This window comes from Drosophila ficusphila, unplaced genomic scaffold, assembly GCF_018152265.1.
Source record: "Drosophila ficusphila isolate 14025-0441.05 unplaced genomic scaffold, ASM1815226v1 contig_106, whole genome shotgun sequence".
NCBI lineage: Eukaryota > Metazoa > Arthropoda > Insecta > Diptera > Drosophilidae > Drosophila > Drosophila ficusphila.
The window spans coordinates 5,757,118-6,026,924 of NW_025063993.1; the positions used below are offsets into that span (position 1 = coordinate 5,757,118).

Consider the following 269,807-nt stretch of genomic DNA (forward strand, 5'->3'; position numbering starts at 1 on the left):
CCTTTCTAAGGACAGCAAATATGCCCGTATATACATATATGAGAATAAAAACCCAAAAACCCAAAAATGATATATATACATATATATACATAGTTATATAACCAAGAACAACAAATAAACATATAGTTAAATTCAATAATGTTAAGCATTCGATGAGCAAACAGACAGACAGGCAGGCACGCATACCGGTGGTTAAAGAAATTCAATTATTTATAAGGACCCTCGAACCGAAAAGAACATAACTGAACGGAACTATGCGGCCACCAACAACATCAGCAAAAAGCAACAGCAACAACAACAATTCCATCAACAACGGCAACATCCTTAACAACAGCAGCAAGTGCAACATTTATTAAAGGACGACAAAAGGGCAAATTGTTGCTCTTTTGTACACACAAAATTACATAAGTTTTTAACACACTCACCTACAGAACACACTTTACCCACACACACACACACACGCTCACACACAGCCACACACATTCAAGCCCACTCACACAGTCAGCCTGCAATATGTATATGCAACAAAAATGCGAACAACTTTAGCAGCAAATTAAATTTCACTTTGTTCACAATGTGCCACGTACAGGGAGGAAAAGGAAGAGATGAGGTTCTTGGGGATACGGGTATCCAATATCCCCTCGATCAGGTTAAGATCGGCAGTGAAATCGGCAGAATCAGCAGCAACAACAAAGATCAGCAACCGCATATTAACCCAAAAGAAAAAACCAAAAAACAAAATAAAACCGACAAAAATACAAAAGAACAAAAGAACAGAAAACTAAAACATGATTTTAAACAAAAATGAAATGAAATAATGGCATAATAAGTTAAGCTAATGGTACATAAGTTTAAAAAACAAACGGCAAGAAACGCTCTAGAGCAACAAAAAAACAAGATGAACAGAAAACCAAGACAAACAAATATATATATATATATATATAAAATAAAAATTATAATGAAATAACTGAGAAATAAATAAATTAATTCATAATGATAAATAAACCAATATGAACATTGTTCAAAAACAATTGCTGCCTGAGTTTTTTACTGGGATTTTTACGGATTTTTAATATTGTTTTTAAAATGGTCATAAGCTTCTTGCATCTTCCTATTTTTTTTTAACCGAAACATAGAAGATATCTAAGTTCCATAATCTTCAGAATTAGTCCTTTGGTTTCATTGGTTTTTTTTTTGTTCATAAATAATAAGTACTAGAATGAAATAACGTAACTTGCCTTTCCTATTGGGTTTGCTTTTCCTTCTGCAAACTAAAACACGCCTTCGTACAACGAACAACAACCATTTTATTTAACAGGATATTTACAGGACATTTAGCGAGCGGGGCAGTGAACACAAATCCACTCGGAAATCGAGGCGTTCACCAGCGAAATGCGGGATTAGCGCCACTCAGCTGGACTTCTTGAGCTTCTTGGCCTGCTGCCGTTCGTCCCACCACTTGGCATACCACTTGGCACTCCGCTCGGCACTCGAGTCCGGATCGAAGAGGGGCATGTAGTCCATGTGGATGGAGGCCCTCAGCCGGTTGTACATCAGCATTGAGGACGTGTAGGAGGCGATGGCGCGCAGGGAGTATCGAAGGCGGAACTTGGTGTAGGGATACGCCACTTTAACCACCACCTCGAGCAGGAAGGCCAGGAAGAAGAAGAGGAAGTGGGGCACGTACCACCAGCTGGTCTTCACCTTGAACCGCTCGCCCATAATGGCCATCTTCTGGACGAATCGGGAGACATCGTTGATGCCCGTGTCGTCGGTGACGAAGACGGGAAGTCCGTTCACCGCCTTATCGGATACCTTGAGGGCCTTATAGGCGCAGATGTGTCCCCAGGCCACGTTTCCGGCGTAGACCAACTGCTGTTTGCCGCCCACGCCGGCGATCCTCGGGAAAACCCATCCCCTGGTGGAAAGATAGTCGAAGAGTTCCGTGATGAACAGCGAATCGCACTCGCCGTAAGTCAAAGGAGCTCGAATGGCGCTCGTCGCCAGGTATTCTGAAAGCATCGGATATGAAGCGAATAATAAAAATATCTTTATTACACAGGCTATCATTTAAATTAAAACTTTTGTATAATAAACAATAATACTGAAAGTATCAAGTGAGTAATTGTATTCAATTGTATATGGTTTGAATTGGTAAGTATTTATATTAAAAATTATCCCAAGAATCTGGAGTTACTCTAAAGCTGATCTCGTATTTATTGAAATGAATTCAATCAAATCATCTAATCTGAATTAATCTTGTTCATTTGCAAAAGTATATTTTTGTGCGGCTTAAAAATTGTATATAAATATTAGATGATGCCACTCGTTTTTTTTAAATTATTGTAATTAATTTTATACTAAAATTGGAATTCTTTTTTAAAAAGACTTACCTTGCTGGTTCTGTAGAGGTGCTCCATTCGAGTTGAGCACTATGTTTTCTGCCCTCAGCTTGCTGGAGGCGTATCCTGGTATCAGAAACTGACTGTCCTGTTCCCACAATGTAGAACTGTCTAGTGTGGGAGTGTCTGTCTTGGATTCCGTGGAGTTGATAACCGCCGAGAATGTACTGCGTCCCTTAAAGGGCACAAAGCAAACTGATGTGCAGCTGGTGTAAACCAAACGCTTTACATTGTTCTGAATACACAGATCCACCACAGCCAAGGTGCCTAAAGTAGGGCAGTTCATTGATAAAAAACAAAAAATACAAGCCAAAACAATAGTGGGGCTTAGAGCTTAAAAATAAATAAGTAATAAATGAGGATTCATAAGCTTCTAAGTTTGATACTAGATCACAACATTTTTTATTTATAACATAATACCACATTATTATTAAAGATTTAATATTTTTTGTAACGTTTAATTTGTGAATATTATTCAGATAATCTAATGGTGTCTCTAAATACACCCAATTATTATCAATTTGTTTTAGGCCTTCAAAATATGTGGAATTAAGAAATTATACCTTTCGACATTTCAAAAGAAATACAGAATTAAATAATGGTTTCACTATTTCGTAAGTTATTTTTAAATTTAGTTAATATCAAACGTAAACCAGTTTTAGCATAATAAAGCCATTACAATTTCTTAGAGATTTCACTTTAATGCAATCAACTCCAAGCTTATTACGGCCCATCATAATCAATGAAATTAGACCCCGAATAACCTTTTCTTCAAGGCACTCAACCTGTTCACTCACCGTTCACATTCACGCGCTCCAGTTCATCGTAGTTGGGCGGATACTCGATTTTCACCGAGGCGGCGCAGTGGAAAACTCCATCGACGCCTCTGAAGATCGGATTGAGTTCCTCCCGATCGCCGGCGATGTCGGCGACAAAGGTTCGCAACAGGGTCGTCTGCTCGTGTCCGATGTTGTTCTTGTAGGGAACGATGTCCAGCGAGCGGATCTCTTTGATGCCCAGCTCCTCCTTCCGCTCCAGCAGCTGCTTGATGAGGTGCTGACCCAGAAAGCCACTGCCGCCGGTTACGAGCACCACTTCCCCGCCTTTGTTGCCGCCGCTCATTGCGTCCGGGGGTCAAAGTGCACTGCTTTTTGGGTTAACTGCAACGAAACAGACTGCAGGTCAGCTTTGACTACTGGCTGGCTCAAATTGTTAAGTGGAGTTTCCGTGAGAGTGGCTTTTATGGTCGGCCGTCCCATAAAGCCGGCCACTTGGATATCACTCGTAAACTGGCTCAACATCTGCCGGCGACCTTCTTCGAGGGTCAGCGGAGCAGGTTTCCAAGTGACTCGGCGCTTTTTCAAATGCTCGGCTTACGTGACGCTCCGCTAGTAAAGGTGGCTAACTACCTCATGTGTATATAAATTACACTTTGAGTAATCCAAATTTCCCTGATTACACGAATTATTTGCTTCATACTTTGTGTCATTTTCATATTTGTCTAGTTTAAATTATAAAGGAGCACTGATGCAGTGCAAATACATTTCAAATACATTTTAAAGGAACACTGATAATAAATCTAATTCTAATATAAAAAAAAAATTAAATCGATCGACTTTAGAGTTATTTATCAAAATATTGTTAGTTAGTGTAAAGCAAGCTTCATTTAGAAACGTTTGTATAACATTTTAAGTCTTATCACTTGAAGAAAACTGGTACCTATTAAAAGTTTACTATATTTAAATAGTTATTGATGGCTTTAACTAGTGCGATGTCATGCAGTCAAGTTTTTAATATAAATTAGCATTTTTCAGCAAAAGATTTTCCTAACTTTAAACAGTTCTTTATGGTATGATATACACATAATTAGCCGTTACTCAACTTCCTTAACCTTTCTTTTTTTATGTCATTCATTAGCCAAATGCCAAAAACGACTGTAAACTTCATAATTTAATTAACCAACATATGGGGAAATAATTAGATTTTGAAAGCTTTCTACAAAATAAGCAATGAAGATGTAAAGATTCAGGAAAAACTTGTTTTGAAAAATAGGAAAACATAGGGATATTTAGTATGTGAAATTAAATTGCGAAGCTAATACGCAAAGTCCATTGACATTTGTGTTTGATAGCATTCGATTTCTACTTCCCCTTAGTGTGTTACTTGGCCACGGTCAACTTTTGTATGATTTTATTAGACGCAGTCCAGCAGCTAAGGCCGTTGTGCAGACTCAAAAAAAAGAAACAAAACACAAAAGGCAACGGCAGCAACATCTGCAACAGCAACATGTACAGCAGCAACATCAGCAACGCCAGCAACATCAAAAACTCCGGCAGCAATCAAAGCAAAGAGAAACATGGCCAAATGTGCTAATGTTGTCGCGGGGCTGGCTCAAAGATTACAACACAGAATCAAAACAATTACCGCGAACTGGTTTCCCTGTCTATTTCGACATGATCTCGTCAACAACACTGAATTTGGCATATGAGCCTGTCCACTTTGGCCAACTAACTTAATCACACTTGTCCGTTTAGAAGTCCGTAAATCTAACGATCAGGAGGGAAACCCGCTTACCAGAAGAAGGGACTGCTTTATGGTGGGCAAACCTTTAAGTTTGCCTGCTGACTTGAAACTGTTTGTTGGCCATATAGAAAACTGGCTAAGACCGAAGCGAGCGTTGCCAAATCGCTAGCATATCGCTATCGCTGTTATCGATCGCAGCAATCGTGTGTTTGGCGCGTGGAATCGAAAACTTTTCAAAAACTTTTGGCTTTTTGGTAAAAGGTAATTTTTATTCAACAACAATTAAATGAATGTGGACAGTAAGTACGCTTAGTGATTACATAAATAGTTGTCTTCTCTTCCCATGCATTTTGTGGGGTGCTTAGGCAATCGCAATATTCAATAAGTACAGTATTAATTGTTTTCGTTGCATCTCTCTTTATAACTTTCTATACTTTTATAAACTCCCTGGTAAATGTATAAAGTAAACGAGAAGTAAAGGCCGTCGATACAAATGACTTTGGATTAGATTAGGATTAGGCGCACTTAACCATTAATCATTAACGAGTACGGGGAATACAATTACGGATATACAATTACGAATACGAATACAAAACGGTGTTTAGTACAATTAAAAATTCTGTTCACATTTCGGTTTGGTTTATTACAACAATATCATGTAAATGCCGATGAAGGTGCCCCATCCGTATGCACTTGGGTGTATGTGTATGTGGGCGTACTTAGGGTTGTATATAAGATTGTAAGTACCGACTTAAGTACCGACTGACTGCTGACTTGGTGGACTTCATTGCGTCTTCGCAAAAAACATAAATAATGGGACATAGTATATTACATTAAATTACACGTACGATAAACTATAATTATCTAGCAATTTCATTTAGTTACACATACAAAACACAATTGGTTTTCACAAACATTTTCCGTTCTCAATTCTCAGCCTAATGCTATTTAGATGCATTTTGATGCATAATTGGAGTGACGTGAAGCGATGAACTCAGGTTCTACGTAATCGTAATTTAACATGAATGTTGATTGTGTACATTAAACTAGTTGTATGTATATAACTCTCTGTACTGTATATAGCAGTATAGTATGGTATAGTATTGTATAGTATAGTATGCATGGGTATTATGGGCGTGCCGTTTCCAGTAGCAACATTTCAACTAACATTATTTACTTCCCTATTACAAGTACGGTTCTTTATTAGCTATTATTGTTGTTATTGTTTCTGTCGCCGTTCCACAGTTGCTATCCATCGGGGTGTCCCTTTCCGATTCCCGATTCTCGATTCCCGATTCCCGGTCAACACTTCCTCCCTTGTCTCAATAGGAAAGTGCCGAGGGCGAACGCGAGCCAACTGTGAAATCTTTGTACACCGAAAACACAGATATCTGGGGAAAGAGCAGAAATATGAAATTAAAAATACACCCACAACTCACTCACAGACCCTGCCCTATCCCCCATATTTGCCATAGTTGTGCCAATCCCCATATTGGCCACTTTAATTGCCGACTTGCGTCACAGTCAAGAACTGCAGCGCGGCCCTGGCATTTGGCCAGCAGCTAAATAAAATTTGGCATCATCTTGTGGGTGCGGAAAATGGGACAGCATCTGCGCTCTCGACACATGTGCTCCGGCGATGCGAATCGGCGTGATATCAGTTCAAGAGCAGACGCCTTATCAGTGCCGGCTAATTCCGAAAATAGTCCAAAAATGGGTGGGTGTGTTCCATGTAGAATTAAGTATGTGGGCGGGTAGTACTTGCTAAGCACTTTTGAGCTATTCTGACCTATAAATTATTAATCAACTTTGATCTCAAGAGCCAACAGAATATTTTTCTTTTTACACTTTTCAAAAGATACTGGAAGGAAAATTGTGATTTACGATGAATAAAAAATGTTGACTGGCTATTTAATATTAGCTGTAGGCTTTACTACAGCTAAAAATAACATGTTATGATTCACAAAAAAATACTTCCTATTATTAAGAAATATTGTAAAAAATTGTGCAAATATACTACTTTTTAGGAATATCATAAACATAAAAAAAAAAAAAAAGTATTAAAAAGTATTTTTATGATTTCAAAACATAAATATTTTTCCCGTGTAGGCAAAAAAAATACATTTGTTGTTTCACTAGGAAATAATTGACTTGTTCTGTTTATACTTCTGGCCCGCTGAGAACAAGTATTCTTCTTTTGGTGAATGCGGGGGGCAAAAATGATATAATGCCATATTTTCAAACTGAATATTGATCATCAGCAGACGGTTTGGGGGAATATAAGTTCTATTTGTTCATAATAACATTTTAAAATTCTAAATTGATTATCCCTTGCTATGAAACTTATGAGACTTAAAGAATGCTAATGACCTAATATGGTTTTCTACTTCCGTATTTGAATGGTCTACGTGCCTGCCCTTTACTCATTCCCCACAACTTTGAAGTCTTGTGTGCAGTCATACAAATCTAACGATCTTTTTCCACTTCCGGTGTTTCACCTGCGACTCACCTTGTCTTTTAATTGCTGGCACAGTTTCTGGCCATTCATGAGCAGCAGCAGCACATCGTTAAGCCACTGGACGGAGGCCTCCGCCTGGCGGGAATCGAAGCGCATGGTGCCCTGGTTGTTCAGCAGCTGGTAGACGGCAATGATCAGCTTGTGGCTTTGCAGGTAGAAGCTCACGGCCAGATCCTCGGGCAGATTGGGCACCAGCGACTTCATGTTGCGGCCCTTGATCAACTCGTCAATGGGCTTCTTTTTGGGCACCAGCAGACTGTTCCTGCCACGCTGCAGGGCATCCAGAATGTTGCCTATCACATGGAGCACTTCGTCAGAGGTTCTGGATGGGGAGTATAGAAACGTATAAGTAACCTCAAACCTCAATCGTATGCCAAACAAAACGTGACTCACTTGAAGTGATAAGAGTCGTCGACATCGTCTATGTGATTGATGGCGGTCTGCAGATGATTGGCGGCATCCTGGACCTGCTGCAGCTTCCAGGGCGAGTCGTGTGTAATGGAGGTACGTTGGGTTTGGCTCGGAGCCTTGCACAGCTTAAAGCTAATGTCCTGGAAAAGGCAGTTTATTTTTAGTATACTTATGATAAGAGGGAAAGAGATAAGGGAGGTCATATTCGTATAATAATAATAATATAGTATTAAATTTACATAATACGGCTTGTCTTAAATTCGGAATATAATGAAAAGATCAAAAGATTTCCTATAAAAACAAATTACGTTGTATTTTGTATAAAGAACTGAAAATAAGTATGTGCAACTGATTATTAAAATATTTTTCTACATATGCAATTGATAATTATAACAACATGTGCAATCTAACACTTTGTCAATTTAATGATTGAAACAGAAATAAATATAAAACTGACACTATAGTATTTTCTATTGCAAATGAATTACTTTTTTTCATTTCTGAATCAATTAAAAAAAACAACAAAACATCTCCGTGTGGAAAGGTATTCTTCATCAACTTCCGGTTGGGGAACTGCAAACGGTATTTCCCATCACTATTTGGGGGAGTACCTTGCTTAGATATTGAATCATCACCAAAGAACAGTAAAGAGATAAATTTTTCGTATAATTTTCGATAAAAAAAAAATGTGCACCTCTGTTTGGCACATCCTGTTTCTGGTTTCGCATCCTTGACAAGACTGAATCATCACTATCCATACATTCATTTCTACACTTACTTCATAAGCTTAGTTTTTTTTAAGTGGGTTTGAGGGAGTCCCCACTCATTTTTTGGGGGAGTATTTGAAAACTTACAGCCTGGGTGATAGCATCTCCCGTTAGTGTTAGCACGGCCTTCAGCTGATCGGGCGACACGGAGAGTATGAACTTCTCAGTCTTTTTTCCCTCGTTCTCATACAGAGGCACCGGAAACCGATGGGCGCATTCCTGGGGATTAGCATAGTTGTTACGGAAGATACCAAACTGGGTTTCAGCCAACATGTGTAAATGTACTCACCACCAGAATGGTCCGCAGTTGCTTCAGTATCGCGTGTACTTCTTGCCGCAACAGCCACTCGAACTCAATTTGCTGCGGGAATGTGGGTTTTACATATTCGTAGTGTTCCGTATTTGTATTATTTCGTGGTCCCGCCAGCCAGAGATTATATATGTATGTCGGTCGGTTGGTGTGTTTGTATTTTTTGCGATAGCGCCACCAAACAAAGCACGTTCCGTGTACAAATCAATAAAATCGAGTTTGCGGGGGCGGCGGAAAAGCAGGAAAAAGGCAGGAAGAACAGAACGTTAGCGATAATCGATAATCAATTAGTCAATACAAAGATAGTCCAATTAATCGCCTTTTTGGCAACGGTTGTTATTGCTTTTGTTGCTGCGATGCCGTTGTCATGGATTCGCATTGACTTTTAAACGTCTAAAAACTCACCAAATTGAGGGCTTCCTCACGCTCCGTGTCCGCGAGCATTTTCATCGCGCTTTTCGGCTTTTTCCGCGCTGGTAAGAATCTGCGCTTGTGTCCGCTTTCCGCTGAAGCAACGCCAGCAATTTGTATTGTGAGCGCTGTAATTTTTGTTTTTATTTCAGTTGTTGTTGTTTAATTAAAGGGCAGTGTTGTCGAATGCGAAAAGGTTGCGAATATCAAAAAATTCCATCAATAAAATACCGTGATAATACTAGAAACTGCGCAAGGAGCGCGTAGTTTAAAAATAAATACTCGTTCTGTGATGGACATGGATATTTTTATTTACGTTAATTTATTTTGGAAATTAGATTCCTCACCAGAAAATTTTATTTTCTTATATTTTTTGCTTTGCACAGTGGCATTCACTAAAGGAATAAATTAAATAATAGAACGGAAACTAATAAAAAATTTTAAAGTTTATATATTTGAGAATAATTTAATAACAACCAGTTACATTTTTTTTAGCAAAGCGTAAACGACCATTTTTATTAAGTTTTACAAAAATTTAAGTATAAACAAGTTTTTAATTTAGTTTGCAATTCTGCTAAATCTAGTATTAACTCCACAAAGCTGAAAATACTATGCCCACAATCTGCTTCACCCTGTGTTAGGTAACGTGCAAAAGCTAACGACCTCTGTTAAATGTCTACTGTTAAAAGGCTAAACCATAGCTTCCAAAGAAAATGAGAGAATATTAATTAAATGTTGCAAAACTACAATAAGTACTAGCTACACTTAAGTTGCAGAAAGTTTTTACATTAGTCGGATTTATATACATAACAAAGTAAAAGCTTCATCAGCTCAACCGCCTCTGTAAACTGCTTAAAGTACTGCTTGCTTGGGCGCCAAACTCAAACGGTTTTTAAAAAGTGGAAGTTCGAAACTTACGTTTTCTTGTAGGCGGGGGCGTGGTGAGCATGGCCGTTTCCGGAACCGTATTAAGGACATGCTGCGGATATCCACTGGAGCTCCGCTGGCGATGAAGTGGCTGGAACGACCAGTTGTTGGTGGAACTTTAAAGAACCGAAAAAAACACGTCTTGATTAGTTGCGAATTACACGCGATTTGTTTGCACTTTCGGTTCGGGCAATTGTATGTTTTTCGTTATCATGTTTGCGACTGATTTCGGCTTGATTTGATTCAAAGTCAAGTGCTAATTGGTGGGCCATTATTGTGACTCACGTCACATTCGGCTGACGTCGGCGTCTGGTTTCTGCCGCTGAGCTGCAGAATTTTCCCGTATCGCCCGCTTAAAACCCCTTGGTTTCCCCTCCCCAACCGAATTTCATTGCAGCGCGTGTCGGCAAACCGATGGCAATGGCTTTTGTTTTCAATCATGGCTAAAATTACACAAAACCACCAAAAAGCGCTTATCAAGCGAACTTGACGATCGCCGCAAACACACAAACACAAATAACGCCAAGCACTATTCTATTCACACACGCACAAATTTACAACGGCCCAAAGTTGTCGTTTATCAGGTCCAATTTTGTTTTATAATTTATTTGATAAGCCAATGTCAAGCCAACTGAAAAGGCCAAGAGAACAGTGATGAAAGGCACCTGCCTTCTAAAAAACTTTATGCCATCATAAATTTCATTGGCATGGCCGTTGGCGGTGGCTTTGCGGCTTTTAACACGTTCGCATTCTCGATTCTTAAGTCTTGGCCACACACCGAATAAGTCAAAACAAACAAATTTACTGTTACTGTTATTATATAAATAACGGTACGGCCAGCGTTTTCTTTACCTCTGCGGCATTATGAATATATTGCCCCTCCAATTTTCTTTATCAATCGCGAAGCGCGAATCACGAGACTCGTTGTCAAAAAGCGGAAAACTTGCGGATAGTTTGCTTTCGGCTGGGGTTTTATTCTCGGCGGAAGGGAGAGCCCCCAAAATCGTGGAAAAATAATAGTCGCTCCGTGAATTCGCAGAAGCGGTACGACGTTAAACGCTCGACGCCCGGCGCTCAACTCAGCGGTATAAAATACCATCAAAATGACGAGGCCAATGATCGTTTTGTAGACTTGTAGCGCTAACGTGGTTAAGACGGGAGCTTTTTGGGTAGGTAGCTTTCTTCGGCGGCCCTCTCTTCGCCGATCGAAGCTACAAGAAGCCAATTTGTAGCTCGGTCTGGTGGTAGGAGCATGATATTTATTTGTTTAATAAAGAAAAAGCAAAAGGAGGGCAGTCCAAAGTGGCCAAAATCAAGTGGTTATGCATACAGGCACTCTACTAAATAATAACTATGACGCTTTTAGTTGGATACTCGATTTAAAATCGATGAGATACGTTGTAGAGCAGTATTTCCCAAAGTGTGGGTCGCGACCCACTGGTGGGTCGCGGGTAGATTTTTGGTGGGTAATAATTGTCATATAGATCTTGCAATTTTTTGTGTAGATGGGTCGCGGTCCCGAAAAGTTTGGGAAACACTGTTGTAGAGTATTAAGATTTATTTTATATTCAGGCCAAATGAAGTTGATAAAATAAATATTGTGTTTAAGAATATTATACTTAGAAATTAAAAAAGAGTTAAAGAAGATTAAAAATTGTTTGTCGTCCGTAAAAAATATTTCTCGTTGTATTAACATGTTTTTTATTGTAATTTAATTAAATGGGTAAAATTGAGATTCAAAGCCCAAAAGTCTTAATTACAAAATAATTTTAATTGAATTGTACTTATTGAAACTTTTTGTTACCAACAATAAAATTGAAATAACTTTAAAAATGTTAATTAATTATTAAAAGTAAGATAGGTAACACAATCACAATATCAATCGAACTATTATAAACATTTTCAATCACAAAAAATGTTTACGTAAATGATTTGTGTTGATTAGTAAATCACTTACTTTTTTAAATAAAAAAATAAACTAATCAAGGGAAGCTATAATAAAAATCTTTCCATACTAAATCATTTATTTATGGCTCTATAAAAACAGCAAGTGTGCTTCCATTAGTATGAAAACTTAATTATCATCGTTTTTGAAACATTGCCAAAGTTCTGTTGTTCCAGTGCGAAAGGAAATCCTAGTACAACAAGAAAATATAATATAAAAATTTGTCATTGAGAAGAAAGCTTGTGACTAATTGCCTGCCCATTTATTTTAAGTTTTGTTGTTCTGCCAAAGCGTTTAATGCTTGTCTAGCGTTGATTTTCGTATAGAAGTATAAATAACATTCATAAAAGGAAAATAAACCTAGCAGCGTACCATAAAATGTTCGGAAATCCTACACATATTTTAAGACTAAATAAGATTTACGGCAGCGTTAGTAAAAAAAAGTTCACTTTGTTTACTTTCATTATCAAAGCGAAATATATGGACTTGTTTGCTCGGCGGCAAAAAGTAATCTCAACTCAAATAAAAACAGAAAGTAGACTCTTTTGGGTGTTTTTTTTTTGCTATAGCATAACATTTATTTTTTCGCATACACAGTATTCCGTTGCTCTTTTAGTATAAAAAAGTAGTACAAAAGTTCTATTTCTACTCGTGTTTGGCATTGTCAAACTGAAGTACGTGGATTTGTTTGCTCCCGTGAAAAAAGGGGGAAAATGCAAATAAAAAGTGAAACAAGAGTGCAAATAGGAGCAAACAAACGTGTGCCAACAGGTGTGTGTGTGTGTGTGTTTGGTGTTGTGTGTGCTTGAGTGTGTGTTCTTGGAGGGTGGGGGTGTTTTTCCAAGGGGTGGTTGTGGGTGGTGGGTGGTCGCGTGGGTGGCAGACGCAGTGCGTTTATTTACTCGCCGGTCATCATCTCCATGAATTCTGTAAATTAAACAAAATGACAGACATTAAACCGATGGCAGAGCAACCGCTATATGCGCTTATAAATAAATATTCCATAAACACGAAAACACGATCGCATTCTGAGAATGAAAAATGCGTGTGTGGAATATGTTCGGAATCGAATTTGTGTGTCGCGCCTAAAAATAGCGACCAATATTATTATTTTTCCTATGCTCCATGGGAGCGGTGATCAAGCTGTCATAATCGAGCGATCGCGCGACCGCGATCCCAAGATCATCGCAATTTATGATCAGAATCAGAATATAGTGGCCCGGATATTTATACACTTGTGGGTGGATGATGGCAAGCCACTAGAATGCTCTGCTCGGCTCGGCACACTTACCATCGAAATCCACTGTACCGGAACCGTCCGAATCGATTTCCTCGATCATGATGTCCAACTCCTGCTCGGTCAGCTGGTCGTCCAGCTCCTTGAGGATCTCCTTCAGGCAGGTGGTGGGAATGAATCCGTTGCCCTGCTTGTCGTACAGCCGGAACGCCTCACGCAGCTCCTTCTGCATGGCCTCCGCATCCTCCTCCACGATGAACTTGGCAGCCAGCTGCACGAACTCACCGAATTCCAGGCGACCGGACTCTGAAAAAGTCAAGAATACACACGTATAATTAGCTGGAAAACAACTGGAAAGCTAATGATGGGGCCGCGAAACTGCTATGATCATAAATCATTGTCTGGGTGAAACTGAAATATGATCATCAGTTGGCAGTGAATCATCTTTTCTTGGTGTAATTGGCAGTTAAAGATTTCTTAAACTTTTTCCATACCTTTTTTTATTTAATATTTTTTAACGTCAGACTCTCAAAAAGGAAATGGAAGATGTCAATATTATTATTTTTAATTTTATTTTATTTTCTGTCTAAATCTTATTTATTTCCACTAACAATACAAAATGTTTTGTGTTTTCTTCATAAATATTTATTATATGAAGTAAACACATAAATTAAACTGTTTAGTAATTTGATACTTTTTAAACACTTGTTCGAGCAAATAAATTGATTAAAGCAAGGAATTTATATTCTTCCATAGGACTCAGAGTTGTGGATGTTTTGAATCATCAAATGCACTTGATAATTTCATATTTTTTTAGAATTATCTCCTGTGTGACATATTTTTCACTTCAGTTATCGGCTTTATTATGAGTCATATTTTTGAAAAAAAGAATGTATGTATAAATTAAACCGAAATATGCCACATTACATTCGTTATTTTAATTGGTTTTCTATTTGACATAAATAATGCTACATTTCACCAACAGAAACTGAATCTATTTATATTCGAATCATTTAATTTAATTCAAAAATTCTTGTTCGCCCATCACAGATTTCTCAATTTATAGAGAATATATATATAGTACTTACTGTCCTCATCGACCTCCTCGATCAGTTCCTCCAGGATCTTCTTGTCGAAGGGCTGACCTGAAATGCCAATAGGATTAGTACTCCCCAATAGGGATCCCTTGAGGCCAAGACTCACCCATCAGACGGAGGATATCGGCAACCATCTCGGTGGGGATGCTTCCGGTCTTCTGGTGATCGAAGCTGTTGAAGGCCTTCTGCAGCACGGCAATCTGTTCGGGGGTAAGATCTTCATCCTGGAACCCACGAAAAACAAAAGGTATTCCTTAGCGGTTATCCTTTTAAGAGTATAAATCTCGATTGCTTACGACGCTGCTCATGTTGATGCTGTTTTTTTTTTGGGGTTCGTGTCTATAAGATCTTTCTGATCAGCTTTATCAATCGAACCGATCGCCACGGAATATTCGATCCAACTACGAAGCTGCGCGGATGCGTTTTCCAAAATATAGACCAGAATCGCTGAACTTGCCACGCACACAAAACAAAAATCGGAAAAGCGGAAAAACACGAACACGGCCGATCGGTGGATCGGTGGATATGCGGATCGTTGGAGTATATGTATATGTAGCGTTTTTCCACGCCGCTGGCTGAATTTTATTGTTTTTTAGAAATAACTGTAAATGTGCGATGAGAAAAAGGCGAAAATAAAACGCGATCGGAGCAGATCCCGCCGCATTCGCAGCCGGAGACTGAATACGAGCCGTATAGTGGTTTTCCATGGCCATTGATCGCTGGTCGGTTGGATGGAGCATCCCCCAATGGCAATGGAGTGGGTTGAAGGGGAGCCCCGAGGGGGAGGGAGAATGCTATAATGCGATGCGTTGCGCTGCGTCCCCCGTGTCCACATATATACAAACAACACAATCGATATATGTACAAATGTATATAGAAGATCTGCCATCCGATGCACGACAACAAGGGGCGCTTTGGAGAAATCGTCACTCGAACAAAGCGTGGAGAAGTGCTCCACCTCGCATCCAGAGAATCTCGAATGGTAAAAACATATCGAGGATCGGGAGTGTTGGGCACATGTGTACATCATTTATTCTGGAGTTCGTTACTTGGCCAAAAATAGACATCTTCCTTTGTTTACATCTCTTGACTGAGCGCAACAATTGTCAAAATACACATTTATGGTACAAAATAAGAACGAAACAAGAAAAAACGCTATAATGGAGTAGTGCCTCGACTAGGCAATACCTTTTACTTTGGAGAAAATGTTGATAGTCCTTAATAATTTAAATGTTATTAAATCAGCTCAAATTAGCCAAGAACTAATTTGTCTTTTTCTGCGTTGAGCACCTGTGAATTGAAAATACCGTTTTTTTTTTTGGACGTCCGTCCGTCCGAATGGACAGGCGGATGGACAAAAGCACAGAAAGCAAATATGTTGGGCAAAACTGAATGAATTTGGATAAAATATGTACAAACATGATAATCATGAAATAGGAAGAAATTGGACACATATTAAATAAATTAAACTCTTTAAAAAAAGAACAAATACCCTTTTCTAAATTATTTTTTTTTTAATCAGGTCTTCATTTACGAATTTATTGGGATACGTTACAAGGTGGAATGCTCTCTCCGAGCGGCGGAGGAATTTTCAAAAACTAGGCTTCAAATAGCTTGGCATGGTGGCGTACTAAATACCTATATATTTGAATAGTTTTACCTAAAATGTAATCTATTAAATATTAACCAAGCAAAGTAGCACTTTTCGTTAGCGGTGCAAAAACATTTTAAAAGTTAGCGCCAAACTAGGTTTTCTAATGAGAACAAGTTGGGGGTTGTGTCTTTGCTAGCAAACTTGTTTAAATAAGGATTGAAGGCTTTTGGCTTCTTTTTCATATTCCTTTTTTTAATACTTACAGACATCGAATATGCATAAAGCCCACATATATCGTTAGCTTATTAATGTCTTAATAATCTTAATTTTACAGTTTCTTGATTATTTCAAAAAACCGAGAAAAATAAAAATAAAAACAAGTCCCCTTGTTCTAATTTCCATCATGTCCCTATCTCCGCCACATCTAATATCAATGATCAATGTTGTTTTCGGTATTTTTTTTAGGTTATAGGGAAGTGTCTCGGCTTTTAGAACATCCACTTTTAATAGGCGTTTTGGTATTTTTGGCGAAGGGCGACAGTCGTACTGCCATGGTTCGCATAAAAAATAGGTAAGTGTTTACAAACCTTTTTTAATTTACATGAAATAAACCAACGAAAAACAGATATATAGCGGTGCAGATTGTGCCCTATACGCCCACACAAACGCTAAGATTGAACGACCACAGTCTAGCTAAAATTCTGCTGCAAAATGTCGAGAAATATTATGGAGTTTACGGTCTTGGGTTGATCGAGCACGGATTCCGGGTGAAGTACATCAATGAAAGAACAAAAATAGCCATCATCCGATGCCTGCATCGTGGCCAACGCTTTGTGTCCAGCATATTGCCATTGATCACATTGGTAGGTATTTGTTTTATGTCATATAAACCCTCTTTATTAATGGTGTTCTTTTCTAGATTGGGGAGGTAAGAGCCAAGTTTAGAACCCTTTACATCGGGGCCACGATCATCCAATGCAACAAGTTTATAGTCAAACACCAGAAACAATTCCTCGACCGCGCCATGGGTCAGATTACGTCCGCAAAGGAGCGCCAGGATCTGTTCAAGCGCGTGATGGAGTTCGACATGGATAGCTAGCATACCACTTTTTGATTAGCGTTTAATTAAGTAATTATAGTACAGAGTTTTCTTGCAGAAAACCGTTGTTGCAATTCGACTAAAATGTAGATCATGTTTTTGGTATCAAACTAAACTTCGATGAGGAATTTGCGGCTCGGTGAGCGTGCGACCTTGGCTCCGATTTGCTTTAATTTCTGCCGGATGTCGGCCAAAGTCAGCTTGTTCTTCTTGCTGTAAACGTTAAGATAGATGCCCAGGACAACTATAAGGCCAGACCACAAGTATCTGAAAACAAAAGATTGGTTGAAAAGCAATCGGAGAGTATGTTTGAGGAAATACTAACTGCATAGTAAAGGGCTTGCTGAAGAGCAAAAAGGAAAAGGCAATGGTAACAGCCTTTCGAGCGGTGGTAACTGTAGCAGCGATGGGAGCTCCACTGCTCCTTACCAGAGCCAGTACAAAGTGGATGCCCAAATAGCCAGAGAGGCTAAACAGGAAGCCATAGCCAAAGGTCTCCAGAGGATGCTGCGAAGGTCATAAAATGTAAGTGTGATGCGCCGAGAAATTCCTATTCTACCCACCTCTAAGCAGAAGGCAAAGCCGCTGAAAAAGTTGCCGGTAACCAGCATAATCACAAAGAGGTAAACGAACCCCAAGCCGTAGGAATAGAAAACCACCTCGCTGCTGGGCGCTTTATGCTCCCGCATGGCCTTTTCCTGGACATTTCCTATGGCCGCATCGCAGAGCAGCGCCCCCGAAATCATGGCTACGCCAAGCAGATTGAAGTTGGGGGGTCATCTGAGAGTCGGCCAGGGTGAACCAGGCCAGGCCGATGCACATGCAGGCGGCCGCAGCAAAGTCCAGCAGCCCATAGCGCTTGCCCTGGATGAGGATGCTGCCAACCAGAACGGGAATGAGCTTGCAGCACTTGAAGATCACCTGGGTGGGATAGTTTAGGTAGCCGAGACTGGAGTTTGACAGGCCCATGGTGCCCAGAGTGAGAGCAGCCAGAACCAGGTACGTTTTCATGGGAATGCAACGTGGCTCCGGCTCGATGCTCCAAAAGGATCCACCGCTTATCCGGTAACCTTCTAGCCGGCGTTCCACCAGCCCGAATCCAATGTAATAGCCGAACTGGACGAGGGTGAGGAACCATCCGTAGGGCTTGAATCCTTCCACGGTGAATATCAGCTCTTGCAGATAGCCGTACAAGATGTACAGGATGAAGACCCCCGAGCAACTTAGCAGGAATTGCGTCGTGCGGTTGTAGAATGTGAGGTCGAAGCAAAGGATTCGCATTTCCGGCGGGGATTCCATCGAGGAGGACTTTCGCTGAGATGGCGGGGAACTTCCTGCCAACTGGCCACCATTAATGGTGATAACGCTCCCCGCACTATTATCTGCCATTCTGCTGCTCATTGGATCGCGAATGTGTGTGTATATACACACAATATAGTTATCTCGAGTTATGTGACGGAGACCGTGTAAATTAATGCCACGCTGTCCGCGGAGTTGTCGGTTTAATGTTGGGATTTGTCATGCCTCTTTGGATGCTCCATCAATTACAGGTAGTCGTAGAGATTCTTTTTGGGGAAACTGGCTGGCTTAAAATAAACTTTCGGTTTGTTTACCACAAAAAAACTATTTTTTTCAGAACTTAGAAGTGGAGATGGGCGCGTGATATTAAAACATTTCGATAGAATTCAAACGGTTGCGAAAAAAAACCGGTAAGAGAAGTGGACACGGCGACAACTCTATTGTAACCGGCAATTTAAGAATATACGGTACCCAAAGTTTCTCTGCTTTTACAGCATCTTTAGTGAAAAAAATAGGTTTAATCATACAATAAATTCAATATTTCCTTTTTAAGATGCCTTTTATAAACTCATTTAGCAAAAGCTTAATATTTTGGTGTAAAACAAACAATGACATACTTTTTAACAAGAGGTATGTCTGTTGGTGAATATTTCATATTAACATTTAAAACATGTGTTTAATTAAACACAAATCGCAGTATAAAAAACAATTGTTAATTTAAGGGGTGAATGCTGAATTCGGCATTTCAAGAATGTGATGTATGTAGAGTGCAAAGCGCCGGTCACACTATTAAAAAAAAGAAGAAGAAGCAGTGAAAAGTGCCGCTGAAAAATTGTAAAAAGTAATGAATTTGGGAATTAAACAAGGCGAATAGTGTTTATAAACAGCCTCAAAATGGACGTGCAGCCGCCGCGAGGTTAGATAAAGCTGAAATTGTCCTTTATTGCTTTTTCCGAAGGGAACACGCCATGCCCAGTTAGATTGGCACGCGCACACACACGCGCAACCTTTGATTTGCTCAAACTTTGTATGCAAAAACTTTTTGATTTTCAGACGCGAGTTTACGCAATATTATCGACAAGCTAGCGGAGTTTGTGGCCAGAAATGGTCCGGAGTTTGAGGCCATAACCAAACAGAAGCAGCAAAATAACCCGAAATTCGAGTTTCTTTACGGCGGCGAATTCGCAAGCTACTACCAATTTCGGGTGGCAGCGGAACAGACATGTAAGTGGGCTCTAAAAATGTTAAAAATGTCTTTTAATATCGCCATTATACTGCAATTTCAGTGCTCAAGCAGCAGGGTATGAACCAACAACTGCCACCGGGTGGACAGCCCGGCCATTACATGCAACATCCGCCGCCAATGCAGCAATCCCAGCCACCTGGTCACTATCCTCCACCCAATCAGCAGCCACAACACCCGCCAGAAAACGCACAAGATGGTATGCAGCAGCAACAGCCGCACTCTTGGCCACCGAACTCTGGCAACGGGGGACCGCCAAACAATCAGCAAGCAAATGGCAATGCCATAGCCATGAATCTTTCACCCCAACTGGACGCCATTAAGATGCAGCAGAAGACGCTGCGGGAACAGATCAAGCAATCCGAAGCGAATCTTTCCGCACAGCACACGGTAATTTAAAGTTGACAACGACCGGTCTACTCTATATACATACCTTTGCAAGCATTTCTCTGAGAGATTAGAGCAGCTACAGTGTTTGAAGGAAAGAACACCACGTCATTGTCGCCCCTTGTACTGTCCTTAATTTTGTTTTTTTTTTCCAAGAAATTCAAAAATTTTTATAAGCTTAAAAACTTAAATATTGCGATTTTTATCGCCTCAAACAATTCCTTTAATAGAACATATTATAATTCTTGTATAAGAATTCTTGCTGAAATTTATATAAAGGTAGCTTGAAACTCTTAAGGCAAATATAATATAATAATAATACTTAAACTTTATTTTAAGGAAAATTGTCCCTCTTCCAAACATTTTTGATTCATTTTTTTTAGTTAAAAAATAGTCTTCATCATAGAATATAGAAAGGAACATTAAATTTGCCGAATTTCTTAATGTTTTCTGTAAAAAAAAACTAGAAAGAGACCACCAAACGCTTTTTAATCTGCGTTTATAAAATTGTAAAAGGTTTTTGGTTAAATTCTTTTCAAGTTTTTCCATCGCCAAAATTACAATTTTTGTCAATTCCTTTAAAAGTTAAAAGTTTAAAAGTACGGTATTCGATGCTCTTTGTCTTACTTAATTTTTGGGATCCTGGAAATATCAATTCACTTTGACCCGTTTGAAAAAACCAAATCTTCTCTGGCCCTTCCCCTCTCAATCGCTCTACTCAGATCTTGATCCCTAAGTTGAAGTGTACTTTCAGCATAACCAAACTACAATCTCTATTTTCTATTATTTTAACTATTGAATTAACAATTTACAATGCTACATTAAATTTTTGCTTTATTGTATTTTTTGAAACATAAACCAAAAAAAAAAAAAAATTACCAATCAAACCACTCTTCATACCAACTGACAAAAACTGTGTATAAACCAAAAAACAAATCCCAAAAACAAATTTGTTTGAAACGCTTGTCGACTTGAATACGAATATGAAATCGCAAATGCGAATATGAATGTGAAAATACCTTTGTGTGCCCAATGACAAAACTGATCCGAACCACAACTACGCATCTGAACCAAATCGCACCAAACCAACCTGTAGGCCCTGATGAACCAGAAGACGAAGCAGATCGACGAGGCCATCGCGGCGGCGCAGACGACGCAGCAGGAGCAGATGGCTGGCGAACAGGGCATTGTGCTGAGGGACTTCGATGGCGTCCTGCAGCCGATCATCGAGTCCTGCACCAAGGACAGCATCTCTGCAGGTAAATATGAGTTCGGCTAGCCGGCTGGATTCGGTTTTGCTTGTTTGTAGTCTATCGTAATCAGTCATAAGTTAGCTAACGGAGCTCATTTTTGATGCTCCGCAGTTTGCTGCACACAAAAAACACACTAAATGAATCCATATTACCTTTTGATTAATCCTTAATCATAATTTATTATCGCCAGTGACAATGACAATATGAGTAACCTGTTTGATATTGCAATTTTAGGCAAGAACTGGATTTTACAGCATTCAACCGACAGCGCAAAAATCAATGTCGTTTTACAATATCTTTTAAAGAAGTATGCCTCAGTTTTATAATTAATGACCTGCAACATGTATTAATTAAATTGTGTTTCTTTCTTTCAACGAGTGAAATACTAACCAAACATACAAAAACGAAATATCGAAAAACAAGCGAGAGATGATCGATTGAGCGATTGAGACTCCCCCAGAGAGGCTTGAGATTGATTCGTTGATTCGTTTTCGAAAGATGTTATGATCATGAGTAGTTCCCAGATCCGGAGTTCTTTTAGCTAGGGCCACACACCAAACACACACTTCATTTTACTTACTAAGATTAACCATTAACACACACACACACAACAGTACACAAACACTAAAAAGTGAAAATCATTGGACAAAAAAAAAAAAAAAAGAAAACAATTTTAATCAAAAAGAAAGAAGACCAACTAACAAAATCATTATACTTGCACAACAAGTACTTTTGGCAATGTTGTTGTGCATACAGAGAACTAGAAAAAAATATGTTTTTTGTTTGTTAATTTATTTTTAGGGCTTTGGTCAATGGTTCAACGTTTCAGCAAAAATTGCATCTTATATATTTAGTTAATGATATACTCCACCACTGGTAAGTTCGCCCAGTCAACCACTAGCATAGTATAGTATTTAGACCACAAGAACTAACCCACAGAGCCTTAACCGAGCTTTGTTGGTTGGTTTAAGGGGTTATACTCGGACAGCATTGGACTAAACTTTATAACTTGACCTCGACCAAAGACAAGACTACAGATTAGACAGGAGCTGAGACCTAAGTGTCACAATGTATTTACAGCATGCGCAAGAACATCAATGACTTGAAGAACAGCCTTGAGAACGTCGTTATTCCGATGTTCTGCAGCGCCGAATTAAGTATGTACTTCCCCTTTTAAGACTTTGTTTTTTTGACGTTTAACGGTGGCGTTTAAATACACAGTTGCCAGCAATGACCAGCGTCAAAAACTGGCCAAACTTCTGTCGTTGTGGGAATCCAAGGCCAAGTTCTTTGATGCTTGCGTCATCTCGAAGCTGCAGTCGCCGGACTCATCCATGCAGGAGTACAAAACCAATCTGCAGAACACGCATCATGAAATAGTCGCGAAGTTCACGCAGAACACAAAGTCCACCTTGGACAAGTAAGTAGTTGGGAGGCTCAGATTTCAATTTCCTTATTGCTTATGGAACTAACTATTACCCTTCCCTTTCCAGTTACCAAAAACAGCACCAGATATTTATTCAACATGCCAGCCAGCAGATTGCCCAACTCGAGAAGCAGGCGCAGCATTTGGAGCAGCAGATAATGGTGGCCCAAAACTCGCAGCAACAACATATGCTTCAGCATCAAGGTCCCGGCGGTCCCCAGCAAAACAAGAACATACCATCGTTAATGTCCCACCGCGTACCGATGCCTGGGGATCGCGAGCACATGAACAATCAGGGCCCTCCGGGTCCTCATGATCAACAGAATCCGCAGGCGGGGAACAATATGTATCCTGGTGGCAACTTTCACCAGCAGCAGCAGCCACCCGGCAATCCCTTTGCGGATCCGCGGGGACCGAACTTTTTCATTCCGGACATGTCGAAACCACCGCCAGGCTTCGCCGCGCCCATGCACCACCATAATCAGGGACCACCGATGGGACATCCGCAGCAGCAACAGCAACCACAACCGGGACAATTTCAGCAAATGCAGGGCCAAGGAAGTGGCAATGAACCTCCTGTTGATCTCGGCGTGCTCAGTGCAGCGATTCAGGCGTGCTTGCAGATGCAGCACCAGCAGCAACACCATCCCGACGACCCACAGCAGCAAGGTCAGCACCAAATTCAACAACAACAGCAGCAACAACACCAACAACAGCCGCCGCAGCAACAACAGCCGATGGCTGCGTACCCCCAAAGCCTGGTCAGACCCGGCCAGCCAAAGGGTGATCAGGATGTGGATATCGATGTGCTTAATGCGGCCATTCGGGCGGTGATAACCAATCAACCAGAAGACGGTTCAATGCAAGATGGCCAACAAACGCAACAATCGGGCGAGGCGGAATCCAGAGAACCTGTTGTGATCGGAGAGCCGCAAATACCTACAGCGCCTTATTACGACTTGCCAGCTGGCCTAATGGTGCCCCTTATTCGTTTGGAGGACTACAACTACAAAGCCCTCGATCCAGCGGACATTCGACTGCCAGCTCCTGCGCCGCAAAGCGAGCGACTGACAAACGCTTTGAACGCCTTCTATTCCGCACCCTCGCACGATCGCCCCAGGGATAAGTAAGTCACTCAGTCGATTAAGTTATGAAGGTACTAATGACGCTCCTTACCTTGCAGTGAGGGCTGGGAAAAGCTTGGTCTCTATGAGTACTACAAGGTGAAGAATGCGGCGCGAAAGCAAAAAGAGGAGGAAATCAAGGATGGCGTGCGGGAAAAGTCACGCTCGCCCAGTCCAATTGTGCTCGAGAAACCCTTACCAAAAAAAAGCAACAAGCGCGTCTATCGGTGAGTTTTGAGTGTAAATATAATTTAGTTGTTTATCAAGGGAAATACAAATTCAATTTTACTGTTTAGTGGGAAAATAAGATACTTTTTAATAAGAGTAGTTTATACATAAAATTCAAATTTTATTCTTTTCACAAATATGTAATTTACCAGTGACTTTTAGACTATGGTCAAGATTTTGCTATATTAAGATATTAGTACTATCATTAATTTAAGTATGGAACAATTAATTGACAGTTTTTCTTTATTTTTCCACTTAGATCGAAGAGTCGGAGTCGCTCCCGTTCAAATACGCCGCCCCATCGCGACAGATCAGCCTCTCGCTCCAGGTCAAGATCACGATCTTTGGAGCGCTCCTCAACGCCGCCGCCGATGAACCGAAACAGGATGGGTGGTGGAGGTATGGGAGGAAGTGGAATTAGCAATCGCAAGGGTCGGAATCGATCGCCTCGCCATGAACGAGAAAACAATAGTAGTAACATGATTAGCAATCGTGAGAATCGCTTGGAACGCACCAATTCCAACAGCAGCAATAATGGCAACAACACAAACCTAAGGCGTGTAGATCGTGACAGATCTCCAACTCCTCCGAGTTTCATGTAAGTTAAAGAGGGTAGAACAGAAACTATACTCCGTTTACACCTTGAAAGCACGAAACTAATGATCCATATTATTTAAAATAATAATAATGAATTATTTTTATATTCACAGGGGAAGCACCTTCGCCAAACCGCAGGAATTCATTGAGGAAACAAACAAGGGCCACCAGATGCTCATGAAAATGGGCTGGGCGGGCACTGGAACTGGATTGGGCTCAAAGAACCAAGGCATAGACACGCCAATATCTGGCGGCGAGGTGCGGGATCGTCGGGAAATGTACAAGGTAGGAGGAAATAATAATAATAAATAACACAAAGTCTGATCAAGCTATTCCACAGGGAGTGGGTGCCAATATGCACGATCCTTTTGAGAGCTTCCGCAAGAACAAGGGTGCTGCCTTCGCACATCGCATGCGTTCGCGGGATGACAAGAGTTAGGATCTGCCACAGGCCAACAACTCTGACGTTTTTTGTTTCCTTTAGCCAAGAAAAAATACATTTTTATAAAAGCAAACTCTACATATGTTTATTTACACAAAGTTAAGCTATGACGTTTATGCTTGACTGTGCGGCCTTTGCGTTGACTTTCTCCAGGACCTGGACGAGCCCTTTGCCAGGACCACATTCGAAGGTGCGTGGAAAGTCGACGCCCTGCTTGCGCTCGTACATTTCGTGGAGGGTCTGCTCCCACTTGACGGGACGAACGATCTGCTTGGGTAGTTGTGTGAGGATGTGCTTGGCGTGCCGGTAGGGTTTGCCATCCACATTGGAGTACACACGGATGACGGGATCCTGCAGTTGCACCGTTTTTAGGGCTTTGCTAAAGGGCTCCACCGCGCTTTGCATCAGGGGAGTATGAAAAGCACCGCTCACGGCTAAGCGCTTCATGCGCCGGATCTTAAAGGCTTTGGCGTTCTGTTCCAGGAACTCGATGGCCTCCACATTGCCGGCCACCACCTTACAGTGCGGGTACATGTAGTTGGCGATGCCGCAGTAGGGCGACTCCACTCCCTTATCCAGACACCACTGCTGCGCCCGGTTACACGCTTCCCCTAGATTGGTGTCCGGACCGTATAGCGTCATGGCCATAGCTCCAGCTGCCTGGTCGCAAGCCGCCTGCATCGCAGTGGCACGTACTTGGACCAATCGCAGAGCCTTGTCGAAGGGCAGCGCATCCGCGTACACCAGGGCGGTAATCTCACCCAAACTGAAGCCGGCGGCTGCCACACACGTCTCGATTGCCTTGGGCCGCTCCTCGCGCAACTGCTCGAGTGTGGCCAGCGAGGACACCATCACCGCCAGCTGCGCGTGCTCCGTTCTATTTAGCTTTTCACGTGGTCCCTCCAGACAAATCTTAAGTAGATCGTACTGTAGCACCTCGTTGGCCAGCTCAAAAATACGGCGGGCACCGGGGAAGCGGAGTAGGTCCTTGGCCATGCCAACGTACTGTGTGCCCTGGCCAGGAAAAAGCATCACGCTTGTTTCCTTGGGATCGATGGCGGGCCGGGTTCGCTGATCCAATGGTTCCGCCAGCTCGTTGAGCAGCTGCTGACGCTTCTCAGCGCTGTCCGGCAGCACGGATGATTCTGTGGTGGCCTTGGCGGCATCGCTGCTCCAACGAGACCAGCTCAAAGCGCCGGAAATCCGCGGTTCTCGTAATAGTCTGCGTGCGGATAACATTTTTATGAACAATATAGCGGCATAACTGATGCAACAGCTGATTGGAGGTGGGCAGAAGCGAATGAAATTATCGGTGTTAATAATTTATAATTTATCGATTACTTTGGACTTTTATTTATTTTTAATTTAAACTTTGGCGGTTCCTCTTCTAAATTATCGAAGAATTAATTAATTAGACTTTTCTGACTTTGTTTAATTTTTAACGAATTCTTAATTCAGTTAATATAAGCAAGGAATTCAAATAAAAACGTTATTGGGTAAATTTTTTGATAATTAAGAATCTAAGCTGCATGGGATTTTACCTGACATCTTACTCATAAGCTGCGGAATTTGCCATTGATAATGGTTACGGACCGTGTTTTTTGTCACTTCTTTAAATCAAACTTGATTTATGTTGCTAAGCTCGTATTTAGTCATTTAATGTCATGACGAAATACCCACGGTAAAAGCATGAGTCACTATGAAACTACAAATAAATGTTGGCCAAAGCTTAGTTTGTGGTCCAAAAAGGAAGAGTGTTGTTATTATTTTTAAATCTAACATGTTCAGGAGAAACATTTTTTTTCATCTTTATAAATTCGCTCTTTGTTCATAAAGGCTTATAACTTATGTCTTAAATAATAATAAAATTAAAAATATATATTTGAAAAAACTCTTTACCCCAGTTTTATGTTTTAGAAATAAAATCTTTTTTAAATTTTAGGCCCTACGTGCTTACTTGACTTAAGTTTTTAAAGCTTACTTTATATTTATACCGTTGATAATGACAAATATTAGATTTAATGGTTTGCTAATAAGATCGTTAAACAAACAATGTTGATCATAACTATTGTAATTATCTCAGTTAGGAAAAAAAATTATGTAACTTTTCCTTTTTACATTATCTACCTAAAGTACACAATTTTAATAACAATCGTATGCCCCTTTAAAAACGAAAGGGTATTGCATGGCCATGTGCTGTTTGGAATCCCAAAAAAAGTTTCTAATTTGAAATGCGATCGCCGCGAGGTTATCGCAGAGTTTTTTGAACTCGAGGCGCTCGAAAAACCCTTCGGCGTGCCAAAGGAGCTGCAACCGGTGAAGAAAAGGACGAAGAGGAGGCAGAAGACTTGGACGAGGATGGCAAAGGTGAACGGCAAAGCCGCCGGCAAAGTCAGACACCGGAGATGACGTGACGCACCACTTTCGCCCTCAGTTCAAGGAACAGGAGATCTGGGCACCAAAACAAAAACACTAGCTCACACGCTTCGTCCGCCGCCGCCTCATGTTCCCCCGGGCAAAAATCCACAGATGCGATCTTCTTGGAAGACGGAGCGACATTCCCTGTTCTTTTCTTGTTGCCAAGGAAAGGACCCAAATGCCCAAATGCTCGTCTAGACTGCACGAATATCAGATCGTCGATGGTCCGGCAATTCTATTAGAAGCAGAACCTGTTTGCGATTCAAGCTCCGTTGGTTTTTGTGGTATTTCGGCTCTTTATTTAGTTTTTTTTTTTTGATAATGAATTGTGAATTTGATGCCCAGGTAGGGGCATTCGGCGGAGATCGTTGACATGGCGCAAGTGGCGCGATTCTTGAAATCAGGTTGTGAAATTGTATTTATGAATGAGCTGCCCGTGGCTAACCAATTAAATGTCAAATAACAAAAAACAAACGAAGAGTTCTACCCACTCCCCACATTCCGCAACCAAATCGAGGTTCCCAGAACGTGCCCGTTACCGTTAGTTGAGGAATTGCGATCGACGAGCACGGGAATGCACATTCCGAAGGATACGTGCAAAATGTTGGGGAAATGCAACTGCGCCGCAGCATTGCGCATACGCCCCGTAGGCTGAGCAACGTTTCCGCATGCGGGAATGCAACGAAAATAAAACGAAACCAAAACGAAAGCGAAACTGAAGCCAAAGCGTAACAATCTGAACCCATAAAAAAGTCGGCCGAAAGTGTGCATTGACCGAGAGAGCAGTTAAAAATACCCAAAAAAAAAAATAAGTAACACAAAAGATCTGACAAAATTAGAATAAACGAGGATGACGCCCGATCCAGAACAACCGTTAAGAGTGCTCCCCAATGATGATTACGCAACAGGGTGAGAAAAGAGAAAGGGAAAGCGGTTCAGAAAGAGGAAGAAAGAGACAGCTGCGCACAAAGAGAGCCAAATGAAAACGAGAGTGAAAGTCATATCGCCTTTTTAACTTTTCAGAATATTGCTTATAAATGTTTACTTAAGGATTTATTCTTTAAACTGAAATGTTACATTACGACGAAACGTTGATTTTACATTTTTTTTTAACAAATATTATTATTTTCAATTTCTTTAACGGTACAAATATGTTAAACTTTTAACCGGAATGTTCTTTAAAGTTTAAGCTTTTCTGAATTTTCGGAACCAGTTTTTTTAAATGTTATGTTAGAATATTCAGCTCATTATTTAAGCTTTTTATGGTTGATTAGCTAATATTAACTTTCAATTACTCTCAGAACCTGTAATTTAAGAATTTTATGTTTGCACTAAAAAACCGGAATATTGCACCAAAAAGAATTTAGCTGATTCCGCACATCTCAGAAATATTTTTTTCAGTTGCAATTTATTTATCAATCGAAATGTTTGGCTACTCAACAATCAAAAAATTGTTTTTTATTCCGACTTTGTTGTTTGCTATTTGCAGAAATGGCCATCAATGGAAACAAAATTATTTGTGGCCAATAAATAACCGTACTTAACTGCATCTATTCTGGTCGGTTTCAGTTTAATTTACGAAATATTTATTATTTCTAAATTATCACTTCTTATATGGGCTTCTTTTACACCCGTAGTAAATGGAAGCTTGGGACAGTCAGCAATAAAAAAAGAATATTAGAGTTTATGATTCTCGGAATTATTACATATATTCAAACAAAAACATATTTACATTTTTTAAACTTCTACTGAATCTAATCAATCAATTCTAATCAATAACATTGCATTTTGTTCTCGGGGCAAAGGTTAGTTTTTGGATTTCCCATCAACTTTATTTGTTTCTACACATAAATCAATTTTAGAAGTGGCCAATGTTTGCATTACTTATCAAAAAGTGCGTTGCCCTGGTTGGAAAACCCCCTGGCAACAAGGTCTGAGTGGAACTTTCACTGCCACCGGCGACCGTCAGAACAATCTATTACTACCTTATTACATTTCCAAGGTGTTTTGATAAGACTGTTAGCTACGAGAATTCACCATATCTTAAACAAGAGCATGCCGCGGTATGTGCCGATGACTCACGGAAGCCAAAACAATTATGTTGAAATTCGTTTAGTTTTGAAGCCAGCGGCAAGAAAACTATAAAACAAGTCTTAAAGTCTGACGTCCGTTTCGCACACCCCATTGATAAAAACGTATATATCTCGGAATGCCGCTTACGCAAAACTCCTTCGAACTCGAGTTCCATCCAAAAAACAATCAAAAATACCGAGCCGCTCTCTCACCCCCTATTTAAGATAAAGAGCGGCAGTCGAGAACCTGGGAAAGATTCAACCTGAGCCGATCCGAAGCGCCGGTCACCGATTTTCAAGCGCGTATAAAAGCTAAGCGGCTTCGAGCGAGTTTTCATTGTGCGCTCGCCACTCGAGATTATCAGGTAACGTCGATCGGACGGTTTCAATTCAGCAACTTTTCGGTTTGCCCGCCAAAAAAAACACGTATACGTAGTGTTGCAGCAAGCAAAGTGGTCAAGTGCCATAGTGATATTATAAGTATTGTGATCCTAAAACGGAATAAAAATGAGTTCAAAGGTGAGTTGAAGAAATATATCAAATATAATAATAAATTATTTTGAATGGAGCAAATGAGGAAAAGGCAGCTTTTTAAAAATAGTTTTTTGTTTAATTATATTTGTCTTTTATTTTTTAGATTGTTATTGTTTGTGCATCATTATATAATTTAAATTTTTATTTGTGCTTTAGCCTAATAAAAAGCACCAAGATTACCCTAATTCTGTTATTAAATGTAACAAAATATAATAATTTATATAGAAATTTCCAAATTTAATATCTGTCTTCTAAGTAAACACCACTTTAATAACTTAAATTAGCTTCGTCAGAAAAGTGGGTGTGTGCAATTAACAGGCTGTCTGCTAAAAATATCAATATAAACAAATGCGCTTTTGTTCTCCACGGGCTTAAGCATAATACCCCAATCGATTCCGACTCGGATTTATATGGGAGCGAGTGCTAAACAGATTGTCACCGCAAAATGCGCAAAATGCGGAAATGCCTACCTGCAAGGCGCATTACATAATTTCCAAGCCAGCTCTTTGTAATATCGGGGAAGTTTCGGTCATTAAAAGCGGCAATAAAATCTTACCATTTGGCCGCGTCGACTTGCAAATGCGCTCCGGCTTATGTTTCGATCTTGACTCGATATTGACCCAGTTTTAATGGGCGGCATAATGCGGTGCGAGGGAGTCGGCGACGTCACCCCGGCATCCCGGCTGTCGTCATCGGAGGTAGTCAGTCCAAATCCAGATGCGATCCAGATTCGGAATCGAATGCCGAGGCAGAGCAGAGTGCAGCCGGTTAGAGGATCGTTGTAACACTTATGCGATAAATTCTGAGCGTCAGCGACTTATAATTAGGCTCCGGAGGCCGGTTGGGTGTTTAATTTAGCATCTCATACTCACATTTGTTTTGTTTTCTTCTTCTGCTCCTCCCCTGCAGTTCAATCTGTGCCGCTGGATGCTGCTGCTCCTCGGGGTCTTCTGCCTGCTGGACAGCTCGTCGGGCAGCTTCTGTACCTTGGAGGGAATGAAGAAGTTCGCGATGGAGGCGTGCGAGCACCTGTTTCAACAGGACGAAGGTGCCCGCAGGGAAAGGAGGTCCATCGAGTACCCACATCACCATCTAAACAGACTGGGATGTAAGTATCCACTTCAGCGTTAAATTAAGAAAGGGGTTACGATTAAGATTCTGGAGAAAGAAAATTAAATAAAATTTTTTATTTGTAAATCAACTAAAACTTTTAAATTATACACCATTTTAATTTGCTTTAAAATTCATTGGTATAAAAGAGCACAAGCACAACTTAACTTTGTACCATGCTCCAAAAGTTTTTGTACATTTTAAATATGTAGGTATAAACATAAATTCTTTTTATTATGTTTATCATATAGGTGAATAACTTTTACTGAATATAACTACAGATGCAGATGAAAAAAACACAATTTTATCCTAAACATTTTCTAAAGTTTTCCAAATTTCCCCACTCTGAATACATTTTTTGTATTTCTGTAAGGAAAAGAACGAAAAATATGATTAGCGATCGAATAAGGTCAGAGTGTCAGTCAACTCGACAATTGCACTCGGAACTGCATATCGAAAACACGTTTTAAAGTGTTTAGGTTGCAATTAATACGCCTTTAAGTCCGGCATTTGCATAAAGCAGTTCCGATGCAACAGTTAACCGATTTCAAGGCGCAGGTTCAAGATCGATTTGCTCACTCGCATCGTTTCCCCCTTTTTTCCAACTTTTTCAGACGGCAAAACACACAACAAACATCACCATATCAGCCGGAGCAGTTATCCAATGGGTGGCTACCTGAGGGTGACGCGGGAGCACTTCAACCTCCTCAGCGAACTGGACATCTTTCCGCGCTACAAGCCCAACAAGCTGCACCATGAGAAGAAGCAGCGATTCAAGAGGGACAACAAGATCAAGAGCTACAACAACATCCCCTACTGCTGCTACAACCAGTGCGAGGAGGAGTTCTTCTGCTAAACGAGCTCCAGTTCGATGCTCCACGCCGGTGCCATCTGGTCAGCATTATCTGACTCCGTCCATAGTTAAAGCTAGGTTATAGGTGTACATTCCAGAAGTCGCGCTCACTCTTATAGAGTACCTTATTGTGCCCTCTGCAGGGGGCACAAACCCATTTACAGTATTTATACTCTTAGGTCTAAGTTGAATAAACAATCAAGCAAATGAAATTTAAACATTTTTTATAAAGGTAAAGTTGTTTACATAAATATTGTTGTTATAAAAACGATTCATAGTTCACAGCACATTCAACTAAGATGACATATTCTTTGGAGTCTTTGAAATGTAAAAATCTCTTGAAGAAAACTTTCACATATAAAACAAAGAGTTACAATCTGGATGACGAAGCTTCTCTTAAAGACGAGTCAGGAATCCCAAACTCGTTTACAACATATTGTTTCTAACTAAAAAGACAATTTCGAGGATTCGGAAGCTAAAGTAAATCAGGCTTAGTAAGTTAGCTCAAATCAGGAAATCAGCCTATATCGAACTTATGTAGTAAGCGCCTTTGCAAACGGAACATTTGTACTTGCGGCAGTTATCCTCGCTGATCGGTTCCAGTGAACGAAAGTACTTCGAAACCACTGATAAGATATCCTCACGACGGCTCAGCAGGAAGTCCTCTCCAAAGTTGTCGAAAGTGTTGACACAGTGCATCAGCATGCGAAACAGAACCGTCTCCGTAGACACGAACGTATTTAGAGAGCGATCAATGGAGTCCACGTTCTGCTCCACAAAGGTGCGGGTCATTTGCATGAGCAGCTGAACCGCCTGGTCGCTGAAATATCTTGCCATGGCCTCCACAACGTCCGCGAAACTGGAGACATTGCCGATATGCTGGACGAACTTGCCACCGAACTGCTGGGCGAGCATCTCCAGATTTATGAGCATCTGGCCACCACTGCCGAGACTCACTATTTGGGGCAGCAAAGTGACAGCCGCTGCAACTCCCTGCTGCAGATGGGAGTTGATGTTGTGAAGACTTAGGAGAGCCTCCTTAAAAGGAATTTCGTTCAAGGTGCGCACAATATCAAATTGCCCAGATTCACGGTGGAGCTTAACGGACTCCTGGGATATGCGATCGAAGACTTTTCTGCAATAAAACAAAATATATAAGTATTTGAAGGGATAATAAGAGGATAGACTGACCTGGATTGTTTACGCAGCGCTCGCCTTAAGGAAGATCCATTGGTCACCTTAGAAACTAAGCGCATATTGTTAATCGCATGCGTGAAGATCACCAGGTGCGAAGCTATTTGAAGCATGTCCAAGCTGTTTATGGCCTGATCATCGCCAATTTTCTAAAGAACAAGAAAAAGTAAATTGATTGGACTGTAGGAAAAATCCGATAAGCATTGTTACCAAATACAAATCGTAGACGCCATTGGCCACTCCTGTTCCGGCAATAACCACCGAGGCGCCATTTATTCCCTTCACGGCCAGCTGAGCGGCGGGAGTCACTTTGTAGCCCGCCCCTGCTGCCGTAGCAAGAGCTTTTGTGGCTCCAGTGGCGCCCAAGCCGACTACTCCGCCAGCCACTCCCAACCAGGAGCTGCGTGCTTCACCGTCCGTGATGCAGGTGGATTGTCCGTGCCGTCGACGATCGATGAGACGGGAGGCGGAGCGCAGGGTGCTGTAAACGCCTGTGGCCACCCCCACTGCGGTAGCGGCAATCACCAGGGGAGCGCCCAGTGGCACCGCCAGAGCAGCTGCAGCCGGCACAGTGGCTACCAGGCCACCCACAGTGGCCACCTTATCTCCAGCATTAAGAAGCCTGTATCGGCCTCGAGAAGCGGGCGTAGGATGAACCATCAACTGAACGCCCGGCTCCTCACCATCGGTGAAGGTGTACACTCCTTGGCTCGGGGCAATCATTAGGCCCTTGGGCAGGGTGTTCCGGAAGACATACTGTTCCCAGTTGGAGTACACCCGGGCGTTTTCGTCGACAAAGATCATGCAGCAAGAGGCGCTGTTCTCGCCTTTCATGCAACGACGAGTGCGAAAAACCGGATGACAGCTGTAGTTGGTTGAATGCAGCGCCGTTTCCGGATCCGCGTCCGGCGTGACCAGCACGTAGACGATGGCGGATAGCAGCGTGCCATTTGTAAAGCGCCGCTGCTGCCAAATGTTCCGGAAAAGTACGTCCCGCTTTCGTTGCACCGCTTTTATGTTTCGGGAATCTTCCTCGCGAATAAGGTTCTCTATCTTCTGTTTGAGCACATCGCCCTGATCTGGTGCTAAACTAAAGGTAAAAATACATGTGAATTGAATAGGGAAATGCATCTAGTTGCATAACATACGAATCCCAAATGATTTCAGAACGCAGCCCGCTACTGAAACCAAAATCCCTCTGGACTTCGTAGGCGGTGCGTGAAGTTGGAGTTTCCTCTGATTCCTCCATAGTTTAGCGTCGAAAATTAAAAAATAGGCTCACAATAAACCCCTAAAACTCAGGTGAAACACAACTAATTTAGTTTTTAGGCTGTGATTATCAAATCAATGTAAAAAATAGTACTTTCGTTTCCATGACAATTAAACCAAGCTGGCGCCAGATTAGAGATGTGTAATTATCGATTAACACAAGATTACTTATTGATGTTTTAAGCCTTAAGACTTAAGTCCTAACGGTATAAATGATGACGATATTATTTCACATTATTCAGTGATGGCGCATAATTTAAATAATAAAACGATGTATTGTTTATATTTTATTAGCGCCTTAAAATATTAACAAAGTTATAAACAACTTACCTACATTTTGTTCAAAAAGTTGTTAGCTTTAAATATTTTAAAAGTTGACAGGATTACACATTTTTTAATGAATTTAAAGTATTCGAAAAATTGGATATTTTCTTATATATAGAAACGAATATACAAGAGAATATCAGAAGATTACTATTACTAGTACAATTTTTAAATCATTGGTTATTAATCCTGTAATCCCCTTTAAAAAACGCAAGCCCCATTCAAAAATAATATCTATTTAATATGGTAGGGCTTCATTTATTTATTGTATACTTAAAAGTTAGTCATACAAAAACATTGCTAAGGCCACGGTTAAGTCTGTTTAGAGTTGGGTAGGCAAAAGGGCCATTGGCAAGCGATTTTCGTGGTTAAAAATCATCAACAAGATTAGTTAACAACGAATTAAAAGGTAAATTGAACGTAAATACACGTATTGCATTGAAGTTGTGAGTCTATCAGTTGGTTAACAATAAAAAAACATTTGTTTTCTTTACAAAATTAGAACAATTGAAACTGGCATTGAATTCGATTAATCAAGTTTCCTAGGACCAACCGCCAGTGAGCTTGTGGAAAAGCTCCTCGTTGAGGGTCTGGTTGTTGTCCTTGGAGCGCATCGACATGAAGATGTAGCCGCCAATGAACTCGTGCACCACCTTGCAGTCGGCAGAGTGGCAGGAGAAGACCACGTTCTCGTCCTCGAACTGGATCATCATGCACTTGATGTTCCAGTTAACATTCCAGGCCTTCATGGTATTGTAGCGCCAGGTTTTGATGTGATCCCCCGAGCTTAGATCCATGCGCATGATACGGTTGTGGGCCACACCCAACAGCTCCTCCTTTCGATGCCCGTCGAACTTGATGATAAACAGAGAGACTCCGAAGTCGGGCAGGGATCTCCAGGCCTGGATGTACTTCAATTTCGAGTCCAGGGAGTTCAGATCCCTGACGTTGGCATGTGCTTCGAGGATTCGCTGCACTGCTTTATTGGACAGTTTTCGAAGAATCTTGGGCGACAGGTAATCTACTGCATCCACAGATCGCGGATCGATGTTAACATGCACTCCATGCACAGGTCGCTGCATCTGCAGCAGCGATAGTATGCCGTCCACTTCGCTCTCGTACGAGCTGTCCGCCAAAGATCTTCCCTTCGCCGCCAGTCGGCAGGCGGCCATCCACTTGGCGTACTGCTGCTCGTTCTCGCAACGCACCCACACCTCGCTGTTGGGCCCGTGGCCACCGTCCGGAGAGACCTCCAGCCGGATGGCGTACTTGCCCTGGGACAGATTCACATCCGGAGTAACTTCGCAGCCCTTCAGATTAATGGTGATAGTAGGAGCTACGCGGCGCGATTCCTCGGCGCTCTTGAATAGGTACAAGTGCAGATCGCGGTAAGTGAAGTAGTAGCGCTTGTAGCCGCGCAGCGTGAACCTCTGCGGCTTGAGATACCGCAGATAGTCGGAGAGTTCCGGTATGTGTGTGATGTTTCGCGGATCTCCTCCCCCATTCGGGCCTTCCAGCGTAATCTGCAGCTCCTTGAGGGCCGAATCAATCTCGTCGTCGTTGTCGTTCTCCTGACTGGAGGTCTCGATGCCCGAGTCCACTGCACCACTGTGCGGCGTGGCGTCCACGTGATGGTTCACCTGAAACTGCAAGGCGGCAAACATCAAGCTCTCCTCCTCCGTGCAATCCAGCTCTTCGTTGAGCACACTCCACTTGGCCTGCTCGTACAGCTGATTGATGCGCACTTGGTCGCACCTGGGATTCAGGTCGAAGAAGGTGAAGTACTTGAAGCGCAGGTACAGCGTATCGTACTCCCGGATGCCCTGCTCCATGATAGACAGCGATGAGTCCAGCCAACCCACGTTTAGACGGGCCTTCTCAACCAGCGATTTGGGGCGCAACTGAAGCGCTCTAACATCCGAGCAGGGAGTGGGCGGTGAGCTGGCCAAGTTCTCCTGGAAATCGCCAAGGCTCGAGGAGCTGGAGTCGTAGGTGGCATAGCCCAGTTGGCTCTGCTTCCAGGTGCCCGGCGACGGGGAGGCCGGTGCCACGGGCGAGCGACCGCGGTGGTTGTGCGGCGAGAGAGGAGCGCAGAAGAAGGATCCCGGAGCGGAGGGCTTGTCCAGACTGCCAGTGCTGCCGCCATCGCCGTGGAACGATGTGCTGATGGGCACAAAAGAGTTGGTATCGGCAGCTGGTTGCAGATAGCTGGTGCCATCCGGCTCGGCAATGGGCACTCGCTTCTGGTGCGGCACCTGAGCGAAGTTGCGCTTTAGGTGCTCCGCCTCGAGTGGTTTGCAGAGAGACAACTCCTCCGGGTAGCGGATGTCCAGCTGCTTGCACAGATTCACCACCGCCGCGAAGGTCTTTACGGAGTAGTCCACCCGGCAGTCCAGGTACCTAAGATCGGGAAGCTGAACCCGCAGAATTTTGTGCATGGGCGTAAAGTGCAGCAGGCTGTTCGCCTGGACGCCACACTGATCGAGGGTCAGTCTCGTCCGGCTGAGCCACACATTACGGGCGGGCCACCAGAGAGCGTGGTCGGACCAGTCCTTGGGGTTCTCCGGATCCACCAGCTGCAGCATGATGCCTCCGATGTGCTGGTCACCGCGCACGCGCATCGTCTTCTCCAGCGCCAGATCCGTGATGAAGATCCGCAGATTCCATGAGTTATCACCGACGTGGATCATGATTGCTCTGCTGGCTGCTGTGATGTCACCTGTCCTAGTTTCCGGGAGCGTTTCTAGGTCGTCCTTGGTGGGGCGCCCACTGAAAATTTAAGACTTTTCCACCGATCGACGCACAGATGGTCGCCTTATTCGCATTTCCCGCACTACCACGCAATCCACGGACCGCAAACACTTGGCACACACTTTGCCTAGGCCGCAATGATTCCGGATCCGAGCAATTGCATTTGTTCCACTTGCGTAAATAGAGCAACAAAAACAAAACTTAAAAGGAAAACTCAGTCCATTGAAAAAGAAAGCGCCGAACAGTGTGACCGCAGAAGAATTAAGAAAAAGATACCATAGTCGAGCGCAAATGGTAAAGCGGTGTGACCAGCGCTGGCAAGTCGAGCAGTAACGTATTATTTGAAACTTTTTTTAAATTTAAATATCTAAATTTCAAGTCGATCGGAACAAAAGAAGTTATAACTATTTGCATACCAATGTATTTTTTTCGTACATTTTTTCGTAAATCTTTTTTAAGCTTGGGCTAATATTCAAATGTGTTGAAGTTGATATCAATGTTTCATTAAGTAAGTACAAATAAGTACAAATGGTAATTAATTCAACTTTTAGGTTGTCTCAAAACTGTATGAGCTCAATGCTTGCTAAAAATTTCCTCTAAAAAATAATTTGCAAACGCAGTTGCCTGTTGCTCAAGGTAATCAAATTAAATTCACTTAATTCGAGTTCAATTGGTAAGTGGCCAAATTGGACGTCAACACGCAGGGTAATTGCAAAAAGTGGATCTCTATAAAAGCCCGGATTGCTGAAACGGTTAGCAGCATACGATCGATTCGAGAATGGGAGATTCCGGGTTTCGTCTGACCATCTGGGCCACCTCGTTGGTGGTGGCACTGATGTGCACCACCTGCTTCCGAGTGGAGGCTCTTCCTCATCCGCCTAGTTCATCGGCACCAATGGTGGAGAAGGCTTACGACGACAAGTTTGATAACGTCGACCTGGATGAGATCCTTAACCAAGAGCGGCTGCTGATCAACTACATTAAGTGTCTGGAGGGAACAGGTCCTTGCACTCCCGATGCCAAGATGCTAAAGGGTAAGTCTTGATTACAGGTCATATAAAAAACAAAGGGATCATTTCGAACTTCCAAAGTTTTTCAAAATCAAAAAGTGAACAGTCAAAAAATTTATTGATTTAATAACGGTTGATATTTCCAACACTTATGGTAAAGATAAAAAATATTATATCCGTTGACTACACCCTTGTTACTATCTGCTTCATAAAAACAGAAAGAAGTAACATAAACATTTACATTACATAATTATAGTATTAAATTCAAACATCTTTGTTTTAAAATATCAATTAAAATTATTCACATATTAATATTTATTGTATCTTAATATACAGGAATACGTTTTCTTGTAATTGTAATAATTTAAATCTAACCGTTACAGAAATCCTCCCCGATGCCATCCAAACCGATTGCACCAAGTGCACGGAGAAACAGAAGAATGGTGCTGAAAAGGTTACCCGTCATCTCATTGATAACCGACCCACCGACTGGGAACGCCTGGAGAAGATCTACGATCCCGAGGGAACCTATCGCATTAAATACCAGGAGATGAAGTCCAAAATCACCGAACAGAGTTAATTAACTTGTGTTAATGAAAATTACTTAAGTGTTTGTTTCCATTTAATTTCAAATAAACTGCATAGAAGCTTCAACCGTTGACCTTTTTTCGTTTATGAAATGGAACCTTTTTCTTGTGTTTAATTAAGCTTTTAAATAGGTAATAATGTGGAGAATTAATATTTTACTTCGTTTATTTTACTTCTTGCATTTTCTTATAAAAAATCTTGTTGGCTTGAAAACCAGAAGGAGTTAAAAGTCACATGGGTGCACCACTTTCTATGAATCCAACCAATATCTCGATTGCCGTCGATAGTCGGGCAATCGGTGGTGCCATGGCAACCTCTGTCCTGGGAGCCCCAATCCGATTCCTGGCCAAAACCCCAACAACGCAGCAGGCGGTGAGCAAACAATAAACAAACATCAAACATTCGGCGTAACCACAGCAGCAGGCACTTGGTTTTCAGTTATATTTCGACATCCTCGCCTCGCACCGGCTCTCTCTGTATATCTTTCTACACACTTAACATCCGAATCGGCCTTTTGATAAATTTGCTTAGCAGCTTACTCCGAGCTCATCTCAGTGAAATCATCCTGCGAAACAGCGGCAGGATCTTAGATGGTATCGCCGCGCAAGCCGGCATCGTCCTTTGGCCTAAAAGCACCCCGCTTGGAAGCGAGTAATCTGATGGCGTGGGTAGAGTCCATATAATCAAAGGGTTACTCGACTAAACATTCCTTTTTAGAGCGTCTGCCAAGAGCTGTGAGAGCCTGTTCTCGGCCAGTTCCCGGGAATCGGCAAGTTTGATTTACCAGCGGAGCAAACCGACTCCCCAACAACGTGCCGGGATGAAGGGCTCCAGCAATAGCCATCCGTCGATTGGCTCGCAGAACCACAGCGAGATCCACCAGCGGGTCATGTCCGCCAGGAATCTGCGTGCCAAGACCTTCCAGAACCAACTGGCCGATGCCCAGGCGGAGATCGCCAACCTGGCCCACGAGAATCGCATGCTGCGCACCCTCCACAAACGCCAGTCCTCGGCCCTCAACAAATACGAGTCCAACAACGCCGAGCTGCCGCAGCTGCTCCATTCTCACGCCGAGGAGCTGCGCGTCTGGCAGACCAAGTACCGCAACCTGCAGGCCGTCAACAAGGATCTGGAGCTGAAGCTGAAGCAGAAGGAGGCCATCATCCTGTCGCTGAGCGACCAGAACAAGCACTACAGCCAGCTCAACAAGGATAAGTATGTGGTTGGGAAAACCAAAAAATCGTATTCTTAAATATTGATGAATTTGATTTCCTTAATGTATTTACATGCTTCAGTTCATATTATTATTTTTAAACTTCTGTATATGTATATTTTTTATACGCATAAAAAAAAACTTTTGTAATTCGTTTAGTAAATTTACTATTTAAATCTACTATTTCAAATTTTCTTCCAATCTCTAATCCTATTTAAATTCATATTTTCGAGGTTCTTTTTTAATACCAAAAGTTGATTTATTTTCTCGATTGTTTATTAATTTATTTTCAAAAATGGTAATCTTACTTAAATACATTTTCTTCTGGGTAAAATAACATTGTTTCCAGTGTTTTTTTTTAACCCAACATTTTTTTTGTATTCTTTCTAGCCAAAAAATGTGTTACCATATTTTTAAGTTCTGCCTATATATTTATTTTTAAGTATTTTATTAAAAGGACGAAAAAAATGTCGAAAAAAAATAGCACCACTACCACATTTATTAGCAAGTACCTAATATTTTGCCGAATAGCCTGCCAATATTTTGATCTTTAAAAGTTTGAAAATAGCATTGAAATGGGACGTGGAAAGCACTGCACTAAGGAAAAGCGTGGTATTATCCAAAAGCTGATAATGGATGGAAAATCGTACAGGGAAGTTGGTCGATTGGTCGGATGTTCAAATAAAATGATCAATAACGCTCTAAACTATAACGAAAAACCTGAAACACGAGGACGAAAGCGATCTATGACCCCCTTTCAAGTCAATCGATTGATTCGTCAGAGCAAGAAGGATCCTTTCAAATCTGCTACTGAGCTTAAGAAGGAGCTTAAAATAAATGCGACGGAGCAAACTGTGCGTACATATCTCAGGCAACATAAACCAAAAGCCTGCAGCCCAAGAAAGGTACCACTATTAAATCCAAGAAATGCGCAGCTGTTGTTTCCAATAAAGGATACACCACAAAGTATTAAATGAAAAATATAACAGAATTAATAATTCAATACTGTTATCTCATGAATATTGGTAGTTCTTATAATTTTAAACCCATTTTTGAAAAGTGGTGCTATTATTTTTTTCGTTAAGTTTTATGAGTTTTAATCCTGTTTCTTGAATAATTTAAAAACTAAAACAAAAACATTTTTTTTACTTTCTGTTTCTTTGTTGCGATTCGATTCTAAAAAGGTATTGCATGTTTTGATAGAGCTAAAAATATAGGTAGGGTGACTATCCAAACACTGCTAGAGTAGGTGGTGCTATTATTTTTTTCACAGCTGTACATATGTTTGTTGTTGGGTTAAGGATTTCCATTTCAGGAAATTTCTTTTTAATTCCCCCATCCTTTCCCCAGAAACCTGGACGAGCGCCAGAAGCTGCAGGAGAAGCTGAAATCGCTGGAGCAGCGGCTGGAGGACAAGGACAACGACATGAAGCTGATGGCCCGCAAGGTGCAGCTGGAGTCCAAGAACTTCCGCCAGCAGCTGCTCAACGAGCAGAAGAAGGGCAAGGAGGTGATGCTAAAACTGGAGAAGGCCAAGCTCGAGATCAGTGGATATCGCAAGCTGGAGGAGTACACAGTGAGTTCCAGTAGTAAACATACTTTAAATAAAATCTAATTATGAAATCCTTTAGCTCGGCACCGACAAGATAAATCCCTTGTCCTCCGGTCGACGAACCAAGTTGAGCGGCGTCTCCGAGGAGCCGGAAAAGATCGACAAGCTGGAGAAGTCCATCGAGATGCTGGACAAGGCCATCGAGAAGAACAGCCAGAGCGAGTTCAACGCTCTGACGGATGTCCTGGAGTCGGACTCGTTCTACGACTTCGAAAAGGACAGTGGCGAGGACAAGAGTGGACCCAATAGCCCGCCAAGTCAGCTGGAGCGACAGCCGGGAGGCCGTGGCGGCAAGCTCATCCTGCCGCCGGCCACCAACCAGGCCAAGATGGGTCACAACGCCAGAAGCTCCACTCTCAGCCAGGTGCTCTCGGCCCAGGGCAAGATCCCAGTGTCCTCGGCGAAGACTATTCGATCCAGGATTAGCGGAGGAGCAGCTGCCAAGGCGGAGAGTTCCCTGGCCAGCAAGCGCCGCGGTCCGGAAAGCCTCTCCAAAATGGCCTCCGCTGAGGTGAAGTCTAAGCAGTCGACGCTGAAATCCCTGGAATACGACTACGATGATGATTACGAGCCGGCGGGCGAGGATGACGAGGATGATGCCTACGGCCTGATGAGCAAGATGTGCGCCGATGGCGGCGACCAAGAGCCGGAGGAGAACAGCGAGGAGAATGCCAACGATGCCAGTCTGGTGAAGTACGCGGCCTACATGGATGCCAAGAGCAGCGAGGGCGATCCCCTAGAAGAATCGCTGGAGGACGACGACGACGAGGGCACAGATGGTCAAAATACTCAGCGCAGCGATGAAGAGGTAACACTTTCGATATATCCTTGTAGTTATAACCATTGTTCCTTTTTGCAGTCGCAGGACAACAGTGTGCGTGCTCCGCGCCTCAAGGAGGACATGTCCAGCCTGCGCAAGCAGATCTCCGACGACTACAAGGAGCGCGAAAGCTTTCTGAAGACCTTCTGCCGGCAGGCGAGCAACAGCAACATGCGCGACGATCCGGCGCCCAAGAAGCGCAACAGCATCGCCGGCGGAGCGGCGGCCAGCAGCCACATGACCGGCAGTCGCAAACACGCCCTGTTGGCCGCCCTAAAAACGATCGATGACAACAAGAGCCAGGACTAAGAGCAAACACCATGTTAGTTCCACCCACGACCAGTTCAAGTTAGTCCCTAAGCGGTGTTGAGTTATATATATATTTTTCAAGCTGAAGAACCCGGTGCCTCCGGTCCGGCCGGAGCAACTGCATCAGTCGGTGGCCGAACGGGCGCTGATCCACAGGTTGCTGCAGTTGCTCCAGCGCCGGCGGCACGGTCGTTGAGTAAATTGTAATAGAATTTAACTGTGTTGGTTGATCTACTACGGGGTTTTTTGGTAAAGCCAATTGAAGTTTCAAAACCAATTAATACTCTTTTGGCAAGCTCACAAGTTAAAAGGTTTTAAGTATTCGAGCAAATTTCCTAGCTTGACTTGAATTTTATCAAATTAGTTGGATTGAACTTTTTAAATAATATCTTTCACTTCCTTTCCTTTTAATCATAAAAAACATTTTATTTTTCGTTACCTATATTTTATACAGCAGAATATCTAAGACCTTTCCATACAAACGATTTGTCAGAAGTTCAATTATCCCCTAAACCAATCAGGCAGATTGCTTTCCCCGCATCTTGCTGATGGCCCGCGATACCTTCTTGCGCAGCTCCTTCTGGCGCCGCTCCTTGGAGGCCATCTTCTCGCGCTTCTTCTCGCGGTAGTTCTTCATGCGCTTCTTCATCTCCACGCGCTCGCGGTGGAGCTTGTCCTTGTAGTTCGTCTCGATCATCTTCATCATCTTGGCCACCTTCTGTTCGTACGGCGAGAGGACCACGGCCACCCGTTCCAAGGGCTTTTTGGGGTTCTCCGGTCCGAACTTCGGCTTGTCCTTGTACGGCAGCGCACGCTGAAGAGCCTTCGGTATGGTGAGTGGCCGGAAGATCTTCTCCTTCCGCACGACCTCCGTATACATGCTATCCGGCTGGGCGGCATTCTGCATTGCCCTCTCTCGCTTCAGTTGACCCAGCGTCTTCATGCCCTGCCACTGGCTCTTCTGCTCCAGCGGCAACAAAAGCGAAGTTACAGGTGCATAGAACCGTGGAACCTCCACGCGGAACCACGTGCGGCAAAAGACTATGTCGCTCATCAGGATCTTGTCTTCGAATGTGGCGCGATAGGAACCCTCGGGTGTATGATGAGCCTTCTTGATCTGACCACGGATGCCGGAGACCGTCTTGATCTTGGCTCCCTCGAACTTGGCCACTTCCAGCGAGGAGTTGAACATGTCCTTTACGAAGGCCGTCTTCTTGTAGATCTTGAAAGGGTGGCCCACCAGCTTGAGTTTCTTCATGATCTGCGAGGATTTGTCCAGCTCGGTAACGCAGCCGGTGGCCGCTATCCGGAAGCCCAGTCGCCGCATCTCCTCCTGATCCTGACGCACCGTCTGCAGGGCCAAGAAGCCCGTGTTCTGCGGCGTGATCGGACCCCAGAAGGTCATGCTGCAGGTGACGTGGTTGGGTGTGTACTTGAGATAGCGCTGCCGGAAGTTGTCCTCCACCTTGGCATAGATGGCCACCGTTTGGAAGCGACGCCAGCCCATCGAGATGATCAGGGGATCGCCCGTCTTAAGGATCTTCTTGTACCAGCGATGCTTCTTCACCTTGCAGTTGACATAGCCCACGTTCTCCTCTGTAAGATTAAGGGCGCCGACCAGCACGGGATAGCTGGCATCGAAGTTCTCCACAAACTCAGCGGGCAGCTGCTTGAAGCCCAGACGGACGTACAGGCCCGGTCGATAGCCTTCGATTTGGATGCGGAACTCGTTGTCCAGGTGGGCAAACTCGCTCTTGTTCAGCTCGCTCTGGCGCTGAGCCTCCGCCTTGAGGTCCTCGTAGAAGGAGTGGTCGCCGGTGATGCGACCGGTGTCCTCCTCGCCCTTTCCCTCGCCACTGTTGTCGTACTCCGCATCGAACTTGGCCTTCAGCTTCAGTTTCTTGGCCATCAGCTCGGCCTTCGTGAGGTTCTCCTCCTCCACGCGGGTCAGCTTTCGCTTGGCTGCTGTGGACTCCTCAGGCTTTGCGCTCTCTTCATCCGATTCTCCATCGCCTTCTGTCTTGGGTTTGCCGCTATGCTGCTCGCCCGTCTCCAGATCCTCAAAGTCACCGTACACCTCGCTCTCGGCGTCGCTCATGTCGTCCATCTTCAGCAGATTCTCTGCATCCTCGCTGGCCTTCCACTTGCCGGTAACAAAGCAGTTCTTAATCAGCTGCTTGTTGTCCTCCGCTAGCCAATCGCGAGTGGCATCTGTAAAAGGGTTGCTATATAATCCAGTTCAAAAATAAAAGTTCTAAACTACTTACCACCCTGATACTCGAAGAAACAGCGCTCGTCCTTGTCCCTGATGTCCTTGTCCGATTGCTGCTGGCTCTGTTTCTTTGCCGCCACCCGAAAGAGGCCGCCCAGCTCCTCCTCGGAGTCTTCGTTTTCTTCCGCTTCCGCCTCCTGTCGGCTGCGCTCACTCTGATTATAAACTCCGTAGACGAGGCGCATCAGGTTCTTGGACTCCGAATGGCGTTGTAGGAAGGCATCGCGGGCCTTTTGGGCCAGATTAGTCTTCCAGCTCATGTTGCTGGCCAGGACGCGAGCCTCCTCGTCGTCCGAATCCGATTCATTGGCGGTCTTCACATTGCCCAGGCTTTGGTACTCCTCGTCGCCAGAAGAGGCATCTTCCTCCTCTGGATCTTCCTCCTCATCGCTATTCTCGCCACGCCAATCGTCCGTAGCAAACTCATCCTGCTCTTCATCCTCACTATCAGCTGCATCGAGACCAGAATCCTCGCCCTCTTCATCCTCATCTTCGCTGCTTTCCCCATCTTCTTCTTCTTCCTCGCCTTCATCATTGCGAAAGTCCTTTGACTTGATGGGCTGGGCATCGGAGAAGAGACGGAACTCCTGCTGCTCCATCTGCTCATCGATTGTGGCCTTCTTGTCGATGAGCTTGCTGACCAGTTCCGCCTGTTCGGCGGCCTCGGCAGTTTGCTCCTGCACCTTGTGCGAGTGCGATCCCTGCAGCTCAATGTACACGGCATCCTTGTCATACACTATTCCACCCACTCCCGACATGGGGGCGTATAGCAAGCGCTCCTTCTCGAGAAGACTGCGCTTCTTTTCGGTTCCCGGCAGCGGACAAGGATCGGGAATGGCGCTCAGCTCATCGATGCGTGCGTCACCCAGTCCAGCGATGTGCACCATGTGCTCCTGCTTGAGGGGAACTCCTCGAACGTAACCATACAGCACCACCTCTCGATCACACTTGGGATCCCGGCGGATGCGATCCGTGTTGGTGACGTCCTCCACGCGATCGACCAGCAGATAGCTATGTGCTCCGCGCCACTGCAGTGGTCGGAATTTCATCACCGAGATGAAGCGTCCCAGGTTCTTGACCTCGTTGCGTAGATACTCGCCGTGGAGGAGGCCCGAGAGATAGAACAGCTTGGCGCCGTCGTAGACCTCCGTCCAGAAGCGGTGCTTCAGCTCTTTCTTGCGCTTTCGCAGCTGCTTGGGGTTCTTGATCATGTCCAGGTGGGTAAGCACGCCCATAATCTTCGGCATTCCGTGCACTTGACAGATGTTCAGGAACTCGAAGATTTCCATTTCGAACCCGTAGCTTGCGTCGCAAAGGAGCAGGACCAAATCGGCGCACTTGGCCACATCGATCATGGAGTTAACGTCGTTGTTGCACTCCAGCAGGGTGATACGCCGCTTCTTGGAGGTCACTATGGTGATAGGGCCCTTGATTTCGGTGACATTCGTGCGGGTAAAGCTCTTGATCAAATTTTTGATCAACGTAGTCTTGCCCACCTTGGGCGGACCCACCACGGCAATTAGCACGGGTGGCGGTACGTCCGGCGTTTGGTCGACAACCGGAATGTGCTGCTTCTTGGCAGTGAGGTCTTCCTTGCGACGGAAGTTCCTCTCTGCCCGCTGCGCCGAGTTTATAGCGAACGCCTTTGGATTTCTCTGCCTGGCGGTCAATTCGGGATCCTTTTGGTTTGAATCTTTCTTGGCCTTTAGCTTCTTCTTGTCCGCTTTAACGCCGGACTGGCGGGCGCGGTGCTGCTTGCGCTTGTCCTGGCCGGCATCGTCGGCCATTGCGAAAGCGATTTAAATGCTCGAAATTGTCAAAATTTTTGGTGTTTACGCGCTGCACGTGGAGGACGGAGTGACCAAGCCGCATTGTTGAAAATTCCAGAGCCGTTAGAAAATACAAAAAAAATACTAAAATGAACCAGTTCATTTTAAGAAAACAAAATATTTGAACAATGTTAACAGTTATCCATGTACATCATACATAATTATATATTAATTTAAGTTTCTTGGAATAAGAAAACATTTATAATAAAGTTTTGACTTCAGTTTATATATAGACATACATAGGTATAATTAAAAACTTTACCAAAAGTTGTAGTAGTGCAAATTTAGGACAACTTTGTATATCCCATAGAAAAGATCGAAAAAAAATGGGCTAAAATTATAACGCTAATATTTTTAATAAGTAACACGTTTTTTTACGCCCACAAACCGCGAAATTTGTTGGATCCCAATTTCAATCATACAGCATTTTTGTTTGAAAACTTCTGGAGAAAATATACAGCGTTATTCTAAGCCTACTTTTACCTCCAACAAAATAAACAAATCAATCTCTATCAAATAAAAAAATTTTTTATGGTTCTGTTGTATTTAGGCCTAATAAAATTCACATATTATTTTGATGGGCCTAACTGAGTGTTTGTCTTGGAATTCTGTATCAACAACCCAGTTCTAAATACTTTCCGATGAAGAATGCCAATACCAACTAAGCACACATTAATTCATTGTACTATTTACTAGAACCAATATGTCGAAAACATCTTTCAATCCGAGCCAGATGGATATAAAAACTCTGGTTTTGCGGAGATATGGCACATCAGTCACAGCACTCGAAGATACCAATTCAAGATGCGATCCCAGCTGGCTTTCTTCCTTGGCTTAGTGGTCCTCATCGCGACTGGCGAGGTAGCTGCCCAGACCCCTCCTGCCTCGAGCTCTCCAGCAAGTCCTTCGACCCCACCTTCTTCCTCGCCAGCATCTCCCTCCACCCCAACTACATCCCCCGGCTCTTCAACCTCTCCCACTACCACACCCTCCTCCGCCTCCTCCGACGCAACAACCACTGCCTCAAGCACAGCGGACACTACCACCGCTGCGCCCACTACAGTGGCTCCCGCCACCACCAAGTCTTCCGGCACGAAGAAAAAGACCGTCACGCATTATAAGCGCAAGGTTAAGAGGCCAGCCAGGGTCCGCAAGATCCACCACAAACGTGGAGGCGCACAAAGGGATCGCAGGCGCAGGAATCGTTCTACCAGGAATTAAGGCTAAGGCTAAGCATAATGGAATTTTACACTCGCACCACAAAGGATTTAGAAAACCACTTCGATGCATTTTTAACTATATTGTTATCCTACTTTTAAATAAATGTATTTTATATTTGCAACATTAAATAATGAAATTGAAAATGTGGTCGCTTATTTATAACTCGTAGTTTCGGTTATTGAAGTAGTCGATCATGGTATTAATAATTACAGTTGGATCCGGTTATAGCGACTTTCAATGGACCGACGGTTTTACGTCATTATACCCGAAAGACACACTAACCAAAAGGAGCAACAACATTTTTTTTTTATTTGAAAACTAAAACTAACAGAGTAGTAAGAGTATAAGGACCTTCGCGTCGTACCGATCACTGATAAATATAGAAATTTGATGGCACGACTCAATATCCGGTTGAATTGTGAAAAATTTTATTGAATAAGCGGTTTGTCGCTAAAAGCGGCAAAAAAGCGGAAGCCCTTTCAAATAAGTTTGTATGGGGGTTTTGTCGCAAACTCAGGACGGACACTGAGGCGGAGTCGTTATAGCAATACTGTAATAGCAATACTGTAATTAATAATAATAATATTTATCGAGGAGAATCGCATTTTGTAAACATAAAAATTATATTTTAATACTTTTAAAAAATAAGGTTTTTGTTTTCAAATTTTATAATACATTTTGATAGGTTTTTAATGTATGTAATGTAATGTAATGTAAAAACGTATAAAAACATGGCCTAAAAACACATGTAAATAAAGAGGCAAAAAAAAAAAAATAGAAAATGTACCTACTTTAATAATGATAATTATTCCTATTCTAGAATGTTTTCCCCAAGTCATATTTATAAAAAAAATTAAATTTAATAAATGTGAAATAATTAATTTAATGGGCTGATAAACGTTGATGTGAAAATCAACAAAAGGATATTATATTTTTTAGTTGTTAATTTTTTTCTTTTTAATTATTAAAGTTTTATTTGTAGAGAATTTTGTTTGTGCTTAAACTGAATTTCGCATTTTAAATAAAGATTTAATTTTTTTGTTTTTAAGAGCATGCTGTTTTTATTAATATGTATATAACTATATAAAAAATAAAAGTATAGATAAAATAATCGAAGTGGTATTAAAAATCTTGTGGGGTTAAAATCCGGTTGGCATCTTTAATTCCTGCGCCTGCGATCCTCCGTCGCGCCTCCACGTTTGTGGTGGATCTTGCGGATCCTGGCAGGTCTGTGAATCTTGCGCTTGTAGTGCGTGACGGTCTTCTTCTTCGTGCTGGATGACTTGGTGGTGGCGGGAGCCACTGTAGTGGGCGCAGTGGTGGTAGTGTCCGCTGTGCTTGAGGCAGTGGTTGTTGCGTCGGAGGAGGCGGAGGAGGGTGTGGTAGTGGGGGAGGTTGAAGAGCCGGGGGATGTGGTTGGACTGGTGGGAGATGCTGGCGAGGAAGAAGGCGGGGTCGAAGGACTTGCCGGAGAGCTCGATGCAGGAGGGGTCTGGGCATCGCCAGTCGCGATGAGGACCACTAAGCCAAGGAAGAAAGCCAGCTGGGATCGCATCTTGAATTGGTATCTTCGAGTGCTGTGATGTGCTTTATGTTATCGAATCCAGAGTATTTATAGTCGAATAGTTGGAAGATGTCGCGTACTTGTTTTCCTTAAGCAAATAGGCTGGTAAATTGGTATTTGCTTACTTGCGATTCACCAAGTGTTGTATTTAGGTTGACAAAACACAGACCAAAATCATCTTTTTGGTGTTCTACATTATTAACTATTTTTTTAAAAACGGTAACTTATTTTTTAAAATTAACTCGAAGTAAAACCAACTTTGCGAATGAAAAGATCGTTGTGTGTCATAACTTGTATTTATTCTTCGTATAACTACATAGCGAAATACTATTCGAACTGGCTCTCAATGGAATGTAAATTTAAAACGGACTGGAGAGCCTCATAATTTAGGTATTCGATTAATATTAAACCAAACTTTTAACCAATTGTACTGTATTGAACAGAAAGTAAGCTCGAAATTATAAATCGAAAACCGAAAAGCATCGAATAAACAATGGCCTCAAGACCATATCGTATAAACATTTTCTGTTGTAAATAGTTTGTATTTTATTCAAGTGGTTTGCTCTGCTCTATTGAGTTGTGGAAAATAATTTAAGTGGTTTTCAAATACATATTTGAATTAAGTTAAATTCGGAGTTCAAAAACACAAATCAAGGTGTATAAATATCAAAATCAAATCACGACATTCTTGGGCGTACACATATTAAATAATATTAATATCAGTTAGACTCAGAGACGTTCTATGAGCTAAGTACAATGCTTTAGTTAGGCGAGTAATTTAGTTAAGATTTTCTCACTGTTTTTCTTGAGTTTCCTCCTTTTGCGTGTTTAATATTAAGTTTTGTGTTTTCCAACATGTACAATTACGAAACATTATTTGGGTTTAGCAATTACAATTAATAATTGAATGGCAATCTCTGGCCCGAACTTCTAGGCTCCGCCCACATCGTCCACGGCAATGGCACACAGCACGTACATCATTCCGGCGCTGAGCAGAGCCGTAACCGGAACGGTCACAATCCAGGCGTAGGCAATGTTCCGGAAGAGGTGCCAATCGACACTGCCGTCCTCCGCCGACGCCACATTATTGTGGGCATCCTTGTCGACCTCCGCCTGGTGTTCCTGGTTCTTCGGCTCGCTCTTCTTGCGTCCCGCTGCACTGACATGTCCCACGAAAACCACCGAACCGACCTTGCAGTGAGTGGTGGAAATGGGCAAGCCAATTTTGCTGGCCAGCAGTACGGTGATGGCGGCTCCAACTTCGATGGTGAAGCCACTGGAAGAGAAGATAAAACAAAATTAACTTATATAACAATAATAAGGAACATAATACGTATAAGCTTTATAGTTGTCCAGCTCCTAATTAGTAATTACAATTTATTATACAAAATTATATACCCTTCTTATTTGTAGAAACCGAATATGAATAATGTTTTTCAAAAGTCATGCGAAGAATTCAAATAAGAAATAAATACTTTTAAGTGGCTTCAATTATTGCAAATTAAAAAAAAGGTTTATAGGGTTTAGTAAATGAGAAACTCACGTCGATGAGGTAATTTTGGTGAGGTCATTGCCAATGGTCTCGATGACGCGCCGTCCCCACAGCCAGAGACCCACGGAGATGCCGATGCCGCCGTAGATCAGAATGTAGATGGGACTCTCCGCCCGCTGCATGACCGATCCCTCGCGGTAGATCATGTAAAGGGCGATCAGTGGGCCGATGGCGTTGCTCACATCATTGCCGCCGTGCGCAAAGCTACCGAAGGTGGCCGTCAGGATCTGCAGGAACGAGAAGAGCATGGATATCTCCTGCGTTTCCTCGGGGCCGCTGGTTCTTCGTCCTCCATCCGCCGACCGCTTCAGCTCGTCCTCCTGTTCGTTCAGCGCCTCCTTGCTCTCGATCAGCGGCACCTTGCTGGAGTTGGGCGATAGTGTGGAACTGATCATCAGATCAAGGCTGCCGCCACTCTCCACCACTTGCAGGTTGTTGTTCGTGGCCTTGGTGGCTCCGGCTCCCAAATCCGTTCCAATGGCAGGCGCTTTGTGCTGGAAAAAGGGAAAGTATCAGTAAAGGTATTCAATAAGGAATCAGTTTAACACAATTCTAGGTTCAAATCAGTTGGCAACTACTAAACCTATTGTCTTCAATACCTTTTGCTCTTCCTTGGGCGACTGCATCCGTTTGAAGCACTCCTGCAACTTGCGTCCGTTTTGCTGCTGTTGTTGTTGCTGCTGCTGCTGCTCGTCGATGAAATTCAGGCTGGTGATCGTCAGATCGGTGTTGTCCAGACTCGCCTTGCCCAGCAGGTCCTCGGCCTTCTTGATCAGCTGCGGATCGATCTTGTACTCCTCGCCGGGTGCATTGTTGTTCTTCGCCGCCATCCCGAAGGGCGCCAGCTTGAAGGTCCTGGGCGAGTTGTCGCTCAGCGAGACCAGCTCGGTGATTTCCGCGATCGCGGGCAATGGCTTTCCTTCGCTGACCAGCGAGAGCGGACGACGCTGCTTCTTGGGGCTGCCCGACGGTGAGGATTCTGAAAGGACATTGGGATTTATTAGCGCATAATATTATAAATAGGAATAAAAGCGAATGCTTCATCTTACTAACAATGAGCTCATTTTTCTTTGGCCCATTCAATGTTCCATGTGGCCAAATCAAATATTTAACTTCATAATGTTCTATTATTTCATAGGCCTACAAAAAGGTGCGGACGAGCTATGTTTGAGCAACCTAGTTCCAAATAATATTTGATAGCATTACGCGCCTAAGCAAACACAAAAATAGAGTTTCTTCAACAAACCAGTCGGCAACATCTTCCAACTACATATTTGGCTATAAATACTCTGGTTTTGCAGGGATAAAGCACATCAGTCACAGCACTCGAAGATACTAACACAAGATGCGATCCCAGCTGGCTTTCTTCCTTGGCTTCGTGGTCCTGATTGCGACTGCCTGGGCAGCTTCTACTCCTGCCGCTTCTACTCCTGCAGCTTCTACTCCTGCCACTTCAACCCCGACAAGTTCTACCCCTTCTTCGTCGCCAGCTTCTTCCACCAGCCCAACTAGCTCCACTTCCCCCACCTCCTCCGCCTCCTCCGACGCAACAACCACTGCCTCAAGCACAGCGGACACTACCACCACTACAGTGGCTCCCGCCACCACCAAGTCATCCAGCACGAAGAAGAAGGCCACCGTTACCCACTACAAGCGCAAGATTCACAGACCTGCCAAGATCCGCAAGATCCACCACAAACGTGGAGGAGCGGATGAGAATTAAAACTAAAAAAGACAATGGAACTCGACACTTGCACCTCAAAGGATTTGGATAAGCGACGCATATTTTTTACCTTATTGTTATTCTTTTAAAAACACCCATATTATGTTTGCAATATTAAATAAAGAAAATTTACTGAAACAAGTCTACTAACAATTTACTAATTTATATCTCATAGTTTTGATTTTACTATAAACCGAATCTAACTATCTGTTTTATAATAGAGTATTTATGTTTAAATGGTATCAGTGAAATTTTATATGAATATCTTTCATCTATTAATGGTCCAATCCAAAAGCCAGTGCTTTTGTTTTCCCCCGAACATTTAACTTACCCACAGAGTCCTCGAAGTTGAACTTGACCGGATTCTCGGCGCGCAGTCGCTTGGCAATCTTACGCCGCTGCAGAGGAACCACTACCAACTGCGTGAGCAGGGCCACCAGCAGGGACAGACCCAGGCTGGCAGTCAGGGCTATCCACGTGGGGATGTTGTCCATGTAGAGCAGCTTGGGTCCGTCCAGCACCACGCTGATCACGTTGATGAAGAACGTCACGCCGTAGAAGATGGGCAGCGATCGGAATCCCGCCTTGAGCGGCTCCTGGGCGCGCAGGATGAAGCGACGAATGGCCAAGAAGAGCAGGATGCTCACCACGCCGCTCAGCACCGGCGAGATGAACCACGATCCCACGATGGTGCCCAGCGTGGACCACTTGAGCCCCTGAACGCCGCGTGCCACCAGCGAAAATCCAATGGTGGAGCCCACGATGCTGTGCGTTCCCGAGATGGGCAGCTTCAAGAAAGTGGCCACCAGCAGCCACACGGCACTGCTGGCCAGCGCAGACACGCAGCCCAGCATCAGCACCTCCTCGGAGCCCTCGTACAACCCGACCTCCAGGATTCCCTTGCGCATGGTGTCCGACACTTTGTAGCCTGGAAAGATTATAAAACATTAATACACAGGAAAGCCTTTTCTCTACTTGTAGATAATATATATAATATTTATAAAAATTATTTAAATAATTTAAAGGGTTTATTTAATACCAGTAGTAACTAATGTTCATCTGTTTCAAGGTTTCATTTGATAATTATTTAATTTAAAAACATTTGTTGCCTTTACATTCTTTAATTTCTATACTTCTTTATAATTTTTTCCTAAGATTGTAGCATTGTTCCCTTAACATTTTATAGAAGATAAAGTTTAACTTGCAATTGAAATATTTGAACCACACAAATGTTTATGTCTGCTTGATTACTTACCAATCAAAACGGCACCCGATATTTCGCAGATCGTGGCCAAAATACACGCCTGCCTGATGGTCAAAACTCCGGAGCCGACGCTGGTGCCAAAGGAGTTGGCCACGTCGTTCGCACCGATGCCAAAGGCCAGAACAAAGGCGATCAGGAATCCGATGATCACCATCCAAAGTACTTCCGGCGAAAAGCTCTCCATGTTGCCGACGATGTGGTTCGGTGTTAGATGTATCTCAAAACTCTTCGGTGCAAGCCACTTAACTCCCTCAACTCTAACTAAATACTGATTACACTGCTCGCTCCTCAAAAAACTGAACTCAAAACTGTGTGGGTTTGTGGGTGGTGCGGGTTTAACTTGGTGGATGACTTGAATTGTGCAAAAGAATCGTTGAGAACTTATAAAATACAAGACTACGTAACAAATGAGGGTCGAAACAAAAATCCAAATTGGTTAATAAGTGAGAAATTCTTTTCAAATATTCTCTAAACAGCCATATTTGCGCTTAAACTTCATTGTCGTTATTTTCATAATGAAAATCGGGGAACAACTCGCCGCTTGGAACTGCGAAGGTGTGTGTGTTACTTAGGTGACTAATTACCCTGAAATGTTATCTCTTTGATTGAACCCTTCCGTTTGGAGCCTCTCTCTCTTTAAAGCTGACGATCAGCTTTGCCTTAAATCAAGCAATAAATAAATAAAATCTTACAAATAACCCTGGGATGGACAAAACACCAAAACTAAACGAACGAACAATTTTCCAAATTAAAATCCTCCTCCTTGGCTAACAAATCCCTGCTGTCGATGGAATTTGATGCTCAATGTTGGAAGGAATTCACAGGTATTCACTCAACATTAACTCCACTTAAATACGTTTAACTCCTGGATAACTCCTTAAGCAATTGTTGTGTTTACGTTTTGAGACTAAACGACGATCGTTGATGTTGTTGAGTGGATATAGTGTTGTTGTGTTGGTTGTTAATAATTATTTAAATTAAGTTTCTTGTTATGTTGAATAGGAGTTGAGAAGTGTCGAGTTGGTAAACTGAAAAGAAATATTAGACCGTCGGAAAGCTATGATTATTTGTCTTTAGCCTATTTAAATATAATATACATTACCTGACGTTTGGGGTAGCAAAGTTGTTTCAACCATAGAGAATTATTCACCATGTCTGAAAATGAAATGAAAAATTTTAAAAATCTATTATAAAACCTTATTTATTAAGCACTCTTTGGTTTTTCTAAATTTGCCATCAAACTAACAAATTACTAAACCGTTTCGTTGAACCACCTTATACGTTAAGCGCCAAAAATGACATCAAGCCCATTTTATACATCGGCACACTCATAGTTCCAATTCAAACTGGCCTAATCAACTTGGCATCGGTTAAAACTGATCTAAAATTTATGATCATTCACTCATTTGATTGGTATTTTAAAATAAAAAGGAAAAGCTCTAAAAAGTTCGATTCATCATCGTTTTTTAGCTACTTCAAGCCGGAAAAATCCGGAGCACTACAATTTCAAAAGTTTTCCAATTGAAATTGAAATTTATTTCTAGCCCCATGTGGGCGGATTTCAATTCAAATGAAAATTCGCAATTGAAATTGTAATTGCGCTCGGCTGTTATTGTTATTATTGTCCAGATCAGTTCAAATGCAGCAAACAATGAATTTTTATTGTTTACAAGGAAGATCAATGACTGCGTAGTTTACTGATGTAATTCAACCAAAATTTTGTGTGCATTGAAAAACTAGAATTAGTACAACTTATAAAGCAATATAGGTGTTGTTAGGGATGATTTTTTTGAGTGCTTTAATTTCCTGGTTTGTAGGATTATATAAACATCATCCTTTTTATCAAGATTGCGTTTTATAAAGCGTATTAGAGCCAAACATACAAAACACATCGTAAACCGTTTAATTACCAGCCCATATAAAACAACACAAATAAAAATAACACTTTCACTTCGCACTTTCCACAAACGCTAAACGGTTCTGACCAACGCAAATAGAAAAACCTCAAGAAAACCCGCCCACAAATAAGTGGATGACAAAGAGGTTGGTGGGTGGCAGCGGGGCCAGAGGTCAGAGGGTTGAGAAAAGTAACCAGGACAATGGCTGACACCGCGACTTGCAAGGTCGCAACGATTTGTGCTGACGCTCGGTCGCGAAATTTCCATATTTGCGTGCTTTGTCATCGGTGGGTGGTATACGCTTTTCACGCTTTCCACCCTCTCCACCCACTGGGTGCACGTTTTCCTGCCCTCACAATGAAAATGGAAAGGAAACAATCATAGGTTTGTGGAAATCGCTTCCAATTAGATGGTTTATTTTGAACTTTTGAACTATAAATACGCAAACACGCAAGGGAGTATTTTCAGTCATTGCAGATGCAAATAAATGTTTATTTGTTATGAAATGAATTAGATCTTTGAAATACTTTTTGATCAATGGTAATAAGCGGAAAAAAAAACATCAGCAGATGGTAAGGTCCCATGTCCCAAAAAGTTGACAAAGGCTAAATATTGTTTACGTTGTTTAGGATAATTGTTTTTCTAAGAGAATTCATAAATTAAAATCAGGGGATGTTTTGGTTTTATATTTGAAATTCAAAAGAATTTCTTTATAGTTGAGAACAACTGATTCGAATGAATTTATTGGCAGTAAATGGTTCTTTTCTTTTCTAAATTCCTCGGGCAATAAATCAATTTCCGCACATTGACGATTGAGAAATTACAGTTATTGCCGGGCAGGTGGTCAGTTTGTAATTGGAATGAACCGTAAAGTTCTAGCAGATCGAAGATGGGTGGTTCGGAGGCGGGCAATTGCCATTCCTACTGCCATCGCATGACATGAAAATGGAATTAAAATGGATTGGATGGCAAGTGCAAAATAGAAACTAATGGCATAGGGCCATTTACACAATAAAAATGGAAATGTTTCCTTCAATATAACGCAGTTATGAACTCATTTACATAACTCTTCTTTTTTATTAACTTCCAATGCTATAATATGGAAAATATAATAAAATTCAATAAAAGAGATCAGTGCCATTATTTACACATTCGATGTGTAATATTTGATTAATAAATGGATTTTTTTTGAGTGTAAGATGCACCTGCCGCGTCACTATCAACCTTGACATTGGCGCCTACCAACTGCAACTGAACTGACTCTGCAAACCGTAAACTGTATTTAATATTGATTTAATTTTCCGCACTGTCCCAAGGACGGATCGAGCTAAAAAAAAATAATAATAATACAAACACCGCGAATTATAAAGGCCTGCCAGTCGAATTTTTCTGGGCCAGGAAAAGCGACCGTTGCACGCTTACTCAGCTAACACAATATCCACTTGTTGTTTTGCTGAGGCGATGGGCCCGCCTTTGGGGTGGTTCTTGCTGCAAGTTCAAGGTCGCGCTACCGCCTCGAAATCCAGGGTAACTTGTTTTAAATTAACACCACCGCCTCACCCAGAGGATGTCAAACTGTACAGCGCAACCCCCTTCCAATACCAATCAGTAACAGCCCAATCCAATTGGAAACGCTCGGAGGTGGAAAAGGGATGCACACAAATAATTAACAAATACCTGCAACAAACAAAAGCAGCAACTACATACTCAGCGAAGGTCGTTGGGCAATTAAGGGCATAAAGAGGACAAGAAGTACTGTATCAATTACGAAATCGAACAACCAAGGCGTTCAAAAGTAACATTTCTTTAGTTTTTTTTTTTTTAATAAAGTACATTTTAAACACCATTTGTATAATCAGATTTGAAGGTATTTTTTTAAATCCTTAACTGTATTATTAATAAAATTAACATTAACATATGTATATTACATATACTAACATTCAGTTATAATCTTCCACAAATTAAAAATTACAGTATAAAACAATAAATTTCCACTTTCGAGAGACCACTGTGCAAACGTTTTGCAAATGTTTCAAGCACGTGAGACTGTACAATATTGAGAAGTAAACAAAATATTGCCGGCCTCGTTTGCCGAATTCTACCTCTGGCTGATTATGCTCTCTCTTTCTTCTTTCTGCTTTGCCTTCTTAGCATTCATTAAAAGTGTTTAAACTCCAAAGCTGCTTTGCTTTTTTGGGGGTTTTTCCATCACACGCGATTCGAAATTGGAATCACGATTTTGTCGGCTGATATTTAAAACGTGTGCACAAAATGTAAAAAAAAGCGTTCGTTGCCGGCTCATTGATTCTCACATATGTATGTATGTACATTCATACGTACATATGGTTGTATGTATTTATGTAAAGAAATACCAATTCCATTCAATAAATTTTAAGCCCCTGGTAACAGGCATGTACATACATACATATGTTTGTACATGCAAGCATACATACGTATCTATGTATGTACATTTTGAATATTTTGAAAAACGGAGCCGCTGATGAAACATATTTATTTTATTTTAAATTTGCTATTTCTGGCTTTGTTGGCATATTCCAAAATTGCAGTTAAGGGAAACAAATTCAAAATGGAAAATCTGAAGAATTTTTATTTGAATTTATTTTATATTTTCCTTAAAAATACATAAGCAACTTTGGATACAGTCTGACTTGTAAACAGTATTAATTTTAAAATTATATAAAATAAAAAATACAATCATTCGGGCACTTATTTTTTTCATATGAGTATGAGTGTACATATGTATGTATGTGAAGTACATATCATAAATACATATGTTGTTCACTATTAAAAAAGTTTAGTCGAACGTTTAAAAAGCTGCCGTTTAAGCCCTTTAAGGACTAAAAGAAGAACCGGCGTTTTTTTTTTTTTTTTAAGCCAGGGTAGAAATCTAGAACTCTAACTGTACTTGTTGGTTTGAGAGGCACTTGTGCAATGACCATCCAACCGCAAGTTGCAATAAGGAGAGCGCTGAAACGGTCTAATTCGCACACATTTTCCGTCCGGCGACGAGTGTGTACACGCTTTGACCTTGCGGGGTTGCTGCCACCCAACAACCCATCATCACCCGCTGCTCATTTTACTCTCAAACTAACTCATTCATGGCCCGAAACAATCAGTTTACCCATGATATCATTATAGCGCACGAAAAAAATGTAAAATTCTTTTGTTTGACGTAAGCTAAAGGATTGGTATAGGAAATAGTCGAAATCAGTTTTTCCCCTATTGTACAGATTGCGTGTACAGATTTGGGGATTGTCGTTGACTTGTGTGCTTGTCGTTGCGCTATTTTAAAGTTGAAATGCTTCACGGGAAGCTGCTCTATTTTGCTTCTTTTCGATTGTTAAATTTAGTTCTTAGCCGCACAAAACTTTACACAAAAAGATGCCGAAGTACCTCTCCTCTCCTAAATCCTTTTGGTTTCACAGTGGAACTCATCTGCACAAAATGCTAATTTAATTTTCATCTCCTTAACTGCACAATAAGCTTTAAATGAATATCTACATCTACATATGTATCTACATACTCCAAAAATTTGTTATTTCATTTTTGGTGAAATATAAGCAGGTAATTTGGGTCCGAGCACGCACTCTACGGCTTTAAACATTAATAGTTTAAAAAACTAACGCCCTAGTGATCGCTACAGATATTAAGCTTGACATGGAGCAGATATTGCCTTTTATTCTGTGTACTCAAACGGCTAATACGGGAAGTGGTAAATAAATTTCAAATGAGAAAATTTACAAACGTTAGGTAAATTTCACAAGAGAAAAGAGCATTTTCGCAATAGGAAGAAAGGAGGGGGGCGTTCAATAATGAATCACTCTAGCGGTGTTGTTTTTAGGGAAATGAGAGAACAAGAGAGAAGAAAGTAAGGGGGAGGTGGGAGTGTCTGGAAGCTGCCAGAAGAGATAAGAGAGCGAGAGAGTGCGCAGGGAAGTCCATTTTTTGCCCCAAACCCGCATCCTCTTGCTCCCTTCATCTTGCTGAAATGGTTTTTCTTGTTGTTGTTTGGTGTTGCTGCAGCTGCGAAGCAACAATAATAACCACAACAGAGACTTGAAAACAGCTGCACAAAAATCAGTGGCTCTCAAACTGTTTTGCAAAATATCGAAAAGTAACTGTACTCCTGGCCTCTGGAATAACAATATGTACTTTTTTTTGGAAGAGGGTGTACTTTTGAATAGGGAGCCACAAAACACATTTTTTTTTTTTGGTTGCCACTACCACCCCCTATTTTCACCTCATCGATTGCCCAGCTTATTGATTTTTCTACTCAAACATTTTAAATTTGTTGATTGTTTTGGTTTTAGTTCAGGGTTTCGTGGAAAAATTTGTTGTCGAAAATCTATCACACGTACACACACTTGAGAACACCCACGCGAAAAACACGCGGCGCCAGCCAGACTACAAGGATACACAAGGATATATCCTGCAGAGACACACACACTTTCTCACTCACGCTGACTGAAAAGCTCGCCAGGAGCGAGTCTTGCCAAATTTCCTTAGATGACAACCATTTTGAAGGATGCAGAAGAGTTTGGTCTTCTTGATGAAAAGTACTCACTTGATCAGCAGCACTTTTTTAAATCAATAACTCGTTTATTGAATTTATTTAAGCGGGAGCGCGCAACCACCGGCTTGCTTGGCGAAAGTGTGACCGTGTTGCAGAATTGGGGAAAGGGTCCACAATTTACAGACAGCATAAGCGGACTGTTTTTTGTTGGCTTTATTGTTTAAAATGTAAAAGGTCAAACAGAATGTAACGAAGACATCAACCATTTTCAGAATAAACTTCTACATTGGTTATGAAAAAAGTAAACAGACACACAAGTTTAATACAATTTCGAATTCTGAATGCAACATGCCAGGTGGTACAAAAACAAAGTTAGCTTCGTGGTTTTGGCTCTAGATTTGGATACAATACACCTACAAATTTTCAATCGATTTGTGATCCATCTTTTCTTTTGAATAATACAACTTTATTAAAAACAGAAGGCATAAGGGGCTTTTCCAAAAAATCACTCGCTTTAACATTCAAATAATACAACACTTAATAAATTTAAAATCTTTAGTCAAAATTGTGGTTGTAATATGCAAACTAAGGAAATATTTCAGTCTTAAAATTCGTTTGAGCACTTTCTTTAATGGAAGACGGCATTTTGGGTAGTAAGCAAGCCGCGCTACGCCTTTAGCAAGGCTTTCAACCAAGGTTACACTTTTTTTGTACCGTTACAAAAATATGTACCTAAGAAAGGTAAAAGGTTCTACATTTAATCTGAACCTAAGGTCGAAAGTAAAATCTACAATTTAAAAGAATTAATTCTATATCAGTGAATGTTAATATATTAATAAGATTGTATGTTTGTTCAAAGGGAAAAGCCTAATTAAGAATTATGTATTTACAAAATAATATTATAGATCATTCAATTTCGAGAAAAATTATCTATCTCGGTGTAACATTTTAAGAACTATTGAGGCATAATTTAGTCTTTGTTTTTCTTTAATGCCTAACAATTACCCGACTTTTTTTTAAGTGTACAAAAAAATCAATTCCTTCGACCGGGAAGTGTAGCCAGTCTGTGGACGGGCAATCGAATCATTTTCCGTTGTTGCTTTTGGTCACACTGCTGCAGCCGTGACATTACAGAAACAAAAAAGAAAAACAAAAAAAAACTAAAAACAAAAGTTAGGCTGTGGCACATAAAAAATGTTCCATTTTAGCGGCTTCAACATGATGTTCCCGGAGGGACGTAGTTTTCAAGCAACCTACAAGTGCTTCTCCGTGTCCATGTTTCCCGGAAACGAACGATCCGATGTGGAAAAGGGCGGCAAGAGTAAGTTTCCTTTGAATAAGTGATCAAAGCGTTTCCGTAATCGCTGTAATTCCTCCTTCCGACCACCAGTTATTATGCCTCCCTCGGCGCTGGATACCCTTACCCGTCTAAACGTGGAGTACCCAATGCTATTCAAGCTGACCAATGGCAAAAAATCGCGGTCCTCCCATGCTGGCGTCCTGGAATTCGTTGCCGACGAGGGCAAGTGCTATCTACCCTACTGGATGATGGACAACCTGTTGTTGGAGGAGGGCGATATCCTAAACATCGAGAGTGTCTCCCTGCCGGTGGCGACGTTCTCCAAGTTCCAACCGCACAGCACAGACTTCCTCGACATCACCAGTCCGAAGGCTGTGCTCGAGAACGCCCTTCGCAACTTCGCCTGTCTCACAAAGGGCGACGTCATAGCCATCAAGTACAACAGGAAAGTTTACGAGCTGTGCGTTTTGGAGACGAAGCCCGGCAATGCGGTCAGCATTATCGAGTGCGACATGAATGTGGAGTTCGAGGCACCGGTTGGCTACAAAGAGCACTCGGAAACACAGGCATCCGGCTCGGGACAGTCGGGTTCGGCAGGACCTGCCGGCGCTGAAGCATCCGGCGGGGCCAGCACCGTACTTGAGGAGGTCGTAGAGACCTTCAAGGGGTCCGGAGTTCGTTTAGATGGCAAAAAGAAGAAGGAAAGCCAGCTGGAGACGCCGGTTCTCAAGAAGGTTCTGCCGCGCGGCGTGCCCGACTACGATTTTCAGTTCGGCCTTATCCGCTTCGACCGCAACATTCGCCCAATCAGCGACAGGAGCAATGAAGATGGTGCCGCAGGCGGAAGTGCCGATGGTTCCGATGCGGAGAACTTCCACGGCACCGGATTCTCCATGAAGAAAACGCGCAAATAGCTCTAGCTTTAGATCTAGTTCTAGTTGTATATTGTGTGACACATAGAAATTAAAGAAAGATCCTCACAGGGGCAGCGTCAACTTGATCGCCTCCGGTTTGGGGGCGCCGGCGGCGATATTGTGGTCATGGGCGGCAAGCGACGAATCTTCCGGCCGTGCTTTCCCTCTTTGCGCTTCCACAGACCAGAACGCGGACGATTGCCCATCTCCCGCATGCGCTGGACACTGCCCACGTGCTCCTTGTTGTGATCCGGATTGGACAGCCGACCAACGGTGGCCATGCAGGTCCGCTGGAAGGCGAACTCTCGTTTGGAGGGCAGCTGCACCACCACCTTGTCGTCGAATTTACGCAGGATAGTGCCGAAGGTGCCTGCGGCGTGTATCAAATGGCACATCTGGCCGGGGTTCTTCTCCAAGCAGTGGATGCGAGTGCCCACGGGTAGAGCTCCCAGTGGATAGGCATCGCCATCATTCGGACGAACTGAGGGAATAAAGGGAAACAAGTTGGTATAGTAAACATCTTTGCAATTATATAAGTGGCTTGATAGTTTAAATACATGAAAAACAGATATTAGAAAAAAGGAAATGGTGGTAACATGGTAGATAAACCAAATTCCCTAATGCATTAAAACTGTGGGTATAAATGATTTTTTTTTTTTTTAATCTGACTTTTGCCTACTGTTAAAGTAAAGAGTAAACTCACCCGGAATCCTAGGAATCACTCGCGAGGTCTTAAGAATATCGCCCGCCTTCATGTTCTCGGTGGCTAGGATGTACTTGAGCTCATCACCGACGGCCACAAGGGCTACTTTGGCAGTACGACAACCATCGCGGAGCACCTCGAGCACCAGTTCTTCCTGGGCGGCGCCTTCAGCGGGTCCATCTCGCACCCATTTGACCCACCGGTACTGCTGTTTTATGCCTCCGCCGATGCCCTTGGCCACAAGGCGGCCGGAGACTGGGTCCCGGCCTGCCAAATGGGTAATCTTAAGCGGCTCTACTGTGTATTCTTCCGGAAAGTGCACAGTCCGCCGGAATTGCTGCCCGGCTCCGGGTTGTGGTTTCTCAACTACTTTGGTTTTACCGCGCAACTGCTGTAAAGCGACACCCACTGCCCCCATCCGTGGCGGCGTTTGCAGGGTTAATGTCGTGTTTAGCAGACGCGTGAGACTTTGCATTTTGCCACTTGGTTTGAAAAAAATAGTTCCGCACTAAAATTTTCCAAACTGTTACAAAATCGAAATGCGGCTAAAACAGCTGTTCGCAGAGTTGCCAGACTTCCGAAAGCCCATGCCTGGCTTTAGTCGTTGGCGTTGCCATCGCATTGCTCGAAGATCTCTCTTCTTCTTCTCCTCCACCGCGCTGAAGCAATAAGAATCGGAAAACCGCATTAAAATCGCTGAAAAAGTGCACAAATCGGCTTTAAATTGTTGCCCAATTACTAGTGTTACGTTTATATCGAGAGATTTAACCAATTCCGACAGCCAACGGTTTTTTCAAGAAGGTACGAAAAAATAAAAATAAACAAGGCGAACAAAAAATAATATACACACACAAACACGCAGCGAAAAACGTGTTGTGTGCAAAAAAAAGACTGAAAAAAACAACAAAAACAATTCGAGTTTGATAACCAACGGCAAAAATATAAACAGCGAAAGAAAGAGCGAGAATTAGTAGTAATAAAAATCAATAGCAGAGTGATGCGGAAAAGCAACCAGCTAAATGGCGTATAAATAAATATTAAGTTTTTATTTTGGAACACGCTTACACACCGCACACACTCACACACATGCACCGTGGTATGGGTGGCCTCAAGTGTGTGTACATATTTTGATGTTAGGTGGGAAAAAAGCGGGCGGCAAGTTTACGCAATCGCCGAGCGAAAACCAAAGAGCAGCAAAGTATAGCTATACGTTGTGAAAACTGTGCTTTTTGTGTGTTTACAAAGAGACAAACAAGACATCCGTCGTTTGTATGTATGCGCAGGTGGAGTCGGTTGCTAGCTGAAAAATCAACGAGCGGCATTTTTTACGCATTTCCAATACGCCATCTATATATGTGTATGTGTGTGTGTATTTTGGTGTTTTTATTTATTTATTGTGCTTCTCTTTCGCCTGCCTCCGTCGTTTGCCGTTACGAGTGACCCAACATATACACTCACGCATATATGTACTCGCCAAATCCATATGTAGCAGTGTGTGTGCGTGTGTTTATTTATATGGCCGTATGTATGGGCGTTTGTTTGCCTTTTGTTGTTCTCGTTAATTTTATTTTGGTTTCGTTTTGCATGTTTATGCATGCAAGCTCGATCGATTGATGGGGAGCCATGTGGGGCCTGCCAAGTGCGAGAGTTCTCAATCCCTCCATGTGTGTGCAAGTGTTCCAGTGATTATGAGTGTGTTGGTGCCAAGTGGAGCCAAACAGGTCGGAGAGTCGAACAGCCAGACAGTGTTGCCAACGTTCTTTAATAAACGCATTTTAAGAAAAAGTCTCATTACTCCCCTTTTCCCTTCTTTCTCTGAGAAAGATACAGATCGCTGCGAAAATGTTTGGTTGCCATGGAAGTTCTCCTGGATGCACTTGTTTTTGCCGGAATCACTGAAAGAATGTTTATTTGTGGCGAACTTTATCGTTTGTTTATTTGTTGCACAACTAAACAAATACATAAGTAGTTTATGTTATTCAATAATATCGTTATTGGACTAGAATCTGCAAAATTGTCCTTGAAAACTGTAATGCCGTAAGGACGATGGAGTTCAAATCAAAACGGCCCTAACCGATGTAAACAAATTCAAATCCACAAGTTTTTAATCTCCTATATTTGGTCTAGGAAATTATTAAATGTATTAACTATTGAAGTGAGTATTTCTAATTTAGGGAACAAGTCAGGCGTTCTTCTTTATATATAATACATACATATGTATTTTTTTTTTTTGTTTATATTTATGTATACTTTTTTGTTTGTAAAGAAATTTTTCCTCCTTTTTAATAACATCTTGGTTATTATTTTTTTCCCGCTTTAAATGATTTATTCGTTATATGTGGCATGTACACATATCGCCTTTTGGCAACACTGGCCACAAGCTCAGTTTGGAGAGATGGGGATACCGATATGTGTGTGAGGAGTTGGAGAGAGGAGATTTTTCCTTTCCACTCTGCCCGGGAAACCGAATAAGAGCGCAAGCGTGAGCCTTTGCAGTTGCCGCTCTTTCATTCCCGCTCCGCTATATAGGTGTGTGCGTGTCTGTTTACTCACGTAGTGCTCGCCGCATAGTAGTAGTTGTGTTATTATTATTATTATTGTTGTTGCTTCAATCGGCGCTTGTTTTTGTTGCCGACCGAGGTATGTACATAGGTGAGATTGTGTATGAGCGGCTGCGGTAGCAAAACAGAGTAAAGCAAAAACCGAAACAGCAATGATATCGGTGTGTGTGTATATTTGGAAAATAATTTGTGGCTGACGAAAAGAAGAAACCTTGGGGCCAAAACGAAAAGAGAGCGAAAAGCGCGTGAAAAGCTACTATGTATGAAAGCAGGAAAAAATGAATGCAATAATTGTAAAAAAATAGTTTGCGAATAAAAAAAATCAGTTCTTAAGGTGTGAAGTCAATGCGTAAATAAGGTTTAGCTGTGAAACGGAATAATATACAAATGTATGTACATACAAAAAAATAAGGTGGTAATATTAGGATACTTAATTAATCAACCGTAATGGTGGGTGTTATACTGCAAGTCTCAGAAAAGACACAACATTTTTTTTCTGAATGTTTCATCTTAAAATGAATTACAACTTTTTGAATTATTAGTTAAATAAGAACAATATTTGTTTATTTTGCAGGCCAACGACAAAAGTAAGCGATCATAGGACAAGTGGGATTAATCTTTCAATGGCCGCCACTACAACAACAACAACCACAACACTAGCAACAACCACCGGCAATAGCACCACCACCAACAACAACACCAGCAGCAACAACAACAACAACATCGTTACCGTACACGCCGTACTGAACAACCCACCCACCAATATTTCAGGCGGTGGTGCAGCCGACGCAGCCACCGTCGCGATTGCCAAGGACATGTTGCAGCTGCATCATGGCGCAGCAGCGGCAACAGCGGCGCTGAACAACAACAATAATAGCAATAGCAGCAACAACAACAACAGCAGCGCGGGAAGCAGCAACAGTGCCGATCAGCTGACCAACAACAGCAACAATTCAGCAAACCACCCACCTGCCACCAGTAGCACCACCACCTCCTCCTCCTCCGCTAGCACCGCCACCCCCTCCGCCAATGCCTCGTCATCATCGGCATCATCTCCGCCGCCATATGGAGAGCTGCGCTTTAATCAGGAGGTTCTGCCCATCACGGACGCCGTAACGGTCATTGGCCGCAACTCCTCCACGTCGCTGGTCCACTTTAACGTGGCCGAGAACAATCTGGTGTCGCGCAAGCACTTCCAGTTGCTTTTCGACGTGGACGAGCGCGCCTTCTTTGTCCAGTGCCTCAGCAAGAACGGAATTTTCGTCGACGATTTCCTGCAGCGCCGCAACGTGGACCCACTTCGTCTGCCGCAGCGGTAAGTAGAGTTCCATTCAATTGTTATTACATGATTTCTAAAATTGTTTTTTCGTTGGAGGTTTTGAAGTGTTTTATTTATTATTAATTATTTAATATAAAGTGTCTTGAAACAGACAACTAATCTATAAAAAGCAGTCAGCTTTAATCTTGATCTCTTATTAAATTTACTATCTTTTCTTGCAGATGCTACTTCCGTTTTCCCAGCACGGAAATTCGCATAGAGTTCGAGAGTTATGTGCCCGCCACTCAGTCGGATGCAGCCGCCGGACACTCGCCATCGTTGGTTGTAAGCAGTGGTGGCGCGGGTGGTGGTGGTTCAGCCCACGTTATTATTACACCACCGCCGAGGGACGAACTTCACCAGCAGCAGTTGCACCACCACCAGCAGCCGCAGCAACTGCAGCAGCACCCGCACCACCAGCCAGCGCACCACCTGCCGCTGCAGCAGCAGCAACCGGCGCACCACCCGCTCCCGCACACACCACACCACCCGCTCCACCACACAGCTCTGCACCAGCAGCAACAGCGCAGTGGCAACATCGTTGTGGCGCCCCCAGCTGGGACAGCAGCCCACCTAATCGCCGCCGGAGATGGACCCTATTCTCCGCTCAAGATATCCATACCCAAAAAGGAGCAGAAGAGCCCCTACCTGTCACCAACTGGCAAGTGGAATTTTATGTCATACATCATGTGAACTTGAGCCATTTGATAGGATTAAAACGTTGTTTTTAAAGTTCAAGCTTTAATTTAATTTATTTTATTCGAAGCTTAAATATTTTGAAAATGTGGAATAGTTAACATGGGTTCCTTTGTTTTGCATAAATGTTAAAATGTTATGTTTTGGGTAAAAGTAACTCTAAACGAAACTAGGCACACAAAAACATTTATTTAAATTCTTTAAAAATAGTTTTACAAAATTTAAATATTAGGAATTACCACAATATTATTTGATGTGATTCTTTTATTAATCAACCTTTTTTTTAATCAATTCGCAGGTACAATAAGCGCTGCCAACAGTTGTCCGGCTAGTCCACGTCAGGGTTTCATTCAGAACCAGCCCAACAATTACAACAACTACAGTAACAACAATACAGTAAGTTCATCTTGGTGTTCCTTATCAGCATACTAATTAACAACTTGCCCTACTTACAGCAGGATCTGTTTCAGACTCCCTCCACAGCCAGCTACAATCACAACGAGAAGCCGCCGTACAGTTACGCCCAGCTTATCGTCCAGGCCATATCTGCCGCACCGGACAAGCAGCTAACGCTCTCGGGCATTTATTCGTTTATTGTCAAGCACTACCCGTACTACCGCAAGGAGACGAACAAGGGCTGGCAGAATTCCATACGTCATAATCTCAGTTTGAATAGGTAAAATGATCTAGAGGTGGTGAAGAGATGGTATCTCAAATAACCGTTTATCCTCGCAGGTATTTCATCAAGGTGGCGCGCTCTCAGGACGAACCCGGCAAGGGTTCCTTCTGGCGCATCGATCCGGACAGCGGCGCCAAGCTGATCGACCACAGCTATAAAAAGAGGCGCCAGAGGAGCAGCCAGGGCTTCCGTCCGCCCTACGGGATGCCCCGATCGGCGCCCGTCTCGCCAAGTCACATGGGTAAGCGGTCGTCTACCATCCCGTCGTTCGCAATGCGCGTATAACGCTTTCTAATTCGTTGCAGACAACTCACGCGAGAGCTCTCCGCTGCAGGACATTGTGCTCCAATCTGCTCCCGGATCGCCGGGAATGTCGCTGGAACAGCGCGCCGCTGATGCCGGTAAGTTGTTTTGTTTTAAATAGGATATTTCGAATAGAAAGAAGTATTTGCTATTCTGTCTTTTAAAACAGTTTTTCTCTAAAAGTCGCAAACCAAAAATGTTCTAAAGTTATAATAATCTGGCTTATAATCAAAATACTTCAAAGTGTACATTGCAATTTTAGTATTAAAGAAATAAGTTCTTTAGCAATATGATCTTTGGGAAAATAAAAGAATTACGTCAGCAAGGATTAATTGCTGAACATGGCTTGTATTTGATATTTTTTTTCAATTTTACAGAAATCATCTACAACTCTCAAAATGCACACCAGCAACAGCAGCACCAACAGCAGCAGACGCTGTCAACCAATTCCAATCAGTACAGGCAAGAACAAAGTTAACATTTTAATCTGTGGCACACATAAAACTATTGATTTCGTCCTTCAGCAGCGGCAGTCCGTACTATGTAACCAATCAAAGCTCCGGCGTTGCCGCGCCACAAACGCATGTTGAGGGAAGCGGCGCGAGCGGAGGCGGCGGAGTGGGAGCCCTGATTGCGCTCAAGAGGAATCATGTGATGGGCGGCGCGGCATCGCATTCGCTCCATCAGCAGCAACAGCAGCAGGCGGTGGCACAGCAACAACGGCAGCAGCAACAGCAGCATTCAGAGATTATCTACGAGGAGTTGCCGACCGACTACAGTGGCCACATCGAGGCCAGCGAGGAGGAGTGCGTCACCACTGCCACCGATGCCACAGTGGCCAAGCGACCCAAGTACGTGTCCGAGGTGCTCTGATGCGTGCGGATCCAGAAGCACCGGCAGAACAAGGGCAAATAGTGGGTCCCACGGGTGGAAACGATAAGAAAGCAAAACAAAAAGTATCTCCATCTTGTATATTGAATTTGCCAATCATAAACCTACCTATACCTAAATCCCAAAAACAAATCAAAACAAAATGCGAACACAAACACAACATATGCGAATTGAACGCAAGCGAAGAAAAGCAACACAAAAGCTAAATATATAAATTGATATGGAACATATTACAAATAGCAACTGTGAGATTGTGTTTAAAATGTTGCCCATAGAACCGTTCAACGGCGGCAACTATATGCACACTTTTCAAAATTCGAAGAACCCGATTCGAAGTTACGACTTAATCCCTTAGATCTGACGAATTCAATATGCTCGATGACGCTACTCTCTAAGTAATATAATACATTTTAAGTTTAAAGCGAGGTAAAGCAGCAAACAAAGCAAAATTATATAGATTTATGCGATTGATTATTATAATGATTGATGATATGATGTTTAAGATGTTATAGCTATGTGACCGAATTGTGCGAGAAGCGTGAGAAAATTGGGGAAAAAACAAGTAACAAGCAACCAACCACACAAGTAACAAACAAACAGGCGAATGAATAATATTACCTATCTACATACCTTTACCTATATCGATTTAAATATAAAAAAATATATATATATATCTATATATATATAAATATATATACAAAACATTAAAATAAAAAACAAAAACAAAATGATGAACATTAATAAGTAATATCTACAAATTTACGGATACAATAACAATATATAAAGATTGAAACGATAGCACATTATTTCTTATTAATGAAGAAAATCCCATTTAAGTGTTTGGACAAATTGTGTATTAAAAAACAAAAATCAAATGTAAATTTTCTTGTTTTATTTTGTCTTTCTAATTTTGTAAGAAAGAGCAATTAAAAAGTTTGCTAATAATTTACCGACATTCATAGGGTAGGTAAAAGCCAATATATCAAAGTGGGCTGGTGTACATTTCATCAATCCATCTAACGTCGATTTCCAGGGGTAAAAATTGCCCTCCTCTGTGCGCCGATTTCCAGGGGTAAAAAATGCCTTCCTCTTTGCGCCCCTGTCATAGAAACCGACAGGGGTGATCTTGGTTTGTTGTTTTCCGTTGTTTTGGCTATTTGGTGCATAAAAAAGTACTTGTCCCGAAAGGTAATATATTTGGATCTTCCAGGCCCCTCAAAGAACTCATCGATTGTCATTTCTTTATAGTCGATCATGCTTAGTAGTTCCTTTACATAATTTTGATTGGTATTTTCGGTTTCAGATGCTGGCAAGTCGTTTTTGCTTGGGTCTTTTAATTCGTTGAATTTCCAGTTCTTATATTCACTTTGATGTACAAAAATTCCTTTAATACCCACATATCTTTCCACCATATCATAAAGTTTTCTTTCTGATATAGATCCCTTAATGAGTTTTAAAAACCTTCTGAACGCTTCTGAGCCTAGTTCGTAAGCCTCTTGGGGTATCTCCTCGCATTCTATTATTGTTTTCAACCAATGGCTGATGCAAATTTGAAGCTCTGAAAATTGTTCACCTTGCACATGCTCAAAATATAGTAACAAGTCCACAAATTTCATATTCTGCAGTCTGGCTCGGACAATTTCTACGCAGACTTTGCTGAGCGGTTGGACCATCCACATGTCAGCGCAATTCATCAACTTTATAATATCCGAGTTGCTGGATCCGCGTATAATGTCCTGATCGTAGGTGTAAAGATAAAGCCTGAATGTTTCGAAAATTTCCGCAGAGACGTCGGTCAGGGTTAGTTCCCCGGTTTCCGCCTCAATGAAACCAGTCTGAAAGGCGCGTCTGAAACACTCGGAAGAAATGCCTAGAACCACCTGTCACAAAAATTTTACAATGTAGAAATACATACATATGTACATACAGTCAGCACAAAATTTATTCGGACGCTCACTATTGTAAATTTTATATACATGAGTCGGAACGGGCCGGATAACTCCCATACAAGAGAATGAAATAAAAAATTCTTTCGCCGTTGTTTTTGATCAGATCAACTTGATTTCTTCCAGATGGCGTTTTCTAACTACTATTGAATTTCGGATTAAATTTGATCAAAATCGGATAGCTGCCATAGGATAGATCGAAAAATATATATATGTACATATAAGGTAGTCAAAAAAGTCTTGCGGAATTTCCGCTAGGTGTCTTTGCAAGCGCGCAGCTCTAGTTTTATTCGTCGCCTTTGGGTTCACGCTAGACCTTTTTGGAAAGCTCTTTTCACGCGCTAACACGAGTTTAATTTATTATTGTTTGTTTTTAGCCGTTCAACGTTTCAACGTTTTCGTTCTGGTGCAGAGGTGGTCGAAGATGCGCCACGCTACGGAAGGCCTGTCGTCGGAAATTGCGATAAAATCGCTGAATTGATCGAAAGTGACCGGCATAGTAGCAGCCGAAGCATCGGCCAAGAGCTGGGCATGAGTCATCAAACCGTTATAAACCATTTGAAGAAGCTTGGATTCAAAAAGAAGCTCGATGCCACACGACTTGACGCCAAAAAACATTATTGACCGTATGGATGCATGCGAATCGCTTCTGAATCGCAAACAAAATCGACCCGTTTTTGAAGCCGATGGTGACTGGCGATGAAAAGTGGGTTACTTACGATAACGTAAAGCGCAAACGGTCGTGGTCGAAAAGCGGTGAAGCTGCCCAGACGGTGGCCAAGCCTCGATCGACGGCCAAAAAGGCTCTTCTGTGTGTTTGGTGGGACTAGCAGGGAATCATTCACTATGAGCTGCTCCCCCATGGCCAAACGTTCAATTCGGAACTGTTCTGCCACCAACGGCTTGAATGCAGCACTCATGCAGAAGAGGCCATCTTTGAACAAAAGAGGCCGAATTGTTTTCTATCAGGACAACGCCAGGCACCACACAACTTTGGTGGCGCGCCAGAAGCTCCCGGAGCTGGATGGGAGGTTCTTTTGCATCCACCGTATAGTCCGGATCTCGCACCAAGTGAAGTCGGAAGTTGGCCACAAGAGAGTCCTGTAAAAATTGGATCTCCGAGTTTTTTGCCAATAGGGAAGCGAGCTTCTATAAGAGGGGCATTTTGAAGTTGGCATCTCGTTGGGAACTCGTCCACGGACAAAACGTCCCATATTTGACTTAAATCGCATTATTATAACCAATTTTATGAACAATTGACAACCTTTTAAAAATAATGGAAAAAAAATATAACGTCGTTGTTTTTAAACCCACGAGCATGATGTTTAGAACATCAAATTTTTGAATACCCGTGAATCGAGAAAAAAATTTCATAAAAAGCCGGATTACTATATCATATAGCTGCCATAGGAAAGATCGAAAAATTTATATAGACAATCATGATTTTTGGAATATAGAGTTGTCGAACAAAATGCAAAAATGGGGGGGGGGGTCAGCTGCCAAGGGTATAGAAAAAAAAAAAGAGTTTGAAAACTTTAGGGGGGGGCTGCTGCCCAATCCCCCCCTTGGCGACGCCCTTGCTTGTATCGCTTAGTAATTCGCCTCAGTGAGTAATTAGTACTTGCGTCAGTGCCTAACTTTTCAAGAAAGCTGTCTAAACTTTCCTGCTTTCTTCGTGCAGATTCTCTGATACCGAGGATGAAACCTCCCTACAGATAGTCTCAGACTGCCCAGCCTTAAGTAGCCTGAGATGTAGAACCTCTGTTTCCGGTCCCTTACACTTTGGACCTCCGGAAGCATCGACCCAGCACAACTCGTAACTTTATCAAAGGAGCCGGGTTAAGCGTACAATAGATCCAGTTGGGTCGGGGCAGTCAATTCCCCCCTTAATATTTATGTATATATATTTGTTGAGTCATTGATGAATAAGATTGATGAATCACGGGTGTCCGAATAAATTGTGAGCTGACTGTACATTAACTAGTATTATCACCACTTACTTTGTGGCATCGGAATTTTTTATTCTCGACGATCACAGTGCAGTCGGTAAGGGCATCATCCTCTAAAAGTTTTTTGAAAGAATCGGCCAGCCTTTGTAAGTAAATTTAAATTGTAAAAAGTTTTTTTGTGGAATAATATATTTTTTTACCACTTCTCCATAGTTGCAATATTCCTAACACGCTGTTTTTAATTCCGCTTAGTAAGCTTGTTGTTGTATGACTGTTTTTTTATATGTGTACATATGTATATTTTTGATATATCCTAATTGGTCACTCTGATGTGATTACCCTGAAGCCAAGGAGATAAGCGCGTCAAAAATGTGCTTGAACGAGTGTTCATTACATTCAGTGTACATAGTTGATTGGATTTGCTTTTGAATTTTTTCCCGCGAATTTCGTGTATATGAAAAAGCAACATAAAATCAGGATTACATATGTATGTATTTAAAATAATTCAACTATTTATTATGTTTATAGACTCATACGCTCATTATTACGCTTGTCAACTTGATGTGTTGTTAAGTTACGAGATCTGGTATTCCTCGTTTCGGTGAAGTGTGTAGTGTTCCAAGGCAAATCCCTGAGATTTAGATCGGCGTCCACTTCATACATCGGGAATTTTGGGTAATAAATATTAATAAATAATTTGATATATTTTTGAAAAACGATATATGTATCACTGGTACGATATTTTTACATACATCACAACCCTTATTTCAAACTATGTTTTGCAAGCTTTTAATCAATATAAGATATATTTTGCGATATGTCGTAAATTATTAAAATACTTAAACACTAAAGTTTCAAATTTTTAATAAGAATATTTCAGAGTGTATTCGTGGTTGAAAACAAAAATTTAATATTAAGAAAAGTGCGTGGGCGTAGTAACAGTATTTGATCGCAATATTATGGGGCTCTGGTGTTTTCGCCCTGCCAAGCGACGGTCACACTGTACGAGATACCTGGAAAGTTCGCAAGTTTTTTTCGTTCTGATAAATAATCAATTGTCAAAATGGTTAAAGCCGTCTGCGTAATTAATGGTGATGCCAAGGGCACTGTTTTTTTCGAACAGCAGGTAAGAGCGATTAATATTTTGGCGATCTGCTCGAGGAGTTGGTTGAAATAATGGCGACAAAGAAGTAGTTCTAAAGGTCAAGTTGCCGGCTTCTCCGCGAAGCCCTCTTTCATTAAATTTAGTTGCTTAAAATTCCTTTGAGCACTTCATTAGTCTGATTTTATGCTTACTCATCTTACAAATGCACAATTATATAAGCCAATAACAAAAGCGCACATGTGTGCACCCAAGAACCTACAGCAGGGGTCAAGATAATAGGACTGGAAAAGCTCTGGTTAACTCTGCAACCCAATCTGGCGTTTTTTAATGTTTATTTTGAAGCATATTTTAATATTTTTAAACTAAATATTACATTTTATTTGAAAATTCCAGGTTGTGTTTCACAACCCACTTAAAAAAAACATTAACTTTACAATATTATACTTTAGCAATAACCTTCATCTTTTAAATTATTGGAAAGATATAATGTAGGAAACTGCTATACTTTTTGTAAGGAGATTAAATTCTCCAAAAAATGAAAATAGTAAAACTTTTGGTTAGATCGAGCCAAAGGAAGTTTCTAGAAGCACATATCACTGGGATGTTTGACCTATACCTTATTTTTGTAATTAAGTATTTTACCACCTTATCTACTAAATCAAAATAAGCCAAATCAGCATTTGAGGCCGAGCATTTGAGTACTTCTATTCGGACATGTCATGATTAAACACACCTTCTGCGTTATCGGGAGGCTAGCACTATCATTAACTTGGGCCTCAGTTACCACATTTTTCACTTTATCCCCCTTGCAGAGCAGTGAGACCCCTGTGACGGTCACCGGCGAGGTTTGCGGTTTGGCCAAAGGCCTGCACGGATTCCATGTTCACGAGTTCGGAGACAACACCAACGGTTGCATGTCGTCCGGGCCGCACTTTAATCCGTACAGCAAGGAGCACGGTGCACCCACCGACGAGAATCGCCATCTGGGCGACCTGGGCAACATCGAGGCCACCGGCGACTGTCCCACGAAGGTGAACATCACCGACTCGAAGATCACGCTCTTCGGCGCCGACAGCATCATCGGACGCACCGTGGTGGTCCACGCCGATGCCGATGATCTCGGCAAGGGTGGACACGAGCTGAGCAAGTCCACGGGCAACGCTGGTGCCCGCATCGGCTGCGGCGTCATTGGCATTGCCAAGATCTAATCCAATAATCTATTCCGAAGTCGTCGGCCCCTGTGCTGAGCAACTCTATTTAGCGCTACACACTGGAGATATGCAAACTATACATTTCTACATATACATATATAGCCTGTGGTCTGTTAGGTTTATACACAACCTCTGAGGTTAAATAAATTGGTGTTTTCAAATTGGCCTATAACCTAAAAGCTGTGTTTTTGAATTGATATACCATAAGCATTATCTGATGCTTTCTGAGTACATTTAATAAGATAAGATAAAATAAAGGGCGGACTCTCCTAGTAAAATCATATGTAACTTCGTTTAAATATTTGATTAAATGCTTGGCTTTTAATTTCTCTTTTTTTAGTCAGTGTCAAATCAAATTGTTCTTTTGTATTTCTCTGACGTTTTCCCTCTTTTAAGCAGCAATGCTTCAATTCAAAATGATTTTGTTATAATATTATACATTGGTATATATAATATTATCTTTTATTTATTTTGGTTACTCTCATGGTAGCCGGGTTAAAAGTCTTTATTACACACTTTATAAACAATGAGTAAAATAGTATTATTTACAAAACATGGTGAAAGCCAACATAGTCGCCAAATGAGAAAAAATCAATAGTACCTGCACGTGCGATACAAATGGACTATAAATTAAAAGACTCGTACTACTATAACGATTTGAGGTGTAAAATTAAATGGCCTTAGGTCTTGTTAAAATATGACTGGTAGACAATGCCCAGCGAGGAAGTGGCGAAAAGCGTGAAGTAACTCCACCAGGTGGCAAAACCCAGAAAGCCCTTGTACACCTCCGTGGAGAACACCTGAAAAAGTCAAAATTAGGAGCGGATTTAACATTAAAATTTTAGGTTGTTACATTTTTCAGGCTACTAAATGAAGCCTGTAGCGATTGTGCAGACTCTATGATGTTGAAGTCACCATCTCCTTGGGAAACGGCAGCACCCACTGGCTCTACATCGTTGGCCGCGCACTCGTGCTGCAGGACAACACTTTCACGGAAAATGCCCGCCCAACTGAAGCCGCCCAGACTCTTGTACATGAGCGTGAGATAAAGGCATAGAATCAGCGGGGCAGCAAATTGCAGGGTCACAACACACAGGTAATAGAAAATCGACGATATCTGCAAGGGAGAACATTCGATGAGGTTACTCCTGAAGAATCCTCTTTACATGTGATGTTTAACCTTCTGTTTAAACTCTACGTTGGTAATGCGGCCAGCCTCCTTGCGCAGATCCAGGATCTTGTCGTGGGCCAGATTCAGGTACGATTGCAGATATATGGGCATAAGGGCAAAGCGGACGACAACCACAAGGATGACCAGCAGCAGGCGAAGAGTCTCAAAGACATGCGGCTTTAGTCTGAAAAAAAATATGAAAAAGGTTATAAGCAAAAACAAGAAGACGGAGGGAATAGAATTACTTACAGCGGCTGTTGCATTCCCTGAAAGACGCGCACTGTCAGATAGTCGCGGCTGATGGGCCTAATCCACAGGATGACCAGGATGAAGGGCAGCACGAAACTGAGATTAAGGAGCACCTGCATTAGGCGATTACCCCGACAGTACTTCAGCGAGTCCCAGTGCATCTTGGCCATCCGCAGGCCGGGAAAGGTGAACAGCGAGCCAAGTAGGCCGCAACCCATGGCCAAGAAGAACTTGACCACGATTTTGGAGGCGGGACCACTGGAAGAATAAAAAATAAATTAGCAAGTTATTTAGGGATATCCGAGTGCGATCAACTTACGACGATGGCAGCCCCTGCTCGGTTAGGAACTTTGATGCGCTGGCATTGAAGCTGGCATAGGCATCCTCCAGACCTGTTTCGAGGATGCGCTCGTCCACAATAAGAACGACCATGGCGACCAGAAGGTAGACTAGACAGGCAACGATCACCATAGATCGTTCGCCAATGGACTCCTCGCTCTGGAAGTAGAGCACCGTGAGCGAGGAGAGCAGCTTCAGGGCAAAGAAGATGACTAGCAGGCACCACACCATGCTCAGGTTGATCTCCTGGCGCAGCGGGAAGTAGAAGTGGAACACCTGTGAATGACACAGCATTTATATATTTTTAGTATCTGAAGAATAAAGTTGATTCCCAATAAGTTTTACCTCGGAGATCACGTAAACAATGCCCGTGTATACGCTGAAATCCAACAGCCACTGGTACTCCGTAAAGTATCGCAGGTGAATGACATCCCGCTCCAGAACCGGTGACGTCAGCAGCTCCACTTCGATGCTGCGCGGTATGTGGAACTGGGTTCCGGCTCCTCCCGGTCCTGAGCCGTTCGCCGCATGCTTATTCCGGCCGCCCTTCGGTGGCTTCTCCTTGGGCACTCCGCCACGGGTGCGCAGCTCGTCGTCGGTGGGATGGAGGTATCGATGTAGACCGGTGCGGCACAGGATCCACTTGGCGAACGAGTAGTGCGGACTCAGCTTCTGGATAACGCTGACCATCACCAGTGTGATGACCAACTGGGCGCCCAGCACGGCCTGCAAAAGCAAAGGAGAGGTTTTCAATTAGAGGCACATGTGGTGGCTATTTTTGGGTCACTGCGCTCCGGTCTATTTTTGGTCCAATATTACGACGGACTTTTCATTTTTCCGGGCAAGCCGGTTCAGCTGGCCAGGTTTTTTTCGCCCTAAAAACAGCAGTTTTTAATTCTCTTTACTGGTCTTACCATAGCTTTCTAATGCCTTGGACCCTTTAAAGTTTCTGAAGTTGTAGCGTGTGCTAATTCCAGCGCTAATTAATTCATCATTGTTAATTAAAAGCGGAAACCTCAAATTTTTCCTCAAAATTTTCTTTTGTGCGGGCAGTGTGACCCTTTCTTAGTTTGCAAAAGACTGCAGGGATAAGTATCGAGTACTTTACCAAAGCGAATTGGCGGGATTTTTAATTTTGATTATACAAAAATATTTATTTTGGTTTATTTTATTTCAAGAATGCCTAAAGTGAAAAAAGTATGTCTTATCAACTGACCTTTGTTTTTTATTTCTAATTTTTTATTGTACTAATATATGACTCAAAATTCTCGTTAAAGCAAGTTTTTGTAAACTGATAAAAACAATGTCGAAATTAAATAAGCCGTATTTCTCCAAGGTTTGGGATCTTGGAACATGGAAGTCAAAAGACATAAAAAAATATAACTCTATATCGCGCATCCAAAAACAGCTTCGTCTTGGCAACTGGGAATATCTCTGCCAACATCCGGAGGTAGGACTTTTGTCTTTTGCTTATTTATTTTCAAAGTTGTTCCTAATTGTTTTGCGAATTTAAGATACGCGCCATAATTCGGGTAATCCTGCACCAGGCACTCAATGCGAAACCAAGTCCTGAAAATCTCCGAAAGTTTGTGGCTGAATTGTTTAACTGTGGGAAGAACCCTTTGCTGGTTCCTATGGTAAAGTTATTGAATTATTTTTATACCCTTGCAGAGAAAAGGGTATTATAATTTTGGCCAGAAGTTTGCAACGCAGTGAAGGAGACACCTTAGACCCCATAAAGTATATATATTCTTGATCAGCATCACCATCTGAATCGAAATACGTCTGTACGTCTGTCCGTCTGTCCGTCTGTCCGTCTGTCCTCCTGTCCGTTTCTGCCCAAACTAGTCTCTCAGTTTTAAAGCTATCTTGCTGAAACTTTCCCAAAAGGTGTGTAGCTATTGCACGCAGTATATAAGTCGGAACGGGCCGGATCGGGCGACTATATAGGATAGCTCCCATACAAGAGATTGAAATACAAAATTCTAACGCCGTTGTTTTTGATCAGATCGACTTGATTTCTTCCACATGGCGTTTTCTAGTTACTATTGAATTTCGGGTTAAATTTTATCGAAATCGGATAACTCTATCATATAGCTGCCATAGGAGAGATCAAAAAATATATATAGAATTAATGGAAATTAATTGATAAGGTGATTGTTTTTCATCACACGACTATGATTTTTTGAGTATCAAGTTTTTAACTAGCCTTGGTTCATAAAACAATTTTCATAAAAATCGGACAACTATATCATATAGCTGCCATAGGAAAGATCGAAAAATCTATATAGAATTAACGAAAATAAAATGATAACATCGTTATTTCTCATCAGAAAATCATGATTTTTGGAATATAGAGTTTTCTAACGACTCTTGAATAACAAATAAAATTTCATCAAAATCGGACGACTATATCATATAGCTGTCATATGAACAATAGTCAAAAATATAAAAAATTAATAGAAAAGTCGTCGTTGCTTCGATGTTGTTTAGCCTTTGTGTATTCTGTTCGAAATATTTGATGACTGCAAGGGTATATAAGCTTCGGCTTGCCGAAGCTAGCTTCCTTTCTTGTTTTTAGGCACATAGCCTTTATTAACTGAAAGAAACCCTAAGAAAAAAAAAAGGATAAATATAATACAATTTAAAAGGTTAAATCTATATTGCCATAATTACTGCAAAATATCCTTAATTATATATGAATCCTTTTCTTAATACCGAAAAGAATAAATCATTTTCTCTTACCGACTTCCCCAGATCAACACCCAGTTAAAATATGTTAAGGATCAGTTGAAGCGGGGACGCTGGAGTCAGTTTGATGCAGAGATGTTGTTCATGGAGAGTCCTTCGACGCACTCGCTGCTCTCCACAGCTTCCGAGGATTGCAATGTCCATCCCGTACTCACCTACGCCCTCGTATTCAAAAAACCAGACGAATGTGGCTTAGACCTTCCGCCATTCTAAAAATTTCTTAGTCTAAATAAATTATCCTTTTGGATGCTTGTAAGACAATTCAAATAAAAAAATCCTGTTTGAAAAGTGAAAAGGAAAGCCATTGTGTTTCTCATTCTATTCTTGAGGATAGGAAGTCTTTCGGCTTTTTTTGAAAGGAATAATTTCATTGCCCACCAGCATTGAGAAAAAAATCGTTTGTTGTTTTGGAGAGGAATTTATGTTTCAGTTTCAAATGGTACATGATTTTTAGAGACGGCGAAAACCACCGACGCGGCGCTCACGCACGGTAATGCGCCTTACGATGCGACCTCCACCATCCTCGCCATCGCGGAAGCGGTTCCTGCGATGTCCCTCTCCTCCTCTGCGGCGGATGATGATGATCCTCCTGCGGCGGTGCCTGCGGCGATGCCTCTTTGTCGTTGTTTCCGAGGTGGAGGTGGTGGTAGTGGCTGCCGTAGTGGTGGTGGTCGTGGTCGTAGTGGTTGGGCTGGTGTCGGACGTGGAGGAGGAGCTGCTCGGGGAGGTGGAGGAGCTGCTCGGAGAGGTGGATGAGCTGCTCGGGGAGGTGGAGGAGCTGCTCGGGGAGGTGGAAGAGCTGCTGGGCGAAGTGGAGGAGCTGCTCGGCGTGGATGCCTGCGAGGACAGGGCCACGAGGACGGTCAGGACGACCAGGGTTAGCGCAAGAATTGGACGCATGGCAGATTCTCTTTGACTGGTCTCGGGATTCTGATTTTACCACCTATCGGATCGGCTTATTTATAGTGAAGGCATATGGAGCATCTGAAGCTACTACCAGATCTCGGTTGTTTGCCAAACAAATATGTAACTCTCTCTGGAATTTCCAAGCTCTGGATAATAAGAAAATAAAGCCGTCTTGTTCACTTATTGTTACTGTTGGTTTAGCACAAGAGAATTTTGTGCGTGGATGTCTTTTGTTCATGGAAAGTACCACGCATCTATTTTTAAAAGTGCGTTAAAGGTCTGACTTATTCGAACCAAGAAAAAGCAAATAAGTTTAAAATAAATATAAGAATTAAACCAAACATAGACTATGTGATTAAACGAAATTATGATTTAAATATCAATTATACAATTAGTTTAAAGTCTTCCCAACAATGACATTTTTAGTTTAAAATAAGTTTAACATTATGTTTATTATTATTTCTCAGTAATTAAATTGTACTTTATCTACAGTTATCAAAAATAATCAGTACCTACAAAATAGTTTTTAATAAGTATACTTTCTTTTGGCTGACAATATAATGTTAAGACTAAATAAACAATAAAAACTTCTTTTTAGATCGCTGAAGAATGTATGGAACATATTTGCTTAGTTAACAGTCTAACTACAACTGTTTTATTTAACAAAAGAGTTCGAGTCAATATGTAAGTTTTTGGATAGAAAAGTAAAAATCATATGAAAAAACACAATGGTATAATAAAGGAATTGTTTTTCTTCTCTTGTTAACATTTATATACCCTTTCAGGTTGATCCTTTATAAAAGAAGACAAAAGTAAATACTTTAAAAAAAATACATAGTTTCTTCACAAATTATTTCGTTGTCATAACTTAAACATAGATTATTACATTAAGATATTAATCTTGCTTTACGCATCACATTTTTTTTTTAAATATTCTCGCATAATAACTTAGCTATGATATACGAACAAAGTTTAATGAGAAGATCGTAAGATATAGTTGCAACTAGAAACATCGTTAAATATAAAAAAATTAATTATGTATAACTTTATGCAACGAAGTATAAGTGGAAAGGTCACTTTAATTTTATTGCAATAAAATGAGTTAGAAAAAGAAAGCCAAAATTAGAAACGAATATTGCGCATCGCTTTAATTTCAAAACTTCGCTTACAAACAACGCATAATGATTTGTTGTTTATGAAATTTATTTCTTCCTGAAGGCGATTAACTGTTTCAAAGAAATTTTAGAGAGTTGATATATGAACTCTAGTTTTGAGATGGTAACTATACCATTATTGAAAATTTCCTCGAAAAGAATAAGGAACCTTTCAGCTAAGTCGAATGCTTTAAGATTTGTAGCTTTGTCACTGTTCTAAAGCAACCTCTGTGCTTTAATTTAGCACAATACATTTTATAGGATAGCGTTTAGCCAATACATATATTAGGTTGGAAAAACAAAGAATATTTTTTAGAAAGACTTTATTTTTCAATGGAAATCGGTAAATGTTTCAATGATTTTTAGAAACGGCGAAAACCTCCGACACGGCGCTCACGCACTCGAATGCGCCTTACGATACGACCGCCATCATCCTCGCCATCGCGGAAGCGGTTCCTGCGACGCCTCTCTCCTCCTCTGCGGCGGATGATGATGATCCTCCTGCGGCGGTGTCTGCGGCGATGCCTCCTTTTCGTTGTTTCCGTGGTGGAGGTGGTGGTAGTGGCTGCCGTAGTGGTGGTGGTCGTGGTCGTAGTGGTTGCGGTGGTGTCGGACGAGGAGGAGGAACTGCTCGGGGAGGTGGAGGAGCTGCTCGGAGAGGTGGATGAGCTGCTCGGGGAGGTGGAGGAGCTGCTCGGGGAGGTGGAAGAGCTGCTGGGCGAAGTGGAGGAGCTGCTCGGCGTGGATGCCTGCGAGGACAGGGCCACGAGGACGGTCAGGACGACCAGGGTTAGCGCAAGAACTGGACGCATGGCAGATTCTCTTTGACTGGTCTCGGGATTCTGATTTTACCATCCACCGTATCGACTTATATAGCATCTGAAGTAACTACCATATCATTGTTGTTTGCACTCCAAATATGTAACCTTCTCTGGAATTTCCAAGTTCTGGATAATAAGGGAATAAAGCCGCTTTGTTCTCTTATTGTTACTATTGGTTTAGCAAAAGAAAATTTATGTTTTGTGCGTGGATGTCTTTTGTTCATGGAAAATACCACTCACCAATAAAAAAAATTTTAAGAAATGTTTAACAATCATTGTAATTAAAACCATTTTAGAGTGTATCTTGGGTCTACATTATCGGTTTTGCATAAAAGATAATTAGAATAATACAAATAAGATGCAAATTATACTATGCCTAAGACTGGATAAAGATCCAATACTTCCAGGTAATTTCCCCACGAGTTAGTATCGGAATAACATAACTTCTGCAAAGTAATTGGGGGAACTTATCTGATAACGAATTACTTTTACTTTGTTAAAAACCTTACTCTAATAGCTTTGGGTCAAATGTAAAATACATGCGAGTTATGTGTTACTTTAACTTTGGATGACAACCTTAGGGATTACAATAACTTTATTCATCCATAACTTCTTATTCACCCATAACTTATACTTGGTGCAAATACATAAGTCATTAGATACGCGGCGCTTTTTTATTAAGTACAGATATGCAAATAACTAGATGTACAACGAAAATCAACACAACCTCGATTAATCCGATACATATATGCCAATGAGTTCGAGTTAATAACGTAAAATTAAATTAAATTAACATTGCTTGGGATTCAATAAATTAAGGCATAGCAATACAAATTTAAGATTAAAGAAAGAGCTACAACGACAGGATGATCCCTTAACCAGCTCAAAGATGTAATATTTAGATTGTTATATCTTTTTGTAAAACTAAACTAAGGCGAAAATATGAAAAAAATTACACGCTAGGGATTTAGTTCAAATGAGCATAAAATGGACACTCTCCCACTGAAGCAGAAGAAAAATTTAAATTTATACTAATAAAAGAAAAAGGAGCCAAAAACGTTACGAGTAGGAATTAGCAAGAGTAATATACAAATCATTTTTACAATTTTAAAAGAAGAAAGAAGAAGAATTGTCATATAGATCTTGTAATTTTTTATGTAGGTGGGTCGCGGTCCCGAAAAGTTTGGGAAACACTGAGCTAGACAATGTTTTCCTCTGCCCTCATTTATTTAAAGTGGTTACTTTTATATTGAACGCTAAAAACTAGGGTTTATTTAAGGTTAAACAATTTTTGAATAGTAAGACCAAAAAATGTAAACCATAGAAAAATAAAGACTAAAAAAACACAAAAAGCCCAAAAAAGTTTCTTTTTCATTTTTTATCGTAGTAAATTAACTAGTTTTTTTTTTAAATCAAATTAAAATATTGATTGTGTGTTTGTACATTTTAAATTGAAGTTTTATGTTACACCTTTATACATACATATAACATCAATTTCTGTGCTCTGAATATTGTCAATTTGCTAACAGTTTTTAAACCCTACGACGCCTTCTCTCGGCTGCGCGCCTGCGCACGATCCTCCTTATGATGATGCGGCGGCGTCTTCGGCGATGGACAGTCTTGCGGGTCGGCGCAGGGGTGGCCGTGGTGGTAGTTGTAGTTTTGGTGGTCGTGGGTGCTACTGTTGTTGTTGATGTATCGGTTCCGGTACCGGTTCCAGTTCCTGTGCCTGTTCCTGTGCCTGTTCCGGTACCGGTTCCAGTTCCTGTTCCAGTTGTGCCGGTTCCAGTACCCGAGCCTGAGGAGGCGCCTCTAACGGAGCTTAGGCAAATGAACAATACATATAACCAAGGCTAGTGGAAGAAGTAGTTTCATTTTAGATGTGGTTCGATGCTGGTTGCCGACGGAATGTGTGCCAACCCAAGCCGTCGCCCTTCCATTTATAGCCCTGTTACAGGCCTATTGCGTCAAGGGTACGGAAAGTTTTCAAATTTTTAATTCCATTTTAAAACTACTAAATCAACAGCTAATATTTTGGGCTTAGTTTGTTACCTTCATTATTGGCTTGTTTAATTAGAAATTGTGTTTTCGTTTCTAACCAGATCTTGGAGCGTGTTCTTTTCTTAAATCAGACAGCAAAGTAAACTTGGCAACCGCTTATTACCCGCTTAGTTAATATTTACACTCTATGCACAGAAGCTTGAGCTATTTATTTTTTCTTTCTCTATTTTAACTAAATCTATAATTATAACATTTTGTTAGAAATGTTTTAAAGAAAAAAATAAAAAAGAAATTACATTTCATCACATGAAGGGATTTTTATTTATAATAATTTACATTCGTGAACTACGATTTTTGAATTATGTTTACAAGACTTCAATAAAAGTTTTTTTAAGCTCTAGTTTGTACCAAGCAGATTAATAGTTATGTACAGTAGAATCCTGTTATAACGACTCCGCTTATAGTGTCCGTCCGGTTTTTGCGACGAAAACTCCATGGCTTGATTGGTCCATATACAGACTTATACACTTAAATCCTTCTGCTTAGTGCGTCTTCCGGGTATAATGACGAAAAATCGTCGGTCCCTTGAAAGTCGCTATAAGCGGATTCTACTGTAGATACATATTTAATGAGGACCGAAACTTAATGCCAGCAGATGCTTAAGAATGTCAATATGTACATATATATACATATGTATATACATAAGTCGATCCACGAACAGAAATAATCTACTTATGGATGCCAGGCTCAAAAAAGTATGCTATGCTTTATTTATTTGATTTGTTGCTTAGTTCAGATCAAGCCAAAATGTATAATTTAAAATTTGGTTTTGATACCCGTTACGTTTGAGTTCAAGGGTATACTGTACTCCTTTGTAATTATTAAATATATTATTATATTATTAACGCCCATTTTGTTACATACATTTTTAGTCTAGAGTTTTTTATATTTTCCTAAGAGCAAACCTTTTTTAAAATAAGAACATAGGGACCGTCATCAGAGAGTTCAGATCAGGGGGGTTCATCAGAGAGTCACGTTCTAACTTGTATAAGGGATGCGTCACATAGGGGGAAGGGGGTTAAAATAGCAAAGAGTTAGCGTCACGAGGTTTATCGACGGCCCCATATTTCTTTAAGCAATAGCCCGGACTTTGCGTCGATGGTTATGTGACTGGTATTTAAACGTTCAGAGCTCTATAGTTGAGTTTATTCTTGCTTTGTTCTTTGCCAGAACAAAAGTGATTTTGTTTCTGTTTCTTTTTAGTTTAAACTTTAATAACAATGACGGCGTTAGATACTTTCTCGTGCAGATTTTGGAAATTCCAGAGCATGCTATGTGTTTGGTCTGCAAACAAGCAAGATCTGTAAGCAACTGCAGATGCCTTTGATGCGTTTGCTATAAATAACTAGAACGAGTTGCTGCCAGAATCAGAGCTCCGAGTCCAGCCAAAAGAGAAGCCGCCATGCGTCCCGTCCTTCTGCTATCTTTCGTCGTCCTGACCGCCCTCGTGGCGTTGTCCTTGCAACAATCTTCCTCGACAACCACCACCACCACTACGACCACCACGGCATCCAGCACCTCCACCAGCACCACTGAGACATCGACGAAGAGGTGCCACAGGCACCGCCACCACCACCACAGGAGCTACGGCTTCCGCAGTGGAGGACGCCGCAGTGGCCGCCAAAGTGAAGGACGTCGTCTGGGGAGGCGTCTTGTAGTGCGTGAGCGCCGAGGTGGTCGCCGTTTTAGCCGCCGCTTCTAGTTATTTCCTAAACCCACTTCCAAGTCCCAATAAAATAAAGTGCAAGAATTAAAGAACCTGGTTGTTTTTTTTTTAAATATGGAAGGCTGTCGGACCATGATTTTTTTCCCATAATTCTAAAAATGCATAATAAGAGTTAAATGGCATTAAATGGAAACTGACCCAGAAAATATAAAATCTTGACATTGGACACCAATAGACATTAAGTAATAAAACGCTAGGTGAAAATCTTGCTAGTTAAACCCAGACCTTACCCAACGTTTCTGCTCCAGCGACATCTAATTAAATTTGGGGGAAAATATCAACGCATGAGCGGAGCGATCATGGCCAAAATCCGTTTATAAGAGTCGAACGTTGAAAGGCCAGCTTGCCCAGTATGATCTGGAAGTTCTTGGAGCACACATTTAATGGAGGCAGTTGGTAATGACACAAAAATTGGCAGTTATTCGTATCCCTTTGCGGATTTGGCCGATGAGCGGACGCGTAATTGGCCACTGGTGGAGTCTCCTTGGAATGTGCCTACCCTGCTGGCACTTTACTTCCTGATGGTTCACTACGGGCCCAAATGGATAGCCAGGTGAGGTCATACACATATCCATCTTAAGAGTAAGGAATACCTTATTCTAAATTTAAAGGTACAAGCCGCTGCAGCTGCGAGTGCCATTATTCAGCCATAGTTTAGCCATGGCATTCCTTAATGCACACATCTGCCTCGAGCTCTTCACGGCGTCTAGAAAACTGGGATATAGCTTTAGTTGCCAGCCATGTCGTGTGAGCTACAGCCCCCAAGAAATGCGGGTAAGATATTTAAAGGAAAAAATATAATACGAGCGAGAAACTATTAATTTGTCAATCAGTTAGCCGCGGCTTTTTGGTGGTTTTACATCTCGAAAATACTGGAGTTCGCCGACACAGCTTTCTTTATCTTGCGCCAAAAGTGGAATCAACTGAGCTTCTTGCACGTGTACCACCACAGCACCATGTTCGTGTTCTGCTGGATCTTCATAAAGTGGATGCCGACGGGTTCAGGTTAGTCCACTTCTGATGAACTTCGGTGTCCCGTAAAGGTAATACCTTCTTTTTCTTGCAGTTTATGTGCCAACGATGATAAACTCCTTCGTGCACATAGTAATGTATAGTTATTATGCGCTCAGTGTACTGGGTCCCCGCGTTCAGAAGTTTCTCTGGTGGAAGCGATACTTGACTGGCCTCCAATTGGTCCAGTTTACTGTCGTCTTTTTCTGGGCATTGCAGGTGGTTATCCAAGGCTGCGAGTACGGAACTTGGATAACCCTAATTGGAGCCGCCTATATGCTACCCTTCCTCTTTATGTTTGGAAGGTTCTATGTTCAAAAATACATGGTATACCCAGCTGCCAAAAAATCATTATAACTAATTCCAAAAAAGGCTCTATTAAAATACGATTCGTTTATAGCTTCAATGTGACACTTTCAGTGGTTATAGCATTGTATATAAAAGTATTATCTATAGGTTTGTATTGTTTGGTAATCACCTTGATCACCTCCTGGGCAGCACAGCCACCTGAAAGAAAGAGGAGCAAATTAAATCATGTTACTCTCAACTGCAGAGGAGTGTTTACCTATAAAAGCGGAAACGGCATGCAACTCGGCTCCGCCGTATCGACAAATCTCGTGCAACACGTCGTCGCTGATGCTGGCATGCATGCCCAGATCGCTCAGCATCTTGGCGGCAATGCTCTTTAGGCGACCAATATCCTGCTCTACGATGCACTCACCGGGAATGTTGCCACACTCACTGAGGAAACGCTCATAGGCACGCAGCGCAAAGTTGTAGGCCGTGAGGTCACCCTGTAGCTCGTTGTCCTCAACTAAGAGGTTAAAAAATGACTTTAAAGAATAAATTATTTAAATAGGCTCCTACCAAGATGTAAAAGTCGACTGCTCTTCTCGTACTCCTCAGCAATGCGAGTGCCTCTAAACACAGCCAATCCGGCAGCTTCCCGGCATATCAGACGCACACTCCTCTCATCAATGCTGTCGGCGGGCAGAGCCAGCTGCTTGAGATACTCCTGGCACTTGTGGTACACCTGGTCGGCATCCTGAAGCGCCTGCTGGCGGTAGATGTGTTGCAGGGCAATGTAGGAGTCCGTGTTGGCCGTCATGTCTGGCAGAACGCCAGGCAGCGGCAAATAGCCCTCATTTTCGTGCACCACAAAGTGTTTCAGCGCCTTGGCCATGATCCAGAAGACGTTGCTCTGTGCATGCAAGGGATAACTTCAGAATATTGAAAAAACATGTTATAGAAAACTATAGACCACCTTCTTGTTCAGCTGTTCACAGGCATCGTCATCGAATATGTCTTTAAGACCCTTAGGAACGTGTCCCGCTCCGAATGCTGTATTTACCGCCTTGATGGCTTCTTCGTGGTTCTCTTCATCCGCCTTCATTTCTTCTTTAATTGCTTCCCTCAATTGATTTTTCTCTTTGTAATTTCGGGGTGTTTGAGCCCCATCTGCCTGCTGCTTCTGCCAAACGTTTAAATATTTGTGAAGTACCAGTAGCCAAGGAACCTTGCTGGTCACCTCGGTGCTGTCGAGATGCTGCCGCAAGGAATCGAATGGATGCTCTAGACGCAAATCAAATTGCCTGTTATCCGGATGCGCCTCCACGATGCAATGCTCCCGTATTTGGAGGCGTATAGTGCCCAGCATGCCCAGGGATCGGCAGTAGATCAGGGGCACATTGACCTCCCACAAGCGGTTGGCCAAAAGGAGCAACGTCTGCTCATTCAAATTGGAGGCAATGACCAAATCAAAGCTGTCGAAGAAATTGGGCCTGTTGGCCAATATATAGTCCGCACTTTCTTCCACATAATCACCATTAACATCGGGATTAAGCTCCTGGAGAAGCTGCATGCAAGCGAAAGCTTTAGATTTTCCTAAACAGCTGTGATCTAGGAAAAAACTAGAAAGAAAAATTGGCTTTAATGTTGGTAAAGCGTTATGGAATAATTTGCCCACTTGTTGCCCAAGTCCTCCTCTTTGACAGTGCTACCATCTGCCACAGTGAAGCCTCCGATACCGGGTAGTACCAATCCTTTCGCCGTTTCACATCCCACGGCCGTAACATTCACTAAGCAAATAGTAGCAGCCTCCAAAAGCGTCTGACCGTGCTCGCCCCATAGCCTGAATTGCAGAGACAATTGTAGTTACTTAATTTTTAAATTTGCCCGAGCAGTTACCTGATTTGTCTATCATATTTCTTGCTTTTATCCGAAAGCTCCGGTGATTTGGGCGCTGGCGAGGACATTTTGCCTAGATTTTAATGCAAAATTGTGCCGGTTGCAAATAAATCGGAATCACAGTGTTGCAAATCGCAGAGGGTCGACACTTAACCTCAGCAAGTTTGTATATTGGGTGTAGTGTAAACACTTTGAAAATTTAAACTTTTGCTTATTTAAAACATTTATTGACTATTACGTATTACATTTCATTTAATTTAATTCCATTAGACTACAATCTACGTACTAGAAATCAGTCTTTACAAATAAATTGTATAAACAGTTGATAAATAATAAAATAAACGAGGTGCCTAAAAAGTCTGAGCAAGCAAAATGTTGACAGTTTTTGAATAACATTCTAAGGCTATGTTAGGTGAATTTTAAATTTAAGTTTCTCAATCAGAATTATAATACCGCCAAATGTTTGTTTGCTGGGCAGTGTAGGCGGTGCGCTTTCCAACACTACCAGGGCCAGTGAACAGCTGTTTGTCGTGTAATTTCACCACAACATTTACGTCGTTGCGTTTCTTGCTGCATTTTGATGGTTTTAAATCGAATATAAACTAAATACAGATCAAAATTATCACGGAGAGAATGCCGGCCAAGAGGAGAACTGCAAATGCGGCATCGACCAGCAAAAATGGAGAAAGTCCGTTGAGTCCGCGATCAGACGATCCAGCGTACCAAGAAAAAAGAAAGAAAAACAATGAGGTAAGTAAACAGAGAGGATATATAAATATGTAAAGAGAGTGGGAAACATGTTGCCGATGGGGCCCCCAGAACACCCCAAAAATAGCTGCAACTATTGATTTATTATTAATTCTTGCAACAGGCTGTACAACGCACCCGTGAAAAGACCAAAAAGTCGGCGGAGGAACGGAAAAAACGCATCGACGATTTGCGAAGGGAAAACGACACACTGAAAGTTCAAATAGAGCAGGGCGAAAAACATATATCCACACTAAGGGATCTCATTATCCAGGGCGAGAAAACGGAGGACGGACACCGCATCATCCAGGAGATACTCGCAGGATCGGATCCAGAAGATAATGACTAACGAGGAGTTGCTCCTGATTTACTTTATAATTTTTACCTACTTTTAGGAATCTGGGATTTGGCAATTTTAAATGTCCTTTTCCTTATTCTTTTTGGTATCTTAATACCATACTTAATCTATATTCATCTGTATCTATAAGTTAATTTTATTGGTTTATTATTTATAACCTTTGTAATAGATACATAAGTTTAAAACTAATTTAAACCTTACAAAAAAATAAGCAAGTTTAACATATTAACATTAAATAAACCAATAATGTATCCCAGACGTTGTTTTTATGATTCGCTTTTTAATGGTAAATGACTTGGTTAATTATGAATTTTTTTATAAAATGCAAATTAACAGAATTACCACTTGCAAACTAGACTACACTAGTAATATTAAATTCCAGAGTGAATCATTGATTTCGTAAATATCTTCGCATAACAATACGGCTGGCTATGTTATGTGTGATAATTTTTGGTACAATGAATAATCATAGTCTTCTATTCTTAAGCATAATTTTTTTTGAGAGGCAATTCCAGATTATCTTATTTTTGAGATTGAGTTATTACTTTTAAAAATGAGAATCTCCTTTTGGGGCATTAAAAAGAAGAAAAGAAATGTTTTACTAGCTTTGCTGTTTATCACACTACAAGCTCCATGTACTTTATCAGTACATACATCCATCTTATTAGTTTTAAGTGGAATTTCCCGGAAATCACATACTAACCGTCGTAAACGTCCAGTTTCTCCATGTGCAGGCTGAAGACCTCGTCCATTTTTCGATCTATTTAAACTAGAACTATTATGAAAATCTCGTAGTGCCTTAAAGTTTTGGGTGTCCCGTTAAGTCTTGCTCTCTTTGTTTTTGTTGTGGGCGCTGCTTTCGTCTCTCCTCTTCTTTTCTCCACCACAATTCATTGATTTATTGCACTTTTCGCATTCATTCGGTTCAAAACTTCGACGGCGATTTAATTTGGATTTCGTGTTGAATTAGAAGTTGATTATGGGTATTTTTTTTTTGTAATAAATTGCCGTCTTCCGCTAATTAGCACACCCGCACACACTGCTTTCTGATCCGATTTCGATTTGAAGTTGCTCACATGGCACGAGCAAAAACTAAAATGTGTTGTCAGATTTTGGAGCGTTGCTTTGTTGTACTTGGGTTGGTCGACGGCTGTACGTTTATTTCCTTATTTTTTATTTATAATTTCACGTAACTTATTTTGGTTGTTTTGGGCTCTCGCTCTCTCTCTTTCGCTGTAAGGCCAAGGCGAACACTCTCTCTGTCTCTTGGAGAAAGTGTTGTAAAATGACTGTAGCAAAAAACAGCTGATAACGTTGTTTGAAGAAGTCCGTTAAAAGCTAAGCTGTTATTTCAAACTCTTTATTTAAAAAATTCTTTTCCAATTGGCTTTACCCGTTTTCCACCGTTTGTATACAAAGTTCCCTGAAAAAATAAAATCCTTTAAAACACTAAATAGCTTTCAACACAAAATGGGACACCAACACACTAACAGCTTTTGTTCAAAAGGGTCAGGTCACACTTAAGCCTTTGAATTTAGCTTATAAATATTCTAAAACTTTTGCACGTCAAATAGACAACCCAAAGGGCCTTTTGTCATTCTATCAAAAAAAAAAAAAATAAATAAATAAAAAAAACCAACAAAAAAATTCAGGAATACAATCTATAGTTTTAAATAATGCTTCAAAATTTAGTTAAGTAATAATGCTGTTGCCCTTGATGAACTTACAGTCTGTACAAGACGAGGCCGATCCGAATGTTACGATCCTCAAACGCCAGATAGCTGAGGATGGAACTAAAACACAGACACAGCTGCTCCAAGCGTTCCGTTTCGAGTTGCTCAATGATGCCAATGGACAACCATTCCTTCAAGATCAGCTCAATTGAGACTACAACGGCATCAGAATCAAAGCCCAATCCCCTCAAGAAACCTAAAAAATTCAAAGGGTTCTTCCGGTTTTTCTTTGGCAAAAGAATCGGTAAAGCTAAGAAAAATGATTCGCTAGAAGGTAACAGGTTGTGCCTAGAGGAAAAGGATGTGAGGAAATTAATTCGCCTGTATTGCAAATATAATAGTCTCTACAACCCGAAAAACATTTACTATGGCAACAAAGAGATCGATGAGGATTGCTACAGTTACTTGGCGCGATCTTTTCCAGGAAAAAGTGGCTCGGAACTAAGATCGTATCTCGAAGAACTAAGAACTCTCTTCGAGAGGGAATATAGGATTATTGAAAGTGCCCGAAGGAAGCATGGTAAAGTAATAACACCTTCGATTCGCTTTTACAAAGAGTTTCTATTCTTGGTGCCTTATCTGTCCATCGATTTTGATGAGGATTTTCCCTGCAACGGCACACGTTTGCTGTCCCCCGGAAAACTTCCTTCAAGGAATGTGAAAAACCAAATGGCCACAGCGGAAAAGTTATGCCATAAATTAAACAATTTCTCCGGCATTCCTTTAGCTGGTTTTCCTGGGAACCTATCTTGGTGCAGGAAGAAGCATAAAAAGGGCAGCGATATAGAGGAAACACCGGAGATTGAGAAGCTTGATCGACCGAATTCAAAGATTCCTGAGCACGAGAAAGAGAAAATTAAAGAGAAAGAAAATCTGGAGAAAGAAAAGAATAGTGAAGAGGAAGATGCTAAGCAAAAGGAAACCTTTTCCCCCTTACCGGAGGATAAGTCGATAAATAAAAATGTGGAAGGTTCCAGTCCAGTTCCAGTCTCCTCCCAATCGGAGGAGAAAGAAAAAACTAGTGAGGAGAAAGATGCCAAGCAAAGTGTTACCCTATCCCCCTCCTCGGTGCAAAATAAATCCACGTCCAGGATGTCCGCCCAATTGAAAGAGAAAGAAAAATCTAGTGAAGAGGAAGATGCTCAGCAAAATGTAATTCTTTCTCCCTCATCGGAACCAAAAAACTTAAATAACACTGAGGAAGGATCCAGTCAATATAAATCTACCCCCAGGACGTCCACCCAATTTTCATCCGATGCCAACGATCAAGACTTAAAGGCAACCGATTTGTCACCCAATAATCAAGAATCAGAATCCGTTTCCACTCAAACAAAACCTTTTGTCTATCAACCGTTAAATTCTTCTTGTGTGATGAAAAGTTCGGAATTAGAATCCGAATCTAATCACAAATCAGATACCTGCTCTTGCCAACAGGAACAATATGCATGTGGTCTTGATCCTAGAGGAACAGTTCCAAAAGTTCTTAGAAAACAAATATTCTGCCCTTGGCAACCAAAGAATTTGGCTAATGGCAACGGACGCCGGGTAAGTACCTTGGAGTCACCTCAACCAGGAAGGCGGAGAAGTTCGGAACTAGAACCTGAATCTAATCAAAAATTGGACACCTGCTATTGCCAACAGAAACAATATGCATGCGGTCTTGAAGCTAGAGGAAGAATTTCAAAAGCTGTTAGGAAACCGATATCCTGTCCCTGGCGACCGAAAAACTCGCCTTGTGTCACCGGATGCCGGGTAAGTTCCTCGGAATCCCCTCAAGAACCACAGAACAAGCCACAATACCAACCTGAAAGGCGGAAAAGTACTGAATTAGAACCTGAATATGATCAAAAATCAGATACCTGCTACTGCCAACAGAAGCTATATGTATGCGGTTTTGAACCTAGAGTAGTTCCAAAAGTGGTTAGAAAACAAATATTCTGCCCTTGGCAACCGAAAAACTTGGCTAATGTCACCGGACGCCGGGTAAGCACCTCGGAATCCCCTCAAGAACGACAAAACAAGCCAGAACCCCAACCTAATCAGCGGAACAGTTCGGAATTAGAATTTGAATATGATCAAAAATCTGATACCTTCTCTGGCCAACCGGAACAATATGCAGGCGATCTTAAGGCTAGAGGAACAGTATCAGAACCTGTAAAGAAACCGATATCCTGTCCCTGGCAACCGGAAAACTCGGCTTGTGTCACCGGATGCCGGGTAAGCACCTCGGAATCCCCTCAAGAACCACAGAACATGCCGCAACCTCAACCGGGAAATAGTCAGCAAATCCAAATGCTTTGCGATTTGATTACAACCGAACTAACTACAGCGCCAGAGTTTATTTTCTTCGATGCCAAGTGGAAGATCATAGAGATTCTGAAGCAGGTGCACAAGCGAAAATTGGTTCAACAGAAAGTCATGCCGCGAAAATATTCAAGACGAAATCTAACGCTGAAAAACCAACTGCACAAATCGGATAAAAAGAACAAGGAAAAAGGACCTAAGATTTGCGACCACCTTAAGGCCTGTCACTGCCCGTATTGCTGCCGGCATAACAACTGAACTGAAACCAAAACCCACACAATATTATCAACAATAACCCTGACCGACTTAACGGAGAGATAAGCCAACTCAAGCGTATACAAACACTTTCTCTCAGACGAAAAAACAGTTCCACATGGGAAAGCAATGGAGGTGGACGATCTGATCAGCAGCTCTAAGCTGGTCAAGCACTGGCCAAGTTTACTTCTTGGCTTGGGCCTGATTTGGATCCTTAAAAACTGGTTTTTCAATGGGAACAGAAGATACAGAGATGCAGGGAAGAGTTACAGTGTGGAAAACCAGGAGGAAGCTGAGGAAGGTAAGGTTGTATTTAAGGTTTTAATTCAAATCTTTAACAAATTATTTTTATATAGTATCTTCAAGAGTTGTTGTACTTAAAAACCTTGTATTTTTCTTTAATTTGTATGAAATATAACATTTAAAAAATCTTTTATTCTATCAAAAGTACATTACCTTACCTTTACTGAAAATTCGAAATGTTATAAAAACAATGATTTCTGTTGAATACTTTGTGAACTAGACGATTTGGAAGATCTCGAGGATGAACTGCAGCCTGCTCTAGAGGAGAAACCCCATGTGCCCTTTGTGCCTGGCCAGAATCTCAATCCCAATGGTGCTAAGCAGTTCTACGAATTGATGCGAGGACGTCGGAGTATTCGCTCCTTCAAGAGCCACCCCAAACCAGATTTAAGCGTTATTGAGGACTGCATCCGGGCAGCGGGAACGTCTCCCAGTGGAGCCCATACTGAACCATGGACCTTCTGCGTTGTAGAGAGCTCGGAAGTGAAGCAATCCATTCGGGAGATTGTGGAGCAGGAGGAGCTCATCAACTACAGTCAGCGAATGCATCCCCAGTGGGTCACGGATCTCCGGCCCCTGCAAACCAGCTATATAAAGGAATATCTCACAGATGCCCCGTACCTTATACTGATCTTCAAGCAAACTTACGGATTATCTAAAGACGGGAAACGGAAAAGGCACTACTACAACGAAATATCAACTTCCATTTCGGCCGGACTCCTTTTGTGTGCCCTTCAAGCTGCAGGACTTAGTTCTTTAGTCACAACTCCTTTAAACTGCGGCCCTGCTTTAAGATCCCTGCTCAAGCGACCCACAAATGAAAAACTACTAATCCTACTGCCAGTGGGATATCCAAAGGATGGTTGTACAGTCCCGGACTTAGAGCGTAAAAATTTATTAGATATTATGGTTTTATTTTAACCTTATTATATTAAAATAGAGATAAATAAAAATAACATCAAAAAACGAAATAATGGTTTCGATTTAAACTTATTGTATATAAAAATATGTTCTCTATGTACGTTCCACTGAAATTAGTGTTTGAATATTAAATGCATTCCTGTTTGAATAAAATTAAAACTAATTTTAAAAGTTTCCGCCAATCTCAAATACTGACATTTCACAATACACCAGCACTTACCCTCCGCATATCGATAGACCACCGCTGGAGGCGATAACATTACGGAGATGCCAACGTGCATGAGTTTTCCGCTTTTTTTTTTGGGATTTCAGAGTTTTCCCCATCTGGCCACACGAGTGACACAAAACCAAAAGGAAAAATTTTGCGTTCGGTTCGTGTACTGAGGTTAAAGTCAAAAAACAAACCAAAAAGCCTTCTATTTGGTGTGAACCGTTCGATCGGGCCGCTGTAGTGATTATCCAGGTTGCGAGAAATATATCCACAATCTGATCGAGTGTAAATCGCGGCGAATGCACTCAAGGTGGCCGCTGCTAATAAGTGTTCACGAATGAGAGCGCAAAGCAGATGGCGGAGAGCGCGTCCCGCGCTTCAGTGTGTGTGTGCGTAAACGAGTAGAAAGCGGCGGTAAAAACCTTCGCGTGTAACACTCAATAAAAAAATAAAGAATTCAATTTCCAAAAGATAATCAATTACTCATTGGAAAGTACGTGGATAAAATACGAAGGAAAGCCTATCGAAAATTGAGAGCAACAGTCACCGAAGAGCGGAATCTGGGGACGAAAACAAAAACGCTTTAAAAACGCAGTCGCCGATACAGAAAGTGTCAGCGTGTGCGTGTGTAAATGTGTACGTAGTAGTGGGCAAAGAGAACGGCGAAGAAAGAAAAATAAATGTGGCAGTGCAAAACGCGGGGCTGATAAAGATTGTGATAATCACAGAATATAATAGGAAAGAAAAAAGCGCAGTTAAATTGGTTGAATAATATTATTTAAGCCAACACCAGTGCTGCAAAAATCGGGCCGCATTATCATCGAAACGTTCAGTGTTGCACATCGCTGCCGCCCCACGCATAATCCAACACTTCTCCCCCCCCGCTCACGCATACTCGAATTGGGATAACTACGTCTGCATTATAATATTGCGCTTATTTTCACTCGCTTGGTGAGTCGGATTCCCATATATTCATTCTGTTTAAAAAGAATTTTTCGATCCAATTGCCCGGTAACAGCGGGAAAAATACTCCCGCTTGCGTTGAAACTGTACCATATTGTGAGGGAAGGAGAAATGGGAATGGATATGGAAATGGGTTGGGAACGAGAATGGGCAATGGCATGTGCAGGGTACGGTAAAAAATGCCTACGGGGAATATTTTATTATTTGTATTATTATTATAATATTAAAAAATGTTTTTTAAAATATACATACATTCTCGTCCATTAGAAAATCTTTAAATTAGTTTTCGATTACATTACTTATTAGTAGCTCTTTCATGTTGGATACAGCTTAAACGGGAATTGTTTTCTGAGGGCTTAATTGAAACGTTATAAAAATGTGTTTTTTAAAACATCGAAAAAGAAATACAAAACATACAAAATTTTTAACTGAATAAAATATCAAGCTTTTTTATTTGTATATAACATTTAATATCATTTGGTTTTTATATAATTAAATTACTTAAGTTATTTCTCTTCCCTTTCAGCGTAAAAATGCGACACGATCTATCACAGGACCTTTTAATTTTTTTTTGTTAATTGTTGGATTTTATTTTGACTACGTAAAAAGTACGTAGAGAATTTTGAAGACTTGGGATTTCGTAGAGAGAAATACGCTAAAGGAACCAGCCATGAGTCGTCTGGAGAAACAGCCATACGAAATCTTGAGCAGTGGCACGAGCAAGTCGCGTCGCAAGAATCAGGATGTATCCCATGAATTGGGGTCTACAGCCGTTGAAGACCAGGATTGTTTGGTGCGAAATCATTTTAATGGACATGTAGTGTCAAATGGAAATGGCAAAAAGCGGAAGAATAGTAAATCCGTAACGTTGACCAATGGCAAAAAGTCGAAACCGAATCCAGAGGGTTCTAGTTCGGGAACTGGCAAGTCCTTGTCATATAACAATAATAATAACAACAACAACAACAGCATAAGTACAACCAATGGCCAGTACAACAATAGCAGCAGTAAAACTACATCATCTTCTGCAAGGGATTACAATTACCGGGATACCATATCCCCGCCAAAACATTCATCACCGCCATCCAAAAATGTTGCGGAGATTGTTTGCATTTCGGATGCCGAAAGTGATGAGGAGCGGGATCCAGAGCGAGACTACTACGACCAAGATACGGAGGAGGAGGACCCGAGCGGGAAGGACGTCGATACGACGCCCCCAAGCAAATTCAAAGCAAAGTCAAACAACGCAGCTGCAGCGGCGGCGGCTGCAGCAGCGGCTGCGGCAGCCTCTATGGCCTCCCCGCCGGCTACGCCCTCCTACGCCATGCCCACAAGCAACAGTTCACCTCTTGACTTGGACAACGAGGATCACCAACGGGACCTGGAGGCGGTCACCGATCTGCGATCTTATGGTGAGTCATGCAGCACAAGAATTTCTCTGTAGACACAAAAGATAAGACCAAATCCAAAGCAAGCACAATTTAGATAACAGAATAAATGCAAAAAAGACAAAACGTCAGCCTGCATACATACATACATATGTACAGTGGTGGCCATAAGTATTTTGTCAAAATAAAAGTGAAATATACTCGAAACCTGAACTTGCTTCTTTTAACATTTGGTATCAATGGAAAGGTAATTCAAATGCCTTTTGAATGATGCCATACTTTTCTCAACTCATTCGATATTTATTGAACAGGGCAATTTTAAAAAAAAGTAAAAAAAAACTTTTTCCCTCGGCTTCAAAACTAAAATTTTTGGATGCAAAAAGTTTCTTTAATCAAAAATAATAGGAACTGCAAAAAGAATTTTTCAAAAATAATTTTTCTTCTATTTTTTATGATTTTTTGAAGGTGACAATGTCGGAAAAAGTTTGTATGGAAAAGAGAAAAATATGGCTGAAATGCGTATTTCTAGTCATTTTCAAAAAATCATAAAAAATAGAAGAAAAATTATTTTTGAAAAATTCTTTTTGCAGTTCCTATTATTTTTGATTAAAGAAACTTTTTGCATCCAAAAATTTTAGTTTTGAAGCCGAGGGAAAAAGTTTTTTTTTGACTTTTTTTTTAAAATTGCCCTGTTCAATAAATATCGAATGAGTTGAGAAAAGTATGGCATCATTCAAAAGGCATTTGAATTACCTTTCCATTGATACCAAAAGTTAAAAGAAGCAAGTTCAGGTTTCGAGTATATTTCACTTTTATTTTGACAAAATACTTATGGCCACCACTGTATGTATATGTATGTATGTACATACTTGTTCTATTTATTCAAACCACGAGGCTGTAAAAAAGGGTTCTCATTCATTGACACGATATAAGTTTATATCATTATAATAAGTTAACAAATTGGGAGGTAGACACCATTTAAATTAAGGCTTTGTTTTAAGTAGTATAATTGAAAGAATTATCAATTTTTTATGGTTAAATAGTGGTTTATAGGGTGGTTTTATGCTTAAACTTAAATTTACTTATAGCAATTATAAATATGAATTGATCAAACTAGACTTGTGGAAAATTCGAACTAAAACTCTGTTAATACTGTATTCCCATTTAAAGGCTTCAGCAACAATATTCTTTAAGCAGAGTAGTTGATACCCAAAGGGGTTGAAATAATTGATAACTTTAAAGGGGGATGTCTCAAGGCTTAATTGAGAAGGAGGCGAAGTGGCTTGCAGTTGGTCAATGCCAGATGGAGCACCGTCTATGGCGTCCTTTGGAAAGTGGAGCACATGCATTTAACCTTGACACGATTACCCAGAAAACTCAACCCGGCTTTGTTCGTTCGTCAGGCCAAATCCAAAACTACTGACCTCCCCCGAATTCGCCCAACCGCCCCGACTGCCTGCGTACTCACCTCTCACCACGTTACTATGTATATACATCAAACAGACAAAATACCCACCACCTAAAAGACTCATTTCAGCACAGTGGGGTGAATGTTTATTTTCATGAATATATTTAATTATTTATTTGAGAGCAATATTAATATACAACTATTCATTTAGCAGATTAACATGACACAATGTTATTGCATTCGGAATTTGTGTTTAGAAATGCAAAATTCACTAAAAAAAAAAAAAACTTTGCGATAAGAATTGTTTTTGTAAGGGATCTGCAGGAAATACATTTTTGAATGTTTTTTAAGGGCTAAAGTTTTTCAAAAGTGTTTTCGTAAATAGCCACAGTTTGAGTACATTTCTAGAGAAACTAGATATGAAAACTGTTATAAATTGTGTATTTAGTTTTTAAAAATATGACTACATTGGGACCCACTGTACGCCGTTTTCGAAATTGCCGTGCATTCGTGACCATGTCCGTACGTACAAACATATGTGCATCGCTGTGTTTGCTGCATTCACAAACATGCTTGTTTGCATAAACGGTTGGTTGTTGTTCGTAGGCAGTTTATTTACTTGAACTTGACAATGCAACTCGCCGAACATTGAGCATAGATATCAATGTACGTATGTATATAATTATAGGAACGAGTTAGCCTCTGAGATAATTGCCTGCAAATTGATAAGTGAGCTATGTTTGTCGATTGCTGTTTAATTATCACAAGAACACTGTCAGGGCAACGAAACATGACCACCTATGTATATCCTCCCTTTCTTTAGAAAAAACGTGCCGAACCCAATATTATACAGGACAATAATGTTTCCTATAAAATTGATATTTTAGTCTTTTGGTAAATGGGGCTTAAATCGAGCGACAATTTGCACTTGCTACTAGAACATTCTCCACTTGTTGCGGGTTGTATTATTTATCTTATGTTTAGCGTTCATTAAACTTTGCCTAGCCACATACATTTTTGTGCGGTTATAAGGTTTAAGAACCTGGCAAGAGAATATAATGCATATCAAGGCCAATTTATTTGCTCAACGTCACGCGAGTCCAAACAGGAGGGTTAAAAATATATACGAAAAATTGACACTTGCCTTTACTACTGACTGTTTCTTTTTTTGAAATATAAGAAATGGACACTGGTTGAATGGAATGTTTCTTTTTTGGTTTTAAGACACTTAAATGCGATGAATTCCCATATTATATATTAATATATTTAAATTTAGTAGAAGATTATCAGTAGACTTTACTAAAAACTAAGGCGAAATAATTAAAATATAAACACTCGTGCTTAGCAACGCTTTTAATATTTTAATATTTAAACTTAAATTTGAAACCGATTATGTGAATACGCTTTTAAATTGGTGTAAAACTGATTAAAACTTCATGATACTTATCATGACTAGGAAGCCTTGTTTGTATATTATTGTCTTTTAAAAAAGATTTACCCAAGTAAAAAGATTTTAACCTGTTTCCCTTCGAAATGTTAGCCATGTTTACGCCAATCTTTCCAGCATTTTCTTGTTGAATCAATAATTCTGGCGAACAGTTTTCTTTCACAATTTGCCACCCACTCGAAGTCCTGAGTTCGTTGCACCCCTCCAAGAATTTCGGCACGCGTAGTCCCGTGCGTTGTTGGTGTTTCGCGTAAATTACATTTACTTGCTGTTAGCAACTTGTATTTTCAAATAATACAACAGGTTCGGCCGAGCAACTCGATTCCATTAACCCCTGCCAAAGTTTGTGTCAATGTTTCTTGATTTCACAACAACTCGAAAATTTGATGGCTCCTTTTCAAGGGGGTTGAATGCACGTACATAGGTTGTAATGGTGAAGTAATGTTGGACAAAATGTTGCAGATATTCTTGGGTTTGGCTGCAATGAACTTCGAATCACCTCCTGCAAAGTTCAAGGACAATTCCACAAGCTGCCCGCTATGACGACGATTAATGTGTCAAAGCAGCAGCCAAACATTTATAAAAGTCATATTTTCAGACTTTTGGACCGGGAGGAAGTTAGGTCACAATGGGTTCGCCTGACTCACTGCCCGAATCCGGAGGATGAGTTTGCCCACACGAATTAGTCACTTGGGAACGTTTTATGTAGAGGCAATTCAAATTGATTTTCAGTGGTCAATGCGAAATTATACGCCTTTTGATTGGGTGTAGTGTTTTTAGTAGTACTGTTCATTATTAAACTAAGTTGATTTCAGGGGAATACCATTTAGGTTAGATATTTATTTCATAGAAATGAGTATTCTCACTTTTGTTTTTTATAAAAATTACAATAGTTTTGAAAGGCAAAAGTGTTTTATTATTATTATTATTTATATTAATAATTCAATTATTAATAATTAGTAATTCAGCCTTAAAAAAATTATAATTTTTTTTTTTATAGATTTAAATTACCTGATATACATTTTTTAAATTTTATGTTATTCAACAAAATGTTGCTATAGCCCCAAAAAATCGAACTTTTTTTTGCCCTGTAATAACCGTAAAAACTCTTCAGTCTTATGGCGAGACATTCGGGCCAACGAACCTTTATGGCCTATGGCAAATGCCTCTTAAGAAACCCAAAAAACATGTACAGAAAATGCCTCTTTCCCCAATGTCGAAAAAGTTCTTTGACTTGTCCTTGGATTCGAGATGCGCAACTTTAGCCAGCCAACTAAGTTTCAATTTAACCGTCCTCCCTGTGAATTTCTTAACTCTGCTTCCAAAACGCCCATATAAACGGAATGCGATTTCCACTTGTTTGCTTTCGCCTTCAAAAACGAAATCAAGTGTGTGGCACGTGCTGCGTTGGCGATAAAAATAAAATGTGATAACTCGTCTCACAAGTGTCAAGTAAAACAATGCAAAGAACTATTTTTATCGCCCTCACCAATATTTTGCACATACCTTCACACTTATTTTAACATTCTTTTTCATTATCGTATTTCCTCGTAGAAAGGAATAACTTGGCTTGCAAGGGTAAATTGATTAGTTTCAGTTGTAATTTTTACATGTTTACATACTTAAATAAAATATATTTTTATTTGCATTGATTAAATTGCTAATGAGTTTTTTTTCCTCCGCAGTAAAATTGTACAGTGATGAAGCCGTCAGTCTGAATGATTTCAAAATAATTCGCGTTCTTGGCACAGGAGGTAAGTTAATCTTAAATTGGATGTTTGGAGAATTATAAAAAAAATTGACAATAATTGTTTATTTCTTTAGCCTATGGACGGGTTTTCCTTGTTCGCAAACTGACAAGACACGATGCCGGAAAATTGTATGCGATGAAGGTTCTTAATAAGATAACGGTTGTCCAGAAGCGTAAAACCGCCGAACACACAAAAACGGAGCGTGTGGTAAGTGTAGGGATTACTAAATGCGGTTTGAAATCAAACCTTACTTAAAAGTTGTATACATATTTTAATCTTAAGAAAATACGGCTTTAGTTTAATGTTCTCAAACGTTCATAACAGCGGTATTGCTACTTAATTTCTTCGGCTACAACATGCTTATCTGGAAGTCCATATAATATAAAGCCATTATCTTTAAGTTTTTTATTACTTAACCTTTAGGTTAAGCTGATTAGGGGTCCAAACATTACTGCTATTGTTTCAGTAATGGTACTGTCTAGCCAAATATAATTTTTTTATATAAAGATAATTTTTTTAACTAAAGAAACCCAACAGAGTTTGGGAATTATAGGAAACTTCTGCAACTGCAAACTCGAGATTATAGCCCACAAGAAACCCTTTAAATTGCTTTTCAACCAGCAGAACGACGACAAAGCAAACGTGTTTAATCAACTTATTTTTTGGTAGCTCTTTGCTTTTTGTATACTGTTACCTTTTACCGCTGCGTGATGTTTTTGCAATTTCACCGGTTCCAGATTTCTTTAACTTTAGATTCTTCACTTTAATGACGAAAATAAAGTGCAGCTTATTGAAATTAAACCCGTCGAGCAATTTGACAACCTTTAAAGTCGCACGTACAGTTTCCAGAAGCAAATCACTGAAAAAAGAAGTAAAAACGGGAAAACATAAAGGGGGAGAGGAGGAGAAATGTTCTTCTGACCTACATAGCGACTTGTTCTTGTTGCACCGGCAAAAAGTTGACAGAGAGTCAAAAGAGAGGATACATACATATGTACACTGCGAAAACAAGAGATTGAAAAACATTTAAAATCGCTCAATGTTCAGTTAATTTCCAAATAATACTTTAATATTGAACTTTAATAGTGTTAAATGTACAAAATTGAATAGCTATCTAAACTTTTTTTTTTTAAATAGACATACATATATTATTAATGTTTTTTCTTAGTGTAGAGGTTCGGGAGAGCTGGAGAGCGCTTCCTGTTCAGATCAATAGTGGAAGTTGTTGTTGCATCTGCCTATTGCAACCGGTTTTTCCGCTCGAGAGAGTCATAGTAAATCAATGAAAATAGAAAACGAAATGGGGGAAACAACAAAAATACGTTAAATAACTGCAAAACAGGTGTAGGCGCAATAGCGGCAGATAGCTTAAACAAATTTACAATTGTGCGCCCTGCTTTTAGGTTGTTTTTTGTGCTGTTACACTTCCCCCTCCGTCCTTCCCCAGCCACTTAAGTTTTTCAAGGTACGATACCTGTGCCACTAACCCAGTTATCAAACGTCGCCGGTATCTGCGATTCGACAAGTCTATAATTCGGCCCGCAGTGGCCAAAATAGAAAGGCATCAACAGTGGCACTCAAAAAAATAGGGCAAGACAGAACAAATGTATTACCCATAAGAACGAGTTACTGATTTAAACACTCGTTGTTTTTCTCTCACTTTCAATTTAGTCTTTTAGATTACCTTTTTGATTCAGTTCAAAATTTGATCTGGAAACTAGGTTGAATGCTGTTACTTTTTCCGCGAGTGTTTACGCGAAAATCTTATTCATTTGTACTAATTCATTTTTTAAATATATATACATATGTATATATGTATGTACTTGATTTCACTTCTTCTTTAGCATGTTTCTCCTTTTTTCGTTCTTTCGTAGAATATCAATAATAAAATGCAACAATAGCAACTTACATGCAGGCAAATCAACAGAACCACTAATACTAATGCATTCCAGTCCAGTCGCGTAAACAAAGCTCAAAACAAAATAAAAACACATTAAGCTTTTGATAATAGAGTGAGGGGAAGCAGAGGTAAAATAAAGCATACAAATTTCCCCTTTAAGTAAGATAATGGGGAAACAAAGCTGTTATCGGAATATTAAACTAAGAACATTTAATTTACATATGTTTGTAAATAAATACATACGCTATTTTTAAACACATAAATTCTCTTTTTGGTTTCAGGTACTGGAGGCCGTTCAGCGTAGTCCCTTTCTTGTAAGTCTTCACTACGCCTTTCAGTCCTCCTCCAAGTTGTATCTCGTGCTAGGTAACATACTCACATTGTATTAAAATCATAAGAAATATACTAATTTAAGCTTTATATTTTAGACTTTGCCAACGGCGGAGAGCTGTTCACGCATCTCTACCACGCGGAACACTTTGAGGAGCCCAGAGTGCGGGTGTACATTGCCGAAGTCGTGCTGGCCCTGGAGCAGTTGCATCAGCTGGGAATCATCTACCGTGACATAAAATTGGAGAACATTCTGTTGGACGGTGAGGGCCATATTGTTCTCTCCGATTTTGGACTTTCGAAGATCCTCACGGCGGAGAATGAGTATCGTGCTCATAGTTTCTGCGGCACCCTGGAGTACATGGCTCCTGAGATCATCCGGACGGGGCCGCCGGGACATGACAGTGCTGTGGACTGGTGGTCGGTGGGTGTGCTCACTTTTGAACTGCTTGCTGGAGCCTCGCCGTTCGCGACGGCCGATGGACAAGTACAGCAGTCGGAGATCTCGCGACGAATCCAAAAGGAGCAGCCCATGATCCCATCCTCGTTTAGCGCCAATGCCCGTGACTTTGTTCTGAAGATGCTGGAGAAGAATCCGAAGCGGAGATTGGGTGGCAACCATCGTGACGCTAGCGAAATCAAAGAGCATCCCTTTTTCCATGGCATCAACTGGCAAGAGCTGCGCAACAAGCGTCGGAAGGCGCCTTACCAGCCCCCGCTTAACTCCGAGGACGATGTACAGAACTTTAGCAATGAGTTTACCGACCAAAAGCCGGAGGACCCGGCATGCGATGCTCCACCTAGCCGGATCAGGCTCTTCCGCGGTTACACGTACGTGGCACCGGAGCATTTGGAGCAGATGCGACGGGATAACCACTGCCAAATTCAATACTGCAATCCAGGAATTCAGGTGGGTTCTGTTTGAATTGTCATCTGATAATTTTGACTATAACTGGCTAATATCATGGCAGATTTTACCTGCGCGACCGGATGACCTCGAATTGGGCACCCGCACCGTGGGCGGTGCCTATGGCACGTGTCACTTTGTGGAGGACAGTTCCTCCGAGATGGTGTTCATGGCTAAGGTCGTACCACTCTCCAAGTTCCGGCTCTCCGAGGTGGACGCCCTGATGTCATGCGCCCTGGACGGAAACAGTCACAAAAATATCGTTAACTATCATGGAACTTTTAGAGACAAGTGCGAGACTTGGATCATTATGGAGTACCTGTGTGGCGAGGAGCTGACCACCGCCATTCGCATGGATGAGCAGACGTGTCGGGAGATTTTCCTGCAGCTGGTCATGGCCGTGCGTCATATCCACTCTAAGCACTTTATACACGGTGACCTGAAACCAGAGAATGTGATGTTCGAAAGCCGAGAGGACAGGAACGTCAAAGTGGTCGACTTTGGCAATGCCTGGTAGGGAATTAGTTACACCTGCTGTTTTCAGTTTTGATTTAATTTGTCGTTCTTACTCCAACAGTTACAACAGTACTTTCCAAAGCTGGAAGGACAAACCGCGCTATACGCTGGACTACGCCCCGCCGGAAATGCTTGAGGATGCGAATCTCGTCACCTATTCGCCAGCAGTGGATATTTATGGTCTTGGGGCTACGCTTTACACAATGTTAGTGGGTCATCCGCCGTACAGGCAAAACCAGGACGATGTGAACCACTCTGCCAGCGCCCATCATGAGCTGCGCAAACGCATGCGTCGGGAGAGGTTCAACCAGCACTCAAAGCGTTGGGAAAATGCAAGTCCTGCGTTCCGGCTTTTAGTCAGCCAATGCCTCGAGCGAGATCCTGCAGATCGCCCCACGTTGACAGACATTCTCAACAGCGAGTGGCTGCAGTACAGCATGAATGATGCGGACGTGCACATCATTGTACCGGAAGATCAACAGGAGGTTGTGGACCTCAGCGAGGACAACTTGGAGCAGGTGACTTCAGGTAGGTTGGACGAGCATCAGCAGCAGGAACAGGAACAGCCCGTATCCGAGCTCGACAAATTGACGCAGGACGAGGGACGATACGACCCGGACTTCGAGTGCCAGGCGGACTTCTACGGCTTTGACGAAGATGCGCCGCCTTTGCCTCTTCCCGAAGAGTACTACATTGAGTTACCTCTGCCCCCGGAGGATAGGCTGCACATGCCACCACCTCCAGTTCCGGTAGAGGTTGAGGCGGAACAGGTCAGTCGACGGCCCAGAACACGGCAGCAGCGTCGCACCGAGAGCCAGCTGTTACAGTCTGTTGTCGCCACTTCGCTGGAGGACAGCAAGGCCTCGTTGCGCTTGCTGATGCAGCAGTTGCCGCCACCTGCCGACATAGTAGTGGCCCCCATGCCTAAGCGAACCCAGCGCGTCGTACGCACATTGCCGCCTTCATTTGGAAGCTCAAAGCCGGTCGAGGAGAGTTTCCATGGTTTCAGCAAGACGGCCAACTCATGGCGCAAGTCGCGGGCCAGCTGGCGGCACTTCTGTTTGCTCATCAACGGCGTTCAGCAGGTGCTCAAGAATCGGTTTAAAAAGACGCGACGCGTCTACTGCTTACCCCCCATCAAGTTGGAGAAGATCGATCATGCGTATGAGAAACCGCTGATATTTCCGCGACCCAAGCCGGCGCAGCTGAGGCGTGCTAAGCGGGAGCAGAAGGTGCCGCGACCACCGACGCGCGTACAGCCGGAAAGGGCGCGGGCACTGCGCCAGCGGTATGTGTTCGAATGACATGAGGATGACGCGGACGATATGGTTGAGGTGGTGGAGATCAAGGACGAACCGCTGGACGAGGAGGGGGAGCAACTGCGAGCGGTGCTGCAGTGGGAGGGCTTCCCCAGGAGGCCGCGGATGTACAGTTGACCACAGACTTTGACCGATTGGCCCGCTCAGGACGACGACGATGACCAGAACCCGGCCAAAACCGTGGGTGCAGACCCCTTGCGGCAACAGACCCACTAACACTCTTCATTACATAAATAACACAAGTAAGAGGATCCGCAGATCGCACCAAAGATCCTGTCAATAATTATTTTCAATTTTGTTATGCATTAGTTTAAGTCGAGATAACTCAGTTTGCCTACCACTTTTTCACGTCACACTGAAAACGATCTTATAAGTGTATTTTATATGCGATTTGTTGTGCTAGTTAATTATTTGAATTAAATGAATTAATTTAATTATAAAAAGTCAGACACAAAAGGAAACGGTAACTATACAAAGGCAGCAGTTTGCATTGATCTTAGTGCGGTTAAGACAGAAAAACAAAAAAAAAAAATTACAATTAGCGACATCGGAACACAATCACTATATCATTATTAGAGTTCGCAATTAGTTTAGTGCAAAATTATGTTTAAGCCAGACAGTGAGAAGAATATAAAAAGCCAGCCCCCTTATTACAAACTTTTGCTTTAAGTTGTGCTCTATGTTAAGATATACATTTATTATCTCTAACGCAGAATTCTCAGAAGTACCCAAAAACTAACAAAGAGTACCGCCCAAAATATATTGCCAACCTCAATCGGGATTAGCCAATGGCATTCAATCCCGATCGGGCTTGGCAATTTGTTTTCCTAAATATATTTAAAATTAATTATTTCAGTTGACACTAAAGGGATAAATAAGAAACGCCCGAAGAGCCATTTCCACATGAAACTGAGAAGTTATTCTTCGGGGCCGTGCAAAAAACAATGCGTTATTTGCAAATGAAAACTGAACAAGAAACGCAAATAGTCGTAGATTTGTTAATGGCAAACCAACTTTAATTTGTTTTGTTAAGTATTTTTCATTGTTTAGTTTTTTAAACTTGTAACTTAGTAAGTTAAAGCAATGGAAACCGATGAAATCTAAATAAACAAAAGAATTACAATATTTTAAACACGCATGATTTTTAAATTTATATTCTGTATTCTTTTTTTTTGATTTGAACGCACCCACATAAACCGCTCCCCTGACAAAAACTTAAACCAAAACCAATTCACATATCGAACCGTGTAAATTTGCCGTAAAGTCGATTGAAAAGGATGTTAAAAATAATGGTGTAAATTTTAGTATAAAACAAATAACATTTATATTAAAGTTGCCTTTTAACAAGTTGCCTTAGAACACACACAAATGAAAACCCAAAAAAAAAAAAAGAAAAACTTAAAGAAGTTGCAATACGAAAAGTTAAACAAACCTTACATTTTATAAGCAAAACGGTAAACAGATAATCGAGCTGTTTGGCATGAGTTTTAATAGGCGCGATCAGTGGCGGTTCGTCTTAGTTTAAGATCACTGGAACTGTTCTAGGCTATAGGCACTATCCAATCTACCTACAGAGGACGCAACAACCAATAAGCATCAACCAATGGGGGACAACTACTTAAATGTAAGAATAAAGCAATCAAATCGTATAGAACTCGGTTTTTATAGTTCGGCCAAAGCGTTATACGGAATATGGATAGTTATGTAACCAAAAAAAACGAACGCGGAGATCAATTTGAAGTATACAGATGAATTTGAAAGATGTTGCTAGCGATTAAGTCACCAAAGTCTGTAAATAAAACCAATATCAAAATGCAGTTAAAATAAAAGCATTTCAAATGATAAACAAAGTCTATTATATTTTTAAACTTATTACAAAATTGAAATTTACAATCTTGCGTTTGTGTATTTACGCATCTAACCATTACATTGGCTCGGTTCTGTAACCAAATTAAGTTTAGTGTTTCCGCTTTTTGCCCGCTTTCTGTGGTTTGCCCTTGCCCTTGGCCGCTGGTTTGCCGGCAAACTTCTTGCCCTTGTAGGTTTTGGTGTTCGAGCGCCGGTTCTCCTCCCATTTTAGCTGTTTGTCGGAGGACTTGTCCTTGTTGAAGACGGCGTTGCTTGTGCCCTGACCCTTGACCTTTGCCGTTTCCTCAAGCAGTGAAGAGAAGTCATCGGCGGCAGCGAACAGAGAGGACATATCTATAAGGGTAAAAGAATCAATAATTAATTCTTGTTTGAGTTGGAAAGGACATTTAATAGATTCTTACCATGACTTTGTTTGAGTGTCTTGGCAAAGCTGCGTCCTCCAACCATCTCGGAGGAGTCTTTGCGGGATTTCTTGGACCTGGGCGGAGAATCTTCGTCTTCATCTTCGTCCTCGTCGGGACTCTCCGGAGCGTCGCTCGAATCACTGTCGTCTGGTGCGCCATCGGAAATAGAGCCCTCTTCAACATCATCGTCGTCGTCGTCGTCATCTAATGGCTCCAAATCAATCGAGCCTGTCTCATCATCGGATTGATCTTCTCCAGCACCTTCCATTTCATCGTCTTCATCCTCTCCCAAATCATCGTCGCCCCAGTCGTCGTCTATATCGTCCATGTCATCTTCCGCCTTTTCAGCCTGCTTTTTCTTTTTCTTGTCCTTGGACTTGTCCTTCTTCATCTCGCCACCGAGCTCCTGTAGGAAGTTCAGCTCCTCTTCATCCTGCTCCTCGTCAACGCCCTCCTTGAACTTCTTTCCGAAATACCCATCCAAATATGCCTCGAACTCGTCGTCGTCCACTTCGCCCTCTTTCAAATATTCTTCTCCGCCGTCGGCATCCTCACCGGCTTCCTCGTCCTCCTTCTTAACTCCCTTCTGCTTTTTGTTCTCGGCCACAATCTCTGCTTGCCGACGCTTGTGCTCCAGGAAATTGAAGATGAACATTTCGTCTTCGGTGCAGTTGCCCTTGGTCAGAGATCTTACTGGCTTGCCACGCGCCCCGTGAGCTGTGTAGCGCTTGTGGGCCACAGTAGCACTTTCCGCTGCCTGCGGAGCGTCCAGCTTCTTGGGATTCTTAAAGGCGAATCGCTCCAGGAAGTGTGGTAGTCCAAAATCCCTCAACGGATCGCCATAGTAATCAATGCGCGACTCTGAAAGACAATTTGTGGATAAGGCAACGTTGATCGGAAAGAGAAACGGATGTAGTAATTACGCTGAAGGATCTGCTCGGCGAAGACCTGGACAGTGGGATGGTAGTGTTGGCGCAGCAACAGAAGTTCATGCCGAAGCGCATAGCTTGCTCCTGCAAAAGCAGGCACTCGATGGTATGGATCGTATTTGCAGGAATCAATTTCCCGCACCTTTGACTCCGTGGCAGGAACACTGGCATGGTGCCACGATGAAGCACTCGTCTTGGCCTCAACCTCAGCTTTCTCCTCCGATGGTTTAGAATCCGCCTTTTCCGCAGTCTCCTCTTTAACATCCTGGTAGACTTCCTCATCATCACTGCCAAACTTATCCAAGTCTGCACCCAATGGTAGAGTTGCTTTGGAATTAAGGTCCAACTCCTCCGAAGCTCCACTGCCACCAATTAGCTCGCGGCGCATGCGCAACAGCTTGTGGATAACAATCAAACAGCCTGCTGCAATGTGAGGAGGAGCATACAGGGTGAGCTGCAGGAGACGCTTGACAAAGGCCTGAGCCCTAGCCACATTGTTGTCGATGTGGATGGCTCGATGGACAATATGTAGCAAATGAGCCGCCGTTTTACTGCCAACGTTGACGAGGTTCAAATCCAGCAGTTTCACATACAGCGCATTATAGAAACGATCAGATTTCTCAGTTTTGACCGTAACCAATTGCAGCAGCAACCCCAGAGTATGTACAGCTACCCGAATGTCGGCCAAGTGGACTAATCGGTATATTGTGTCCTGCATTTCCTTCGTTAGCAATTCGCCATTACTATCTTTTCCCGGTTGAGCCTCCACGATGGCCTTTTGCAGGCACCGCAGAATGGCCTGCATGGTTCTATTATTAACGGCCCCTTTCTGGACAAGAACCTTGAACAAGGCAAAGCAGATGTTCACCAACTTAGTGCATACTTCGGGCCGGCCGGAGGGTGCGATGCTGGAGAGGAAGCACAGTGCAAAGTGCTGCGCCCGTTCGGAAATATTGTTACGGAACAGCAACTTCTCCGCCTCGGCAACTATGACACCACACATGTTCGGATGCTTTTGGGCTACCTCGCTGAGGTGATGCAGCGCTTTGGAAGCAATTTTGGCGATGGGATCACCCAGCTTGTTCACCAGCATTGTCAGCAGCAGCTGTTCCTTTTCTGGAGCATAAGCCAGCAGTCTGGCAGCGGACACAATGGAGGAGTTCTTGTTGTGCTCCTGCCCCGTCTGCAAGCCCTGCATCACATTCTTTAGGAACTCGTGGTATTGGTCCTTCAGTTCGCTTTCGAAATGCCAGTACGCATAGATGCGTCGCTTTTGCTCGTTCCGCAGCTTCTCATCCTTTTTGAGCTTCTTCCAATCTGCTCCACGGGTGTGCACCGCCAGGAGTTTTCTGTTGGGCGGCAGCAGAACCTCTTGCCAAAGATCCGTAAGCACAGCAATAACATCGTTGCTGGCCTTGTTGGAGATCTTGCAAAAACCAATCAATGTGGTTAAGGCTTCCAGGTTGCCTAGTGGATTACTGGTCACCAGCAAGGCGCCGGCATTGGCGCGATCCTTTGCTGTACCCTTGTGCAGAGCAGTTTGCAGCCACCGAGCATCCGAGGGATTACCTAGTAGTTTAGAAAAGATGATTAATTAAAATAATAATTCCTGAATCTAGCAAAACCTACGTTTATTAAATGTATTTTTCTCCGCATCGAATGAACTCTTGCAGAGATTGTAGAGCTCCAGCTGCTCGTTCTCCTTCATGTCTAGCACCTCATCAGTAGAGGGATAATCTGGATGCTAAAATACAAGGTAACGCCTTAAAACAATTTTTTTTTGTTTTTTTTCCTAATGCTTACGTACCACTTGATACCATTTCTTTTGGGACTCCTCATCTTCGTCAAGTTTGGATTGGTATTTATTGTGCTTCTTGGAAAATGATTGTCCCACTTCTTCATCACTATCCCCATCGCTATCGGATACATTTTTTTCTGCTCCGTCCTCATCGAACTTTATGCGCTGAGGTTTTATAGTCTCTCCATTGTCTCCGAAGTTTATTTTCTGGGCTTTCTTGGCCTGATCAAAGTTTTTGTTATTGGATATCTGAGATACTTCTTCACCATCATCAGTAAACTTTAACTTTTGTGGCTTATTGGCATAGTCCGGCTTTTGACCATTATGTTTTTGATGGTTTTTGTTAAATGTTTTTTGACCATTCTGGTAGTTTTTGTTGAAGGATTTGTGTCCAACTTGCTCCCCATCATCACCGAACTTTATCCTCTGAGGTTTGTTTGCATGATCAGGCTTTTTACCATTAGGTTTGAATGATTTCCCTGTCTGAGCTTGTCCATCCTCGCCAAACTTGATTTTCTGAGGCCGTTGCACCTGCTCGCTGCCTTGATTTCTTGGCTTATGGGGGTGCTCCTTTTTGTTTGGTTTAACTACAGCCTCGCCGGAGTCATCGAATACGATTTTCTTGTTCTTGGACGGTCCTCCGAATTGCACGCCTGTGGCCACTGCTGCCGGCATGGTTATACTTAGCAGTTTAGTAAATAAAAATCATTAAACAAATTAAACACCGCTTAAAACAACTTGCACGTGTATTCAAATGTGGCATTCGCCGCGAATCGTCAACAACATATGGTTCCCGCCTATCGATTGCGTTCACTGCGAATGGTGGTCCGCTAAAGTGACGAATTGCACTAAAAAATTATTTTTCAAATACTTAAAATCAGTTAAAAAGTTTTGAAATATTTTTTAAACTTAATCCCGTAGGTATCCAGTTTGGCTTATAAAACAAATGGCTTAAAGAGGAAAAAAGTAATTCAAACATATCTAATCTCACTTAAATTTTTTAATTCAGTATGTTTATATATTCATATTAAAAATGTTATGGGCAACCAATTTTTAGCTATATCTCTATAATAATACATGTTTTTTTAGTTTTCTCGCTTGATGCTAATATTCATGGTTTTGTTTTGCAGGCCAAGTGAATTATCGATAGGTACATCCAGATACATCGATAGTATTAAATATCGACCTTTGTCCCGTCTCTACCGCATATCCCTCGTGTTCGCCGACTTATTTTGAAAGAAAATCCCTGATTTTCGTCAATTTGGAGCGAGTATCCAGGTCTATCCTTCGAAGAAGTCCTTTTGGGGAGCGAAGAACGTGATGAGCACCGAATCGGCGAAACCGGCCCCCAGCCAGGAGGCCATTGTGGCCCAGTTCCAACAGCTGCGCAATGACCAGCGCAACTTGGCCAACAGTTTAAATACGCTCGAAATGGATTTGAGGGAACACAAGTGAGTCACCGAGGCTTAAATTATGTTTGAATACTCGAGCATCACCCATTTGTACATTTCTAAATATTTCCCAATCTGCTTCAGAACTGTGATAGAAACCTTGGAGGCGGCAGATCCGGAGCGCAAGTGCTTCCGCCAGATTGGAGGTGTTTTGTGCGAAAGAACCGTGAAGGAGGTGCTGCCGCTGCTGGTGGAGAATAAGGACTTCATTGCCAAGACCATCCAGTTGGTCACCGAAGACCTAAGCAAAAAGGGCAGCGAGCTGAACAAATTCAAGGAGGAGCACAACATTAAAATCCGTGGCGAGCAACTGGGCGCTGAAGGAGGCCAGGGCGCGGAGTCCGAGAGCAAGGCGGAAAACCGCAATGTCCTGGTGTCCAACTAGGAGAAATAATTACCTCACCACACCGTATTTATTGTGTCTATGTTGAGAGGGTACTTTGCCTGGATTTGCGAGATATGATCCGCGTTTCTTGAACACTTCTAATGTTGTATGTACTTCTAGCTGTAAGGCTCTAATCGCGACACGCCCTCAATCAATTCACCCCAACAATATCCATAATTTCCCGCATCTAAACTTAACCCACTCTGGCGACGAATTAAAAAGAACCGCAAATTACAACTTCTGTATTAAATTAATCATTCGGGTTGAGATTCATTTAGGAGCTGAAGACCCACGCACTGGCAGGATTGATTTTATCTACAGAGTTCTTTTATTTCTATACAAAAACTTGTAAAACAATAAGTAAAAATTATAATCAAGTCTGCTTCTGCCGGAATTTAAATCAGAAACTATAAATATTCTTTTAATTTTGATCTTAGTCAATGCAAAATAATACTCAAAATACTTGGTTGTTTGTTTATACAAGTTTGACGTGCATTTGTATTTATTTATTTACATGAACAAACATTTGTTAATTATTGCATTTGTCACGATACCGTGCAAGTGACGGAACGTTTATACATTAAATTTGTGCTTGGTTCTTCATATTTCATTCTTAAAAATTGTAACTAGTAGATAATCCTAATAAGCAGTAGTTGATTTACCATTCCCCTGAATACGGCTTAGCCATACGATTGTTAGAAACCATTTCATGAGTTAGTGGGACTCTCATTCGAACTCTGTTACTGCTCCTTTTTCCGGCTCCTCCCGCTGAAAGTTCTTTTTCCCACCGGATTTACTCAACAGGCGAACGTTGGTGATGCATATATCATGGGAAACGGCCTTGCACATGTCGTAAACAGTCAAGGCAGCCACGGAAACGGCGGTAAGTGCCTCCATTTCGACGCCAGTTTGGCCTGAGCAGCGAACAGACGCCTCCAGCCGTACTGAGTGCTCCTCCTGGAGAAGAGTGGCCTGCACCTTCACGGAGGACAAGCTGATATTGTGGCACAGCGGTATTAGTTCGGATGTGCGTTTGGCTCCCATGATGCCAGCCAGTTGGGCCACCGTCAGAACATCTCCCTTGGCCAACTCGTTGGCCGCTATAAGTTGGGTGAGCTTCTCACCAACCTGGACGGTCGCCTCGGCTCGAGCTAATCTTGTGGTCGAAGTTTTTGCGCCCACATCGACCATTTGGGCTTTGCCCTGTGCATTGACATGGGTGAGGTGGCTACAATTCCGAACCTGAAGTTGCGTTCTTGTAGGATGATATGTTTGGTGAAACAAATAATGATGATGGTGATGCTGATGGAGTTGTGGCGCAGCATCTGCAACGGGAGAGAGGGAAGAGAATGTGGTGTGTCTACTAGCCGCCAATGAGTATCATGGGCCGGTTCTCCATCTGCGACAGGTTGAGCATGCCTGCGAAGGATTACCAAGGTCTGAAGACTTTCTACTTTCGTTTGGGTTCGGGAGGACTCACCTGCATGCTGTTTCTTTTTGCGCTGCACCGCCGCTCCAATGAGATCCACCAGCTGCTCCTCACTTATATTCTCATTTCGCATGGCATCTCGTAAGGAGAACTCTTTATTGCCAAACAAACACACCTTGATGTTGCCATCCGCAGTGAGTCGCAATCTGTTGCAGGTTCCACAAAAGTGTTCCGTCATCGAGGTAATAAAACCCACTTGACCCTTGTATCCGGGAACAGCATAAGCTTTGGAGGTGTCATTGGGTCCATTGGGCAGGGCCTCGAAATCCGGCCACCTTTCACGGATGACTTGCAGGGTATCTTTGTAGGAGATAAGCCTCTCCGTGTGCCACTTATTTCCCGAGAAGGGCATGTACTCTATAAACCGCACGTCCACCGGGCGATCCTGTGTGAACTCCACGAAGTCGCAGATCTCATCCTCGTTAAAATTCCGCATTAGGACACAGTTCACCTTGGGACGATAGCCCAATTGGATGGCCAGATCGATGCCAGCTATAACCCTTTCCCAGCCTTTTCTCCGGGTTACCTTCTCAAAGCGATCCCTTTTCAGCGTGTCCAAACTAATGTTAAGCGAATCCAAGCCTGCTCTTTGGAGCGGCAGAAGGAGGCGGGTGAGTACCAGGCCATTGGTGGTTATGCCAACTTGCTCCAGTTCGGGTAGGGCCTTCATTTGTGCCACTATTTCTACTATGTCCCTCCTGACAGTGGGCTCTCCTCCTGTCAAGCGGATTTTGCGCACTCCCTGCTCCACAAAGATTCGAGCTAGGCGAAGGATTTCCTCGGTGGTCAACAGATTCGATTTGGGTTGCAGTGGAACTCCCTCAGCGGGCATGCAGTAGTCACCTACAAATGTTAAAGTATTATATTATATAAATAATCAATAAAAAATGTATTATGGAAAACAAAATTTTGAACTGAAATGAATGCGTTGGTAAACAAAACTTAAATACTTTTGAAATTTGCTAAAAGCTTAATCGAACATTTTAGGGAGTTCTTACTTAAAGACGTAATTCCAATTAATTTTTTTTCTTATACACACTTTACTTAAAAAGGTTCCACATCAATCAATAAAGCTTTTATAATTACCATCAACAAAGTTAGTGGCTCGCTCAATAAAAGTTAAACCGGCTTTTGTGGGTTGATTGAACATTAGTACTATTGTTTATTTCTAGATAGCTGTTTAAGATATAGTTTATTTTGGCGGTCATGAAGGTGACAATGTATGAATGAACTGTGTGGAAATTTCTGGAAATCAAAGATTATTAAGTTATCATTTATCAAGTGTTGTTTGCCAACAGTAATTGAAATAGAAAATGTCGTGCCAGCTGAGGCAAATTGGTTTGAGTACAATAGAACCCAAAATCAAATTAGATCCTCTTTACTAATTTTGATAACACATGAATAAATAAGGGGCTCTATAACTATTATGCTGACCGCAGGTGTGCATGTATAAGACATGAATTTCGCCACATTATTCAATCAAGGTTGGGATCCACTTCATAACGAGTATTATCAAATAGGTAAAGCAATAACATGGTAAAACTGATAAGGATACAAACATATTTAGGTGGTTTGGTCCCTGAAAACTTACATCGAAGATTGCAGCGTTCGGTTAGGGAAATCCTCAAATAGGTATGGTGGCGACCAAATGAATCCGTAAGTGGAGAATTCTGGGCAATTACATTCTGGGGAATTACTTTTTATTTAAGTTTGGGTGTACGAATGGAGTACTCACCTTTCTCTGCACCTGTTTCTCCGGCTCCAATCGCTGAACACTTGCTGTGGCCAGATTCAGGTAACCGGTTGTGGCTTTTAGCCGGATTCCTCCTCTCCAAATTGAAGCCACCTCTCCACGTCCTCCGCCTCCACCTTCTCCTCGATTCTGCTGACCCAACAATCGAATCGCGTGTCTGGCCAGTAGTCGCATTTTTTTGTATTTTGATTGATGTGCTCTCAGCTAAAACGTATTTTAAACGACCACAATTGTTTTTAGCTTACGTAAACCGGCAATTTGCGGGGGGCTCGAGATGTTAAGGGATCTGTTGTTGCTGGAGCGATGAAACATACCGATTTCGGACAGTCCGGGTTGATAAGCAATTACATATGCTTATGGGCACGCCGCTTGGGGTTCCAATGGTTGTATGGGTATATATTCCGATTCCGACTGCACCCGGCGAGCGTTGTTTATAAACTAAGTGCAGAGTGGCGATCATATGGACATAAGCTTCTAGCGTAGCTTTTCACATTCGCCAAAGCTTTCTAATGCCAGTGTTAGATAGTATACATATTAATTATGGGGGTAAGTTGGGGGAAGATAATGGGGAAAGGGAATGGCGCTTCAGAGCTTTGACCTCTGGAAACTTTTCGAACTGCTTGAGTTGCCAAAAATCAGGCAGTGCTAAAGCAGCATTTTGTTCCATTCGTTACCAGACACCTTCTTTAAATGCCTTGATTAGAACTTAAACTTAAATGGAATATTAATGCTTCCATTTTGTTAATTTTCGGTCTTTATACTAAACATGTTCAATAAATTATTATTTACTAGATATTATTTTATTTATTATTTTTGGATAAAATTCGCCTTGTATTAAAGTCTAGGATTTACTTTAGAATTTCTAGAAAACCAAATTCTTTTAGATCCTTAAAAATTAGAGAACAATTTTAAACATTAAATGAAAATGCCTAAACATTATCCTCGTAATAAATGTTGATATATGTATGAACATATGTAATAAAACAAACTTCATCCTAATTTTATCAAATACTCTTTTTGTTAAGAATTAAATGCCTTAAGAACCTATAATCCACATGCAAAGCCTAAACTCTCTTTTACGAAAGAGTCATACAAATCCGATTCCTTTGCTTCTTCAAGAACCTATTTGTTTATCTTTCTCTTTTTGCTATGGAACTCCCGCTTTCCCCTTTCGATGCTGTTTCCCGAATCTTTGTGGTGGACTCTCCCGCACATGTTTATTTCAAATTCGAACAAACCGAGAACATATACACACAATACTCGTCAGTCGAAGTCGGAAATCCATCAAGTACAGAACTATGCATAGTCCCCGTCTGTGGAATATAAAGCGGGCATCCGTCCTACTCAGCGCCGCCCTGCTGCTCTACGTTTTTGTTTTCTCCAGCGGCTATCAGAAGTACCAGATCGAGGGCATTATCAAACGGAGCCAACCGGAAAAGGTCTGGGAGTATGTGGCGGATTTCAACAAGATGCGACTGCTGAATCCCACTATGTGAGTGCTATCTGATATCTGATCCCGAATAATGTTTGGGCAAAAGTCATCAATTAAAAGAATCATTTCTAAATGAGAAGATCATATTCTACTAAATAATATGAAATACAATATGCTTGTATTATGCTTAGATAAACGCGTGTACATTTTCCTATACTATATATGAATTTTCATTTTGTAGGTTTCGAATTGACAAACAATTTTTTACCATAGGCAAATTTATATTATAAACATAAATGGAACAGTGATGACATTTTATGTAGCACTTATATATCTTTACTTCTTTCTTTTTATAGTATAAATTTCAAGATCCTAGCTGATCACGGACACGCCCACGACTGGCGCTACACGGTGGAGTATACAGAAAAACTATCCCATTGGCCTTACTGGATAAATAAGGCAACGGCCAAATACGTGGTCACTAAGTCATTGCCTGGGGCAAATCCGGTGGCCTATGCCATTAAGTCCACACATGAAACCTGCTTCTTTGGAGGATTTTACTGCTGTAAGATGAAGGTCATGATTTATCTAGGAACGACTTGATAATCTCTCTTCTTTGCAGTACAATCCCTTAGCGAGTTCGTTTTTAGGAACTCAAACGGCGATACCTTTGCCCAGGAGAACATACAGTACCAGTGCCCTCCTCTTTTGGGCGGCATGTGCCGGCGGGAACTGGAGTTCCAGCGCCAGGCGGTGATGCACAACTTGACAATTATCTTCGCAAAGCAGAGAGGATAAAATTTGAGAATGACATTAAGCAATATGTGCAAAAATAAATTTACAGAACATTAAATGAGATTCTAAGCAAGTAAAGTATGTGTTTAACTTACCTATAAATAATCGTTCCCTTTAAATGAAAAAAAACATTTTTAAAACTAAACCCTTAAAAATGTTTCTTTATTCTTTGAAAAAAAAATCTTTAAGATAATTAAATTAGTGGGTTGAATTTTTCTCTAAAAAATTGAATAACTTTACAGCGGGTTTCTTCTTTAAAATTGTTTTAACACATTTTAATGCGCACACAAATAATTTAACTACAAAATTTTCATAGTTGCTGGCATACATTATGGCGGGCATATGGAACTACATAAATAACTGAACTTTAATAACCGAATGCTTCAATTAAAAAAAAATAAAATTGTTTTCGAAAATAAATATCCGATAATGTTCAGTGTCTCTTTAATTTTATAAAATAATCTTCAGTGTTATAGAAATTTAACTAAATTAGCTAGTTAATTACTCGAGTGGGTGTAATGTTCTACGACTAACATTGTACCACATTGTTTTTACAACCTACGAAAGAGTCTTTTGTCCAAATTTGAATGCTGTTAACTGTTTCTTGGCTTTTGATTGATTGATAGAGCTAAATTATCACTTTCAGATGATTTTGCATGCATTCTTTTGTAAATTTTTTTTATAAGGTATTGCAGTTAAGAAATCTGTTCGTATTCTTTTCCAAAATTGTTAACTTATATCAAATGTTTTTCCTTTGAACGTTGTATTTATCCTGCTCCTATTTGAACAGTTCCAACCGCTTTCTCTTTGTGGGCCCTCTGGCTCCACCACTCCTTGATGATCGGGTTTGACAAGCTGATGCACTCGTGGTGGAAGCCACCGGCGTACTTGGTGCACTAACCGATTCCACTGAGCTGGTCTGTGAGGTTCCTCCGCCGAAAACGGCGCCAAACCAGCGGGTGAGCTTGGTGGCCTGTGTGGACTTTCCACTCTGCTTCGGAGATTTTGGGGACTTGCGAAGCGATGCAACAATAGAGTTGCGAGTTCCGCTTGTCGGCTGCGTCTTCTCCTGAGTGATTCCGGAACCGATCAAGTAGTTGGTGATTTTGTTGGCCTGCGTGGGCCTGGCAGTCTGTGGATCTTGTTGCACGGGTGACACATCTCCGGAGGAATTCAGCCTCATTCGACTGCCAAACTGTCCATTGTTGGTAATCTCGAAAAAGTCATCTTCCAATAGAGTTCTTCTCCTCTGCGTGATGGTCGGCGTCCCATCATCTTTCTGTGTCTGTGGCAAGGTGGGCAATACCTTGGGACTAGTCTTCTCCTGCTGCTGTGGCTGCTGTCGTGGCTCAAACATTTGCTCCAGGATGTCCAAGCAAGATCGATCACGCTTCTTCTTCGGGCCCGATACATTTGTTTTGGCATGCTGCTGCTGAAACTGCTTCACCTCAGAGCCGAATATCTTGAAGCCCTCGAACGGAGAGGAGGGACGTGGCTGTGCGAGGGGAATCTGCGAGAGATCCGAGGAGATGCTAAACAGATCCGGTGACTTGTTCGCACTTCTCTTGGACGGTGGCAAGCCCAAGCCTCCGCCAAAACTGGAACTCACTGGCGGCTCCTGCTTGCGTTTCCTTTTCAATGCCTTGGTGCGACGACTCTGCGACGGATCCTGCTGCGAACTCTCATCGTGCGAACTGTTGATCACCACTGTTTCAGCTTGCTCCTTGCTCAACGGAATTGCGACCACATCGGAGTCACTGAGCAAGTTAAAAACTGATGGCAACGTCAGTGGCAAAATGGTTGGCTGAGGGGTGAAGGGCACTCGAAAGGCAGCAGACTCAACGGCATCCAAGTTGTCTGGGATTGGCTGAGCACACTGCATGTACTCCGAGGACAAGGAACTGGCGCTGAGCACTTGAGGAGTAGGTGCCAAGGGTTCGGGATTCGTCTTAGGATCGGATTTTTTTAGAGGTTCGGCGTTTGGTTTGCGTTTTCTTGGACGTCCTACTTTCCGTTTGGGAGTTTCCTGCGCAGGCTTCTCCATGGACTTCTGCTCCTTTTCCGGCTTGGCTACCTGCTTCTCCTTCGGCTCCTGCTTCACTCTGGGTTTGCTTGATTTGGGCGTTTGATTTCCCTCAGCCTTGATTCTTCTTGAAGTACTTCGCTTCACATTTTCGAGTGTGGGGCGAGATAAGTACTTGCTGTTCAATTTGGATTCAGCCGATCGCGTTAAACGCTGCATTCCTCTTGTGGCCGGTCGACCGGTGTCTACTGGACTCACATATCGTGGTTTCGGATTTTTCCTTCTAACAGAGGGCTCCGTTTTGGGTGTGGCAAGCGCAGGAACAGTTCTAGACGGAGGTGGTGTGCTTAGGGTATCCATCGAAACCCTCAACAGTCGTACATTAAGCCTTCTTGTCTTGGGAGTAAAAGTAGCGGTAACAGATCGTGTCCCTTTTTTTGGCGGCAACTCCACCACTTCATGCTCCTCCTCCGAATCGGAGAGATCGGCTTTTTTCTGAGGTGTCTGCCGCTTGCTGAATCTTTTGGATTTCAATCTTGGCGATTCGTTTAAGGTGGGCATGCGATTCGGCGGCGTGTTTGGTGGCGTCACGATCTCGCAATCATCGCTGGAAACCACCAAGATCTGATTTTTGTCAATGGCCGGTTCCACTGTTATAGGTTCAACATCAGAGTCGGAAGATTCGAAGATCAGCGGAGACATGGCCACCACATCATCCACGCTGTGCTCGGATAACTTATCCGCTTCCTCAGGCTGCACAGTTTCGATCCGCAGAGCCGTACTGTTGTCTATGGAAGCGATTGTGGAACAAACTTCTGATGAGCCACTCAGCGTGCTCTGGCTGTTTTTCGAGGCCAACCAGAGGTTTAGGTTGTGTTTATATTGCTCGGGAGCCACGAGAGGCAGGCTTTTGTCGAACTGATGGCGGAAACGGCGCAAACGAAAGTCCCTAAAAATAAAATAAATGATTTTAGTCGAACAACAGCAGTGTAATCCAGAGTAAATATAAACTCTGCGCTATTGAAAGGTAAAAGTGAAAGTCGCTCATAGATAAGATTAGAGCGCATTACACGGTCACCTACTTGATATACTCGCTGAGGAAACCTCTCTGTTTGTAGTACTCCTCGAGATCTATACGCTTGCTGAACACCTCCTTCGGGTCCGGCAGGTGGAACTTGCGATCGAAGCTTTGAAAACTCCGGTACTGATGCTCCAGACGTCCGCCTAACCGTAATACATTGTACAGCAACTTCACCTCGGACTGCAAGTAGGGAAAAAGAGGGAAAGTAAACTAAAGCTCCGTGTTACTCAGTTATGACTGCATTGCCTCACCGTAATGTCAACACTGGAGATAACCATATTTACCCGCCCCTCGAAATGTTTGAGCAGCATGGAGGTGCAAAAGCTGTTGTTCAGAGAGTGCCCCCGATTGTCCACCAGAACGTAGTCGAATTTGAGGCGGCTGAGATCTCCAATGCTGCGCAACTGACTCCACTTGGCAAGGTAAACGTTGTATGGCGAGTCTGTGGTGTCTGTAAAAGAAAAACAATTAACGTTGAATGTCAAAAGTTTCGGTAAAGAGTAAAAGTTGTATTGTTTCGTTTTAATGTGAAATTCGTAACCAAATACTAAAACTTAAAAAAAAGTAATTTTTTAAGAAAAAAAATCACATATACGTATAAGTGATTCATGTGTAAAGTAATAAATATTAACTATTGTGTAATAAATTGATGTTCTTGAAGTCCATATAATAAAACCAAAATTATACTATTATATCAACGAAAGTAATTTACCTTGCACCCCTTGAATGGTGTACACCTGCAGGTCGGTGAGTATGTCCAAGTGAAACCGCCAACCGGCGAGCAGGTGCTCATCGTTCTGTAGCACAATAAGGGTTTTCTTTGCGGGATCTAGGGCACTGAGAAGTGCCGCCACCGTGGCCAGTTTACCAAGACCACTTTCATCGTTTAGGATACAAAATTCCCGCTTCGAAATATGTTCGTATAGGAAGCGGACTGCATCCAACTGGAAGCCCTTGAGGTACTGCGTCACGTGGCTGGTGACCAACGAATCCGGCGAGAGCCGCAGCTCCGGGGTTTGTTCAGACACAAAGTGATACATTATCCTTCACAGATTTCCTCCTAATGGTGAGCGTGATGCAACGCCAAGTATATGGCCACTAGGATGTATAGTAATTGCAGGTACGAGAAGATTACGAACATCGAAAACGAGCCAATAATCATTTTCCGCGCCGCTGGCGGCCCATCGAATTCGATATTTTCCGGATGCAGTATGTCCACCACGTTATTGTTGTTGTTGACGATGAAAGGATGTTGGACGAAATGCATGAGTTGCCTTGATAACCGGGAAAAGTTGTAGGTTCTCTTAGGAAATCGGGTTATGCACAGGTGGTCATTATAAGGGGGCGCGGGAAACGGTTCAATCCAGAAGGAAAAAATTATTATTTTTGGCTCCAATTTTTATTTACCATTCACACAGATCCGGCTGCGTCTTGTTGGCGCGATCAGCTGTTGGACCTCGGGAGTATTGGCAAACGAAATAATAGCTACAAATAGCTAATTCTCCAGATCCATTCTTAAAGTATATTGTTACTCTTAAAAAAATTTTAAAAGAAAAAATATTCAAAATTATATAATTGACTAATAATTTCCTAATTCTTTGGTTGATCCAATTAAAAAAAATTTTTTATTTTATTTTATTTGAAAGCTAGCTTTTGGGAAAGAGAGTCAGCTACAGCACCAGCATGAGCAACTAGTCTCAAGCACTTTTCAACACTAACATTATTGCTCCGTTTTTTATTCGCGGTTTGTTTTGATTTCAATATATTTAAAGAAATATTTACTGGAATGGCTGTTGCAAAGAGGGAAAAGTCTACAGTGAAAAAGAAAAGCCCAGAGAAGGGTAAGCAGCAAAAAGTTAAAGCTGTCCCCGTTCCACCGGCTACAACAGTAAAACAACGAACTGTGGTTACTCCTTGGAGAGACACGTGCGTCTTTAAAACAAAACAAAAACGAAATCTTATTATTTATATTATTAATCTCCAGGGTAGAATTTAATGAAACATATGATTTGTTATTTGCGAAGACCTCAACGCCCGCTAGCCAGCGCCAGGCACTTAGTAAAATCCGTATATGGAGCCTTCGAAGGGGAAACCTTTGTCCGGCGGCAGTTTTGGCCACTTCAGTGCTTGTCCATGCTCGATTGGAGGACACACAAGGCAACCCGAAGATTCAGACCACCTATGCAAGCGCCTTCACGCGATTCTACAACTTCATGTCCTCCATCATCCAGGGCCATAACATGACTAGCATGTACGAAACGGCCAAGGAACTGGGCCTTCAATCGTTCATCGTGGATCTGCGGCACTTGTGCGCCCACGGACAGGAACTACCGCCTGTGGAAGTGCTTCGGAACACCTCGGAGCATTGTCTAGAATGGCTACGCACTTACTATTGGCTGCCCCACAAGGAGACAATGTTGAACTTGGATGCAGGCAAGCTGCAGCGCAAGGACAAGCTCAAATTCGAAAAAGCCGTTAGCGATCTTCTTGAGATCTATAACTTGGCTCTTGAGTGCCATCTCAAGGGGGCAGAAAAACTAAAAGCTATTAGCAAACTGAAATCTAGCGGCGAATTCAACAAGATTCGGGTTTATTCATCCAGCAAAAAAGCAAAGACCTCAAAGGAAATACTTGATGCAGTAGTTAATGATCTTAGTGCGCTGATAAAAAACAAGTCATTTTCCATGAAGGATCTGCTGGATGTTTACATTGGTTGCCTGCTTAAAAACGATTATTTCCTGGGCGTTGGCTTGGAAATAAATGACAATGAGGATGTCATTATTTCAGCTACTCAAGGACTTTTTAGGTTACTGGCCTTGCAAGGATATATTGAAAAATTTTTTGTGGCTTTAGTTCAACTGACTGAAAATGCAAACGAGTCGGATAAAAGACGATTTGGAGCCTGCTATTGGAGTTGTAAAATGATTGAAACCTTCGCCATGCTGTTGCGCATGAAAAGAATGTACAAAGAGGAACTTGATTTGGTAAGTAAGCATGCGAGAATTTCGAAGTTATTTCTAAATGTTTTTATTCCTTTTTCTAGAACAATAAACTGAAACCAGCTGATTTTTCCTCCCTTAATACGGATAAGCTTTCGAAAACCGTGCGCAGTTTGCTTGTACATTCAAATGTGGATCCCTCGCTCACCCTTGTTTTTGGGGACAACCCCAAAAAGTCCAGATCTTGGGTTTTTGATCGGCAGTTTATAATGCAGCGTTTGGAACCATTTAGCAAGTATTCAGGCCCCATACTAAAAGGGTAAGACTTGGTTTTCCTAACCAGACTGTATTTAAAATAACTTTCCATATTTTTAGTTTACTTCCCCTTGCAGAACCTCCATTCAGCCAGACTCAAGTGAATACTTTAACTGAACTATGTGAGATTAGATTGCATGAGTTTGACGAGGAAGAACCAATGGAAGAAGATAGTTCCTCGGAAGAAAGCTATAACCTGGATTACATGGAAAAGCTTGTATCAAAAGCCACTCATAGTAACGTCAATAACTTCAGCAATGCTGAATCTTCTAATTTGGGAATTTGGAAAATAGATAAAGGTAAGTTATTTGTTTTAAAATTATTACTTATATTTACTTAAATAATTTCGATTTTCTTTGCAGACAACGATTGGTCAAAATGTGCATTGGGTGTGTTGCCTTGGACTCAATAAATATTTTGCTACATATAAGTTATGTTTGATTGCTTACATTTTTGTTATAAGTATAATAAAACTCAAGTTTAAACTTTATTTTGGCGCGCAAGCCATTCACACTGAGCGCAGCCAATCAGCTGTGTTCGCGTTTGTAGTGAACGGCAAATCGTCATCTCTCACGACAAAAGTTGTTTGCCGATTTTGGTTTATTTTGGAGTAAATACGTGTTCGACACAAAAATGTTTACTCTCTGGACGCTAATTGAAGCCTCGCTGCTTTGTTTAAACGCAGTGTGCATTCTTCACGAGGAGCGTTTTCTGGCTAAGTGTAAGACCCCATTTATATTTTGGCACCAAATGCCACGATGGTAAATTTTTGGCACACGTTTTAGTTGGCTGGGGACGACAGGCAGGCCACCAGAATTTTGGAGCACCCACGGCCAAGGATCAGGTTCTTAATCTTATCCGTTCCATACGCACAGTGGCCAAAAGTAAGCATTAAAAATATAATTTTGATAAAGCAGATTCTAAATCTTTACCCTTATCCCTTTACAGTTCCGTTGATATTTCTTAACATAATCGCGATTATATTTAAACTATTACTTGGTTGACATAGAATCTAATATAATAAAGTACCATAAAGCTTTTGTAGATGAGTAGTCTTATTGAGCCACTTGGCCACCTCCGGATTTCCTTTGGAGTACGCACTTTACTCGATTTTCCAGGGCTATGCTGTAGGCATCCAGTTTATAGGCTGCTGCCTCCAGTTTGTCCACCGTATCGGAGATCTCATCGATTTGCTGCATCATTGGAGCCAATTGCTGGAATTTCAGACTTAGCTCGCTAGTAGAAGTGTTCAGATTCTCTGCTATTTGCCGCATATCCTTGTACTTGGCAATCGTAGCCTTGTTCATCTCCTCTAGGAGCTTGTAATCCTCGAGAGGAGCGTTCAGCTCATGTGTAATGTACTCCTCCGTTTTGTTGAACATTTTCGTGGCCAGTCGACTAAGATTCGGGTCATGTCGCGTCAGAGCCTCAAAACTGGACGCGCTGGACAAAGTTGGTCCGTGTTGTGGCGAGTCCGGGAGAAGATTGGGATCCTGTACTGCAGCAGCGCTGGTTGTGGGCTTTTCCATGTTTGTTAAAAAATAAGTGGTATTACGATTTTCCGACTTTTCCAAAAACAAAGTGATTGTTTTAATCAGCTGTTGTAGACGTTGCCTTGAGAATGCATATTCCAATTGGGCATTTTGCCATTCACATTAAAACTCAATAATCAAAGACTTTGACACTCGACCGTTCCATACCCTATAGTTTTCCTAAACAACTATGTTTTTCAACGAATTTAACAATTTGTTACATTTTATTTTAACTATAATGTGTTAAGTTTTAGTTAAATTACTTGAATTGCAATACAAATAAAAATTGGTGTATTTAATGTTTTTGAAATTTAAGTTATCAGAAAGGTTTTCTGATAATTAGTGCTATAGATGTTTTTTTGTTTAAGTATATTGTTTGTGAATACCAAGAGCCTATTTTAAATTTGTAATGTAATTTTTTTTTCTATTATATTTGTATTTCTTGTCACCACAAGTATATATGGTTTTGTGGCTAGTTTATAAAAACCTAGTTTCCAAAGCTTTTCTTCTATCAACATAAACCTCATACCCCTTGCTTTATCTAGTAATAGGTATACAGCGGTCACCACCAAAAAGTTACAGATGGATTCCCTATGCTTTTATTTAATAAATGCGAGTACACCTCGCACAGATAAGGCATTAGTTTGCCTGGAACAGACCATCAAACATGTCGAAAACAACAGCAGATCGAAAGCTGAAGCACCTTTTCGATGGAAGCGACTGGAATGTATACGAACCTAATATCCTTAATCTAGGAGTGGGAGCTCCGGGAACCGATCTTCTAGAATCCAACTGTGACAACTTCAAGAAGGCCACAGATCATTGTTTGGTGAGTAAATCTCTTACGCAATCCACTCTTCCAATTGACATTTCTGGGGTTTGCTTTTAGGAACGTGAAAAGCGGGAAAACCAGTCGTTAATTTTCCAATATGGTCCAACAAGTGGGACATTCGAAGTGCGCCGTGAGATTTCCACGTACTTCAGCGATATGTTTGGAAGCCCCGTTAAAAGGTAATCGTAGATGTGTATGTAAATGTACATATATGCTTGTTGTGGTTTTATTACTTAACCAATAAACCTTGTGTTTTGGTTTCAGTGAGGACTTGATGATAACCACAGGAGCTACCCAGGGCTTTCATGTACTTCTGTCCACGATGATAGACTTTCAGGGTTTTGTATTCGTGGACGAGTATTCCTACATGATTGCTCTGGATAGTATAAAGCACTTTACCAGTCTCACCATAGTTCCTGTAAAGTTAAACGACGATGGAGTGGACCTTAAGGATCTCGAGGAACAGGTTTCCAAACGTCGATTTAATTCGGAGAAAAAGGAGTTCTGGGGAATTTACTACACCATTCCGACCTATCATAATCCCACGGGAGTTTTATTTTCGCCAGGTGGGCTTTAACTTTGGAAACCACTAAACTTTTACCTCACTACTATATCATGACATTTGATCAATTTATTTATGTTTCTAGAGGTCTGCCGTGGAATTGTGCAGCTGGCCCGTAAGTTCGACTTCCTGGTGGTCTGTGATGATGTATATAACATTCTTCACTACGGCGAAAAGCCCACCCACTGCCGCCTAATGTCCTACGATGATAGAAATGACCCAGACTTTGCCGGCCATGTCATTTCCAATTCCAGTTTCTCCAAGATTCTGGGTCCAGGAGTTCGTGTAGGTTGGTTGGAGGTTCCGCCGCGTCTAAAACCGATTCTTGATGGATGTGGCTTTGCAAACAGCGGTGGATGCTTTAACAACTACACTTCAGAGATCGTGGGAAGTCTCTTTGAACTGAAGTTGGCTCAAAAGCAGATTGCTGTCTTTTATGAGGCCTACAAGGAACGAATGTTAGCCACCACGCAAGTTCTCCGAGATGACTTGCCCAAGGGCTGCAAGTTGGTCAGCCCCACGGGAGGATACTTTATCTGGGTGCGAATCCCTGATCACCTGGATTCCCGGGAGTTTCTAAAATACTGCCTGGAGCATCAGAAAATCTTTTTTATACCGGGAACACGATTCTCAGCCGACGGCCAAAGTGGTAAGCAGTTCTTCCGGTTGTCCATCGCCTTCTATCCCAAGGAAAAGTTGGTGGAAGGAGCCAGAAGACTCTGTCACGCACTCAAGGAATATATAGCCACCCAAGAGATCCCCAACGAAGTATCTTAATATGGCAAAATATTGTATTGGTCATAACTGCTATCGTACTTTAAATATGACTTATCAAGATGTGACTTGGCACTAAACTACTTATAAAGATGTTATCTACTATATAAAGAGATATATGATATACACACAATTGTTGTACAGATTCTTGGGCACGATGCTTAAAAATATCACAAATCTGATAAATTCTATACAAATACACAACAAAATAGTTCGGAGAAGAAGTTTACACTTGTACAGCAGACCTTAGCTCAACTGTATCTACATCATTAGTTGTATCTGCATCTGTACCTTGTCATTTGTGCTGCGATGCGAATGTCTACCGATTTCAATATCTTTCGATTGCTCATAATACTTTCGCTTGAATTGGAATGCCCACTGGCTGATTTGCTTTAACTAATATGTTGACTATTCGGAGAAGGTCAGCACAATTTCCTTGAGTGAGGTATACGTGCCGATTACGAGGCCCAGGATGCCCACAATGATGAGCACAAAGTTGCCTGTTAGGAATAGTGATTATAGTAAAGATATTGGTGGGTATTCTATAGGTGAACTCACTCAGGATTAGCCAGGCCTTTCCGACTCCCTTGGTCTGGTACCAATGCGTGCAGATCTGGATGAGAGCTGGAAAAGCTAGACCCAAAGCAGAGAGACACAGAGCTCCAAATAGGGAGATGAACAGCTCCAGATTGGGAATGGCCACAGCCAGGAGGACTATGGAGAAATAGGGGAATATTAAATAATAATTTAAAATGTGAACAAAAGTTAGGTATCCTTTTAAGGGCTTCGTGTGGATAGTAAATCTCATTTTATAATGCTTTGACTGTAAAGTTTTTTTCGCTATTAACAAATTCAAAAGTAGTGGTGATCAAAATCATATGCAACCAACATCTTAAACAGCCTTGTTATCTATAAACATTTCCATGACAAATTAAGACTAAAACTTACAAGTGATCAGGACAAGGATAGTTCTCACAGCATACTCCCAGAACAGAGCATTGCGTTCTGAGCCCAGACGTTTGGCCACGTAATCGTTCCATGTGATATCGATTGCCACATAACAGGCAAGTCCATGGGTGATATAGATGGCGAAGGCCAGCATTCCCTTGACGCACATGGAGAGACTAAAAGTAAGTTCCATTAAGCACAGGATAATCACATAACTACTTATCAATTAACTTACACCTCATGTTCCGGCATGTTAAGAGTAATGGAACCCAGAACCGCGGATCCATAGTTGAGATAACCAAAGAGACCCATGCCCACGTACAGGAATACAATGAGCACCATGGATACATTGAGGACTCCACAGCTGCCACCGAATTTCTGCGGGGTCTTCATTTCGTTCTCCAGGGGAAGTATTACACCAATAGCTTCCAGGGCAAACAAAACTGTGCCGAAGAAAAGCGGGAAATTCGAGGGCTTTCCGAAGGCATCCTTGCCCTCCGTGGTGACGGGTTCCCGGAAGATATAGTAACAGATAATGCCGAAGGAAACCATGGTGATTGCGTTGGCCAGCGTGGAAAACGGAGCCAGGTACTTCAGATTGCGCACCCAGTTGATAAGGATCAATGGCAACAGGATGATGATCATGCAGAGTCGCACATCGATATTGGTATCAGCCACTGCATCCACAATCGACTTGATGTTGGAGGCCACGAAAACCACATACACGCAACAAGTGCCCAGTTGATAAATCAGCAGGAAAGTATTAACCACGGTGCCAATGTATGGAGCGAAAAACCGGAAGAACTTTGGACCTTCTCCCATGGCAGTTTCCGCCACCATTGGATAGTTCATGCTGGGCATCTGTAAAAAAATGTATTTTATAAATAAAAAGAATATATAGTTTAAGCTATTTCAAACTAACCTTCTTTCTGCGACAGAGTTCGTATTGCGCTTTGACCAGCTGGTGGATGCAAAAGGTGCAAATAAAACCAATCACAATTGTTCCAATGGCTCCCGTGACATAGCCCGAGTTACGAAAAGCATTTGGCATGGCCAGAATTCCAGTTCCCAGTGAGCCCTTCAGCAAATGGAACAGAGTCTCAGAGTTCCTATGAATGTTACATTTATTAATTAGGTAAATATTTCCTTTAAAAGTTTTAAAACTTACGTTGTGGGGTGCTCCACATCGCGATGATGGTAAGGATTGTAGTCGGGATCCTTGGCCACTATGGCCTTGTTCTTCTGACCCTTCTCGGCCAGTTCCAATTTGTCTGCATGTTCGCTGACATAAGCCGCATTGCTGTGTCCATTCTTAGACATGGCTGTAAAATAGAAACGAAAATGTAATTGATGGTCTACAAGAATTATATTATATTAGTTTTGCATCATCCACAATAAACCAATTTGATTAACATAAATGTCTTTAGCTGAACAATTTAAAATACACTATCACTTTTTTTGTGACCTTTTGCTTTTCAAAATTAAGCAAAATCAGTTGCTTTTTAAATTAGTTTAGTATATTGCGAAAATGCCAAATTTATTTTGGATTAATAAACAATAAAATATTTTGAGTCGTAGGCCATAGCATCTAGTACTCTTTTAAGAAATCCATTAGATTTAGTATTGTATACTATATCTAATTTTGTTAAAATAAATAAAAATAAATAAATAATAAAATATTTTAGTTCAGTTAACTTTATTTTTTTTACATTAAATTAACTCATTTAAATACATATTTCAAAAACAATTTAATGTTACTATCAATTAAAAAAATAATCTTTTGAGTTTACCAAAAATAACTTTAAACTTTTATTTTATTTAATTCTTTTTAATGTACTAAGTAGGTATATTAAAATTTTTAGATCTTATACTAATTGTAAAAAATCAAATATATATTTAAACAAAATACTTTTACGAATTTTTTATTAAATCTCTTTCAGATCAATCTTCCTCAGTGACTCTTTAAATTCTGTATCCCCATCTAAATCTGCATCCGTAAATGCATTTGTGGCGCAACAAGTGCGTGATGTGCACGGTGTTCTGTGCACGGTGCTCTGAAAATAGTCTGTGCCGCTGACATATTTCTAAATTGAAAGCAGACCTCGGCAATGTCAAGTTCAGTGCTAGCGAAGCGTTGCCCCGATTCAAAAGCGACTGCCTCGTTCATTCCCCTCCGAATTCCGAATTTAAGGGTATTGCGAGTACCTGGCATTTCGTGCGGTGTTTTGAGACGTGCTAAAATAGAACGATAGAATAACAAAGGCCAATTTTAGTGTCACTTGTCTGTAGAATCGGACTTTGTTGTCCGCCCTAATCGCTCCGCCTCCTGTTTTCCTCCCCTTAATGTAGACATATCTCAGCCCATGCTTAATTAGAAAATATGTATCTTTGTGACAACGGGCAATTTGAGATTTTACGGCTTTCAGTTAAGATAATCTCATCTGCCGGAGAGATATGGAAATTTTGGCAAATTACGCCAACTTTTCCGGTTCTCAATCTTCGTGGTTTTTAGCGTGTCTCTTGCAATTGTCCTCATGATAATATCTGCAGATCAGATGCTATATGTTATGTTATCGCATGCAAGTCGGGTTTTGGTTCTTCTTCCTTATAAACCACCCAGACCTGATCGAGAACCTGAATGACTCTCTGCATAATCTCAAGTACGGCGGCTTTTCTGTGCCACTTACAAAGTCTGAGATATGCGGAAGTCATTAGCCGATCTCCGGGGAGCTCTTGACAGCCATTATACCAAATTGTCTTTTGGGAACGCATGAGTAATGTTTCTACATGGGAAAAACCATGCAAAATAATTTATGTCTGACTGGAATACATTGCATTTATAATGATTTTGTGAGAAATTCTAAGATTCCCAGAGGTGCTATAAAACGATATAGAAGATCATTCACTAAAACTACATACTATCAATTAGTATAATACAATACGTATGAGTAATACACATTTTAGAGGAAAACTTTTAAAGTAGTTTATTAACAAATTGATATTGTTGAATGACAACGAGCAATTTCAGATAATAGGTTTATTTAAACAAATTTTCATGGGAAAACGCTTTATTATCATTCTTAAATAATATATTTAAAATTCTTCTTCAATGACTGAAACCTATTGATAACTTTCCAATAGTCTAATTCCGGCTTACGCTTTTTAAACGCATCGGATCACCACCAAAAATAGACAAAGGCTAAACTCCACACAAAACAGAATTCGCAGAAATAATTTCCATAATTTATTTTCAACTATGCCCAAACAAAACAAAGCAAACCCCAACAGTTTGTTTTACTAATGAAGTGCAGGCGGTTTTAACTGGATTGTTATACCCGTTCGCATCAGACTAATAAATTAATTTTATGTGACTCTGCCGATTTGCAATTCGCCAATCTGTTTTGACGTGTGTACAGATGATTTAGAGACCCTTTTCCTTTCTATTTGCTTTATTTTGCTTTGTTTTTGCAGCTGTCTAAAAATATTTTTCAAATATTAAGCTGAGCCAAGAATTCCCCATGAATCGCTGGCATTTTGTTCACGTGAACGTCAGTGGAATATCAATTGAAAGCAGCACGCGACTCTCCCGGCGGTTTGTTTTTTTTTTTTGTTTTGCCTTTTATTTTGTTATTATTTACTCACTGGTGGTGTTGTGGGCTTTTGCCGTCTAGACTATCGAGAGTTAGCCAAGTTCAATGAGCCAGGCCAAACAGCTTGGCCTTAGCGGTTTGCAGCACTCGACTCGCCGCCGCGGAATACAAATTTCAATTGTCAGCAGCAGCTTTCTGGTTGGCAGTGGAATCTTGGCCTGGCCCAAAACGACTTCTTACTCGCTGGCTTATAAAAGCCGTCGGCCTTGCTCCGCTTAATCATTTCGTTATCGAAAACTGAAGTTTTTCGACCGTTTGGCTTGGCCCCACTGACAGTGAATTTTGGAGTGGAAAAGTTCTTGGCACTCGAAACATTCCGAGCAGGTGGAAAAGTTGGGTTGTCCAACTGTTTTCAAGCTGCCAATGTGGTGGTGCAACTGCCAACTGCTAGTTTTTAATGAAATTTTCCACGCGAACCGATAATTAAATAGAGCTTTTAAAGGTGAAAAACAAGTGAGGTTGATATGATTCCATTTTTACACAGGCCAGTTGAACTCATTATTTTAGGGAAAAATCAAATAAAATCGACTAAAATACAATTTTCATTTCGTAATATTAATTTTTGGAGAATTTGAGAGCGTTAAAGAGATATTTTCAGTTCATTAAAATTTCCAATTAGGCAAATGGGTATTGTTTTTTTAAATTTTTATTTCACAGCATTAACTTTTATGGTAATATACTCAATTAACCTTTAAGAAAAATTACAATTATTAGGTTTGGCTTTAGATTAATACCAGTCGCTCATAAGTTTTGGATATTTTGATTGGTTTTTCATTATATTTAATTTTGCACTTAAATGCTAATGCAACTGGTAATCATATTTAAGAATACCTTGCTTAGTAAACTTTTTTACTCAGGGGTGTGCAAATGCCAGAAAAGTCACTGATCTTTGTTTGGCAACACATTAGCTTGGCCAACCTGACGTATGAGTGATGTGGGTTGAAAGGTTTGTTTTTTTATCACATTTCTATGCTGCTTATCACACAAGTCTCCTTTTAAAACAAATACTGTTCGATGGATTTATAGCACTGCATTGTAAATATTGTAGAAAGACTTGAAATTGTTTCACAGATGGTTATATCTTTAAGATAAATACGCACGTTGGTACAGAATGATTTCTTATATTTACTTCATTAAGTGTATCTTAAGAAATAAGTTTAAATTTCAAAAATAAATGTTTGTTCGTCTTCTTAGTAAATGTTGTTTAAAGAGGTTTATACTTTAAGACACTGCCAATCTTATCCTAAAGACAAAAGAAATATGGTGTTTTTGCTAATAAATGTATTTTAAACCATTGTAAATAGCTGAAGTTATCTTCAAGAAGATCATTTCATAAAATACTGTGGTCTTATCTTTGATATAAATAGAAATTATGTTTGCTAACAAAGCATATAAGCCTTTCAAAATAACTTAACTCATTTGAGATTTACATTTTAAGGAAAAGAACTACTCTTTGCACTTTTTCGGATCTATTTTTGGGCAATCGATCGATAATTTGCGTCAGGCGTTTGATGCGCGTCGCTGGCTAAATTTAACTGCAATTAATTGGGGGGTTAGTTCACTTAACTTAGCTAAACGGAACTCAACGATCTGTGCACTCATGCCCGACTTACTAATTCGCAAAAGTTGCGCGTCGCGACTTCCGCTGGCTAATTAGCCCCAAAATAATGAAACAAAACGAAAATATGGATCGTTCGCTTACCGTTGTAGGTTTACAAAACGCTTCTTTTCAACGGGAATGAATGCTGATTGCTTTGTGCTGGGTATATCCAAAACTGCCAAAGAAATTCGTTGGATAATCGAAAACGGAGGTTGACAAAACCTTTGAACAACTGGCAATTAACCGAAACAGTCGTTGACAGAAACGGCGAAAAATCAAAACATAAATCTAAATCAACGCAGAACCCGTACCGCCGCGCACTTGTTTCACTAGGCTATGGGCTATATACTATACTATGCTATGCTATGCTGTGCGATCATGTATAGTTGGTCGGATGGATCTGCGATGTGATCGTGTTGGCCGCGCGTTAACGACTAAATCAGACCCAACGTGGGTCACCAGTTTTAAGCATCGCGCGAAACGTTGCACGATACCCACACACACCGCTTTTCACACCGACATTCCCGCCACACAAGGAAACATCTCGCACAAATTTGTCGACTGTCGCAGAATTCACAGCGCTCGGTGGGAAGAGGGGCTTTTTTATGTCAATCTGATCAATTGGTGTATATAGCAAGGCTCACGAAGGTTTCTGGACTCAGTTTTGGGGATCCTTTTAGGTTTAAACTCAACTTTAGTTTTTCCTTAAGTCACAAAATATTTCTTCTGGTTGTCACAGACTTAGGTCTTTATTTTGTCATCTTATTTTATTTAATCCTCATTGTTGTTTTAGGAAATATAATATATTAAATATAATATTAGTAGGCCTTTCTTTTAAAATTAAAATCCTTTCTTTCATTACGAATTTTATAAAAAGGCAACAATTACAGAAAAATTGACTTTGGACAGCTGTAACACATTTTTTAGAGTGAATTGTCACACTTATTTTTGTTTTATCCTAGACATCTATTGTTTGTAAAACTATTCGAATATGTATAAAATATTTACTCCACTATATAACGTTTATTATTCCTAGAATTCCAGACTGTTTCTCTATTATTACTAATTAGTTAGCCAACATGGTCTAATAATATTTGCGATAATAATTTGGCTTACTACCAAGTGTATTTTCCGTGCTGGAAATCCTGAGTTGCCAGTAATTTCTAGACTTAATAGTTGGAAAGCCTGTATTTATTTAGTTGACTAAAGAACTAGCTTATTCATCTTGAAAATAGTGTTATGTGAACTAGTTATAATAATAATAATAATAATAATAATAATAATAATAATAGTTGCTTTATTACTTAATATTTTCATTATTTATTATTTCTTATTTGTGTTATATCTTAAATGTTGATCAGTTTCCATTTTTTTGTTGCCGAACCCTTTGCTATAAACCATGTTCCTTCGATGGGAATCTGGAGCTCTTCCCTAACCAGCTTTCGCTGTTCCCAAACATTATCGTTAAACTGCAAGCGATCGCTTTATCGACTGTCACCCAACTTGTTTTCATGTTTTCATGTAACGATCATCAAGGCCTGCGCTTCAGATGCTCCTGCCGCCTTTTTCCCGCCCAATCCCCAAGCGCCGTGGGCCACTTTTGCCGTCTTGGCCAAAAGACGTTGCCAAATATTTGGCCCGGTCATTGTCTGGCTTATGGCAAGACGGCCAAAAGAACCAGTAACCAGTAACAACTACTGCGGTCCATTGCAGGCAGTGCAAGACACTTCAATCGACTGGCAATTAACATGTTTTTTTCTCGCAGGCTGTATGAATCGCGATGGCTTAATGCACTTTCTCAGCGCCAGTCAACTGGTTTTGCAGATTTGCGAGAGAGATGGAGACTGAGAGGGGGATCGTTCTGCGACAGGCTGTTAACTTGGCCAAATGAAATTTCGATCGATCGGTGGCCGCGTGCCTGCCTTCCTGCGTTTTATTAATTCATCTGCATTGCGCATACGCCGCGTTTGCCTGGGTGATTTACCCGGTTATCCCTCAGTGGAGCTTATATCGGTTACCCGATATGCTGGCTATGGATATCAATAAAACCGGTTGCCAGCTAACCAATCTCTGACGTAGTCTTTCGTCTAGCCAATCTTGACTTTGGCTATGACGCCCGGGTAAGCCCGAAGTTATCTGGTTCCAAATTCGCCAATTTTATTTGCGCATTTCTTCTTTCGAATGACGTTGGAGATTCCACTCTAAAATGTTAACAGCTTGTTGGTTAAGCGATTGCGATCAATGGCTGGCGACAATTAAGCCCGCCGTGTTAATTTTTCCCTGAATTGCCGGCAATTCGCACCTCCATAATCATATATGTTAATATGTTCTGTGTTTGCATTATAACCTGGTTTATCAGCCGATCAAGGAAAACTACCATGATGATATGTTGTTGTCGGATAGCTACGAGGTGAAAACATTAGTTTAATTGAGTGGATGAAAAAGCTCTCAGCTTTTAGCATTTGAATTTAAAAACCATTGTGAAAATGACACATTTCCAATCTGATCAGGCAGTGCAAAAACATTTGTGCTTAAATATGAAATTACCGTGTGATAATTGCATGCGAATTTCATCTGATTAGGTGTAAAAATACACAAAAGCACTTTGGCTTAATTTCTGTTTAATATGTGGATTATTAAAGCTACAGTGGGAACTGAAATTATAAGCACACTATATTTATAATTTCTTTATCAATAATATTTTTATATGTAATATTATAAATAAATTTATAATAAAGTTTTTGTGAGCCAATATTGAATTACTAATATTTTTAGTTTAAAGTCATAAATTTAAATTACATAAAAATTAAAATTTTATTGTGGTACATTTTGGTAAATTTTTTAAAATATATTTTTTAAGCTTAACTAAACTTTCCCAATTAATAATATTAATATATTAGATAAAAGGAAAACATTTTCGGTAAAACAAAATAATCATAAAAGTAATAATGATTGTTAAGTCGTTACTGCATGATATTCTTTAAGTTCATACGGTGAGTTGTATATAATTAGAACATTTATCTAAATAAATTTAAATTATATCTTGTAAAATCTCAATATTGCCTATCGATATTTTTGCCAGTGCATCGCATAGCGTTAACAGCTGTTGTGCCGGGAGTCACATAATAATACGGGCAAGGGAAAATTGATTTCGCCCTGAACTTGCGCTGCCCTGTTTGGTGTCACACAACAAAGAACACGTGCCGCTGGTCCACAGATCTCTTTACCATTCCCACTCACATTGACGGTTCCATTTCCCTGTTGATCCGATATCACACTCGGCTGGGTGTGGGTCAGGTGGTCGAGTGCCCTTTGGCCTCGCCAATTTCCCCGACTTTTACTTTCACATTTTACAGATTGAAGCGTTCACAATATAGAGCGGGTTCTGCCCACCCATATATCATGGCAGCGTGTAAATTTGTGGAGGCTAAATTGAAAAATTGCTTTGTTATTCTCAAATTGAGGCTCTAAACAGTTTTAGGCACTATGCGTTGGCTTAATCACGGAGAATTGCGCACCAAAGAGCGAATCCCATTTGGGACACCTCTGCGCCGCTGATGAGTGCTGATTTATTATTATTATATTGGGGTTGGCTCGACTCGTTTCGTTTCGTTTCATTTCGCTTTGCCTCGCCGAAGGAAGTTCGAATTGAGGGTGACACAGTTTCCACAGCTGCGTGCAAAGAGCTTACCATCGGATGACCCACGGGTCCGATCGGTTCAGTTGGTCCCGGCTTGGTCAGGGCGAAAGGTTCGTGGTGCAAGGTCTGCGTTTATCCTGGATATTTCGCTTTCAGCCATGTCGACAGCAGAGAACGTAAGTGCCATCAAGTTCCAAGTAGGTTTAGTCCTTCAAAATCCGTCCTTTGCCTGAAAACTGCCTAAGAAATATACTTAATATTTTATAATGAATATTAGGAGCTTTAAACAAGGTAGTAAACAGAAAGCTTAAACATCAGGGATGTTAGTTTTAACTACTTGATTTTTTAAGTAGTGTGCAGTTTTCCCTGATGTATAAATCTTTTTTAGTACGAATTTTTTTGTTAAAACATACTATAAAAAATGTTCCTACAGCTTTAAATAAAAAATCAAGATTATGATTTTTTGTACAAAGCTAGACATTTTTTGCTGTTTTCCTATTACGTTGTTGTTAACTTGATTTATTAACGTTTTTCAAAGCTCACGTATATTAAATAGATTTTCAATAAAAACGGTTGTAAATCAAAATGGTTTTATTTTATTTTCAAATTATTATTTTAAAAGAGCTTTTAATAATTGAAGGGAAACTTTACAAAATAACTTTGCTAAATGAAAATGATTTTTTTTAAAGCCTAATGAAAATGTATTATTTTAATAGCATTAATGTTAGTTTGTAGTTTAAATAGTTTCTAACAAATTGAATGCATACCGCTACGAATGTAATTTCTTGTTGTCCCACTTTTGAACTGCAAACAGGCACTAAAGGGTTAACTCGCCCCAAGCTATAGTAGCCTCTGTTGGAAGTGTAGACTAAACCGAAATAGAACTGCCCCTTTATGCTGGGTTTATCTTGGCGATAAGCACTCCAAGTACTGCGTGTGCACTGGCCTACCAGATAGATCGCCGACATCTTTATCGGCCGACATATGTCGGCTGTCTCCGGTTCTGAGTTAATTCTCACGTTCTGCTGTCTGTTTCGAGTCTGTGGAATTGCAATAAAAGAGTCTAAAAAGCGAGTACTCCACCCACCAACCCGAAAACCGCCAATTACCCAATCTCAGGCTTTTGACTGACTCAATGTTAATGTTCATGCTTAACCAGTGCCATTGCCAAGTGCGAATGTTTCACGGAGAGATCGAGGGGTTACGGCGGTACTCGAGCAAGTTCCGAGAGCTTTGGGATCGAGATAGAGGCTCACTCCACTGCCGACTGTTAACTTTTGTTTTAAAACGAATGTCTGGTCAGACTCGCGCTTTTATTCTGTGCCCGCCAATCGCTCTACAAACAACTCCGTCGGCGAACGCGGCGTATACTCGATTTAATTGTCTTTCAGTTCGATTTTTATTGGAATAATGACGCTGGCCGTGATTAGCGGATCGGGTGGAGCAAGCGATACTGTAAGTGCCTCGTAAGCGTTGTATATCCGAGAGTGTTTCCCATCCGATTACCTGATTGCCACAATCGATCGAGATTAGCGCGGAATTCGGTTGCGGTCATCAAAAATTGGGCCAAAATCAAGTGTGAATCGCGGATAAATTCTATAATAATAGTGGCTAATATAGTGGATAAATCATGGTTCAAGGCGATAATTATATGTGTTCAAGTTGGTCACAGAAAATGAGTTTTAAATTGGAAGCGAAATTGTTTACATTAAATTTTAATCTACCTTATCATCATTAAAAAAGGCATTTCAAAAATTATATTCTTTGTAATATATAGTAATTTGAGCATATATATTAAAAATAATAAAAATTGAAAATATATATATGTAAAATAATATACAATTTTTGTTTCATTAACAATGTATTAAATACACATATTAAAGACTTTATTGCAGTATATTGATACTGATAAATCAATGAAATTCCAAGTTCCAGTCATGTTCCTTACATAGAATTTTTTACTACTGATATCAATAATCAAATAGAAATGACTAGCAAAAAATCGTAATAGTATAAACCTATAAACGCAGCCAAGCGGTTCAAATAAGATGTGAAAATCGTACTTTTACCGATATCATGCTTCAAGTATTAATTATAATCAATCAAAGTTAAATTCGGTCATAGCCTTCGAAATATGATTGTAAATCACAGATAAATCTCAGATAAATCACAGATAAACCTGAGATAAATCGAAAATAAATCATAGGAAATCAAAATAACACGTCGAAGTTCACACAATTGAGTTCGTCGGTGGGAAACAACAAAGTAATTGGTTTTTATGTCTGCCTCGCCACCGTATATCACTTGAGATTGCAATTAGGCGAGTGCAAACAAGCCGGGTGATATTAGGGCGACCTTATCGGGAGCTCCCCTGTTTGCTTTCGGATTTTGGTAAGCCTCCGAACCGTTTAGGATGGGCAGTCATTAAGTGAATGTTACCTAAGAGTGACTGTTCTATGGAGTGGATCAGCGCAGAATGATAGAATCGACAGTGGCAGCAAGTGTAATTACACCTAAGTGCTCATTAGTTAAGCGCGTGGAGATAGCTGAATGGGTGGGAGATTGCTTTAGACCGTCTATTATAATACTGTTTCCCAGTTTGATCTGCTTTTGAAAAGCCTTCCTGGTTTCGTGACGAAAAGGCGGGGCCAGTGAGTCACTCATAGGGTGATTCTACTACCCCATTTTGTATTTATAAAAATATCTAAAATTGTTCGAACTGCTTATCGAACTTATCGGTTGAAAGGCTATTTTTGCATGGTCTAATCTGAAATACACGGAAATTAAATTAAATTAAATTTATATGCTTGCATTTTTTAGTGGGAAGCGGGCCCTCAGATCTTGCTATCTGCAGACTAGAATTAATGAGTTATAGCGTCATTGAGCGGCCAGGTGGATAGATACTTTGTACCCCGGCCCTGAATTTATTTCAAGCTTCTTGCGGATACACCAATCCAGATAGGAAAGTCTTATCCGTTTCGGACAGCCAAGTGGTTTCTTGGCAGCTGAAGTTTGTCAAGACAGTTAGTTGGAGTTCTGAATCTAAGTGCGTTGGTCGTGCCTACTTAAATATTAGCTAAACCAAGGGAAAAACTATCCTTAAAAGGTGAGCATTTTTAAAGATTATACCTGTGGAATCTAAAGTGTTGTGCGAATAGTCCCAGCGATGCATCTTCAACAGCTGTTGCTGAAATTAATGAATTGACTTGACATTCAAAGTCAACAACCTCAGCTCGATCGCATTTTAAGCTGACTTGTTTGGGGGTTTTTTGCGGCAAGTGTTTTTTTGTGAATGGCTCAAGGATTTACGCCCGTTGAGTGATGAACTGTGTGCTGTGTTTACATTGAATATATAATATGTGCCTTGAATATCAATTGAAGGAGTGTGTGACTTAGGTAATACCCAATTCTTTCTTCGCGTTCCGCTTTCTGATGAGGCTGCATTTTGCCGGTTTTGAGTGCTTTTATGGCAAACAATTACGGTCAATATCTCTTTGTCTTGCCCGAAACCCGTTTGCCAGTCCAATTCCAGGGTGCGTTTTGGCTTTTGAATATGCAAATTGCTTAAATAACACACCCGTCAGCAGGCGGAGATTCAGATTGCCTTAAATTAGCGCTCAAGTACGACTTGATTCTGATTTCGTCGAGAAAGCTGCACTTGTTATTTTTATGTTTATCTATAAGTTAAGTAGCTAAATCCGCGGTGATCGGCAGCAGAGGTCACATAAATTAAGGAGTGGCTTTTCTCGCGAAAAATAAACCCAGTTTTCAGCTAAATTAAGTTGGTTTGCGGGGCGTATGAGCAATGCCAGCAGAAGGAAAGCACAAAGGCGCCACCTGTTGGCTGTTTGTAAGCCTCAACATTTGCTGACTCCCGAAAGGTGGCGCTACTTTTCAAAAGTCCTAAAAGTAGACAGTACTTTTCATATCCGATTTCCTGGCAGTTACTTTTTGAAAACGGAACCATCCCCTTTTGAATCAATTGCCATGTCTTTCTAATTGATATATCACCTTTGCCACATGAATAAATTAATTTTCAATTATGTTTTGATTCAAGTTGCAAGGCCAGGTCTTAAATCCAAGGTGCCTTCAATCTAATCCCTCGCTGTATTCAATTTAGCCCAGAAGTCGTTCAAGTTTAACTGACAACTAGAACAAACAATTGCAGAAAATCGTAAAATTTTCCACTCTTAAAATTGGCAAGGAATTTAACCGCTTTGAACTGGTTTCCCCAGGCCGAAGAAATTTTATCCAAAGTCTGAGACGTGCAGTTGGCGCACGTTTCGAGTTACCCATAAATAAATGCGACGCAGAAATCAAATTGATTTTAATTTTAGCAAATGACTGATCCACACTTCTGTCTGTTCTTTTCCCGATCTCTGAGCCCTTGACAAGTATTTTTGGCAATCGATTTCGGTCTCAATCAATTTTTCGATCCTCACATGGAGGTCACACGTTTCAATTGGCGGCCAATTGAGGCAGTCCAAATGGGATCGTCGTGCCGTCGTCATATGCGAATTTTATCTGCACGATATCGCTAATTAATTATATGGCTATGCCAGTTTTCCCAGCCGTCGGTTATCTGGTCTTATCTGCCATGATTGAGCTTTGGAAAACTGATTCATATGAACGCGGGCACGGAAAAGAATTAGTAGTCAAATTTGTCATCACTGGGTTTTGCATTATTATTTATTGCAAATTTTATTCATAAAAATGTTACACATTATTATGCATTTATTATATTTGTATTGTGTAAATTTTATTCATAAAAATGTTACACATTCTTATGCATTTATTATGTTTGTATTGTGTATCATGGAATTTAAAAATAGAACTTAGACTGCTTTCTACAGAAACAAAAACAATCTTTTAAATTTTAAATTAATCTATTATACTTATATTAGCTTTAATTTTGTGATACTAACAACTATTGCATAACCATAAATTAAATTATTTATTTTGGGCTTGGAATTTTTTTTTTAAATAATAAAAATAATTATTGTACTCACACTTTTTTAAACAATAAACTTTACAAGCAAGCCCGTATAAAATTGATTTGTACAGTGAGTCATTAAATTATTTTAATGTTACGTTCTCGCTCTGCTACTTTATCTTGAACGATATATTATTTGTAACCAGTGACGCACTTGCCTTACAAATCAGCGCCTAGCTTTTCCAGCGGAACTGATTCAGTAGCCGACCTGTGGGCCAAAAAAAGCTGCGGCAAGTTTCCTTTTTCGATCCCAAGGAAACCCGCAAAATGGGAGATATATCAGAAAAATCGGGGTAAAATCGGGGTAAAAGCGGTGTTTGAATCGTCCGTCGAATAACGGCAAATGCTTGCTAACGAGTTCTTTCTCTCCGGCTCTCTCTTTCTCCCTTGCTCTTGCTCTCTCCCTCTCTCTTTTCGACTATCACTATTCTCTTCGGGGAAATCGGTCTGGGAATCGAGGGTTTTACTCGCCGTTTTCGTGCTAAGGTTTGGCATTCTTGTTCTGTTTGTCAAACCGTGCGGTTGATTGAATCTGAAAACAACTCGAACTCGAACTCGAAACCACTGAAATCTCCGATTCGATTCCCAGTTATCCCGGTCACGGTCTCGCTCGCAAGTTGCATTAGTAATATTGCATTTATTATTATCAAATCCAACTCCAATCCCACCTTAAGACGAGTCTCGACCATTGCTATTAAATTTGCCATTTAATTCTGTTTTGTATCTGTAACAAGTGCTTGGAGGCCATTCTCGATTATCGTCGAGTGTCGGTGTGGTTTCGTGCACCAGGATCCGAAACCTAACCCCCAACGGCCCTATCCTGCATCCGCAAAGATATCGGCTAATCAAGGATTACCATTGTTACAACCATGAGTTTCCATAAGAGCGACTCGCGGACGCCGCTGGCGCCCACCGAGTACACTGTAAGTAAAACTTGTTTATTTTCCAATAGTAGTGGTTTTATCTTGCCCTCCAAAATCCTGTTCTTATCCGGAGAAAAATATATTAATGTCTGGGAAGTGATTCATTGAAAATTCTGAAGTGCAAGTTGCCTTATGCATAGAAAGTTTTTCGCTGAGATGTTTTTCATGAAAATGTCTTTCCAGAAAGTTCTATAAAACTCCCCCTTTCTATGTTTGGAGTTTCATGTTGTAGCAAGTGAGTCTAAACAGTGCATAAAAAAGTATTTTTAGCATTCAATTTCGGACATATTATTCAATAAAAAGATGTCCTCTTTTTCTAAATTTTTTAATTACTAATATACTCAACAATACGTGTAATGATTTCACTGGTAAAATCCTGCTCTGATTCAAGTTTTGTTTATTATGCCTGATATCGCTTATATTTTTAGTATAATTTCAAAATTTTCCACTTCCTCCCTTGAAACCCAATATCCATTATAATTCCCCCTATGATATCACCTCGATTTCTTGCAAATTCAGATTTATGCATATCATCAGCGGACGATAAAATTTTCCGTTGATTTATTTGGCATAAAGGCTTTTACCGCAGACATGTGATGTGACACCTCTCGCGCACTTGGCTCAAAAGTCCCCGACTTAACCCTTTAATGCCTTGTTTATTTATTGATCGATGGCCGCTTGCCACGGTCTATATTTACTTTCGTTTGAATGATTGTTTATGCAAATCTGTGGGCTAATGCTTGTTTGGATTGATAACAAACTGAAGTCTAATTTCGGGGATGATTTCGGTGGTTCTTTCTTTTTCCACTTTTTCTTTTTTCCTTTCCTTTTTTGGTCGCCTGCTCATTTATCGTTTTGTTGTTATGAGTAACCGGCCAAACAGTTTTCCACCCGCTTTTCCCCGAGTGTTGTTGTTGCTTCTTGGGTTGCTGCCTATTTTCAGGGCACCCAGTGGAATTTTCCACTCGCCGAGCTGCACTTTTATGTCTGCAGGGACCTGAACCTGGGCACAATGGATAATTCGGCACAATGGGAGTGTAGGGCATTCGGACGACCGGTTATGGCCGGTACAAAGTCTACCCACTGTGTCAGCGAATTTCGGGGTTTCGAGTTCATGGAAAATTTGTATTTTTTGGCTGCTGCGCAAGCGCCAAAGTGGAAAAAAGTGCCCGACGGAATTCGCTGAATTGGCGCAAAAGTAAAGTTCTGGCACCAATTCGAGCTCGGGGTTTTCGGTTTCGCACTCGGTAACTTTCCACTGAGTGTTTGCCCAATGGGAGCACCTCTGCGGCTATATGGCTATAGCTCTCGATTCCCCAGCGGGGGGTGTTTCGAGTCACTCTACTTGCATATTGCGTCAGCCTGCACTTGAAACCCGAACTACAAAGTACCCTCCCCTTCACAGGTAATAACAATCGCCGAGCTCTGTTCTGGAAATCGGCAGTCGATCGATCCGATTCGATCCATTCTATGCTCTTATGGATTTCAGAGCTATTTGGTTCAAACTATATGATTGCCGATCTAACTGGATCGGTTCGGCATGGTCCTATGATATTAATAGAACTGCAAATTGTTTCTAACGATCATGCACGAGACTTATAAATATTTTTTAATTGGGGCAGGAAGTTTCTGGAATAAAAATGTTGTTAAGTATAATTTATTGAGCGATCTTAGTTAAATGTTTAGTAAGGAACTGCGGAAGTAAGTCTTAAAAAGCTTCTCTCAGATGAAATAAATGTATTGTAGGAGTTTCTAACAAATGTTTATAATTTATAATGAATGATTTGCAGGTATTTAAAATTATATAAGGAAATAATTTACATATTTTTTATGGGTCAATAAATAATATCTATCAATTAGCCTTTATTTATACTCAATGTTCTTAAATACTTGGAGGCACTTTAAATTTATAGTTGCGTTTATGGGTCATTTAAGGTGTTCTGACTTTTAGTTACCTTGCTTATTACATAACAAACTTTAAAGACTATATTTCATGTTAAGTTCTAAAAGGTTATTTAAATATCCCTAAATCGAGCTATAGTTAAAACATTTAACCCTTTGTTTTCAGTACGTATCGTAATTTCTTTTTGCATTTATCGGTCAATGCAGTACGTACAATCAATCTTCCAAATGTACTGCAAATTATAAATGCCATGGAACGAAAGGCTTTTAATTTAGCAGTGACAATTGTATCCCCCTCACGATCATGCGACTGATCTATTTAATTCAGGGCACTCGTGATTCGGGGTGATCACTGAGCAGTGCAACATGTTCCATATCTTATCTGCAATTGTCGCAAATCGGAAATTGCAGGCGCCATAGGTGCAATCCGGGGGTGTTACTCATTCCCCAGAAAATGTGGGGGAATAAATAGATCTCTAATTGACAGATTGCCGGCGATTTTCAGGGGAACCGAACCCTCGGCCGGCCACGTGATTTCCCCCTGATGTCAAATCCAGTGTTTAGTTCTCGGCTTGCAGTAAAGCATACTGCACTTTTTTTGTGTTTCGTTCACATTTTGCAAACAAATATAAAAATTTTCCACTGCAATTTGTTGTCGTTTGCCGTTTTCATTTCGTTTTTTTTTTTTTTTTTGCAGTTTTGTGTTGCTGTTTCTGTTTCTGTTTCCACTTCCATTTCCACTTTTCGCTTACATAAGTTCAATGGCACGCCAGGTTGGGGCAGCTTTGGAGTTCGTTAAGGCTGCACTCGCTTTTATTCCCCACTATTGACAGTTTTAATTAGGAAAGCACACGAAATGCCCGTGCACTTTAGAATGCCGCATTTTTCTTGGCCCGGCTTAGTCATTTTGGCGGTTAAGTGGGGGATTGTGAGCTCTACAATATTTAATGTCCGGAAGGAGGCGTTACCCTCTCCAGATTAGTCACACAATCTCGGCGGCACAACAAGTGCTGTAAATATTCTGAGATTTTTGTGCCGAGATAAGATCCCCCAATTAATGAGCTCACTTATCGTTATCGCCTGGGAGAAGCGTGGAAATCGGGAAATACCTGCCGTAAATTCTACGCTTTTCGCTGAATGACAGTGACTGATGTAGTTTGGCTATTAAGGTTTTCGTTTCACCATTAAGACTATTGACTTGACACAAGTTTTTTGCGCAGTTCCAGAAACTACTAGTATCTATTATTAAATAACCAAAACTCTCGCAGAACATTCATGATTGCATTGTTTGTCTTTGGCTAATTGGGAGATAGGTATTTCGTGTTGGGCTGCAATGCAAAGCGGCAAATCGATTTGCGGCTATTTATTTGCCGCATTATCTTTCGCGTGCAAAATTGTTTGTCGGAGCGGTTTTATAACTATCTAATTGGGCCGAATTCTTTTAACCAGATTCTGGTTTGAGTTGGTTTTCGTTAGGGAATGTCAGTAAAAGATGTTGTAAATTCTATACAATAGATAACATTTTCAAGGTGATAAAAAGAACAATATTTTAGATATATTTTAAACAGTATACAATACATTATTAATAGTGTAATGATAATTGTGTATCGTAATTAGGGTGTATTTTCTCCCTGTGCTCTTATCAATCGCTCATTATCAATGCAGCTCCCTCTTTTATTTTTTGCTGCCATTTGTCACACACTCTGCCATTTCCACCACACTTGACTCAATTTTGCTGAACCTGAGTCGATGCAGCGACACGTGTCGATGTTCAGGGGCTACAACGCCCCTCCCCCTTTTGCCCACTCCCTGGAAAATAACCTATCCCCAACTCTGTTTACATTCTTTGCCATCGACACGTTTCTGTTTATTTTTTCGCCAGTTCGCAAAACTCACAATATTAGAATGCAATAAAAAAGTGCAACGCAATAAGTAATTTTGGGTTCGCTCTCAATGCACTTACACTGAAAAAAATCAACCTGTAAACTTTTTAAAAATTTAATTAGAATATATGTTTGCCTATTTAAAATGTAAAGGGGAAATTTCGAAAATACTGGTTTTAATTGATCTATAATTGAAAACGCAATTAAAAACTACCAACAAATATTGATGATCTGCAATCAAAGCTACTAATACTAATTTCAATAAATAGTTATGTATAATTTTTAAAAAGATTTCAACAAAATCAAAATGTTTAAAATGAACTTAAGTGTACCTTAGCATTTAACAAAAACGTTAATTTGATGGTTTGTCATTTAAGAATAGGGTAACTTAAATGTGTATAAACTTAAACTTATGGCAATATGGATTTAGAGTTATGAAAGCAAAAGTGTTACTTATGCACTTATTCAATATATAGTATAAAGAATAGTTTTCTAGTTTCGGGATAGAGGACCCCTAAATAGCTTTTTTTCGTTGCATGCACTCAGTGAAGTTGAGTAGCATTTTGTAATAGACGGCATGCTATTGGAAGATTGAATAACTGGCTGTTTGGGAGAGCGATTGAATGGCGCTTTGTCGCAATTAGTGGACACTGCACCTGTCTAATTATTTTGCTATCTATTTTCAAGTTCCAACTTTCTGTTTTCCAAGCAAACAGCGCGCTTTTATTTGCCTTTGCATCTGCGCACTCGCAAGAATTCTTTCTGTTCGAAATATGGGTGGATGGGCTGATGTTATCCGAAGCGGAAATAAAAGAGGCTGAATGTTAAATTCTTTGCAAATGTAGGCAAATTGCCCACAAAAATTGGTTTGGGCAAAATTCGAATCTCGGCGGGAGGCAATCAAGCGTGAATAAGCGCACTAAAAACTTCAATGCTTCGTGGTTCGACTTTCTGGGGTTTTTTGTTTTGCTTTTAATTTGATTTTAGAAAGATCTTTGAATCTACAACAATACTTTAACAAATACGATTTTTTGAGATATATAATTTTTTAATTCTAAGTTTTGTATACATGATGAACTACTATTTTTTTAAAATATTTTTTTTTGTAAATTAAAATAAATCCGTTCATTTAATTACCACCCAATTTTTACAAAATTCCTGTTAAATACTTAAATGTATAATAAATTTGATAGAAATCTTTTTAATTAAATTTTCAAATGTACATATGTTTACATATGTACATTAAAAGAATAAAATTGTTGTAAAATATTGTTGACATTATTGACATACTAAAGATCAGTCAACTACACTTGACGTTACTCTACATTCGACATGACGATCTTTGCGTGAGTGTTACTTGCCTTACGTTCCGCTAGATGGCGCCACTCTGAGTTTTTGCGATATAAAAACAGAATAATAAAAAATCAAGACTAATCAGCATAAACAATGTTCTATTAAACGGACAATTAAGACAAATGCTGTTTTCTTTTGTATTATTTTCTGTGCCTTTCGCACGTATTTGTTGCAATAAGCAGATAAAAATCGCAGTTTCCTCATTAGTTGTGCCGCTTTCGAAAGCGCTGAAAAACAATTTATATAAAAGTCTCAGCATCAGCTAGCCCCTTTCTTGATTTGCCGCGCAAATATCACGTGTGGCAGAGAGGGCATTTTTTGTGGTGTGACGTCATGCCGCAGGCTGCACCCAAAAAAACAAAGAAAGCAATGAAAATAATGCAAATAATGTAAATAATGTGAACCTGCTGGGTGTCGAGTACACGTATGATCTCCCACTTAAGAGAATTATAGAGAGAATCCAAATGAAATGTGGGTGGATAGGTAGATGGGTTGGATTGGCTTGGATTCGATATTTGGCGGTGGCGGTGGCGGTGGCGATGGGGCGGTGTTTTGTTTGTCGCCGTCATTACAGCGCTGGCTGGCCGCCTTGATTCAGTTGCTTGTCGCCGTTTGCCAGAGTCACGCGCTGAGATTCGTCCCCGCTGTATTTTGGCACAAACACTAACACACACACACACACACGCCGACGCCACCCACCACCACCCCCACGCACGCCCGCCGCCCACCGCCCGCCGTCCAACTGGAAGTCCAACCAGCATGACCTTGGAAGACCTCGAGCTGAACGCGCCGAAGGGAAAGCCACCGCTGCCGCCGCGCCGCAACTCGGAGAAGGGTCAATCGCTCAGCCTCTCCAGCTTCTCTGGCTCAAAAGGATCCATTTCCGGTTCCGGTTCTGGCCGGAAACAGCATCCGTCGGGCGTCGCCTTGGCGCGGCACAAGCTGAAGATGTCCCTTAAGCGCGGCGGACCGCCGCCGGTGGCCACCAGCGGATCCGGTGTGATGACCACCTCCTTGGATCAGCAGGTGCCGAAGGGAACGCAACGCACGAAAAAGGGCTAAGACCCTGAGAATATCACGCATACGCCACTTGTTACCGCCACTGGATGAACGAAATTACCTACCTATTTAGTTTGTGTCATAAAACTGCATTGAACTTGTTCATTGATCTTGTTTTTGCGTATTTTTTTTGCTTTCCGCTTTTGGGCCACAATTCATTGGCGCCTTCTTTTTGCGCACTGCAGCTGGCGAAGAGCTTTTACATAACTAGCTGCCACTATGCAAATTTTTTGTCAGCTCTTCCTCTCTTTCTCTCTCTCTTTGTCTTCGTATAAGTTTTCGCCACGATCCGTACTCATTTTCGGCTTTTCCTTCTGGCCGCTTTTCCTCTCGTTGCAGAAAATCCCGACGGTCGCTGCGGGCTACGGAGAAAACGAGAAGCCCAAAGGCGGCAAAGGCGGGCAACCCAAGTGAGTATTACGGATCTTAAAAAGTCTGGGAAAAGGAAAACCCGAAAAAAGTATGAGAGTAATTCCCATACCCGAGATTCTATGGCCACGGCTACGGAATCGAATCATTCGTTTAGTCGATGCCTCAGGCAGCGGCCACGTTTGCTTCGATTCCGGAATTTATTCGAAAGTTGCGGCCATAGAAACTCGATCGCGATGTACAAGAACATCGACAACGAGTCCTCCACGACCATGTTTGAAATGTACTCCTCCTCGGACAGGTTCATCCGCTCGGACATGGCCGACGTACCCGTCCAGCAGGCGGCGGGATCCACGCTTCCGTTGGTGATCACTCGGAAAAAAGGCGACGACTCCGAGGATGGCAACTACAATCCGTTCGAGCACCGCAAGGTGGAGCATCCCACATCGTAAGTACTGAGTTTTGTTACGTACAAATCTGCACAAAATACAAAAATGTGTGAATGTGAATGCATAAGATATACTCTCAAAGGATTTTCTCAGATCTACCAGAGATATGTCAATTTACTATACAAGTTACAAACTAAAAAGATTAAGTAAAATTTAAAACTACTCTGATTAAATGAATATTAAAATACCTTACATAAAAAACTTAAAATGTTTGGTTTGAAGAGGTTATGGAATATCAAAAAGGATACAACTTTTATTACTTTTGTAAAATTCTAACAAACATTCATTAGAATAGAACTTGGATTACTTCATATTAAATTTTAAATAATGTAGCTTTTAAGGGTTTTTGCAGCAGCTCTGCATTTAGGGTATATTAAGTCATTATACTTATAAGGTATTTTTGTAAATTCGATCCCTAACGCCCATTCTTCTTTTGGCACCCGGATGAGCAGCTGATCCAAGTCATTAAACGCTCAATGACTAATCCCCTTAATTATAAACCCCCACCCGCGTCATTGACCTTTAACCGATCAGAAGACTTTGACTTTGCATCGGACTAAAACGAAACAAACGGAAATGCAATGGTATTGACATTGGCCTTGGACGTTTTGGCAAACTACTTTTTCCAAACTAAAAATAAGTAAAACCGCTAAGGAAAATCTCGGGCGAACGAGCTAATAAAACGAATGCACCGACAAATGTTTTGCTCGTCTCGTTTAGCATGTGGAATGAGGAACCCGCCTTTCCTTCTCCACCCTCTGAATTTTCATTCGGGAGAGAGGAAAACGCATCCGCCAGGCCTTGCAATGCAATTGCGTGAGAGGAAAATGGCTAGGATTGCCCAGTTTTCAACACCTCACCAAAATATTTATTAACCAGCGCCGAAAATCTTATAGATATACACTATAGTGATTAATTGGAGCCCTAGGTCACGAATTTGGTTTGCCGGAAAATCCCTCATTCAACAAAATTCGGGATTTATAGAAGTGCATTACGCCACCTCACTCTCAATATTATTCTAGAATTTTTTTTGGCAAAGCCAAACTGATCTCTATTTATTTATCTGTGTGTCTGCATTGAGATAATAAAAGCTTCTACACTTTATGTACTTACCATTTCACTTATTCTGAATTTATTTGAATACTTACTTAAAACAGGGAAAAGGTTTTTATAAGTATTTATTAAAGTTGGAAGCAATAATTGTTTTTAAGGATATATTTAAAACAGGGCACTAAGTTTTTATTTCTAAATAAGTGGGTATAATTTATTCGATTTTCTAAGAATCGTTAGGCTGTTAGAATTTTTCAAAGGCTTGTGATTTTTACTGTATTTATAGAAAAAGCCCTATATATTTAAATCAATGGGAAATTTTGAACTGAAAATATGGTTAAATTAATTTTAATTTATTAATAGTATAGCTTTACTAGTTAATGTTGTAAACTGTAAGGTTTCTTGTAGATAATAACACTTTTCTTATAAAATTGAGCCTTGCAATAATTAATTCTTCACATACACACATCTTAGAAACAAATTAGTAATAATTTCTTAAACAATTTCCCAGGGACCTGGAGACATTTGTGCACCTGCTGAAGGGATCGCTGGGCTCCGGCATATTGGCCATGCCGATGGCCTTCTCCCACGCGGGCTTGTGGTTCGGTCTGGTGGCCACCTTTGCGGTGGGCACCCTGTGCACGTACTGCGTCCACATCTTGGTCAAGTGCGCCCACATCCTCTGCCGGAGACGCAAGATCCCGATGATGGGATTCGCCGACGTGGCGGAGCAGGCCTTCCTCGACGGACCGCCGTCCCTGAACCGCTGGTCCCGCTTCATCCGGTTTATGGTTAACACGTTTCTGGTGATCGATCTGCTGGGCTGCTGCTGCATCTACCTGGTCTTCGTGGCCACCAATGTGGAGCAGGTGGTGCGCGTCTACATGGAAACGGAACTGAGCATCCGCGTTTGGATCATGATCGTGACGGCGCCGCTGATCTTCATGTGCCTGGTGAGGAACCTCAAGTTCCTGACGCCCTTCTCGATGATCGCCAACATCCTGATGTTCGTGGGCATCGTGATCACCTTCATCTACATGTTCTCCGATCTTCCCGCCCCCACGGAACGTCCCGGAATCGTGGGCGTGCCCGAGTGGCCGCTCTTCTTCGGCACCGTGATCTTCGCTCTGGAGGGCATCGGTGTAGTCATGTCCCTGGAGAACGACATGAAGAACCCCAGCCACTTCATCGGCTGCCCGTCGGTGCTGAATCTGGGAATGGGTCTGGTGATTGCCCTCTACACTCTGGTTGGCTTCTTCGGCTTCTTGAAGTACGGACCTGAGACTCAGGCCAGCATTACGTTGAATCTGCCCCTGGAAGACAAGTGGGTTATATACTTTGTCCTTCTGAAGCTCCTTTTTTTACCTATATTAATTCTTATAGGTTGGCTCAATCCGTTAAACTGATGATTGCCATCGCCATCTTCTTCACCTTCACCCTGCAGTTCTACGTCCCCGTCACGATTTTGTGGAAGGGATTGGAGCACAAGATCCGCCCGGAGAAACAGAACATCAGCGAGTACGGACTTCGTGTGTTCTTGGTGGTAAGTTTTATAAGATTTTCTAGGCCGATCTTTCTTTTCTTTTGACGGTTTCTGCAAAAGTGACCCAAAACATAACTTTCAGAGATTTATTCTAACTTTAAATGGAATTAAAAAGTCATATGTCTAAATGTTTATGATTTATATTTTATTTGGTCATGGTTAGTCAAGCAATGGTGAGCCAAAACTAACCCAAATTTTTCCGATTTGAATTAAATTTTAAAGTGCCATGTTTTTAAATTTCTAATGAAATTTTTAAAGAAACTGCATTTAAATTTATCAGTTCATAAAATTTAAATTTTGATTGCGGTTTATGCAAGGGTGACCCAAACGGCACTTTATAACGTTAGCAGTTGAATTCATCATATTTATAAATAAGTTATTTAATGTGCAAATTGCATTTTATGAGAATATGCTGTAAGATTTCGGTTAAGAAAATCTCTGAGTATTTAGGAAGTTCTTAAAATTATTATTACTATTTTTTCCAGATCCTGTGCGGCGGAATCGCGGTGGCCCTGCCGAACTTGGGGCCCTTCATCTCGCTGATCGGAGCGGTGTGCCTGAGTACTCTGGGCATGATAGTTCCGGCCGTGATCGAGTTGGCCGTGTACCACGAGGATCCCGGATTCGGACGCTTCAAGTGGCGGCTGTGGAAGAACTCCGGACTGATACTGTTCGGCGTGGTGGGCTTCGTGGCCGGAACCTATGTCAGCATCATCGAATTCCACGAGGAGTTCAGCGGCGGCCACTGAGACCACCGATCATTTAATTTAAAGTAGTCTTTAATGAAACTCTTCTAAGCACAGGGATGTCTAAGTTAAGTTTTTAACTAATTTTAGGGCTAACCAAAGTTTTCTAGGACTCTGAAACCCCCCCCTCCACCTCCACCTCCACCCCTCCCACGCCACCCGTCCTTTAATCCTCCACCGATCCGATCCGATCCGTTATATCCTGATATATATTTACCTATTTAATACCATTAACCCGTTTTTGGCGGGTTAACTGCAAACCAAACAACAAAAGTATTTCGATTTAGTCGATGCCACGCCCCCGACGAGCTGTGGAATTGGGTGGGCGTGGCATTAAGGTTACTTAGAGAATTCTTGTAGAAGCGATTTTGTATCGTAGTGATTTTGACAACAACTTAGTCGTAATTAGTTCCTACTCGAACTAAGCCAAGACAGACGGACGCAGCCGAAGTTTGTTCTTCGTTCTTCAATTATTTTGTTTTATCATTGATTTACTCTGTACATTATCGACGCCCTATTTCAATAATCATGACATATTACCAATTACCAATTACCAAATACCAATTACCGATACACAAAGAACCGCTGCCCCCCGGGCAGCAAAAAAATGGCAACAAAAAAAATAATAAAAACCTATTAAAACAAACAAAATGGTCTTTTAAATAACTTCAGTGAATTGAATTTGAAAATAAGCTGGTTGTTGGGTAGCGAATGCAGACGCATTTTGTAATTCATTAAGAAGGTCAGTACTGATAAGATATTTCAATGAACTAAAGTATACTTTTGGGCCGAATATTTACATTTGCAATGTGTACACAAAACTGAAAGGTTAGTTTAGATTGTCGTTGGAGTTTTGCATAGAGAAAATTATAAGCTCCATTGCTCTCCCGCGTAAATAAATATTTTTTTCGAGAATTTATATACAAATTTAATATAATAATAATCATATAGGAACTATCATTGACTGAATTATATAGTGTTATTTGGGGGTTATATACATTTTTGGTATTCTATCTTTATTTTATCTACAATTACTATCCAAATGGTAATTTTCAGTTTGATCTTAAACAAAATTGTATGTCTTTAATGTCTATGTCTGTCATTTTGAGATAAACTTAATTAAAATCTTTATCTGTATTAACAATCTGTACAATTTTACTTAAAATATCTCTTTTTTTTTTAGCACTTTTAATAGTTTCCGCATCATTGCGTGTTTTTTTTATTTTTAGAAATATTTTTAAAGCTTCGTTTAAGCCTGATAAATCATATTAAGTAATTCAGTTATCAGTTGGTAAATACAAAGTAAACATAACTACAAGTAAATCACAATTAAGTTCACACGCCCTTACAATAAATAAATTGCAGCCCGTTGGCGTTTTTATCTCTAAAGAACTTCCGATACTTCGACCTAATTTAAGTAACTCGTAACCTTGAGCTTTGTTGACTTTTCCCACTGCCTAGATTTGCGGCTTAGTGGTTTTGCGGGGGACAAACAATTCAGCACTTGATAGCGATGTTTTGGCGATCGTGCAGAACAACAATTCGCATTTCAAACGCCCGAAGCGAAGAGCTTTCCCACGCTACTTGAGCGGCGAGAGCTGAAATCAAATTAATATGTGATATGAGGCGCTGAAAGCAGAAACGCAGCGAGGGAAACTTAAACCGGGGAAAGATAAGATATTTATCCAGGTGCTGGGACTCCGGGAACTCTTCCTCCTCTCGGTAATCGCAGTCACCCACAAAAAAAGTGTTGGCGAAAAGGCAGCAGCAAAGGCAGCTATAAAAACACGAAAAGGCAAATGTGCAAACGCAATTCAATTCAAGTGGAGAGGTCCGAGCAACCGAAACAGAAACAGAAACTGAACCGTGAGAAAATTACACCCACCGATAACCGGGCGTTGCGGGTATCCACAAGATACTCGTACTCAAACTGCAGCGATAAGCGTTTTGCATTGTGACGCAATCGCCATTCGAAGTGCGAAGGAGTTTGAGGGCCCAACGCACACACACTCACACACACACATGTGTGTGCGCAATTGAAAAATGACTATTTACCCAGCGAGAGTTTAAAGTTCGTGCCCAGCCGGAGTATCTTGTATCTTGTGTTTTGTATCCCGTATCTGGCGGACTCTTCGATAAGGGGCAGCGTGTGAAACCAATCAGAAACCCGTTGATTGAGCCGCGAATGACCCACGACCACTCTGCGTGTGTGTGCCCCTCGGACTTGCCCCCTGGGTTTCCCACTCACTTTCCCACTATGCAAATCAGGAGCTGGCCAGCAAGTGGATTTTTCAACTGAGTTAAGGGATTGCAAAAATATTTAAGTAAAAAACTCTCTTGATTAAAAAACGTGTTGGCGTTTTATCTTTTCGTTTTGTGACGTATATCCAAAGAACGAAATGTTTTCAGTATTTATCGTTTTGTTTTAAGGCACAAGTCATTATCTTAAACAAACTCTCTTGAAAAAGTATTAAAACTTGTTTATTTATTTGCGGGTGATTAAAAGATGTTCCCTAGGTCTAAAAATATTTATATACATCGTTAAGTACCATTATTTATAAATAAAAGCATTTGTTCATATAAATGTGAAAGGAAAAGGAGAAAATAATATCAAAAATTGTTTACTGAAGGCCATAAGCATTCACTTAATACGTCATTCATATAAAATTATCAATTTTAACTTGCTGTTCAGAGTACGGGCTATAAAGTACTAAGTAATTTCGACTCTCTTTTTAATACAACTTCTCCATTCTTTGATTGGTGTCATTTTTTAGCTACTTTACTTCAAGCCTTCTGTTTAATAACTCAAGGCAAAATTCAATAAAAGTAAATTTCAAAATAGGATTAAGCCAGTAATTTCAAGAGGTTTTCCTCAATCGCTTTAAAGTGTTTAAATATAAATTGAAAATACCTCCAGCGGGCAAATCTTGACTATACCTTTAATAACACCCCAGCCAAGTTGAGTATTTAAATAATGGTATATAGCCTTTTTCGACTAGCCTACAGAGTATTTGAGGGGAGTAAGTCGGCTTGATGAGCAACTGATTAACCTTTTGTCTCGTCTTTTACTCGTCGCATAAATCCAGCCAGCCCGTTTTCGATTTGAACTTCTGTTAATTTGCAATTTATGCGGGGCCGCTGGCCAAATCGCTGCGGCGCACTTCCATCTCCATTTTCATTTCCATTTGCCGGGACAAGTTTACAGGCGTTTCGGCCGGCAGTTAGCTGGCCAATCCACCTGCCCGATCGATGGCCAGATAAATGGCATTTTATTAGTTGGCTACTTACCCGGCTTACTCGCAACGTAAGTCGCCAATGGCTGGGATGGCAGCTTAATGTCAGTGGCACAATGTTTGGGCCATGTTTATTGGGATTAGTTGCCTGAAATTATGACCAATTTGTCGGGTTCAATGAGATGCAGCACCGCTCTGCCTTTCAAGTCAATTGGATGCAAAGAGGCTCCTCTTTGGGACTCGAAGTGCTGCAGGACCCATAATCCATAGAAGGCGCTCCTCCGGCACTTATTTTGCGTACATTTTTGGCAAGCGAAATAAAATTAAAGCCTTAAACAGATAATGCCCCATCAACGCACTTTCCTACGCTGCCCGCCGGTATTCAATGCAAATCCTGCCTCACGAGCCTCAAGCTGGCTGGAGTTGGAGTTTTGGATCGGTTTTGGATTCGGATTCTGATTCGGATTGGGGTGCGGGTTAATAGAAAATTTATAATGCCAGCGCGCCATAAATTTGCAAAACATCCACCCACATGCCACGATGGATGGCCAAGGAGTCTTTTTGTGTGGGAAATAGGCATAAAAACGCTGTAATTTGCAGTTGACAAATACGCAAAGCTCCTTACCGAGTCCGGGCTGCAAAAATTAACTCATATTGCCAGTTGCTGGCCTTTGGGAGATTTAGGCAGAGGTGTCAAGGGGAATTTAACACTGAAAAAAAGGGGATGTGGTTACAGCGGAAGTAGTTAACATATAAAAGGCAAATAAAGGATAATGAAATATTATAAAAGGGATTTTTAACCTTTAAATTCGCATAAATGGTAACAAAATTCGTAACTTCCCTTTCTAAATAATTATTTTTTTTTTGTTATTTAAAAAAAATCGTATTCTTGGCCCCTTCGGTATTAATAAAAGGAAGTCAATTGTAATAAGTAATTTTTTAAATTATTTCAATCCTTACAAAAGCGTAAATTTCTTTTCTGAATTAATTTAATTTAATTAAATATTAATATATTAATAAAGTATTTAATATATTTTTTATTTCATATATTTAAAATCTGGTTGTTAGATTCAATCTATACCTTCATAAGAATATATTTTGTCAAACTCAAGATTAATTAACAATTTACTAACAATTCAGTTCTTGTCTTTTTAAGGTTTCCATTCTTATTGATTTACTAAAAATATTTCCTTTATTTTTATTTTCATGCGCTGGTAATATTTATCTAATCTGTTTTTTTTTTCTGAGTGTAGAGGCGCAGGAGCAGCTTGAGCTTGAGAGGCCCGAATGATTTATGCCCGCAGTGCGGCCTACGAAGATGTGGAGAGGGGAAGGCTGGGGGACAGGAGTTGCCACAATAGCAAGGGGTAGTGGGAGGCTCTGCGCGCCGGGCGAGAGTGTTTTGCTCCCTCCTCTAGTTCCCCATTCCCACTCCCAATCCCACTCCCTTCCACTGCCACTGACCCCTCCCTCCCCTCCCCCTTTTAAACATCCCACTCTGCAGGTTCTCCTACCTGTTGTGGCTGCGCCCCAGGCTGCAATTGTCTGCTTAAAAGCGCTCATTCTGTCCACAATGAAGCCACATAACTTGGCCGCAGTTACCGTCTGTTACCTATGGCCATTGCACTCCCCTTTCCTTCCCCCTTCGATGTGATGATTTATTGTGGATCCCCGGATCCCTGGGTTCCTCCGCTTGGCTCCTTGGCTTCTCTGCTCCTTTTGCGAACCCAGCACGGTAGCTGCGGCTCCTCTCGCCGAAACCGAATTGAAACTTTATTTAATAAGTTGATGTTATTTGTTAACTGCGCGAAGGGCGCTTCGAGAGCTAAACTGAGTTATGTGGCTCTTGGTGGGGAAAGTGGTAGGGAAAGGGAAAGGAGCGGGGGTACAATCTAATGCCGACCGGTGTACACCCAGAAAAACAGAACTCCTGAAAGGCAGTACAGCAATCCTACTCCAATATTTCACCTGTCTGCTCTCGTTCAACTCTCCTAAATGAATACAAATGGTTGTTTGAAGTGGAAAATAGTCAGACTAATGTTAACATGTAAAAAATATTATAAGTTTGATTATATTTATTATAGTAGAATCGATCCAAAAATTTGAAGAGTGTCGGCTTGAATTTGTGACTTTTGTCTAAATTCAATTATGAACAAAATAAATTCCTATAGAATATTTTATTTAAATAATATCTAAATAAAATACGTCGTAAATCTCGTTAAAAGCAATTGGCACGGAACATTATTAGTTTATTTTTAGCTTAATTGAAATGAACAAATTTAGAACTATTTGGTTCTATAAAATATATAAAGTAGAGAGTCTTTTAGTATATGAGAAACTTGTATACTTTTTGATTTCAAATAAAATCTGCTCCTAAACGGAAGTTAATAATGAGGAGCTAAACGAGTATAAAGCAATAGCATGCCGGATTTATTTGACACCATTCAGATTTGACCAGGTGACCGGTAATGGAATGCATTGGCGGACACACTTGACCCCATTGCCACCGGATCGGACCTTCTCCACCTGCCCAATCCTGCGATCCGGCGATCCGTCGGTCCGTCGATTTGTGCGTGTGTCAGGTGAATCGCATTAGAAAGTCGGGACGGGATCGGCGGACTGATCGGCGGCTGGCACTTTAATCTGAGCCGCGGCACACTTGCTGACAAATTGCTGATAAATAAAGCGAGAGATTTGCAATAATGCCTTTCTAATTTCATGCGTCGCCATCGTCATCGCCATCGCCTCGACTCCTTGCCATTGGGCATGCAAAGCGCACAAAAAAATCTCCAATCCTGGCATGGCGCCTCCATTGAGATCGGCACTCGGTCCCGGTCCCGGTCCCGGTCGGTCCGTGGCCCCGGTTCAGTTTTAAACATTTTCCACACGTAACGCGAAAGTTTGAATCATTTGTCCAGCGCACTACGCAGCGATTTTCATTTAAAATTCTTGTCACAGACATGTAATTGCAACGCGCCAACGACATCGTCGATTCGATTCGACTCCGATGACGACGACGACCACGACGACGACTTCGATCCGACTCCATCGCTTTGGACAAACCAGATACACTGGGGGAAAAATATTTGTAATGTCCTATTGGCCGCTTAAAGAAAATTTGTTATTTATTGATCCTTATTTTTTTTATCAGGAATAACAAAATAACAATCCGTGTATTTCCAATATGCAAATAAAATCTTTTTGAGATTATGCTTTTTCCAAAAAATATTACATTATTTTTGAAAAATTAATTGGCCAAATTTTATTAATATTAATATATCAGCAATTCGTATTTTGATTTTAAAATGATGTGGAAGAATTTTTCAAAAAAAAGCTTTCTTATCCCAATTTAAACGTAATTAATAAGTAATATAATGTAGTTTTAATATGTAGTTATACATTTACATTTAGTTATATTTTTTTTAAGGTTCCGGTTTTTTAATTTTAGTAACCTATTTTTTAAATTTGTAAAGTATGATTTCGAATTATATTTTTTCATTGTGCAGGCGGATCTATAGGCTATTGACAATCCGTTTGTCAGGCGCGATGGCCGCTTGTACTGTTGCTTGCCTCCCCCTCCCCTCATCCACTCCCCCACTGGCCCGTTGCAATCCCCTTCGCCCCCTTCCCCCCCCTTCTCCCGTTCTCCCCCATCCTCCCCGCCCCTTGCCATCTTGTTGGCGCTCTGTGTTGACACAGATAAGTGCGTGGCGGCGGCGATAAGTAGCGTTTTATGCATTAATTTCTGCTCAAAAGAGCATTATTTATTACGCATTAATGCGCTGAATTAACGTTTATTTAATTAATATTAATGCGGCCGGCGCTCTTGCGGTTTGCTGCTGCAGCAAAGCTTCATGTTGCTGCCGTGCTGCAGCAGTTGCTGCTGCATTTTGGCATAGATTTTTGGGTCAAACTCCGCCAGAGCAATCCTGTTAAAGATTGTCAATAAACGGCTATTCATCTCAGTAATCGAGTCATGCTTTTGATTTTAGAAAGGAAGCTTTTCCTGTCATATTTATGATAAACTTTATAAATAACTTGGCAAGCTTATTATCAGCATTTTTTGCAAATAAGAAAACCTAAAATATTATGACGCAAGACGTTGCTAAAAACTAAACTAATCAACTTAGTCATTGTTTCTAAAAAGCAAAATAAATAAATAAGGAATTCTAAATCAAAATTAACAAATTTCCTAAAATATATATTTTTCGTTCATAAACTTTGGAACATAAAATTGCAAGCCAGGGATTTGGAACATATATTTTTATAATTTTTGAAACCCAATTTTCAAAGTGTTTAGTTATGTGTCATGCTACTTGTGTATTGTATTATTTATTTTATTATCTCTGCTGATCCCCAGCAGTGACCCTCAAGTTGTGCAAATATTTTACCACAAATCGAAGCGGCCGTCGATCTGGGATTCGAAAATGAAATTGAAATCGAAAGTAAAGTCGGCGGGCAAATACATCACTGGCTCTCCTCGAGATATCCGAAAAATCCGAAAGGAAACGGGCGTTTCGATAGGTAAATATTTGCTGTGCGAAGATAAGGGTTCTTATTTTGTTTTTCTTTTCTTAGTTTTTTTTTTTTTTTTTTTTTTTTGGGTAATCGATCAGTGTCATTTGTGGGTGGGGGCGTGGACCTCGCAGCGCAATAAACCCAATAATTTATAGACCAATCACGGACGCAGTGCACGCACCGCGAACAAGTGAAAAAATCATAGTCCAAACACACATAACGCATTAGAGGCGATCTCCTCCGAAGGAAGAACTTACATCGGTGGATCGGAGAATCGGTGGTTTGGTGGATGGGTGGATCGGTGGACTGTGTGGATGGGGGTGCAATTTATAGGATAGACAACGCACAGCGGGAAGTCGCCGAGTCGCCAAGGAGAAGCATCATCCCAGTACCTGCCTCATTGCCAATTGATTTATACAAACGGCAAAGCAACGGAACACAAATTGGCTGCCTCGAAGATCTCTCTTCTTTCTTCTGTTTTCTTTTTTTTTGTTTTCAGTTTTTTTTTTTCCTTTTTTTTGTTAGCATGGCTATGGGAAATGATTTGTTGCACTTTGGCTGCAATCACAGTCGCAGTTGCGTATACGCAGAACTCTTTGGGACCGCTGCTTAACCCGCTGACCTCCTCGCTGGGAGGGATTGAATGGCCTGAAATATAAATATAAATAAGAACTGCGAAGCCACACGAGACACGTGTGCAGCTAGCTTTTCCGCGGAAAAGCGCTCAGATATGATCGCTTTGCATGCCGGCTGCGTAGCTAATTAGAGCCTTAAATGGACGGAAAATCCCCCGGCGGAAAGTGAGATTGCCGCCAGGCGTTGGCAAAAAATGCCACACAAAATGACAGCGGACCCGTTGACCGTTTTTGGCCAAAAGTCGTAGTCAAGTGGTGATGGTGTTGGTGGTGCTGGTTGTGCTGGTGGTGCTGGTGGTGCTTGTGGTGTTGGCAACGGGACAGCCGCACAACCACACCAGTTTATCGGTCCGAAACGACCCAAAACAATAAATTACGCAATCCAAATGCTCAACTGCAGTCCATCAATGGCATAATGAGGCAGTCTCGAGATTCAGAGTCCCAGTCCCAGCGTGGATGCATTACCATATCGGCATAAATTCCGGAGCACATCGTTAAGTGGGCTGACGAGTGGTCGGCGAGCAGAAGACGTGTGCTGAAACAGGTTGCCTCCTTGCCGTTTTGCTGCTGCTTCATGCCTCATGTTGCAGGTTGCACTTTGCAGGTTGCCGGTTGCCGGTCGCCGGCTGCCAGTTGCCAGTTGCACACTTGCCACAAGCCGCATGCCGCCGAATGCCAGTGGAGGCAGCACCACCAAACTCCCACAGCTAATGAGGGAATTACCCGCAATGCCAATGCCACATCGCCATCGCCTTTGCCATCGATAATGGTCTTGTGCCTTTGGGCGGGGGTTAAATCGGTGGGTGGTGGAGCAGCCGACCTTTGGGGTTGGCGCCTGCCGCCCGGAAAGCCTTAAATATTACTCAATCTTGACTCGTGTTCTTAATGATTCAGCCATTTGCCGCTCAAAACCTCAGGCTTGTATTCCCGTGAAACTATGTTTCCATTAAACCAATTTAAATCTTAAATAGTAATATTAACAAATCCAATTACTCTAGCATTGTTAATGTATTATTTGCTGAAATACGTTTTTAATTACGGAATTTAATGTCAAATCTAAAAATAATATTCCCTGATTCCCCTAAAATTTTTAAAGAGTAATATCAAAAATTATTCAACTAATAAAAATAGCATACATGACCCTTTTAAAATTTTTTTATATTTAAGAAATATTTATTTTTAATTAATAATAATTAGTAGGTACTAATAACAACAGCATTCGCATTCGCATTATTTTTTTTATTTCCAAGACTCAAATAAAAAATATTGTGTATATAATTGTTTTTTGTTTTTTTAAGGAATGAATGGATTGCAAACGATAAACAAAGCCCTGGTATCTTAATTATTGTTCATAAAGTTTAGAAATGAAAACCTTTTATTTAAATACTCAATTATATTGTACTATTAGATAACATTATACATACATTACTGTGCAAAAGTAATACATTTACTTGGGATTTCGTTTTTCTCCGATTGTTAAAAGAAATTTTTTGTATTGTATAAAAAAGTTGCGAACAACCATGTTCAACCATCAGAGGAAATATTTGACTGATAATTTCTAAAGGTTTTGTTTTTCTTAGAAAAACCTTATGGCAGCTCCTTCCTCTGCAACAGCGGTGGTTTTCATTGCGGCGGCGGTGGTGTTGTCTACTGTTGTGGTGCTCGCCTCGGTAGTTGGTTCTTCAGTTGTGGTCTCTGACGCATGGCCCCACTCTTCAATCATTTCCAATATCGCGAAGACTGTGCCATTCACTAAAATAAGAATGCCAATGACTGCGATTAAGATGTCCTTCACGAGCTTCCACTTCAGTTTTCCGTAGTTATATTCCGGCGGATAATACAGACAAATCTCGATCAGAGCGGGAAACACCAAGTTCAGCAGCGATATGGTGAAAGCTCCAACCAAGGACAGCAAAGGACCCAGATTCGGAATTATTAAACCAGTTATGGTAGTACACAAGACGTAAGCCACCCGAATAATCAGCTCCTTCAGCACCGGATGCTTTAGTTCTTTATTCTTATTCCAAAAGTGGTTCATTATAATGTCGATTACCACGTAACCGGACAAGGGATAGGTCAGGAAAATGGCCATGGCGATGAAGGCCTTTGCCACTTGAGAAACTCTGCGGGCGGTTGTTTTTTGAGGGAAAGTTATGAACGCGAAAATGTGAGCAATATCATTTTAATTTTGGTATTTGCAATAATATATCTTTTACCTTTGGGCAGAAAAAAAACACATCTTGAAATAAGGGCATTAAAAACTTTAAATATTAACAACGCTGAACTCAATTCAGAAAGAAAGCTCATATATGTATATCCTTCTGAGATTTCAGATATATATCACATAAGCTAATCGATATACTCGTACAAAAATAAATTTAAATATATTTTTTTTGTCGAACTTACATATCATCCGAGGGAATGTTAAGGGATAAACTGGCTTTAATTTCGTCCCCATATCGCCAATAGCCCATGATGGCAATGAAAATGTATGAGACCAACACCAACGCTACGGCCCTATCAAGAATGCCGAACCAACCGATGTAATGTTGTGGGTTGGTCATCTGGGATTCGATTGCCAGCATCTGGAAGAGTGTTTCAACTTACAAAACGAAAATATAAAACTAAATTATTAAATTAAAGAACTTGCCACGCCCACCGACGTTATGGAGAACAAGGCGATGCCAAAAAATAAAGGCAGCTTTTCTAGTTCGCCAAAGAAAATAGAGCGGTCCGATATCGAGGGCAAGTCCGAGAATACAAAGTACATCATCATAATGAAGCCGAGGTATATGAAAATAGTGGCCATAATATTGAAGGGTACAAGGTACTTTAACTGGCGAATCAAAAATGGGGGGATCAATAATAGTCCGATAATGGCGATATAAACCCGCAAATCAAGTTCGGTCCAGTAAAAATCCAAAAGCTGCTTGAAGCTGGCTGACACAAACACAATATATACGACACACACACCGTAGTGCGAACAAGCCAATACTACATCGACTATATAGCCTCCTGCTTTGGCGCAGCTTTTGAAGCACTTGGGTCCCTGGCTAAAGGAATAGTTCATCGACTCGGGATACGTGGCATAGCCCACATGCATTCGGCGGGAGCACTCGACCATGGATATAATCTATCCAGAACGCAAAACTAAAGTTAGTATTAAATTCTATATATTGGTATCAAGCTTACCAACAACTGCATGCCATGGATCAGCAGGAAGCAACACAAGGTGAGCAAAAAGACACCGTTGATTATTCCTGCAAAATAAAAAGCCATGGGCAAGGCCAAACATCCAGTTCCCACCACGCATTTAAGGAGCGACACAAAGGCTCCAAAGTCACTTAAAAAACATGTAGAACTCAGAAAACTACACATTCATTTTTATAGAGAAAGAAAACTTACGACAGCGGCTTTTCAACATCTCGATTGTCGTAGGGATTATAGCCTCTGTGGATAAGTGAGTTAGATATTATGTAATCAATTGCCAGTTTCTTTACCCTTTATCGGCCATGTTTGAAATAATAATTAATTTTGTTTTGTATTAAAAATACAAATTTAAAACAGTTGTGCGAATGGAGTTGTAGATAATAGTGACACAATTCACATGACCTATCATTCTTCAGGCAGAAAAATAACGATTTTCAACACCTTTTAAGGAACTTTCAGTTATACACGATAAACTAAATAAAATAAATATTTTTTTTCAAAATATAATAAAAATCATATTTTTCGGCAAGCCGAAGCTTATACCCTTGCTGTAATCAAATATCTCAAACAAGATACATAAAGGCAAAACAACATCGAAGCTATGTCGATTTTTATACCCTCGCAGAGCAAAGGGTATTATAATTTCAGTCAGAAGATTGCAAAGCAGTGAAGGAGACACCTTAGACCCCATAAAGTATATATATTCGTGATCAGCATAACAATCTGAATCGAAATATGTATGTACGTCTGTCCGTCGGTCCGTCTGTCCGTCTGTCTGTTTCTATGTAATCCAGTCTGAAGCTATCCTGCTGAAACTTTCCCAAAAGGTGTGTAGCTATTGCACGCAGTATATAAGTCGGAACGGGCCAGATCGGACGACTATATCGGATCGCTCCCATACAAGAGAATGAAATAAAAAATTCTCACGCCGTTGTTTTTGATCAGATCGACTTGATTTCTTCCCGATGGCGTTTTCTAACTACTAATAAATTTTATCGAAATTTGATAACTATATAGCCATAATAAAGATAAAAAAAAATGTATATATAAACAATGGCAAAAAAATAATAACGTCGTTGTTTATTATAATAATATTATATTTATTTATTATTTATAATATAAAAAAAATTGCCAGGGCAAACTTTACAGTTTCCAACTGGGGGAGACTTTTTGAAATAATAACTATTTTAAGGGGGGGTAAGGTTTTAAAATTTTTTTTTTACATTTTTTTTTTTTATTTTTTTCTGAATGATTAATATGTCGAGAACATTGTGTAAAAATTTTGAGTCAATTAAAGTCAAACTAACGGAGTTACAGCGTTTTAAACAACCGTATGTGGGAGTATTTCCACGTATAAAAATACTTTGAATCGATTTTGCCGAAGACGTTATTTGGAAAGTCGGTGAACATCAGAACTCAAAATCTACTGAACCGATCCTTTTCAAATTTTTAACACAAATTCTCAACATAAATACCCAGATAATCAGGAAGAGCTTTTTTTAATTTTTAATTTTTTTCTATTTTTAAAAAATAAATTAACAGCGATTTTTAAGCTAAAATCGCACTTTTCACTTTCAAGTGCTCCCAAAAATAGACAAAAAATAAATTAAAAAAATCTCTTCTCGATTACCTCGGGAAATTCATTATCTTTACAACGCATATCACATTTTATTTTTAAGATGATCCGTTAACGCCCTATGATGTTCACCGCAAAACAACTTTTTCTTTAGGCGCTTCGGAAGATTAACCGCCACAGGCTTATTTCTTAATATTTTTTAATAATTTTTTTTCTAATACTCTTCAAAAGTTAAACAATAACATGTAATTAAGCTCAATAAAATAAACTTACTCATTTTGCCGCAAAAAAAATCAAACATGGCCCTTTTTTTGACCTTTAAAACCTTACCCCCCCCCTTAAGGTAACTTCAAATATTTAAAATAAAATTATTTTTTACATTTCTTTTTCTGGTAGAAAGATAACGTCAATAACTAATAAAACCAAAGACGGCTTAAAAAATAATAACCACGAACATTCCTTGATTCAAAACTCCTCAGGAAACCCAAGAAGTTTTGTGGTGTTTTCATACTGCGACCAAGCGCAAGGATCTACATAAACGGAAATGAATCACAAAGGGTTTTTAAAAAGAAATTAAAGTTAACCCACCACTCCAACCGATTCAATGGCAAAGAGACCAGTGCCAAAAAAGAGGGGGAAGTTTCTTATTGGCTGTGTTGCTTGAAGCTCGTTGAAATTAGGAAGACCTTAAAAATTAGATAAAAATTATACAATAAGCAAAAGTAAGAAGAATGCACTTATGAAAACAGATTTTTCTTGTCAATTAAAGAAAAATATCAATTTATGTTATTAAGATGCCATGGAAAGTGAAACTCAAAAATTAAAACAGCTAAAAAAATACATTTACTTGTAATTTGATTTTTTTTTCTATCGAATAACCATGCTCGATATCAGAGAAAATAAAATAGGTATATCACTGAAAATTTCTGAGGAATTTGTTTTTCTTAGAAAAACCTTATGGCAGCTCCTTCCCCTGCAACAGCGGTGGTTTTCATTGCGGCGGCGGTGGTGTTGTCTGCCATTGTGCTCGCCTCGGTAGTTGGTTCTTCAGTTGTGGTCTCTGACTCAAAACCCCACTTATTAATCATTTCCATTATCGCAAAAGAGGTTCCATTCACTAAAATGAGAATGCCAATGACTATGAGAAGGATGTCCCTCACGAGCTTCCACTTCAGTTTTCCGTAGTTATATTCCGGCGGATAATACAGACAAATGTCGATCATAGGGGGAAACACCAAGTTCAGCAGCGATATAGTGAAAGCTCCAACCAAGGACAGCAAAGGACCCAGATTCGGAAATATTAAACCAGTTATGGTAGTACACAAGACGTAAGCCACCCGAATCACCAGCTCCTTCAGCACCGGATGCTTTAGTTCTTTATTCTTATTCCAACAGTGGTTCATTATAATGTCGATTACCACGTAACCGGACAACGGATAGGTCAGGAAAATGTCGATGGCGATGAAGGCTTTTGCCACTTGAGAAACTCTGCGGGCGGTTGTTTTTTGAGAGAAAGTTATGAAGGCGAAAATGTTTGCAATATCATTTTTATTTTGGTATTTGCAATAATATATCTTTTATCTTTGGGTAGAAGAAAATAGGTTATGTATACCACATCTCAGAATAGGGGTATTAAAAACTATAAATGTAAACAACGCTGAATTTAATTCAGAACTACAGCTCATATATGTACATCCTTCTGAGATTTCAGATATATATATAAGGTATATATATTACAAGATATAATTATAATAATATGATTATAATATTATCTATATTATATTATTTTGTTAATTATTTTGTTAAGCTAGTCGATATACTCGTACAAAAATAAAAATATATAACATATAACTCTTTCTTTAAAATTTTTTATTAAACTTACACTTCATCCGAGGGAATGTTTAGGGATAAACTGTCTTGTATTTCCTCCCCATATCGCCAATAGCCCATAATGGCAACGAAAATGTACGAGATCAACACCAACACTATGGCCTTATCGAGAACGCCAAACCAACCGATGTAATGTTGTGGCTTCTCCATCTGGGATTCGATTGCCAGCATCTGGAAGAGTGTTTCAACTTACAAAACGAAAATATAAAACAAAATTAATCAATTAAAGAACTTGCCACGCCCACCGACGTTATGGAGAACAAGGCGATGCCAAAAAATAAAGGCAACTTTTCTATTTCACCAAAGAAAATAGAACGGTCCGATATCGAGGGTAAGTCCGAGAATACAAAGTACATCATCATAATGAAACCGAGGTATATAAGAACAGTGGCCAGCAAATTTGTGGGTACAAGGTACTTTAACTGGCGAATCATAAAGAAGGGGATTAATAAGAGTCCTATGATGGCTATATAAGCCCGCAAATCAAGAACGGTCCAATGGTAGTCAAAAAGCTGCTTAATGTTGGCTGACACAAAAACAATATATACGACACACACCCCGAAGTGTGAACAACACAGTATTATATCGACTATATAGCTTCCAGCTTTGGCGCACTTTTTAAATACATTTGGTCCCTGGTTAAAGGCATAGTTCACCCCCTCGGGATACGTGGCATAGCCCACTTGCATTCGACGGGAGCACTCGACCAAGGACATAACCTATCCAGAAATCAAACTTTAAGTGGTATAAAATTCTATAGATGTGTATATATCGGTAACTCACCAACAACTGCATGCCATGGATCAGCACGAAGCAGCACAAGGTGAGCAAAAAGGCACCGTTGATCATTCCTGCAAAATAAAAAGCCATGGGCAAGGCCAAACATCCAGTTCCCACCACGCATTTAAGGAGCGACACAAAGGCTCCAAAGTCACTTAAAAAACATGTAGAACTCAGAAAACTACACATTCATTTTTATAGAGAAAGAAAACTTACGACAGCGGCTTTTCAACATCTCGATTGTCGTAGGGATTATAGCCTCTGTGGATAAGTGAGTTAGATATTATGTAATCAATTGCCAGTTTCTTTACCCTTTATCGGCCATGTTTGAAATAATAATTAATTTTGTTTTGTATTAAAAATACAAATTTAAAACAGTTGTGCGAATGGAGTTGTAAACAATAGTGACACAATTCACATGACCTATCATTCTTCAGGCAGAAAAATAACGATTTTCAAAACCTTTTAAAGAACTATCAGTTATACACGATAAAAGGGTTGATTATTCACAAATCTTTAAGAGTTTCCCACAGCGAGCTCAAAAAATATAAATTTTTCAAAATAAATTAAAAATCTTATTTTATTCAGGATTACAAGGTGCCTTTCTAAACTAATAATATTTGTAATCAACGGGAAAGCGACCGTGAAGGGTCCGCATTGTTATTACTGTGCCAGCCAATCCGCCAGCCAATCCCACAAAGATAAAGAGCATCGACCGGAAAAGGAATATTCTTCCCGGGCCGTAACCCCTTTCATAGAGAACGCAGATATCCACGATTCCCGGCAGGATCAATCCCAGTTGGGCCAAACAAAAGGATCCCACGAAGGAGAGCAGCAGCCCAAAGTCCGGATATTGAATGGCCACTAAAACAGAGGCAATCACAAATGCGATTCGAACCAAGAATTCGACGGCCTTAGATGCTCCCTCTTCTAATTTCGGCTCCAAATAATTCCTCCAAATAATATCCACATTAACGTATCCCTGCAGTGCATAACTAAAAAAAATTGCCATGGCAAACATTACAGTTACCAGCTGGGGGAGACTTTTTGAAATAATAATTATTTTAAGCTAACTTCAAATGTTTAAAATTAAATAATTTCTTACATTTCTTTTTCTGGTAGATTTTGCAGGACAGAGTTGGCCGTCTTTTGGCCATAGCGCCAATAGCCAAAAAAACCAAAGACGGCATAAAAAATAATAACAAAAAACATTCCTTGATTCAAAACTCCACAAGGACCCAAGAAGTTTTGTGGTGTTTGCATACTGCGACCAAGCGCAAGGATCTACATAAACGGAAATGAATCCCAAAGAGTTTTAAAAAAGAAATTAAAGTTAACCCACCACTCCAACCGATTCAATGGCAAAGAGTACAGTGCCAAAAAAGAGGGGGAAGTTTCTTATTGGCTGTGTTGCTTGAAGTTCGTTGAAATTAGGAAGACCGTAGAAAAAGTAGCTAAAAATTATACAATAACCTATGGCTCAAAAGTAAGAAGAATGCCCTCAAAAGAAACAGATTTTTCTTTCTTCATTAAAGAAAGATATTAACTTAATATGACATCTTGTTTGTATGGAATCGGGACATATTTATAAAAATAAATAATAAGTATAAATTTAATAAATAAATTATGCAAAATGAAACTTGAGAATTGGGAGAGCTAACAAACTTTCTTTAATTTAAAAAATTGTTATTACCAATAGCCTACCAAGTATGAGAAGAATGTTCGATACCAAGGCAAATGGCACAAGGCTCTTGAGATCTCGAATTAGAAAGGCTAAAACCAGAGGTAATGCTAGAAAAGCCATGTAAAGTCTTTCATCCAACGGCCACAAATAAATGTCTCCTAAATGTTTAAGACTTTTGGCAATAAAAATCACATAGACACAGTCCACTCCAAAGTGGTAAGCACACAACAAGACATCCACAAGGTAACTAAAAAAATTAATTAGAATTTATACAAATATTCTTAGATAATATAATCAAACCAACCCAAAGGGCTTGCTCATAAATTGAAATTGCGGAGGACCACAGCTTACTGCCAGTTCCACCGCTTTTTGATAACTAAGTAATGGATTTTCAAATCGATTTCCCAATTCATTGATGCGATGGAGCTGTAAATGGTTGAATATCGATTGAAAAGTTCTTAAAGTAGTTACAATAACTATACCAAAATGTGCATGGCATAGAGCACAAAGGCACTTAGTAAAAAACAGCTTATAAGTCCCATCAACCAACCAGAATGCAAGAAAGCCTGTGGCATAGCCAAACATCCAGTACCAAAGCCGCACTTTAGAACATTAATAAAGGTCTCAAAGTCTCTTAAATTACAAAAAGAAAGTTAGGAAGTTAGGAAAATTATTTTCCAGAAATAAATAAATCTTTTCTTACGACAAAAACTTATCCTTGTTCGAAGAGAAGTCAGCTTGGTTGGCCAGTGGCGATCTATATGTAATTAAATTTCCTTTTATAACACTCTAAGTACTTAATCTTATATTGAATCACCCAAAACTCCTTTGGACTCCACCCAAAAGCCTTTGATGGAAGGACAGCTCCTGGTTTAAGCGTCGATGGCTGTTCAACTTCCTCTTTTTTCGCTTCATTTTAAGGAAAATTGAATCACTCGAAAGGGATTTATTATTTTTGTAGAGGGGAAGTCAGCGCCGACTTTGGTGAGCAATTATGCAAATGTGGAGCGCAGATCCCTCGGGTTGTGATCTCTGGAATCTGGAGTTGAGCTCGAGTCGGTTTTGGCCATTCAAGTTGCAGCTTCCAGGAAGGGTGGAGGTATTAGCATGGCCCAAAGCGGCGATTCTTTCCAGGAAAGATCCCATTCCGAGTCCAACCCTGCGATGTGTGGGCGTTGTTGCCCTGGCCCATGGAATTTGCTACCTAAATTATGCAATCGCCTTGGGGTCTTGGGCAAACTAATTAGTGTGGCCAGAGCGGGCATTTCTCAAATGCAGCCCCCTCCTCAATTGGCACCTGGCCATAAATCCACTGGCCTTCGGAGAACGGAGAATCTACAGTTTCTAGTTAGGACTTCCCGCTCCCCGCTTCCTGCTTCTTGCTCCTCACTCTCTCTTTAACTTTATCATTGTGTGGGGCCGACTGCCCGCTGTGAGCCACCTCCTCTTTTCCCGGCCGAATCAAATTGGAAATGCAAATGTCCCGTCGCCCGCGAAAAGCTGAGTGTATATTTTCCGGGGGCCAGAAGTCAACTAAGCAGATTTGTTTCTTTTCGGTACCTAGCATTACTTTCAAGATACAGTACTTTTCTTTACAATTTTCTGGGAAAACTCATCCATTGAGGGATACAAAATGTTTGAACTTTAGAATTTAAAATGTTCCCGTAATACCTTGCACATTTTTATTTATTTATTTAACAAAATTAAATCTAGCATACAATACTAAATCTAATGTATTTCTTAAGGATTGCACATTTTTATCTAAATATGATACATAAACTGGCAAACCTCCTTAATTTTGTGTGTATAATTTAGCAAAAAAGAAGATTTTTAAAATAATTAAAATGATAGTAACGTTTTAATTTTTTGTGCTTTGTTTTTTATCAAGAGATACCACTCCCTAAGGCTAAATCCTTTAAAATATTCATATTTTACCTTATACCTTATCATAAACTTTTAGCCAAACCCGTTTTTACCTATTGAAGCGGATATAACATATAGTACGAAATCATAATTGATTTTTTTGAGTAAGTCCGGCAAGTATGTAAACATTTTTCTTTTTCAATTTCTGATTGAGATTCCTTTTCTTTTGTATCTCATTTGTATAAATAAGAAGTTGAGTAGAATGCCTGATTTTTTTGCGTGCAGGTAGTGAATGGTTGATGTTGCTGCTGCTGCCACTGTTTTGTTGCAGTTGCAGTTAGATGTGGCGCATCATTAAAGTGCAGACAAATGGCAGTGCGGCATGTGCGGCACATGTCAGGCTGCACAAGCTTTAGAAACAGGTGAAAATGCTGGAATTCTGATTATCCACTGCAGCTTGAGTTGCTGTTGTTGCTGTTGTTGCTGCTGTTGCCGTGATTGGCAGCAACTGTTGCTGCTGCTGCTGCGGCTGAGGCAGCAACTTAAACTGTAACTTTCAGCGATTTGTCGTCGTTGTCGCTGTCGTTCTTCTGGCACTGGCACTTTGATGTTGGCCAAAACAGAACTATCGGCCAGACAGCGGCAACATGCGCATAATTATCTGCCTGCCCCGCCGGCAACATGGGGTGTGCAACATTCAACATTCCTCCGGCCACGCCCCCAATTCAATTTACAGCCGGAAGTGTGGGTGTATACTTATTTGATATACATTCTCGGTCCGATCGTGTTCCTTTCGCGAACCCCTTTGCTGCTTCATAAATCAAAAATTGCCGCAGCGGCAACTCCCGCACAAAAAAAGTAAAGAGTGGAGTAAAACCCAAATCAACAGTATGAAAAACGCATTTAATGATTGGCGAACAGCAGCAGCGAACAGCGGTCGACAAGCAGCAACATCGAGAGCAGCAGCAGCAACAGCAACAACGGCAGCAGCAACAACAGCAACAGCAACATAATAGGCCCATCTAGAGGCAACATTCGCGTACCAGCAAAAAGTGGGAGGATGCAGTGAATTTTCCCTCGTCCCGCAGTGATGGTTTTTTTTAATGCCATTTGTTGCTGCCGCAGTAGATGTTGCTGCTGTGCTGTTGCTGTTGCTGCTGTGCTGCTGCTGCTGCTGTTGCTGCTGCTCCTGCTGCTGATGTTGCTGTTGTTGTTGGTGTTGGCGTTGTCGGGCCGTTTGCCTTTTTGGGGCCCGTGAGGCATTCGCCTAAGCGGCAGGTTCCTGTCTGCTCCATCCAAAGAGACGTTGACTGCATTTTTAAGCGCGCTCCGCGCATAAAATAAAGCCAGATTGCAGGTCTTGCCTCGGGGCCATCATCCTCCTGTTTGGCTTGAATGGGGCGAGTAAAAGTGCAGGATGCTTTGTTGTCCTGCCCCTGGACCCAGCCCAGTTCCCGATCCAGATCCCCAAGATCCCCAAGTTCGGGCCACCAAACTCCACTCGGAAGAGCTTCTGCAGATACGGCAGCTAATTTTCGATGGGCAAAAACACAAAAAAATCGGAAAAAATCGGAGAAAAAAAGTTGGGAGAGAGAGAAGCATCTGAGATCTTGGAGCGATAATGATGCAAGTTAATCATTAGCCTGGTACGTGTATTATGCGATTATTAGTTGGGTGTTCGGCTCTTACTTCATCTTCATCTTTTTCCCGAGGAGGATTACCAGCAAGTTCAATTTTGGTGGGCGTTTGCTCTGCTTTTCAAGAGCTGTTTTTTTTTTGTTTTTGTGGCTGTAATTTCCAATTTCCGCTCGATGTTGCATCTACATGCGGCCAATTTGTCAACGCGGCGGCAGCATGTTGCAGCAACATGTTAGTTGTCAACCTTTTTTTAAGAATCAATTGCCGCCCAGCAGCAGCACTGCGAGTTAGTGCTGGAAATCCGATCTTGGCAGAAAGCCCGCCTTCTCGGCTGCCGTCTGTCAGCATGGAGGATATAGCGTATATAGCTTTCCAACTCGCCGGATGCCACACAAGCGGATCGAAAAAGGCGGCCTTGAACAGCAATAGCCGCAAGTACTTGGCAAAAATCATTGCAGAATTTAAATGAGCAGATCACACACACACAAATACACACACACAAGTACATACAATGTTGGCCACAAATATTTTGAGGGCAAAAAGCCCGCTCGACTGACGTGCAACATGATTTTGTAGGCGTGCAACATGCGCATGCGCAACAGCCGCAACTTTATCAGATTCTGCGCTCTTTTTAGCATTATTTCTGTAATTTTTTTCGCCCTGCCTCGCCGGCATCTTGTTGACTGTCAATTGTTTGGTGGGCGTTGCAGCAGCAGCAGCAGCAACCAGCAACTAGCAACTAGCAACCAGCAACCAGCAACAATAGTCGAGGCAGCAGCAGCGGCAGCAGCAACAACATAGTGTCCCACAGTCTGCAGCCAGACTTTTGAAGCTATATCAATGTCAACAGCATTATCACACTACGCTGTCAATATGCAAATGCCTAGAGCAAACCCAGCGACAACAGCAACAAGCACTTGCCAACCCCAAGTAGCAACAACAATAACAACCACGGCAGCAGCAACAGCAGCAACAACAACTGCAGCAGCAACATTCGCCAGGAAAAAAAAAAGACAAATAAATACTTGTTGCAGGCGATTGTTTTTTATGTGTGCGTATGTGACACTCGTTAACACGAAGCGAAAATGCGCGAAATGCGATATTTCACACGATTTATGCACGGACAACGACAAAAGTTGCAACTGCAAGGGGCAGCAGCAAACGCCAACAGCAACAACAACAGCAACATCGAAAGCCGCAGGAGCTGCAGCAGCAGCAGCAGCAACAGCAGCAGACCACACAGGTTGCATGTTGCCGGTGGGGCAGCTTAGGTTGCTGCTGCTGGCGGAATATGAAGTACGCAGCAACTGCGCCCGCAAGCAACCCTCCATTTGTTCAACTTAATTTGGACTCCCAGGAAAACCATTTCGAAAGTGAGTTCTCCTCTGGAACCGTAGATCGTTAAGTGAGTTGCTGACAACTAATGTTGCTGCAGGAGTTGCAAGTGCTGCTGGTGTGTCAATATGGCGCAGGCACAATTTAATGGTAAAAGCTTTCCAGAGGGAAATGCAGAAGAAAAGTGATAGGAAATTAATAATGAATAAGGAATGTAAATGTAGGTACTACTCTTTTATTCTTAAAAATGCTCTTGGCAAATAAATAAACATTTAAACATAATAAAAATGTATCAAGGAGCTGATTTAAAATCCTTCAAAATATATAATAATATCTATAGAATCCGCACATATACAAACTAAATTCTATAAAAAATAATGGTTGGTTAAACTCCAATAAAATAATTATGACAACTCGTTCATTCTTTTATGTTTAAATTTGTAAATTTGTACAATAGTTTTCATTTTGTATTTTAGCGGAATTGCTTGAACTTTACTGTTGGCATAATACTTGTTTATTACAATGTTGATGTTTTTATGAAGACATTACTAGGACAAAGATAAAATACCAGAAAAAGCCAATTGCAGCCAGAAACTGATAAGAACTGATTAGACCCCTTGGCATAAATCAGAGCTGCCATATCGCACAATGTTGCAGTTGGCAAATCACATACTATACTGCAACAGCAACAGCAACACGACGTGTTTGCAACCAGAAAACGGAGAAAGAAGAGGCACGTTGCAGTGCAGCCGCTTTAGGAGCAGGAAGCTGATTAGCCAGATCAGAGCTGCCAAACCAAACAGTGGCAACTGCTAATGGCCGAGTTGCTGGCGTGCTAATTTGACAGCCGGGCCAAGTAGCCAAGTTGCCAAGTTGCAGCGAGGGAGAGAGTGACTCCGTCGAGATTTATGCGTTGCCAATTGGCTGTGGAAACATTTGCCCATATACATAATTGAAACGTAATAAATTCTATGATGTTGCTGCTGCTGTTGCAACAGCAACAGCTTTTCGTGCACAATTAGCGGCGGCAACATAGTGGTAGCCATCAGCCGACTAACGACAATTGCTGACCATTTTCATGACTAGCCGTCCGATTATTAAATAAATAATTTCATAGCGTGGCTAGTGGGCAATGCCTTTGGTGGTTTTACAAGCTGTAAAGTGCGAAATCAACACGCTTCATGCCAACTAAAGATCGCTGCAAGTCGGAGAGTACTCGTACTCGTGCCCCATTCCTTTCCTGATCCACTGTCCGGTGTCCGCGATGTTAGTTGTCAACACAAATGGCAATCGGCGTTGATAAATTGTTGCTGCCTTGGGCCAATTATAACCGTCTTTGGGCCTGACTGAATATAGTGGATACCCCCTTCCTCTGATTTACCGATTTACCGATCTAGCGATCATGTTGCCGATGTTGCAAGGCTTTGCATGCAGCTACCGACGGGTTTCCCTTCCTGCGAAGCCCCGCAAGGAGGTTCCACTGTGCTTCCGGTGTGGGCGCAACAAAGTATAATCGATCTCGAAACCCGAAACCCAATAACCCGATCGATCTCCTCTTTCAGCTCAACTCTTTCAATTGAAGAATTTGTCGTTTCGACAAATATGTATAAAAAAAAGGGCGCCAAAGGGGGTCACGTGCTGTGAAGAAGCAAAAAAAAAAAACAGAAACAGAAAATCAGAACCGAAGAAAGCAGGAAGAGCAAAGAGGAACTGAGACGAAACCACGACACCCCCGCACCTGAGAATCCTGTCAGATGATCCTTGCAAGGATTCCCTCTGAAACATCAGCTGTTCCCGTTCCACATTGGCGCGCGCTACTCCTCCTTTCATTATTTCACTTCATTATTATCTACGGCCCGGTGTGTCCTTATACAATAACATCTAATTTCCTACCTCTCCTTGGGCTACCTAAGATTCTACCTACACCTTGTCTCTGATGTTTCAGTTTTCTTCACGACATCCCTTGCGAAGTGAGGGGAGAACTACTATTAGGAGGCGGGGTATCACCCGCATCGCATTCTCGATCGGTAAATGTTGCATATTTGTATGCAGCGCTAATGACATCGGGGCGAGACCCACAAAAGAAGGCGATCGAATCGGGGATATGCTAAATAAAATATTGTATGTTGACAAAGAAATTTCCCCATTCAAAATATGTGAAAAGTGGGGAGTCTTAAGATCTTATCGAGTGACGACAAAGAACAAAGATTACATCTTGTCACTAGTATAGAAGTTTAAAAAGTAATAGAATGATTACATATAAGTAGAGGTGTGCTAATGTATAGAAAATTTAAATGTTATTATGATTTTAAGTTTATTCTTTAGTATCACTGCACCCAATAAATTTATAAACTAAACCGCTTTTAAACAAGTACAAAAGATTTATTGGTGTGACTTAAAACATCTTTAAAGGTTTAAATCGAGTAACGTAAGTGGGGTTTGACTTTTTGTTTTATATGTGAAGGAATAATATCTGATGTATGCTAAAAGAACAAGTTTGTTTATTTTAATAAATAATCTTAACAAAATACATATATAAAAATTGATACCGGAAAAGTTTCTATACAAAAAAGTTTCTGTGTATATTTTATAGAAACTTAGTTTCTGTGAATATTTTGAGCATCTTTTTTTGATAAATAGACATTTTTTGTTTTAAGATTTATTTCATCAATTTCTGTTGTTTTCCCGTAACAACTTTCTCAAAATTGTATTTGGCTGAGATTTCGGCACGAATTCCTCTTTCACTCCCCGAGATCTGCAGCCACCCCGTCTGAGATTATTGACCTCTTGTCAAACAAGCAAAACCAACGACCCTGCAGCGTATCCTTTGTTTGGCCAGCAGGACCGCTCCTTCCGAATTCCAGGACAGCTGTTGGTGGGATCAGGATCCGACTTAAGAAGTCGTTGGCGCGAATAATTCAGGAGAAGCTGAAGAAGCCGCTGGAACAGAAGTCGAGCCGAGGAAAATCTGAGAAAGAACAGCTGACAGGGAAAACACACGAGCCACAAGGAAGCTGAATTGACGAAAGGATCGCATCTGATCCTATTGCGGTTAGAGCGGAAAAGGTGTCGGAATTGTAGCAAACAGCTGTGAAGGTAATTTCGGTTTTAATTGCAAATGCAATTACAAGAAGTTGAGGGAAACAAGTGTTCATATAGAGAATAACATGTGGGCGACGCCAAAAGAAAAAAGAAAGAGTCTTGTGATACCTTTTTAAAAAAAGATAGTCCCTTTATTTAAGTAAATATGAAGGTAATAATTTTATAGCTAATTTTAACCAGGAAGAATATATTATATCCACCCGTAAATACTGATTTAATTCTGTCAAGGCATTTATTTTATTTTTTATTTATTTTATTTTTTTTTTTATCAATTAAAAACTTTGTTGATAAGAATTTTAACTTTTTCAATTATTCAATCAATAAGATCGCGTTTATTTATAACCAATAAAATAAAGTTAAAGTCAGGTTCAAATTTAGTAATGAATTACATTATTCGCTGGCATATTTTTAATAACTAATAAATTAAATTACCTTTAGCAATAATAAATAAAAAATTGAAAGCCTTGTTATAATTCAATTTTCAATAATGCCACAATTTTCAATAACTTTCAATCAAAAGAAGCTTTCCAAACTCGCAATAATTATTATTTATTAATTGCTTTTTGATGGCTGAAAATAACTTGGTTTACTAGCGCATAAAAACCTGAGCACCTACTAAAACTCATATGCAGGATGCTCCTGGGATGATTAATAAAAAAAGTAAAATGGATAATCGATGAGCCGCCAGACGATGAAAAAGCGCTGGGAGAAAGGTAGAAATGTCTGCAGGAGAACCGTTAGTCAAATCAGAGACAGAGACACCGACGCAAAAGAAACATTTAAAGAAACTCAAATGAATTCGTTTTGGGTTTTGGCATATGTACCTACGTATATATTTTTCTGCACCCCCTTCGCCCCCCCATGACTCTTTGACCATGCCCCTTGGGGCAAACGCCCACTTAAATTGCGTGCCACGCTGAAAGCATTCATTTGCAGCCAGACTCCCCGAGAGATATTTGTGCGTTTGCGTTTATGTGCCACTGGGATGCGGCGAACTACAATTAAATTTGCATTTGTATGATTTTTTCCTGCCGCTTCGAGTGCCGCGGGTGAAATACCTCGGCGTAGGAAACATTTATCACTGCTATGGGGCCTCCACCTTCATCTCCACCTTCGCCATCGCCACCGCCACCGCCACAAAACTCCACTCCACTCCACTCCACACAACTCAACTCAACTCAAATGGCCAGTCGGAGTCGAAAAAACGCACAATAAAACTAAAACGTTTATAATTTCATATGAATTTCTTGTGGCGGAGCTTGCAACTATTAGCCGGGACATGCAATTGGCCAAAAGAGCGCGGAAGGTTGCAGAGATACAGACAGTGAGCCAAGTCAGGGACCAACTTAATCACAGGTTGGCCAGCTGAATGGCCTAAACGAAAATGCTTAAATTTAATGACATAAATATATACGAAGAGCGGGCTGGCACGGTGAAAAAAGTCGTTATTGTACTTGGTTAGAATTGCGGCTTTTGATAAGCTCTATTTGATTCAATTATAATCGAAACACAAGTCACTGGGTAAATTTTTTTATTACGTGTTCACTAGCATAAATTACAGTTTTAGGTTTCCATAAACAGGTTTAGTGCCCTAATTAATACCCTAGGCAGTACTTGCAAGATTTGTTTACTACTTATGGAAGGTGTGGTTTCCCAAATTAAACATAAATTGATTATTTTGCAAGCATAAATATCTAATTGGAGTAGTCAGCCTGACTTAAAGAACCAATTTTGAATCTAATTTCGCAAGCATAACATTATTTAAGGTTTTTTTTATTTTAATAACAAAGTTAATGTTGTACTTTTCTTTGTAAAATATTATTCCCAGAATGAGTAAATAAATTTTAAAGACTTATTTCCTCATTTATATTAATTTTGGCCTGTGTACATATCTCATCATCTGTGGCGGGTGGCTAATTTCCTTCCCTTTTCTCCGCCCAATGAAAATGCTGCTCATCTGGAGGAAATCTTGGAGATATTTATCAATCTGTCACGGCTCGAAAGCCCAGCAACGGAGGATCAACAGCCGAGCAGGCAGCTGTCCATTTAGGGAAAACGAGTTGCGAGCTGCGAGTGGGATAAGGTGTGGCAAGATTTATAGGGCGCTCAAGCGAGCGACCCACCACCACCCTTCGGGGAAATTGCTAACTGCTTTTTGCTTTCTGCTTACTGCTCATTGCTTATTGCGCACTTAAGGGGCTGTCGGAGATCCCGTTTCAAGGACCTATCCTGCGGATCGCCAACGCCACCCCGTGAGGCGGGACAAGGAACCAGGACCGGCTGCTTCTTTCACTGCCGGCGGATAAAGAAGTCCTCCTTCCTCCTTCCTCATTCCACCTCCCTCTACCCTCCTTCCACCCCATACCACCCAACCGAAAGGAACAGAAAACCCAAAAAGGAACCCATCTTCCTCCCTCTTTGAAGTCCCTTGGGATCTTCGCTTCTTCAAAGGACACAAAAAACTAGAAGGAGGGAAGACGCACAACGCAGCTGCGCCTGCTAATGAACAATTTCACAATCTTTTCGTTACTTTACAGCCTTTGCCGCTGCGCAGTTTGGGAATCAGAAAAAGAAAAAAAAGCTTGCCAGCTGGCCCGGGGTTTTCAAATTTCTGATGAGCTTTGTGAGTGAGCGGAACTAATTTCCATTGTATCGAAAAGCGAGGGGAACATATACATTTATATCTGGCAAAAGTATCTCAGAGCACTCCCTTCCATTTGGCCTATCTACGAAACTATCTTAATCTCGGCATAAACACTGATACATCATCATCGGGGCATAAACTTCAATTCAAGTTCGCTGCCTAAGTCATTCGTTTGGCAGCTCTCGGCATAAATGATGTTTATTTTTGGAACCCCAAGAAAAAAATAGGAGGATTACACACGCTTTTAAAAACTCCCACAAGCCGAGGGAGAACACTGTTGGCTACCATTTGCCACTTGGCATAAAATTAACTGTTCATCCAAATAAAAATTAAACTATTAAATGCGATTGGAGAGTGGAGAAATGAGCTTTGAACGCCTAAACGATTAACATACACAAGAAGCTAGCCAAAGGGCAAAGGCACAAACAGAAAACAGAAACACACACGTCGGCCCCCAAAATCTGAAGCGTTTCCAATATATGTATAAAGCTGATCAATAAAATATAACAATCATGCGATCAAAAATCTTTCACAAAATACTTCGGGGGCCCCCATTCACCTGTAAAAGTGTGGGAAACCATAGAAATAAGAGAGCGCGCCAAAAGCCCAAAAGCCAAAGAGCCCAGAAAAGAAAACGTTGAAAATTCAAATTAGCCCGAGACTCGTAAATAAAAGATATTATAGCCAATCGGGCAATAAAACCAGTTAATCTCTAAATGTGCCGAGCTCTCTGCCCGAGTCCCTGTCTCTTTCTTCAGCCTCTATCGCGTTGGTAAGAAGACAAGAAGACTCGACTCGAACCGAGGAAGCTCCATCCACTCCATCCGATCTCATCAAAGTGGTTCGGCCTACATCTGGAACTTTAACTCGGGCTCCCAGCTTTTACGATCTGCAACCTGACGACTGGCCATGGGCGAAATCAGTTAGACTCCGAGGCGGGTGTATACTTTGGGACTCTCCACTGCCCCTTGAAGATTTCGCCCCCCTCCTTCTTCCTGCACAAACAGATTCTTCAGCTTCTGCGTTTGCTTCTGCTTGATCATCTTCTTGGCAATCAAATCAATTTTATGCCGCTGTTGCATTTTTTATGGCATTTCTAACACACAAACCACACGATAGCCCCATTCACTCATTCATCCACTCGCTCACTCGCTCGCTCGCTCGTCCATTGATGATCGGAGGACCGCAGACCGGAAGCGAGTTACTGCCCCAATCGGACGGGGGGCAACGCGAGGGGGCAGGTGAAGGGGAAGGGGAGCGGGGAAGAGGGGGAGAGGGGGAGGCCAGCGATTACCAACAACTTAAAGCTCGGCCACAAAATGTTGCATTCGGATTGGGTTATTAAGCCATTTAAGCGACGTGAGAAAATGTTGCTAACGATTGGAAAATCTTACTCGAAGTACACGCTAAGGAACAAAATGTAGTTAGGAAATAATTTCAACATGAAAAACATGAAATTACTTAAAATTATAAAGATCCACCAAGAACTTAATTTTTATCGAAAAATGTGGGGAACTATCAACAAAATAAAATATGAAACTCACATTTGGCTGTTTATAAAAAAAAATATAATTTTGGCTCAAGGTTTTTAGACAATGTCAAAGGTCCTATCTCACGATTATTTATATCTTTTTTTAAGGTAAGCGAACCTTTTCTTATTCTCTGTCCTTGAATAAAAAGTTCAAAGGGTGCCCTAAAATATGTATAATGAAAAGAAAACATATACGTTTATGGTAAAGGGGTTAAAAAGTAATTGAAGTTTTCGGGAATAATCCCAAGAAAAACATTGTTGCCCTGCTGGCTATTAACCCCTAACAAAATTGATTAAAGATTTATGTAAATGCGTTCAAAAATAAATTCCTATACAAAAAATGTTCCGAATTGTTTGAACCCCATGGTAAGTTTTCCTATGTGTAACAGTCGATTTCTAGGAGAGGAAAGAAGCAACATTGGTAGAATCACTTTGATTTAATGACTACACTAAACATTTATCGGTGGCAGCCTGACTAACAACAAAATCAATTAAACAAACGCAGACAAGGCTCTTCAAGGGCTACACTCGTGTGTTAAAAAAGCTAAGTTTGGCTTCTGTCTACGCCTTCCAGCCATGTCGTTAAACTTTGTTTGATTTTTTTCAAGACGAATCCCAGGCGACCTTCCCACTGCCACAGACTCGAGTCTCTCGAGATTTTCATTAAGACAAAACTTTTGTGAATGAAACGGAGTCGCACCCGCAAGCCGCCAACTTCCCTCAACTCTTCAGAAAAGTAAAGGTTAACTCATCTCATCGCTGTAGGTAAATCATTCGAAATTTGTCTTCCAAGCGAGATCTTGGCCAAGATTTCGGGGCGTGCGCGTGATTTAAGCTCATGTTGGTAGCAAAACCCAAAAAAACCAAAACAAAAACCCCAAGAAAAAACATACCAAACAACGCCAACAACACTCGTGTGTTGGAGGAAGTGCAAAGTGCCGTGATAAGATCTCCGAGTTGTGCCAAAAAAAAACAAAACTTTAGAAAAATGAGCAGCAAGAAAGGCTTAATTGCTTAAAAAGCCAAACAGACGGGACAGGTTATGATAGATCGCAAAACAAGCTTGTAGAGAGGAGCAGCTTCCACGGAAGTTGGCGAAAAATTTAAATGATTTTGGGCATACTTTTGGCTCAGTATTGATTTTTTTTGTTGAGAACACCTGAGCACTAATGAAGCCACAATAAATTGTAAACCATCCATAATCGTTTGATTGAGTTTAATTTGCCATCATCAGTGGCATCATCAATCACACCATATGATCCAAAGAAACTTTCCCAGAAAGCTTAGTATTTCGGGGACAAAAGGAGGGGATTCCCTTCGAATAAAACAATGATATTAACTTCTTATATTTGCCTTAAGAAGATTTGTTCCAGTTTTAAATATCTAAATGTCATTAATTTTTTTTGTTTCTAGAAATTCTGGGAATTGTACAATCACTGAATCTGATAGGATTTTTAAAGCTAATAGTAAAAGGCATAAATATTACATTCAAGCCTTAAGAGAAACGTGGATTAAAACAACTTAAATATACAAGACATATCTTCTATAGAGACTGTAAATGATTTATTTATATTATAAGGATATCCTATTTCGAATTTAGTTTTTTTATCTTCACTCCAAATAATACAAGTTTTCTCCTAACCGTTTTGTTCCGTTTCCTGTCAACATTATTATTTATTTTCCTGATTAAAATCCCAACAGCTGTTCGGTTTAACTCATGAGCCTCCTCCTGTTTTCCAAGAGAGATTTTTCTGTGCTCGCTTATCCGTGGGAATCTAAGAGGAGAGAAACCGAGCATTCGCATGCAAATTAGATTTTTTAATTGGCGCATAAGCGACGACATCTCCGGCTGACCCCCAGAATAACGCCCAGCGGATCTGTCCCGATCTGAGCTTTATTTTCAGATCTCCTCTGATCTCCTGCCGTTGGCGTCACCTCAAGGTGCAGAGATGTCATTCGCTTTTATGGTTATTGCGCCGCCAGCTGCTGCAGTTGCTGCAGTTGTGTTGCTGCTGCTGCTTCCATTGCTGTTGCTGTTGCTACTATTATGTTGCTGCTGCAAATGCAAATTGCGACTGGCATTGGTCGCTCTGCCTGCGATGTTGGCGTTTTTGCGTGCTTAATTGAAAATTGTGTTTCGGCGCTTCTAATGAATGGGAAAGTCAAAGACGACAACGCACTTGTGGTTGCACAGCGAAAAATACAAGACTAATATTTTCTAGTCTCAAGATTCCTTAAGAAAATAATATATATTTCGTTAAAAAATAAAAATAACTGCTATTAAACCAAATTGATTTTTAAAGTCAGGAATTTAATTTAAATTTAATTATCACTATTCACAGTATTCCACAATAAAATGGCGACTAAACTAGTTAAATCTGCGTTTCATTTTAGACTAAAAAGAATTTATAAGTGAAACCCATGAATAAATATTTATAAATAAACACCTATCAGTTTACGGTGAGTGCTTCACTTAACGTCTTTGATTATAATCTGAAAAGAAAAGCTGAATGCTTATGAGCCCCATCTATAAATATGTATACACAAACCATATCAAATTAAGCTGAATATTTAATAATATTGACCATCGGGTATTATAATTTTTTTTTTGCAAGCTTTGCTGCCTTTTTGTGAGCACACATTTATATTCGATTGAAATTTGTCAACTTAATTTCAGACCTCCTGCTTTTCCCCACTGGCTTGACCGCCCATCGCGATCTGCGACTCATTAATGCCGAATAAAACGCTCGAGAGGCGGTGGGCGGGGCAGGATGGGCGAAAGAGCAAAAAGGAGCAGCAGGAGTTCGGAGGAAATTTTCAGCCCGAGGGGTGGTTCAAGTTCCTTGGGTGGACAGGGAACTCGAGTCCTGTGTTGCCACTGCCGCAGGCCACAAAAACAAAAAAACACACAAAATCTCGCCGAGATCTTGACTGGGCCGCCTTTTGTGCGCGAAGACGTTCGACGGAGGAGATTTCCCGCCAAAAAGTTACGGGGTTGCACAACGGGATCTGAGATCCCGGATGGTCGGCGGTGGTGGTGGGTCGCGATCGGGTGGGTCGGTGGTGGGTTGCCGATGGGTTGGTGGTGGTGGCGGCGGCCGGCGGTGCTGCTGGGGTGGCGCAAGGACAACAATGAGCAGCCTCAAGTCTGAGAGGGCGAAAACTAACGACGATCACTGGGCCAAACCGTGGGAAGATTTTCAGCACAAAGGCGTCGGAATCTCGCTGCGAAATTCCCTTGCAGCTGCACACAAATCGCATTGAAATCAAAACATATCTGAAGCGAGAACTTTTACCTTGATTGCCGCTCCAAGGGGTTTTTAATCGTTTTATTTCACTTTCGGGCGTAGGCATATGCGACACTGAAATGTACTTAGCGTACTCATACTCGCCATGCAGCCAAAAACAATCTTATTGTGAAGGCTTGGTGAAAAATGGTCGACTTATAGATACCCACAATTTTCATGTTTAAAAATGGGAAATTATATTTTTTAATTTTACAATAAATATCATTCCCAAAAGTATATTAGTTAGCAAAAGCCAAATTAAAATTACTAAAATATTGCCTAAAATACTTATAAGATAAAGCGTTTAATATATTCATATGTATTTAATCATTTTATTTCAGATTTCTTAAGAAAATGTTTATAATAAAAAAATTGGGAACAAAAAAAGATCTATTTAAATCTTTCCTTTAAGCAACAAATTATATGTTGTATACAAATAAATAATCAGCAATTTAGTAACGAAACCCTTTACCAAACGATAAGTATAACACAAAGGTTTTATAAGCACCATTTGTATATACATATGTATATTCGTCATTTCAGACATATAATCTTTCGTTTAGTCACAGCTTACATCCGCTCGAAAAATAATACGCCCTGTTGGCCCCAAATACCGGGTGTATTAAAAAATGTCGCCAGCTCGACGAACGACTTAATCAACAAATCAGCGATGTCAATCTGCAGATTGTGTTGGCCGCTGACTTCCCATATTCCCTTTCCCCCTTGCGACACCTTCGCAATGGATATATCTCGCTGATCGTCGATCGCCGATCGCCGATCTCCGATCACTTGGCCTACACCATTTTGGTTTCGTTTCTTTTGTCGTTGTCTCATTTCAATAACTCATTGTTGTTGCTGCGCACAGATACATCTGCATATGGCATATACGTGTATATATGATATAGCATATGGCATATAACTTATAGCCGAACACCTACGTTCGGTGGCTTTTGGCTCTTTTCGAAAGACCCACGAATTTTGTACGAATCGCGTAAACGCGTTTTTTTCCCTGCCCACAATCCACAAACACACAAACAAACGCGAAGTTCCTGGTGTGGGTTGGCTATCTGTGTGTGCGAGTGTGAGTGCGCCACTATTCGTTCATTCACAAATTGTGTTGTTGCTGCCTTGGCATGCTTTTGCCGTTGTTTTTTTTCTCAATTCGGTTTTGTTTTGTAAACACACACAGACACACGCACACCTGGACGAACGAGCTCACAGATACACCTCGGCAGCTGCGACACACACACACTCATCTTACTCTCTCTCTCTCTCATTTGCGACGACTGCATCGGCATTTCAAGTTCATATCTGTGAAGTTGTTTTGCCGGCGTTTCTCACGAGAGCAAAAGAGAGTTGTGGAGAGAGCGAGCGATAGTGTATCTGTGTTTGTGTGGTGTTGGCGAGAGAGTTTATCCGCGGATTTTATCCGGACTTTGGCTGCGGCTCCAAATCAGCCGACATAGATTTTCTATAATGCAATTTGGCTTAAAAGGATCTTAAGGTCTTTCTAATATCGTACAGAAATGAATTTAAAACATCCAATATGTAAAAGTCCACTTAAAACTGTAATCTTTTTTCTTTGTAGAAAAAATATTATTTTAGGTACTTTGTCTATAATGATTTTAGAAACTCTTTATAATTTTTAAACACAACAAAAATTATAAGATAGAAAAAAGTATAAGGCAACACCCAACCATTAAGGAAATCTATAATTTAAAGTTAGAAGTCGGAAAAATAAATATTAATTAACTACATCATAAAAAATCTTTGAAAAATAACAGTAAGCTCTCTAAACCACTAAAAATTTTTAAAGGACACAAATATACATTTTCTAATGACAAGGTACTATAAAGAAATTAATGAAATATTTAAATTTAAAAGAACGCTAAGAAATTGGTTGTTTTTTAAATTTTTACTACAAAAAACACTCAACAATATGATGACAATAAGAGAAATTTGTTGGTGCCAAAATTGAAATAGAAAGAATTGTTTTCATTTATTTTTTGTGTTACAGTAACTTGAAATGTGGCCAGAAATTAAGGCCACCTTCCCCAAGAATTTAATCTGCGACTCGTATTTGCTTTGGCCTTCTTCGTGCAGTGCGAAAGACACCCGCTTGGATTCCGCTGGCTTATCTTCGCGCGACGTGGTTATATAACGCCAGTCGGTGGAAGTGGGAGGCGCCTATTCGGAGCTCAACTCGCAACTGGCGACCCAAAAGCGCCAAATGCAGCCGAGTGCCCCCATTGGCATAGAGTTTTGAGCAATTAGAAGCCCACGCAGCCATAAACAACAACTACTGAACGGAGAGAGGAGTGGGAGGAGAGGCGCTTGGAGCAGCTCCCACCGAGAGCGAAAAGCAACAAAAAAGAAACAGTAGAGAAATCTCCAATGCACGTGCTGCTCTTTCTCGCTCTCCCGCGACTTTATCCGGCGAATGAGAGGCCAACGTTCCGTAAACGGGCACACACACACACAAACGCCCGCCTGCCTTGGTGTGGGTGTGCTGCGCTGCGTTGGTATTGGTGTTGGTATCGCTGCCGAACGAGTGGCGATTCTACTCAGAAGTCAGTTTCTTTTTGGGCAGTGTCGGTTCAGGTTCATCGACGCTCCGCACGCGCTGCCTCGAATTCTTTAGTGCTGAACGCGTCTTTTTCGGGCCAGAATAATAAAAAAGTGAAGCGACGAACGGAACAAGACGAAATCTTCGCAGTGCGTTTGCAGACTCCCCCTCTTCCCACTCTCTTCGACTCTCGCCCTCTCTCTCACACTCACTCACTCACTCACTCTCTCTCCCCAAAAAGAGAGTTTCAGCGGTTGGTGGTTTGGTTTTGGTGGCTCGTTCGGTGGTGCCACTGCTGCTGCCGAAGCTCTGCCGACGCCGACGACGACGCCGAGTCGGGAAAACCAACCTCTTGCAGTGGAAATCTTTTCGTACGTTTTCGTTATTTGTTATTCGCACGTTGACGCGACGAGACCGCGAAACACTGCAGCAGCAGCAAATTGCATCTGCAACTGCAACAATGATCGCGCGTGCAACACTAAACCGAAAAGTGGCAAGCCCTCAAAAATAACCCAAAAGAATCCAAAAAAAAAAAACCGAAACTTGCCAAATCAGTTAAAACCAAGTGAAAAGTGTGTGTCTTACAACCCATTAAGTAATACAAATCAATTAAAGCCGACAACACAAAAGAAAAAGGAAATAAACGCACAATAAGCCAAACACGCAAACGCAGCATAAGCACAAATAATACATAGAAAAAGTGTGATATTTTGATATTAGCAATTAGAGTTTACACAACGCAGCCTAAAAATATTTGTTAAATGTGTTTGCCCCCCAGGCAAAAGCTAAAAATTGGATAATGCTTGGATAATCCCCCCGCAACAAATAAACAAAAAAAAAAAAAGAAAACAAAACGAAATAAAGGTGAGTTTGCGAGATCGCTCAATTTGCCGACGGCTTAGTCATAAAATCCAAAATCGGAGAATAAAAGCCATCTCAGCTGTTTGACCAAAAAATGTGTCAAAAGCTCGGCTCGAGTTACGAATAGATCGGCTTACCATTAACGCCTCAGCGTAATATCAGATCGGGGGTTCTATATACAAACGGGTGTGCAATCGATGGCACCCATGAATGATGTACTCAGTGATGAGTTCATATCAGCACAGGCCCCCACCAAAGGCATCATCTCATCTTATTCACATTACCATTACCATTCCCATTCCCATTCCCATTACGATTACGATTCCGAGTCCGATTCCGAGTCCCTCTATCTATATTGACGTCAATCGCAGCGGCGACTTGACATCGCCGATCTGCAGATCGTGTGCCTGGCAAATTGACGCACACAAAAGCGAGTGATAGAGCCAGCTTTATAGATAGGACCCTTAGCCCCAGTTTCAGATGGCTACCACACAGCCACCGTCAGCAGAGCTGCCAGTTTTGGCCGCCGAGAATTTTAATTGCCCATCCTGGCCAAAAGCGGATCCGCCGCTCTCCTCCTATGTGAACTATGCCAATTGTCTACACCTGAGTGGCAGAACTGGCCAACTGACTGGCTGACAAATTTGTATGCACGCGCTTCAAAAGTGCAATATTAATTAATTCCAGCAACTCGCCAACTGATCTGTATGCAGCAGAAGTTGCTAGTTGCTAGTTGCTAGTTGCTGCTTGTTGGTTGCAAGTTACTGCAACTAGCTGCTAGCTGCTGGCTACTTGCTACTTAGTCGAGGCAATTAAATCGTATGTCATTCATTGGTAATTTATACCATTTAAAGGCATGTAAGTGAGGATGGCCGGAGGAGGAGGAGGAGGACTTCCTTTGGACGGTTCGTGGCCAACCTGGATGTTTTACACTTATCGATTAGCATAGATTGTTACCTGAGTAGTGGAGCAAAATTCGTGGCTTTGTTTTTGAGCTGTCTGCGAAACGGCAAACGCTTGATCGATCGCTCTAAACCGATTCCTATTCCGATTCCGATTCCGATCCGATCGGCGATAAATGCAACTTGCCATGAAAAGTGCTGCCTTAAATGGGCATTAGGCTATTGCACATTTCTCAATATGTCGAGTGATTTTTTCCCTGCTCCTCCAACGCGGCTGACTTATACGCACCGCACCTTATATGACGAACGGCGACGTCTGCCGTTGTCCCACTGCATTTGGCATATAAAGCAGCCCCACTCGGTGGTTCGCCCGGTGGTTTGGTGGCTCGATGGCGAAGGTGTCTCAGGTGGTTGGGCGGCTTAGCGGTTGGAGTCTCGCACCCGCACGACGCCATTTTCAGACCCCGGAGTCAACTGCAATTTGCATTTTCCACACACAAAAGCACTGGGGAGCCAGGCTCTTCCTTTCTCCCTCCCTCCATAGTAAAACAGACACTGCCCCCGCCCACCTCCCCCACCGATTTTTCGGTCGACTTAAGGTCCCTGGTTCAGTGGTTAATTTATTTCTGACACAGCCTTAAATTAACAATTTTAATACAAACAACAAAAGAGCGCGCATTGAAATTGAGACGTTGGGCGAAACACAAAAAATGCACACAATACAGAAAACAAAAAGCTAAAAAGGAAAAAGCATAAAATAAATTTACGGCAAAACAAAAGCGTGTAACAGAACAAAGGAAACTGTTTGGGGAGCAGTGAAAGAGGAATGTGTAAAGTGAAATAAAATTCTGGCGCGTTAATTAACTTTAAACGATTGAAAACGAATTGATTTGGAGAAGCCATTTGATTTGGATTAGTCGTGCCCGCTTGAAAACAAAAAAGCAGAGGAAAAAAAGCAGGGAAAAAATAAAACAACCTGAAGGTGGCGGAGGTGGACCGCAGCTCAAAGGGTTAAAGCTTGTGGCCCAGAGTTGCCAAGCCGGGCCAAAATTAAAATTCAATCATCACGTGTGCGTTAAGAGAGACACACAATCCGACAGATCATTGGAGATGTTAATTGGAATGCGTTAAACAATAAAACAAAGACGGCGATGTCTGCCACAGTTGCCAGGCGACTTAACACCTTTTGGATCTTGCGGTTTTAGCCGACATCTTCGACATCTGATAGGGCCCTCAAATCGGCCCTGGACATGCGTCGTTATCATGCATTTGATAAACGTTTTGTTTTTCATTAGAGCCCCCGTCGCGGAGGAGGAGATATCAAAGCGATCGCAGACGGATCACACCCCTTCAATTAGCGGGGAGTTAGTGTCCGATTCCCCGGAATTTTAGATCACCATTTTGTCCCATATTAAATTAAATTTATTTTATGCAATTTGGATTCGCCAGAACCTTTGTATTTTCCGAATACATTTATTTCTTTAAAGGCTTTCAAAGGTTTATTTTTAACGATATTGCAAGACATTCCAAATGCTTTTCATTTAAAACCAATCCCTTCGGGAATATGCTTGCTCACCACTTTTTGATGTATTTCAAACTCAAATTTAGTCATTAAAAAATATTTAAAATATGCATAGAACCTTAAAACAGTTGCGGAATCTTTAAACACGATAAGAATGTGTTCCTTTAAACCCAAGATAATCTGACTTTAAACAACCGAACGTCAGAGGAAATGTTTGAAGTTCCTTGGCTTCGAGTATTCCCAGACCAGCCGAAATTTTATCAGCCACTTTTGCAGTCTGTGGTGCGCCTAAGATAGCTGACGGGCATTATTTTACTTTATTATTATTTTTTATATAAATATTTTTGGGGTTTTGGCATATCAGGCAACCACACGCAGTCCTCAATGAAGTGAATTATTTTTTCGGTGGGGCCACCGCCGCAGCACGTACTTGAAAACAACTTTTAATCTCGAGTAGTTTCAATTAACGTCATTGGACTACATAGATCGCTGATTACGGATTGAATGAGCATTAAAAGTCTATATGAATAAGTGCCGAGTGTTGGCTATGAGTATGAGTACGAGTACGAGTATGAGTATATGGGTATATGGGTGTTGAAAATAGAAACGAAAACAAAGTTAAAATCGTGAGCGCAGATTGTGCGATTGCGGCCACCCACCGCACATGGTCGGCCGTTATCGGCTATATACGCACATATAGCCATTCGATCCGGTGGGCTATCTGTCCTTCGATTTACGTCACAGCTCGAGTCGCAATTCATGAATTTCTCGCCTCGAAATAAACACAATTCTATTTACCGGACGCCCACTTTTGAGTGGGTGGTTGGGTGGGTTGGTTTGGTTCGGTTCGGTTTTCTGTTTTCGGTGATAAGGGGTGCTGCTGATAAGCCCTCTTAGTGGCCAGTGGGTGGGTGGATCGAGTTAGGAAATTTACGGGCATTGCATAAAGCCACCTGATTACTTACTCTGAGTCAGCCAAGAAACCCAAAGCGTGCAGATCTTTCGATTGTTGTCGCACTCTTTTGATTAGGCCCAGTCGTAAAGTGGAAAACCTGTTGCCCAACCGGCCAGTTTTTCAGCGGGAAATTTGCAACTAGCTGCAGTGCCTCCAGTCCAATATATTCGCCAAGTTTATAAGCGCAAATGTCTGTCGCATAAAACTTAATTGTAATGTTTGTTTACGAGCTCCACTTGCCGGATTTTCAGATTTCCTGAGCGAGACCACCACCCCCGAACTAATGGCCACCATAAATCCAGCGGGTATCTCAAATATGAATTGCACTTTAAATTTAAATTCGGATCGCGGCGAGTGGCTAATTTATGTAATACCGCCTGCTGTTTGTCATTTCACTTGGCCGCAGCCGGAGGAAAGTTCCTCCAAATTGTTTTAAGTAAGCGACAGCGAAAAAACCGAATAATAATAATAAAGAAATATCTTCATGCCAACAAATCCATTACAGTCAAGTGCGCGACAACAGCAACAGCAAATAAATAAAAAAAATACGAGTGTGTGCGAGTGTGTATGGACAGACAGACCGAGTGTGTGTGTGTGCGTGTCGAGTTAAAAAAATTAACCGAAATTTTATTAGTATTTGCGCAAGCGCAAGCCAAAGTCAACCTCAAATATTTGACGACCAGAGTTGACCAAAAGAGCCCGACTTTTTCGGAGGCGGGGGCGACATAAGTGGAGGAGGGGGCGGGGCATCTGCATTCTCCCAGCTCCGCAGACTCTCTTCGGGCGGGAAGAAATGGACCTGGTCCAGAGAGCCCAGCGCACAAGCCAAGCAAAAGGCAATTAGAGTTGACACTTTGGGATTTTCGACTTTTTTCTTTATTTTCAGCTCAGGTGATACCGGGTGATTCTAAAGGATTTTAAGGTATCTTGTTCTGCATATAACATTATTATAAGCTACAAGCCTAGTTAAATAAAGTTATTTAAAAAAAAAACACAACATCTTCAATAAGAAGTTTTAAGCTGATATTTCATCATAACCATAACCGGTTAATATCTATTATATTTAAAAATGATGGCATTCATATTAATTTTTTTATTGAGTAATCAGAATTAAAAGCAAACGAATTTTCAACTAAATCTTCTTTTATGACTTGTTTTTAATTCTTTTTATTAGTGAGCAGTTAAAATCTATTAGGTGGTAAGCTATATAACTACTAACGAATTATGTGATATTTTTATAGCTTTTAAATCTATTTATACCCATGGTTAATTAAACACGTTCATGGTTAGTAATAAATAACTGGGGAATAGTTAAAAAACGATTGCTAGTCAAAGTTTCAAGATTTTTAATTTTTTTTTTTCAATTAAAACAATATAATTTAAATTCCCATTAAAGGGTGTCAAATTGTTTCAACTAGTTGTATGATTTTTTTAGCGACCCCTCCCTTTTTCCAACTCTGTTTTAGCGACTTCTCGTGATCTCGAGATCCAAGGGTCTAAAGAAGATGTCCGCCGGTCCAGCTCATCTCTGGCCAAGTCAACTCTGGTCAGTTTTTGGCCGGGGCTTAGTCGCGATGATGGCGTTGACGTGCCCAGGGGACAGTTTAATTTTCACTAGACATTGCCCACTTAAAAACCATTTTCACTTGAGACGTGACCGCTCGGCCAGATCTTCTTCTTTCGGCCCGTCTAACGTTCGAGTTGGGTTTTAGTCTTCGTTTTTTCGGTTGAGGTTGAGCTCTTGGGCCCTGGTGTTTTAAGCCTTGGTCCGGGGGATCTGTTATTTATGGATCAATATTGACGCAGCAGTCGGGCGGGGAGAGAAATATCTGTAAAATAGCCAGGCTACATTGTAAACAAAGTGTAAGCCGCTTTGTTGTTGTCTTCGTCAAACAACGACACCTTCCTCCCTCCCTCCTCCTCCAAAAAAAAAAAAAAAAAAAATAGAAAAAAATATGGAGAAAAAGTATCACTAAAGCATTTTTCAAATCCGATTTTTCTCCCGTTCAAAAGACAATGAAAAGCGATCGATGACATTCACAATGGATCGGTCGGTCAGGTGGAACAAAATCCAGGGGGAGTGTCAAAGGTATAACACTCATTTAATCATAAATTGGTCGCGCGATTATTTTTACAGTTTTCGCCTTTCTACAAATATTAAGTATCTGGCGAGTGATTCCAATAAGTTTAGGTCTCAATGCCTGACTTATGGTTTTAGGCTTCAATCCGATGTCGGATGAATATGTAAATGACTTGTTATTATTATGTTTATGCATATTTCCAGCGGCTTTCGTCTAACAAATGTGTTTCTTGTTTGTTTATTTTATTTTTGTCTGTCTGTTTTTTTTTTCTGATTTTTTTTTTTTTGCTGGCACGTGTGTGCTTAAGTTGGACTAGTATATATTCTCCCCCCAGTTGAATTTTTAAGTGACTTTAGTTGACCACAGGAAAAGGGAAGCCTGTTGAGTTCTGTGAGCTGATTTCCGCTTGCAATGTTTTCAGCAGCGGTGGAAAAAAAAAAAAAAAACAGAAACCGAGGAACGTAAAGGGCTGAAGTTTCGAAATTCCAAGACGTTCCCTGTGTATTTTTTTGCTGAATTTACTTGAAGAATTTGTGGCAGCAGCAACAAGAGAAATGCATTGCCGCAGAAACCACAAGGAATTGTTTCTCACGCTCGCCGAAAAGAACGAGAAAGGATCTTGCAGAAAAGCGACACCCACGACAGGAGACAGGAGATTCAGATTCGGATCCATGAGATGGAGATGCAGATGGAGATGGAGATGGAGAATCGCCAGCGAGAGACACACACACCCATTCCACTTGACTGAAAGAAATTCCTGAAAGCCGCTTTTCGACCAATAAAGTCTTATTATATACTCATCAATTCAGCAGCAGATAAAAGTCAAAAACTTTGAGATACGCTCACGCTGGATGTCGTCGATGCCGACTAAGGCACAAGTCAGATAAATTATAATTAAAGCAGACGAAGAAAAGGAGAAGACACGGCTGGATCGGAATGGGATGGTAAGAGATGGAATGGTATGGGATGGGATGGGTTTGGTGGGGCTCTGATGTCAGAGCGTATTTAAAATACGGACCGAGTAGAACCGCTTGCATTCAAAACGCCGACGCCGCCACACGACCCGAAACCAAAACCAATACCAAAACCAACAGCGACAGCAAAACCAAAGTCAAAAACCGAAAACCCAGCCGAAAGCCAGGCCAAAACCGACGGTTAAACAAAACAAATAAACAGCCAAAGAGGCGCAGACGTCGCATAGAATCGGGCTTCAGTCAGCGGCAAGAAAACACCTGTCAAACTGGTCCAAAAAGAACAAACTGTGCGGGGCCAACTTAAAAAGGGGGGAGCATAAAAAAAATAACAAAATAAAAACAAGAACAAAAACAGCACAAACAAAAACAAAAAACAGAACACGGGGAAGTCTTGGGATAATGACTTGGCAAAGGATGGCTCCCAAGCCCTGAACGATGACAATGATGATGATCGTGATTCCAGCCAGGGCCCAAAACGGATATGCAGCATGAAAAGAGGGCCGATTAGCCAGTTATTGGTTTAATTGAACATCGGGCAGAACCCAAAACGGAAGTTATTACGCAAGATGCAGCGTTTGCCTTTGATTAGATTAGATGATGCTGCAGATTTTCCCTTTCTTCCATTCAGTTGGCTAAGGTACCTTTTCCCAGGCCCACAAAATTAAGCAGGAAATTGTTGGCAAGGGAAAGGGAAAAGAGGGAAAAGCGAGTGTCACTCGGGGGTTAACTATTTCCCACAAAATCCTTTCAATTAGCCAGCACGCAAAGCCAAGGACAAAGTTTAACAACTCAACTGGCAGGCAGAAAGATACTGAGATACTGGCGCAATCAAATTACCAAACTAATCGCATGCAAAGCGAACAAGTTAAATGTGTCTATTGTGGGGATTACTTTTGGGGGTGTTCTGCTGGCAAAGTGAAATGGAAAATGTCTAAGGGGAAAAGGGGAAATGGAAAATGGTAAAAGGGAAAAGGGAACTTGGCGCAGTTTAAGGCGTTATGCAAAACAACTGCAATGCGTGCGTGTGGCAAAAAGTTTCACCGAAAGTGGGGGAGCTAACTGACTGAGCCACATACTCATACGATATGTACGACGATATATATGTAGAAGTTGGAAAAGGATACTGAAGAAACTCGGGTCGACAGGCGACAGGAAGTGCGCAAAATGCCACAACTTACGACCGCATTGTGCTAAGGAGCTTCAGACCTCTTTCAAGCTATCTCTTACTCTTGCACCGTTTGCTTCGCCGTTTGGCCAACAACCATTAAAGTTGCATGTTTGGAGCTTGTAAACAAGCTTGTCGCTTCGGCCTATAAAGTAACAAAATATTATTAAATTAAAACCGAAAGCAAGAGGAGCGAAAGAGGGGAAGTGATGGCGTGAGGGTAAAGGCGTAACTCCACCCACAGAAAACACCAATGCAGCTCTTCGTGTTTCACTCTACATATATATACATAAATATATATATATAGCGATGCAGGCATAATTATAGATTGGCCGGAGTATGGCGACTGGTCATTAACTGCCTGATGAGCCGGTAAAAAAGGGGCTGGGGAGTTGCTGCTGCTGTTGTTGCTGGTTGTTGTGGCACAGTAGCCAATGCCAAGTGGCAGGCACTCTTCTCTAGCTGCCCCTGGGCCGCATAAATAATTATTAGCAATTGTCTGCAGGTGCAACAGCAACTTGCAACTTGCAACTCGCAGTGGCAGTGGCAGTAGCAACCTGCTTGGGCCCCTCGAATTGCACACTGCAATTTGAGCATTTTTCGCATTTTCCCCGCTGCGGCAGCCAAAAACAAAAGACTCAAGCAACGAACTTGACAGGATCTACAACGCTCCATCTCTTTCTGAGTATTTTGTTGTTACTTTTTGTTGTGTTAATGCCCCCAAAATAAGGTCAAGGGGTGGAGGTGGTGGGCCACCCACAGACACCGCATCCACTCCACCAGGTAGCCAAGAAAAACATCAGAAACCCTTTCGATTGCTGTAAACCACTCGAAAAAGTTCAGAGGAGGGGAGAAAAGGGGGGCTTTTGAGGTAGGTAGAAATTATTAACTGACATTTTAATGATGATAATGATGAGGCCCCGTTGACGTTGCCCCTGCAACTGCGTCGGTGGCTAGACATAAAACCCCTTGCCCCCCTTTCTTCCCCTCAGATATTCCCCGCTTGAGTATAATAAACAGGTAGAGCGGGGAGAAAATCTTGGCCAGGTTTGTTGATGCTGCATCGGCGTGATTTTTATCAGCTCAACTCGACTGGCGCCAGCTACATTTTCAGGCAGCTGCTGTCCCTTCTTTTTGGGCAGAAGCAGCTTCCCCATCCTCCCAAAAAAATACAAGAATAAATAAATAACAGAATTCGAAGGGAAGAGTGTGTGCATAAAAGCTATGAATTTTAATTGATTTTTTTTTCGCTCTAAACAAAGCCCGGGAATGCCGTAGAAGTTGTAATTCATTTCAGCTTTCGTTGCGCTTGTAAAGATTCCCTTTTTGCCTTTAACTTATTTCGCCTCTCTCCGCAGATGAAGCATGAAAATAAGTTTCGAGATGCAGGCTGAGAAAATGTTGAAAATGTTTTGTAAGAATTTGTGGCATAAGAAATAATTGAAAGTGTTGCAAGTTCCTAAATTGAAAAAAAAAAAATAATAATAAAAACGTATTTAATTTTACGTGTTCAATTTCGGGTTATATTAACTAAAAATGCATTGAAGCATATATTGAATTTATTTTATTTTCAATGAACCTTTGAAGCTTTACACATTTTTTTGGAAACCTGTAAAAATATAGGAGTCTGTTTATTGAGTACAACATTTTTTATTTTAAGTCTTTGAAGCCTTTCCCATTGGTGCTTTATATTTCATCGAATATTTTTTCCTGTGTATTTTTTCCTCTGCTCCCTTTTAAACTCCCCTCCCCTTTGTGGCTAATTTCCGAGGCACCCACAATTCGCTGCAGCAGGACTCATTGTCAGTTTGGCGTGGCAGCGTCTGTTTGCAACATGCTTAATGTCATGCAACAACAGCAGCCGCAGCAGCATCAGCAGCAGCAACATTAACGCAACAGCAGCAGCAACAATAACAACAACAACAACGCACTGTCACTGTCATGCATCATCATCTCGGCGGAGTTACTCGTACTCCGACTCTCAGTCGAAGTCGGAGTCTGCTGTTTGAAAATTATTGCATGTCTCCGGGGCCGCAACTGCAGACCAAAAACAAAAAAAAAGCGAAAAAGCCTGCAACCTGCCAGAGGAGCAGAGGCTGCAAAGGAGACGACTCCCAGTGAGTGATGCGATTATCTGCAAGATTCGCTTATCTACGGTGATCCATCAGTCGCAGTCTGCAATCTGCAGTCTGCAGTCTACAGTCTGCAGTCTTCGGACTGCAATCCTGTCCAGCCTTTGGCTTTCGTGCAGAAATGCAGAAATGTGGAAATCCAGAATCGCAGAGCCAAGGAAATGCGTAGCCTGCGCGGGCGTCCGCCTTATAAATTAGAATGTGAGCTGTGAGCTGAGTATCTGAGTATCTGAGGGATACACGTACGGAGTGTGTGTGTTTTTAATTTACTCTTTATGGCCAGGCTCCCACGGTTGAGCGGAGAGCCAAACTTGACCACCTGAGATGGCCAGCACCCGCTAGCCAGAAGTGGTTATTTTTTTTTTTTGCTGTTGCGGTTTCTTGCTGCCAGGAAGCTGACTTGGGCTTGGTTAAAGTAAACCACAGTGGGTTGCCTTCTTCGTTTTTGTTGACTTTGATTGAAAGTTGACACAGCCAAGCGTTGAAAACCACATCCGTGCAGGGGAACCTACGCAGCAGCAGCAGCAACACCAGCAGCTCTTGCATCTCTATGCAAATGCAATTAGTTTTTGATTAAGTTGTAGGCTGCCGAAAAAATATAAAAAAGAGAGAAGAAACGAGGGAGATTCGCAGACGGAGACACTGCAACCGAAGTACACTTAAGCGCAGAGCCAAGCGACAGACCGTTAAATTGTTGCAATTACCATCGCTAGTTGCTGCCGTGCCTGCGATATTGCTGCTGTGCCGCTGCCGCCATGTTGCTGCTGGTAAAACAATATGCAAAGCCTTTGTGTGTTAGAGTGGGTGTGTGTGTGTGTTGGTGTGTGTGTTGGTGTGTGTGTTGCTACTGTTGCTTGGGGCAATTGTTTAGCACGCGCTGCTAATTTTGTGCCGCTGCTGTGTTGCTGCTGGAGTTGCAGCAGTAGCCACTGCTGATGTTGCTGTCGGGCTGCAATTTCCACGTTGCATGCACGCCTCGTTGATTGTAGTAGGTGGTCACCCGCGCCAATCATTTTAATAGCAGCTCTCGCGGTGGTCAGTCCGAGGTTCTGTGTAATTTATGCCCACAACTAATTGCATTTGAAAGTTTAACTGCAAAAGTCAAACGGTTTTCAGATATGTGCATGCCATAACCCAAAAAGCTCAGTTGCAACCCATGAAAACGAAAAAAAAAATATAAATTCCCACCACAACTGAAACAGATTTTCCCTGTTGCGTGGCTCATTTGAAATTCGAATTTCAATAACGCACACAAAACGATGTTTATCTGGGGTTTGAGTTTGGTTTTTCCTTTTTTTTGGTTTTTTTGAGTAGGCGTTGTCGAATAGTTTGGAGTGCCTTGGTCCAGTTCACGCACAGAGATTCGGATTTAAGATTGAAGAGGCCAAGGTTCGTGAGATAAGAGTGGCTTCTTGCGGCTGTTGTTGTGGGGGTGCGATAAGCGGGAGCCAGAGTTTATCAGCGGCCCCAAGTTGCGCAGCTGTGTGGCACAGATACAGATACTCGTATTAATGTGCCAACAAGTTTTGGTTTTGGTTTCTGTTTTGGTTTTGGTTTTGTTATTGCTTTGGTTTGGTTTTAAAGCCGCATATTTGTTAAGGTCGCACAGCTGCTGGACGATAAACGAAAACAAAACAAAAAACTGGTCACATTGCTGCTGGTCATATGCCACATGCGACCGCAACATGCCATGTTGCATGCCTAATTGCAACAGGTGGCAATCGCCTCGGCTGCACCCGCCAGCAACATGTCGCAGCTACACCAGCAACATGCCAATTAGCCACCAAAACAAAGCACCCGCACAATGCAACTGCCCCCTTCCCCTTCCCCTGCCCCTTTGGATGCAAATCATGTTGACAATTGTTGTTATAAATTGCTCAAATAATTAGCAAATAATAGCCGCAATTGTCGGATCCAAAAAAGGCAGCAACCGCAATTGCAGCCTGACATTTGTTTATTTTTTATCGCCGCTGTATTGCGGCTACTGTATTAATGAGCAAAAAAAAAAAAGAAATAAAATGAATTATAATTTATGGAAGGCAATTCTAAACGCTTCCCCCATCAATCACCTGCCGTGGATTTTGCCTTCGATTGCCAATCAGGCGGCGGCTTTTGCCTCCTTCTTTTTGATATCTCTCTTTCTTTAGCCTGTTTTTTTTCGGTGGCCGACACGCCCACTTAATTTGACCGCGTTTGTGGGTGGTAACCGCTCTTTTTCGGGGGGCCAATTTTGTAACTAATATTAAGAGACTTCAATCAATCAATGTGGGGGGAAAACCTGAAATATAAGGAGCTCCCCACTAAATATGTTGGCTAAAATTTTCATTAAACCGCCAAGCAGTCTGAGAACCAAAAGCGATCGGTATTTGCCTAGACCATTAAATATTTATGAGCTCGCTGCTGGCCGAGAGTTTTGTCCAACCTGCCAACTATTTCCAGCTTGATTAATGATCTCCCCGCTCGACGGTGTTCTGCTTTAATTACCGCAGCAATTAGCAGCTGAAAAATCCGCTCCACCAGCGAGCGAACTGCCACAATTTGTCATAGCAGCTCGCAGATTCATCGCCGAAATCCTCAATCTCTAATCGCTGTTTTCTGTCTTTTCCAGACTATGCAAGATCCACAGCGATTGGACTCGGCCACCGTCTAAACCGAAGAGGTAAGCTTACTACACCACACCAGCTGCTGCTGCCACCAGCAGTGCAGCTTGTGCCTCATTTTGCTTTTTGGCTCCGAATGACAACCCTGGCCTGGCTGCTGCTTTATTTTGCGATCGCAGCGCAGCGCAGCTCCACCTGGCCAGGCAACCTTCACAAAAAGCTGAAACGCATTTTGAATTTAATGCGTGCGACGAGGACAACCCAGGGGTGGGGGAGTAAGAGGGGCGAGGGGAAGGGGAGGGGTTGGGGTTGGGGTAGAGGCGGGGGTAGCTCCCCTTTGGATCGATCATGTGCGACTGGGGCTGTCCAACTATGCCACAAGCCAGTGTCGTCTCTTGGGGAGCTTGCAAGTCGACAAAAACAGAGATGGGATCGGAGAAGAATATTCGATATACTAAAAATTATTGTTCAAATAATATTTATTGAATTAAAAGCAAAAGAAAGTGTAAGATTTATCTATGCTTTTTAATTTTCAAGATATTATTTAGATTTAAATATTACAAAAAAACATTATAGGAAAAATTATTTCAAGGGTTTTTTAAATTAATAAAAAATTTATTTGTAGTAAAAAATACTAAATAAAATGATTCATCTAGCCAAGCTTTCAAATTCATTTGTAAAACTGCGATTGAAATATTATTCATTTATTTAATAGCAACATTCTTCCTATGAAATATTTTTGAAATGTTCGAATAATGTCTGTTATAAAATCTACTCAGAATTAAAAACATACATTTGATTTTTATTTTTGAAATTTATATTAATTTTGGCATCGAAGCACCACCGAACTCCTTCGTGAGTGGTTTCAAGTATCGAGTCTGCAGGTGCACCACTGGCGGGGGCGTCGTCTCAGTGACCTTCCCCGCCAAAGGAATCGCCGGTTGCCATTGAAAGCGGCTGAAGCTGAGCACTCTAGACAGATTGCCAAGTTTCGTCTCGTACGAGTTCGACCGAAATAAAAAAGCCAAGAGATACAAAAAACAAAAATAAAAGCGATTCGAGCCAGTGCAGCTGGACTTGGCCACTTTTGAAGATTAATTGCTCGCGACAGTCGCGAGTTGCGATTTTGCCGTTTTGCCGTTTTGCGAGGCTGCCCCCTGAAGCGGCGGCTGCTGCTGCTGCTGTTGCTGATTTTGATGCTGCCTCCAAAAAGCTGGCAACCTGACCATAAAAATCGGCATTTGCTGGCAGCACACACAAAAAATTAACATGACGTCAACGACAAGCGCACGGCAACAGAAAAAACAACAGCTCAATTGGCCGGCAGCAGACGCGACCTTTGCGATTTGGCCTGGCCAGTGGCGATTAAGGCCAGAAAAGCGTTCCACATGTCCGACTGTTCCGACGCTTCGATGCTGGCTAAGAAATCCATCGGCAAGTAAGAGATTTCTTTCCACACGCCCCGAGTTTTACTGGATTTTTGGGTGTCATCACATTCGATATTTTTTTTTATCTCAGCAGACTTTTTCCCCATTTGTTTTTTTTTTTGCTCGCTTTCCGCGACAATTTTTTTGGCGCGTCTTCGTTTTTGGATTTTTAAGTCTCGTCGTCGGTGGCGCTTTATTCATAAATCCGTCAGCTGCATGAAATACAGCTTAATTAACAAAAAGCCAAGAGAAAAGCCGCAGCAGCACGCAGCGGAGGCGCAGTTCCATTCATTCGAGCGCCCATTGAACAACGAGCCCGAGTCTTCGGTTCGGTTTTGGTCTTATTTGTGCGCCCCAAGTTTGTCATATGTATATATCTTCACAATATCTCCATAATTGAGCTGAGTTTCGAATTCAGATACGAATTGAGTGCGGTGAGGAGTTTGGCGTTTGGTGTTTGGAGTTTGGAAAACGGTACGCAAACGGTAAATACGCGGGGCCATAAACAAACGAGTCAAATTACAAGCGAACGAAATCAATTAACACCTGCCGGTGATGAGTCCCTCCATCGATCAATCGATCTATCACACGAGCTGCATAAATTAGCCGTCAGTCTCCGCAGCATAATTGTGTGTTCTTTCAAGCGATCCAGCGAAATTAACATATCAAACACAGCATAATTGCTCTTTAATCGCGCCACGTTCCCCCCCAAAAAAGGCAAACAGAAAAGGAAAATAAAACCAGTAAGAAAATCAAAGCCTGAAACTCTGAAAATTAATGACTTTCAAGGGCTCCCCGTCGCGCGGACTGAAAAGAAAAATAGTCAAGGAAGCTTTAGGTCGTTTATTGTCACTGTCGAGTTTTCTTCTGTTTAACATTTTCTATGACAACAATGATTATTTTAAATGGAACCCGAAAGCCTGCACATTGTAAGGGAAATATTTCTTTGAAGCTGAACAAAAATATGATAGGTTTTTGTTCGGAGATGAAGTGAGTTCTAATTAAGTCAAGAAACTTTGGTTTTATACAGGAAGTTATGGCTCAAGTTTTTATAATTTTTTTAAAATTATATTGCTTAATATTGAATTTCAATCCTTAAGCATTAAAAATGTAATCTTTGAGTGCTAATTCTTAAAATTTAGTCAGTGCAAATTCAGGTTAATTTTATTGTTTTATCCATTCATTTTTAGTTTCCTTTCCATTTTATTTTTATTTGCTTCATTTTAAGTGCGTTTTGCATGGGTTTTGCGCGCGTTTTAAACCCCTGACGCTCGTCGAAAGGCCTTCCGACCCTCAAAGCCCCTTAAACCCCCCCGGAAAACCCCTTATTCCCCCTTTGTGAAAACCCCTTTCTGGACTCTTGGACTCGTATAATGCAAAGTGACAGCAACGGCTTGTAGGCAATCAAAATGCGAGCCAAAACACGCGCAGGTTTGCAATTGTGGACTGCTGTTGTTGTTGTTGTTCTTGCTGGTGGTTGTTGTTCCTTGTGTTGTTATTATTATTTTAGTTGTTGTTGCTGTTGTTGTTGTTGTGGCCTCCACCTGGCAACGCAAATTGAAAGAACTTGTTGCAGTCAACGGGGCAAAAATTGAATGCTTTGCACTTGCCTTTGCGGTCGCAGACAGAGAACTCAGATATTGGTGGTGCCGTTGGTGGTGCTGCTGCTGCTGCTGTTGTTGCACTTGGTGGTGCACTTTTGGTGGTTACAACTATTGATTACATGCCTTGCAATGGCTCACATTACCGGGGCAGTGGACCCCAGATGCGGGTGTTGCTGTTGCTGGCACGCCAGCAATATGTTGCTGCCGTGCCTTCGAATGCAATATCGCAGCAACAACAGCAACGGCAGCAGCATCGAACGGAGTCTGTAATTAATGCGGGAGCCTGCGCTGACATTTTGAGAAATTTATTGCTCCGAGTGGATTTATAGTCTGCGACATTTTATAGTTTTGGCCCCGGAGAGCCTGCGGTTAACCAGGCTAAAAAAACCCAAACAAAATACCCCAGCGATCCCTGCGAGGATCGAGGAAACCGAAGAGATCGATGTGGGAACCGGGAACCCTTAATGCGCATCATGTGCGCGCGCGCATATATAATTTGGCTACCCGATAATGATCGGCCTTTGGCATAATAAATTTTACACAAAGCGCAAAAAAAAAAAAAAACAAAAAATGAAAAAAAGAAACGGGAAAAATGTGCCGCAAAACGCTCAGGAAACTTTCAACTTGTTGCTGTTTGCTGTTGCTGTTGCTGTTGCCGCTGTTGCTGCGTATCCCCACTTGCAATCTATATTAATTTTTATACGAAACCGAACCGAACCGTACTGAACTGAACCGAGTCACGCTGCTGCACTTTCATAAATGCCAAAAATTTCACCTGCTTTCACAAAGATGATTAAAAATAAATATGCAGCGCTGCAGTTCTCGACGGCCGAAGGTTGATATACGATAATTTCGTTCTGATAATGTGACGGACGGAGGATGAGACAGCCAGGCTGGGGATCTGGGATCTGTGACCCAGTTGAGGGCTTTTTCGGTTCGGGCTTTCGAGTCTCTTCTGGGGGCTTCGTGTTGAGCCAAAAAGCGTTTAAGGCTAATTGCAAAGATCGCTTTTGGCTGATAAACGAACCGGAGAGGGCCGAACGGATATGGAGAAGGTGGAGTGGGCGGACTCGGAGGTTGACCCAAAACCTTTTGCCCAAAAACCCCTACTTTAAACCCAAAAAAAAAACAAAAAATAAAATACTGAAATGGGAGAGAAAAAAACAAATACGCGGCATTCGAAGCTCGTGCTTAATGATGATTGCTGGCCCCCAGAGGTTAAAATTAAATAATTTCCGACTCCAAATGAAGCCGAAGCGCGCTTCTCTAGTCTAGGCTAAAATGGCGGGCGTTCCAGCCATTCATTTTAGCCCGGCCATATATAATTAGCATGAAATGAGCCAGGGATCTTTAGTTTGGTCAAAGAAACCATTTTTCTGAAGACTTTTCGCTTGTGGCGATTTTGTTTTTTAGTTTGCGAGTTCCTACGTTTCATTTCGTTTTCAGCTCTTTTCTGCTATTTATGTTAATGCAGCGATTAAGCAGCAAATCGTGTGCCTAATTATGATAAACATTCGCCAAAGTCAAGAATAGAAAACAGAAAGAGGAAGTGCCACATCAAGGAGTGTGACCAGAATGTAGTTGTTGCGGGAGAATTTTAAAAACATGGAATTTCGACTATAAGTTATTGTGAAATAGTGTGGTCAATCTACAGTAAAAAGCACTTAGCTTAAGTTTTTTGTATGCACCCTTTAAGTTTTATATGACCTTTTAAATAATTATTATGACCCTTTTCTTAATTAGGATTAACATGTAAAGCCATGAATATAAAACCTTCAGAGGAAGATAAGCATGGAGGAGTGTGACCAGCCTGCTGTAATTTCGTGTGTAAACCAGTTTTGCATTTATTTTTACCTCTCCCCTGCCCCTTTCCAATTTCCGAGGCCCTTTTAGGCGCCTCAGTTAGTCGGCAACGATAAGGCGGCAATGGTTTAATTTAGCTGCACCAGCGGCAGCAGCAGATGACGACAGGATCGTTGGGCCGGCCTACGTGCAACAGAAGTTGCTGCAGCAGCAGCAGCAGCAACAGCAAAACAAATGTGTCTGTATATCGCAGCTAAATTGACTTTGATCACGCGATTCGGATCCCCCTTTTTGGCCCGAGTTATATGGCCAGGTTCAGAGTCTTCGGAGACTCCAGGTTGCCGGCTCCGGGTTCTCGGGCGCGGCCTTTTGTGGCACAAACGGAAGTATGCTAAGCAACTTGTTGCTGCCGCAGCAAAGGCAGCAAAAGCAGCTGAAGGTGTATATTGCAAAAATAATTACATTTGATTGTAAAAGGCCAGCGTCTCTAGGCTGCGGGACTCGAGATCGGACCTCGGCCTGCCAGAGAAAAATGTGCAACATGATTGCAGTTTACAGCCCCAGCAGCAGCAGCAACAGCAACAACAGCAGCAGCAAAAGCAAAACCAACAGATAAAATGCATTTACAATTGAATTTGAATGTAATTTTATTTAAGCTGCGGTCAGCCAGGGGCAGCATGTTGCTCGGGTGTTGCTGTTGCTGTTGTTGCTGTTGTTGTGTTGCTCCTTGGCACGGCAGCAACAATTGGCCTGGTGGCAGGAAATCGCCATTATCTGGCATTATCCACTTGGCCAACGGTGGCGTAGGTTGCAACCGGCAAACTGCAACCAGTAAGGCAGGCCAGCAAGCAGCAACCTGCAACCACGTCAATCCCCAGATCAGAGCCCCTCTTAATTAATGATCCGAGTCCGAAGCTCGGTAGCAGTGGCAACTAATTAGCATATCGTTAGCTCACATATTGACGTCAAATTTGGTCCCGGCCAATTCGCAGTCGTTTTCAAATTACAGTGATCATTTTAATTGCAGTGCGCCAAGCTCGCAGATTCAGATTCCGAATCAGTTTTTCAGAGCGAGGCTCCAATTGAAAGCAAACGAGCACCAGTAGCCGGCCAGCTAGTTATAATAAATGAATTCGCATCTCAGGCAATCATCAGGCGGGGGAGCAAGGCGATAATGAAACAGGGTGATATATAATGAAAGATATCGAGATCAGAGTTCACAGCAGAGAGAAATTACAGAGATACTATGGAAAATGTGTGGGGATCAAAGATCTGTGGGGGACATTAAAGCAAGGCAAATTGTTTTGAAAGTTAACATCTGGAGGCTTTAGAAGTACTAAAAAATTAACTAGATAATCATAAAGAATATACATTATTTATAAATAAAAATATTTCCTGGTGTTGATAGTCACTCTTCTTTTATTATTTCCTTAACTTTTCCAGTGTAATTTTCCCGAACGAAAACAATCAAAGCAGAGCTTTTCCAGCCAGTTGCGAGCTCGTGTTGCTGCGGGGGGCGGTCTCAGCAACATGTTGCTGCTGTCATTGGCTACCAGCAACAGCGGCGATTGTTGTAGGCGTACGAAGAGTTTTCTCCACTTTTTTTTCGCTTTTTAATATTATTATTTCTCGTTTGATGAGCAGCTGAGTTCGTTGTCGTGGCTAAGCAAATGGCGTTTTATTTTATTAGCCATATTTCTGCCTCGTCATGCTTTGTTTGCCTTCGGGCAGCGCCTTGCTGTTGTTGTTGTTGTTGTTGTTGGCTGGTGTTGTCTTTGCACTTGTGATTGAAGTTGAGACTCCATACAAGCCCCCCACCCAAAATGCCCGTCCATTATCAATGCATATCACGTTGAATGCTGATGTTTATGATGTCGTTTATTACGACCAAAGACAAGTGAAGTAAACTCAAGTGAAGTGTGGCTTAAATGGCGTCAGAGACATTTGCCAGATTAATGGCCACAGTCAACCGAAGTTTAGGGGGCGGGGGGCCCGACAGGGGCGTGGCAACACAAACACAAACACCAACACCAACAGCAGCAGCAACACAAACACTAACAACTGCAATCGCACACCAACAAATTGTTTACATTTTAATTTCTGCAATTTTATTTGCTTAGCTCTGCGAACTGTCGTCGCTTTGAACAGGAGGCTTTGGGAGGGGGGTCGAAGGGGGGGGCAAGGGGGTCTAAAAAGGAGGCACATGGCACGAGGCTTATCGCGGCGTCTCTGGGTCCCAAATGGACGGGGGGCATAAAATGTGTTTGACGGGGGCTACTGCAAAACTTCATCAAGTTTCGCTGTGTGTAATAAGCGTGACAAATGCCATGCAAATACAGTGGTCACTCGTCGGGAATAACCCTCATAGGTTTTGTGATAAGAAAAATATAAATAAATTTTTGTTTCACTTCTTATGGGTTTCAAAAATAAATAAATAAAGAAATAAAACAGAATAATAAAAAATAGCGGGGGAATATCCCAAAATATTGTATATGATTAGAAACAAGATATAAAGAAATATGATAAAAAGAATTGCAGTTAGTTTTTTATTGTAAAGTAAAATATTTGTGCAAACAGATAATGTTTTCCAATCGTATTACCATTAATCCATTTCCACATTTTTCTTTTAAATTACAAAATTCATTTATAAACACCATTTGATTTCTTTTTATTTGTTTAAGTTTGCCACCTTCATTTTAGCAAAGTTCGTCGTGTAATTATAATAACTGCCTTAAAAACTGGCCGTGAATCATATTTCCATGGCATTGCACATTTTCAGTTTTCCCGCAGTCAGTTTTCAGTCAGTGGTCGCAATTCGCAGTTTTGCAGAGCGAAATAACAAAGCCGAGTTGGCAAATCTGGGTTCTCGTTTTTGCCATTGTTGACAACAAATGAGCGCCATTTAATGCGCTTCCTAGTTGTTTGCCCCTGTTGTTGCTGTCGCGTTGTTCGCCGGTTGTTCGTTCATTGTTCGTTGTTTGGCGTAATTAAGCAGCGCTTTTCTTTAGTCTCTAGTCGCACCACCACTTTGCACTTGCCTTGCACTTTTCCAGCTTTCGGCTTTCAGTGTTCAGCGTTCAGTGTTCAGTTTTCAGATCATTTACGAGCACTTGGCATTCGCCGTTCCACTTTGCCAAACATTTGCTTACAAGCATGTTTCGCTGTCCGCTCTTTTTGGTCTTTAAGCTGGCGACTTGTTAGCGCCATGTTTACACTCTAGAAAAAGCTTAATTAAATCTGCGATTGCGATTGCGATTGCTCCGCTTTCCGCGCTTTCCCCCATTTTATTATTATTTGGCCACTTTCGGAGTCATTCCACCCGTGGCCAAAAATTAACACTTCATTTAGCATAATTTCACACCATCTCTTCCATCGCCTGACAAGTCCGTTCTGTCTTTTCCATTCTCCCATTATGTAATCTTCTCGCCTGTCCAAAAAAACTGAATCCCCTAAATGAAAGGAGAAATTCAGTAAGTTTTGGATGAATTGAAAACGAATTTCGAGGTACCCTTTCAGTAAAGAAAATTATTTTTTTTATTTCTCGGTACGGAAAACTTTAAAAATGTTGGTATGCATTCACAGTAGCTGTATTTTTGAATATGGTTCCCAAAAAGTATAGTTTCTGACCAACTAAAGCCCGCAAGAATTATTGGTCAGCCCGTTTCAGTCCGCATCCTCATCGATTTATAGTGCCAACTCCTTTTGCGAGTTAATTAACACTTGGCAAGGGTATGAACACTCATACGGATATATGTATATTTGTGTTTGTCCAAACTCTGCCGGCCATAAATCAAAAGCCTCCTCCGTGAATCGGATCCCCGATTTCGCGTGCTAACAAGGCCCCAAAGCGGCGGAACCTTGGCGAACCCAGAAGAGAACTTCCAACTGGCGTGAAAATTTATGTTTTTTTTTCAGCTTTTTGTTCATTTTACTTTTATGAATATATATATGTATGAATATATATATTCTGGTATATGAGGGACAGTGAAAGAAGTGGAAAAAAGTCAAGCGGAGAGGAAAAGCAGGAAAAGAGCCAATGCCGTTGGCCACATTTGCTGGTGTAAAGTTTTTCGCATAGTTGTCAGCATTGCGCTGTTTAATTACCCTAATTAAGAATATTAATTGCCAGTCGGGTGGATAATAAACAGCGATGAGGGGGAAGGTGACCCTATTCCCGGAAATAGAACATGAATTATGATATGCAAAAAAGAAAACTTTCCGACCGTTTTCCATTTTCCATTTAAGTTGCGAAATCGAAAAAGTTGAGACAACTTTAAACAAGGATACGGGGTCTTCGCCGAGGACAAAGGACACGCACTCCATTAAACCGAAAGGGGCAGACATATGCGACAACAATAACAACAGCAATAGCAAGCCACTAACTGGCAGGAGGTGAAAGGTGAAAGGGGCGGCGAAGGCCGAAGGATGAGCAGATGGACACAGGTGTCCTGTCGCTGGCCCATCAACACCTCTCCTCGGCTCACCGACACAACAACAACAACAACAACAGCAGCAGCAACAGAACAACACAACAACACACACTCGGGAACAGACGGGTCCGGCTCTTTTCATTTTCTCAACACGTAAAGCAAACACGTGACCGTTAAGGACATGGACTCCTGCTGCCCCTTACTCTTAACCCCTGACCGACCGCCTGACCCCGACACCCTCTCCTCTCTGTTGTAGGCGCAAATTGCCAACAGAAGGACAACGACAACGAGGGCACTGAGAAAAAGGATAGAGAGAGATAGGGATTGCTTTTACGTAAATATTTATTACCAAATTTTTATGAAGAATTATTTTTAAAATCGATTATAATGATATTAACTTTTTAAATCAAACAAAACTCAATATTTTTAGGAGCCTACCTGCCGATAAACTAAAGAATTCAATATAATTTTTTGAATTTATTTTTGGGAATTTAAAAGTAATGTGCTTTTACTTTTTTAGTACGATGTTGAAATTAGCTTACAGAACTTTTTCCTGGTTAGGCACAGATTCTTCATTTGAATTACTCGTAAATAAGATTTAATGCCTCATTACCTTTTGAGCTTTTTCTCTCAGTGCACTGCTGAGAGACCCCCACATAAACTGACGGCTTATGGCAGACACAGCACAAAGCTTCGCTTGGGTTCGCTCTGCTCCTGCTGCACCACCACCCCCTGCGCCGCCCACCCGCCGCACTTTGCACCACCCCCCTTTCAGCTTACACCACTCCATATCGCAGCTACGTGCGTGTGTGCACAATATTCATATATCACAAGGATAAGCGCAATGCAGCAAACGTCCTTCCAGACGTGCCGTTCCTTGCTGTTGTTGTTGCTGCTGCTTTAGCTTTTGTTGCTATAGTTGTTGTTGTTGTAGTTGTTGTTGTTGTAGTTGTTGTTGTTGTAGCCGTTGTCGTTTGTGGTGCCTTGTCCTTTTCCCGAGCCAACTGCTTTTGGACGCGGTGGCAGTGGCAGTGGCACCGCACTCAGCACAGCACTCCTGCTCCCGATTCGAATGTGTGTGGTAACTTTTAATTATTTGCGAATGTTGGCGCCAGACGGCGAGATGCGATGCGATCCTGTCCAGGACTGTCGCCCGTTTCATCCTGTCTCCTTTCCTTCATTGATTTCGCTGACCAGAAGCTTAGGCTAGCGGAGGGTGGGGTTTAGAATGAGGAGGGTTTGGGGGTTGGGGGGTGTTGCGCCGGTCAAGGCGAAGGCAGCGCCAAAATCCAAAGGCCCCATAAACTTTGAGCGCCATAAAATCTGCTGGCAGTGCCATAAAAATTCCCACAGCGGGAGTTGGAGACTTTGGAGACTGTACCAGAATTCCTTTACTCCGCCAAATCCAACGGTACCCCGCTCACTACTCCCATACACCCGTCCCTTTCCCACCCGTGCAGGCAAACGCATAAAACTAACGCAGCGTAAACGCCGCCGTCGTTGTCGTTGTCATCTGTCTTCTCGTTACGTTATTTCTTTTTGGCAGCTTCAGCACAAAATTTATCTTATTTATTTGTTTGACTGAAAGCCAACTCAACGGATGCCGGGGAAATTGCTGAATTTTGATGCTTGACTGATTGCCACCCAAAACATATCTTTAAATTTGTTCCCCCACTTCGTGCTCGATATTTTAGCCTAGTTCTACGTAACCTAATTCCACATTAGCTTTGTGTAGGAGTTCGCGATCTGGCAACGCTTGAAATGCGTGAAATATATCGTGTGAAGGCGGGATGGCAAGACGATTTATTATTTGGTGAGAAGGTGTGACAGAGCGAGATGGCTATAAAGCTGCAGGTGTCAACCTGTCTTTTCTTGCATTAAAGTCTGTCTTCCTTGTGCTTTTCCAAATTTCAGTCTTTCACTCGGAAGAACTCAAGACACTCACATCTATTTCGTAATCTGATTTTTTACCAAACATCCGTCAAGCAAAATTGATTTTGTGTACTTTTAAAGTTAACCAAAGTGTCATTTAACATTATTTTCGGACTATTTCTTATGCTTGAGGTCTAAAAAAATGGTGGTGAGAATATAGAAAAGAACTAAATATATAACCCTCTGCAGTGGTTTAAAGTTTAATTGTTAAGGACTTGATTGCTTTTTCTTTTAGTGGAAAATTAGTTAATACGGAAATTCTATACAAATAAAATGTTTGTCAAGTCAGCAAAAGGGCCTTTCTTGAGGTAAAAATAAACTGCTTTGGTCATACTAAAACATCTCTCCTGAGTCTGCAAAACTAATCGTCAATTTCTCCAAGCTTAAAAACAAAACTAATTGTTAATTTTCTCAACATATTTATTAAAAACTAATTTATTAACAGAGCAATTTGAGGTTATAATTTGTTTTGTTACTTTTTCCATTAGTAATTTATTATTATTATGTTCTTTTTTGCAGGCCAGTAAATCTCGTCAATTAGCCCGCAAGAATCCACGGCCCTGCAGGCTGGATTTGTTGTGGCCGGAAGTGCCAAGGTCACGCCAGCTGCCCGAGGAGACAGGCGCCTTAGCCCAATTCAAATTCGAGCCGAACGCTTCCAATCCGCAGGAGAAGCCGCCGCTGAAGCCGCAAAAAGTTGACCTCATGACGATGGCAGAAGGCACCGACCCCATGGGGCATGGTCACCACGCGAATCCGCACAATCCGCCTCCGCAGCCGCCGCAGCACCACCCGCACCACCTGTCCCTGCCCCACCCGCCGCCGCCGGCGCCGCCACCACAGCTGCTGAACTTCAACCACCAGCAGTATCTGCCACCACACATGTATCCTGCGCCCGCGTCAGCGGCTCAATCCCATTCCCACTACGGTGGCCTCCAGTATCCGCATCCGCATGCCCTGCAGCACCAGCACCACCAGCAGGCGCCGCACCACCACCACCATCAACACCAGCACCACCTGCCGCTGGCGCTAAGTCTCCACCAGCAGGCGGCGGCTGCGGCGGCGGTGGCCGCAGCGGTGGCCACCACCAACCACTCGAACAACAACAACAACAACAACAATCAGGCCAGCGTGGCCAACAACAACATTGTGGTTCCGTGGAAGCAGCGCAAGCGCAAGAGGCTCTCGGCGGTGCTGGACAAGCTGCACCACCACAATAACAACAACAACAATAACAACAATGAGACCCACTCGAATGGTCTCGCCTGCAAGGCGGAACCCATGGAAATGGAGGAGGATCTGGCCGAAGAGCAGGACGAGGAGGACCACGATGGCTCCTTGCCGGACGAAGAGGAGGACGAGGATGCGGAGGACGCAGAGGCGGATCCAGGAAAGTACATCAAAAGCGAACAGCCGGTCAGCGAGGACGAGGAGAACGGCGATCCGGAGATGGATAACGATCCGGAGGACATTTCCGGCGAGGATCTCGAGCTGTCGCACAGCGATGACAACGACCATGATCAGGATCAGGATCAGGACAGTCCCCGGATCAGCATGAGTCCGCTGCAGCTGCAGGCCTCGCAGGGCAACCTGCCACGCGGACCCGAGGATCCCAGTCAGCCGCTGAACAAGGAGAACCCCCTGCACGTGGACATCAAGACTGAGATGCCGAGCAGCCCGTACGATCGATACTTTCCGATACCATCGCCCCTGTTCGGTTACTACCTGCACACCAAGTATCTGAACGAGGTGTTCCGCCGGCGCCACGATCTCTATCCCTCGCCCCTGCAGCACACGCCCTCCTCGATCGCCTCCGAGACGGAGACCTCGCCCACTTCCCAGGAGCGCAAGAGCGGCGGCTCCTCCGGCCACATGCTGCCCCACGCCCTCCTGGCCAACAACTCGCCGCCTCCCTCGCTGCCCTCGCCACCGCGCAGCGAATCCTCGGTGGGCAACAGCAATGTGGCGAGCAGCACCACTGGCGGCACCACCACTACAACCACCACCGCCGCCGCCGCCACCAAGAAGAGGTCGAGTCCCAAGCCGCGGGGCAAGAAGGGCGAGAAGAAGCCGATGCCGCCGCCGCAGGAGCGTCCCTTGGATCTGTGCGTGCGCCACGAGGTGGAGACCAAGAAGTACAAAAAGTCCAGCTCCAAGTCCCTGAAGTCCTCGCAGGAGTCGTCCGGTCGGTCGGCCGGCATGATGCCACCGCCGCCGGCACTGAGTGCCGCCAGCAGCCTGGAGAGCATGAGCGCCCTGTCGCCGGCGTCGAGCAGCCACTCGGGTCACATGCCCATCACCACGGCGGCGACGCCCAACCACCAGCCACCGCCCAACTCGCCATACGCCAATGCGATGAACGCCGCCCATGCGGCGGCGGCGGCAGCGGCGGCGGCGATGATCAAGATGGAGATGCCATTGCATCCGCTGCACCACCAGCAGATGCACCACTCGCAGGTGCCCACCACCACGGTGGGTGTGCCGGTGATCAAGGGCGATGTCGCCTCGCCGACGACCAAGGAAACGGTGGCCTGGCGCTACAATCTCGATGTTTCGCCGGTGGTGGAGGAGATGCCACCGGGGTCGGATGTGGCCTATGTGTGCCCCACCTGCGGCCAGATGTTCTCGCTGCACGACCGGCTGGCCAAGCACATGGCCTCGCGGCACAAGAGCCGGAATCCCGCCAACGATATTGCCAAAGCCTACTCGTGCGACGTGTGCCGGCGGTCCTTTGCCCGCTCCGACATGCTTACCCGCCACATGCGCCTCCACACGGGCATCAAGCCGTACACGTGCAAGGTGTGCGGCCAGGTGTTCTCCCGCTCCGACCACCTGTCCACCCACCAGCGCACCCACACCGGCGAGAAGCCCTACAAGTGCCCCCAGTGCCCGTACGCCGCCTGCCGGCGCGACATGATCACCCGCCACATGCGGACCCACACGCGCTACGACTCCCGGGGCGGTTCGTCCAGGGAGGGACGCGAGGGCCGGGAGAGCCGCTCGGAGTCGCGCCGCAGTGGCGAGCGGCTGGAGGAGCCCAAGTCGCCGCCAAGCAACAGCCATCCCCTGCTCGACATGAAGATGAACATGAACATGGGCATGGGCATGGGACTGAACATGGGTCTGCCCATGAACCCGATGAGCCTGCTGCAGGAGGAGCTGCTGCAGAAGTCGCAGCCGGGTCTCAGCCTCGGCGGACCCATGCCCATTGTGGTCAAGACGGAGAGCGCCTAACGGTATCTGCTGGCAGGAGCAGCCAGGCGTTTCATGACCTGTTAGGCATTATCCTTGACCAGGAGCCCCCAGCTTAGTGCTAAAAATCTAAAGGAGATGAAAACAGGAATCGTATAAAGATATATATTTACTAGAGCAGTTTGTACTTGTACCGGAAATCTCTGCGAAGACTGAGGAACCTTAATACTACCTACAGTTTAGATAGGCTAGCGAAGCATCAACTAATTATTTTTGTAACGAGAGTTCGAGGAGAGCTAGAGGGCAGCACTCAAGACCACCCAACGTATTAGCACTTAAACTAGTTCTAGTTGCTAGATCCCCTCGCGTTTGACGAGCCCTCAGGAGTTTAGATAGCCGGGATCTTCGATACAGCTAGCAATTCCATGTTCCACACTTAGGCTATATACTATACACTATCATATACATAGATCGATCGGTCGATCAATATAGGCGGTTGGATCCTTCAGGCGATCTGACCTCTCAGCATTTTGAGCAACGTTGAAATTACTAAGCTAGACTCGCTACTTAGGCTAATAGGCGTGCCACATCGGCAGAAAGGCATTCGTTTTAGTTAACTCTTAATTTATTGGTAACCTTACTCAGCAGCATGTAAACTTATACCACAACGATTTGTATTAATTTAATTTTACTCTAGTTAATTAATTTAGTGATAGCCTACAGAAAAACACAAACAAAAGACAAAGAATTCTCCCTAGGGCTCAAAAAAAAGGAACACAAAAAAACCAATTTCTATGGAAATCTTAAATGAAAAGCAATCGCTAAACAAACAAAAAAACATTTCCTTTTTTTGTTTAACAAAAAACACACTGTTAAATTAACATTATCTTTGTAATTGATTTAACGCTCGCTCTTCTACTATTTTACTACTTTTTGTTTTCATGAAATGAAATAAAAACCTTTAAGTTTTCTTTAGTTCATAAACCATCTTTGGATCGGACACACCTCACCCCTTCCGGATCCTCGAGTGGGGACAGGTTAACCCGTTTGTCCCCCGGGGGTCGGAAATCCCCTTCGGGGTTGTTTCCATGTTTCAAGTTAAAGTTTTTCGTTATTTATTATAAAAAAAAAAAGAAACAAAGCCCCGACTCCCGCTTATTGATTATTAGTTCTTAGTTAAACGTTTAAATAAATTATTAACTTATGTTATTCTAGTTGGTTATGATTAGCTCTTAGTTGAAGTTTTTCACAAAATAAATTAAAACAAAGTCTACACACAGATGGACAATGTCAAAGAAAACAGAATTTAAAGCTCATTTTGTTATTATTTCAATTGGTTTATTATGATTTTCAGATTGGACACTTCTTTCTTTTCAGGCTTGCATGATTTTCAGATTATCGATTAATTTGATACAGACGTGGTAATTTTTTAATTAACTTCAAAACATTTGTCATTCAAATTGGATGATGATGAGATTTTTTAATAATATTTCTAATTCATTTTATTTAAAACAAGTGCCTTTCATAAGTCCTTAAAGCCTTTCAAATGTTTAAGCAAACATTTTCAACGGCTGCCCACCAAATATGGTTATTATTTCAATGATTAGCCGTGTGGATTTTTCGGACCTTTTTTCTCCACTCGTCTAAAACCTATAGTTTGCCACAGTTTTTGTACTTGAGCCGGAGACGATGTCGTAGTTTTGGCCGTAGTCAGAGCCGGAGGCGGAAACTGGCTTACAAGCTTTTAGGCAATGGGAATCGCTTACAAGGCGCAGTCAGCTCCTTTCGCCGGTCACGAAACTGCATTTTGGCACGCAGCCCCCGCCTTTCCCACCCACTCCCCGCTTTTCGGCTGGTTTTTCCCACGCTGAGGATGCGGGGGTGCTCAAGCGGAGGAGTGGGAGGAGTAGCTCCAACCAATTCAAGTCCTTGTTCTTTGCATGGAAATTTTCTTGGGGCCTAATGGCCTCGAAACACGAAGAAGGCCGTCCAGGCGTGGGAGTTCCATGGGTGGCGGGTTGTGGGTGGTGTTGGTTTTGAGGGGGGGGGCGACTTTGCAACTTGCTGCATTGCAGTTTGCGGCTAATGTCTGACCTTGTTTTGCAATGACTAAATTAATTCCTTAATAAGTGCGGTTGCAAAACAAACACGAAACTGCAGACGTGGCACAGTTGGCTGGCACTCCCACTCCGGCACCCCGCTTCTCCACCCTTCCCCCCTTCAACAAGGAATTCTCAACCGCCCTCTGTTTGTGTAATTAAGCAGTGAAAATGCCCCAATTGACAGACATTGTGTTGGCTGCGGAAAATGGAGGAGTTTCGCATCTCTGGGGCAATAAATCAGGGCGAACTACGGCTAAGTAGCCATCGTGTTGCAGCCAGCATGTTGCACTCTATCACTTTTCACGGGTGGCGACGGTGGCAGCGGAGGGAGCGCAAAGGGGGTAAAAGAGGGGTTCCGTGGAGGGTGACTTATGGCCAAAACTGTATTAGCCGGGCCTAGATGTGATGATGCCGCATTGCATAATCCGCTCGGGTCGTGCATCATTTTGGTCAACATCGCCATCGCCTGACATTATTTGCAACTTGCAGCGGATTTTTCTCCTTTTTAAGTTACCCTTTATCGAATCGTACGAAGTATATTGGTTAATGAGGATCTTTGAGTCCTTAGGAATTTTCTGCTCCTGGATAAATTAGTGACAGGACATACAATTATTTGTTCTTAAAGAGTTCAAAATGATATCTTTAGATTTCATCCAAAAATGTTTAAAATATTTTATTTTTATTTACCATTTTGTAACCACAAAAACATATTTAATGTTTACTAATTTTTTGTCACCAAATAGTGTTTACGTTCAGCTTCCAATATTTTTTTATTGTTATTTATTTTACAACTAAGGCTATCATGCTTAAATATTTTTATTTTTAAGGACCAAATTAGCGGTCGTATTTATTCACTATTGATATCTTATTATTATTTATTACAAGAACCTTTTTGTATATTGTTGATAATTTATTTTGTTGAATAATTTAAACAACTATTTTTTACGCATTATTTACCTAACTTTTTTGTACGCACTTCAAGTGGACATCTTGTGGTCGAATACCGCGTTTATACGATTCTTACGCGTTCTCCTTTATTTTCACTCGGCTCTATTCTGTGGCACGCATAAATCTCTAAACAAGGCGCGCGTGTCGTGCGTTTATTATCACTTCCTCTCCACAAAACCAGGGGAAGGGTGGCGAGGGGGTGGTGCAGGGATTCAGATTCAGGGGAATGGCTGGCATCCAACTTTCCTTTTGTCTCCACTCGCGAAATTTATCGCTGTCATTTGTAATTGTAGCGCGAAAATTGAGTTTTAGTTTGAAGTTTGAGTTTGGCCAGGGTGGTCAGGGGTGTTCAGGGGTGTTCAGGGGTGTTCAGGGTTGCTCAACGAACGGGAGGGGGACAGGGTTGTCGCCGTTCGCCAGTCTATGCATTGTTTCCATCATCATAATTCAGTTTGGCTTTGGATCAGCTCCAAGTGATTGTTTCGCCTGGCGGAGATTTAGGAGCACTAAGCTGGGAGCGCACACAAAAACCGGAAACGATTGTATATAGGCAACCATAAATAGAGAAATACATCTAGATTTATACTTAGATATAGAGCTATATATTTCCGTCACACGGAAGTGCCTTAAGAACAAAAACATTTTTGATACTCAACAACAACAAAAACATAAAAACTAAGCAACAACTGAAATTGAGAGATATTGTAAGATAGAATTTTTGCCTTGTACATTGTGCGACTTTTGCCAGGCCTAATCAACTTTTTGACTAATGATTAACAATAAAAAAGATAATGGTTAGCCCAGCTAGGGCATATATATATAAAGTATATTTACCAGAAATACGTATAATATTTTTAACGAAATGAAATCCTAGCTGTAAGATTTTTCAACTTAACGCTTCGAAGAAGTTAAAAATTTTAAGCATTAAATGCTAAACGCATCCAGTCAAGTATTTTTTAATAAAACTCCATTCACTAGACTCGAAAAACGCCTAAAAATAAACAAAAAAAAAAAAAACTTTTAAAATTACGACAAAAATCCTTCACTCAACTAAACTCAAGTAAATTTTACGAATCGCTTTCAGGAATATTTTTATAGCGCTTTTCGAATTTTAAATCAGAAATCAAAAGATCTAAACTATGTAAATTAAAGCAATAACTATGATAGCTAATCGATCAAAAGACTTTTCAACTCTTAGCTTACATTTGCCTTCTAGTCGTAAGAATTCGAGAATCAAAGATAACTATGATATTGAAATCAAAACAATTTTATCGAAATTGCATTGAAGTGGAGAGAATCAGCGAGCAACATTGTGATATTAGTTGAGAACAAAATCGAATCACTTCCAACTGCTAGTTATGCTATCATTTTGGGATCTTGTGGATGCCCAAAATCCGAGCCCATGACCCCAACCCAATCCGATCTTCCAATTTGATTAAGGTGCTATTAAGTTCGGTATTATCTTACGGTGCTGTGTACAGTAAAAAAAAAAACGCTTGGTTAGTTTAAGTTCCCCTTCACACTCTGACAATCCTTAGCTGCCCAAAACATTATCCATTATTGTACTAAAGTCTCTGGGAACTCTCTCGGCAGTTCCGCCATTGTACGCTAACGTTTAACTAAATTATGAATAACTACGAGTATTTCCATTAAGTCTACTCTAATTAGTTTCTCTTCCATCGCAAAAATACTAAAATAAATAAACGAAACGAAAACTGAAAACTGAAAGCTGGTGAGGAGCGGATTTTTGGAATGCGCAGCTAATGTAAAATGTCTTCTGCCCCGAAGTCTTTACCGAATGCAATCAGGAGGGGATGGGTTGGGGTCTGTATGATGGAGGGATGAGGGATGGGAGATGGGAGATGTGGGGCTTGGAGGATCGGCGGACCTGAAGATGGGTTGAGACACCAAAGGGCTGCTGCTGGAATAATGCGCGTAATAACAAACTGCAGGCGTAACTGAAATGCCAGGCTACTGCGCATTTGTCCAGCTCTACACTCAGAAAAAAGAAGAGTATGTAATTTGAATGTAAGTATCTAAATTAAAAGTATTGATTTAAAGATTGTTTATCAACATTCCCCATAATAAACTGCGTGTTTTTGTTATTATTATCATTAGGATAGTTAAAGCAAATAAAAGTAAATACTTCCTTTTTAAGATATATTGAATCTGTTTTAGAATTTATTTTTTTAAAGGTACGTTTCTCAGAAAAAGGTTTTTTTGCCATCTCAACATTTAAACTAAATTATTAACGCTTTTAAATAGTATCATATTATATTAGGAAAACTTAAAAATTATATAATTAAGCTATGTGAGGTGTATGTTACCTTTATCAAATATATTATAACAGTTACATCTGATCCATTATTCCTTTACAATTTAGTTAGTGAATATTTCCAAAAATCATTCTTTTTATTTGTGTACATATATAAATATTTTTTCGCTAAGTGTGAAATTGGCGAAGGCGTTGGCCCCGACGGACGGGAGGCGCAACTGCGGTAATTACAATTGCCGCCGGACATGGACGGCACCACTGCACCGCTGCACCACCGAAAGCGAGTTGCACAGTGGCAGGCACAGCTGTGTGGCTCCGTCAGTGGATCCTCATCCTCATCCTCGTCCGCGTCCTCGTCCTCGTCCTCATCTCAGCTTTTCGAGTCCCTGCCCAAGAGACAATTATATGCTGCCAGAGACGCATGCGCAGCTTCCTGGGTTGCTGCATTTCGTTTTTACGTTTTTATTTGAGCAAATTGCTGGCAACTTTGCGCTGACTGACTGACTGAATGATAGACTCACTGACTGCTCCGGAGTCCGATCCCCACTGACTGACAGTTGCCAAGGCTGGGTCCCAACTCCCGACTTCCAGGCACCCCAGCTCCCCTTCTCCTCCTCATCCTCCTCTTTCCAAAATGCCGTCTACGTGCGGGCGTTTTGCTCAAGAATGCTCTCGGGTCGCTGGTCTCGAACGATAATGATGATTGCAGTCTAAATTATGATGCCGGGCTGCTGTACAGAGAGAAAGTGTAGCATCAGCAGCGGCATCAGCAGCAGCAGCAGCAACATCAACGGCAGCAGCGGCAACAGAAGCTGCCTGCAACATCATCGACCTGGCAAGCGGCTACTCCTCCTCTTCCTTGATTACCAGGGCTGGTCTTCCGTGGGTTTCCTTAAAATTTGTGGTGTCCTTGGCAGCCAATATTATTATATGAATTTGTATTATTTTTAATAATTTAATAAATTCATTATTTATTATATATTATATATAAATGACTGAAAAGTAGATATTTAAATATGTAAAATGTATATAATGTAAAACTTTCAAAAGGGAACGAAAATGTAAATAGTTGTTTTGAACAATTTATACAAATAACAAATTTAATACATTACCAAATGTTAAATTACAATAAATTTTCGAACGGGAAAACACTTAAGGTTCGTTTGATAACTAATAACAACTCGAAATTTTAGATTTAATTCGAAAAGCAAAAATGTCCTACGGTTTACTTCTTCTAGATGTTTGTTATACTTTTGAAAATATTTTGTAAAGCTGATTATTATTATTTCTTTTAACGGCCCCTTCTGATCCCTTTCTAGACTTAACTTGAGTCCGCTCCTGGTTTGTTTAGCATAACTCCGTGCCGCTGGCCTCGCAGCGAAGCAGAGGAAGCGCAAAAAATCTCATAATTGCAAAGCAGTTTGCCGCAGGTGCGCCACCCGCCCTGGATGTGGATGTAGTATATAGGATGTGGATGTGGCTGGGGATCGGGAACGGGGATGGTGATGGGTTCAGGGGGGATAGGGTTAGGGGATTGGGGATGTACCCGGGACCCTGGACAGAGGACGCCAGATGAGCAGAGTCGATAAGGCGGCGAACCGAACGTAAGTAGATGTGTTGTTGCTGTTGGCGTTGCCTTGATGTTGCTGATGTTGCTGCAGCAACATCCGATGGCAGCGACTCGGTCTCTGTCTTGGGTCTTGGTCTCGTTCTCGTATTTAATGCATTTGATCCTTGATGCTGTTGAAAATGAACTGAGCCCGAACATGCAATCAAGTTGAGTTGCCCGCTCCCCTTTTTCCTCTTTTATTCCCTGGCAATCTTGGCAATTTCATGAATGAAAACTTGGCTCGTTTGTGGAGTTTGCATGTTTCGGCTTTCCGATATACACGCACACCCACACGCCTAAAAAACGCAAAAAAAAAAGATATAAGGTGAATGTAAAGGGGGCTCGAATGGGATTTTCGAACTAGCAACATTCTGCGTCTGTTGCAGCTGCAGCGCATTAACCTCGTTCGCTCGTCTTGCGTCTTGCGTCTTTCTGTCCGGGGACTAAGACTCTCCGAATCCGAAAACTCCTTCTCTGGCTCTGGCAAAATATTTACCAAAGTGATTAAGATGCCTGAGTAATTTTTAACACAATTACGCTGCCAAAGAGACGACGCTGCAGTTGGAGTTGGAGTTGCTGCCGCGTTGCTACCTCACTTACACCGCTCTTGCTGTTGCTGTTGCTGTTGCAGCTGCAATGCTGCTAATGACCAGGCACAGGCTGCAATATAAACTGTGGCATTGTCTGGAATGGGTCCCCTCATCCCCCTCTGCTCCACCGCTTGGGCCCCTCTTCTTTTGCGAACACCCAGCGACTTGTGTGTCTTTGCCATTAGCGCTGCCACACTAGGCTGGCTTTAATCGTAGCGAGGCGAGTTCGCAGCTCGCAGCTCAAAAACCAACAGAAAGAAAAAAAACAGAAACAGAAAATCAAAAGCCAAGCGGGTGTTCACGCATCACCGTTTTTTGACAGCTTTTTTTCGCCCAGACAACAACGAACCACAAACGATTCTACGATGCCCCGTGATTTATCGAATTTATGAAGCTTTGGCAGGTGTTGAGCTCTTGCAACATTCGGATGCATATGCACATCCCGGCGCACACAACGTTGCCCCATTCAACGCACGACAGGCCGCAAAAAGAGTCGTGCCGCATTTGGTTCAGTTTTGGGGCTTCGTGTGGCACGACTTTTTCCCTCTGCCTCGGCGAGTCCATTCAGATTGCCGTGAATAAGTGAATATGTGCACAAATGCACTAACAGCCGGCCCATTTGTACAAAATATTTGTCAACGCGGCACTGCGAGAACAAATTGGTGCTAAACTCCGGCCGCAACTTTGTATTTCGTGTGCAAACAACGAATTTATCAGGTTCTTTGAAAACTGGTCTTCAGAGGGCAGTAAGCTAATAAATATGATTTTAGTCGATAATGATATTGCTTGGTTTTTATTTTTGGACAAAATAAATTTATCTGCTGGCGAAACTTACTTAGAGTCATACGCTAATTGTTTGGCTTTTGGACTCTTGGGTTATTTTTAGTGATGGTTGAAATTAAGGCTTATTATAAGGGAAAACAAAAATTAATCTTTACATAAACATATTTCAAACTTCTGAAAATAATTAAAACATTTTAATAAATAGGATCACAAAATTATAGACCTTGGAATGGGCCATATCTTTAAGTTTTCACGCCAAACGACTACCAACTAAAAAACCGTATATTGAATTTAACAATTCTTTGCATAGATTTCAATCAATAAGCAGTCTTTTATTAGTCGAAAAATAAATATATTAGTATTAAGAATCAATTTTTACTGTATAGTATTTTATTAGTCGAAAATAAATATATTTGTAGTAAGAATAAATTCGATTCCATTAATTTTGAATACCAGAGCTAACAATCTTTTAAGTAAGAAATCTAGAAAAATAAGAAAAGCGCTTAGATTTTCGCTATCTATGTTGGAAAAGCCATCTAAGGGGGCAAAAGGCCATGAAAGCTGAACCCGGCTCCTGCTTAGAGGCTAATTTCCTCAAAGCCAAGTGCCACCTCCTTCTCCGATTTCCCCGCCAACCTCCGGGGGCTCAATGAAAATGAAAATGAGCTCGGCACGCGTTGCCATGGCGCACGACTGGAAAATTGCAGAAGCCGCTTGGCTGCACTTGCGAAAAAGGGGAAGCGTTTTGGGTCGGAGGGTTACCTCCTTAGCTCCCCGGCACTTTTAGCCACTTTTCAGTGGTGTTTCGGCCACGTGTTGCGCATGCGCTTTACTTGACTTGGCTCCGGGGTTCCAGAGTCGAGAGCTCTGGACATGAGCACGACGCCCTCAGCGTTTGTTTGTCAGGGTCGACTGCGTTGCAAGTTGCCAGTTGGCAGTTGCTGGTTGCTAGTTGCTGGTTTGCCCGTTTGCTGGTTGCAAGTTGCAAGTTGCCAGTTGCAACTCGAAACTGCCGCATCGTGCAGCGGCCGTTGCAATTGTTCTTCCCCCAGCGAGCGTGGATGGCGTGAGGCAGGCACCGCAGCAACACCACAACAACAACAACAGCAACACCACAGCAACAGCAACAGCAACACCACAACAGCAACACTAGCCGCACCAGCAACACCTTCACTCTCTGTGGCAGCGATATCGCGATGATGTATGGTCATGGCTCCCCCGGAACCCCTCCTCCCCCCTCCCCCTCTCACCTTGAATGCCCCCTCTTGTCGGATTGTAGGCGTCAACTCACGTTTATGCTTTGTAGACATTATCGCGCCTGTTTATCTTTAAATTGCAAGTAAATTACTTTCGGCTCGCACAGCGGATGATAAATTGTCTGGGCCGCGTTGAAGCCTCTGACGGATGCAATGAGCCCCAAATCAAGGAGGGGGTGTTCCAAGGGGGGAAAATGGGAAAGTATCAAGCTCTTCCAATTATTCGCCAACTGAATTCACAGATTCTCACCCGTTCATCCGAACATTTCGTGAGCGAACTTAACGCCTAATAAACTCAAAATTACACTAGAAAATCGCAAAAGGGGGTGACTAACCAATGGGTTGGGTTCGCGTTGTTAATAAAAAGGTGAGAAATTGGTAAGAGAAAAGTTATGTTTTTGCTTTGGGCTTATTAATGTTAATTAGATATGAATTTACAGATAAGGAAAATGGAAAACAAGTATTTAGCTAAACAAAATAATACAGATTTCTAAGATTATTTTTGAATAAGAATCAGCTTCTATTATATGAAAATGTTCTTACTCAGCATTTCTTTTGCAGATTCCTAATATGTAATTCTTTATATGTAGAATAAACAAAAGTGTCATAAGAAGTTATTCTTTATATGTAGAATATATATTTCAAACAAAACATGAATCTATTTCTATTGAGTTTCTGAGTTTATTTTTTCATAAGTCTCCCGTTTATTCGAGTTATTTTTCGTAAACTAAACTATGTGCTTAATAAATTAACAATAAGCGTTTGGCTAGTCAGAGGTTTTAATGGACAATGGATGGGTGGTTGGAATCTCTCAATAATGGGTCTCGGTGATCCTGACCTTGCCGTATTTTCCGTGGAGGGCGTGTTTGGCGAAGGACAGCAGGTTCGAGTGGGTGTGCGAATCGAAGTGAGCTGGCACCACATTGTGGTGCACTACGGCGGCATGGGTGTCGTGGTGGTGGTGGTGCACCACCGGAGAGGTGAGACGGGCGTAGTGGTAGTGCAGAGGCTCGTGGTGGTAGACAGTGGTTGGCAACGTCTCCACCAAGTGGTGGTCCAAGTGGTGATCCAGGTGGTGGTTCAGGTGGTGGTCATCGTGCACCAGCGCGGCACTGTGCCCCAAATGGATACCATCCGAGTGGTGGATCTCGGCGTCCAAGAGATGGGGCAGCTCCTCATGGTGGTAGCCATGGTGGCTATCCAGATGGGGCAGGAGTCCAGCCTGAGCCACGCCCACCAAAGCCAAGATGCACACGAAGAACTGGGATTAAAAAAGGTGAAATGAGTAAAAGTTACAAATATTAGGGAAATCTTTAGAATAATAAACAACCAAGTAGAGAAAATCACTTCATTTTATCGCATACAGTCTATATTTAATATTTTATAATGTATACTAGTAACGCTTTCAATTTGATAATTAATACTCAGCTAAGAAATTTAAAAAATGAATAACATAAAAGTACTGTTTTTTAAATATTAGAATTATAAGAAAGAAGCCACTTGTTTTAAATATAGATCTTTTTAGATAAAAGATCATATTTTAATCCTTATGCTGGCTAGATACTAAAGTATTTTTTGACTCTATATTTAAGGTTCGTTGATTACCTTCATTCTGGGAGATTCCTTGCTTGAGTTGAGGGGTTATCCAATTGTTGAGCTTGCGCTGTGTCTGCTGAACTGTTGTCTTTGTGACTGTGCCTCAATCAAATGGAGCCGAATCATTTTATAGGAGGCTCGACCCAAAGAAAATTCAAACGAAATCGAAAACGACGCCGAGGACGTGATGGGAATTGATGTCACAGTGAGTGAACGAAAGGTCTTCCCTCATTATGTAAGGGGAGTGCAGGGGGCACTGGTGCTGTCAACAAACCTTAAGTAGGTTCCGGCCGATCGTGTCATAATTTTATGGCCCACAGCCCCGGTGCAATTGTTAATGAGTAGAGCCTCTGCCATTTGGCAATCCGAGTAGTGAAAGCCCTCCGAAATGAGTGACCAACATAAGACGGGCTTCAATCAACTGGGACGTGAGCAGCTCAAATATTTGGCAAACATCTCGACCGGAGGTGCGAAAATGTGATCGACGCAAGTCGCAACTTGAAAAAATCGCAGATCGCGATGTGTGGGTGCTGGTGCCGATCGCAAATAGAGGAGGTGCCAGAAATACCTGGAACCGCTTTGTCGGAGGATCAACAGACGCGTTGAGGTGAGCGACGCGTAAAGAATCAATTGGACGCTAATTGAATAGATCACTCCCACAAGACGCCAATTAGAGACTAGAGACCTCCCAGCCCACAGTCAAGGTGGTGCAAACTTGTAAAACAAATACGAATTGCGAGCTGGACTCATTAACTGAGTTGGGTGGTGTGTGCATTATTCATGAGGAATTAATTGAAAATTGCAAATTAAGCACTTAGCAAAGATGATAGGCATATGGGGGTTGCAATTAATTTAGTTAATTAGAAACATCTCTCAAAGCCTAAAACAGATAGTACAACATGTCGCATAACTATGGATTTAAAAGAATATTAAATATATAATTGCTTACTAATTACTAATACTCAAAGCGTTTTGTAAGACTTCTACATTTTATTGATATGTAATAACCTAAGAATAATGAAACAATTATAAATATTCACCCCCTTCAAACAGCAAATAATAAATCTTTAATTCGTTTGCTGGGTGTAAAAAAAATGTTGTTCTCTTTTATTGCCTGTCTCTATTCATTATTAATTTATGTCTGGTGTTTTGTTTTCAATTCTTGTAATGAAGTCCACCATAAAATTTTAATAAAGCTTAATTCAGAACATAAAACTGCAATTAAATGTAAATTATCTTGATTTACTAACATGTTCCGCGTAATAGAAACATGTAAATATGAAATTCAATTAGTCTGCTATAAATCGCTGATGTTTATTGGCCTGAACAAAAACGAATAACTTGGTTCGCATGGATTTTAATCGCTCAGAAATGGAGTTAGTATTACCACACAATCCCCCGCTGGAATAATTCACATTTAGTATATAGATTTCCCAATCCGTCGGCGAGTTTCCCAACATCGAGTCCCTGGACTGCTAACTTCCTGTCAACGACGTGCCGACAAAAAACACGTTCCATAAGTCAGCCCCAAGAAACGCGAATAAATCAGACTGATAAGAGCACCGGCACCACCGCACCGCCAGCACTACCGCACCACCTGCTGGGATGTGGGTCAGCCTGCAGCTAATTACATAATAATTTGGTCAATCAAACGGCACCGTGTTAATGAGCCGCACTGTATGCAGGTGACAAGCCAACTCCACCGAACTTGGTCATCAGGTGGTGCAGGGGGTGGTGGCTCAAAGGGGGGTTATTTGGTGGCAGGGGGGCAGGGGGTGGATTACTGAACCCACGTGCTACGTGCGAACAACTTGAAATGCCGGACAGGTGTCATTTCCCCAATAAGTCGCCGGTGCGAATTTGTTTGGAGTTCAAAAGCGCGATCGCAATTTGTGCACGTCTGACAAATGGTCAAAATAAAAGCGAAACGTTCTACCCAGAACGTAGGTTTTATAACTGGCCAATCAGTTTGCACCTATATCTCGTCTGGCTGTAAAAATGTCAGCAATAAAAAACCAGAAAAGAGGTTGGTAAATAAAAGTAATTAAATACTAATTTATTGGTTGTCAATGTCTCACAAAAAACAAGCATTATGATTTATATTAATTATTAGTCACTTTAAATAAAAACATTTTTAGGTTTAAAATGTTTACAATTGTTCAAAATGTTTCTATTTTTAAAAAGTGTATAATTTTCGTACTATTTAATAGCCATTCACAAGTTTTGTCTAATGCAAAACTAAATTTAATATTCAAAAATTTAAATTGACTGTTTACTACAAAATGATTAGTTTTAAGGACGAAATCGGGGTAATCATATGGCCATTATATATAGTATTCCGCTGCTGGCAATCGAGCGGGAGGCATAACAAAGGCAGAGCAGCGCCGCAAAGCGTCGAAATTAAAAATGAAAATAAAAATAAATAAACTATAATTTATGCGACGTCACCGCACTGGTCGCTGTAATTGAGTGCATCGTTAGTCGGTTGATGGAGCGGCCAGTGGGTCGGAGGGGGCCTTTGTGGCGGAGTGGGGATCCCGGGGAGAGGAGGGGGGTTGGTGGTCTGCATTAGCTGCCACTACCGATGCCAACAACTAATTTAATGCCAGCGGCAGCAACAACAAGCGACGGCAACATGTCAACAGCAACGCCTGACCAAGGATGAGTGGGAAGAAAAAAAAAGGGGGGAACAAGATATATATATATATAAATTCAGGGGTGAAGAGAGGGGGGGAGCTATACACTCTGCATACTTAATGTCTGGCCACCACAGCCCACCCCATTGTGGGCAGATATTTTATGAATCTGCGGCTGAAATCATTTTTGCCACACATTCGCCTCGCCTCGACCACAAATCAGCGGAATGAGAAATTTGATGGTAATTAATATTGTAAGCGAAATTAATGGCAATGCGACACTACACGGGTGAATATAGTATGCATATATAGTATGCAGGAAAGCTACACGAGAGTGTTTTAGACAATTGGAACACTTCAGCTGGGGATGGCAATCAAAATAGCAGAGATCGAGGAAAGAGATCAAAGGGGGTTTCCATCATTCTGCGCATTTTTGTCTGCTGGCTAACTGGGGTTATGAATAAATTAATGCGAAACAAAGCAATTAGGGAGGGTTAATGGGGGAGATGGGAAGGATATCTGCATTAAAATATATGTAGCTTCAGCTTACATTATCTGACAATATTTTTGAAAATGTTACAAAAATATAAAGATGTTTTTGAATACGTTCTATAAATGCTCCAATGTAAAGAATGTGTGGTAATCGATCACATAGTAATTTTAATAACAATTACGTAAACGTAAGTTAGTAACAAAAACAATAATTAATTACAGTTGTTAATTACTAGTGTTGTTTATTGAAAATGAAACGATCGCTGCTCAAAGCCAATAGTTAATATTTTACCCATTCATGGCTGGTAATACATTTTTTCACATACATCAACTCCACCTATCCAAATGGGATTCCCATACCCTCTGCAGAATTAATTTCGCAATCATCAATGGGGATATGGCAAGTGCAACAATATGGGCAATCGCCTCATTGGCTGCTACCTTGATTACCCCTCCTGGGAATCTTCATCAAGAGCATTTCTTCGGTAGCTGGCCAACTTCCTCCTCATCTGGCTGGCTTCGCAGGTGTTTCACGTGGCACTGTTCCAATTTGTAAGCGAATATTGTTTTCGATTGGGTCCAGTGCACGATTTTTAATCATTACGGAGGCGATCTTCATATGAGTCCGTGTGTCTGCTCCCCCTTTCCCCCGATCGCCGATCGTCGATACAAATTGCCTAGCTGGTAGCCCAGCTCCATTTTCCCCAGCACCGATCTGCCATTAGCTGCTGCTCCCCCTCTCGATTATTGCATTTTCGCCAGGTAATGAAGTTCAACAAAAAGTTAATCGGAAAAGCACAGGCCCCGCAACTAAATAGACAAATGATACGGAACGGAAGCTGCTCCAGACAGCCTCTCTCCTCTGTTTCCATCTGATCTCTTGGCTTTTGCTATACTCCTCCGCGGGCAGCACTGGAAAAAATACAAAAGAGTTAGTACAGCTTACAAATCAAGCAAACACATCAATAGGTTGTTAAATAAATGCAGAATGTTATACGCCTTAAAATATTTCAATAATACCTATTTTTCTGTTTTAAATGGGAAATACTGATGAAAACTTTAAAAGTATTTATCTATTAAAATGCTCCTAAATATTAATTCAACTTTTACTATTTCTATTACTATTAACCCTTTTTTTAAACTGGCACTTTTCATAATTCCTGCCTGTGCATTTACCCTTCTGGCCAATTGTGCGGTGGGTTTTTGCTTGGCACATTAGCGGCTATAAATTGTCTTAATGCCCGCACACAAATGCAGATCTTCAGAGCCAGAAATCTGGGTTCCACGGGGGCTTTAAAGATCGAAGGCGATCGGGGAGGAGCAGACACCTTGAATGGCGGCAAAGATCAGACTCGAGATTCCGGCGAGAGTGGCGAACTTTAGCCAGGCTGCGATTGTCTCAGTCTCAGTTGCAGTCTCCGTTGCAGTCTGCACTCCGATTCAGATCTTCATACATGATCATATAACAAGAAGACAGGGAGAATATGGGATGTAGAGGATTGGAATACCCTCAAAAAAGCTACTACTTTCTAGTAAAATTTGAGGATGAGTAATGATGAGAACGGGATGGACATAATAACTATTATTTTCAGATACTTACAACAATTTGCTTTTAAAAAATGTTCTGTTTTAGATTAAAGTAAAATATTTCAACATTACTATGCCATTTTCGTATCGTTTAAAAAAAGGTTTGAGTTGTAAATCATTTTAACCTATTTTTAAACTGAACCCACAGTGCCCGTAATTTTTGAGGGTATCATATCTTCCATTAAGGACTTGAGGAGGAGGTGGGATGGTGGGTCTCCCAACCTCGCTGGCCCCAGCTTATGCAACTCCTTGGCCCCACTTGCATGTCCAATCGCTGCGAGATTGTGAAAATTGTAACGCTCGATTGAGAGCTCAAAGTTGCTGCTGTTGCCGCCGTGCTGCTGGTGGATATTGTAGTTGCTGCTGTTAATAATATTGCACAAAGGCAGAGTTTGCTGAGCTGGCTGAGTTTGCTGACTTGGCCGAGTTTGCGAAAGTTCGTCAGTTCGGTGAGAGACTGCTGAACAATGGCCCAGGCGCACTCAATTGAAGTGTTTGCCATGTTGCAGAGGTTTCAAGCCAGAGATTCCCGATGCCCGATTCCCGATTTCTTAACTCCTGAACTCCTCGTTTCCTCGGATTCTCGCAGAACGCTGGCCCATTGTCAGTTGATTTCATCTGAAATAGAAAGCATGCAATTTTCATGCCATGAACGTGGCGTCGATAGGCGGCAGCAATTGATCTGCGATCTGGCAGCGATCGCCAGCGATCGATTGAAGGAGTTATTACACGCGAACAATGAGGCAAAAGTGAGCAGCGAGTGGATCCAGTGGATAGAGGATCAGCCAGCTATTGCTCTATTAGCGTTTTCGGAATCAGCCTGAATCGAATCCGGCGGGGCATAATGATTTTGCGGAATTCCAAATGGATTGGACCACAGTCGCAGTGCCGCGGAGAGACAGGTGCTAATTTCACAGAACGGCCAATTGAAATGCCTCGAGAAGAGTGTGTTTCGCTGGCGAAAGAGACCGCGCCGGATCTTCTGAAGCAGCCGCCAAGTGCGTGGCTAAAACCAACTCCCAATTACACTGGCCATCACGGAATCGATTGTTAGGGGTGATTGATTTCAGCAGGGTCCATTACCCAGTTGGAGAGGAAATAAATCAAGCCACTATGTAGAATCCTGAGTGAAGGCAAGAATTTTATGTATATAACATTTATTTTTATAGAATGGCTTTTAACAATTTAATACTATTAAAAACATATAAAATATTATAATACATGAGCCACTTAAAAACCTTAAAATACCAAAGATAAAATATCCTTAAAATAAAGTAAATAAATTGCTTTGATGTTTGTGTGTTAAAAGCTGGTATGAAATAGAAACTATAGGGTAAACCTAAGCTGAACTAAAATAAACAAAATTGTTGGTAAATTGACATGCATAAATAATAATAGTAAATTAAAAATTAAAATTTGATTTTAGTTAATATCTTCAAAAAATGTATGATATATGTATATATTTTATTTAAATTTAACATTATCTAGAAACTGGTAATGCACATTTTAGAAGATACTAGCCGCAAAAGACTCACTAAATTACGAGCTATTAAGCCGCATTAATTTCCCCTGTGGCACAGTGTGGCCAATCAGGCAATTGGACAATTGACTTGGCTAACAGTTAGTCTTTCCAGGTCGCAGTGGCATCCGCATTGAGCGAACGAGATGCGATCAGATCCACGGACCGTTTAATTGACCCTGCCTCAATGAGTCGCAGCTGCCTGTGGTGACCCCGTCCTGGTGACCCTGCCTCTTCCCCCTCCCCATCCCCTTCCCCGTTTAATTGCCATTCCCACGCACAACGGGTGACAACAGGTAGCTCCTGCAGATGCCACACAGGGACACACAGGAAGCCTAAGGACCTTTAATGGCCATCGATAAGGATGTCCCTTCCTCCCGTAGAAAATGAAAAAAAAATGGGAACTACGGCGCATCCCTAGGCGAACGGCTTTTATGTCCGCTCATAAATTTCGAGTCGTTGAATGAAATCGATTGAAAATTGATTGAGTTTAACTGTAAATGCATTTTTAAGCGTGTGTTTTGCTGTGTTTTGTTCGGTTTACTCCCTCCAGTTGTGAGCCCTCTTATCGCGGCCCAAACATCTAAGTGGCCGAGACACCGACTCGGCTTCGGATTCAGATTCAGATTCCTACTCTTTCAAGCCTCCGCTCTCTGCCCTCCGGACTCCGGACTCTGGTCTTTGGTCTCTGGTCTCGGGTCTTCGGTTTTTGGTATCTGGTCTTTCGGACCTGGTCCAATCGCCACTCACTCCGCTCCATGCATTTATGCATATCGATTCCGGGGCCTTGTAAATCTGTGCGTAAGCCATTAATTCTTTTTATTTATACCCTTTCAGCAGGTACTTTCAATCTGTCATGCCATGAAATATTCCTGTGATTTAAAGGCCACGTTTTTGATATTTCTTACAGATTGTAAAAATTAATGGTAGCTTAAGCAGACTATATATTTAAGGCATTTAATAATATTCCCAATTGGTAATAAATATCATGTATTAAATGGTAAAAACTGGAATCATACAGCAAACATTCTTAACTTTGAGTAGATATTTCTTTAGCAATTTATATACCGTTTTCTACCTGAACCTTTTAAATGGGTAAATACGATATCCTATATACCTATTTTACTTTCAATTTAGTTATTTTTATTTAAGTGTATAAGCATTTCGTTCATGGCCAGGCAGAAATTCCTATAAGCTGTTTCCATTTCATATATATTTTAGCTCCGTTTCGCTTCGTTTCTCCTCTCTGCGGCTTTTTGAGCGCTGTGGGGCTTGTAAAACTGTAATTTTAAATTAATAGCCGCGTATTACAAGCAGTTTATATGCGCAGGCGTAGGAGTCCGCCGACGCGGGGGTGACGGAGTCACACGTGGAGTGGTTCAAAAAGAAAAATAACAACAACAACAACGAGAGAAATAAGAGGCGCTCCACCGCTGACCGCTTATCTCAGGTGTTGAAATCAACAGCTAGTCCAAACTGAATAAGAATTTATAGCGGAATTATGTGACAGCTGCTGCCGAGGCTCAACAATGGAGCTTGACTTTTTGGGGGATTTCTTACGGCATTTGATTTCGACGCATTTCATTTAAGTGCGGAGTGGCGGCCTCCCAATGGACACCATTCCATTCCAAGCCATTCGATTCCATTCCATTTCATTCGATTTGATTTCTTTTCTTTCGGCTAGCTGGCTGGCTGGCTGCTCTTTAATTTTCACCTTTTCGACCTGGAAGCACGAAGAAGAATACTTTGGCTAATTTATGCAAATGTATATTTAATCGTCGTTGACAGTTAAGGCGGGCAGCCAGCAGTCGGCTCAGAACCCATTCTCCGTCTCCGAAGACTATCTTCCCCCCTCCCATTACCCTTCCCCATTCCCCTTTCCCTGGATCTTTGGGTCTTTGTGCGATGATAGATGTTTATGAGGCGGCAACACCCACCGTAGATGGCGTTGATGTTGCTGCAAATTTGTTGACTGCGCATGTTGTGCATCTCAAGAAGTCTCCGCTCGGCTGAGTTCCTCGGAAATGCCGTAGATGACACGAGATCGTGTGCTCCTCCCGATATGGCAATGAAACCTGGCTCAAAGGAAGTCCACTCCACTCTTCTATGTTTGGCCAAGAGCCTTGAATGCCGCGCTTGCAGGCAAATTAATTGCCCAAGTCGGGCTTACATTTTAGATTAGATAAATCCAAGATTGAGATGTTATGAGTCGGTTTCTTACGGAATACTTTGTTCTTTACTTTTTAGTAAACTAATTTTATTGACAGCTATCTATTGATTCGAAGTAAATCTATGATAAAGATGTTTAAATAAGTTAGTTAAAAGGGACATGATCTTATTTGAAAATTCAAGTGCGCTTAGAATTAAATTAACATTATAGTCATTTTACAACTAAGTTCATATGAGATGGATTTAAAAAATAAAATTAAGGTTTTATTTATTAACTTTAATCTGCTTTACATTTTGCAAAGACCAATAAACACGAACATAAACTGGATGCAAATGACCCATTTAGTGATTTGGGTTTGACTAATGGCTACAAAATTTGCCAAACGCTTTGAGGACTTTCACCGCGTACTTTAATGAAGCCATAATTGCCCCAAAATCGCCACTAAACGGGACCATTAAATCGGCAACCCTCGGTAAGCCAGGAATTGATTACTTTTGAGTCATATATAAATATTTTCTGTAGGCCCACTGTGGCGAAGGGGGGCGCATTAAAATGGGAATTACTACCTGAATTCCGCAAGCGCATAAAAATGGAAAGCCGAAAACAAAGCGGCAAACGCTTGCAGTCGTGTTTATCTAGCAAATCATGGACAAAAAGGCGGCCCCGGCAATGGGCGCCATAAAAATAATGCTGGAAAAAAAGGAAAGAGGCAACCATCGGTGGCTGCAGGATGCAACAGCACGCGCTGCGGAAAAAGGGGGTAAACCAAGGGGGGTTTGGGGGGTTTTGGGGGAACCCAGCAGACCACTCGCTAAATATCAATAACATTTTTATTTATTTTGTTTGCGGGCATTTGGGCATTTTTGAGTGCATTTATTTGAACGTCCTCAATGCGAACGTTTTGTAAAACGTTTTGTCTGATCGCTCCCCCTCGGTTACGCCCCCCTTTTCTGCTCCACAGCCCCCTTCTCTGGCGTTACGATCCAGTGCACGCCGAGATTTTAGCCGGCTTCTTTCGCGTGGCTCCTGTTTTTCTTCGAGCGTTGTGCACTCGCAAATAATGGTACCTAATAAATAAAATATCTATCTCATGTACTTAAGTTTGCAGTAGCTTGGGGAAAACTATTAAAAATGTCTTTAAGAATCATTGTGTAAAAAATACAATTTTAACAAGACATAAAATATTTGAAACTGAAATGTTTATCACATGATTAAAGCTTGAGAAAAGTCATTTCAAAGTGATAATAATAGTTGTGTACTAAACAAAATTGTAATAAAAGAACAGAAATTTGTTTTACATTTCTTTGAAGAACTGGTATAAATATGAAATATATGAAGATTATATCTAGGCGCTTTAGGATAATACAAAATGAGGTTACAAACATATTTGACATAATTTGGAAAGTGAAAAAAATATATACATATAAAGCAACATGATAAGCAACTATAATTTTGCATAAATGTTGTCCCTCAAACAGAAATTTCTTTAACAAACATTGTTTTAAATTAGGAAACAAAGTTCGTTTGAAACAAAAATGACTTTTAGTTAAAATTCTCTTTAACTATCCACAGATTCTTAACCCTTTTCTTTCGGTGCGTAATTTCCAGTAGCCATGGCTCGTGGTGCAATCGGCAACTGGCAACTGGCAACGTGCAACTTGCAACTGGCGAGTTGCAACTTGCAGCTGCAGCACGGACTGCACTTGTCGAACCCTCCTCCTTGGCCAGCCTGCTGCCTCCCCTCCTGCCGACGCCCCTGCCCGTCCCCTTCTGGGCCAACAATAAATAATAAACCTTTTGTGGATTTTGGTCTTGATGGCGGCGGTGGTGCCGGTGGTGCTGTTACTGTTGTTGGTGGTGGTGGTGCTGGCTACTGATCAGGCCTGGCACGAAGATCAAAGCCACGGACCGCCATTGTTTCGAAGGGGGCGATTTCGGTGTGGGGGGACATGGGCGGCGGCGGCGGCTGCGGCGGTGGAGGACCTCGAGAAGAAGGCGACTGGGAGCCGCGAGCTCTTGGAAAGTCCAACGCTTAGACAAGTGCTAAGTGCGAGGCATTTTTATGAAATTTTAATTAAAAGCGGACAGCGAAAACAGAAAAGGGAAAATCGAGCGGAAGCAACTACAGGCGATATCAGTTAAAATCGGTCACAAGTAGGCATAAAAATCTCTCCAACACAAAAACCGGTGGCAATCTGGTCAGTTTTCGGTTTCACTCAAAACCCAAAAACCAAAAAAAAAAAAAAGAAAAGGTAAAGGTAAAGGTAAAGTACAAGAAAAACACACAAGACGCTGGCGGCATCGTAAAATTCTTAAAACATAAGTATTTTATGGGGCAGCAACAAGAGCCGCTGTGGCAGGGGGTCAACTAAAAAGCGGCGAAGAAATATACTAACTACAAGTTGACAAATTTGAGGCCCAAACGAGGTCGAGTCTCATCTGGCGGCGGTCGAGGCGCCCGAAAGGAAAACCAGCCTCATAAACGACTGCGATTTAATTTAACGATTCCCATACGCCAGAGGCGGTGGGGAAAAGCGGCGGGGCAGTTAGCTGGAAAACCCAGAGCTGAGAGCGGGAAAGATGTACCGCCGGACAGAAGCCACCCACATAAAACAGCGGAATCCGAACAATACCCCAGCCATTGTTCCTCGCATCAGGCGCTGAAATTCACTTGAAAAAGCCCGTAAAAGCCGAAAAAGCCACGCGGATGCCAACGCGATGAGTCACCGAATGAGAAATGCCCTTTATAAAAAGGGCGATAAAGTTATTCTTTTATAAAGATGATAGTAAAGATAATGTATATAGGAAGATTCATCTCTTTAACCTTTTGTAGTTGCATTTTTCTGCAGGGTATTGCTAAAGAATTATATATTGAAATTTTTTTACATTTTTTTCCTATCATTTAAATCATTTATAATGAATCAAGAATAAATATTCCATATTAATTAATATCATAATATTAAATTACATTTTGATGCGAAAGATTTGAGATATTAACAAAGAAATTTTCTATACAGTATGTGTGTGTGTTTTTTTAACAGGTTGATTTCCCTTTTCCATCAGTTCAGTAAACATGTCATTGGGAGCAAGCAGAGCCCACCCACCCAAAAACTAAAATCCACTAAGGGTATTATTGACAAGAGTCAACAGAGAGATCCATAAAAATGTATTGAAAAGCCCTAAAACGAAAGCGACTTGGAGCGAGGGACTTGTGTGCTCAGTGCACCAAAAATCCGAAATCGACGTGCCACGACTCAGGGGCGGCGGTGAAGAAGGGCAGGGGGTAGCCAATAAAGGGGGCGGGATACAGGTAGAGATCAACAACGTTGATCACGCGCATGCGACGACATTCGATGTGATTTCGTTTGAAGAGAGCCGCGCGCATGCGCGGGAGCAAAACAATCGCTGACAGTCAACGGAGTCGGAGGCGACTTACTGGCGGACTGGGCTGGGTACACTAGAAAAAATACTAGTTAAGGGTTAAAAAAAAAGAAAAACTGGAGATAAAATTAGATTCAATACTCAAGATAGTTGATTGCGAATACTCAATCAAAGTTTGTCAAATTGATGAACATTTAGCCATGAAGGGTTTTCTTTAACATTATAATTAAATCCGATAAAAATATTTGGTTTTTAAAGACTTAAAAACTGAACTTTAATGTAAGAATAAATTGTCCTACAGATAATATTAACTGTTGGTTTACTATTTAAATCTATTTTTAAACACAGATTAAGTCAAATATTAACTTTGTATAAAGACAATGTATCTTGCTCTAATAAAAATCCTCGAAAGGCAGTTCCTTTTTATTTCTCTTATTCTCTTATTTCTCTCAATGTAATCGGTGACCATGGGCGTCATCCTGCGGCTGAACTGGGTCAGATTGGCAGATCCCTTCAGGGCGACGCCACTGCATCCCAATGAGCTCCTCCTAGACCGCCAGAGCTCGAAAGTCAAAAGTGAGCCAGTGCAATCTGATAATAATCTGACAAACTGTCGCCGGCGTTTGATTTTGATGGCGCACAAAAGCGCAAAAGCGCACAAAGGAGCAGGAAGAAATCAAATTTAGGCAGGGAGCGGTGGCTCATCGGTGGTTCGGTGGCTCCGGTGGCTGCGGCGGCTTTGGCGGTTCGGTGGTTCGCCGGTTCAGTGGTTCAGCGGCGGTGGCTCAGTAGCGGTAGCGATTGCCTTTTTCCTAATGATGACAATTTGAGCGGCTGCTGCTCGGCTGCTCAGAGTTTAGTTGGCTAAGAGCCGCGGAGTCAAAGTCGGGAAGCCTGTGTTGAATTTTGAATGATTAGTTTGATTCGCCATCGATCGGCAGCAGATTGAGCCCGACTTTTAAATGTCGGCTGGCTGCATTTGAGCCGCGGCTGAGTTGCAGCGACATCTCGGCTGCTTATTAGCCGCACTAAATTGCACTAGGGACCCAATCCGAGTCCAATTCCACGACGATCGGCAGTCAGGCTCGAATGTAACGTGTGTCAGTTTTAAGGCAAGCGTCAACTCTAATGAACTCTTGTGTGAATTTAGCTGAATTCGATTCGACGAGAAGGTGCACAGCAAAAAACTAGAATACATTACCATTCTTGATCCAATTTCTTACCTCAAAATCGTGGAATGTGAGTATAATATTTAAAATACTATAGGATGCTAAATCTGTGATATATTAATCTGTGATATATTAGAAAATAAAATATACATAACATTTACCTTTAAATTTTAACTGTGTCGAGTTTTATATATTACACGAATATAAATTTGCATCTCTAATAGGCGCATTAAACCTAATCTTATATTTGTCAAAGTAGTAAATGTCTATAATTCCTGAAATGACAAAAATAAACATTGTTAGCTTAGGCTTAACTTATCGTTATGACATGATCATTAAGTCGTATGGTATTTCTCTCTCTGATGGAAAATGGAACTTCGAAAGTAAAGGGTGAGTAGATCAGGTACTGTATATCAATTAAACGGACCGACAAGATCGGCCTCCCTTTTTCCCCCTCCGACTTTTGTGAGCGACGCCCACTTGGGCTGGATGATCAATGATCAATGGAGAAAAACACATTGAGGCACGTTCGATTCTGTGCAACATGCGAGCTGCTTGTCCCACGTCAAGTGCAACAATTGAATCGCATCGCGGCAGCAGCATCGCAACATTGCAACATTGCCGCTGACCGCTGACCAGCAACTCCAGAGTTTCCCCAGTCTCCTCAATAAGAACATTATCGCAGGGGCCGTAATCAAGATCAATTGCAATTACAACTCACAATGAATGCATTTACCTCCATAACTCCGAGTACGACTTTGAGTACGAGTTTGAGTCTCTGACTGGCCATCGATCTAGTTGCTGCCCACCTTTGCGGAGCGACAGGCCAGCGATATGATTACCTTCCCCGGGAATCCGGTGGAGAAGTGAGGGGAATCCGGGGAAGTGGGGAACTCGGGAATCCGGCGAGGAATCGGCAAGACCGGCTGCATTTGTCCTTCTGCGCGGATGATGCGACTAATGTGCTAAATTCACACAATTCATCATCATTGCAGTCGCCTCGGTCTGCTGATCTCTCCGATCTCTCGGACACTAACAAGCCCAAATCATCTTTACAGTGGCGGAGGATTAGATTGCCAAGAGATTAGTAATGGAGAAAAATGGTTTTGAAAAATCACGCCTCTTCACTTGTAGGGGTTTCCCTGAAGGTGTGACTCATTTGCCAAGTTAATTATGATCAATAGTTTTATTATTCACTTTAACTTTATTTCTTGCATACAAATTTCGAATTACGATGGTGTAATAAAATATTAAAATCTTTACATATTTTGCTTAATAATTGAAATTATTTATTTTCAATAAATTTAATTCCATATTTGATTGTGGGGTAGAGACACATCGAATTTCTTGAAGTTTTTTAAACATAGTTAAATATTCTATGTTTGGATACAAAATAAATATTAGTTTCTTATTTTATCACAATTTTTGTAGATTATACACCTGCTGCAATTTATTCCTCCTATCGAACCACTGTAGCACTTTAAAACCCCTACTGATGTCCCGTCATATCGATCTCCTAGCGCTATAATTGGTTAACGAGCGTTCAAAACCCCTAGCCAAGGAGGATAAGGAAAAGTGGGCGGCGAATCAGCCACTGGGCAGGCGCCTTAATATGGCAAATGATTGACAAGGAATCGCTCATGGATTCACAACATAATATATACGCCATGGCCAAGCTCAATCCCAAATGCGTTGGCGTTATTCAAGGGAAACCGAAAACGAAATAAAAGTGGACTTGGCGGGGGTACGAGTATTTGTAGCATTTTGTGATTTCCGCGGAATAGATACATCTACAAATGCGCGTCTATATAAAGAGTTACGCCCGCCAGGCCGCCAAAGTCGAACTCCAAGGCTCGGGAACTCTTGATGTGATTTCGTAGAAGCGGTTGGCTGGTTGGTTGGTTGGTTGGTCGGCTTGTTGGCTTGTTGGTTGGCGAGCGGTAGGTAGAGCTGATTGCTCCGACGACCTCCGGCGGACAAGCTCTATTCCAAGTCCCGTCATCATTTCATTGTGGCCATAAACTTGCATTTATGATGACTTACGGGTCAGTTTTTCCTTTTGTTTTTCAGCTCTCCATCGCCGACGTCGCGTCGTCAAAAAACCAAAGCACTTAATGTCGCACATGAGTTACAAAATGCGATGGTTGGTTCTCCTCCACACACTTGAGATGTAGGAGGCGGGGTTTTTGGGGGAGGAGCGGCTCAAGTTGGAGGAGTTCGAGCTGGAGTTCAAGTCAGATACAGAGTCCGAGTCCGAGTCCGAAAGAAGTTGAGGCGATTTGAGCCGAGTTTCTCGGACTGCGAGAATCCGCTTGGTGTCCATGTCATGGTGTTTGGCTTTTCGGTAGTTTTTTCTCTCGACTTGTGTCTTTTTCATATGGATAATACACTCGAAGTGGGTACTGTAGGCGTGGGATAAAACTTTAAGGTAGTGCTATCTGTTCTACAACACAAATCAAGGGTTATCTCTCTTAAGCGGACACTCAACGGACAACAAGATCTGTTCAAAATCTTGTATATCTTTATAATTTGTATTTTTTTTATTATAATTATGTTCATATTTGACTCGAAAGTATTTTTGCCCGCGAAAAGGAATAAGACATTTTAATGCACGTTGGAGCTGTTACAGTCCTAATAAATCTGAAAGGGTATTACTCGTCTCGATTCCAGAAGTCAACTCTCCTTTCTTGCCCTTTTTTTGTGGGCCAGACCAAAAGCGAAATCGTTGTTGCTGTTGTCAGTTGTTTTCGTTGTTTGTTCTTTTGTGTTAACCTTTTGTTTTTACCTGATTTCGACGTCGCCGACTTCGTTTACCAAACGCATTCGCCCTCAATGTCACAACAACAACCACAGCGGACAACATCGCGAAGAGGAAGCCTCGGTGGTTGTTGTAACATTCGTAGAAATCACAAGTGCCACAAGCGCGCTTCTTCATTGTGGGAACTCTTTTTACCAGAGCTCCGCATTCGATGTGTGTGCCCCCAACCCCAAGCCCGTGGAACTCGATCGGCGATCTTGTGGGCACTTCACATGTCTCATCTAATATCCTTTCGAAATCGACTTGATTAACCTTTTGATGATCGCTGGCAATGAATATTTATTAACTGCACCCAGAGGCGGCGCCTCGGTTTCCCACACTCTCGTCACTCGTAAAACTCTAAAATCGAAATCAAAATCCATAAACATTAATTTTCAGATGGAAAAACAAAGCAAAACAAAAGGAGAAAAATTGATATATTTTTTAAGTAGCCTGTCTCTTTTGTAACAGTTACCATTTGATAACTGCCATTAAAATGCCCCCAAAAGCTTTAGTATAGATAAAGTCGGGCTAATTGGGTGTTGGCCGTCCGCTGTCCGCGAACTAGAATCCCCAGCAAATCCCCAAAACGGCCAGGCCAATATAAATACGAATCGAAATTCAAATACAGTTAATTAACCGTTCGCCGGGCTCGGTTTTATGGCTCAATTTGGGGGTACAACAAAAATATATTACCAAATTGAAAACTTATTAAAAATGGCGCAGTAAAATCTTCGCCATAGTTCAGTTTCAGTTCGGTTGGGTTGGTTTTAGTGGGGTGTTTTCCTTCTCATTTGCATCCGAGATTCGTTAATTGGGATCGAGGCTTTATCGGATCGACATTTAAGCATATGGCAAAAGAGCCTCTGGGCCGGTGAGTGATAAAAACGATCTCATTAATGACATTTAATGAGCCGAGACTAGGAAACACATGTCGGAGTTACTTGCGACTATATACTTAAGATATATATGTCAGCGCAACGGAAACATAAAAGCTCAGAAACGGTTGTAAAACATCGGAAATGTTTCAAGATAAGGCCAATAAAAAGGGAGCTTGATTGGGATGGGATTTTCAATATTTTTCGAAGAAGAAACTGCAACTTTGAATAAAAAACATGGCTGACAGTGTCTTACAACTCATCTATATAAATATTATGTACAAAAAAATGATTTAAAAGTAATCCAACACATAACCCTTAATTAACTCCCGTCTTAGCTCCAAGACTTGACAAATAAATATCAAAGAGAAAACAGTTAATAAAGTCGAATCATATGCCAATCTATCTACAATAATCATTTATCAAAAGGAGATGATTTAGATAAGCTTCCATTTGAAGTTATGGCTGTATTAGGTTAAGGTTTCCAGATAAATTCAATTCGATTGGAATCGAATCACAAAATCAGAAATAGATACCACAAGTTCCAGATATATCTTGATATACTTTATTAACCGCCAGAAACGACCGAGTTTCTCCAAGCGGATGTGCGGTATGAGATTACCCCAAATACGCGACGGATATATAACTTATCCGAGTTTATAGCGAACTTCGGACGACTGCACCACAGGCCACCGAAAATATATTAAATATATTTGGATTGCAGACGGACATTTGAATTTCAGAATAGCGCGCGCGAGCGATGGGTGGTGCAAAGTGGTGCGGTGAGCGGTTTGGTGTGGTTTGGCTTCGGCTGATTTTTGATACACCACCGGAGTGCATTAGCATAAATATGAAATTTATCAGCGGCCAGTTGAAATGGATGCTGATTGAACTCATTTGGCTATTCAGGCAATTCTTTATGGGATGCCACATCGTAAATTGATGCACAACCACACTCGTGTTTAGACAAAGGCAGTGTTAATAAATAGACACATGAAACACGACAACTAACACCATTAGCTCCACTTTGGATGGTTAAATTATTCACGAGCTAATATGCTTGCTGCCCAAATCGGGCGACACACAAAACCGAACGATAAAAGCCAATTTGTCTGTCATTTTTGGTCAATTTCATACAATATTTTAGTGGTCATTTTGGCCGCTCTAGCCTCTTCACAATGAATATTTGCTCTAAATAGGGACGGCCGCCGCTTGCAATTTAGCCCAGACATCAAACAAATTGGTTTATCAACAGCCGGCCAAAAGAGCTGCTGATGAACTGATTATTCGGCCCTTTCACCCTCACTCGCTCGCTCTCTTTCCCCCCGACTCGTTCCGTCTCCCTCGCAATTAGCATAAGGCGGGGTGTGGTCGCTTTCGGCCCCGTCGAGCCAACTGTCTAAGCCAACCAGCAACTGGCAGTCGGCCATAAACACCGGACCACCAACGGCAGCTGAAAGCGGCCAACAACAGGGCCAACATTAACCCACTCGCAGCGCACTAACCTCACCCAACTAAATGCTAAAGTAGTTAACAAATAATGTAAAAAATTATTAGGATCTTATTTTATGTTAGAGAATAAACGTATTAAATATTTCCACATTTATTTGATTTATTTTGCTTTGCTTTATAATTATGATGGAATCATCCATCACTTGATGGATTTTGAAATTGCACAACAAGAAGATGCTAACATGCTTTTTCGGTTTTAAGTTTCACTTCATTGATTTAATAAAACAATTTTGTTTATGGGTTTATATATTATTATATATTTTTAAACACTTACAGAGTAAAGGCTTTTGTATGTTTAACACTTATTGATTTTATTAAAATTTTTAATGGTTTGTTTTGCAGGATTTGTAATATAATCAAATACAACTTTAATACCACTTTTTTCTCCCACGCTCCAACTTTAAGTTATCCGCTTGGTTTTATAGCGGTGTCTGGTTCGCCATGGGTTAACCGCCTTCGCCTTTCGATATTTATGCAAGGCATTAAAATATCTTTTATTAACAAGGCAAATTAGTACGAGAAATCATAATTTCATAGCCATCTCTTCTCCGATTTTATTGTCTTTTCTCCCTGCGTAACTTGAGCCCCAAAAGTGATGGGCAGAGTTATGGTGGGGACATAAATCTACGACAAAATAGAGGGAGATGGATCGCTTGGAGCCCTCGAAGGCTGTAAAATGAACCCCCAACGAAGTCCGAGTTTCTGACAGTTATTTCTAAATTAGCTTTTGGAAAGCTACGACCATAAAAATATGATATTTCCTAATGGCCCGGGTCGAGATCAAGGAGATATAGCAGATATAATGGTACCATTCAGCTGCTAATTCGATAGATAAGACGTGAGCACTCACCAACTGTAGCATGGATATGGGCCTTATTTATTGAAAAGGAGGCGGGTTGCTTATAATAATAAAGACATAGCCATATATTTGGGCTTCAGATCGGTTTCACGTTATGCAAAGACAGCAACCAGTTTGGGAACTCGTTGTAAAGAGTCGATACTATAATTTTGTCAATTTTTCGGAATTTATTTTATGAGCTACAATTTTTGTCGATCGAAAATAATGCCCAAGTAGTCACATAATTCATGCAAAATTTTATATCGCTGCCACAATTATGCAAATTTTAATTGAAAGATTTCTCGGACCCGCCGCCGCCAACGAAAAACAGAAAAAAACAGATTTCTTTCAAATATTTTTTCTGAAAAGAATTTCGAAAAACACAGGCTGACCCGTTGCCTGTTCTTATTTATTATACATTTATACTTCTTGTTGGCCAAGAAAAAAACCTCAGAAAAATCGGGAAAAAACAAGCCAACGAATCTCGGAGAGTCGAAAAGGCAGCGTTGGCCTATAATTAAAGTATCATATAGCACTCGCGGGCTGAGCGTGAAACTGTCAAAATATTTCCGAGCCCAGACTCCGTCGTTATCTAGCTTAGGCATAATGATTAGCCTGGTCATTAGCCGACTCCGAAACCGAGAGGGATTCATTTGAAAAGCCTTTAAGCCAAAATGTTATTTGGGGTTCGCTTTTGTTTGGGGTTAGCTCTCCGTTCGGGTATCTTTTTCATTTTTTTGTTGCTTCCTCTGGTATGTGTTTGGCCGGGGGTGCAGCCTAATGATGCCACAAATTTTATGCACACATGCCTCTATAATTATGCAGACCCGTTGAGATCTCTCTCCCTCGCTTAACCCCCCGGCTGCCCCCTCATTTCCCGCGGCACTCAGCAACTTCACCCACAACACCGCATATGGGTTAGATCTTCGGGCTGGGATCTTTGGCCATATCTGTATTCGTATCTGTATCTGTATCTGTATCTGTATCTGCACTACGCATCTATTTATGCTAACTAACCTGAAAAATGCCCGTCACTCCATCATTTGTTTCGGTGTTTGGCGTTTGTTGTGCTTCTTTTGTCTCAGCGGTCTTTGTCTGGTTTTCGTTGGTTTTTAGTAGGGGGTATCGCTCACCGATTTATAGCGCCAAAAAGCATTTGAAAATCAATAATAGACGCCCGAGTCTTAAAGGCCCGACGCTGATAAGCAAGTGACAACAAGGTTTCAACATCCCGACTCCGTATCAAAATCGAAGTTTATTTTTATGGCCCAGTCGGAGCGAGAGAAATGCCAAAAAGTCTGATCAAAAGCTTGACTATCTGCAGCTGCTTAATAAATAAATTAAGTGACTAGACGGTCAGGGGTAGGGTTAACAGGGATTCCAGAATTTGAGAACTTAAAGATAAGACTCAAAAGGGGTTTGAGATTTTTGAGTTGATTTAATTTACTTTTAATTGGACCATACACATTTATTTCGATTTCAATTTAAGCAAAAGAGGATCAGAAAATATATGTTTATTTATTATTACTATATATATTATTTAATTTTCAGAATTTTAACCAATTTTCATTTACCTAGGTAGTTTTCCAGAAAGATAATAATTGGGAAATATTTCCTACTAATTGATATTTAGTTTTCCAAATTATTTTGTAAGTAATTCAGACTTCTTCTGTTAATGCAAACTTACTCTGAATAAAAAGTAAACTATATTAGTTCGACTTTAAGATTTCTCTAAGAAGTTGTTTATCTTTCAACCCCTTTATCTTGAGACCCTGCATACACAATCCACACTCGATTGGGGCTATCTCGTTGTGCATATCAAATTTCATTCATTTCGATCCGTTAGTCAAATGCGATGTGTATCTAAGTAGACACCGTGGCACACAGATACAGCCGGGTATATAGTATAATAAATTTATATATAGATATATCGGCATTATGTGCCGCGACTAAATCGGAGCTAATTAATGCCCCCAGAGACACTCCTCCCGCATAATCAACCCGGCCAAGAGAAGCCAGAGAAGCGAGTCCGGGTTTCTTTCATTCGAAGTCTTTCATGTTTATGGATCTGTTCTCAGGCTTGCCGATCGGCTTTTGTTAATATTATTAAATTAAATATGTTGTTAGTGTTGTTTACGGCGCCTTTCAGTGTCGCCGTTGATGTTTATGTCGATACCGATTCCAATTCCGACTTCGATTTCGGATGGGTTGGGCTCGTCATTGGGCCATTGGGACTACCGTTATGGCCGAGATCACAAAGGCAAGGCCAGTTCCAATCAAGTGACATTTACATGCTCTTATGCAAATCCCGCGGCCTCTTAAAATTCTAATTTATGAAATAAAATAAATGTTTACGGCCTTTTAATAAAACGCGTTATAATAAAATGCTTGAAATTTATATAAGCCCGGTGTGTCTGGCTAGACATTTTGGCAGCCGAAAGCCGAGAGAGTTGCGATGGGAATCCCCTCGATCTTCGATCTTCGCGATCTTCGAGGAGAGAGAGTGATCTGAGCTGGCCGGCGGAAATCCTCTGTCAGTCCATCAATATCAATCCGAGTGACAAACCAGAGACAAACCAAACAAAGACAAGCATCGCCGACGGGATCCAAATCGAACTCGTACTCGTACTCGTACTCCGACTCCGACTCTGATTCGGAATCGGTATCGAAATCGGGATCGGGACTCGGTAAGGCATCCAAATCGCACTTGCCACGCAATTTCAAAGCCCCAGGTTCGGAATCGGATACGTTGTCAAGTGTCAGCTGCAAGGCAACATTTGTCGGGGGGAATTACACTGAGACTTAAGCTTTTATAATTAAATGATGCTAAATGAAAGCTTACGTTATGCAAATTTAAATACTTATATACTTTGCATAAAAGGTTTGAATTTTTACAATGTCTTGTCTTAAATTCTTTGTACTTCTATAAGGTTTCCAGTAGCTGTGTAATCACTTCCAAGTATTACTTTAAATTTGCTATTTGACTTATTTCACAGAATATTTTTTAGTTTTTTTGAGGAGTTTAATTCTGCTTTAATGTTTGAAAGCATCAAAATGATAACTTGAGTTTCTTTTTAAATACTTTTACGGAATGTTCAGCAGCTATGAGTAATTGCCTATAAGTATCATGGTACCTTCTCTAAAATTTTTTACAGTATAGTCTGGATCACCTCACCGTTTGCAAATACCGAATCCGACTCCCCGACTCGGACTCTTCAGACGATCTCTCAATCGCGATCTGGCGCGATCTGACGGCCTCGATAGCGACGCTTTAGTGTCGCCTAATTAAAATAATATGCCTATTCAGGTTACGTATCAATAAATTTAACCGCTTGCGAAAGCGATTCTGGCCATTGTTCACCTGCCCCTCGATGCGTCGACTTTCCCAGTGGAACGAACGACCAGCCAACCGAAAGGCATTTCTCAATGAGCTGCAACCACTTTCGCGGCCAATTTCATGAAAAATTATGTATGAAAGGCCGAGTCTGGCCGTCTGGTTTATGTGCCAGCGGAGTTAATTACAAGACGCGCCCACTACAAACACACCATGCATCCCCAGGCCCCCTCCCCTTTCCCCCTTCCCCTTCCCCTCCCTCCTCCCCTTCCTCACCCCCGATTTCCTCCCAGCAGTCGGGCCCAATCAAGCCACGCACAATCGAACATTTCATTCGCTCATGGGCCAGCGACAATAAAAGTAATGAAAGGGAACGGATGGATCGCTACAAATTGAGCGAATCGACCTTGGGATACCCTGTAAATATTAAAGATTGAGGGGAGGCAACCTAAAACTTCATACTTAACACAATTACGATTAATTTATTGACCTTAAAACGCCCCAAACAAATAAACGTAATTCAACTTATTAGAATATTTAACCTCATTCTATTTTGCAATTTTCTATATACTAAATATGTTTAAACATGCTCTTAAAATTCGTAGAAGAAGCTTTATTGCTTTAATACAATAATAGAACTATTAAAATTGGAAATATAAACTTTGTAATTTGTGAAGGTTGTTTTGCAAAACAAATATTATTGAAAGTGTTCGGAAAACTAAATGTAGTTAAATACTTTAACACAACTTTTAATTCAAACTCATGAGCACATTAGGTGTTTCCTAAAAAAAATCTCTAAATGTAAGTTCTGTTGTTTTTTCTAATTTAATCATATTCAAATAGATTCTTTTATATAATATATTTTCCAAATGTGTTTCCTTACTTCTACTCCCCCGTCCAGGGTATTTCAAATTTCAAAAAAAAAAAAACAAGAAAAACAAATCGTCTCATTCTGCTCGCTGGCTCGTTTTTCTTTCGGCCGACTCAAGCAGCGCCTCCGATTAACTTACAAATTGAGATTAGCGGGACATCACAGGGGCAGCTGAACAGGCAGCTGAGTCGCAACTCGAGGCAGAGTTTCCAACTGAACCCGGGGCAGACACAGATGCAGACAGAAGCTCCAGACTACGGCTCCCAGCTCCAAACTCAAAACTCCAGACACGATCGCCGCAGGAAGCGATCGCCATGGGATGCGATCAGGTGGGGGGCCTATATCTTCTGGCACTCGAAACGCAACATTAGCACAATTAAAAGCGCGTTCCACGCATTCATTTTTCATAATTTAACACGCTGCCCCCGCAACCGGCGAAGGGTTAAGGAGTCGCCGCGAGTGGAGTGGAGTGGAGTGGAGTCGAGTTGAGTGTAGTCTTCGGTCTCATTAGATTTTCTATCTCTAATTATGTTTGGAGATATTTGATTAATTGCCGGCGGCTTGATTGATTGTCTGGCTGTGTGGGACCTGTACTGGGAATGCGAATGGGACCGGGGCAGCCGAAACACCTTGCTCACCTAGGCGCAACATGAGGCACGTTGCAGCAGCAGCAACAGTTGCTTGCGGTGGCAAGCTGTGGCGTCTGCGCCTATTGAAGTTGCTGCTGCTGTTGTCGTACCCTGTACGTAATCAATTACGGGGTATGATGTTATTTAACAAGAAACAATCATATGTAAACCATAAGAAAATAGGTAATATAGTTCAATAAAATATATAGTTTGAATTAATAGAAGTATAAATTTATTCAAATAAAATTTAAAAGTATAAATGTTGTTACTTCAGTGAAATCATTTTAAGTAAATTATCTGGTCTACAACAAATATTAAAAATATTTCTGTTAATTGATGTAAGCTTAAATCGAGTTGGAAACATATTTGTATGTAATAATATTTAGAACCTATAAATGTTACTTTGGGAAGAGTTTCTAATATAAGTTTAGATATTTCATATGCACATTTTTCAGTAAGATTATCAAATATCAACGGATGATTTTTTTAAGTTGTTACATCTTCAGCTTCATCTTTCTGTTAACACTTAAAGGTATCTTCAAATTCGATCCCCCATCAAAGTCCCACTCACTTGTTGGAAGTTGCTGCATGTCAGAGTTTCGATGTTGCTGCTGTTGCAGCTGTTTGATTGATTACTTGCAATCGGGCATTGTTTGGTTTTTTGTTGGCTTTCTGTTCGAATACGATGCCGTGCGTTCGTTGCGTGTTGCAGCGCCTAAACAAAAGCTCGGCTCTTGGCTTTCGACTTTCGGGATTCGGCTATCTCTCTCGGTCTCTCGAGCCCATTGATGAACCATATGCTCTGGGGCCAATCAATGCCTAAGTGATTGGCCCGAATGCAAAAACAACGATTTCCTGCCAACGGCAAATTCGTTTGACATCGCTGGCCTACACAGGCAAACAGCGAATGAATCTCACGCACAGCACAGCACAGCACGGCGCAGATAAATAAATAAATAAGAGCGGCTGACAGGCAGCAGGCGTAAAATTTATAGCTGCCAAAGGACAAAACCTCGGACAAACGGAAGAGAAAAAGCCGGTCCTGTGACATGTTAAACGACTGCAGCGAATCGGCAGCGGGGAAAAACGGGCCAGGAATCGGGGAGCCAAGGGATCGGATTGGCCATTTCAAGGCATTCGATTTGGCAGCAGATACAAATTAATTAAGCAGCATCCAGCAGATACGCTAACTTAATCTATTCGCGCTATAAATCAAATCGCAAAGCAGGCTGCGGCTGCGGCTGCCTTTTCGCAAGGTGGCTCTTGAATTGCTTCGATTTTCCATCTCCGTTTTCCGTTCTCGCTGGGAAAGCAAATTTGCACTCGATTTTCCGCACTCAAAGGTGCCGCAAACAATGTGAGTTGTCAGCGGGCAACGGGCAACGTGCAACGCGCGATATTGCTGCGGTGCACAGGCGATATTGCTGCTGGCACTGGCGATGTTGCACGCGGGCGACGGCCTTCTAAGCTTTCATTTCATCGGTCATCAGTCATTTCATCGGGAGCACTATCTCCGATCTTTCGCTATCCAGAGCCATAAACATCTCCCGCTTATCGGGCGAGATAATTGCACCCTCATTTACGGGCTCTCGTTTAATGCACTTTAAAATATTTGAGTTTCAGAAATCAGTTCTGTAAGTAACCAATAAAACGCAATTCATATACTCGTATGTTTAAAGGATATCAAAAATTAAAGGATTACATTGCGTGTGTATTGAGAAAAAGTTACAATAAGTTATTCTCGTTAAGAACTTTAATATGTTGTCTTTTTGGAAACATTACCATCTATGGGTTTCTTTTAGGGATAGATATTCGACTATTTAATGTCCACCAATTCTTTTTGAGAATTGGTATTTTTAAGGCTTTACCTACATTATTTCAACAGTTCTTGTCTAGACCCTTAGCTTTACATTCGAAACGAATTAATTAATAAATATATATAAATATAAATAAATAACTGAAACAAAAATCTATAGTTTCAATTTTATATCGGGCTGATGCTAAATCAATTATAATAAATGTTTGTTTTGGGGATACCAATAGCATAGTCTATTCAAAAAGGATTATTAATTAAAATACATTTTAAGATTCATTCCCAAATATACTTAAATAAATATTCGATTATTTTTGATATCGACACCTGTTTCTGTTTTAAAATAATTTGTTGTCTGATAGCCTTTTTATTTTCGAGTGTATTAGAGGCAACACCAATTAGAACCGGAGCAGCCACCTACCTGCAGCAGCATCACGGTCATCATCATCATCATTAGCAGGCTGCAACACACTTTTCTACGCAACATTTGCCTAGTATTTGTACCGGCAACATGTTGCTGCTACGCCGGCTTCTACTGTTGTTGTTGTTGCTGCTGTTGCTGTTGCTGCCGTTTGCTGTTGCTGTTGCTGTTGTTGCTGGTGTCTGGCGGCGACACTCGGCATGGCGTTTGTTTATCGCTTGTTGCCAGGCGCTGCTCACTTGCCGCCCACTGGCCAATGAGTCCCGTTAGTCGCGGCCACCGCCGCCACGCATGTTTGGCCACTTCACGCGTTATTTACAGTTTCATCGGGGGAGGGAAGCGGCCCACAGTCCGTTAGATGTCTGCAGTTTCTACTGCTGCTGCTGTTGCTGCTGTTGCTGCTGTTGCTGCTGTTGCTGTTGCATGTTGCTGCTGCAGCCACTGATGCTGCTGCTGCTCCATCTACGTCACATGAATCACGACGAGCAACAACATTGGAAATTGAGGCAATTTGTTTGCTGTTGTCGCGCATCCTGCGGGTAATTAAAAAAGGCGCAAGAACACCATGGCTCAGACTGCACTTCTCCACTACCACAACTGCCATTTGGTAGCCACTGGGCTCCGTTTTGGCCATAGAAAAACGAAAAGGAAGAGCTGCAAAACAACGAGCGACATTTTGCCAACGCAAACTGGTCACTGCAGTGGCAATTTGTGGCAATTACATGCGGAGCCATTTACATTTAGATTGAAGGGTATTTATCTACGCCGATCTTGGCCGCGGCTTCCACTTGGCTCCAGGAATGAAATTTGCATAAATCAACAGGCCGAAAAAAGTTATCAAAAAGAGCTGCTGCGAGTATTTACTTACAATGGCGGTCAGTATATTAGTTTTTGGGAAGGATTTTGTATTGCATTTGAAGAAAAATAAAAAGGGATCAATAAGATAATAACCTTAAAAGTATTTTAAAGTATCAAAAGAAGAAACATTTTATAAAATGTAAAGGTAAGAAAATTTGAATATATTTTATCGCATTACAAAATTTTAATTATAAGTGAACTCCTTTCATTAGCTGCTTTTTATTCTAAAAAGTCTATGTGTACCTTAAATAAAAGCAAGTCTTATATGTAGAAAAATATACAGCACTTACCATTAGGCTTTCATTCGTTCAGAAATAATCCTGGCTACTATTTTTTTTGCTTCATCTGTAGAATAGTATAGAAATGTTCATTCGTGGGATTGCGTTGGCGCCCCGACTAATGAAGTCTCGTGCAGTGGAAATACAAAATGCTAACAAGTTGTTATTATAAATCGACATGGAAATTAGTTTACACTTGAAGCCAATTGCCGTTTGTCGTTTGCCGTTTGATTTATTGCCGCCTGTCACATGACTGCCAGCTGTCTGCCTACCAAAAAGAACCCCAGATCGTGTCCGAGGCGGGGATATAGACGCAGATACAGCCAGATTCGGATTCGGATTCGGATGCAGAGATACCGATAGAGACACCCGACACCAACAACCACAACGACAAGCACGAAAAACAAAAACAACAACGACACCACTCGAATGTCGTTGGCGCGTGGATCCCAGTCCAGAGTTTCCATTTCCATTTCCACTGGGCTGCCGCCTGTCCGCCCAATGTCTGCTCCACTATATATACTCGAATATGCAACACAGATCTGCTTATGCATATACTATAACTCATGGCAATCGGCGGCTGCAGGCAAATAAATTAAAGCGTAATAACAAATAAGTCGTTGCGCTGACGTTAGGAGGTTTTCGCCCACGCGGCGCACTAGAATTTGTCTCAGATCTGCCAGAAATCACAGAGAACAGGGTTTAGTACAAGATTAATAAGCAATCGCCGATTTACCATTTACCATTGAATTAAACGTTAAATTTAAATCAAATAAAAATTATATGATTTAAGTTATTAATATTAGGATTTCATTGATTGACTCCAGTAATCAAAACTTTTTGCACTTGTATCGTAAAAATGTTTTCTTTGGAAGTCCATTGACATTGAGTCACAATTTTAAGTAAATTTTCCTTATTTGTATTATTAATAATAGGGATAAAATTAATAATTTTCCTTTTATCCAACCCAAGGTAAGTTTTATTTAAATTGAGGTATACAAAACAATGAGAGTTAGAAGCCTGATATTTCTTAAAATTTGATACAACACATTTGCACTTCTATAAAGCCAACTGTTCATCCTTAAAAGTCCTCAGGCTTAAGTCATGACCCGTCCATTTTGTGAACTCATTTACCATATTTTTTATTTTCGCAATCTGGTCAGGCGCTTTTAAGCTGTCAATTTTTGGCCACTCTGCGTCTGTTAAATGCCTGCTTAAAATGCCGCCACACCACGCTCCGCCCAAGCCACGCCCCCTTTGGAGCAAACCGAAGCTGTCTGTAAATAAACGCTTAATTACATGTCATTACACGGAAGGCTTGGCGGTGGAGGAAACCACCTCATAAGTAATAAAGAACGTAACCGCAACCCGAAATCGGATTCGGAATCGGAATCGGACTCCGGAAACGGTAGCTCACTATGACTTCCTTGGAAATTGTTGCTAAAAATTTAATTGTGTTCCATATAATTGCTGTCATATGGAAGTTATTTCTTTACTTTTATTTAAATTGTCCTAAAAGTCGTTCATAAAAGCAAGAAGCCAGCTGGGGATTTGAGTTCCAAATATTATTAAGCAAGAATATAAATCGTTGAGTACAATTAGCAGGGAAGCCTCTATTATATTTAAATAAAATGCATATTCTACTTAGAAGATATAAAGAAATAAACTCCTGCTTAATCATCCTTTCTTCCAATGTTCGTGAGTCACCCGAGTTTTCGCAACCTGAATGTGTCATATTTAGCGCATAAGCTACGAATCAATTTGCAGATGGCAGCAGGTCACTTCATTTTGGTTTAACCAGGCTCATTCCGCTGGATGACATTCCTTTTATTTTTCGCTCGTTTTTTTCGCTGGGCGTTTATCAACATAATGAGGAAACAACTTTTCTGACTTATCAACCAACCGCTGGAAGTCGGGCCACTGCCCACCTGTCAGCTCCGCCTGCTGGCTTTGGATGGAGCTGGGCCGTAGTGCTGGGAGCCATGGAGCCGTGGACTGGCACCCAAAAGTGTTGGTTAAAGTGTCAGAAAATTTCATTATCGCACCGCCAAGCGAAAAATGTCGTGCGGCATGCAATACGCAGGGAAAGGGGCAGCAGCGGCAGCCGTTGAGGCGGATTGCATTGCTCCGCCCGTGTCTGCAGCCATTTATGCCAAAATGAGATACAAATAAAAATTAAACAAAAAGCACAGGCGGCGAGAGGAAAGCGGCACTCAGAAAAAAATATTTACTAAGAAAATAGGGTTCAATTGGAAGGAGTTTTTATCCATATTGGTAATACTGCAATTAAGTTTTTAGGTGTCTACAATAAAAAAAAATTATTTAATGATTTAAGAAATAAGATACTAAAAGATATAGATATAAATCCTAATGAGGAATCTGAAAAATGATATGCAGGAATACTTTAAAATTCTATTGAAATTGCTTATCAAAGTCAAATATTTAAAGATACTTTGGAAAAGGGTAAAAATATTCAAAACGTCTGCAAAAATTTAGTTCTGAAAATAAGAGGAGTCTTAAAAATTAAAATTGTTGGGCAGAACTTCCTTAACATTATACTGAACAGTTTTTTAAATTTTTTCAACCATCAAAAAGTAAAAAAGTTTCTATCCATGTAAAATATTTACTGAAATTTGGTTTACTAAAAATTGAAGACTGAATTTAACTGTACAAATTTAAATCTATTAATCTACTCCTTTAATGGTTTCTTTCTGTGCAGAGTATGTGTGATAGGGGCCAGAAAAGGTAGGCCGCTCTGGTCGAGTCTGCAGGGAAAAGGGGAGCCGACTCCACTCGACTGCTGATATTATTAAAAAACTGTCAAAAACGCCTGCGCAATGGGACTGGAGATCGCGGCTCTGTGCGTGCCTCACTCGAATCAGAGATTCAGTTTGAGTCGGAGTCGGAGTTTGAATCTGAATCTGAGTCTGCGACTGGCTGCCTGTTGTATCTGTAGCACATTTATCATTTTCATTTCAATTTTGGGCGCATTATTCTTGCAAAACTAAATAGCAGACAGACGGCCAGATGCCGAAGCGGAGTTTTGCGCCGCGTGGGCGGACAAGTGTCTGATTGGCGCGTTCCACATGGCGTATGAGCAATGGCCAGGCAGCACCACTTGCGACTTGTCCCAGTCGCTCATTATGGGCAAGTTTCGCGCGCCTGGCGCTGCCGTGTCATAAAACAGTTTGAAAACCCATAAAACTGTCACTGGCCATTTTCCAAACGGCCAGTGTTCTGTGCTCTGTGTTCAGGAAGTGTCTGCCACGAGGCCTGGGAAAATAATACGACAGAATGGGCGAGATGAGCGGAAATGTTCGCCAATCTTTGGCAAATAAAAGTAATGGCTTGGTGCTCAAATCAGTCGTAAATTTGAGTCAGGTGCGAAAACATTTGCAATGATTTAGAGGTTTGCATTTAATTACAAACGAAGCTTTAGAGTAATCTGTAATCAAGAACAGGTGTTTGTTTGAGTTCAAGGATCCGGGGTGTCATAAAAGATTTTACCTTTGTGGTTTTCACATAGATTGGAGTCAATTTAGTTCTAAACCCACAAGGCGTTAGATAATAATAATGTTCTTTTATTTTAATTGTTATTGATCAGCCAATAAACTATACTAACAGTCAGGTTTACATCTTATTCTTCTGAAATAAATAAAAAAAAGGTGTTGTTTATGATCTCAAAAATTTATATGTAAAGCCTTTTTCCCCGAATTTATTAAATTGCTTCAATTGTTCATTTTTACAGCCAGCACATATGTCTCTCGACTTGAATAAATTGTGAAAATCTGGCTTGACTTTTGGCTGGCTCTGTTTCCATTTAGCCTCCTCTGCCCAATTGCCAAAAGGACGCCGGAATCTGAACGAAGGCACCTACGACCGGGCCAAGAAAACTGCAATGCCAACAAAAGTCAGTCAAAATTATGCAATTTATGAGATGTTGGCAGTGAAAGAGGGTTAACCAAAAAACACACTTGGCGCCAGTTGCGGCGAGGTCCTGGAAAAGTCCTTTTTCCTCCTGCTACTTTATATATAGTAGTTTTGCTTTTCCCACGTTTTCCACCCGTTTCCGAAATTCGGTGGCTGTCTGAAATTTGCTAACCACGTACGCGACTTTGGCCCTGCAATGCGGCGCTTCTGTTTCAGCAAGCTGATTTCCTTCAGCTCCTTTGTTTGGATTTTTCCCAACTTCTTTTAACGTTTCTCGTTTTTTTTTTTCGAATAGTAGCCGTGGCCATAACAAAATGTATTAGATTTCGCACAGATAGCATGAGCTGAGCCGCGCTGAAGCGTAAAAATGTGCGCCTATCAAGCAAATTGTATCAGCAACACGTTCGGATTGCTGCCGTGCTGTTGGTGTTGCTGCCGCGATGTTGCTGTTGTTGCTGTTGCTGCGGTTGCTGCTGCTATTGCTGGTGCTGTTGGTGCTGCTGTTGACCTGCGCGATCTGTGGCAACATCATCTAATGTTCGGGGCTGGCCACACTTTGTCTGGTAATTCAATGCCAGCGGGCGTTTTGCCATTTCGCACCTCCTTGACTTGGAGCTACCTAAAAAAAAGAAGAGGAAAAGATCTCACCTGCTCCCAATGTGGCAGCAACTGTTGCAAGATCGCGCGTGCCCCCCCACAAAAGCGGGATTTACGATTGCCTGCGAATAATCAGCGCAGGCGAATCGCGAACGGGCAATAAAATGCTTCCGGTGCAACAGCAACAGCAACAGCAAAAACAACAACAACGAACGGCTGCAACAACAACAGCTGAAGAAGCAACATGTTGCTGACGTTGGAGTGATGCATGAAGATTATCATGTGATATGTTCTAGAACGCGTGGACGTTACAGGTCCGCGGGCTCCTGGATCCACAATCCATTTTTTTGGCTGTCAGTCGCTGTTGCTGTTGCTGTTGCTCTTTTTGCTGCTGTTGCTGCTTCTGATGCTGCTGCTGCCGCTGCTGTGGCAGCAACATGTTGCCCGCTTGGTTGTTGTCGTTTATCAATGGCAGCTGATCGGCGATGCATTTGATGATGAGGAGTCCTCGAGCCTCCTTACAAGCGGCACATTATCTTAATGTGACTGCAAAATAAATGCGTTGCGGGGCCATTAAAATTGTCGAAGAGGTTGCCGTGGCTGCTCCATTGAGGAACTTACATTTCTTGGGGTTTTAGCAGCTCCTTGGCCTCATTTATCTTGCCTTCTAATGGATAAACATTCGCACACAAAAAAGGAACTCAGAAAAACAAGAGTTCGAAAAAGATTTCTAAAAAAACCTAAATCAGCAATACTTTTTTTAATATAAGATAAAATTATGTGTCCTCACATTTCATGTAGCAAATAATTACCATATTTCAAACTTCAAACTTCATACACATAATTTCAATTTAATTTTCCTGACTGCACCTATATTGAGTATACGCCCCGGTCTCCCCAAATTTTCTGTCTGGTCTTGTCGGGCTCTAATCTCCTTTTTGGCAGGCGGCAATTTGCTTAGCACCCGCTATGAAGATAAAGCGTTTATTGTCTTGTAATATTTAATCATCGATTTGCGGCAATTTGTGCACTTGTTGCAGCCACATCAGCGGCAGCAACAGCTACAAATGAGTCATCAATTTGGCTGCCGCCCATAAAGAGTTTTATTTTAAGCTCACCCACACGCAAAAGTCAAAAAGGAAAGGAAAGGAAAGAGGCTGAAAACAAGAAAGGGGAAATGCTGATCAGATAAAAGCCTTGGCAATCAGCAGAGTCATAATTTTTCCAGCGATAAATGAGTAGCGATAAGCAGGGAGCGAAGGCGAAAAACAGAGAGAAAAGAGCCGAGTTCGCTGTAATTAAATGTCGTCAATTAATCAAATGTCACAATAAAAATAACAGCGTATAAAAATCCTGAAATTAATATGCGTTAAAATGGAATGGCCTCAACATGAGCAGCATCAGCAGGAGCAACAGCAACAGCAGCAGCAACATGGCCAACAGCAACAATTGCATTGCTCCTGTGGTCAACGGCAACACGAGCAACATTCTTGGAACAGAAAATCGTGGGAGCAATTATAATTATTTTTAATACAGCGTCGGGGAAACAGGGACAGAAAGTGAGATGCATATTTGCAGATGCATGTGGCACATCGCTTCTCCGGGATTCTCTGGGTGCCCCAGCCGTATTTCATGGGTTGTCTCCAGTGGAGAAAGGAGGGGAGCTGGAGCTGGACATCTGCGATTTTTATCGCCGCAGCGCATATAATAACAATAATTCTTAAAGTGGGGGAAGGTCAAGCGCACAATGACAACAGGCGAAGTCACAAGAACAGCAGCTGAGACTCCAGAGGGGTCGTTGGGGTTCGGGGGGAGGTAAGGGGGGAAGACAGACTGGTGGAGACGCTTAAACTCAGCAGCAACATTAATTTGCAGGCACGACAACAACATCAGAGCCACAGCACCAGCATCAGAGACATTTGCATAAGGTTCTATAGAGATGACAACGTGCACAATTGTAGTTGGAATTTCATCTTATTTATATACAGAGTTGTACACAATTAGCAAATATTCAAAAATATAAAGTAAGTGGATTCTTTAGTCCTTCTACATAATGCAAAAACTTTCTTTCATAATCAAAATATTCTTTATTTATATTACCTTTTATTGATTTATAAACATAAATGATTTTATTTTTCAAAAGCTAATTAGCTCAAGAATTACTTTCATTTAGTAATAATAAAAAAATACTATTTTGTTATATTTCATTTTAATATTTTTGTAACATTTCTTATGTTAATTGGTATAGGTAATGTTATTATATTTATAAAAATGTGTTGATATCGTATTAATACTTGATGAAAGTAATACAGATCGTGACACTAACCCATCCCTAGAAAGTCAGTCCCTTGGGAGCCCGGCTGCACAAGTTGTAAAATGATATCATAATATGCGCCATCAACGGTTGCAAAATTTATAACTTATTTCGAGGGAAAGAAAGGGAAAAAGAGAATATGTTCGGGGGGAGGGGTAAGGGAAAGGGTTAAGCGTTGGCGGCGCCAATTTGCCAGAGGACCAGGGATCAAAAGACCCCCTACAGTAGTGCCAATGAGCTGTTAATGCGAGCGGCAAGGATTTCATTTCATTTCAATTCATATCCCTGCATTCGCCTTAATGTTGTGGGTGATTGCGATTTGATTGTCCCCAGGAAAGAGAAGGATAAAAGCAAAGCTGGATATATGTGTAGGGAGCTCTGCCGCATAAGTCAGACAAATATATGGCCAAGAGTCTGGCCAAGTTATGTGGGTTGTCCGGCAGTTGGCAGCCGACTTTGGCTGTGTGTGTCAACAGCATGTCAGATTGGGACAGCGGCCTGTGGGCCACTAGACAAGTTGCAGCTCTCCTCCTTCTGATTATGATTTTATTTAGCTTTTTTATTATTTCTTATTTTTTTATTTTTCGCTGGCTGCTCTTGAACTTGGTCTGGCCCGTGGGCAGTTGTTGTTACGCTTGTCGCTTTCGAGCTGTCTGGGCGTTGCCGATAGTCAGCAGCAGCAACATGAAAGGCTGCAGCAGCAACAGCAACAGCAGCAACAGCAACAGCTACAGCAGCAACTGCAACTTAGCCATGGCAATTAATTCATAGAGGCTGGCATTTATCACATTTGGCTGTTGAATCAATTAGCCAAGAGCTAAGAATACCTTCGGGTTAATCAGTCTTTATCGCACAAAGAAAGTAATTACGGTTTAATTACTCATAACCAGTAATTGTAGACTTTAAAACTGGACTTCAAGATTTATTGTGAGGTGTAACACGTTTGATTGTAGAAGATCACAATTTTGTAGATTTCTGCGTCGTTATAAAAGTATTAAATATAAATATGAAATAAAACAGGACGAAAGGAATTTAGTGCAGAAAAGTGTTTTTTGTTTATCAAAATGCATTTATTTTGCCTTCAACTATTCATGAGGAAACAAATGAATTCTGTATATCTAAATATTTTAGCAGGTAACATATTTTAAAAACGATATCCTAAATGAACCAACCTTTTAGGGAATAGAATTTAAATTTGATATTTTTTATTTATTTATACTAAAGTCTTTCTGTTTTATTAAAGTCTTTATTATATCGTTTTAAAAACTTGAGTACTGTTCCCTCGGCTTCTGCAGGAAGTCATCTGGCCCAGGACCCATTTCCCAGGCACCTCTCTAACGGGACTCCATCGCCATCAATCTCCGCTGACAATTCTCGTCTTTGTTGCTATGTTAATGCTAATTCCTTGGGTGAAACCGGGAACAGAATGGAGTTGGAATGGGCAGGAAAAGCGACAAAGTTGCCAATGATTTAGTGGAATTTTTATGGCAAATTTATTTGCGCGCAGGAGAAAGATATTTTAATTGATTTTCTTCTCGATTCGAGGAGCCAAAGTGTGGGAAGACAGCAGCCAGCAGAAGAAGGAGGAGCACCCGAAGAAAGTAAGCCGAGAGCCGCCAAATGATATATTGATTTGTGGCAATGTTATTAAATGCTCGTTGGCCCATCGACGAGGGGGGGAGTGGGGTTGCCGCCGCAGAAGTAGCTGCCACATCAATTTCTGGTTTCGATCGCCGCCAATGCCGCTGCCTCATTCTTGCGGCATAATTAATGCGAAAACCAACGCACTTGATGCGTAAGGAAGGCCGAACCAGCCCAGCTCAACCCGAACCCGAACCCCAGTCGAAACCCCAACCCAAGCCAAAACCCATCCCAAGGCGAGGAGTTCCAGTTGCACTTGCTCCTCCGAATCGGTCTGAATATCAGTGAAGTGGGAGCCGCAGCCCGAGGTGGGGCATTTATCCGAGGCATCGGCATCGCAAGGATCGCCAGCCGGCAACTGGAAACAGCTCCCCACGCAACGCAACGCAAAGCAACGCAGCGGCAAACGCAGACCTCAAGGCAGACCACAATGCACTGAGAAAAAAATGTGTTCGATTACAAGATGTATGCCTTCATTTGTAAGCAAAAACATTCATTAATTTTTGTGAATCTTGAAAGCAATGAATTTAATACCCCAGAGAGCAAAGTTTCTTTCCAAAAATTAGTTTTTATGCAAAAGTAAAATGTTGTTTATAATAGTTTTGGATTAATTATTTTAAAAAGCTTTTTTTCAGGCTTGTCATTTTATTTTAAACTACTTTTTAACTCAAACATAAATCACAAAATTGCTTAATGTTTGCTTATTCCTTTCCTTATAAGTTGCAACAAAATTCAACCTAAAAACTTTAATTTAACATTTATGCATTTTTTTTGTGGCAGTGCCTATCTTCCCGCCAACCGCAAATTCAGGAATTTTTAATAATTGCACTTGTTGCGCCCCAAAAAAAAATGAGGCAAAAAGAGACGGACTCAGGAGCTTCCATGGAGAGTAAAAGAGATCGCAAGACAAATGCAGAATGAGTAAGAAGAAGCCGGCTCTTGGAAGTCCAAGGCGACGATGAAGACGACAACAGCAGCAGAAGTAGCAGCAACAGCAACAACAGCAACACTGCAACAGCAACACACTGCTGCAGCAACAGCATTGCAGCAACATCGACAACGACAGCGGCAAGATGACGAGGCAAGGCTGCAGGTGCAACCGGCGATGGAAGTCGCAGGAACCGCTGCGTCTGCGTGGTCATTCTCCAGTTGAAGAACACCCCCTACTCCCGTGGAGAACTCCCCCTCCCCAACCCGCAATCTTCCCCCGGATCCTCCGCCTCATTTGACTTCTCGTTGGCGAGATAAATTATGTCGCTAATGCAAAGTGCTCCGCTTTGTGTGGCGAGAGGGGGGAAAGATACATGAGGACGGTTCCGGGGGGCCGGAAGGGGAAAGACGCACTGCCTCTTCCAGCTTTATCTTCCACCGAAGTTTCTTCTGGGTTTCAGTCCGACTGGGAGCCTCGGACTCTGGGAGTAGGCGTATTCCATATTAGCGGTACAACTTGCAGAAGTTGCAGCTGAAGACCGAAGGGGAAACCCCGGGGAAACCTGGAAACCCCGCAAAGACAGTGAGATCCGTATAAAAAGAATACGAAAATCCGTTGATAA

At 41.4% G+C, this 269,807-nt stretch overlaps 50 protein-coding genes, 1 long non-coding RNA gene and 1 pseudogene across 70 annotated transcripts; 24 read left to right on the forward strand and 28 right to left on the reverse strand.

The window, feature by feature from the left end:
* Positions 1-1,287: 1,287 nt before the first annotated feature.
* LOC108099811 (3 beta-hydroxysteroid dehydrogenase/Delta 5-->4-isomerase) lies at positions 1,288-5,039 on the reverse strand. Its single transcript, XM_017203441.1, has 4 exons — positions 4,977-5,039; positions 3,200-3,562; positions 2,394-2,669; positions 1,288-2,012 (listed from the first exon to the last, which is right to left on the reverse strand). Exons 2-4 carry the CDS (start codon positions 3,522-3,524, stop codon positions 1,411-1,413), a joined length of 1,203 nt encoding a protein of 400 aa, XP_017058930.1. The 5' UTR covers positions 3,525-3,562; positions 4,977-5,039; the 3' UTR covers positions 1,288-1,410.
* Positions 5,040-5,173: 134 nt separating this feature from the next.
* LOC108099951 (protein rogdi) lies at positions 5,174-11,147 on the reverse strand. Its single transcript, XM_017203628.1, has 8 exons — positions 11,122-11,147; positions 10,261-10,385; positions 9,337-9,470; positions 8,911-8,982; positions 8,709-8,840; positions 7,837-7,994; positions 7,435-7,765; positions 5,174-6,316 (listed from the first exon to the last, which is right to left on the reverse strand). Exons 1-8 carry the CDS (start codon positions 11,130-11,132, stop codon positions 6,248-6,250), a joined length of 1,032 nt encoding a protein of 343 aa, XP_017059117.1. The 5' UTR covers positions 11,133-11,147; the 3' UTR covers positions 5,174-6,247.
* Positions 11,148-12,764: 1,617 nt separating this feature from the next.
* LOC108099966 (troponin C) lies at positions 12,765-15,028 on the reverse strand. Its single transcript, XM_017203653.2, has 5 exons — positions 14,845-15,028; positions 14,655-14,772; positions 14,540-14,596; positions 13,506-13,757; positions 12,765-13,141 (listed from the first exon to the last, which is right to left on the reverse strand). The coding sequence occupies exons 1-5, from the start codon at positions 14,854-14,856 to the stop codon at positions 13,113-13,115; spliced, it is 468 nt and encodes a 155-aa protein (XP_017059142.1). The 5' UTR covers positions 14,857-15,028; the 3' UTR covers positions 12,765-13,112.
* A 1,601-nt stretch (positions 15,029-16,629) lies between these two features.
* On the forward strand, positions 16,630-17,398 carry LOC108099962 (ribonuclease P/MRP protein subunit POP5). Its single transcript, XM_017203650.2, has 3 exons — positions 16,630-16,713; positions 16,768-17,005; positions 17,062-17,398. The coding sequence occupies exons 1-3, from the start codon at positions 16,694-16,696 to the stop codon at positions 17,239-17,241; spliced, it is 438 nt and encodes a 145-aa protein (XP_017059139.1). The 5' UTR covers positions 16,630-16,693; the 3' UTR covers positions 17,242-17,398.
* Positions 17,247-18,923, reverse strand: LOC108099961 (adenosine 3'-phospho 5'-phosphosulfate transporter 2). Its single transcript, XM_017203649.2, is given in 4 exon segments — positions 17,247-17,508; positions 17,567-17,748; positions 17,805-18,014; positions 18,016-18,923. Coding segments are annotated over 4 exon segments (1,176 nt in total). The 5' UTR covers positions 18,643-18,923; the 3' UTR covers positions 17,247-17,351.
* Positions 18,924-19,322: 399 nt separating this feature from the next.
* LOC108099900 (calcium homeostasis endoplasmic reticulum protein) lies at positions 19,323-25,313 on the forward strand. Of its 3 annotated transcripts, none has more exons than XM_017203558.1 (13): positions 19,323-19,456; positions 19,594-19,764; positions 19,827-20,173; positions 21,267-21,429; positions 21,658-21,730; positions 22,225-22,299; positions 22,504-22,580; positions 22,645-22,843; positions 22,917-23,975; positions 24,033-24,200; positions 24,461-24,799; positions 24,912-25,083; positions 25,139-25,313. In XM_017203558.1, the coding sequence occupies exons 1-13, from the start codon at positions 19,435-19,437 to the stop codon at positions 25,235-25,237; spliced, it is 2,964 nt and encodes a 987-aa protein (XP_017059047.1). In that variant the 5' UTR covers positions 19,323-19,434; the 3' UTR covers positions 25,238-25,313. The 3 variants fall into 3 exon arrangements, 2 of the variants coding, with proteins under 2 accessions (XP_017059047.1, XP_017059048.1); XM_017203559.1 differs by having other exon boundaries at positions 19,360-19,381; XR_001771962.1 differs by lacking the exons at positions 21,658-21,730; positions 22,917-23,975; positions 24,033-24,200; ... (1 more) ...; positions 24,912-25,083; positions 25,139-25,313 and having other exon boundaries at positions 22,645-22,683.
* LOC108099902 (probable malonyl-CoA-acyl carrier protein transacylase, mitochondrial) lies at positions 25,298-26,527 on the reverse strand. The gene has a single exon (XM_017203560.2). It carries the CDS (start codon positions 26,477-26,479, stop codon positions 25,340-25,342), a length of 1,140 nt encoding a protein of 379 aa, XP_017059049.1. The 5' UTR covers positions 26,480-26,527; the 3' UTR covers positions 25,298-25,339.
* Positions 26,528-30,057: 3,530 nt separating this feature from the next.
* LOC108099825 lies at positions 30,058-32,439 on the forward strand. The gene is made up of 3 exons (XM_017203455.2): positions 30,058-30,249; positions 31,174-31,372; positions 31,989-32,439. Exons 1-3 carry the CDS (start codon positions 30,238-30,240, stop codon positions 32,228-32,230), a joined length of 453 nt encoding a protein of 150 aa, XP_017058944.2. The 5' UTR covers positions 30,058-30,237; the 3' UTR covers positions 32,231-32,439.
* On the reverse strand, positions 32,435-34,861 carry LOC108099823. 3 transcript variants are annotated; one of them, XM_017203453.1, is made up of 5 exons: positions 34,785-34,861; positions 34,570-34,734; positions 33,632-34,511; positions 33,419-33,570; positions 32,435-33,362 (listed from the first exon to the last, which is right to left on the reverse strand). In XM_017203453.1, exons 2-5 carry the CDS (start codon positions 34,668-34,670, stop codon positions 32,750-32,752), a joined length of 1,746 nt encoding a protein of 581 aa, XP_017058942.1. In that variant the 5' UTR covers positions 34,671-34,734; positions 34,785-34,861; the 3' UTR covers positions 32,435-32,749. The 3 variants fall into 3 exon arrangements, with proteins under 3 accessions (XP_017058942.1, XP_017058941.1, XP_017058940.1); XM_017203452.1 differs by having other exon boundaries at positions 34,570-34,712; positions 34,785-34,847; XM_017203451.2 differs by having other exon boundaries at positions 34,570-34,831.
* A 390-nt stretch (positions 34,862-35,251) lies between these two features.
* On the reverse strand, positions 35,252-38,016 carry LOC108099820 (unc-112-related protein). The gene has a single exon (XM_017203449.1). The coding sequence runs from the start codon at positions 37,702-37,704 to the stop codon at positions 35,557-35,559; it is 2,148 nt and encodes a 715-aa protein (XP_017058938.1). The 5' UTR covers positions 37,705-38,016; the 3' UTR covers positions 35,252-35,556.
* A 524-nt stretch (positions 38,017-38,540) lies between these two features.
* On the forward strand, positions 38,541-39,429 carry LOC108099824 (putative odorant-binding protein A10). The gene is made up of 2 exons (XM_017203454.1): positions 38,541-38,799; positions 39,159-39,429. Exons 1-2 carry the CDS (start codon positions 38,544-38,546, stop codon positions 39,353-39,355), a joined length of 453 nt encoding a protein of 150 aa, XP_017058943.1. The 5' UTR covers positions 38,541-38,543; the 3' UTR covers positions 39,356-39,429.
* A 338-nt stretch (positions 39,430-39,767) lies between these two features.
* Positions 39,768-43,534, forward strand: LOC108099821 (myosin heavy chain, embryonic smooth muscle isoform). The gene is made up of 5 exons (XM_017203450.1): positions 39,768-40,027; positions 40,081-40,578; positions 41,927-42,152; positions 42,208-42,996; positions 43,048-43,534. Exons 1-5 carry the CDS (start codon positions 39,954-39,956, stop codon positions 43,315-43,317), a joined length of 1,857 nt encoding a protein of 618 aa, XP_017058939.1. The 5' UTR covers positions 39,768-39,953; the 3' UTR covers positions 43,318-43,534.
* A 183-nt stretch (positions 43,535-43,717) lies between these two features.
* LOC108099819 (ribosome biogenesis protein BMS1 homolog) lies at positions 43,718-47,448 on the reverse strand. The gene is made up of 2 exons (XM_017203448.2): positions 45,585-47,448; positions 43,718-45,528 (listed from the first exon to the last, which is right to left on the reverse strand). The coding sequence occupies exons 1-2, from the start codon at positions 47,374-47,376 to the stop codon at positions 43,835-43,837; spliced, it is 3,486 nt and encodes a 1,161-aa protein (XP_017058937.1). The 5' UTR covers positions 47,377-47,448; the 3' UTR covers positions 43,718-43,834.
* A 755-nt stretch (positions 47,449-48,203) lies between these two features.
* LOC108099805 (protein new-glue 1-like) lies at positions 48,204-48,684 on the forward strand. The gene has a single exon (XM_017203430.1). It carries the CDS (start codon positions 48,223-48,225, stop codon positions 48,637-48,639), a length of 417 nt encoding a protein of 138 aa, XP_017058919.1. The 5' UTR covers positions 48,204-48,222; the 3' UTR covers positions 48,640-48,684.
* Positions 48,685-49,798: 1,114 nt separating this feature from the next.
* Positions 49,799-50,389, reverse strand: LOC108099706 (protein new-glue 1-like). Its single transcript, XM_017203327.1, has one exon. It carries the CDS (start codon positions 50,192-50,194, stop codon positions 49,799-49,801), a length of 396 nt encoding a protein of 131 aa, XP_017058816.1. The 5' UTR covers positions 50,195-50,389.
* A 91-nt stretch (positions 50,390-50,480) lies between these two features.
* On the reverse strand, positions 50,481-61,323 carry LOC108099912 (sodium-dependent phosphate transporter 1-A). The gene is made up of 7 exons (XM_017203573.2): positions 61,226-61,323; positions 55,845-55,897; positions 54,734-55,770; positions 53,810-54,406; positions 52,355-52,734; positions 51,747-52,249; positions 50,481-51,479 (listed from the first exon to the last, which is right to left on the reverse strand). The coding sequence occupies exons 3-7, from the start codon at positions 54,924-54,926 to the stop codon at positions 51,134-51,136; spliced, it is 2,019 nt and encodes a 672-aa protein (XP_017059062.1). The 5' UTR covers positions 54,927-55,770; positions 55,845-55,897; positions 61,226-61,323; the 3' UTR covers positions 50,481-51,133.
* Positions 61,324-62,251: 928 nt separating this feature from the next.
* On the forward strand, positions 62,252-63,469 carry LOC108099831 (ubiquitin fusion degradation protein 1 homolog). Its single transcript, XM_017203462.2, has 2 exons — positions 62,252-62,495; positions 62,565-63,469. Exons 1-2 carry the CDS (start codon positions 62,369-62,371, stop codon positions 63,386-63,388), a joined length of 951 nt encoding a protein of 316 aa, XP_017058951.1. The 5' UTR covers positions 62,252-62,368; the 3' UTR covers positions 63,389-63,469.
* Positions 63,390-64,664, reverse strand: LOC108099832 (39S ribosomal protein L2, mitochondrial). Its single transcript, XM_017203463.2, has 2 exons — positions 64,092-64,664; positions 63,390-63,869 (listed from the first exon to the last, which is right to left on the reverse strand). Exons 1-2 carry the CDS (start codon positions 64,564-64,566, stop codon positions 63,466-63,468), a joined length of 879 nt encoding a protein of 292 aa, XP_017058952.2. The 5' UTR covers positions 64,567-64,664; the 3' UTR covers positions 63,390-63,465.
* Positions 64,665-64,720: 56 nt separating this feature from the next.
* Positions 64,721-71,420, forward strand: LOC108099826 (fork head transcription factor 1). Of its 3 annotated transcripts, none has more exons than XM_017203458.2 (9): positions 64,721-64,892; positions 67,227-67,967; positions 68,153-68,631; positions 68,965-69,062; positions 69,122-69,342; positions 69,402-69,586; positions 69,651-69,746; positions 70,026-70,110; positions 70,173-71,420. In XM_017203458.2, exons 2-9 carry the CDS (start codon positions 67,276-67,278, stop codon positions 70,519-70,521), a joined length of 2,205 nt encoding a protein of 734 aa, XP_017058947.1. In that variant the 5' UTR covers positions 64,721-64,892; positions 67,227-67,275; the 3' UTR covers positions 70,522-71,420. The 3 variants fall into 3 exon arrangements, with proteins under 3 accessions (XP_017058947.1, XP_017058945.1, XP_017058946.1); XM_017203456.2 differs by lacking the exon at positions 64,721-64,892 and adding an exon at positions 66,844-67,041; XM_017203457.1 differs by lacking the exon at positions 64,721-64,892 and having other exon boundaries at positions 69,125-69,342.
* Positions 71,417-74,706, reverse strand: LOC108099829. The gene is made up of 3 exons (XM_017203461.1): positions 74,635-74,706; positions 74,486-74,576; positions 71,417-72,419 (listed from the first exon to the last, which is right to left on the reverse strand). Exons 1-3 carry the CDS (start codon positions 74,643-74,645, stop codon positions 71,556-71,558), a joined length of 966 nt encoding a protein of 321 aa, XP_017058950.1. The 5' UTR covers positions 74,646-74,706; the 3' UTR covers positions 71,417-71,555.
* Positions 74,707-75,420: 714 nt separating this feature from the next.
* LOC108099834 (superoxide dismutase [Cu-Zn]) lies at positions 75,421-76,929 on the forward strand. Its single transcript, XM_017203466.2, has 2 exons — positions 75,421-75,560; positions 76,352-76,929. Exons 1-2 carry the CDS (start codon positions 75,498-75,500, stop codon positions 76,745-76,747), a joined length of 459 nt encoding a protein of 152 aa, XP_017058955.1. The 5' UTR covers positions 75,421-75,497; the 3' UTR covers positions 76,748-76,929.
* Positions 76,930-77,210: 281 nt separating this feature from the next.
* On the reverse strand, positions 77,211-79,631 carry LOC108099828 (transmembrane protein 161B). The gene is made up of 7 exons (XM_017203460.1): positions 79,424-79,631; positions 78,855-79,235; positions 78,490-78,785; positions 78,171-78,428; positions 77,931-78,105; positions 77,604-77,867; positions 77,211-77,550 (listed from the first exon to the last, which is right to left on the reverse strand). Exons 1-7 carry the CDS (start codon positions 79,424-79,426, stop codon positions 77,431-77,433), a joined length of 1,497 nt encoding a protein of 498 aa, XP_017058949.1. The 5' UTR covers positions 79,427-79,631; the 3' UTR covers positions 77,211-77,430.
* A 106-nt stretch (positions 79,632-79,737) lies between these two features.
* LOC108099833 lies at positions 79,738-81,560 on the forward strand. The gene is made up of 3 exons (XM_017203464.2): positions 79,738-79,959; positions 80,024-80,146; positions 81,267-81,560. The coding sequence occupies exons 1-3, from the start codon at positions 79,813-79,815 to the stop codon at positions 81,471-81,473; spliced, it is 477 nt and encodes a 158-aa protein (XP_017058953.1). The 5' UTR covers positions 79,738-79,812; the 3' UTR covers positions 81,474-81,560.
* A 120-nt stretch (positions 81,561-81,680) lies between these two features.
* LOC108099705 (A-agglutinin anchorage subunit-like) lies at positions 81,681-82,404 on the reverse strand. The gene is made up of 2 exons (XM_017203326.1): positions 82,357-82,404; positions 81,681-82,190 (listed from the first exon to the last, which is right to left on the reverse strand). Exons 1-2 carry the CDS (start codon positions 82,402-82,404, stop codon positions 81,711-81,713), a joined length of 528 nt encoding a protein of 175 aa, XP_017058815.1. The 3' UTR covers positions 81,681-81,710.
* Positions 82,405-83,675: 1,271 nt separating this feature from the next.
* Positions 83,676-86,199, reverse strand: LOC108099704 (A-agglutinin anchorage subunit-like). Its single transcript, XM_043207586.1, has 3 exons — positions 86,194-86,199; positions 85,716-85,994; positions 83,676-84,162 (listed from the first exon to the last, which is right to left on the reverse strand). The coding sequence occupies exons 1-3, from the start codon at positions 86,197-86,199 to the stop codon at positions 83,683-83,685; spliced, it is 765 nt and encodes a 254-aa protein (XP_043063521.1). The 3' UTR covers positions 83,676-83,682.
* Positions 86,200-87,604: 1,405 nt separating this feature from the next.
* Positions 87,605-87,904, forward strand: LOC108099836 (mushroom body large-type Kenyon cell-specific protein 1-like). Its single transcript, XM_017203468.2, has one exon. It carries the CDS (start codon positions 87,605-87,607, stop codon positions 87,902-87,904), a length of 300 nt encoding a protein of 99 aa, XP_017058957.1.
* Positions 87,905-88,311: 407 nt separating this feature from the next.
* On the forward strand, positions 88,312-89,296 carry LOC108099702 (elongation of very long chain fatty acids protein 4). The gene is made up of 4 exons (XM_017203324.2): positions 88,312-88,481; positions 88,540-88,702; positions 88,762-88,933; positions 88,995-89,296. Exons 1-4 carry the CDS (start codon positions 88,312-88,314, stop codon positions 89,294-89,296), a joined length of 807 nt encoding a protein of 268 aa, XP_017058813.1.
* Positions 89,297-89,317: 21 nt separating this feature from the next.
* LOC108099827 (nedd8-activating enzyme E1 regulatory subunit) lies at positions 89,318-91,243 on the reverse strand. The gene is made up of 6 exons (XM_017203459.2): positions 91,127-91,243; positions 90,906-91,070; positions 90,204-90,849; positions 89,807-90,140; positions 89,505-89,753; positions 89,318-89,446 (listed from the first exon to the last, which is right to left on the reverse strand). The coding sequence occupies exons 1-6, from the start codon at positions 91,192-91,194 to the stop codon at positions 89,334-89,336; spliced, it is 1,575 nt and encodes a 524-aa protein (XP_017058948.1). The 5' UTR covers positions 91,195-91,243; the 3' UTR covers positions 89,318-89,333.
* A 117-nt stretch (positions 91,244-91,360) lies between these two features.
* Positions 91,361-93,470, reverse strand: LOC108099837. The gene is made up of 2 exons (XM_017203469.2): positions 92,935-93,470; positions 91,361-91,778 (listed from the first exon to the last, which is right to left on the reverse strand). Exons 1-2 carry the CDS (start codon positions 92,981-92,983, stop codon positions 91,729-91,731), a joined length of 99 nt encoding a protein of 32 aa, XP_017058958.1. The 5' UTR covers positions 92,984-93,470; the 3' UTR covers positions 91,361-91,728.
* On the forward strand, positions 91,760-92,487 carry LOC108099835 (CCAAT/enhancer-binding protein 2). Its single transcript, XM_017203467.2, has 2 exons — positions 91,760-91,876; positions 91,998-92,487. The coding sequence occupies exons 1-2, from the start codon at positions 91,760-91,762 to the stop codon at positions 92,220-92,222; spliced, it is 342 nt and encodes a 113-aa protein (XP_017058956.1). The 3' UTR covers positions 92,223-92,487.
* Positions 93,471-93,793: 323 nt separating the features above from the next.
* On the forward strand, positions 93,794-96,539 carry LOC122320721. Its single transcript, XM_043208926.1, has one exon. It carries the CDS (start codon positions 94,019-94,021, stop codon positions 96,524-96,526), a length of 2,508 nt encoding a protein of 835 aa, XP_043064861.1. The 5' UTR covers positions 93,794-94,018; the 3' UTR covers positions 96,527-96,539.
* A 102-nt stretch (positions 96,540-96,641) lies between these two features.
* LOC108099955 (iodotyrosine deiodinase 1) lies at positions 96,642-97,791 on the forward strand. The gene is made up of 2 exons (XM_017203634.2): positions 96,642-96,824; positions 97,047-97,791. The coding sequence occupies exons 1-2, from the start codon at positions 96,653-96,655 to the stop codon at positions 97,745-97,747; spliced, it is 873 nt and encodes a 290-aa protein (XP_017059123.2). The 5' UTR covers positions 96,642-96,652; the 3' UTR covers positions 97,748-97,791.
* A 268-nt stretch (positions 97,792-98,059) lies between these two features.
* Positions 98,060-111,737, forward strand: LOC108099851 (chromosomal serine/threonine-protein kinase JIL-1). The gene is made up of 8 exons (XM_017203497.2): positions 98,060-98,909; positions 99,448-100,333; positions 104,850-104,918; positions 104,989-105,122; positions 107,097-107,181; positions 107,244-108,055; positions 108,117-108,565; positions 108,630-111,737. The coding sequence occupies exons 2-8, from the start codon at positions 99,592-99,594 to the stop codon at positions 109,870-109,872; spliced, it is 3,534 nt and encodes a 1,177-aa protein (XP_017058986.1). The 5' UTR covers positions 98,060-98,909; positions 99,448-99,591; the 3' UTR covers positions 109,873-111,737.
* Positions 111,720-115,658, reverse strand: LOC108099852 (uncharacterized protein F23B12.7). Its single transcript, XM_017203498.1, has 5 exons — positions 114,897-115,658; positions 114,719-114,833; positions 113,084-114,658; positions 112,158-113,021; positions 111,720-112,089 (listed from the first exon to the last, which is right to left on the reverse strand). Exons 1-5 carry the CDS (start codon positions 115,560-115,562, stop codon positions 111,845-111,847), a joined length of 3,465 nt encoding a protein of 1,154 aa, XP_017058987.1. The 5' UTR covers positions 115,563-115,658; the 3' UTR covers positions 111,720-111,844.
* Positions 115,659-116,066: 408 nt separating this feature from the next.
* On the forward strand, positions 116,067-116,957 carry LOC108099919 (probable prefoldin subunit 2). Its single transcript, XM_017203587.2, has 2 exons — positions 116,067-116,338; positions 116,423-116,957. Exons 1-2 carry the CDS (start codon positions 116,208-116,210, stop codon positions 116,721-116,723), a joined length of 432 nt encoding a protein of 143 aa, XP_017059076.1. The 5' UTR covers positions 116,067-116,207; the 3' UTR covers positions 116,724-116,957.
* A 229-nt stretch (positions 116,958-117,186) lies between these two features.
* Positions 117,187-121,066, reverse strand: LOC108099917 (molybdenum cofactor biosynthesis protein 1). 4 transcript variants are annotated; one of them, XM_017203582.2, is made up of 5 exons: positions 120,280-121,066; positions 119,948-120,169; positions 119,804-119,882; positions 118,204-119,055; positions 117,187-118,048 (listed from the first exon to the last, which is right to left on the reverse strand). In XM_017203582.2, the coding sequence occupies exons 2-5, from the start codon at positions 120,137-120,139 to the stop codon at positions 117,450-117,452; spliced, it is 1,722 nt and encodes a 573-aa protein (XP_017059071.1). In that variant the 5' UTR covers positions 120,140-120,169; positions 120,280-121,066; the 3' UTR covers positions 117,187-117,449. The 4 variants fall into 4 exon arrangements, with proteins under 4 accessions (XP_017059071.1, XP_017059070.1, XP_017059073.1 ...); XM_017203581.2 differs by having other exon boundaries at positions 119,804-119,897; XM_017203584.2 differs by having other exon boundaries at positions 117,986-118,142.
* Positions 121,067-121,168: 102 nt separating this feature from the next.
* On the forward strand, positions 121,169-122,270 carry LOC108099918. Its single transcript, XM_017203586.2, has 3 exons — positions 121,169-121,457; positions 121,754-121,962; positions 122,020-122,270. Exons 1-3 carry the CDS (start codon positions 121,264-121,266, stop codon positions 122,193-122,195), a joined length of 579 nt encoding a protein of 192 aa, XP_017059075.1. The 5' UTR covers positions 121,169-121,263; the 3' UTR covers positions 122,196-122,270.
* A 53-nt stretch (positions 122,271-122,323) lies between these two features.
* LOC108099949 (protein suppressor of underreplication) lies at positions 122,324-126,336 on the reverse strand. Its single transcript, XM_017203626.2, has 4 exons — positions 126,009-126,336; positions 125,548-125,747; positions 125,298-125,476; positions 122,324-125,164 (listed from the first exon to the last, which is right to left on the reverse strand). Exons 1-4 carry the CDS (start codon positions 126,334-126,336, stop codon positions 122,971-122,973), a joined length of 2,901 nt encoding a protein of 966 aa, XP_017059115.1. The 3' UTR covers positions 122,324-122,970.
* Positions 126,337-126,356: 20 nt separating this feature from the next.
* LOC108099950 lies at positions 126,357-126,723 on the reverse strand. The gene has a single exon (XM_017203627.2). The coding sequence runs from the start codon at positions 126,561-126,563 to the stop codon at positions 126,357-126,359; it is 207 nt and encodes a 68-aa protein (XP_017059116.1). The 5' UTR covers positions 126,564-126,723.
* Positions 126,724-126,997: 274 nt separating this feature from the next.
* On the forward strand, positions 126,998-129,040 carry LOC108099967. Of its 2 annotated transcripts, XM_017203655.2 has the most exons (5): positions 126,998-127,222; positions 127,281-128,280; positions 128,340-128,554; positions 128,611-128,849; positions 128,913-129,040. In XM_017203655.2, exons 1-5 carry the CDS (start codon positions 127,083-127,085, stop codon positions 128,960-128,962), a joined length of 1,644 nt encoding a protein of 547 aa, XP_017059144.1. In that variant the 5' UTR covers positions 126,998-127,082; the 3' UTR covers positions 128,963-129,040. The 2 variants fall into 2 exon arrangements, with proteins under 2 accessions (XP_017059144.1, XP_017059145.1); XM_017203656.2 differs by lacking the exon at positions 128,913-129,040 and having other exon boundaries at positions 128,628-128,773.
* A 53-nt stretch (positions 129,041-129,093) lies between these two features.
* On the forward strand, positions 129,094-129,594 carry LOC108099969 (immediate early response 3-interacting protein 1). The gene is made up of 3 exons (XM_017203658.1): positions 129,094-129,271; positions 129,336-129,434; positions 129,499-129,594. Exons 1-3 carry the CDS (start codon positions 129,184-129,186, stop codon positions 129,552-129,554), a joined length of 243 nt encoding a protein of 80 aa, XP_017059147.1. The 5' UTR covers positions 129,094-129,183; the 3' UTR covers positions 129,555-129,594.
* Positions 129,510-130,164, reverse strand: LOC108099968 (biogenesis of lysosome-related organelles complex 1 subunit 2). Its single transcript, XM_017203657.1, has one exon. It carries the CDS (start codon positions 130,077-130,079, stop codon positions 129,606-129,608), a length of 474 nt encoding a protein of 157 aa, XP_017059146.1. The 5' UTR covers positions 130,080-130,164; the 3' UTR covers positions 129,510-129,605.
* Positions 130,165-130,611: 447 nt separating this feature from the next.
* On the forward strand, positions 130,612-132,383 carry LOC108099947 (2-aminoadipate transaminase). Its single transcript, XM_017203623.2, has 4 exons — positions 130,612-130,911; positions 130,972-131,093; positions 131,179-131,480; positions 131,562-132,383. Exons 1-4 carry the CDS (start codon positions 130,750-130,752, stop codon positions 132,251-132,253), a joined length of 1,278 nt encoding a protein of 425 aa, XP_017059112.1. The 5' UTR covers positions 130,612-130,749; the 3' UTR covers positions 132,254-132,383.
* Positions 132,250-138,869, reverse strand: LOC108099946 (proton-coupled amino acid transporter-like protein CG1139). The gene is made up of 7 exons (XM_017203622.2): positions 138,551-138,869; positions 134,367-134,520; positions 134,121-134,307; positions 133,434-134,059; positions 133,199-133,374; positions 132,809-132,964; positions 132,250-132,750 (listed from the first exon to the last, which is right to left on the reverse strand). Exons 2-7 carry the CDS (start codon positions 134,516-134,518, stop codon positions 132,659-132,661), a joined length of 1,389 nt encoding a protein of 462 aa, XP_017059111.1. The 5' UTR covers positions 134,519-134,520; positions 138,551-138,869; the 3' UTR covers positions 132,250-132,658.
* Positions 138,870-142,216: 3,347 nt separating this feature from the next.
* LOC108099895 lies at positions 142,217-143,338 on the reverse strand. The gene is made up of 3 exons (XR_001771961.1): positions 143,198-143,338; positions 142,856-143,128; positions 142,217-142,328 (listed from the first exon to the last, which is right to left on the reverse strand). It is a non-coding gene; the product is annotated as an uncharacterized LOC108099895 (long non-coding RNA).
* On the forward strand, positions 142,246-159,012 carry LOC108099894 (proton-coupled amino acid transporter-like protein CG1139). 3 transcript variants are annotated; one of them, XM_017203551.2, is made up of 6 exons: positions 142,246-142,264; positions 154,541-154,611; positions 154,872-155,018; positions 156,581-157,393; positions 157,453-157,612; positions 158,098-159,012. In XM_017203551.2, the coding sequence occupies exons 1-6, from the start codon at positions 142,247-142,249 to the stop codon at positions 158,359-158,361; spliced, it is 1,473 nt and encodes a 490-aa protein (XP_017059040.1). In that variant the 5' UTR covers position 142,246; the 3' UTR covers positions 158,362-159,012. The 3 variants fall into 3 exon arrangements, with proteins under 3 accessions (XP_017059040.1, XP_017059041.1, XP_043063459.1); XM_017203552.2 differs by lacking the exon at positions 142,246-142,264 and adding an exon at positions 145,135-145,194; XM_043207524.1 differs by lacking the exon at positions 142,246-142,264 and adding an exon at positions 147,596-148,004.
* On the forward strand, positions 153,045-154,163 carry LOC122319778 (annotated as a pseudogene).
* A 9,110-nt stretch (positions 159,013-168,122) lies between the features above and the next one.
* Positions 168,123-170,313, reverse strand: LOC108099742 (glutamate transporter polyphemus). Of its 2 annotated transcripts, none has more exons than XM_017203367.1 (6): positions 170,245-170,312; positions 170,150-170,194; positions 169,937-170,087; positions 169,395-169,877; positions 169,151-169,329; positions 168,123-168,867 (listed from the first exon to the last, which is right to left on the reverse strand). In XM_017203367.1, exons 1-6 carry the CDS (start codon positions 170,256-170,258, stop codon positions 168,321-168,323), a joined length of 1,419 nt encoding a protein of 472 aa, XP_017058856.1. In that variant the 5' UTR covers positions 170,259-170,312; the 3' UTR covers positions 168,123-168,320. The 2 variants fall into 2 exon arrangements, with proteins under 2 accessions (XP_017058856.1, XP_017058857.1); XM_017203368.2 differs by lacking the exon at positions 168,123-168,867 and adding an exon at positions 169,015-169,093 and having other exon boundaries at positions 170,245-170,313.
* Positions 170,314-171,886: 1,573 nt separating this feature from the next.
* On the reverse strand, positions 171,887-174,578 carry LOC108099739 (glutamate transporter polyphemus-like). Of its 3 annotated transcripts, XR_001771939.2 has the most exons (8): positions 174,512-174,578; positions 174,417-174,461; positions 174,204-174,354; positions 173,657-174,139; positions 173,413-173,591; positions 172,378-173,018; positions 172,119-172,216; positions 171,887-172,060 (listed from the first exon to the last, which is right to left on the reverse strand). XR_001771939.2 is itself a non-coding variant. In XM_017203363.2 (6 exons), exons 1-6 carry the CDS (start codon positions 174,523-174,525, stop codon positions 172,475-172,477), a joined length of 1,416 nt encoding a protein of 471 aa, XP_017058852.1. In that variant the 5' UTR covers positions 174,526-174,578; the 3' UTR covers positions 172,351-172,474. The 3 variants fall into 3 exon arrangements, 2 of the variants coding, with proteins under 2 accessions (XP_017058852.1, XP_017058853.1); XM_017203363.2 differs by lacking the exons at positions 171,887-172,060; positions 172,119-172,216 and having other exon boundaries at positions 172,351-173,018; XM_017203364.2 differs by lacking the exons at positions 171,887-172,060; positions 172,119-172,216; positions 174,417-174,461; positions 174,512-174,578 and having other exon boundaries at positions 172,351-173,018; positions 173,657-174,143; positions 174,204-174,310.
* Positions 174,579-174,762: 184 nt separating this feature from the next.
* LOC108099790 (proton-coupled amino acid transporter-like protein CG1139) lies at positions 174,763-176,852 on the reverse strand. Of its 2 annotated transcripts, XM_017203419.1 has the most exons (8): positions 176,702-176,852; positions 176,588-176,641; positions 176,367-176,517; positions 176,189-176,310; positions 175,905-176,131; positions 175,543-175,673; positions 175,306-175,484; positions 174,763-175,243 (listed from the first exon to the last, which is right to left on the reverse strand). In XM_017203419.1, the coding sequence occupies exons 1-8, from the start codon at positions 176,797-176,799 to the stop codon at positions 174,811-174,813; spliced, it is 1,395 nt and encodes a 464-aa protein (XP_017058908.1). In that variant the 5' UTR covers positions 176,800-176,852; the 3' UTR covers positions 174,763-174,810. The 2 variants fall into 2 exon arrangements, 1 of the variants encoding a protein (XP_017058908.1); XR_001771946.1 differs by lacking the exon at positions 174,763-175,243 and having other exon boundaries at positions 175,374-175,484; positions 175,543-175,654.
* Positions 176,853-193,876: 17,024 nt separating this feature from the next.
* LOC108099857 (zinc finger protein 697) lies at positions 193,877-222,734 on the forward strand. 4 transcript variants are annotated; one of them, XR_001771960.2, is made up of 4 exons: positions 193,877-194,714; positions 207,051-207,101; positions 216,122-216,640; positions 218,758-218,843. XR_001771960.2 is itself a non-coding variant. In XM_017203504.2 (3 exons), the coding sequence occupies exon 3, from the start codon at positions 218,944-218,946 to the stop codon at positions 221,470-221,472; it is 2,529 nt and encodes an 842-aa protein (XP_017058993.1). In that variant the 5' UTR covers positions 193,877-194,714; positions 207,051-207,101; positions 218,758-218,943; the 3' UTR covers positions 221,473-222,734. The 4 variants fall into 4 exon arrangements, 3 of the variants coding, with proteins under 3 accessions (XP_017058993.1, XP_043063729.1, XP_017058992.1); XM_017203504.2 differs by lacking the exon at positions 216,122-216,640 and having other exon boundaries at positions 218,758-222,734; XM_043207794.1 differs by lacking the exons at positions 207,051-207,101; positions 216,122-216,640 and having other exon boundaries at positions 194,657-194,714; positions 218,758-222,734.
* An 8,939-nt stretch (positions 222,735-231,673) lies between these two features.
* On the reverse strand, positions 231,674-232,690 carry LOC108099794 (histidine-rich glycoprotein). Its single transcript, XM_017203422.1, has 2 exons — positions 232,599-232,690; positions 231,674-232,254 (listed from the first exon to the last, which is right to left on the reverse strand). Exons 1-2 carry the CDS (start codon positions 232,602-232,604, stop codon positions 231,805-231,807), a joined length of 456 nt encoding a protein of 151 aa, XP_017058911.1. The 5' UTR covers positions 232,605-232,690; the 3' UTR covers positions 231,674-231,804.
* Between the last annotated feature and the right edge of the window lie 37,117 nt (positions 232,691-269,807).

Excerpts from the sequence above, each read along its gene's own strand:
- LOC108099833 (XM_017203464.2), top strand. The coding sequence starts at position 79,813 with ATGTCGAAATTAAATAAGCCGTATTTCTCCAAGGTTTGGGATCTTGGA. Across the intron at positions 79,960-80,023 it reads ATCTCTGCCAACATCCGGAG|ATACGCGCCATAATTCGGGT; the intron begins GTAGGACTTTTG and ends TGCGAATTTAAG. Across the intron at positions 80,147-81,266 it reads ACCCTTTGCTGGTTCCTATG|ATCAACACCCAGTTAAAATA; the intron begins GTAAAGTTATTG and ends CGACTTCCCCAG.
- LOC108099918 (XM_017203586.2), top strand. The coding sequence starts at position 121,264 with ATGCATAGTCCCCGTCTGTGGAATATAAAGCGGGCATCCGTCCTACTC. Across the intron at positions 121,458-121,753 it reads CGACTGCTGAATCCCACTAT|TATAAATTTCAAGATCCTAG; the intron begins GTGAGTGCTATC and ends TTCTTTTTATAG. Across the intron at positions 121,963-122,019 it reads CTTTGGAGGATTTTACTGCT|TACAATCCCTTAGCGAGTTC; the intron begins GTAAGATGAAGG and ends TCTTCTTTGCAG.
- LOC108099837 (XM_017203469.2), bottom strand. The coding sequence starts at position 92,983 with ATGGACGAGGTCTTCAGCCTGCACATGGAGAAACTGGACGTTTACGAC. Across the intron at positions 91,779-92,934 it reads GAAACTGGACGTTTACGACG|TTCTCCTCTTGGCCGGCATT; the intron begins GTTAGTATGTGA and ends CCGCATTTGCAG.
- LOC108099832 (XM_017203463.2), bottom strand. The coding sequence starts at position 64,566 with ATGCAAAGTCTCACGCGTCTGCTAAACACGACATTAACCCTGCAAACG. Across the intron at positions 63,870-64,091 it reads AGTGATTCCTAGGATTCCGG|TTCGTCCGAATGATGGCGAT; the intron begins GTGAGTTTACTC and ends TTATTCCCTCAG.
- LOC108099823 (XM_017203453.1), bottom strand. The coding sequence starts at position 34,670 with ATGGAGGAATCAGAGGAAACTCCAACTTCACGCACCGCCTACGAAGTC. Across the intron at positions 33,571-33,631 it reads GCGTCTACGATTTGTATTTG|AAAATTGGCGATGATCAGGC; the intron begins GTAACAATGCTT and ends CTTGTTCTTTAG. Across the intron at positions 33,363-33,418 it reads GCGCTGCGTAAACAATCCAG|AAAAGTCTTCGATCGCATAT; the intron begins GTCAGTCTATCC and ends GTTTTATTGCAG.
- LOC108099955 (XM_017203634.2), top strand. The coding sequence starts at position 96,653 with ATGGAGGTGGACGATCTGATCAGCAGCTCTAAGCTGGTCAAGCACTGG. Across the intron at positions 96,825-97,046 it reads CCAGGAGGAAGCTGAGGAAG|ACGATTTGGAAGATCTCGAG; the intron begins GTAAGGTTGTAT and ends TTTGTGAACTAG.
- LOC108099825 (XM_017203455.2), top strand. Across the intron at positions 31,373-31,988 it reads CCATCTAAACAGACTGGGAT|ACGGCAAAACACACAACAAA; the intron begins GTAAGTATCCAC and ends CAACTTTTTCAG.
- LOC108099704 (XM_043207586.1), bottom strand. Across the intron at positions 84,163-85,715 it reads GCATCATCATAAGGAGGATC|AATCCCGAGACCAGTCAAAG; the intron begins GTGCGCAGGCGC and ends TGGTAAAATCAG.
- LOC108099962 (XM_017203650.2), top strand. The coding sequence starts at position 16,694 with ATGGTTCGCATAAAAAATAG. Across the intron at positions 16,714-16,767 it reads ATGGTTCGCATAAAAAATAG|ATATATAGCGGTGCAGATTG; the intron begins GTAAGTGTTTAC and ends AACGAAAAACAG. Across the intron at positions 17,006-17,061 it reads TATTGCCATTGATCACATTG|ATTGGGGAGGTAAGAGCCAA; the intron begins GTAGGTATTTGT and ends GTTCTTTTCTAG.
- LOC108099902 (XM_017203560.2), bottom strand. The coding sequence starts at position 26,479 with ATGTTATCCGCACGCAGACTATTACGAGAACCGCGGATTTCCGGCGCT.
- LOC108099951 (XM_017203628.1), bottom strand. Across the intron at positions 8,983-9,336 it reads GTGAGGAAGCCCTCAATTTG|CAAATTGAGTTCGAGTGGCT; the intron begins GTGAGTTTTTAG and ends ACATTCCCGCAG. Across the intron at positions 7,766-7,836 it reads GACGACTCTTATCACTTCAA|AACCTCTGACGAAGTGCTCC; the intron begins GTGAGTCACGTT and ends CTCCCCATCCAG.
- LOC108099949 (XM_017203626.2), bottom strand. The coding sequence starts at position 126,336 with ATGTATCACTTTGTGTCTGAACAAACCCCGGAGCTGCGGCTCTCGCCG. Across the intron at positions 125,477-125,547 it reads TCTCCAGTGTTGACATTACG|TCCGAGGTGAAGTTGCTGTA; the intron begins GTGAGGCAATGC and ends CCCTACTTGCAG. Across the intron at positions 125,165-125,297 it reads TTCCTCAGCGAGTATATCAA|GGACTTTCGTTTGCGCCGTT; the intron begins GTAGGTGACCGT and ends TTTTATTTTTAG.
- LOC108099912 (XM_017203573.2), bottom strand. The coding sequence starts at position 54,926 with ATGGAGAGCTTTTCGCCGGAAGTACTTTGGATGGTGATCATCGGATTC. Across the intron at positions 52,735-53,809 it reads CAACTTCGAGGACTCTGTGG|AATCCTCACCGTCGGGCAGC; the intron begins GTAAGTTAAATG and ends ATGTCCTTTCAG. Across the intron at positions 52,250-52,354 it reads CGCCCAAGGAAGAGCAAAAG|CACAAAGCGCCTGCCATTGG; the intron begins GTATTGAAGACA and ends CCCTTTTTCCAG.
- LOC108099851 (XM_017203497.2), top strand. The coding sequence starts at position 99,592 with ATGAGTCGTCTGGAGAAACAGCCATACGAAATCTTGAGCAGTGGCACG. Across the intron at positions 107,182-107,243 it reads CAAGTTGTATCTCGTGCTAG|ACTTTGCCAACGGCGGAGAG; the intron begins GTAACATACTCA and ends TTTATATTTTAG. Across the intron at positions 108,056-108,116 it reads ACTGCAATCCAGGAATTCAG|ATTTTACCTGCGCGACCGGA; the intron begins GTGGGTTCTGTT and ends ATATCATGGCAG.
- LOC108099950 (XM_017203627.2), bottom strand. The coding sequence starts at position 126,563 with ATGCATTTCGTCCAACATCCTTTCATCGTCAACAACAACAATAACGTG.
- LOC108099739 (XM_017203363.2), bottom strand. Across the intron at positions 173,592-173,656 it reads CCATAACGTCGGTGGGCGTG|ATGCTGGCAATCGAATCCCA; the intron begins GCAAGTTCTTTA and ends ACACTCTTCCAG. Across the intron at positions 173,019-173,412 it reads AACATTCCCTCGGATGAAGT|AGTTTCTCAAGTGGCAAAAG; the intron begins GTAAGTTTAATA and ends AACCGCCCGCAG.
- LOC108099835 (XM_017203467.2), top strand. The coding sequence starts at position 91,760 with ATGCCGGCCAAGAGGAGAACTGCAAATGCGGCATCGACCAGCAAAAAT. Across the intron at positions 91,877-91,997 it reads AAAGAAAGAAAAACAATGAG|GCTGTACAACGCACCCGTGA; the intron begins GTAAGTAAACAG and ends TTCTTGCAACAG.
- LOC108099917 (XM_017203581.2), bottom strand. The coding sequence starts at position 120,139 with ATGCGACTACTGGCCAGACACGCGATTCGATTGTTGGGTCAGCAGAAT. Across the intron at positions 119,898-119,947 it reads AGAAACAGGTGCAGAGAAAG|AATGTAATTGCCCAGAATTC; the intron begins GTGAGTACTCCA and ends GTAATTCCCCAG. Across the intron at positions 119,056-119,803 it reads CGAACGCTGCAATCTTCGAT|GTGACTACTGCATGCCCGCT; the intron begins GTAAGTTTTCAG and ends TAACATTTGTAG.
- LOC108099894 (XM_043207524.1), top strand. The coding sequence starts at position 147,951 with ATGAGTTTCCATAAGAGCGACTCGCGGACGCCGCTGGCGCCCACCGAG. Across the intron at positions 148,005-154,540 it reads TGGCGCCCACCGAGTACACT|AAAATCCCGACGGTCGCTGC; the intron begins GTAAGTAAAACT and ends CTCTCGTTGCAG. Across the intron at positions 157,394-157,452 it reads AATCTGCCCCTGGAAGACAA|GTTGGCTCAATCCGTTAAAC; the intron begins GTGGGTTATATA and ends TAATTCTTATAG.
- LOC108099946 (XM_017203622.2), bottom strand. The coding sequence starts at position 134,518 with ATGTCTAAGAATGGACACAGCAATGCGGCTTATGTCAGCGAACATGCA. Across the intron at positions 134,308-134,366 it reads GATGTGGAGCACCCCACAAC|GAACTCTGAGACTCTGTTCC; the intron begins GTAAGTTTTAAA and ends TAACATTCATAG. Across the intron at positions 132,751-132,808 it reads AAAGGCCTGGCTAATCCTGA|GCAACTTTGTGCTCATCATT; the intron begins GTGAGTTCACCT and ends TATTCCTAACAG.
- LOC108099900 (XM_017203558.1), top strand. The coding sequence starts at position 19,435 with ATGGACGTGCAGCCGCCGCGAG. Across the intron at positions 22,581-22,644 it reads GTTCTGCAGCGCCGAATTAA|TTGCCAGCAATGACCAGCGT; the intron begins GTATGTACTTCC and ends TTAAATACACAG. Across the intron at positions 24,201-24,460 it reads AGCAACAAGCGCGTCTATCG|ATCGAAGAGTCGGAGTCGCT; the intron begins GTGAGTTTTGAG and ends TTTTCCACTTAG.
- LOC108099821 (XM_017203450.1), top strand. The coding sequence starts at position 39,954 with ATGGTATCGCCGCGCAAGCCGGCATCGTCCTTTGGCCTAAAAGCACCC. Across the intron at positions 40,579-41,926 it reads AGCCAGCTCAACAAGGATAA|AAACCTGGACGAGCGCCAGA; the intron begins GTATGTGGTTGG and ends TCCTTTCCCCAG. Across the intron at positions 42,997-43,047 it reads CTCAGCGCAGCGATGAAGAG|TCGCAGGACAACAGTGTGCG; the intron begins GTAACACTTTCG and ends TCCTTTTTGCAG.
- LOC122320721 (XM_043208926.1), top strand. The coding sequence starts at position 94,019 with ATGGAACTAAAACACAGACACAGCTGCTCCAAGCGTTCCGTTTCGAGT.
- LOC108099831 (XM_017203462.2), top strand. The coding sequence starts at position 62,369 with ATGTTCCATTTTAGCGGCTTCAACATGATGTTCCCGGAGGGACGTAGT. Across the intron at positions 62,496-62,564 it reads TGTGGAAAAGGGCGGCAAGA|TTATTATGCCTCCCTCGGCG; the intron begins GTAAGTTTCCTT and ends TCCGACCACCAG.
- LOC108099834 (XM_017203466.2), top strand. The coding sequence starts at position 75,498 with ATGGTTAAAGCCGTCTGCGTAATTAATGGTGATGCCAAGGGCACTGTT. Across the intron at positions 75,561-76,351 it reads CTGTTTTTTTCGAACAGCAG|AGCAGTGAGACCCCTGTGAC; the intron begins GTAAGAGCGATT and ends TCCCCCTTGCAG.
- LOC108099969 (XM_017203658.1), top strand. The coding sequence starts at position 129,184 with ATGTTTACTCTCTGGACGCTAATTGAAGCCTCGCTGCTTTGTTTAAAC. Across the intron at positions 129,272-129,335 it reads GGAGCGTTTTCTGGCTAAGT|TTGGCTGGGGACGACAGGCA; the intron begins GTAAGACCCCAT and ends CACACGTTTTAG. Across the intron at positions 129,435-129,498 it reads CATACGCACAGTGGCCAAAA|TTCCGTTGATATTTCTTAAC; the intron begins GTAAGCATTAAA and ends ATCCCTTTACAG.
- LOC108099819 (XM_017203448.2), bottom strand. The coding sequence starts at position 47,376 with ATGGCCGACGATGCCGGCCAGGACAAGCGCAAGCAGCACCGCGCCCGC. Across the intron at positions 45,529-45,584 it reads TTTCTTCGAGTATCAGGGTG|ATGCCACTCGCGATTGGCTA; the intron begins GTAAGTAGTTTA and ends ACCCTTTTACAG.
- LOC108099947 (XM_017203623.2), top strand. The coding sequence starts at position 130,750 with ATGTCGAAAACAACAGCAGATCGAAAGCTGAAGCACCTTTTCGATGGA. Across the intron at positions 130,912-130,971 it reads AGGCCACAGATCATTGTTTG|GAACGTGAAAAGCGGGAAAA; the intron begins GTGAGTAAATCT and ends GTTTGCTTTTAG. Across the intron at positions 131,094-131,178 it reads TTTGGAAGCCCCGTTAAAAG|TGAGGACTTGATGATAACCA; the intron begins GTAATCGTAGAT and ends TTTTGGTTTCAG.
- LOC108099827 (XM_017203459.2), bottom strand. The coding sequence starts at position 91,194 with ATGTCCTCGCCAGCGCCCAAATCACCGGAGCTTTCGGATAAAAGCAAG. Across the intron at positions 91,071-91,126 it reads AAATATGATAGACAAATCAG|GCTATGGGGCGAGCACGGTC; the intron begins GTAACTGCTCGG and ends TCTGCAATTCAG. Across the intron at positions 89,754-89,806 it reads CAGTCGACTTTTACATCTTG|TTGAGGACAACGAGCTACAG; the intron begins GTAGGAGCCTAT and ends TTAACCTCTTAG.
- LOC108099836 (XM_017203468.2), top strand. The coding sequence starts at position 87,605 with ATGCGTCCCGTCCTTCTGCTATCTTTCGTCGTCCTGACCGCCCTCGTG.
- LOC108099811 (XM_017203441.1), bottom strand. The coding sequence starts at position 3,524 with ATGAGCGGCGGCAACAAAGGCGGGGAAGTGGTGCTCGTAACCGGCGGC. Across the intron at positions 2,670-3,199 it reads GGAGCGCGTGAATGTGAACG|GCACCTTGGCTGTGGTGGAT; the intron begins GTGAGTGAACAG and ends GCCCTACTTTAG. Across the intron at positions 2,013-2,393 it reads ACCTCTACAGAACCAGCAAG|AATACCTGGCGACGAGCGCC; the intron begins GTAAGTCTTTTT and ends CGATGCTTTCAG.
- LOC108099742 (XM_017203367.1), bottom strand. Across the intron at positions 169,330-169,394 it reads CCATAACGTCGGTGGGCGTG|ATGCTGGCAATCGAATCCCA; the intron begins GCAAGTTCTTTA and ends ACACTCTTCCAG. Across the intron at positions 168,868-169,150 it reads AACATTCCCTCGGATGATAT|AGTTTCTCAAGTGGCAAAGG; the intron begins GTAAGTTCGACA and ends AACCGCCCGCAG.
- LOC108099705 (XM_017203326.1), bottom strand. The coding sequence starts at position 82,404 with ATGAACAAAAGACATCCACGCACAAAATTCTCTTGTGCTAAACCAACA. Across the intron at positions 82,191-82,356 it reads TCTCTTGTGCTAAACCAACA|AATCCCGAGACCAGTCAAAG; the intron begins GTAACAATAAGT and ends TGGTAAAATCAG.
- LOC108099829 (XM_017203461.1), bottom strand. Across the intron at positions 72,420-74,485 it reads AAAAATTCCGATGCCACAAA|GTGGTTCTAGGCATTTCTTC; the intron begins GTAAGTGGTGAT and ends TTTTTGTGACAG.
- LOC108099966 (XM_017203653.2), bottom strand. Across the intron at positions 13,758-14,539 it reads CGAGGAGGTCGATGAGGACA|AGTCCGGTCGCCTGGAATTC; the intron begins GTAAGTACTATA and ends TGACTTTTTCAG. Across the intron at positions 13,142-13,505 it reads CGGTACAGTGGATTTCGATG|AATTCATGGAGATGATGACC; the intron begins GTAAGTGTGCCG and ends TTTAATTTACAG.
- LOC108099805 (XM_017203430.1), top strand. The coding sequence starts at position 48,223 with ATGCGATCCCAGCTGGCTTTCTTCCTTGGCTTAGTGGTCCTCATCGCG.
- LOC108099852 (XM_017203498.1), bottom strand. The coding sequence starts at position 115,562 with ATGCCGGCAGCAGTGGCCACAGGCGTGCAATTCGGAGGACCGTCCAAG. Across the intron at positions 113,022-113,083 it reads CGCCGAGCAGATCCTTCAGC|AGTCGCGCATTGATTACTAT; the intron begins GTAATTACTACA and ends ATTGTCTTTCAG. Across the intron at positions 112,090-112,157 it reads GACACTCAAACAAAGTCATG|ATATGTCCTCTCTGTTCGCT; the intron begins GTAAGAATCTAT and ends TTACCCTTATAG.
- LOC108099968 (XM_017203657.1), bottom strand. The coding sequence starts at position 130,079 with ATGGAAAAGCCCACAACCAGCGCTGCTGCAGTACAGGATCCCAATCTT.
- LOC108099919 (XM_017203587.2), top strand. The coding sequence starts at position 116,208 with ATGAGCACCGAATCGGCGAAACCGGCCCCCAGCCAGGAGGCCATTGTG. Across the intron at positions 116,339-116,422 it reads ATGGATTTGAGGGAACACAA|AACTGTGATAGAAACCTTGG; the intron begins GTGAGTCACCGA and ends AATCTGCTTCAG.
- LOC108099967 (XM_017203655.2), top strand. The coding sequence starts at position 127,083 with ATGGCTGTTGCAAAGAGGGAAAAGTCTACAGTGAAAAAGAAAAGCCCA. Across the intron at positions 127,223-127,280 it reads GTTACTCCTTGGAGAGACAC|GGTAGAATTTAATGAAACAT; the intron begins GTGCGTCTTTAA and ends ATTAATCTCCAG. Across the intron at positions 128,281-128,339 it reads ACAAAGAGGAACTTGATTTG|AACAATAAACTGAAACCAGC; the intron begins GTAAGTAAGCAT and ends TCCTTTTTCTAG.
- LOC108099820 (XM_017203449.1), bottom strand. The coding sequence starts at position 37,704 with ATGATCCACGTCGGTGATAACTCATGGAATCTGCGGATCTTCATCACG.
- LOC108099828 (XM_017203460.1), bottom strand. Across the intron at positions 78,786-78,854 it reads TTGTTTACGTGATCTCCGAG|GTGTTCCACTTCTACTTCCC; the intron begins GTAAAACTTATT and ends TGTCATTCACAG. Across the intron at positions 77,868-77,930 it reads ACGTAGAGTTTAAACAGAAG|ATATCGTCGATTTTCTATTA; the intron begins GTTAAACATCAC and ends TCTCCCTTGCAG.
- LOC108099706 (XM_017203327.1), bottom strand. The coding sequence starts at position 50,194 with ATGCGATCCCAGCTGGCTTTCTTCCTTGGCTTAGTGGTCCTCATCGCG.
- LOC108099790 (XM_017203419.1), bottom strand. The coding sequence starts at position 176,799 with ATGAAGCGAAAAAAGAGGAAGTTGAACAGCCATCGACGCTTAAACCAG. Across the intron at positions 176,642-176,701 it reads GGAGTCCAAAGGAGTTTTGG|ATCGCCACTGGCCAACCAAG; the intron begins GTGATTCAATAT and ends AATTACATATAG. Across the intron at positions 175,244-175,305 it reads AATCTACCAGAAAAAGAAAT|TCTCCCCCAGCTGGTAACTG; the intron begins GTAAGAAATTAT and ends TATTTCAAAAAG.
- LOC108099824 (XM_017203454.1), top strand. The coding sequence starts at position 38,544 with ATGGGAGATTCCGGGTTTCGTCTGACCATCTGGGCCACCTCGTTGGTG. Across the intron at positions 38,800-39,158 it reads CGATGCCAAGATGCTAAAGG|AAATCCTCCCCGATGCCATC; the intron begins GTAAGTCTTGAT and ends TAACCGTTACAG.
- LOC108099826 (XM_017203456.2), top strand. Across the intron at positions 69,063-69,121 it reads ACTACAGTAACAACAATACA|CAGGATCTGTTTCAGACTCC; the intron begins GTAAGTTCATCT and ends CCCTACTTACAG. Across the intron at positions 70,111-70,172 it reads ACCAATTCCAATCAGTACAG|CAGCGGCAGTCCGTACTATG; the intron begins GCAAGAACAAAG and ends TTCGTCCTTCAG.
- LOC108099702 (XM_017203324.2), top strand. The coding sequence starts at position 88,312 with ATGGAGGCAGTTGGTAATGACACAAAAATTGGCAGTTATTCGTATCCC. Across the intron at positions 88,482-88,539 it reads GGGCCCAAATGGATAGCCAG|GTACAAGCCGCTGCAGCTGC; the intron begins GTGAGGTCATAC and ends CTAAATTTAAAG. Across the intron at positions 88,703-88,761 it reads ACAGCCCCCAAGAAATGCGG|TTAGCCGCGGCTTTTTGGTG; the intron begins GTAAGATATTTA and ends TTTGTCAATCAG.